This window comes from Leptodactylus fuscus, chromosome 1 (genome assembly GCF_031893055.1).
Source record: "Leptodactylus fuscus isolate aLepFus1 chromosome 1, aLepFus1.hap2, whole genome shotgun sequence".
Classification (NCBI taxonomy): domain Eukaryota; kingdom Metazoa; phylum Chordata; class Amphibia; order Anura; family Leptodactylidae; genus Leptodactylus; species Leptodactylus fuscus.
This window is the reverse complement of record NC_134265.1, coordinates 324,611,292-324,882,648: the sequence shown is the minus strand read 5'-3', so window position 1 is coordinate 324,882,648 and position 271,357 is coordinate 324,611,292. Positions and strand designations below refer to the sequence as shown.

The 271,357-nt window shown below is 43.9% G+C and overlaps 1 protein-coding gene across 2 annotated transcripts; it reads left to right on the top strand.

Annotated features, from left to right (window-relative positions):
- Positions 1 to 47,758: 47,758 nt before the first annotated feature.
- Positions 47,759 to 267,782, top strand: SLC2A9 (solute carrier family 2 member 9). Of its 2 annotated transcripts, none has more exons than XM_075260760.1 (13): positions 47,759 to 47,805; positions 59,610 to 59,669; positions 62,857 to 62,955; positions 91,552 to 91,712; positions 95,368 to 95,492; positions 99,696 to 99,841; positions 118,597 to 118,729; positions 136,174 to 136,361; positions 138,852 to 138,962; positions 178,598 to 178,699; positions 180,262 to 180,337; positions 229,438 to 229,565; positions 266,193 to 267,782. In XM_075260760.1, exons 1-13 carry the CDS (start codon positions 47,776 to 47,778, stop codon positions 266,463 to 266,465), a joined length of 1,632 nt encoding a protein of 543 aa, XP_075116861.1. In that variant the 5' UTR covers positions 47,759 to 47,775; the 3' UTR covers positions 266,466 to 267,782. The 2 variants fall into 2 exon arrangements, with proteins under 2 accessions (XP_075116861.1, XP_075116868.1); XM_075260767.1 differs by lacking the exon at positions 47,759 to 47,805 and adding an exon at positions 48,168 to 48,278.
- The last annotated feature ends 3,575 nt before the right edge of the window (positions 267,783 to 271,357 follow it).

The following is a 271,357-nucleotide window of genomic DNA, read 5'->3' as shown; positions in this document are numbered from 1 at the left end:
AAATTCTTGTGGTTAATGGAAACTTCATTCCTTTTATCCAGATCATGAAAACCTCTCCTGGTCATTGGCTGATCCCTCAGGTGCACGGTTTCTTATAAAAGGGCTACGATGATCTGCCATCTTTATTCCTAAACTAATTCCTAAACAGAGAGGTATTTGCCGCCCGTACGTCCAGTTCTAGAACCGTTCCACGTAGGGCAGAGATTCTTTATCAAGCTGATCAAGCTGGGAGAGGCAAAGGATAAAGTCGTTCGGGAAGATTAATAGACTTCTGAGTAAACCTTATGTTACGTAATGGTGACTGCTATTTTTAAGTCTTTTCAGTGCGCCACCTCCTATCGTACTCTTGTGTGTCCTCTAAATTGATCCCACCACTGAGCGGAGCAGTAAAGTTACTTTAGGTCCATTATGATAATTTCCAGATGACTGAGAAGTCAGAAAATGTGATTAATATTACGGAACGAGACAAGTAATGACAACCTGACAACTGCCGAGCGGCTTCTCCCCTCCTCTGCTTGTCAGTACAGTGTCTGTCACTGCTTGCCAACTGCACTCTATGGCTCGTCTCCTGTCTTTTTCAGTAAAGTTTTCAAGCAAAAGCCCCAGATGCTGCTTGAAACTAAAAAAAAAAAAAAAAAAAAAAGAATTGAACAACCCAAAGTTATTTATAAAAAATAAAAAATAAAATAAAAGTGAAAGGGATTTTCCAGGAATTTCAGCTTTCTACAAGGAGGCCGGGAAAGGTGTCTATCACTATCTGGACCAACTGCTCTCGGGTTCTTGTTTCAGTAGAAGTCCTTGCCTCAACAGCTTAAAGGGGTATTCCCATCACACTTGTTCACCAACCTGTAGGCTGTGTGCTCCCTTCACTTCCTGGATTTCTTGGCACATTGGTGGACGGGTTTCACTTGCTCTGCTATCTGCTCTGTTTACAGTCAAATGAATTACCACAGTATGGTGGCAGAGCTGGATTTGAGTCAGTTTGCAATACATACAGAGGTACCATACTCCCTATCTCAGCCTTTATCAGCCAAATTCAATTAAACCGACAGAAGTGGAAGAGCAGGAGATAAGAGCTCAGAAATTCGGGAGCTCTCACCTCCCCTCTCCCCTATCGGAGGAGCTCTGTTGCTTGTCTGTGGCAGAGACATACACAGCTCAGAGCTGCTCCCAGCACTCAGCCCCTCCCTCCCCCCTGAGAGCAGGCAGCTAAGTCACTTGGGGACTGAGCAGATAAACCCAGTGGTCATAGAAACGCATGTAAACAATGAAGTGAATAAATTAAGATAGCGGCCAAACAAAGCAGTTTTGATAAAGCAATGTATTTAGAGTGTGTAGGTATATAGTGAGTGCAATCCCATCCACGCATTGCAGAAAAATACACGCAGTGGACACACTGCAAACTGTTGTCGTTTTGGAAATTGCAGCATGTCACTTATACCTACAGAAACACTGACAGTGTCCCTATAGGTATAAAGGAAGCAGAAAGTCCTCAGAGGTAACCTCTGCGGAGTTTCTGCAATAAATGCTGTGGGAAAAACTGATGCACTGCCGCCGGAGTTTTTCCACAGCATTACACAGTATATATATATATATATATATATATATATATATATATATATATATATATATATATTTTTTTTTTTTAACGTAGATTGTGAGCTCCATATAGGGCTCACAATGTACATTTTTTTCCCCTATCATTATGTCTTTTTGGAATATGGGAGGAAATCCACACAAACGCAGGGAAAAATATAAAGTTATCACACTCATCCACAAAGCTCTCCATAATGCCGCCCCTCCCTACATTTCCTCCCTCATCTCTGTCTACCGCCCAACCCGTGCTCTCCGCTCACTCAATGACCTAACACTTACATCCTCTATTATCAGAACCTCCCACGCTCGTATACAAGACTTCTCCCGAGCTGCACCACTTCTCTGGAATGCTCTATCCCGGACAATCAGATTAACTCCCAATTTCTACAGTTTCAAACGCAAACTAAAGACACATCTTATCAGACAGGCCTATCACAATGTCTAACGTAAACCCTTAACCCTCCTCTGTCTCCGCTCCTACACTTCCCCACATGATATGATGTCATCTAAGGATAACTTTATCTGTCCAAGCTCCATCCACATGTTACAGGACACGACTGTCAACTGCTCATAAAGTCTTATGTTTATGCAATGACAGCCACCTCTATTACAAAAGTGTCTGACCTCTGTATAAGCAATGCCGCCCCTGCTACCTCTTGTGTCACCCCCTCTACCTCATAGATTGTAAGCTCTTGCGAGCAGGGCCCTCAGTCCCATTGTATGAAATGATTTTCTTTGTAATGTATCTTTCTGTCTGGATTTGAACCCTACAAATTGTACAGCGCTGCAGAATATGTTGGCGCTATATAAATAAAAGGTATTATTATTATTATTAGGGAAAACATACAAACTCATTGCAGATGTTGATCCTGGAAGGATTCAAACCTAGGACTCCAGCGCTGCAAGACTGCAGTGCTAACCACTGAGCCAACGTGTTGCCCCTAGTACACAGTATATTGAGATGATCAGGATGAGGCCCAACAGCGAGACGCAGCTCAAAAACCCTGTGGAATAAATAGCGGCGAATCTCAATGTATTTTTTACACAGTGTTTTTTATTGCGCTTTTGATGCATTTTCCCCATACTTTCTCCTGATTGCGCAGCTGAAAGTAACCGGCCATGTTTTTTGAAGCGCACACATTTTTTTTCCTGCAACGTGTGGATGAGGTAAATTTGATTACATTTCATTCACTTTGCTGGTTCTGTAAAACACAGAATTTTTTTTTTTTTCTGTAGTAGACAAAGATGTGTTTCTGCAATGTGAGGTTTCAGGTATTTATGGCTTATACTTAGCTTAGGCCATAAATAAGATTAACCCTGGACAACCCCTTTAATATGCTCCACACAGTTTAACGTCCCCCTTCCGCACAGGATGTTATCCCATCACTGCTCCCACACAATATAATGGCCCCATCACTATTCTCCATACATTATGGGGGACCAGTGAAGAGGCCACTGTATTGGGGGAGACCAGTGAAGTGGCCATAACAAAATTTGGCCCAGACATCCCCTTAAAAGCGGTTGTGTATAAACTGGAGTGATTACTGTGGTGCCCGCCAGGGAGGTGTAAAAATAAAAAAACAAATTATAAAAAAAAAAGTATACTCACCTGTCCCCAGCACCCCGTTGTCCCCGCCTGTGCCTGCTCGGTCTCATGGTCTCATTTCTGGAAATTCTTTACCTAACTAGTCTCAGCGATCACATGAGGTGCAGGACTCCCATCAAGGAGGCGCCAGCACGAGACCGAATGGACACTGACAGCGCACAACGGAGCGCCGGGGACAGGTGAGTATGCTTTTTTATTTATTTGTTTTTTATTTTACACTTCCTGCCCGGGACATCAGTCGCTCCAATTCCTGGACAACCACTTTAAGTGCTAATTCACACGGGGAAAGTTGGCAGCGGATTTTGAGGCAGAATCCGCCTCAAAATCCGCTGCCAAAAATTGCTCCCAATGACTTCAATGGGAGCCGCTCGCTTCTTTTTTCTGCTAGCTAGTAGCGCGAGGCTCCAGCCCATTCATTTGGGCCTAATCTGGAGCGGAATGCCACGACGGGATGCCTGGCATCTGCGACATAATGTTCACATGGGGAATTCACGTGTGAACTAGCCCTAAAGGATTCATTCATCTTTCTAATATTGATGGTCTGTCCTTAGGATAAGCCATCAATATTACATCTGCGATGATACAACAGCCAGGACCTCTGCAGATCAGCCTTTTCCAGGACCGAGCAGCTACAGGTAATGATAACATTTCTAGGAGCCTCGCTGTTCACTTGCCATACAAGGTGTAGCAATACATTTAGATAGTGCACCTGGTATAGGGGGTGAGCAGCATGGCTCCCGACATGTTATTACCTTTAGTCGTCATGTCTTGGTACCGCTGATCTGCAGGGTCCTGGTGATGGGCCCCTAGAAACAATTCCACTGGTGGGCCCCAGACACCCCAGTCCGACCCTGGTCTTGTTTTAAATACGTACGTGCCCGCATAAAAATAAATAAGCATTTAAGCTCTGGTGCTCCTGGTACATGCACAGTTCATTAGTTATGCCAAGTAGCAAGTGCTGGCGGTACAGGGTGTGTGTACTACCATGGCTTCAGTGAAGAACTGCGCTGGCACAGGGAGCCCTGCGGCAGGGGAGTGTGAAGCTTTTTTATTCTTATTGCTGGCTTTGCAATAGGGTGATTTCAGACCTTAAATCCCATGTCTATAAGGACCTGCAGGTGGTTTAATGTCCCAAATCGCCCTGACAGATTCACCTTTTAAAATCTTGTGCAATGTTTGCAATGCAAGAAATGGGAAGGAATGTGAAAGCTGTAGAACAGCTGATCCAATATAAATATTCATAAAGCACATGCTAAACTCAAGGCTTCCGTATATAGCATCATGCTAACATCTACACAAAGAGTGTGGGCCAAGTCTTACACCAGTAAAATCCAGGTTCCTGCACTTCATCCCAAGTTCCCTATGTAGATCCTATTTTACAACGATGTAGCAGAAATAAAGTTATCACTTGCTGGCCATATGGGAGATGAATCCAGCCAACAACTATCATCTCCAACCTCTCCATAGGCATACATACTATCTTTAGGAGACGTCCTATATCAGATTGGTGGGGCTGCTATCTGTGCTATAGGGGGTGGCAGCCTATAGTAAAACCACTGGCACTCTATTCCAGAGCCTTTCAGAGGACCTTCAATCCCCCTTTCCCCTGATCACTGGGGGACCCAGCCATTGGACCTCTAGTGATCTGATATAGGATAGTGGATAAGTTTTCTGACACAAACCCTTTATCTTATATGGGGATGAGCTACGATGCCAGATACAGCCCATGAACGAGTGGCGCCATTACTCTTGCCCACTGGTTGCACCTGGTATTGCAGCTTAGTGTCATTCCCTTGAATGGGAATGAGCTGCAATGCCAGACACAGATCAGAAGTCTCACCGTTCCTGGAAAACAAGCAGAGTCTTTTCATTGTTCCTGGACCATCCCTTCAAACTTGACTACATCTGAATCTCCACTATGTCCTACCTTTTATACTTACAAAGTCCAGATGTTGTCTTAAATCAGTCACGCAGGTATAAGATATTTATAGATTAGGCAACTACTTAAACACGTGTTACGGACAGGCGTGTCCCACAGGCCAAGCCAAATTTCAGACTCCATGTGGCAGTGTAGGAACTTGCTCGAAGAGCTTCATACATTCACCACCTGAGACATCTGCTTCTGACCAAGGTGTGTATGATGTATCTTGTGTATTATTGTAATCTCAGGTTTTTTGGTCTAATTTGTTGGAAATTTTTGGTTTTACGTTTCGAAGCGGAATTTATACATTGATCAGTTCCAATAACTGACATGTACATGAGCCCATATGGTTGCATTGATCGTAATGCTGAGTGTCGTCCGATAAACAGAAGGCCCTCAGATGACCAAATGGTTGTGCATGAAATGAACTGTAAGGGGCATTAAAGAGGTTGTCCAGTATTTTTTTTTCTTTATGACCTATCCTCAGGATACGCCATAAATATCTGATTAATAGGGGGAGGACACCCGGCCCCCGGACCAATCATCTGGTTCTAGTTCCAGTCCCGTATACAATACGGGGCTGGATATAGAAAGGTTCCATCTGTTGTATAGCAGCCCGATGCCCTAATTGTAGCTCAGCTCCCATTGAAGTCAGTATGCTTATGCTCAGGATCAGTGTCAGATTGGTAGGGGTCTGTCATATGCCTCTTCGCTGCCCATCAAGCACAGTGCCATACACTGTATAGTGGCTGTGTTTGGTATTGCAGCTTAGCCTCTTCCACGTGAATGTGACTGAGCTGCACACAAGTGCATGATGAATAAATGGGACATCACTGTCCTGAAAAGTGGAAGCAATAGGCACTGATGCTTCAATAAGCTGATCTGCTGAGGGCCTGGGTGTTGGACCTCCACCGATTAGAATCTGATATTGATGCCGCAATGTGAGTTTATTATCAGGGGTGTTAGGCTAGGTTTACACTTGCACTGGGCTCTCTGTTGTTCAGTTCCACTGGGGGACCGAACGACTGAGAGATCACCCGCTATAACAGCGGTCACCCGTGGACACCAGCCGACCCCATAGACTGTAATGGTGTCCAAAGTTTTGATACTGAAACCCCCAATTTTCAGCGGTTTCTGTTGGGGAGTCTCTAGCGGAATCCCCTGTGCAGATGTTACCCTAGTCTAAGGCATTATTATACTAGGTTATGTTGCATGCTACTTGTAGTACTTATTGTATGATAAGAAGCTCACATGTTTTGGGTAATATAGCACTGTAAATACTGAAGATGTGTACACTGTCATGTGTAACGACTAGTGTTACAATGTAGCATGTTATAGTCATAGTACATTGCTGCCACCTAGTGACCAGGTAGAATAAACTAAGGTGTAATTGCTGTGAGCTATGCATGGGTTAATGAATGGTTAAAGAGTCCAAAACTACCTGTACACAACCGACTGATGGGCAACCTGGCCTTGAAAAAGGAAGAGCTTTAGATCACTGGTTCAGTGTTATACACAGTAATACAGAAGTATCGCACACCAACCAAAGGATAGAAAGAGGGACAGGATGTGCAGCAACTTTAGCTCCACCCACTTCTATGTTGACTCCACCCATTCCCATACATTTCTCTTTCTGCCCCCATACAGTATAATGCTCCTACAGACTCCCTCCAGCTGCCCCCAGTTTAACGTCCTCCTCCAGTTACCAACCATTTAATGTGCCCCCCTCCATCAGCCCCTGGAGGCTTGTGGGAGGTGCAGGTGCGATGTTAGTGACGTCATCACTTTGCACCTACAGTTCCAGGGACCGGAGCGTGCAGGGGCAGAATTATGAAGCAGAGAGCAGGCGGGTAGCCAGGTCTGCCGACAAGGACAGTGGGATAGGACCCGCAATCTGGGACTGTCCCACTGAATCCAGGATGGTTGGGAGCTCAGCTCCTGCCATGGGTGTCAGTTGTTTCTTACAGCTGATACTCACTCCTGTCACTTGCTCAGCTTCTGAGTGGGTGACATTATCATGATGTAATAGTATGTTATAGCACACGTTCCCATGATGTAGTATTACGTCATGGTGCAGGAAGGGGATAATGTCTGATTTACATCAGTTTGCCATTCACCTTTAAATGACAGTTAAAAATGTTTTTTTTTTTTTTAATACCCAACCACTCATCTGTTCTTAATGGCCATTCAATGGATGCAATCCATGACAGACATTAACCCCCTAAAGACACAGGGTAGTTTGTACGTTAATACTCGGCAACTTTTTTCATACTTTCTCTCAATGTCTCTGAAATTCGATTCGAGTCGAACACCAGGTGGCAAACTCACTAAAAATTAGATTCCCCTCCCACCTTCCCTGGCGCTTTATTTGCACGAATAACTGCGCAGGGGAGGTGGGACAGGAACTACGACAACAGGGACATTGAAAAAAATCGGAAAAAGTAATTGGCTGGTTAATTCAGGTGACTTCCAATTTATACGAACAGTGGATTTAATATCAGGTTCATATGAGACTGTGAACTATGTGACTGTGAGACAGGGATAGATGTACTGGCAGGGTTAGCTAGGGATTACCTTTATTTAGGTGGGAATGTTATTCACCCAGCTCTTTGGGGCTCTATCTGGTCGGGATCCCTGTCAGCTTGCGATATGCGTGAGCTGACTTTTTCCCATAGGAATGCATTGACCAGCGTTGATTGGCCGAATGCCATACAGAGTACAGCATTCGGCCAATCAATGCTGGTTCTGCCGGAGGCTCGTCTGTGAGGAGGTGGAGTCTAAGATCAGACCAGAATGGGGACTGCTGTGGAATGATCTTAGACTCCGCCTCCTCCGGCAGAACCAGGGTTGATTGGCCGAATGCTGTACTCTGTATGGCATTCGGCCAATCAACGCTGATCAATGCATTCCTATGCTGAGATGTAGCAGTGCTGGCTGTGAGCTTAGCTCGACTACTCCAGAAATACAGCCAAGCTGAGTGCACGGCCAGTACTGCTACACCGGAGAACCGCTGCTACACCGGTGAACCGCTGAACCCTGCTGCACACTCAGCTCTGCTGCATCTCTGATGCGCTGAACCCTGCTGCACACTCAGCTCTGCTGCATCTCAACAAAGCCGAGTGTGCAGCAGGGTTCAGCGTACACTCAGCTCTGCTACATCTCTGATGCAGCAGAGCTGAGTGTGCAGCAGGGTTCAGCGCATCTCTGATGCAGCAGAGCTGAGTGTGCAGCAGGGTTCAGCGGTTCTCTGGTGTAGCAGCGGTTCTCCGGTGTTGTAGTGCTGGCCTTGCGCTCAGCTTGGCTCATCTCCGGAGTAGCCGAGCTGAGCACACGGCCAGCACTGCGACATCTCCGGTGTGGCAGTGCTGGCCATGCACTCAGATCGGCTCATCTCCAGAGTAGTCGAACTGAGTGCACGGCTAGCACTGCTACATCTCCGGTGTAGCAGTGCTGGCCGTGCGCTCAGCTCGGCTCATCTCTAGAGTAGCGGAGCTGAGCACACGGCCAGCACTGCAACATCTCGGCATAGGAATGCATTGACCAGCGTTGATTGGCTGAATGCCATACAGAGTACAGCATTTGGCCAATCAATTCCGGTTCTACCGGAGGAGGCGGAGTCTAAGATTGGTCCACAGCAGTCTCCATTCTGGTCCGATCTTAGACTCCGCCTCCTCACAAACGAGCCTCCGGCAGAATCAGCGTTGATTGGCCAAATGCTGTACACTGTATGGCATTCAGCCAATCAACGCTGGTCAATGCATTCCTATGGGAAAAAATCAGCTTGCGCATATCGCAAGCTGACAGGGATCCCGACGTAACACAGTGACTTGGGCATGTTAGATGAAGAAGAAAGACCGATGGATGCGAGGATAAACTGCGCTACTCTCTTGAGATAAAATACGTTCTTTATTCCGCTTTTCTTAAAAACACCGCTGCTGTAAATCTCCCTTGTGTTTGGTACACGAACTGTCCTGGACTGGCTTAGTGTCACCGTCTCGCAGTCGCAGCGAAAGCAAGTGGTGAATTGGGGCGGCCCTGTGCAGGCAGCGCTGCTCCAGAGGCCGCCCCTCACGCTTCGCGGAGAACAGGCCAGGCCTCACTGCTGCTGATCTATCATATGCCAGCGAACGCCCGCTCGTCGGCCCCCTCCTCTCTCCTCCCGCCTCCGTCCCGCCTCCTCCTCCCTCCGCTCCGCCCCCTCCTCCCCACACGCCGGGTGACGTGGCCACGCAATCAGGCCTGCACCCGACGTGTGCCTGTGTCCTACGCGGTCTCACAAGACCGCTGCGCAGGCTGAAGAGCAGAAGCAGGTAAGCTTCTGCAGGAAGAAGAAATAATGATTTTTCAAGTATTTAACCCCTAGGGGATAAATACTACATTTATGATGATGGGGGTGTTGGAGTGCTGGGGAAGGGGGGGGGGGGTGCTGGGGAGGGGGGCTTTTGGATGTCTGGCCCTTCCTTGGGCCTGACTCTGAGGACTGATTTTTTTCCCACCCACCTTGTAATTCTTTCACTTGGGGGTTAATTGGAGCATTACAGTCTGTAGTGCTCCTATTAACCCCCAAGTGCAAGAATTGCAAGTGGATGGGAAAAAAACAGTCCTCAGGCCCAAGGAAGGGCCAGACATCCAGAAGCCCCCCTCCCCCTTCCCCAGCACTCCAACACAATAAGGGGGAGTTCACACGGAGTAATGTGCCGCGTGATGTGGCACGTATACGCGTGTGAGACTTTGAGTGCCGTATACGCTCCCATTGATTTCAACGGGAGTCTGGATCGTATACGCCGCGTTAACGCGGTGTATACGATCCAGGCTCCCGTTGATATCAATGGGAGCGTATACGGCGCTCAAAGTCTCACATGCCGTATACGTGCCACATCACGCGGCACATTACTCCGTGTGAACTCCCCCTAATGGTGTCTGCCAGCTTTGACTGAGGTGCCATTTTACTGGCAATCGCAGCCACCCGGAGTGTGCATTTTTATGGCAGCCGGGAGCCTTGTGAGGCTCCAGCCTGTCATTCTATACTTTCTATTGTAGGCTACTCTATGTAGCCTGCAATAGAAATGCCGGATTTTTGTGATGCATGGTATTAGTGATCAGTCCCCTAGAGGGTCTAATAAGTACAAAAATAAAATAAATAAAAAATATTAAAAAAATAAAAAGTATTAACAATTCAAATCACCCCCTGTCCCTAGAACACATATAAAAGTACTAAAATACTGTGAAACACATACACATTAGGTCTCCCTGTGTCCTAAATCACCTGCTCTACAAATCTATAACAATATTTTTCCTGTACGGTAATCGCTGTAGCAGGAAAAAAAAATCAAAAGTGTCAAACTGATGTTTTTTTTTTTACTGTTTTGCCTCTAATAAAAATTTTAATAAAAAGTGATCAAAGCAATAAACAGTCCCCAAAGTGGTAGAACTGAAAAGTACACCCGGCCCCGCAAAAAAAGACGCCCTATTCATCCCCATATAAGGAAGTATAAAAAAAGTTACAGGTGTCAGAATATGGCGACTTTTAGACAAAAAAAATTTTGGCACAGTTTTGCATTTTTGTCAAGGGGTTATTTTGCTGATAGAGCCCCTTTAAAGAAGATTTTTCATGAGATCGGGCACATGCAGTTCTATATACTGATGGAAAGCTGACAGTGCGCTGAGTTCAGCGCACTGTTGGCTTTCCCGATCTGTGCCAGGTGTAAAGCGCTATCGGTCCTGGGACCGTAGTGCTTTAGTGTCAGAAGGGCGTTTCTGACAGTTAGCCATCGCACTGTGCTGTGGATCGGGGAGGAACTCCCCCCTCCCGCTCCTGATAATACTCATCTATGGACGAGCTGTGTGAGCAGAGGAAGGGGGCGTTCCTCCCCGCTCACACTCTACAGCGCGATAGGCGCTGCTGGGCAGAAGGGCGTTCCTGGCTATGTGTCAAAAACGCCCTTCTGACACTAAAGCACTACGGTACCGGGACCGATAGCGCTTTACACCGGGCACAGATCAGTAAAGCCGATAGTGAGCTGAATTCAGCGCACTGTCGGCTTTCCAGCAGTATATAAAACTGCCTGTGCCCGATCTCATGAAAGGTCCTCTTTAAAAGGGTTGTCCCTTTTTGCCTGGACAATGCTTTAAGCTGTACTCTGACTCTGTGAACAGAAAATTAAGTTCTGAAATTGAAAAATGTCACTGGCAGGAAGGGGTTAAAGGAATTGTAAGAGATGTTTTTAAAAAGCTGTGAACAGGAAATATTATAAAATAATTAAAATAAGTTCTAGTCAACTATACATGTGCGGCTCCAGCACCGCCATCTGGAAATGGTGACATCCCATTCTTCTTCATGTGAGCACTTCCGCCAATTACTGGCCTCAGCAGTCATGTATGCATGAACAGCATATTATAGCAGGTGACGTGACGTATAGGTCATGTATATGTGACTGGTGATGCTAATGATTGACAGCAGTGGCCATGTGAAGAAGAATTGGATGTCATCGTCTCTGGTTTGTGGAGATTGATCTGATTGCAAACAACAGGAATCGAACCAGCATTTTTGGTGTTGCATAGGGGGCATTTAAAAGCATATGGCTTATTTCATTTTTTAATAAGGTTTCATTGATTCATTGGCTTTTTTTAGGGAGCACATCAGGGCAAATTTATTGCTGCCTAAAAGCAATACACTATGGGAAGAATATGCAAATCCGCCTTCCATGATGTAATTAGGAAGACAGTTGCTGCCTCATTGTTGCAAACCAATAGAGGGCGCTCACTGGAATGTGCAAGCCTGTCTTAAGACAGGATTCCAGTGAAATAACCCAATAATGGCTGCTCCCTTTAGCTTCATGCCTGACCTTCCAAGAGGCCTTTGTTTAGCAATGACGCTGGGATTAATACCAGGTATAGTCTCTCAATCGAGGACAGCTGTTTCGATCTGGTTGGATCTCATCAGCCCGATGTAGAGAGGACTATAACCTGGTAGAGGTGAGAGGCTTAGACAGGGTTCGGGGGATATTGTCACTCCTTAGGGAGAGACCACCATATAGGTGTGTGGAGACTTGTTAAGCCTTTAGCACTCCACTTTGCAAGGAACTATGGGAAGAATATGCAAATCCGCCTTCCATGATGTAATTAGGAAGACAGTTGCTGCCTCATTGTTGCAAACCAATAAAGCAATAAAAGCAATACAGTCATAGTTGCCCATAGCAACCAATCACAGTGCAGCTTTCATTTTTTAAAAGCAGAATACAAACTAAAGTTGTGCTGTGATTGGTTGCTTATCTTAACTATTATTTGTATTTTCAGAATATCGTCTACTATTCTTTTGTACTGTTAGTACAGAAAATCATTGACCTTCCAGTTCAGATATCGTGTGCCTATGTAAGTGATTATTCTTCTTATACATTTTATGGGGAGGTTTAAAGACTATGTACACATTGGTAGGACATTTGTTTTTATTATTGATTCGTATGAATTTTGGGCTGAAAAATATTTTTTAAAATCAGGTTTAGGCTGAGGCCCCACAATGTGGAAAGGCAGCTTTTTTTTGCTGCAGTTTTGTTTGAGCCAAGGCCAGAAGTGGATTCCAAAGAAGGGAGAAGTATAAGAGTTTCCTATATATTTCCCATTCCTTTTGTATCCATACTTGGCTTTAGCTCAAAAAAAACACAACAAAATCTTCAACAAAAAAAGCTGCGTTTCCGCAATGTGGGGCCTCTGCCTTAAAGTGGTGTTCAGAGGCTTTTTTTTACCTCCTAGCTAGGCTTAAAATAATACTAATACTTCATTTGGCCAGGATCCATCAGGGAATCTCTGTTTGGGTCCCCGGTGTTCCTGACTAGAGATGAGCGAACAGTGTTCTATCGAACACATGTTCGATCGGATATCAGGGTGTTCGCCATGTTCGAATCGAATCGAACACCACGTGGTAAAGTGCGCCAAAATTCGATTCCCCTCCCACCTTCCCTGGCGCCTTTTTTGCACCAATAACAGCGCAGGGGAGGTGGGACAGGAACTACGACACTGGGGGCATTGAAAAAACTTGGAAAAAGTCATTGGCTGCCGAAATCAGGTGACCTCCATTTTAGACGAATAGTGGATTTCAAATCCGGGTCATATGAGAATGTGAACTTTGTGACTATGAGACAGGGATAGCTGTACAGGCAGGGATAGCTAGGGATAACCTTTATTTAGGGGGGAATGTTATTAAAAATAACTTTTTGGGGCTCTATCGGGTGTGTAATTGTGATTTTTGTGAGATAAACTTTTTCCCATAGGGATGCATTGGCCAGCGCTGATTGGCCGAATTCCGTACTCTGGCCAATCAGTGCTGGCCAATGCATTCTATTAGCTTGATGAAGCAGAGTGTGCACAAGGGTTCAAGCGCACCCTCGGCTCTGATGTAGCAGAGCCGAGGCTGCACAAGGGTTCAAGCGCACCCTCGGCTCTGATGTAGGAGAGCCGAGGGTGCACTTGAACCCTTGTGCACCCTCAGCTCTGCTACATCAGAGCCGAGGGTGCGCTTGAACCCTTGTGCACACTCTGCTTCATCAAGCTAATAGAATGCATTGGCCAGCGCTGATTGGCCAATGTATTCTATTAGCCTGATGAAGTAGAGCTGAATGTGTGTGCTAAGCACACACATTCAGCTCTACTTCATCGGGCTAATAGAATGCATTGGCCAGCGCTGATTGGCCAGAGTACGGAACTCGACCAATCAGCGCTGGCTCTGCTGGAGGAGGCGGAGTCTAAGATCGCTCCACACCAGTCTCCATTCAGGTCCGACCTTAGACTCCGCCTCCTCCGGCAGAGCCAGCGCTGATTGGCCGAAGGCTGGCCAATGCATTCCTATGCGAATGCAGAGACTTAGCAGTGCTGAGTCAGTTTTGCTCAACTACACATCTGATGCACACTCGGCACTGCTACATCAGATGTAGCAATCTGATGTAGCAGAGCCGAGGGTGCACTAGAACCCCTGTGCAAACTCAGTTCACGCTAATAGAATGCATTGGCCAGCGCTGATTGGCCAATGCATTCTATTAGCCCGATGAAGTAGAGCTGAATGTGTGTGCTAAGCACACACATTCAGCACTGCTTCATCACGCCAATACAATGCATTAGCCAGTGCTGATTGGCCAGAGTACGGAATTCGGCCAATCAGCGCTGGCTCTGCTGGAGGAGGCGGAGTCTAAGATCGCTCCACACCAGTCTCCATTCAGGTCCGACCTTAGACTCCGCCTCCTCCAGCAGAGCCAGCGCTGATTGGCCGAATTCCGTACTCTGGCCAATCAGCACTGGCTAATGCATTGTATTGGCTTGATGAAGCAGTGCTGAATGTGTGTGCTTAGCACACACATTCAGCTCTACTTCATCGGGCTAATAGAATGCATTGGCCAATCAGCGCTGGCCAATGCATTCTATTAGCGTGAACTGAGTTTGCACAGGGGTTCTAGTGCACCCTCGGCTCTGCTACATCAGATTGCTACATCTGATGTAGCAGTGCCGAGTGTGCATCAGATGTGTAGTTGAGCAAAACTGACTCAGCACTGCTAAGTCTGCATTCGCATAGGAATGCATTGGCCAGCCTTCGGCCAATCAGCGCTGGCTCTGCCGGAGGAGGCGGAGTCTAAGGTCGGACCTGAATGGAGACTGGTGTGGAGCGATCTTAGACTCCGCCTCCTCCAGCAGAGCCAGCGCTGATTGGCCGAATTCCGTACTCTGGCCAATCAGCACTGGCTAATGCATTGTATTGGCTTGATGAAGCAGTGCTGAATGTGTGTGCTTAGCACACACATTCAGCTCTACTTCATCGGGCTAATAGAATGCATTGGCCAATCAGCGCTGGCCAATGCATTCTATTAGCGTGAGCTGAGTTTGCACAGGGGTTCTAGTGCACCCTCGGCTCTGCTACATCAGATTGCTACATCTGATGTAGCAGTGCCGAGTGTGCATCAGATGTGTAGTTGAGCAAAACTGACTCAGCACTGCTAAGTCTGCATTCGCATAGGAATGCATTGGCCAGCCTTCGGCCAATCAGCGCTGGCTCTGCCGGAGGAGGCGGAGTCTAAGGTCGGACCTGAATGGAGACTGGTGTGGAGCTATCTTAGACTCCGCCTCCTCCAGCAGAGCCAGCGCTGATTGGTCGAGTTCCGTACTCTGGCCAATCAGCACTGGCCAATGCATTTCTATGGGGAAAAGTTAGCTTGCGAAAATCGCAAACTGACAGGGATTTCCATGAAATAAAGTGACTTTTATGCCCCCAGACATGCTTCCCCTGCTGTCCCAGTGTCATTCCAGGGTGTTGGTATCATTTCCTGGGGTGTCATAGTGGACTTGGTGACCCTCCAGACACGAATTTGGGTTTCCCCCTTAACGAGTTTATGTTCCCCATAGACTATAATGGGGTTCGAAACCCATTCGAACACTCGAACAGTGAGCGGCTGTTCGAATCGAATTTCGAACCTCGAACATTTTAGTGTTCGCTCATCTCTATTCCTGACCTTTGGTCCACACTGATGCAGCCAGTCATTGGCTAAGTAGCGATGTTTTGTTGAAATCATGTGTTGGCATGAAGGGAAACAAGGACCCAGACTGAGACTTCCTGCTGAATACCTGTTCAAAGGGGGAGGCAAGTATATATTGTTTATTATTTTAAGATTCTCTAGGGGGTTAAAAAGAAAACAACAAAACTTGGACATAATTCAGTCAAAAAATAAGTTGAGAGAGGAGACAGAGGGAAAAGATCAGAAAAGGCATACAAGATCTTTAAGTGTTTAACGTTCTCAGTTTGCTCAGTATTTAGAATTGTTACCTTGCGGCATTGGGGTCTTGAGTTTGACTATGGCCAAGGTCAACATTTGCAAGGAGTTTGTATGTTCTCTCCATGTTTGTGTGAGGGTACTCCAGCATTTAACACATGTCAAAAATTATTTGATATGGAAATTTATACTGAAAGGTCTCTGCATTTGTACTTTTAACCAATTAATGTTCACTATTTACATCACACAAGAAATGTTTTATAGTGACCGTGAAATGTTATTACATTCTGTACTATTATCACGTCTGCTATAAAACATACTGTGTTATATAAATAGTGTAGGGCTCCCACACAGTACACTCTGGTCCACAGTGGCCCCCAGACAGTATAACATGCCCCTGTACTTACCTGCCTTCCCACAAAGAGCACTCCTTCTATGGCAAAGTATGTGCTGATGAATGACGTCATAGTGCCTGTGGCAGGGCAGAGGTTACAATCCTCTGTCAGTGTAAGCCGCAGACCTGCGGCCTACATTGACGGTTTTCAGGTGTATGTGCATTTGCAAAGGCACATGTGCTCACAGAGAGGGCTCTGAGTTCCCGTTCTGGCACACATACCATAGGTTCGCCACCAATGGTCTTATAGTGTACATTCTGACTCCTATATCCTACGGTATCATAAAGGAAAATGCACAGTTTTCCTGTATGGTTAAAGCATTATGGTGTATATGTCACGGGGTGACTAATGCTATACAGTCTCAGAACACTTCTCACTGACAAGTGTGTGATGTGATAATAGCAGTGGTAAAAGGAGATGTTTCTGTAATGAAAAATTCTATTGTAGTAATTCTTTTTGACCACAAGATGCCGCTGTGTTAGGTAAAGGAAAAACCAGGAAGTGACGAGTTCAGGAAGTGGACTGCAGTAGTGGGGGAGAAGAAGCTGGCTGTGAGCAGTGAGAGATCTGAGGGACAATCCATTGCCATCCGCTGCCCTGCAACGCTTGTTTCAGGCCAGGGCCAGCTCTGGAGAAGCCCGAACCTGTTGCTGGTTCCCATGTCAGGAGAGTTGGAGACGATTGCTGTGCAGACGCCGCGGAGCAGATGACAAGAAGGACCAGCCCTTGTGACACCGTGTTCCAGTTGCCTGGAGGCAAAGAAATTCCTGTTTCCTTCGGAAAGTCCATCTGACTGTTCGCCCCCTTGCTAACCCGGGTAAGCGGAGCTCCGATTCACCTTTCATAAGGGTGAATAGTGTATACACGCAGTAAATAGTTTTTTTTTGGCGCCAAAAACCTAGCATAGACTGGTTCCGGCCATTTTGCTTTAAAGCGAGTTCTATCCAAACGGAGATACAGCACGTGTTGTCCTGCTATTCAAAAGAGACACTATATCCTGGATTATAGTACCAGAAGTATGTCATAAGAGGAGTTATTTGTTTCACTAAGACTTGTGCAGCTAAGCACCAACTTCTGATAAAACAAAACCGGTTGCTGAAGTCCTCCCTGCAGGGTTGGGGTAGTGTGTTGAAATGTGGATATTGGGGAGTGGGTAAGTTAAATAGTAAACTGTGATATTGTTAACCCCAGTGTGACACCGCAGGTGATCTTCCTCTGCATACTTACATTGTTTTGTTAGCTTGGTATTAACAGGTAAATTGCAGCTGCTTTATATAGGTAGCCGCTAGTTAAAGGCATAGTTCACTAGTTCTGACATATTAGGTCACGGTGCAGTGTCACTCAGGGGTCTCGGCCCTCGGCTGAGTGTCTTGTAATTATTGATTTCATCAGGCCTGTTAGCCTGGAGTTCACCCCAAAAGGGTATAGAGTAAAATTTATATTTCTTACTTCGTGTCTGGTGTGGTTGTGCCTGTCCGTGGAACCGCTGTATCCTAAAAGTTCCTGCAAGAGCCCCGGTAGCCAGTCGGCTGCCGTGTCTTTCCCTTCCTCCTCCCCCCTTACATTTTTGGCGTAGTCGGCAGGATACGGTGCCACCATGGACATGGACAACGCATCTGGGGACGCGCCCTTGGTGGACGCGGACCGTGTGCCTAATGGCGGGGTGGCTGTAGGTGCTGTCCTCCCGCCTGTTGCACCTACCCTTGCACCGACAGCCCCAGTCAGGTGTTTACCAGCAGGTGCCATCTTAAACCAACTGACTAAATTTGACGGACATAACATGTTGCTGACCGATTGGACTGAATGACTGAGGAGTGCGATTAAACTGTGTAATCTAGCCCCCGAACTCCAACCGGAGGTAGCGATAAATGCTCTGGAAGGGAATGCCCGACGGACAATCACATTACTGCCAGAGTCCCAGAGGAGTACGGTGACAGACATAGTAAACAGGTTGGAGAAGGTTTACGGGAACCGTGCCCCGTCAGTTGATTTACTTGCCCGGTTTGTTAATCGGAGACAGAGGGAGGGGGAGACCGTCCCTGAGTATGCTAATGAACTACAGGGGTTGTTAGCTGATGTCCGGAGGGCCGAATCCCACGCCCAGCGTGCCCCTGAGGAAGATGACGAGCTGTTGAGGGACTATTTTATTCGGGGATTATGTTTGAGTACGGTGAGGCGGGAACTACAGAACCGCGTGCTGGCGGACAAGACCCTGACCTTTGTCCAGATTCTGGAGGAGACCATCGCCAGGACTCAAATGGAGGAGCCAGAGGTGGGTCAGGTCGCCATGCAGAGAGCTGGAAGGGTGATGACCAATGCTGTAGGGGGTGAGACAGAGGCCCAGATGAGAGAAATGCAGCGTACTATAGATGCGCTAACCCAACAATTGAGCCAGGTGCAGAGTAGGGTACAGACTCCTGCTGCTGGGAACCCGTTACCAACTCCCTCAGACGGGCCCCCATGTCAATGCTCAGCAAGACCCCCCATGTGGCAAACAGAGGAACCACAGGGAAGGCCATCTCCATCACGGCCGTGGTATCGCTCTCCTCCTGACCCCCAACTGCGACAAAGGCCACCACCTCGGGAGTGGGACTATAGCAATGTTCAATGTTGGCAATGTCAAGAGTTCGGGCATATCTCAAGGAACTGCCCAGGACCGAGAAGGGCCAGGCCCAGCAACTCACCGCCGTTAAACGGGAGACCTCCGCGATAAGAGGGCGCACCGCGGGGGTATCAGGGGGCCCAAGTGCTCCAAAAAGCCCACATGATTTGATCGCAAAAAGCCCCGTGCTGGAAGTGAGTTTTGAGGGAAAGAAGGTCCCCTGCCTAGTGGATACGGGTTCTGAAGTGACAACAATGCCCTTAGACTATTTTGAACGGCATCATGGCCACCTTATGCGACCAAACACCGGAATGGTTATCCGACTGAGAGCGGCAGATAATGGAACTATCCCTGTACATGGGGTAGTCTGGATGCGGCTTCGGGCCTGTGGCCAAGAATTAGGAGTCAAGGGAGTTATCCTTGTCAAGTCTACCTACTTGCCGGAGGTCCCGGTGATTCTAGGCATGAATGTGTTGCGAGACCTGAACCACGTGCTTTTCACCAAGAAAGGACCGGAGTACTGGAAGCGGACTACGGCACATAGGCCAACACAGCAAGTTTTCCGGCAAATTGTCCAGACTTGCCGAATCCAGAAGGGACTCCCTGAAAACCACCGGCTGGGGGCGGTGTATACCCCGAATGGTGCGCCCGTAAAAATACCTCCCCGGCAGGAACGGACATTGATGTTGCCTGTGGGGACCAATCTGAATGTGGATGGATTGGATGTCGAGCTGGAACCGGTAGAGCGGTGTGAAGAGATAACTGGTGTGATGTTTGGGCGAGTGGTGGCCACAGTCCGAAACGGGCGAGTGCCGGTGCGGTGCGTGAATCTACAGGATCATGAAGTGACCCTACCAAGGAGAGTCAAGGTCGCCAGAGTCTTCCTACACCAGGGTGAGACAGCCCGGAGAAGACCCTTTACTCTTAGGGAAGAGAGAGGGGACGTTTGGACCTTGGCGGTACAGATGGATCAACCTGAAAAACCCACGCCCGAGTGGAATGGGAGGAAGATCCTGGAAATGATGGGAATAAACCGTCCCTCTTTGAGTCCAGACCAAGTACGGCTAGTGGAAGAGACCCTATGGGAGTTCCAAGCTGCATTTTCTAGGCATGACGAAGACTTTGGCTGTACGTCTGCTATCGAGCACCGAATACCGACCGGGAACACGGCCCCAATCCGTGAAAGGTATCGACAGATCCCACCAAACATGTACCAAGAAGTGAAGGAGATGTTACATCAAATGTTGGATAATGGCGTGGTACAACCAAGTCAGAGTCCGTGGGCTGCCCCGGTGGTGCTGGTCCGAAAAAAAAGACGGCACCTTACGCTTCTGTGTCGACTACCGGAAGCTGAACGCAAAGACAGTGAGAGACTCTTATCCCTTGCCGCGGATCGAGGAATCCTTATCCGCATTGGGAAAGGCGAAATACTTCTCATCCCTAGACCTGGCGAGCGGATACTGGCAAGTGCCAATGGCAGCAGAAGACAGACAGAAAACAGCGTTCATCTTGCCGATGGGCTTGTATGAGTTCAGAAGGATGCCCTTTGGATTGTCCAATGCCCCCGGCACGTTCCAAAGACTCATGGAGTATTGTCTTGGTGACCTAAACTTTGAGTCAGTGCTCATCTATCTGGACGATATTGTGGTCTTCGGATCGTCCTTCGAACAACATCTTCAGAGGCTGAGACAAGTCCTGAAGCGCCTGATGGAGCATGGGCTCAAGGTCAAGCCCAAGAAGTGCCAGCTGTTCCAGACACAGATTGAGTACCTGGGGCATATTGTCTCTGCTGAGGGGGTGCAACCGGCAAGCAGCAAGGTGGAAGCGGTACAACGCTGGCCTGTCCCAAGAACCCTCAGGGAACTTCGCGCATTCTTGGGCCTAGCTGGATATTACCGGCGCTTCATAAGAAATTTTTCAAAGAAGGCAGGACCGCTGAACGAATTGCTGAGGGGGACCTCCCGGGGGCCAAAGAACCAGCCCATTCCATGGGGAGAGAAACAACAACAGGCGTTCGAGGAGTTGAAGGAAGCCCTGACGAGTGCACCAATACTCGCCTATGCGCAGTTTGACAAGCCCTTCATGTTATACACAGATGGGAGTCTCCATGGCCTAGGTGCGGTGCTCGCCCAAGAACAAGATGGCCGTGAGAGGGTCATAGCCTATGGAAGCCGGTCCCTGAGGGAGACAGAGAGGAACTTTGACAACTATAGTTCATTCAAGCTGGAACTACTGGCCCTAGTGTGGGCCATGACGGAGAAATTCTCAGAATACTTGACAGGAGCGGAAGTGACTGTTATGACCGACAACAATCCCTTGGCGCACCTAGACAATGCAAAGTTGGGTGCTTTGGAGCAGCGATGGATGGCCAGGTTGTCCAGGTACAAGTACAAGATCAAGTACCGATCCGGTAGAGAAAATGCAAATGCGGATGCCCTGTCTCGAGTGACGCCGGATGACTCCGGACGAGATAAGGATGGAGAGTTAGAAGACTCAGAGGTTCCCCACTTGGGTAGAATACCCTTGTTTGTGATACTGGCACGGACAAGTGGGGTGGTGACAGACCGACCAGTGTTGCTTGGGAAAACCCATGGAGATTGGGTATATGCTCAGAATGATGACGTGACCCTAAGAAAGATCAAGCAGTGGGTGATGGCAAAGGAGTGGCCTACCCCGATGGAGCGCAAACGCTTGCCACCTATGGGGGCAAGAGTAATGCAACAGTGGGATAGACTGAAGTGTGAGAATGGGTTACTGTACCGTAAAGTATATTTAGAGACTGAGTTGGAGGTGAGATGGCAACTAGTAATACCAAGTACCAGTGCCAGGGAAGTTGCCCGTGAGGCTCATGTGAGAGGGGCCCACTTTGGTCCTGATAAAACGTTCAAGTGGCTCCAGCGATTTGTCTATTGTCCTGGTCTTGAGCAGACAGTGCAGGACGTGTGCCAAGCCTGCAGGGCCTGTGAGCTCGCTAAACCCCCAGAACAAAGGGCCCCCACTCAGACGATTAGGACCACTGCGCCGTTGGAGGTGCTGATGATTGATTATGTCCTGATAGGACACTCCAACAGCGGACATCAGTACTGTTTGGTAATGACCGATCACTTTACCAAGTTTGCAGTAGCAGTAGCTACGAAAGATCAGACTGCCGAATCTGCCGCCAGGGCTGTGTGTAAGCACTTCATCCAAGTGTATGGGTGCCCCACTCGTATTCACTCAGATCAGGGGGCATGTTTTCAGGGGCGGCTCATGTCGGAGTTGTATCGGGTGTATGGTATCCACAGATCCCGGACGACTCCTTATCACCCAGAGGGGAATGGGGCCTGTGAGCGATTCAATCGCACCCTCCTTCAGATGTTGCGAACGTTGGAGAAAGATCAAAAAGCTCGGTGGCCAGAGAGCTTAGCTGAGTTGCTCTGGGCCTATAATAATCGGGTCCATAGTACCACCGGCTACACGCCATACCTGATGCTGTTTGGGCATCCCGGACGGGAGATTGAAGAATTGAACTTGACAAATCCTGAGAGAGAGGGCGCTCGCTCGCCCGATGACTGGGTAGAACTACACCGTCGAAAACTGCAGACCATACACCGATTGGTGATTGACAAAACCCGACTGTCCAGTCACCCAGACAAGACCCCGGTTCAACATGAACCCTTCCAACCTGGGGACAGGGTGTTAGTAAGGGCCAAGAGACCCTCGGGAAAGTTGGATGATCGGTGGGAGGCAATGCCATATCGAGTAAAACGAAGGGTCATCCCTGACGGACCAGTGTATGAGATAGAGCCTGAAAGGGGTGAAGGAGTTACCCGGACTCTTCACCGTAATATGCTCAGACCTTGTAATTCAGAGACTCCCACAACGGAGACTGAGGTGCATCGGTTGAATCCGACAGCCCCAACCTTCACACCTGCTGCACAGATTGATCCCGATGAGTGGTGGGATGTACCAGTTCCCATGTCTGAAGCGGTTCCAGCCGTGGTGATCTTACCTCCACGGGAGGGGACGACACTAATGGCTGCTCCTGTACAGGAACCTGAGCCGACCTGTGGGAATGAAGTGACTGATGCCCCGACTTTACGCAGAACGCCAAGGTCTAATGCTGGGGTTCCCCCACAGCGATACGCCCAGGATGAGTTTGTCTGGGGAGGTCTGTCGAGGACGCCGACCTCTAGTGGGGTGGTGTGTCACGGGGTGACTAATGCTATACAGTCTCAGAACACTTCTCACTGACAAGTGTGTGATGTGATAATAGCAGTGGTAAAAGGAGATGTTTCTGTAATGAAAAATTCTATTGTAGTAATTCTTTTTGACCACAAGATGCCGCTGTGTTAGGTAAAGGAAAAACCAGGAAGTGACGAGTTCAGGAAGTGGACTGCAGTAGTGGGGGAGAAGAAGCTGGCTGTGAGCAGTGAGAGATCTGAGGGACAATCCATTGCCATCCGCTGCCCTGCAACGCTTGTTTCAGGCCAGGGCCAGCTCTGGAGAAGCCCGAACCTGTTGCTGGTTCCCATGTCAGGAGAGTTGGAGACGATTGCTGTGCAGACGCCGCGGAGCGGATGACAAGAAGGACCAGCCCTTGTGACACCGTGTTCCAGTTGCCTGGAGGCAAAGAAATTCCTGTTTCCTTCGGAAAGTCCATCTGACTGTTCGCCCCCTTGCTAACCCGGGTAAGCGGAGCTCCGATTCACCTTTCATAAGGGTGAATAGTGTATACACGCAGTAAATAGTTTTTTTTTGGCGCCAAAAACCTAGCATAGACTGGTTCCGGCCATTTTGCTTTAAAGCGAGTTCTATCCAAACGGAGATACAGCACGTGTTGTCCTGCTATTCAAAAGAGACACTATATCCTGGATTATAGTACCAGAAGTATGTCATAAGAGGAGTTATTTGTTTCACTAAGACTTGTGCAGCTAAGCACCAACTTCTGATAAAACAAAACCGGTTGCTGAAGTCCTCCCTGCAGGGTTGGGGTAGTGTGTTGAAATGTGGATATTGGGGAGTGGGTAAGTTAAATAGTAAACTGTGATATTGTTAACCCCAGTGTGACACCGCAGGTGATCTTCCTCTGCATACTTACATTGTTTTGTTAGCTTGGTATTAATAGGTAAATTGCAGCTGCTATATATATGTAGCCGCTAGTTAAAGGCATAGTTCACTAGTTCTGACATATTAGGTCACGGTGCAGTGTCACTCAGGGGTCTCAGCCCTCGGCTGAGTGTCTTGTAATTATTGATTTCATCAGGCCTGTTAGCCTGGAGTTCACCCCAAAAGGGTATAGAGTAAAATTTATATTTCTTACTTCGTGTCTGGTGTGGTTGTGCCTGTCCGTGGAACCGCTGTATCCTAAAAGTTCCTGCAAGAGCCCCGGTAGCCAGTCGGCTGCCGTGTCTTTCCCTTCCTCCTCCCCCCTTACATATATCAGTCCAGTGCAAGCCAAAAGGGCACCTTTACTAGGGCTCCAAATAATTGTTTGTGATATCTTGTCACAAAGTATATATATATATATATATATATATATATATATATATATGTATGTATGTGTGTGTGTATATATATATATATATATATATATATATATATACACATACACACACACACACACATATATATATTTTGTTTTACATACATGTATATATTATATTAGTGGATTAAATTGCTCCCTAAATATATTGTAAAGACTAGATATAAAAGGTTTCTTTCCCTAGACACGTTTTCCAAAAATTTAATAATGTCTGATGGACGGAAATGGCTTTCTGGAGCAGCGTATAAGAAAAAGAGGGAAGCCAAGGAGGCTGCTCTTTCAAAACAGAAGGGAGCAATTCTGAAGTTTTTTTCTCCTGAGACGCAAGCATCCTCTGAAGGTCAAAAGGAGAGTGAAGCCATTGGTCTTGATGTACCAAGTACAAGTAGGGTTTCTAGCGCTGAGGCAGTAACTGAAGAATTGCCTACACCTACAACACCATCCTCACAGGTTTCACGTGAAGAACATGTCATAGAAGCAGCAGGTAGCGAATTGCTAGATACTACATCTATTCCAGAATTGGATGTGGAAGTCACAGAAAGCAGAGCTACTACATTAACATTAGAAATGGATGTGGAAGAATGTAGACATGACGATGATGTGACTGAGGATCAAACACCATCTGAAGAATTCTCAGAATTTAGTGATTCACTTCTACAAGATCCTGGTTTGTGGCCAAATATGAACAAGAAGTTAAGAGAATTTCTTATTTTGAATGGTCCAAAGCAAATCTTGTACTTTAGGTTTCCAAAGGACAAAGACAACAGAAGATTTGACCGAAGACATTATTCCAGAGAACTGCCTAACCAAGAGGTATCAGAGAGGCAATGGCTGATGTACTCAACATCCACCAATTCAGTCTTTTGTTTTTGCTGCAAATTGTTTCCACCTAGCGGTATCATATCTGTACTATGCACAACTGGGACAAGAGATTGGAGGAACATTTCTCGAAATTTGGCTAGCCATGAAAAGGCAGAATATCATGAGAGAGCTTTCCTCAAATGGAAAAATCTGGAAACTAGATTGAGGCAAAATCTGACAATTGAAGATACAAACAAAGAAATCATTGCATCTGAAACACTGCATTGGCAAAATGTTTTAAAAAGGTTAATTGTTCTAATCAGAACAATGGCAATTCAAAACATTGCATTTCGTGGGAAATCGCAAAAGCTTTATGACGTGAACAATGGCAATTTCCTCAAACTTGTGGAGGCAATAGCTGAATTTGATTCAGTTCTTGAAAAGCACATCAAGCGAATTACCAACCATAGCGTCCACACTCACTATCTTGGAAGTGGAACTCAAAATGAGATTATTCACTTGCTGTCGTCCCAAATCAAGCAGAAGATTCTTGCACAGTTATGTGCAGCAAAATACTTTTCTATAATTTTGGACTGCACTCCTGATATAAGTCACAAAGAACAAATGACTTTAATGGTACGTTTTGTTACAGTGAAGCAGAGCTACGGGAATGAACAACCTGAGGTGAAAATAAAAGAACATTTTTTAGGGTTCATAGAAATAGATGACTCAACAGGAGCAGGCATGACAAAAGTTCTTTTGCAATGCCTTGAAGAAAATGGCATTGGGATTGATGACCTGCGAGGGCAAGGTTATGACAATGGCTCCAACATGAAAGGTAGAATTCATGGAGTGCAAGCTCGTGTGCGACAAATAAACCCACGGGCCTTCTATGTTCCTTGCTGCTCTCACACTTTAAACCTTGTTGTTTCCAATGCAGCATCTGCCTGTGTTGACGCTGTGGAGTTCTTTAACATAATCCAAAGTCTCTACATCTTTTTCTCTGCCTCCACTCATCGATGGGCCATTCTTAAAAATAACCTTGGAGCATCATACCTATCACTTTCATTGAAACCATTAAGTACCACCAGATGGGAGAGCCGTGTAGATGCAGTGAAGGCTGTCCGCAACCAATTTTCAAAGATTGATGATGCCCTTGTGGAAGTTATGGATGACTGTAACTTAGAAGGAGCTGCCCGTTCTAAAACTGTTGCAGAGGTTAGGGGAATCCAGAACAACATCTGTAACTTTAAATTTTTGTGTGGACTAGTTATGTGGTATGATATCTTATTTGAGATTAACATCACAAGTAAAAAACTTCAGGAGATTGACTTGGATATTTCTGGTGCAATGCAACAATTAGAAAAATCTAAATCATTCCTACAAAGTTATCGTTCAGATGAACAGTTTGAAAATCTCATCAGAGAAGCACAAAGCCTGGCAGCACAGTTGGAAATTGATGGTAACTTTCCACCAGTGGATGAAAGTAGAATCCGTCGAAGGAAGAGACACTTTGATTATGAGTCACAAGATAAACAGATAAGAGATCCTAAACATTTGTTTAAAGTCGGGTTCTTTAATCAGATCCTTGATTGTGCCATACAGTCTGTTGAAGATCGCTTTTTGCAGTTGAGAGAACATAGCAATGTGTTTGGTCTACTGTATAACTTAAATCAAATAAAGGATCTGACCCACGAAAACCTTCAAGAGCAGTGTGCTAACATTGAAAAACAGCTATCACATGACCACCAGCGTGACGTTGATGGAGCTGACCTGTGTTATGAGATTAAAGCACTCTCCAGATACCTTCCTGTAAACTGCCATGCTCCTAAGAGTGTTCTGGAGTACATCTACCAAAGCAAAATGTCCACCATATTTCCCAACACTTGTATTGCTCTAGGAATTCTTCTTTCATTACCAGTGACTGTTGCTAGTGGTGAACGTAGTTTCTCAAAGTTGAAACTGTTGAAAAATTACCTACGCTCAACGATGTCACAGGAACGACTTGTTGGATTAGCAACAATATCAATAGAGCACGAACTTGCTTATAAGTTAGACTTAGTTGATGCAATTCACACATTTGCATCCCAAAAGGCACGCAGAGCACCCATTATTTAAATTTGTTATTCAAGTTTCCGGTTATGTTCCATTTGGGTTTCTGCAGTTAAGTTCCAAAGTTTTCATTTAAAATGAGTGTTCAACAGAAGAAAGTTTGGTTTTCAGTTTAAAGAATGGATGAGAAGAGACATTATACTTCAAAATCTTGAATATTGTACTGGTAAGTTTGTCTTAGCATTTGCAGATTGTTATACATCTTTCATAGCTGTTGTGCATCCTTGGGGCATCCGTTTTCACAGATCCCTCATAGACTTAAGTCTATTTAGGGATCCATGAAAATGTACAAACATAGATCATGTCACATTTTTGAAGGTCCATTAATTCCGACCTTCCAAAAACATGCTATGTGAATAGACACATTGAAATTAATGTGTTCAAAAATGGTCATGAGACAGCTGTACGGCCATTTTTTAAGTTTGTGTGGATAAGGCTTTATAGAGGTCAGAGGTTAAGGTTAATGCCTGGGTCTACATTGAGGTTAAAGGGATTCTGCAATTCAGAAAACTCATTTTTATACACCCTAAGGGAGTGTTCACACGTAGGAATTTGACTCTGATATGGAGATGGATATCACCCCAGAAATTAGCAGCAGATTCTGTCCAGTTTTTGTCTCCAATTAGTTTTCATTTAAGGCACACTTAAATTAAGCAGGGCGCTGAAAAAATTAGCATCCGGCTCGATGTTCCCTTGGATGATAAACTGGTTTAGCCACAGAATCTGTGCCTCAAGACTCTCCTCTGACTAGGCCTATACATCTTAGTTTTATCAGCCTGTATTCCTCCTCATTTTCTTCCATGTGAACGGCCCATAATAGGGAATCCTCATCCTCATCTTCTGGCATGAGAGAGGTTCTTTTGCTTCAGAGGACATGCCCTTTTCAAAATTATACAAACAAACACCTCATTCACGTCAGGTTTCCCCATACATTACGGCTAATCACTAGGGAGCATGTTGAGGGACACTTTGTAAAAGCATTGCAATAGTTTTTATTTGTGTATTCTGTTGCCTCTTTTGTAGTTATTTAAAAATTTGGTCAAAGACCTTGAAGTTTCACGTGGCAAGAAGATGTGTCAAGTTATTTCCATTGTTAATGCCGTGTTGTTGATCTGATACTGAAGTAATACGGTAAGAAGAATTCTTAAGAACTGTTTTATAACTTGCGTATGTTTATCGGGTGACGATATCAGTGTGTGAAGCTAGTAGCATGTAAACCCCATTTTTTTTTTTTTTTTTTTGGGGGGGGCGCCATTCTATAGTCTGCCTCAGGCGGCAAAAAGGCTAGGTTCACCCCTGCTCCCGGCTAACACCCTCGCCCCCCTCCAGTCCACCTTAAACTGCGCTGCTCGCTTAATTCACCTCACCCCCCGATCTTCATTGACTGCTCCCCTCTGCCAGTCCCTCCACTGGCTACCTATAGCCCAGCAAATTGAGTTCAAGCTACTAACGCTAACCTACAAAGCCATCCACAACCTGTCCCCTCCATATATCTCCTACCTAATCTCCCGCTACCTGCCCACACGTAACCTCAGATCCTCCAATGACCTCCTGCTCCGCTCTGCTCTCATCCGCTCCTCACACAACCATCTCCAAGATTTCTTTCGTACATCCCCCATACTCTGGGACTCCTTACCACGACATATAAGACTGATCCCCACAATCACAGGCTTCAAGAAGGCGCTGAAGACTCACCTATTCAGGAAGGCCTACAACCTCCAATAACACTATCACCGCACCACCATCTGTACAGTCTCCCCCTCTCCTTCTGTCTCTACCCCCTCGCGGGCAGGGCCCTCTACCCCACTGTGCCAATCAGTCATTGTTAGTATTATATCTACCTATATATTTTGTGTACTGTATGTGACCCCCAAATGTAAAGCACCAGGGAATTAATGGTGCTATATAAATAAATAATAATAATAATAATAATAATGATTATAGCTATGTGAGGGCTTATTCTTTGCGTGACGAGCACCATTTTGGGGCACATATAATGTTTTGATTAGCTTATATTTATATTTTGGGGGAGTTGGTATGAAAAAAAAATACTATTTCATAATTTTTGATAATTTTTTTGCATTTTCTTCCTACAGCGTTCGGTCTGCATTAGATATGACATGGCAGTTCTATCTGGCGGGTCATTACGATGACAGAGATACCATGTTTAGGGTGCATTCACACTATGTAACGCCAGCGTGTATCACAGCCGTACACGCCGGCGCTACAGCAGGGCTGTCGAACACTTCCCATTCATTTCTATGGCAGCTGGCATGCGAGCGTTCCCCATAGAAATGAATGGAAAAAAGCAGTCCATTCATTTCTATGGGGAGCGCTCGCATGCCGGCTGCCATAGAAATGAATGGGAAGTGTTCGACAGCCCTGCTGTAGCGCCGGCGTGTACGGCTGATACACGCTGGCGTTACGTAGTGTGAATGCACCCTAAACATGGTATCTCTGTCATCGTAATGGCGTGCCAGTGAAATATGGCAGGAGTGCCACTCTTGGCACGTGTGCCAGGGGTTGCTGACCTCTGCTGTAGAGGGTAATATGAATTTTGTGGCTTGCTATGGTCCAAAGTGTGTGAGATTGCAGAGATAGTGATGTGAGTTTGGGTTTTGTGGGGTTCCTGGGAAAAACGTATGTGCGCTATTGTGACGAAAAGTAGCCTATTGCGCAATTGAGTGTAGTGACTATGTTTGTGGAAAATTTCAGCCAAATCGGTGGAGCGGTTTTTGCGTGATTGACCGCCAAACATCCGAACATCCAAACTCACAAACCCACAAACTCACAAACATTTCACATAGGGTTATAGTAAAACAACAGCAGGGGGTAGTGTAACATAACATATACATCTGTACGTACACAAGTGAAGTATTAGACTAAAGTATTAAAAAATTGGAGAATGGCTGCACATTGACCTGCACCGGATTGTCTTGTGATAGATAAGAAAATATTTTAAAATGATTTTTGGTCTGACTGAATATAATGTACGTCTAAGAATTCACAACATATATCTCAAAGCAACTTCTGTTGCACATGGAACAAAGGAAGGATCTCAGGGTTGAATTCCAGAGAGTGACAGACCTTCCATGCTAATACAAATTGTCTGACGTACAAGAGAATGTGAATGGGGGATCTATTGGAGGGCCATCTGGTGGCTATAAGATGTATTTATCTTAAGGGTGTATTCACACAGTGCAGTTACTGCCTCAGAATAAACTGCATGCTCTGTTTATGTGATTTTTCGTGCAGTTTTTTGTTTTATAGGTGAAAAGTTAGGTAACCGTGTTTCACCTGCAATATTCAAGAAACTACATCAAAGCTGCAGATTTTCCCAGCATGGGTTTGATACAATTTTAACTGTATCCCATTGCATACCTCCCAACTTTCAAAGAACAGAAAGAGAGACAATATGTGTGTTGCACTATGCACGACTGCCAAATTTAGCTCCACCCACTTCTACATTGACTCCGCCCATTCTCATCCATTTTTCTTTGTGCTACCAGTATAAAGCTCCTACAGTCACCCTAACATGATAATGTTCTTCTCCAATTGCACCACAGTATGAAGCCCCTCTCCTGGTGCCCCAGTTTAAGCTGGGGGCAAATAGGGGGGACATTAAACTGAGGCAGCTGGAGGGGGGACATTAATCCATAGAGGTAGCTGGAGGTTGACATTACACTGGGGGCAACTAGAGGTGGACATGTTACCCCCAGTTTAATGTCCCTTTCCAGTTGTTTCAAGCTTAATGTCTCCAGCCAGTGACCCCCATTGCTCAATGTCCCCCTCCAGCTATCCCCAGTTTAATGTCCCCTTCTATCTGCCATCAGTTTAATGCCCCATCATTTTCCCCCAGTTTAATGTCCCCCCTTCATCCGCCCCAGTTTAATGCCCCCCCCTTCATCAGCCTCCAGATTAATGTGCCCCCTTCATTTGCCCCTAGTTTCATGTTCCCCCTCAATTTGCATCCAGACTTTGACATAAAAAACACTGATACTCACCTCTCCTCGCTCCCCTGCCACCCTGTCTGCAGTCTCAGTCACGGAGTGTTCTGGGAGCTGCAGGCGTGATATGAGTGATGTCATCACATCTCGCCTACAGCTCCCGGGGCTGGAGCACGCAGGGGCACAGTAGTGAAGCAGGAGCTGTTTGCAGATAACTCCCGCTTCATTCACTATTGTATTCAACTAATCTGCATCCTCCAGACATAGATGAATTTAATCCGGGGCATTCATCCAGCTGAGCAGATCCACAGGACAGGACCCACAATCCAGGACTGTCCCGCAGAATCCGGGACGGTTGGGAGGTATGCAATTGCACTGAGTGAATATTCCCTAACTGGGTTTCCTTTTAATGTTCTATAACAAAGGAGAAAATAATACTCTTCAATCCCCCTGTGATCCAATACAGTTGCCCCACTGGTAAGGCACACTGGACGATGCGAGAAATCCCAGGAAAGGCGAGTATCAGCATTTTTTTAATTTTATTTTACCGGGTCTCTGCTTATTATATGAGACCCCTCAATATAATAGTGGTTTGTGGGAAGAAATTTTTGGAAAATTCTCAACAAAGCTGGCCCATTGCAAACTGGTTTGCTCATCTCTACCTGACAGTCATTGATTATTACCTGCTAACAGTGACGTGCTGCATAGACTCGTGACTGCTGTGGCCTGGACATATGGTGACTATAGTACATGGCACTGGAGCCACTTACTGGCCGGAACAGATACGACCCCATGCAAATGACTGTGTCATCCAAGGGGGAGGGGGGGGGGGGTGATTTTGCAGTAGAATGCATTCTATGACACTTCTGTGGTACACTCACCTCTATGGAGGGTCCTGTTCTGGACCAGGATAGGACCTGCTCTATATTCAATGGAACAGAATGAATCATCCGATGCCCCGTTGGGAGACATCACCTCTACACTCGGTTGTGTGCATTAACCCTAAACAAAGCTAGGCAGGGAACATAAAGAGCAGCGGCTCCTAGTACAAGTACATTGGGATATAAAAGAATAAAATAGACAAGAAGGCTGTGACGTGGCAGTAGTGGTGTATGGAGACATTGCCATTTTCTTGTCTCATGACTCCTATTTACAGGAATTACTTGGAGGATTTGCGGATTATTATGTTCTCTACATTTATAGCAGGAGATCCGTGATCTTAATTAAATTTTAATTATAGCTTAATAACATTAGTGCTGGAAACCATCAGTTACTGTGGCCTGACGACGGATGTCGTCCATGGGGATGTGGGTTATTTGGTTTGTAGATCATGGTTACTCCTATGAATAGCACATCATACTGTACGATATCAATACATTGCTTTACTGATCTGATACTGACCCTGAGTTGCAGAATAGTCCATTATAGCTCCTTATTATGGATGGCTACAATTCCAATATTTGAGGCTTCTGATCCTATAGCGCCCCCTGTTTGTTCATGGCCTCTACTTGCTTTAGGGATTTGCATTCTTCATATTGGCCTCTTAATAATAAACAGAGATGAGCAAACCAGTTTGGATCTGACCAAAAGTTTTGGACTTGACCCATATTTGAAAGTTTTGGGATTCACAGCCCACAAATCTTTATTATATTGTGTGAGGTCTCTCCAGATCTCAGAGTATGATAAATGGAGAGGCAGGGGAGGTGCAGAAACATAAGAAACACAGAGAAAAGATTCAGCGTATCCTGTCATTTATCCATTAAACTTTTGCTCTTTCTAAGCTGGGAATCAAGGGCCCGGACCTATCAGTAAATGACAGCTATCTCTATGTACAATCATAGAGGGGAGGCAGTCCTACGAGTGATTGACAGCTATCTCTATGCACGGTCATAGAGGGGAGGCGGTCCTATCAGTGACTGACAGCTATCTCTATGCACGGTCATAGAGGGGAGGCGGTCCCATGAGTGTGATTGACAGCTATCTCTATGTACAATCATAGAGGGGAGGCAGTCCTATCAGTGACTGACAGCTATCTCTATGCACGGTCATAGAGGGGAGGCGGTCCTACGAGTGATTGACAGCTATCTCTATGCACGGTCATAGAGGGGAGGCGGTCCTATCAGTGACTGACAGCTATCTCTAGGTACACTCATAGAGGGGAGGCGGTCCTATGAGTGATTGACAGCTATCTCTATGCACGGTCCTAGATGGGAGGCGGTCCTATCAGTGATTGACAGCTATCTCTATGCACGGTCCTAGAGGGGAGGCGGTCCCATGAGTGTGATTGACAGCTATCTCTATGCACGGTCATAGAGGGGAGGCGGTCCCATGAGTGTGATTGACAGCTATCTCTATGCACAGTCATAGAGGGGAGGCGGTCCTATCAGTGATTGACAGCTATCTCTATGCACAGTCATAGAGGGGAGGCGGTCAATCACTGATAGGACCTCCCCTTGATTCTTAGCATAGAAATATCAGAGGATTTCATGGATAAATGAATCTTTTTCTACAAACCTATATATCAATCTGCACGGCTCCTCCTGCTCTATAACATTAGTATTAGCATTTTCCAAGTGACAGGTTCCCTTTAAGTCAAGGCTATTTCTAACAGCTCCGTTGATCCCACTTTGGCAAGAACTAAAAGATGGATTTGGTACAACATAGACCCCAAGAAAGCTTCTTTCAGTAGCAAACATTTCCGTGTGAGCCATAAGTGGTTACCGTGTTGAGCACTCGGGACTTGTACCTTTCAGGCCCGATAATGTCATCAGAACCAGAGGCTGCTAGTAACACTACAAACCAGGAGATGGCGCTACTGACTGCTGACAGAGGAATAGGTGTGACTATGAGGACCTCTATGTGCTGTATTTATATTGGTGTCTTCCTATGTGGCTGAGGATCGGGGTGGGATTCCTACCTCTGCACCCCTTATAGATATGTCTAAAATAATGCATATAAAATGTACATTTCAGTTAAATGCTGATACCATAACTATTGGCGGGTGGAACTGAAGTGGTTAAAAATTGAGGCCAGTAATATTATTGTAAACCCTGTGACACATACAGGGAACGTTTTAGTCCAGCTCAATGGTAATGCACTTTCAGCTATTAGAGGTGGAGTTGTTGGCACAATGACAATGGATTTGAAGAGCCACCCGCAGAATGCAGCTATGGGCTATAAAACCGGCTGGGGCTTTGGATCACTACAACATAAGTCATATGTACTTAAAGGGGATGTCCCTGATTAAATATTAGTTTGTTCTGTTAGATCACCCAAAACATTGCAAGTTCTTAAGGTACTAAACGTCCCAGCATATCAGAGTAATAGGCAATTCAGCACTAAAACAATCCTAAAATAAGCTAAAAACTATACAATTGTTGAGGAACTACAAGTCCCAGCATAGCCTAGTGGTGAATGTAGATTCAAGTGCACTGACGTTTTCATAACCTACTAATACAGAGGTACAGAATGGAGCACTGAGGATTTACAAGTCTTCATGTGACTTCATGTATATCAGTCACATGGTGCAGCATGGCACATTCAAGTGAATGAGGCTGAGCTGCAATACCAAGCACAGCCCCTATGATATACTAGCCTCTGCCCGCGACTTTGTCTGCGAGTTATTGGAGTGGATGATCCGCCTTTTTTCAGTAAATTGCTGCCCTCAATGGTTTGCCTGCTCTTAATCTGGCCTGTTGCAGAACGCGTTCCTCTCTCGCTGTGCCCGGGATTGTTGCAGCATCTCAGTAGCTCGTTATGAAGCCATATAATGAGTGTGTTTTTAGCATTGATGATCCGCATGCTTCAGCGTTTCAGCAACTCTCAAGCTGGCCTGCTGCTGAACTCGTTCCTTGCGCTGTGACCATGATTGTTGCGGCATCTCAGCAGCTCGCTGGGACGCCGTATAATGATCCACCTGCTCCAGCGTTTCGGCAGCTCTCAACTTAGCCTGGCACTGAAGTTGTTCTTTGCACCATGCCTGTAATTGTTGCATCTCAGCAGCTCACTGCGACGCCATATAATGCATGTGTTGTTGGCGTCGATGATCCCCCTCAGCTCCGCTTGAGGAGAGCTTGTGACTTCTAGCTACCTTCATAGCTCTCATTGTTTGCGACAAATTAGATTTTCTTTTTTCAGGCGTGTTTAAAATTGACAAACTTCCAATTTGGATTAAAGGTGTTTGCCCATGTCAGTTTGTCAGCACTGCCTGGAGCAGATCAGATAATATGCAAATGTGTATACACTGAGGGTTATTATCTAAAATATATTGGTGCTATGGGGGTGCAGATCTTGGAAGACAGGGCATAAAGGTGGAGTCACAGTTACAGTGGAGATGGCTTATCTTACTGGCTGATATATATATATATATATATATATATATATATATATATATACACTGTAGGTGCTATGTGGGCATTGTGGCTGGTATGAGACATTGTGGTTGGAAGGGCAATCTGTGGCTGTCATGGGGTGTAATATATATACAGTCCTATGAAAAAGTTTGGGCACCCCTATTAATCTTAATCATTTTTAGTTCTAAATATTTTGGTGTTTGCATCAGCCATTTCAGTTTGATATATCTAATAACTGATGGACACAGTAATATTTCAGGATTGAAATGAGGTTTATTGTACTAACAGAAAATGCGCAATATGCATTAAACCAAAATTTGACCGGTGCAAAAGTATGGGCACCCTTATCATTTTATTGATTTGAATTCCCCTAACTACTTTTTACTGACTTACTGAAGCACAAAATTGGTTTTGTAACCTCAGTGAGCTTTGAACTTCATAGCCAGATGTATCCAATCATAAGAAAAGGTATTTAAGGTGGCCAATTGCAAGTTGATCTCCTATTTGAATCTCCTCTGAAGAGTGGCATCATGGGCTACTCAAAACAACTCTCAAATGATCTGAAAACAAAGATTGTTCAACATAGTTGTTCAGCGGAAGGATACAAAAAGCTGTCTCAGAGATTTAACCTGTCAGTTTCCACTGTGAGGAACATAGTAAGGAAATGGAAGACCACAGGGACAGTTCTTGTTAAGCCAAGAAGTGGCAGGCCAAGAAAAATATCAGAAAGGCAGAGAAGAAGAATGGTGAGAACAGTCAAGGACAATCCACAGACCACCTCCAAAGAGCTGCAGCATCATCTTGCTGCAGATGGTGTCACTGTGCATCAGTCAGCAATACAGCGCACTTTGCACAAATAGAAGCTGTATGGGAGAGTGATGAGAAAGAAGCCGTTTCTGCACGTACGCCACAAATAGAGTTGCCTGAGGTATGAAAAAGCACATTTGGACAAGGCAGCTTCATTTTGGAAACAAAAATTGAGTTGTTTGGTTATAAAAAAAGGCGTTATGCATGGCGTCCAAAAAGAAACAGCATTCCAAGAAAAACACATGCTACCCACTGTAAAATTTGGTGGAGGTTCCATCATGCTTTGGGGCTGTGTGGCCAATGCCGGCACCGGGAATCTTGTTAAAGTTGAGAGTCGCATGGATTCCACTCAGTATCAGCAGATTCTTGAGAATAATGTTCAAGAATCAGTGACGAAGTTGAAGTTACGCCGGGGATGGATATTTCAGCAAGACAATGATCCAAAACACCGCTCCAAATCCTCAGGCATTCATGCAGAGGAACAATTACAATGTTCTGGAATGGCCATCCCAGTCCCCAGACCTAAATATCATTGAACATCTGTGGGATGATTTGAAGCGGGCTGTCCATGCTCGGCGACCATCTAACTTAACTGAACTTGAATTGTTTGTCCAAAATACCTTTATCCAGGATCCAGGAACTGATTAAAAGCTACAGGAAGCGACTAGAGGCTGTTATCTTTGCAAAAGGAGGATCTACTAAATATTAATGTCACTTTTCTGTTGAGGTGCCCATACTTTTGCACCGGTCAAATTTTGGTTTAATGCATATTGCGCATTTTCTGTTAGTACAATAAACCTCATTTCAATCCTGAAATATTACTGTATCCATCAGTTATTAGATATATCAAACTGAAATGGCTGTTGCAAATACCAAAATATTTAGAACTAAAAATGATTAAGATTAATAGGGGTGCCCAAACTTTTTCATAGGACTGTATATAATGTCGTTGTTTTTTATCATGTGGGGACAAACATGCCAAAGACTTCAGAGGATTGGTATTGCTACTTTATCTACAAAATACCTCATTTTGTGGGAAGCCCATGAAATATTATGTTGTAATTAGCTCTACATTTACAAGTCTTTGCTGCATATGCTGATGAACATTGTAGCCATTAATTCCTCCAGCTCCGGAGACACAATTAGGAAGGAGCTCACGTTGCCAATTAAGGCAAATCAAAGGGATCCGAGTCAGTATCCTACAATGATGAAATTCTGCTACTCCCGAGCATGTGATACCTATTTCCTAGGCAGCTTCATAAAAATATGATATTAAGTGGAGCCTCCTCCTCAGAACTCTTCTATAGAAGCTGGGAGGACGAGGGTGAGTACAAAGAGAGCAGAACTCCCTGATCAGTTGTAGCAGAGCCCACTGTGTTCTTTAACTCTTTGGGGATTCATTGTCAATTTATTCGGATTGTTCTTCGCAGTTCTATCAGTGGTGTACAAAGACTGAGGGACTAAAGCGAAGCTAAAAATGAGTTTATCTGTTTGTACTTGACACCACCACACTCATGACAGATGGTCTAGTTCCCCATTTTTGTGACTTGGGCTCATTTTACATTTCCTTGTTTGCAAACTCTGCAGTACTTATGGAGATTACACCCCTGTGCAGGTTCTTACTATATTTTAGGTATGTTGCAGATTTGTTGACTGTTCTTTTCATCTGAATGAAGCTTGTAATACATGATCTGGTCTGGTACTAGCTTCTGACCACAGTAAGGTGTTGACTTGTATTAAACTGTTGTACATTTTGTATTGGCACTATGACTAGTGTTATATAATCATTTGTAATATTGTTTCATTATATTAACCCCTTCCCATTGATGGCATTTCCGATTTGCAATTTTTGTTTTTGACTCCCTGCGTTCCAAACCCCATACTTTTCCGTTCACAAAGCCATATGAGAGCTTAATGTTTGCAAGACAAATTGAACTTAATAATGGTACCATTTATTATTCCATACAATGTACCAGGAACCTGGAAGTCAAGCCTTGGAGTCTTCAAAAGGCTCTTGGATGTCATGGCATGAGATCACCATTACGTACTATTACGGTAGATGTTGAGAAGGAGTTAAAGGAGTTCTCCAGGGAACCTTGGAATACTTAGAATGGGAAAACTGGTGGTACCGCACACTTTTCAAACCCATTCAAATTAATGGATTTGAAAAATGACTGCAGCTTTCCGTCTCCTGCCCAGTTTCGGGCAGGAAACGGAAATCTGCAGAACGGAGTCCGGGCGCAGATGTGAACGAGCCCTTACATATGTACAATCTGCTTGGCTAAGCCTTCATGTGTTCACAAGAGGGATATAATGCAGTGCCAGGTACCCCTGGAGGAGGCAACTTATCTCACTTAAGAGGAAAGGACTGAGTACTTTGAAACTCTATATGCCTGACCCATCTTTCAGCAGACATCTGCTGTCAGTGGAAAATCAGGACAGGGTTCGTTCACATCTGCGTCCGGCACTCCGTTATGCAGGTTTCCGTTTCCTGCATAAAACAGAGCAGGAGACGGAAACCTGCAGGAGTCTTTCTCACCCATTCATTTGAATGGGTGAGAAAGCTGTCCGGCCATGAGCGGCGATGAGCGTTTTATGCTCTCCGCCGCGAAACCGGGATTTTTAATCCGGACACAGAGTCGGACATGCAGTACTCTGTGTCCGGATTAAAAAAAAACGGTTTCGCGGCGGAGAGCCTAAAACGCTCACCGCCGCTCACGGCCGGACCCGGTCTGAGGTTTCTGTCTTCTGCATGCAGAAGACGGAAACCACAGAACGGAGACCAGAACACAGGTGTGAACCTAGCGACAGCATCATGTGGTCCTGCTGAAGACATCTTAGTGAGTAGAAAAACAGCTGCTCATTGCTTAGTACATAGACGTGTCATTTGGTTATGGGTGCTCGTGCATGGTCATATACGGTTGTGTAGCATGCTGCTTCAGTGGTTAGGACTGTTGCCTTGGAGTCCTGGATTCGAATCCAGCCAAGGAGAACATCTGCAAGGATGCATGGATTTCCTCCCACACGCCAAGGACATACAGACAGGGATTGTGAGCCCTATATGTGACAGTTTTGACAATTTCTGTAGAAGTGCAATGTAGAATATGATGGCGCTATATAATTAAAGGGGTTTTCCCATCTCCTTGATTCAGCAGTTTGGTTACTGTCTCTGTCTCCTCTTCTTATTTCTTGTATCTACCCCCATCCTTCCAGCTCCCTGAACAGGACACTACGAAGTTTTACAATACTTATGATTACTATAAATCTAATATAAATGCAGATCAGATAATATGCAGATGCTTGTACAGAATGGACTCAGTGTTATCTGTGTGTTTACATAGAGAGATAACAGACAGGGCTTTATCAGCAAACTGCAATTAGCTAAACTGATTGTCCTGCTGACAGAGCAGTGAGTGATGTCACTTGTCCTATCACACAGGTCCGGCGTTATGGAAACGCTGTGTAAACAATGGGAGGAATAAGTTCACATACCAGGCAAACAAAGCAGCATTGCAATATATTTAGAAAAAGTCTTCAATTTACATAAGTTACCAGTATAGATAGTATCCTTGAGATGGGAATACCCCTTTAAGCAAAATAGTTGTAAACACCCCCTAATTTTGTCAAGGACTCCAATTTCTCATGAAACATGACAAGATGTAATTCACAACACAACCACTGGGTGGAAACTAATAGGACAGAAAACACATGGCGGAATATCACTAAATTGTTTAGTTTAACAAAGCTGCTGATTTCACAACACATATCTCTATACTTGATACACCAAGTGGAGAGGTAAGGATGGGCACGTATCTGTCTTAGAAAAGCAATGGACATAAATGAGCCATATGTGGAATTCATGTTGTTATATGTAGTTGTGACACACAGTGCATCGTAATACTGCCTGTTATATAATGTGCTCACTATTTCGTCTCTTTAATGTGCGTGGCAAAAAAATAAAATCCATTAATTCTAAAAATATTCCCATGGAGATGATAAAGTCTATGGAGTCCATCAAAGGGGAGACTTTAAAGTAATTAGCCCTTTGTTCTTGAAAGCGCACGATATGCGATATGTGATTTCTACATACAAAGACTTAATTAAATTTGTCTCCAATTAAAAGTTTTAAGGAATAATACAAGAGATGACAAACAGTGGGAAAATGTGAGTACATTATGTACAATGCAAGTACATAAAGCCTGTATACCAGTGGCGGCCATCCTGCCGCACCATGAAAGCTATACGTAAGGCACGTGCCTCAACAAGCTACTTGCCCATGGTATTTAGGCGTTAGGACAGAAAAAAAATATCAAAAAAGGTGGAAAAGTCACAACATTTTCACAAAAAATGTGACTTTTTGGTGGTTTGAACCTAAAAATGTGGGCATGACAAGGTGGGATTTAGCAAGAGGGGGTGCCCTCCATTGACCAAGAAGATTTAATATAACTCAAATTACATGCCATATCAAATCGCATGACTTTCGGTGCATGGCGGGTCAGTAATCTTCATAAGTTAGTCGCGTCTCTACTCTAGTGTGCGGGGGAATTGGGCACGACAAATGCAGACTTGATCGATCCCATCGTAATCATAAATTGAAACTCCTGGGCCCTAATAAAACATCAGTAAGGGGACATTGATATAGCCAAAGTTTTGTGGCCAAATGCAAACATTGGCTCGAGCTTCCTATCCCTTTCCTACAGCGTATTCTTGGGTGCCCCAGAGACTTGAAAGGGTTTTCTATACAGTACCCACAACAATACGCGCAACACTCAGCATGTAAACAATGCTGGAAGTTTCATGTTCTGGGAAACTGCTGATCTGTGGAGGTCCGAATGCTATACAGTCGGCCAATCAACGCTGGTTCTTCTCCTACCTTTAGAAGTCTTCTCCGTGCAGCTTCCCCGCGGCGTCTTCCGGCTCTGAATTCACTCTGCCAGGCATCGGGCCTGGACAGAGACGACTTTGCATGCCCGCTTGTAGTGCGGGCATGCGCAGTCGGCTCTGCCCAAGGCCCGATGCCTGGCAGAGTGAATTCAGAGCCGGAAGATGCCGCGGGGACACTGCAAGGAGAAGACTTCTCGGAGGATCCAGCCCAACCCTCACTCGTGGACTTGCTAAGTATAATTTGATCGAACGTTGCCTACCCCTGAAACGAGCATTTCCCCCCCATAGACTATAATAGGGTTCGATATTCGATTCGAGTAGTCGAATATTGAGGGGCTACTCGAAACGAATATCGAACCTCAAACATTTTACTGTTCGCTCATCTCTATTTTTTATGTTTATATCCCCCCCCTCCGAGTCTCCAATTATTATACTCTGGGGTCTGAAAAGACCCCAGAGTATAATAATTGTTCATGGGTGTCCACAATGGGGCACAATACTGTGTGCTGGGGCCACTATGGGGTGTAATACTGTGCAAGGACCACTTGGGGAAACAATACCGTGTGCAGGAACCACTATGGGGCATCATACTGTGTGTAGGGGCCACTATAGGGCATAATACTGTGTACAGTGGCCACTATGGGGCATAATATTGTGTGCAGTGGCCACTATAGGGCATAATACTGTGTACAGTGGCCACTATGGGGCATAATACTGTGTACAGTGGCCACTATGGGGCATAATACTGTGTGCAGTGGCCACTATGGGGCATAATACTGTGTGCAGTGGCCTCTATGGGGTATAATTGTGCACACAGGAATGTGAGGGAGTTGGTCGGTCTGGGTCTTCGGCTTCGGTCGGAGGGGGCCCCATGTCAAAACTTAACCACAGGGCCTTGCCATTCCTAGTTACGCCACTACGTCTGATGTACAGATGTACAGCCTGTAATAACATTGAATGGCTGATCTAAACCGGATGGTGAAGGGGTCACAGCACTTGCACAAGCCCTATGATTGCTATGGGCAACAATGCAATTTTACAGTAAGAAAGTTTCGTGAAATAAGGCCCTTGTGATATTCAGTGTAGGCCAAAGTTGGCGGTGCATGACCCGGGGGTTTTCTTCATGAAGTTTATTGAATCAGTGGATCACATTTACAAAGATACTCCGCTCTGTATGTAGATTGTTTCTACAGGTAAACTGTAAATGTATGTGCATAAATAGAGAAAATAAGCAAAAACAGCAACTTTCTATGTACTTTGATTCTTGGGGACAATTATTTGCCGTCTGCAGGTGTCCCTGACACTCTTACGCTGCAGTTTTCTGAATTTCACCTGTTCTGGGCAAGATGCCAATGAGGTGGGCAGGGAGAAGATAAACACATTACCAGTTACCAAAATCTGTCCGCCCCACCCTTACTACATAGAAATAACCTCACATTTAATATTAGCATTCCGCATTGCTGAGAATCCAGAGATTTGCTGCTTCGCTAAAAATAAAACATTTGCAGATTACTCATGTTATACTATTAGAAGAGACAGACTACAGGCTCATGATCAACAAAAATATAGAAATAGCAAGCCCCATCTTCTGGGTGATATCCCAGCCAGACGCAGACCGGTGGCCTAATATTACCATGTCAGAAACATAACCAGCGGACAGTGCGATATACCAGAACCGAAACGTAACTAATCTTGAGTGTAGGCGAACAAGATAAGATCAACTAACAAGGTAAAACGCTCTTGTAAGAGAATGAAGACCCTTGACGTGGGTTGCAAGCTTACCTATTTTTGGCAAAATGTTCTTTGGGTTTTTTTGCACACTAACTTTTTTTTTCTTAATTACTGATTTTTTTGCCAGAACAATTTAATTTAAATAAATTTAAAAATTTTGATAAAAATCTAACCAATATTTTATTATTCAATTGATTTTAAAAAAACCAAAACACACACACACATATATATATATATATATATATATATATATATATATATATATACACACACTGTATATAGTAATAAAAGCTGTAGGTCCATATATCAGTAGACTTTGCAATGTAATATTAAAGGGGTTCTCAAGGGAGCTTGTAAATGCTTCCTTAGGAGGTGAGGACCTGACAGATGGAAACTTGTGTCTTAGGAAACAGAAAAACACAGCTCCTCAGTGCACATACCCTGCAAACCGTACCCCATAACTCATCTAAAATTCCAGGATTGGAATCTTTTTCCCATCACAGTAGGTATTGCTTATCTGCGTGTACAGTGATACCCTCCTATCTTATGCAACAGAGCTGTCAGCAACCTTCCTGCACACTAATGATAATGAAGCGACTCTGATGACTCTGCCCAATCTATATAAGAAAGTAAAAAAACAGCTTTTCAAGACAACACAATTTTCTGATATTATACCACATAGTCATATCCTGTATGTATCTCTCTACTGCCTCCCAGTGGTTGCTTTGTGTCTTGCTATTTGCGATGGGTTTTGCTATTTAGTTGTGATACTGTTTTTATTGGTTTATAACAAATTGGAGTCCTTAACCAAATGTAAGCTTTTAGGGTGGACACATCTGCACTAAGTAAATACAGGATAGTGTTACGTATCGAGGCCGCTACGCTGACAGTACACAGTTACGGGATTGGACTTTGTCAGTCTTTTTTTTTTGTTTTCTTTCTTAGAATATATTATTAGACTTTGAAAGTTTCACTCTTATATGTATTGCCCAAGTAGTTTTGGCAGCGATATCAGCAGTGGTGGTATTTATTGAGCTCCTGGAGCGATAACCTTTATGTTTCATCACAAGCAGGTTTATATTGGAGCTAAAGGTTCTGTTCACTGGTGGGAGATAAGAACTTTGCAATTCACTCAAACATGTTTTCATCTGATCTTTGTGCTAGTAATAGGTGTGACGGTGGTGATTTGTAAAGAAATGGTCACTCAGCTCTCATACAATGCAAGACGCATTTTTGCTTTATATCTTTATCTTGCTTATATATCACCAACATATTCTGTGGCGTTTTACACGTGTTGTCATTGTAGGAGTTACAATCTACCGTATTTTTCGGACTATAAGACGCACTTTTTTTCCCCAAAATTTCGGAGGAAAATGAGGGTGCGTCTTATAGTCTGAATGTGGGTTTGCAGCATGGCCGCGCTACTGCCACCGCTGGTTTTCTTCAGCGGCAGTAGCGCGGCAATCCGCAGGCCCCGGCAGCTAAGACACTCCCCGGCATCTGCTGTAATAGACCGGCGGATGCCGGGGAGTGTCTTAGCTGCCGGGGCCTGCAGATTGCCACGCTACTGCCACCGCTGGTTTTCTTCAGCGGCAGGAGTGTGACAATACTGCAGGCCCCGGCAGCTAAGACGCTCCCCGGCATCCGCCGGTCTATTACAGCAGATGCGGGGGACTGTCTTAGCTGCCGGGGCCTGCAGATTGCCGCGCTACTGCCGCTGAAGAAAACCAGCGGTGGCAGTAGTGCGGCCATGCTGCAAACCCACTCCTCCACCGCAGGTCCCGACAGTCAGTTAGCCCCCCCCCCCCACCGGCCCCATACCTTTAGTGATGCAGGCCGGCTCCTGCACGGCAAGGCCGCAGGAGCCGACCTGTTCCGATGACAGCCGGGAGCCTAATGAAGGCTCCCAGGCCTGTCATAGATATATATTACTATCGCGGCTGGTCTATGACCCTCCGCGATAGTAATGTATAGAATCTCCCATAGACGGCAATACACTTTTTCATGTTGTGTAGGGACTACTCTAGAAAATTAAATAACATAAGACATGTGGAAGGGCCACTATGTGACATTGTACAGTGTGGAGGGGCCACTATGAGAGATTATTATGGGGGCCACTATGTGACATTGTACTGAGTGGAGGGGCCACTGTGAGACACTATACTGTATGGGGGTCACTATGGGACATTCTATTATATGGAGGGCTACTATGAGACATTATACTGTGTGCAGGGGCCACTGTGGAATATTATACTGTATAGGGGCCACTATGGGACATTATACTTTGTGGAGGACCACAATGGGGCACTATACTCTATATGGGCCACTATGGGACAATATACTGTGCAGGGGCCGCTATGGGAAATAATACTGTGTGGAGGGATTGGCATGGAACAATATACTGTGTGTAGGGGCTGCTATGGGATATTACACTGTGTAAAGGGACCACTATGGGACAATATACTGTGCAGGGGCTGCTATGGGAAATAATACTGTGTGGAGGGATTGGTAAGGAACAATATACTGTGTGGAGGGGACGCTATGGGATATTATACTGTCTGGAGGCCACTTTGGGACATTATGTAAATGGGGCGTTACACTGTGTTAAGGCCAGGAAATGGGGCTCTATGCCGTGGGGAAGGGGACAAGTCGAAAGTTTCCTATGGGCCCAGTGTTTGCTATTTACAACCCTGCTCAGTAGTCATGTGGGTCATGTCGGCATCCTGATACTTTGACCCAGGTCCCATCTCCGCTGATTTCACTCCATTATATAAGCAAAGTAAGTTGACTATTAGTTTATACATGGTTTCGTACGGCTTATTAGAGAGGCCTCAGAACGGTGAGCTCCGGCTATTTACGTACATACCCCAGTTATCTGAATGTATATTCTGCGTAATACATATTCGGCGTTTTCACGCTGCATTTCTAATGGCCTCCATTGTGCGGAGTGCAGGTGGCACTTACTGCTTAGAGGACATGGATAAGAGTTACACTTCTCTACTTTCTACTTTATTCAATCCTACCATTTTCTCACGCTGTCTGCCCACAGGTTTATTATATGACATCTCCATGGAAACCGTGTTCTTTGTAAATAGATGTTAAATGAAAGATGTGACTCTTTTCTAAACAGGTGGTAGAACATTCTATAGGCGCGCTGGATAATAGTCGTGTAACCGTATCCTTGCCATGAGCGTCAGACAGTAACTAAATACTCATCATGCTGAGCAGCGAGGGTACGCGGACTGGTGCCCATGTATCAGGAGCGGGGCATCAGCTGTAAAACACCAAAATAGTCCCATTGTAAGGACAGAGATGAAAGGATTCCCTTATCTCTAACATTTAACCCTTTGAATTCTCATGAGCGCCTTCCCATGTTGATCATGTTTAAGGGAAGAAAAAACAATGGGACCAAGATAGAATTGTTGGATTGCTGCAAAACCCCATGTCTTAGGCAGATATGTAAATTGCCTCTCAGAGGCTACTTTTGGGTAGTGCACCTCTTAGAGGCTCCCCCCATAGATTGTAAGCCCTCGCGGGCAGGGCCCTCTACCCCACTGTGCCAGTCGGTTACTGTTAGTATTATATCTACCTGTATATTTTGTGTATTGTATGTAAACCCCCAAATGTAAAGCACCATGGAATTAATGGTGCTATATATATAAATAAATAAATAATAATAATAATAATAATAATAATAATATACCTCTTGGTGAACAATCATTGACTGCAAGCCATGCCTCTATGATGCACTCAAAGACATTTGACCCAGTTGGACGGACAGAAGCAGGATGGTCCTTGCTTTTAGCAAGTGTTGGGATCAGGGGTGCAGCAATTGCTACCAATCCGTGTAGTCTCAGGAGGCCCAAAGGTCTCCCTACAACATAGGAAAGCACTAGTATTGTGGGGGGAAAGGCAGCATAAGGAACGGGTCATATGCTTTGGGGATCATAAGAAAGGGGTCATATACTGTGGGGGGCAAAAATGGAGTCATATGCCTTGTGAGGGGTCAAAAAATAGAGTTCTATACTGTGTGGTGGGCTAAAAAAAAGAGGGTTATATACAATGTGGTGGGCCAGAAAAAGTGAGTTATATACCATGTGCAGAGTCAGAAAAAGAGGGTCATATACCGTTTGGGGGACCAAAAAAAGGCAGAGCTATCTATGTGGGGGTCAAATAACGTAAGTTTTTTTTATCTGCCAATGGATGGGCATGTCCTAATTAGGGGGGTCCCATCGCAAAACCAAAAATAGCCAGTTGAGTATCTTTTTTTTTGGGAGGGGCGGTGCCTTTCTATAGTAGCCTTCCTCTGAAATATTGCATATAAGTAGTACTCTAACTGCTGTGGGTATCGCCATCAGACCGTCAATGGCATACAGCACATACTCCGCATCTACAGTCAGTGTAGATGTCTATAGTGCGTTGGCCTCTATAGACATTTACCAAGTCCAGGGGAAAGGAACTGTATTTATCCAAAAAACACACTATAAAGGAGTCCCCAGCAGAGCCCTGAATACAGATGTGAACAGATCCTGACTTTACCAAGTCCATTATATAATTGCCTGTAAATGCCAATAAACCTGATTGCTTTATATCAATAATTGTTAATGATTTATCAATATAAAGAATAATTCTGTGAAACTGTGGCCAATAATAGGAGATATGTTTAATGATTAATTCTCGTCCCTGTTGTGGTCTCACTCAGAGGTTTCCGGACAACATTTGGCAAGCAACGTGCGGACACCTTACACAATGCAACAAGAAAACGGAGCCAGCCAGCTGGTAAGTGCAATGGCTGCTAATGGGGATTTCTAGCTGTCACCGTATAGACGGACTGAATAGTATCTGCTGTATACTGACTGTATTCAGTGTGACGCCTATATGGAAGGATTCCTCTATACTATAATGTTACTGTTATTTTCTGGGGTGGAATATGAGGAATCTGTTCTTACAACTCTGCATTGCACTTCCCTCTGTTATTCCTACTAGAAATTATAAATGCACTGCCATCTGGGTGTGGCCTGCTGGGATATGTCACCACACACCATCAAACTGTCCAATCAGTGCTATATAGGGACACACCCCTTTGACAAGGTGAACAGTAACACCCCATTGTCAATTTCATTCATAAGAAGATTAACAGAGGAACAGCACAACACAGAATGATATCTTCTTTATAGCAATGACTTGTGTTACAGTGACATTACTCCTATAGACAGTAACTCCATAGAAGACCTGCCTTCTTCTGCATTAGGGTATGTCATGGTCATCTCTTTATTTCAATTTCATTTATTTTTGAGTTTACTTTTATTCTGTGCAATGTAGGAAAAAATGCTATAACTGTGGAAATCATCAAAAAACTGCTGTTGGTTGATATGACACAGATTTTGCTTATTATACACATTTATGACACATTCATTGTTGGTTTGGGCTTCCTTGGGCCCATCCAGTGAATTGATTCTAAGGTCTGATCCTCCATGTATACAGACAATGTGCTCGTCCACATTTAATTACATTGTTATCCTTGTTATTCACAAGGATAAAAGAAACAGATTCCCTGTAAAGTGATTCTGTCACCAGAATCCAGTATATGAACTCAGCCCGACAGATAGATAGGTTTGGGTCATCAGAACCCAGTATATCACCCCAGCCCTGCAGATAGATAGGTTAGTGTCACCAGAACCCAGTATATGAACCCAGCCCTGCAGATAGATAGGTTTGGGTCATCAGAACCCAGTATATGAACTCAGCCCGGCAGATAGATAGGTTAGTGACACCAGAACACAGTATATCAACCCAGTCCTGCAGAAGATAGGTTAGTGTCACCAGAATCCTGCATATCACCCCAGCCCTGCAGATAGATATGTAAGGGTCACCAGAACCCAGCATATCACCCCAGCCCTGCAGATAGATAGGTTAGTGTCTCCAGAACCAGCACATCACCCCAGACCCGCAGATAGATAGGTTAGTGTCTCCAGAATCAGCATATCACCCCAGACCCGCAGATAGATAGGTTAGTGTCTCCAGAATCAGCATATCACCCCAGCCCTGCAGATAGATAGGTTAGGGTCACCAGAACCAGCATATCAACACAGCCCTGCAGATAGATAGGTTAAGTTCATCAGAACTAACTTTGTCAGTTAAAACTATGTAAAACAATTTGTGGACAGATCAAAATGTTCTATTGCAGAACAGATTTATACAGAATTAGATTATTGGCAATGAAAGGGTTACCTGTCCTTTGTATTAGGCAGCAGTCAGGCTCATACAGCACAAATATTCTCCCTCATTCTTACCTATGTTTTCTATCTAATCTGTCTGATTAAATCTGACACATCACTAGATATCAGTTTGAAAAATCCATTTGGAACCAGAACACCCCTTTAATGATTTCAGACACCCAACTGTGAACCAGTTTCAGAGCCAGAGGATAAACCCCATCAATTTTGTAGTGATGGAATGATTCCACATTTTTACGTTTGCTATGTTTACTTGTTACACCCCTAGTTTATAGCAAATATAATGAGTCGGTGATCCCTAGTCGTCATATTGCCAAGCCAAATAACCCCAGTCCATTAATGACTTTGGTTACCCACCTCTGAAGCAGCTCTGGCTTTGCTCTTTCTTTGGTGTGCACTTTACCCATTTGTCCAGTGATTTCTAGGGAGGCCGAACTACAATATGTTGTCATCATGTGCATCTAGGCCTTTGGGCATCACATATTTGACTTGGCAGCACATTTTAGTTCACTGTGCATTTCTATACCCAAGTCCATCAATCTTACATCAGGGTTTCCCAACCTTTGTGCATGGCAAACCCCTGGAATACAAAATTATTATCTTGGAAAACCCCTGACAATTAAAAAAATACAAAATGCATGACATTCTGTTTGTGCTCATGTTAATCCTAGCCGGCATCAGGCCTATATGGTAATATCCCAGATGTCATGTGGTCTGGGATATTACCATATAGGCCCAAAGCCTTATGGTAGCAGTTGCAGCCTGTTGCCGTAACAAACAAACATTAAGTTCTCATACCAACCTCGCACTGCTGCTCCCGCTGTCGCCACTGCTCATCTTCTCCCGCGGCTGCTTCTGCGTCACAGCGTAGGGGGTGTGATGACATCGCCTGTGCTAAGACGCAGTAAGACGTCATCGACATACGCCGGGTGCGGGCCTGAACTAACGTGACCACATCACCCGGCGTGTGTTGTAGCCGGGGGAGGGGGCCGGGACTGGAGCGGAGGCCCGCTGCAGCGAGTCAATACGCTCAAATCAATTACCGTATTGACTCGAGTGGTAATTTCACTGGTCCGCAGTAAAAGACATCTGTGGGAGGCCGCTGGAGCAGCGCTGCTGCTGAGAGGTGGTCGGTGAGGCAGCGCTGTCTCCAGGACTGCTTTAAGATGTTTCCAAGGCAGAGAAGATGCTCTGGTAACATCTTGGGGCGGTCCTGGAGGCAGCGCTGCCTCACCACTCACCTATCGCTGCCCCAGCGGCTTCCCACAGATGTCTTTCACTGCGGACCAGTCATGTGACATTTTCAATTACCGTATTGACGCGAGTATAAGCCGAGGCGCACTTTTTCAGCACAAAAACTTTGCTGAAAAACTCGGCTTATACTCGAGTATATACGGTAATATAATAATGTAAACCACAGCTCAGATGTCAAACCTCACATTTAATTTAGACCGTAGATATCAGAACTCACAGCTCAGATCCCAGACCCTAAATTTAATTCAGGTCCTATACAGCAATTGAATTAAGACCCCAGACATCAGAATTTACAATTCATTCAGATCCCACAGTATCATCCTCTAGACCCATACATCAATTTAAAGGGAGTTACCTGAACCCAGAATAGCACCCAGCCCCACAGATAGAGAGGTTAGGACCACCTGAATCGAATGGAGTTTTGCGATTACTGACCGTAGTGGTCTCTTACTGTATACAGCGAAGCCTAGAGATTGGCCGCAGTGGTGATGTGGGCACATTATTGGTGCAGGATAGCAAACAAAGCTGAGCAGGGAGGGCCGGAGTGCTGGCGCTGGAAGTGTCAGGGGATTAAAATGGCGAGTTCAGCTTTTTTTTTTCTATTAAATGCAGTATTCCATCTCCAGGATCATATTCAGACTTGTAGCTGAAGCTAACTGAAGTGTTTCACCATACCTCCCAACTTTTGAAGAACAGAAAGAGGGGCAAATTGTCCAGCGCACTATCCACGCTACGTCAAATTTAGCTCCACCCACTTTTTTGTTGACTCCGCCCATTCTCAATCATCTTTCCATATGCCCCTACAAAGTATAATCCTTCTACAGTCACCCGTAGATTATATGTCCCCACATTATAATGTTCCTTTTCAGCTGTCCCACAGTATTAAGTTCCTCTCCTTGTGCCCCAGTTTAAACTGGTGGAATCTAGAGAGGGACATTAAACGGGGGGCAACTAGAGGGGGAAATTAAACTTGGGCAGCTGGAAGGGAACATCAAACCGTAGGTGTAGCTGGAGGGTGCCATTGAACTGGGGACAACTAGAGGCAGACAGGTCCCCCTTCAGTTACTCCCAAGGTTTTTTTTTTTTTGGTTTTTTTTAATTGTAATTTTGATTGAAAGATTTTTTAGCATATATAAAGTAACAATACTAAAGACAAAAAATAAGGCACACATGTATCAGTGAAATAAAATGACATTATAACAGATCATAAAGAATACAAAAAAAAAAAGACAGGGGGTACACACACCACAAAGGGGAGGACAAAAGGGAAAGGGGGTTAGAGGCCATTCAGAGCACAATAAGCATCCCAGGATGACCATACCACCTGAAATGCATCTAGGGTGTGGTTCAGGGATGCCGTCAAAAATTCAATGCTACACACATCTTTTAAGCGAGCCACTAAGTCGGGACCAGTGGAGGGTAAGATACGCTTCCAGTGCAAGGCAATGAGGGTTTTGACCGCCGTACACAGATATAAGAACAATTTAGATGTATGCTTACCTAAATGAGGGAGAGGGAGATTGAACAGGTAGATAAGAGAGTCCAACAGAACCCCTCTAATAAAGAGAGCTTCCGTGGGAGACTGCACCTCTCACCAAAAAGGGCGGATGCCCTGACAATCCCAAAAAATATGGCACAAAGTACCCATCCCTGCCCCACAACGCCAGCAAAAGGGTGGGATGCTGGGATTAAGAGAATGAAGTAGGGCAGGGGTGAGATACCAGTGCATTAACAATTTATATTGAGTCTCTCGGAAGGTAATGCATGTGGAGGACTTGGCCGCATGAGACCAGATGACCTGCCACTGGCTAGGTGAGATTTCCCTATTCAACGCCCTAGACCACCGGTCCATGTACCTATGAGAGGGAGGGCCACTCACTCCTGAGGAAGCAAGAAGCCTATAGATACCTGAGATTAAACCAGCTGTGGAGGTGCTTGCCTTACAAACCCTTTCAAAGGCCGTGGGCAGGGAGACCTTCAGGGAGCCGAACTGATAAACTATAAAGTGAGCGATCTGCCTGTAATGTAGCCATTCTGAGGAAGGCAAGTGCAATACAGATGTAAAATAGTCCAAGGGCCTGAGCTCCAAAGACAAGGGATCAATCAATTCCGCAATATGAAAAAGACCCAATTTACTCCACGGGCGAAGAGTCCCTCCGGGAGGAGAGGATTGTAGAGAAAAGAAACCATGGACGAACAGGGGGCCGCCAAAGGGAAAAATTTCAAGCAGGTAGCCTATATAGACCGCGTGAAGTGAATAAGGCCAAGGAGAAGAATCGGGAGAGGAGGGGGAGAACGGGACCACAACAAGGCATTAGGGTGAACTGGGGCCATCCAGAGTTTCTCAATCACTGCCCATTTCGTGAATGCCCGGGACACAGCCCAAAACGGAATACACCGTAAATGGGAAGCTAGCCCCCCCCCTTTACCTGCAAGCATGACCGAGCAGGGGATTCGGTGATGTTTGCCATCCCATATAAATTGGAAAATCGACTTCTGAAGAGCTCGAAGCTCCTTCCAAGGGACCACTACAGAGAGTGTTTCAAAGAAATAAAGAACGTTCGGGAGAAGGGACATCTTAACCGCAGTTATACGATCCAGGAGGGAAATGCGGAGGGGACGCCACTTATCCAGAAGGGATCACAATTCAGCAAATAGACTAGGATAATTGACCGAATACAGCATTGAATAGGAGGTGAACAACTGAATGCCCAAGTATCGGATGGAATGGTCCCTCCATTGGAAGTCAAAATTAGTCCATAACAGCCGCAAATCTGAGTCAGGGATGTTAAGGAGTAAGGCCTCCATCTTAGTTGGATTAACCTTATAAACTGATAGATCACTGTAGGATTTCAGGACCCAAAGCAGATTGGGAAGGGATACATGTAGGTTGGTAAGGGTCAGAAGGACATTGTCCCAGTTACTCCCAAGGTTTAATGTTCCCCTCCAGTTGTGTCCAGTTTAATGTTCCCCTTAATATGCCCCCGTTCATCTACCCTCAGTTTCATATCCCCGCTCCATCTCTGCCCCAGTTTCATCTCCCTCCTCCATCTCTGCCCCCAGTTTCATGTTCCCCCTCTATCTGCCCCTAGTTTCATGCCCCCCATTTATCTGCCCCCATTTTAATGTCCCTCCTCCATCTCTGTCCCCAGTCCCACCCCTCTTTATCTGCCCCTAGTTTCATGTGCCCCCTTCATTATGTTTCCCCTCAATTTGCCCTCAAAATTTAACCTAAAAAAAAGATACTCACCTTTCCTCGTTCCCCTGCTGAACTTTGTACAGTCTCAGTCACAGAGTTGTAGGCGCAATGTGAGTGACATCATCACATCATGCCTACAGCTCCAGGGGCCAGAGGACTGCGGTGAAACAGGAGCTGTCTGCCGACAGCTCCTACTTCGCTCGCCAGTGTATTCAACTCATCTACGTCCTCTGGACACAATTGAGTTGAAACTGTAACATACCTCCTGCTGACAGGGACGACGAGACACAACCCAGAATCCGGGAATGTCCCGCAGAATCCAGGACAGTTGGGAGGTATGTTTTCACTCAAAACAATCCTTTATCTATCATGTCCAGTTTCTCCCATACTGATGGATATGACTCCTCAGTGTTTACAGCTCGTTGCCAAGCTGTTAGGCCACATCTCTGGTTGGGCTGATAACTCAAGTCCCTGTTTCTGGCCACCTATATTCTCTTCTTTCTCTGAAAAGTGCTTTCAGCTGCTGTGCCTTGATCAGTGCCAGAACAGTTTCTTGTTCAAAGCCTTTGTTATCTCTCTATGTGAATCCAGAGATAAATGTGGAACTTAGAACAAACAGGAAGTAACTGCTGGTCTAAGCTAAAAACAAGAAGTGGAAGGGAGAGGAGACAGGAGGGAAGGTGAAATCCTGAGACAGGAAAACCCCTTAATCCACATTCCTGGTTTGAGGCTCCTTTTTGGTTATCTCAGAAAGCTCGGTCTGTCTTAACATCCAACTTATGTATTCATTTGTAAGATACTGCTGTTTTCTTTTATTTCAATTGCTTTTGGGTATAATCATGTTTTCACTCATTTCTTGAACGCAACATTTAGGTATGTTCACAGTACTAAGGGTTTGTTCACATCAGCATTATGCACCCTACAACCAGAAGAATGGACTAAACCAGGGGTGCCCAATACGTTGATCGCGATCTACTGGTAGATCGCAAAGGACATATGGGTCGATCGCGGGATGCAGGGATCCCCGGTGTCTGCTTGCTCACAGTGCAGGCTGGGAGTCATCTCCTGACACTGGCAGGCGGGGCTGCAGCAGCCCCAGCCTGCCAGTGTCCAGAGATAACTCTCAGCCTGCGCTGTGAACAGACACCGGGGATCCCTGGGCGGCCACAGAATGCCGTCTCCTGCTCTCACAATCAGTTCGGCCCCGCCCACATGCACGGCCCCGCCCACAGAAATGCCACATCCCGCCCATAAGCCCGCACGGTCCCGTCCATAAGCCCGTCCCGACCCCGCCTACAGGCCCGCCCTGGCCCCGCCCTAGTAGAGCTTTTGCCTTGGTCAGCTAACAAAGTAGCTCACACGCTGAAAAAGTGTGAGCACCCCTGGACTAAACAATAAAACAGATCAGTCTATTAATGGGCAACAGATCCCTAGGGATCCAATTTACTATATGGGTGTCCTTTAGTTTGTCCCTGACATAGCTGGATGAAAAAGTCAGATTTTCAGGACTTATTTATTTGTAAAATCAGATGGACTCTATGCATGACGGACTCCAACACATCGCCTTACCAGAAATTAACTCTTCCATACAGTACCTCATTTTAGGACATATTGAAAATAAGGGAGAGGAGAAACATTCATTAAAAAATACCAATAAATTTGTATGTTCCCCTTAAATCCACCCTGAGCCAGAAGCAGTGTCATGAAACGAACGTTCAGCAATTACCCTCGGTGATAAGGATTTGTTGAGGCTGCTGAACAACGTTCTGGGAATCGAAGGTTGAGGAAATAATAGTAATTTGTACAGAGGTCGGTCTGCTAAAGAAAAGGATCAAATGGACTAAGGTCAAAGACTTGGAAAAAGAAGTCAACCGAGGAAATTCCAGAGGTTCAGATCAGTAAAGAGACATGTCATATAGTTATAGTAATATGGAAAGTATTTGCCCCTTCCATATCGCCTCTATTATTATACTTTTATTTTGTCACTCTCAAATCTTATTTGTAAGCAACATCTGATGCTTGGTTCACGCTAGCATTTGTCTCATCATCGTTCGAGTCTGCACGTGAAAGAGGGAAAGCCCATCTGCTTAAAAAGCAGTTAGCCACAGACCCCATAGACTAGAGGAAACAGAAAAGTGACATGACCTATCTTCAGGCGGATTCTGCCTTGAAAACCCATTGAATTTAATGGGAGGCGATGCATTTTTTTACGCCGTTTTTAATACATTTTTGATGCGGTTTTTGCAAGAACCACAAGCATTTTTAAAAGAGCAAAAAACTGAGTCAAATGCAACAAAAAAAAAAAAAAAAAAACCGCAACAAAAACCACATAATGTAAAAAAGTATCAAGAAATGTTTCCTAATTCCTAAAGCAGATTTTTTCAGCCTGCAAAAAACTCAGTGTGAACATACCCTTTCAATCGGAAAAATTTCCTTAAGGAGAAGTTTTCTACTTGACAAATTCAGCATCAAATACCTGTGTGAGCACCCCCCCCATCCCACAGACCTTATTCACATGACAGTGATGTTTTCGACGGACCTAACAGCCATTAAAAACTGACATATAAGAGTTAATTTATACATTTACGTATGGTAGTCGATGTCTTCCAGGGCATGAACAATTCATTCAGAAAGTCATACAACACCCCAGATGAACATGCAGCGAGCTGCGGTTTTAGAAGTTTTCAGGACTTTTGAATAGTTCACCAATAACAGATTGGGGGAGGTTGGGGGGTCTTCCCCACCAGTCAGCTGACAGCAGGAGCCGCACAGCTGGGTGTAGCTGACTACAGATGTAGAGTGGTACAGATTCACACCTGGCTAGTGTCATGAGAAGGAATAATTCCCCATCTGGATTGCTCCCCCTAGTGTTAGTGAGGTGCAGCACTGTAGGTTGGTGTAGGATAGTTTATTGCTGTATTACATGTTGTATATTACATAAGTGTTGCTATTGCATCACAATGGAGCTGCGCTGTTTTGGGCTTTGTACATTTTCCTACTTCTGACTCTACATCACAATGGTCTCCGATCGTACTCTCCATTGGCTACATTACACTCATATGACCCTTCTCATCAATTGTGACTACTCCCTCTCACCATATACTCTCTAGCCCCTCAGACTTAGGCTGGTTGTGCTGTCCATTCAAAACAGACAGTACATGGCCATGAAACCCTGTCATGCGAATAAGCTCTAAGGGTGATTACACTTCTTTGCTTTCCTTTATGTTTGGCACTTTGTAGATCAGAAATGTAATTCCCCTGCCCTCTGGTGCATGGGGCTGCTACAGGGGAAGGAGATTTATAACACACATTATAACATAGAACATTAATCTTTTCATGCTAAAAGCAGTAGTTGGTCATAGCATCAAAAACGGAAGTGACCTTATATGAGGCAATGACCTTACTATCGTCCTTGTGGATGAAAGAGTGCCAAATAATTCCGTATACCCATATTAGTAGTCACATGATACATCTCACTATAGTCTTCCACAGAAGCATCCTCAATACATTTGTCATTTTTTTCTCCCCTCTTCATTATCAGGTTAGCGTTTACGTTTTTCTGCAGATTACGCCACTTAGTGTATTTGTTGTTACTATAGTAACACATAAATGGAATAGAAGTATTCTTGTTGAATTCCTTAGCTGTCACCTGTAATACTGACCTTAGCTGTTTGCATTTACTTGTTAATTATTCCATGTTGTTTTTCATTTCTGCCATATTTACAGTCCTATGAAAAAGTTTGGGCACCCCTATTAATCTTAATCATTTTTAGTTCTAAATATTTTGGTGTTTGCAGCAGCCATTTCAGTTTGATATATCTAATAACTGATGGACACAGTAATATTTCAGGATTGAAATGAGGTTTATTGTACTAACAGAAAATGTGCAATGTGCATTAAACCAAAATTTGACTGGTGCAAAAATTTTGGCACCCTTATCATTTTATTGATTTGAATACTCCTAACTACTTTTTACTGACTTACTGAAGCACAAAATTGGTTTTGTGACCTCACTGAGCTTTGAACTTCATAGCCAGATGTATCCAATCATAAGAAAAGGTATTTAAGATGGCCAATTGCATGTTGTTCTCCTATTTGAATCTCCTCTGAAGAGTGGCATTGTAAGGATTGGAGTCAGGGTCAGGCAGTGCAAAGTGACACAGCTGGGAAAGCAACACTGTGCAACTAATGACAAAAGGGGTCGTAGGCCCTGCAGCTATAACTATGCTGTAATATCTGAGATGAGGCAGACCAATGCACTTCCTAATTGAAGTGCGCCTACCACGACTCCTTACGCTTCTATCCGGCGGCTAGGATAAGGGGAGAGGAGGCCCTGAAAGTGCTAGGGACTGGAGTCACGGGGTCACACCTAAACAGAAAGCACAGTGTAACTGCAATGCAAAACAAAAGACTAAACAGCATGGAACCAGGGAGGACCACAAGTCCCAGCAAGACACAGAAGAGAAGGCGAGGTCAGACGAGCAAGAGGTCAAGCCAGGATATAATAGTAAAGGTACCGAATCAAAAGACAAGGGATAGTCAAAAATACAAGCCGGGATACAAACCAAGGAACAGACTGAATACAAACAGACAGGGAATCAGACTGAGCAGGGGAACCAGGAAACATAAAGTGAATGGCTGGCAAGGATCCATGCCTGGGTGGGGTTTAAATAGCAGCAGAGAAACACACCTGATGGCTAACGGCATGGAGACTGAAGGCAAGGAAAAGATTAACCCTTAATGACCTAAGCACACCCAATAGAACTCCTAACACGTCTCCCAGGGAGACGCCGCGCAGCAAGGAGACCGCGGTAACTCCGTATCCTGACAGGCATCATGGGCTACTCAAAACAACTCTCAAATGATCTGAAAACAAAGATTGTTCAACATAGTTGTTCAGCGGAAGGATACAAAAAGCTGTCTCAGAGATTTAACCTGTCAGTTTCCACTGTGAGGAACATAGTAAGGAAATGGAAGACCACAGGGACAGTTCTTGTTAAGCCCAGAAGTGGCAGGCCAAGAAAAATATCAGAAAGGCAGAGAAGAAGAATGGTGAGAACAGTCAAGGACAATCCACAGACCACCTCCAAAGAGCTGCAGCATCATCTTGCTGCAGATGGTGTCACTGGACATCGGTGAACAATACAGCGCACTTTGCACAAGGAGAAGCTGTATGGGAGAGTGATGAGAAAGAAGCCGTTTCTGCAAGCACGCCACAAATAGAGTTGCCTGAGGTATGCAAAAGCACATTTGGACAAACCAGCTTCATTTTGGAAGAAGGTCCTGTGGACTGATGAAACAAAGATTGAGTTGTTTGGTCATACAAAAAGGAGTTATGTATGGCGTCCAAAAAAAAAACAGCATTCCAAGAAAAACACTTGCTACCCACTGTAAAATTTGGTGGAGGTTCCATCATGCTTTGGGGCTGTGTGGCCAATGCCCCTGTGTGTCCATCACATGACCATGGACTGTACATCACATGACCATGGACTTTACAGTATATGACCATGGACTGTATATCACATGACCATGGACTGTGTATCACATGATTATGGACTAATTTATATCCACTAGAAGTAAGAACAATGACAGCAAGCAGAGAAATTGATACAGAAAGTATATGGGGCCTGTAGTCTCTATTACAAAATCTGTAACAAAGCCCCAACCTGCCTTGTGACTTTTATAATACTGATGTTACATTGGGGTAATGGGGCCCAGGTATTACTGCTGCCTCTCCACCCCATCGAGTTCCTTCCTTACTGGCTCCATGTTTGTCACTTATTCTACTTCGAGGCTTTTATGCCACGATACACTGGCATTATTGGTAAATTCCTTCCTGTTGCCCCATTACAATGTCTCTATAAAAAAATACTAACCTGTGTTTACTTTAATAGGAAAAAGTAACAGAAAAAATGGACAAGCCCATAAATGTGAAAGGCAAAGCACCCGAAAAGGTAATTTGTGGAGTGTTATTGTTATTTTTGCATGTTTTTTTTTATAATATCTGGGAAAACATATCAGCTTTCCATGTTCAATGTGCTGCTAAAACTTTTTAAACTAGTTTTCCCTCTGTGTTACGGTAATTGTTATTTGTTATTGTGTCATCATGTTTGGGGCTAGAATCTGTGATGTTGGAGTGGTATTGGCATATTTTTTTATATTTTAAATTATTTTTCTTTTAATCTTCAATTTTTTAAAAAATTCATTTTGTTTTTACATTGTGTCCCCATAACATCATAGTAGAGCTTTGGGGGGGGGGGGGGGGGGCTAATTTTATTGGTGGGGGAGCTAATTTTCTCTGTAACTGGGGCTGATAAATTTAGTCTCCTGCCCATAACTTCAGAGCTGATCTAGGACCCAGCCGATCTTAGGGTAAGTTCACACAGGGTTTTTTGGACAGGATTTTGACACGGAATCTGCCTCAGAATCCAACTCCAAAAACTCCTCACATTGACTTCAATGGGAGTCGATCACTTCTTTTTTCCGCTAACAGTTTCTTCCTGCTCGTGGAAAAAAGAAGCGAGGTGCACTATCTTGCCACGGATCTCGTGGCTGAATCAGCCACGGAATTCGCAGTGCAAAACTCCCTCATGACTAGGCCCATTCATTTGGGGCTAATCTGGAGTTGAATACCGTAACTGGATGCCAGTGCACTGCATCGGCATCTAGCCGCAGGAGGCGGTTTTTGGTCCGGATTCTGAGGCGGTTTCCCGCGTCAAAATCCGGTCCAAAAAATCCAGTGTGAACTTACTCTTACAATCTCTGGGAGAATTGCATCATGGTAGTTCCCATAGCTACAGACATAAATACTCTATAAGCAGATTGGAACTGGTTAATCTGGTTGTCCAGGGTAGTGCGTTCCACAGAACCAGTGCAGTTTGAGAAAAGACTTGGATACAAGACTGGGAGATTCTTAAGTTAAGCTTAAATCATTGGTAGAACAGATATCATGAGTAGGGTGGTATATAGAGATGTAGGAGACGATATAGGGAATACTATGGAGAGCTTAGCAGGAGATAGTAAGAAGATTAATCTATATTGGATGGGCAACCAAGGCAGTGACTGGCACAAGCTGGAGACAAACTGGTTTTCTAACTGAAGATGGCCAGTCTACAAAATATATAATGGATCTAAAAATCTGATCTTCTCAAATAGATTTCTTCTGGAGAGGTTTTACTGTATTTGGTCACCCCTAATCACACCTAAGTTCAAGATTACCCATTTTTAATACCAAATGGGTTCTATTTCTCTAACTCCTGGCAATTGGTTTGTGAAAAGTTTTGTCGGCCTGACTTTCAAATGAATGTTAATGGCGGTCTATGTAATGAATGGATGATAAGGGCCTGCCAAAACAACAGCCACTTTTACAGAGTTTGAGACAATCCCTGTTAAGTCTCGATTGACAGAAGTTATGTTTATTACACAATCCTTACATGTTAAACCCAACTTGTATCAAAAAATGGACCACTTAAAGGGGCATATTAAAAGCCTGTGTATTTCAATGGGGAAAAGGAGAGAGTCCTTTATAAAATTATTAAGCAAAGTATTGAATCTTTGTTTATTTCATAAAAAATGAAGAGATTTTTCAAATCTTATGTTTTTGTATCATAACTTAAATTACATAGCTCAGAAACAGATGCTTGACTAAAAAGTCACCCTATGTTGACATGCTTGACCCTATATATTATTCCATTATGGAGGAGATTAGAGATGAGCAAACAGTAAAATGTTCGAGGTTCGATATTCGTTTCGAGTAGCCTCTCAATATTCGACTACTCGAATCGAAAATCAAACCCTATTATAGTCTATGGGGGGAAAATGCCCGTTTCAGGGGTAGGCAACGTTCGATCAAATTATACTTACCAAGTCCATGAGTGAGGATCGGGCTGGATCCTCCAAGAAGTCTTCTCCTTGCAGCGTCCCCACGGTGTCTTCCGGCTCGTCATTCACTCTACCAGGCATCGGGCCTGGGCAGAACCGACTGCGCATGCCCGCACTACAAGCGGACATGCGCAGTCGGCTCTGCCCAGGCTCGATGCCTGGCAGAGTGAATGAAGAGCCGGAAGACGCCGCGGAGAAGCTGCATGGAGAAGACTTCTAAACGTAGGAGAAGAACCATTATTGATTGGCTGACTGTATAGCATTCGGCCAATCAATGCTGGTTCTGCATCGAACTTTTACATTCGAACAGCGAGTGGTACTCGATTGAGTACGAGTATTTCGAATACCGTAGTATTCGATCGAATACCTACTCGATCGAGTGCTACTCGCTCATCTCTAGAGGAGATGAGTAGAGTTGCATACTAAACTTCAGAGTTCTTACCCTCACTCCTGTATAACGAGTACCAAGCTCCATAGACATGTCATTGATTTGATTGAAATGTGTGTGGTGTGGAAAGACGGCAACTATTGGTTACTAAAGTGTCTGAGAATAGGACATATGTTTTTCCTTAAATTTCATCTTGATCGGACAAGTCCAGAAATGTGTCATAAGATGATCAGCTTTTTAAGACAATATTGTTTTGTACTATACTATAGGTGTCTATGTGTGGCTGCTTTGTAAATTGCAGCCTGTCAAAGTGGTTAGCATGTCATTTTATTGTAATGAATTGGTTTTGGAGCCCTTAACAAAATTTGAGTTAAAGGTGAACATATTTGTATCTAATCAAATGGGAACTCATGAATTTCACTGATCGTATGTGACAGTATTTTACACATTTAAAGACTTAGGCAATAAGTACCTCATATATATCATCCACAGAATATGCTATAAATTTTCCAGATGAGAATACGCCTTAGTGTCCGTTCACACATAGGAATGGGTGGATTCTGGATTTTAAAGGCAGAGATTGCGACAGGACTCTGAAAAAATAAAAGTGTCCTGCTCGATCTTCCCACGGATGGTGCGGCTGATTTAGTTGCGGAGTCCTTGGTTCAAGACACACAACTGACTCATTCATTTGGGTCGGCTGTGGAAAGCTGCAACACAATGCCATTGCTCTGCCGGTAGGCAAAGGGCGGAAAATGGTGGCTGGAAAATGAAGAGGAATTTTCCGCCATGTGAACGGCCCCTTAAACGTTACGATTATGATAATGCTGTACTTTATTTTCATTTTACTGACCAGTTCTATTTGTATCTAGGAGTTCACATGGAAGCTGATAATGGCGGCTCTTGTTGGTGCTTTGGGATCATCCTTCCTGTATGGCTATAATTTATCCGTAGTGAATGCGCCCGCATCAGTAAGTACTCTGGTCTTAATACAGCAGCTATAGCAACTAGACCGAATGACATTGTTCAGACCACTCTATCTGGATTATCTGTCGTATATTTAAAAGGAATATATTGCAATTTTTTACATTTTTTTAGATAGGAAAAAAATATATATTTTTTTCTAATCTTATTTTCAGATTGCACATGTTTTTTGTGCTATTTTCTGTACAGTCTGCCATCTTGCCTGAGCTGCTCTGTTAACCCCTTCCCGACATGCGCCGTAATAGTACGGCGCATGTCAGGTCTGTAACTATGGCGACCGCCCGGGAGCCGGGCGGCCGCCATAGCCGCCGGGTGTCTACTGCTTTAAGCAGTAGACAACCGGCTCTAATGCCTCCGATCGGTCCCCGGACCAATCGGAGGCATTAACCCCTCCGGCACCGCGGTCCGTATGGGCGCCGCCATTTTGCCCGTGATCGCCAGCTCCTGGAGCATGCTCCAGGGCCGACGTCATGTTGCCATGACAGCCGGGAGCCTGTACAAGGCTCCCAGGCTTATCTGCAAATTCTCTCTTTTGCAGGCTGGTCTATGCAGCCTGCAAAAGAGAGGATGATTTTTTGCAATGCATTGCAATGCATTAGCATTGTAATGCATTGCATTAGTGATCAGACTCCCTGGGGTTCAACACCCCTAGGGGGTCTAATAAATGCAAAAAAAAAAATTATTATAAAAAATAATTATAAAAAATTAAAAAATATAAAAAAGTATAAAAAGTATTAAAAGTTCAAATCACCCCCCTTTCCCTAGAACACATATAAAAGTAGTTAAAAACTGTGAAACATATACATGTTAGGTATCCCCGCGTCTGAAATCGCCCGCTCTACAAATCTATAAAAATATTTTTCCTGTTCGGTAAACGCCGTAGCAGGAAAAATAGTCAAAAGTGCCAAACCGCCGTTTTTTCACTGTTTTGATTCTGATAAAAATTTGAATAAAAAGTGATCAAAGCAATAACATTTCCCGAAAATGGTAGAACTAAAAAGTACACCCAGCCCCGCAAAAAAAGATGCCCTATGCATCCCCGTACACTTATGTATAAAAAAAGTTACGGCCGTCGGAATATGGTGACTTTTAGAAAAAAAAAATTTTAACAGGTTTTTTTTTTTTTTTAAGGGGTCAAAATGTAAATAAAACCATATAAATTTGGTATCCCTGGAACCGTACCAAAACACATAATATAGGGGACATGTCATTTTGGCTGCACAGTGAACGCCGTAAAACCAAAGCCCGTAAGAAAGTTGCAGAAATGCATTTTTTCTTCAAATCCACCCCATTCTGAATTTTTTTCCTGCTTCCCAGTACATTATATAGAATAATTAATGGTGGCATCATGAAGAAAAATTTGTCCCGCAAAAATTAAGACCTCATATGGCTCTGGGAGCGGAGAAATAAAAAAGATATGGGGTTTAGAAGGAGGGGAGTCAAAAACGAAAAACGAAAATCAAAAAATGCCATCGGCGGGAAGGGGTTAACAGCATTTAGTGGTGTGCTTTATGGCATAGTCATGACCATAGGCAGCGATGGACTGGAGCCAACACATTGTGGTCTATGGGGAAGATTCCTAGACATGGTTTATGTAGAAAGGGGGAGTTTATAAGCTGTGACATCATCTATTGTCAGTACAGGATATAAGGGTGGTTGATATGGGGTGTTATCTTCTATTGTGATCCTGTCTGTGTTGTAGTTGAGGTATCTGCTGCAAAGAAAATCTCTAAAGAATTGACTTGGTTTAACAAACAAGCCATTTTGGGAACACATTCCAGTTAAGCATTGTTGATAATATTGCTGTATCACAGAACTAGCAAATCCATATCCCAGCAGTAAAATATGCCTAAAATATCACATCTATTCATATATGTAAATCCTTTACCCAATATCCTCCCAAGAAACAATGCTATGTATTATACTTGTTAGATGTACATTATATTGAGTGATACAATTCATTGCATATAACCCTGAATCGTATTCATGAGATCAGCCCATGTGTCTGAGGGATTATCAGGTCCAAATATTCCTTTTTTATATATAACGGTAACAGTCAGGGTCTTCTTTTATCTCAGGAAGAAATAACTTTTATGTTAAGATAAAAAAGGAAGCTGACGCTATACAGGGAATATCTGGACCTGGACACGTCAGCCGCTCTTACAATTCATGGTTGTAGTCAATGAATTTTATTTCCTCATTTTTCACCCGGTATATGCCCAGAATATAAATACAATATTATTGATTTCTTGAATTTAGGTATGGTGTGAAGATACTAAATATAACAGTAAGTGATAGTTTATTAGTATTTTTCTGCCAAGGCATTGAAAAATAGTGCTGCATTGTTAGTCAATGGGGTCGTGCAACAAATCTGGCACAGAGACATACTGGTAGGACTGTTAGGAAATATAGATTGTGAGTCCTATATGGGACAGTGGTGACAATATCTGTGAAGTGCTGCGGAATATGATGGTGCTGTATGAGTAAGCAAAAAATAAAATAAAAACCACACTCACTCTTTTTATAAGATACGTCCCAATCATATGTTGCCTTCAGTAAGTATGGGATGGGGTAACTTGCAGATTTCTGGGAGTCCGACAGCTGAGGAGGAGCGTGGGGTTGTTCTGCCCCCCTTTTAGAAGGGAATGGTGGTCAGGTAGCTCATGTATTTCACAGATTTTTATATACAGTTTTTTAATTAAAAGGGTTCTACCACCCTAGACCCATTCCCCTATGCAGAGAATAATTACTGGGGGTCCAATTGCTGGGACACCCATTGATTACAGAAATGGGTTCCCACAAGTTTCCCCAAGTGCCTCCTAATAATGGAGCGGTGGTTTACATGTGTGGCCAGTGAGCTATTCCCATTTATAGGACTGGTGGGAAGGCAAGCATATACAGTGGGAAAACCTCATCACGGGCATTAAGGCCCCTGGCACTTTGGTCAAAGTTGACCAAGACCAAGGTACCATTTTCCTGGTGATGTTGGAGGTGGATATATGGTGCCTGGAACTGGTCTCATGGCTGATGATCCATTTCCATGACAGCTGGGACCCAAAAGTGCTGAACCAAAGTTTTTTCGCTGTTTCACCTCTGATATAAAAAAAATTACACCTGGCCCCTGCAAAAAAAAAGGATGCCCCATGCATCCCTGTACATGGAAATATGAAAAAGTTCCAGGTATCAGAATATGGCAACAAAGCCTGTAAGAAAGTCGCACAAATACACTTCTTCTCCAATTCCACCCCATTCAGAATTTTTTTTCCAGCTTCCCAGTACACTGTACAGAATAATAAATGGTACAATTATGAAGAAATATTTGCCCCACAAACAATAAGCCCTGATATGGCTATGTGAACCTAAAAATAAAAAAAGTTACAGGGTTGGAAAGGTAGGGAGTCCAAAATCGAAAAATGTCACCAGTGGGAAGGAGTTAAAGTTGTTGGGCCTACAAGAATTGTCAAGGAATTTGTAATTTACTGTATCTCCATAGGATAAGCCATAAATATCTGATTGGTGGGGGCAACAAGCGCCCCCTACCTGGTTCATGCTAAATGCCATGCTCAGAATTAAGGAGCTGAACTGCAGTACCCGTGTCTTTCCACTATATAGTTCACAGAGCCAACCGCTTCTGGACCCATGTTGCGCATAGTACAGGTGTTGGAAGCTTCCCCTACAACTGTTGGGGGACTGAGCTTTATGACAGGATGATTTGGGACACCAAACCCCTGGTCTATAAGGACCTGTAGGTGGTTTAGCATCCCAAATTGCTCTGATAGATACCCTTTAAACATTATATAACATTTACTAAAGTTACAGTAAAATTGGGAGACTCATTTTACATTGTATCTATGAAGAGCGCAGTACTTGTACGTATTACTTCAAAGACTTTATCAGCGCGTCGATATTCTGCAGATTAAGCCAATGTGAAATAAATCCTATATTGATGAATCCCGGATCATTCGCTGTCAAAGGTCTTATATATTTGATATAAAAAGCATTTTTGGGTCGCCAGGCTATTCCACTCACGTAATCCTTATGCTTTTAGAACAAGATAATACCCTTTATAACACCGGCTCCAATGATGCTGGCGTTTGCTTTGACCGCAGCCTGTTTTACTCTGGTATATTATATGTTACAACAGCCAGTCATTATAGTAGATACTGAAGGTTATAGGAAGCTTTATTCAGCTGGAATCTTTTGTTAAAGCCAATCTGTTGAGTCTCCTTTACTAGACTCTATAGAAGGGGTGATATACTGTATATATTCATTGAAGTTATTTAGTATATTCATGCATAAAACAGTTTAAGTGCTGCCAGGACTCGTAGATATAAGGTGTAAATCTGAAAAGCCAGTGAGTCTTGCTTCCCCATTCCACTTACAATGGAAGTATTTGAGTCCTACTTCCCATCCAACCCATAGAGAAAACCTATGAGTCCTGCTTCCCCATCTACTGTGCTCCCAGAGAGAACCGGTAGTCCCTCCTTCTTCCTCCCATTTAGAATCCTGATCCCTGCCCACTCAGATAGAAAGCTTGTGAATCCAGCTTCTCTCGCCCTCACATAATGATGTAATGGAATTGCTGTTTAAGTAGTTTCCAATATACTATAGGAACTGGGAGATCAGATAGCAAGAAAAACCTACCACCTAATATCCTTCAGTGTTCTGGCTGGTAGAGTCTGAGGCTACTCCTACGGAATTCACCAGAACCTGCCACAGGTTGGACTTTACTAATCAGGGATCCGTGTTGCCATACTTAAAGGGGTTGCCCAGGATAAATTAATCTTTCAAATCTAAGCTAAACACCTCCCCCCCACCTACCGGCTAAATTACTTACTGTACTAAGAATCTATAATTACCTAGATCACCAGGGCAGTCATGTGACCTCCCCAGGCACATTTTCCAATTTTCCAGTGACGTTCTGTTTCCCTGCTTCCAGAAATGGAACGTCACCAATACTAATACCACCCAACCCATCACACTTACCTGTCTTCCCGTCCAGAACTTTTGGGCACAAGACGTCACTTCATCTGAGCCGTATAATAGAGCCGGAGTGCCAGCTCATGCCCAGTAGGTTCTGTCCAAAAGACAGGTTTGTATGATGAGGTGGGGGATTTAGATAGTTAGGAAGGACTAGTAGTCAGCATGCTAGCTAGGGAAATAGGGAAGGGGTGTGAGTGAGAAAGTGAGGGATAGGGAGTGAAAGAAGGAAGGGGGAGTTAGAGAGGGAGGTGGAGGGAGCCGACTCTGAGTGGCCCAAGGCATCATGGTGGTTGTAAGAAAACAAAACAGAAAGATACCCATGTAAACAAATGCAGAAGATGCCAGGAGCTCACCGAGAAACCCAGAAATATCTCCAAACACTGCTAAAGGTATTTGGGTGCCCTTATTGACCTATCACTACCAATATCAGACCTTTTTTGGTGAAAACCAGAAGCACAGAAGTATACAATTTCATAGCAGAAGAATAACAGTGTCCAAGACAGGACATAAAGTCAAATTGGTAAGAAGTAGGATAACCTTGAAGAAAGTAAAAACCAGAAACCAGGGAGTCAGATATAGAGGTGGCTTTAGAGAACTCCAACCTAGCTACAATCCATAACAAGCATCTGAGTAGTCTCAAGCAGAGTTTATATAGCCAGTCACTACTCAGATTGGAGAATAATGCAGGAATCTTGTTGGCTGCAGACCCATCCAGAGCTTCACTTGTAGGCATAGCAACCTTAAAGTAATAAGTTTCCTTCATATGAGTCCTGCTCCTCAATCAATGAAAAGAAATTGAACACTTTTCTTCTATATATACATTTAAGACCAACTGTTAGTCTGTCTATGTATGAGAAGAAAAGCTTGACTCACAGGCTATTTCTATGAATGGATGAAGAAAGCAGGACTCACAGGATCTCTCTATAAATGGGCGACAAAGCAAGACTCCCTCTATGGGTGGGTGGGGGAAGTAAGGTTCACATATTTACGTCTGACAGCAGCTCAACAGCTTTTTGTATGAAAATAGTGAATAATGTCATGAAAACTATATGCCCTGCGCTCAGTGTTTCCCATTTTTCCTTTGCTGACCTTTTTGCTAGTATAATGCTTCTATAGAATTCCGACAATAGTTCTGTAATTCACATATATTACCACAATTACTTACAGCATTTGCATTCTGAAAATAGACCATAGCAGCAGGGAGGGATCACTTACTTATGGTCACCCTGTGAGTTCGTGCACAAGAAACACAGAATGCAACGAAATAGCGCTTGTCTACTAACTGGATACAGGAAAATCATAAAGCTTCTCTATGGACTTATATGTGATGTATAAATCGCTACACAGACAAATTTCCCTCCCTGTTTGTCCAACCCAATTAGCTCATTTGCATATTGACAATAACATTAATATTGTGATAACCCAATTAGCACAACATTGTAAACACTGTTTGATTCAGGTGACCCAACCTATCTGCGAGGCTGGGTTGATCAGCTGAGGTCTGGTGAAGCGCTCAGGGGAGATATTAATTTAAAGAGGACCTTTCATGTCCTCAGGAACCAAAGATGTCTGTATTGCAAATGAAACAAACATAACAGTTGTAAGAAGTCGTCATGGAGGTCTGGGCCAGATGGCAAATGTGAGAACAGTGTATAGTCATTATGTCACCTGTGAGTCCCTGTATTTTTAATGCATTGTATTCATTTAAATGCCTGATATTTGGTGTATACCATTGTATGGTCACTGTTTGCTGCTAATATTAGTACATCTGAGTTTGAGTCCCACTTGTATATGTTTTGGGTGCAGCTGTTCCTCTATTCCACAGTAAAAGTGCTGGGCCATTCCTGGGATAAAACATGTGGATTATTATTTATTTCTCTTACGTGTAAAGTGCCAACATATTCTGCAGTGCTTTACAGAAATTGTCAGTCACTGTCCCGGAAGAAGGCCGCGCAAACACAAGGAGAACATACAAACTCCTTGCAGATGCTGTGCTTGGTTGGAGTTGAAACCAGGACTCAGCACTAGAGATGAGCAAATACCGTTTGATCGAGTAGATATTTGATCGAATTTTAAGGTATTCGACGTATTCGATTCCAATCAAATACCACGCGGTAAACACAGTAAAAATTCGTATCCCCTCCCACCTTCCCTGGCGCTCTTTTTGCACCAATAACTGTGCAGGGGAGGTGGAACAGGAAGAAGAAAAACATAGGCATCGAAAAAAATAAGGAAAAAGTCATTGGCTGGCGAAATCAGGTGACCTCCAATTTATAAGAATAGTGTCAGCCATATTTGTGTCATTTGTGGTTTGGAGTTAGATAGGGAGAGACATTGTGCTGAGGGCGAGAGAGGATTTAGGTTTGGATAGGCAGGAAAAATTAAAACAAACAGCTCTTTTAATCACTTCCGGACCGCCCATAGACTATATATGTCCGGGAAGTGGTTGCCTAGTTCTGACAGGACGTACCTGTACGTCCAGTCAGAACACAGCAGCTGCACGGAGATCGTGCAGCTGCTTTCAATAGGAGCCGGCTGTAACTTCAGCCGGAGCTCCCAGAGAGAAGACAGGGCAGAATTATTACCTCCCCTGCCTTCTCAATGGCTGTGTATATAGCGCTGAATGAGCGCTGTATACACAGCTATGGACGCCATAAATCAGCTGCCCTCTGACCCGGCGGACACGTGATCCGCTGGGAGCAGAGTCTTGCAAGAGCTGCTGGGTCCTACAGGATTCAGATCAGCTCAGTAAGCTGTATATACAGCGTGCAGGAGGTTGCATTTCTCTATGGTGTGGAGATTTTTCAATGTATGCGGATTTAGTGTGGTTTGCACACTGTGCAACTCCAAACTGAGTAGGGGCTCTGAAAAGAGCAACCTTACCACCTCAGGCATGTGCCATCATTTAGAAGGCAAGCACTGGGCTCAGTGGGAGAGAGCAAACGCAGGACAATCGTCGTCCGGCGTTGCCGCCACTGCCTCTTCCACTGTGTCCAGTGCTGTTGCTGCAGTCCAGACCACCAGCCAGGACACCTCCAAATCTGCCTCTGTCACTTTGGGGACTTCACCCTCATCCTCTCCTTTTCCTTCCTCCGCTCCTTGTCCTACACCATCATGCGCCTCTTCCCAGCAACCCACCATCTCCTAGGCGTTTGAGCACAGGCAAAAGTATAGCACAACCCACCCACATGCCCAAGCCTTAAACGGGCACATCTCCAAACTGCTGGCCCTGGAGATGTTGCCTTTCAGGCTTGTGGAGACTCAGGCCTTCTGTGACCTGATGGCAGCAGCGGCACCTCGCTATGCCGTCCCTAGCCGTCACTACTTTTCCCGGTGTGCTGTCCCCGCCTTGCATAACATCAGGCATGCCCTTAGTTCACTTGTGTGATGCAAGAATCCCTTATCGCCATCAGGGATAACGCATTGCACACTGAGGAGTCGGGGATAGGAGCATACCCATCCCAGCAGGATAGTCACTGCACACTCCTGTCAGCTTCTCAGCCTGTAATGACGGAGGAAGAGGAGGAGGAGGATGCAGTGGCAGATGAGATCATTTTCACACACGAGGCTAGCGGGGAAGTGCAGTGCATCCCATTACTTCAGCGCGGATTGGGCGAAGGGGAGGAGAAAATGGACAGTGACCCTTCCGGTGGGGGAAGTGAAGTCATGCCAACTAACACCCTGGCACACATAGCTGACTTCATGTTGGGCTGCTTTTCCAGTGACAAACACATTGTCAAAATCCTGGAGAGCAACCAATACTGGATTTTTGCAATTCTCGACCCCCGGTATAAAAATAACATATCATCTTTCATTCCGGTAGAGGGGAGGGCCAATCACATTTATGATTGCCACAAGCAACTTGTGCAAAATATGATGGAAATGTTTCCATCAACTCTCGTTAGCGGCAGAGGACAATTCTTCCAAGAGGCTAACAACTGCCATCCGGTCCACACCCACCAGGGGCACACTCTCCAAGGTATGTGACACCTTAATGGTACCCCCTTGCCAAACTACCACCACTGAGGGGCCTAGTGTCACCAGGAGGGACAAGTATAGGCTGACCAAAGCCCTGTCCTCTCCGATCCCTCTGCGCCCTACACTTATTGGGTGTCAAACTTAGACTTGTGACTGGAGCTTGTGCTTTACGCCTTGGAGGTGCTGTCCTACCCTGCCGCCAGCATTCTATCAGAAATGGTCTTCAGCGCAACCGGTGGCATCATCACAGATAAGTGCAGCCGTCTGTCAGCTGACAGTGCTAACCGGCTGACGCTGATCAAAATGAACTGCCACTGGATAGACCCATCATTTGCATGTCCACCAGTGTCAAGCACCCCAATTTGAAGTTGGATGTGTGTGCTCCAGGTCTTCAGTTCCTCCTCCTCTTCCTCCTCCACCATCACAGTTGAAAAACAAAATTTAAAATCACCCCATTAAGGGCCTAATATTATGCTCCGACAAGGCTCTATTCATCCATAGAGCATAATATTAGGCTCCTACAATCCTCAATTCATCCCAAGAGCCAAAAACTAAAACTCTGCTGGTTAAAGGCTCAATTCACCCCAAGGGCCATAAACTAAAACTCTGCTGCTACAAGGCTCAGTTCACCCCAAGGGCCAAAAAGTAAATCTCTGCTGGTTAAAGGCTCTACTCACCCCAAGGGCCAAAAAGACTGCTGGTTAAAGGCTCTCCTCACCCCAAGGGTCAAAAAGTAAAACACTGCTGGTGCAAGGCTCTACTCACCCCAAGGGCCAAAAACTAAAACTCTGCTGTTTAAAGGATCAATTCATTCAAAGAGCCAAAAAAATCTCTGCTGTTTAAAGGCTAAAATCACCCCAAGGCCCAAAAACACTGCTGTTTAAAGGCTCAGTTCACCCCAAGGGCCAAAAACACTGCTGTTTAAAGGCTCAACTCACCCCAAGGAACAAAAACACTGCTGGTTAAAGACTCAGTTCACTCCAAGGGCCAAAAACACTGCTGGTTAAAGGCTCAACTCGCCCCAAGGGCAAAAAACTCTGCTGGTGCACGGCTGAACTAACTAAGGGAGGGTTCACACGGTGTAACGCATACGATGCGCATACGATCTCCGCTCCCATTGAAATCAATGGGACCGTGAACGGCCCACAAAATCTCACGCGGAGTCTACGTGCCACATCACGCGGCACGTTACACCGTGTGAACCCTCCCTTAAAGGGCCTAAAACTCTGCTGGTAAAAGGCTGAAGTCACCTCAAGGGCCTCAATCTCTGCTGGTAGCTCAGCTTAAGGGCCTCTAACTTAATTTGGAAGGGCTCACGTGAAAGGCCAGAAAAGTAATTTTTGGAGATCTCACCACATCACACACACATAAACAATGACAGTTAAGGGTGGGGGCTGTTGAATTTCCCATTGCCTATGTCATCTGTGGTTGTCATGGGCAACGTGACTTAACCCCTTGGCGATCCATGATGTACTATTACTTCATGGGCGCTAGGTACTTCGTGCACAATGAAGTAATACTACGTCATGGAGCGCTCGCCCCCTCACTAGCTGAGCGGGCGGAATCGCAAGCGGGTGAGAGCTGTTACCGACAGCTATCACCCTTTTCCATAATCTCCGGTCGGTACTTTTACCGATCGAAGGTTTTAACCCTTTGATTGCGATGGTCAAACATGACCACCGCAAACAAAGGGTTCCGCAATCTTCCCCCCCCCCCTTCCCCGGGCACCCTCCGTGGTGAGATCGGGGGGTGCCGGTATGTCTACTATGCAGTCTGAGGTCTTGCCAGTGACTCCAGGCTGCCCTGAGCCCCCATTACCTGGTTGATCCTGCAGGGTCTTCTGGAAGTGAGCTGTGCCTTCTGCACAGCTCACTTCCTGTTATGCCCTGTGAGACATGTGCAGCCTGTGTCTCACAGAGCATAATACAGGATTAGTGATGAAATCATCACTGATCTAAGTGTCCCATAGGGACACATGAAAAAGCAAAAAAAAAGGTGAAAAAAATAAAGTGTTTTAAAACAATTAATAAATAGAGATGAGCGAACAGTGTTCTATCGAACTCATGTTCGATCGGATATTAGGCTGTTCGGCATGTTCGAATCTAATCGAACACCGCGTGGTAAAGTGCGCCATTACTCGATTCCCCTCCCACCTTCCCTGGCGCCTTTTTTGCTCCAATAACAGCGCAGGGGAGGTGGGACAGGAACTACGACACCGGTGACGTTGAGAAAAGTAGGCAAAACCCATTGGCTGCCGAAAACATGTGACCTCTAATTTAAAAGAACAGCGACGCCCAGCTTCGCGTCATTCTGAGCTTGCAATTCACCTTCACCCCAGAAATACCCTGCAAGTCCCCTAGCAATAGAATTGGGGCTATATACACCCACTATTTTTACTACTGGTATACAGTGCCATTGTCTGACTGGGAATTCAAAGAATATATTGGGAATACAAATACCCTCATTTCTTGCTACTGCCATATAGTGCCAGTGTCTGACTGGGAATTCAAAGAATATATTGGGGTTACGTGCACCCACAATTTTTACTACTGGTATACAGTGCCATTGTCTGACTGGGAATTCAAAGAATATATTGGGAATACAAATACCCTCATTTCTTGCTACTGCCATATAGTGCCAGTGTCTGACTGGGAATTCAAAGAATATATTGGGGTTACGTGCACCCACAATTTTTACTACTGGTATACAGTGCCATTGTCTGACTGGGAATTCAAAGAATATATTGGGAATACAAATACCCTCATTTCTTGCTACTGCCATATAGAGCCAGTTTCTGACTGGGAATTCAAAGAATATATTGGGGTTACGTGCACTCACAATTTTTACTACTGGTATACAGTGCCATTGTCTGACTGGGAATTCAAAGAATATATTGGGAATACAAATACCCTCATTTCTTGCTACTGCCATATAGTGCCAGTGTCTGACTGGGAATTCAAAGAATATATTGGGAATACAAATACCCTCATTTCTTGCTACTGCCATATAGTGCCAGTTTCTGACTGGTAATTCAAAGAATATATTGGGGTTACGTGCACCCACAATTTTTACTACTGGTATACAGTGCCAATTTCTAACTAGGAATTCAAAATGCGCAAGGCTCCCGGAAAGGGACGTGGACGAGGCCGTGGGCGAGGTCGGGGGAATGGTTCTGGGGAGCAAGGTAGCAGTGAAGCCACAGGGCGTCCCGTGCCTACTCCTGTGGGGCAGCAAGCATTGCGCCACTCCACAGTGCCAGGGTTGCTTGCCACATTAACTAAACTGCAGGGTACAAACCTTAGTAGGCCCGAGAACCAGGAACAGGTCTTGCAATGGCTGTCAGAGAACGCTTACAGCACATTGTCCAGCAGCCAGTCAGACTCTGCCTCCTCTCCTCCTATTACCCAACAGTCTTGTCTTCCTTCCTCCCAAAATTCCGAAGCTTTACAGAACAATAACCCAAACTGTCCTTGCTCCCCAGAGCTGTTCTCCGCTCCTTTCATTGTCCCTCAACCTGCCTCTCCACGTCACGATTCCACGAACCTAACAGAGGAGCATCTGTGTCCAGATGCTCAAACACTAGAGTCTCCTCCATCTCCGTTCGATTTGGTGGTGGATGACCAGCAACCCACCCTCATCGACGATGATGTGACGCAGTTGCCGTCAGGGCATCCAGTTGACCGGCGCATTGTGCGGGAGGAGGAGATGAGACAGGAGTTGGAAGAGGAAGTGGTGGATGATGAGGACACTGACCCGACCTGGACAGGGGGGATGTCAAGCGGGGAAAGTAGTGTGGATGTTGAGGCAGGTGCAGCACCAAAAAGGGTAGCTAGAGGCAGAGGCAGAGGTCAGCAGCTTAGGCGAAGCCAGGCCACACCCGGAATCTCCCAAGATGTTCCAGTTCGTACCCAGCCCTGAAAAACTCCCACCTCGAGGGCACGTTTCTCGAAGGTGTGGAGTTTTTTCAAGGAATGCGCCGAGGACAGATATAGTGTTGTCTGCACAATTTGCCTCTCGAAATTGATTAGGGGCTCTGAGAAGAGCAACCTGTCCACCACTTCAATGCGCCGTCATTTGGAATCCAAGCACTGGAATCAGTGGCAGGCAGCAACGGCAGGACAAAGGCCGCCTGCCGTTCACGCCACTGCCACTGCCTCTGCCACTGCCTCTGCCTCTGCCACTGCCACTGCTGACTGTGCTGGCGATGCACTCCAGAGGACGAGCCAGGACACCACTTCATCTGCCTCCGCCACTTTGTTGACTTCTACCTCATCCTCCCCTGGTCCTGTCTTATCTCCTTCTCCTGCACCATCAAAGGCACCATCAGGCGTTTCTTTACAACAACCCACCATCTCTCAGACATTGGAGCGGCGGCAGAAATACACTGCTAACCACCCACACGCGCAAGCCTTGAACGCCAACATCGCTAAACTGCTGGCCCAGGAGATGTTGGCGTTCCGGCTTGTTGAAACCTCGCTATGCCGTCCCTAGCCGTCACTACTTCTCCCGATGTGCCGTCCCCGCCTTGCACCAGCACGTGTCACTCAACATCAGGCGGGCCCTTAGTTCCGCGCTTTGCACAAAGGTCCACTTGACCACCGACGCGTGGACAAGTGCATGCGGACAGGGACGCTACATTTCACTGACGGCACACTGGGTGAATGTAGTTGAGGCTGGGACTGCTTCCCAAACTGGCCCGGTGTACCTCGTCTCCCCGCCTAACATTCCTGGCAGGGACACGAGAAGAACACCCCCCTCCTCCTCCTCCTCTACCGCCTCCTCCTCCGCCACCGCCTCCTCCTCCGCCACCGCCTCCTCCTCCGCTGTTAGATTGACCCCAGCTACAAGTTGGAAACGTTGCAGCACTGGCGTTGGTAGACGTCAGCAGGCTGTGCTGAAGCTGATCAGCTTGGGGGACAGACAGCACACTGCCTCCGAGGTGAGGGATGCCCTCCTCGATGAGACGGCAATATGGTTTGAGCCGCTGCACCTGGGCCCAGGCATAGTCGTTTGTGATAACGGCCGGAACCTGGTAGCAGCTCTGGAGCTTGCCGGACTCCAACATGTTCCATGCCTGGCCCACGTCTTCAACCTAGTGGTGCAACGTTTCCTAAAGAGCTACCCCAATGTTCCAGAGCTACTGGTGAAAGTGCGGCGCATGTGCGCCCACTTTCGCAAGTCGACAGTAGCCGCTGCTAGCTTAAAATCTCTCCAGCAACGCCTGCATGTGCCACAACACCGGCTTTTGTGCGACGTCCCCACACGCTGGAACTCAACGTTTCAGATGTTGAATAGAGTGGTTGAGCAGCAGAGACCTTTGATGGAATACCAGCTACAAAACCCTAGGGTGCCACAAAGTCAGCTGCCTCAGTTTCACATCCATGAGTGGCCATGGATGAGAGACCTTTGTGACATCCTACGGGTCTTTGAGGAGTCCACAAGGAGGGTGAGCTCTGAGGATGCGATGGTGAGCCTTACAATCCCGCTCTTGTGTGTTCTGAGAGAATCCCTGATTGACATCAGGGATAACTCAGATCACACAGAGGAGTTAGGGATAGCATCCGATCCGTCACAGCTGGAGAGTAGGTCCACACATCTGTCCGCTTCACTGCGTTTAATGGAGGAGGAGGAGGAGGAGGAGGAAGAAGAGTTGTCCGATGATGTGATGGTGATACAGGAGGCTTCCGGGCAACTTCGAATCGTCCCATTGTTGCAGCGCGGATGGGTAGACATGGAGGATGAGGAGGAAATGGAGATTGAACTTTCCGGTGGGGCCAGAGGAGTCATGCCAACTAACACTGTGGCAGACATGGCTGAGTTCATGTTGGGGTGCTTTACAACCGACAAGCGTATTGTCAAAATCATGGAGGACAACCAGTACTGGATCTTTGCTATCCTTGACCCCCGGTATAAAAACAACATCTCGTCTTTTATTCCGGTAGAGGGGAGGGCCAATCGCATCAATGCTTGCCACAGGCAATTGGTGCAGAATATGATGGAGATGTTTCCAGCATGTGACGTTGGCGGCAGGGAGGGCAGTTCCTCCAGTAGGCAACCAAGTTCTCACCGGTCCACACAAACGAGGGGCACACTGTCTAAGGTCTGGGACACCTTGATGGCACCCCCTCGCCAAAGTGCCGCCACGGAGGGTCCTAGTGTCACCAGGCGTGAGAAGTATAGGCGCATGTTGCGGGAATACCTTTCCGACCACAGCCCTGTCCTCTCCGACCCCTCTGCGCCCTACACGTATTGGGTGTCGAAGTTGGACCTGTGGCTTGAACTTGCCCTATATGCCTTGGAGGTGCTGTCCTGTCCTGCCGCCAGCGTCCTATCTGAGAGGGTGTTCAGTGCAGCCGGTGGCATCATCACTGACAAGCGCACCCGTCTGTCAGCTGAGAGTGCCGACCGGCTCACTTTGATAAAAATGAACCACCACTGGGTAGAGCCGTCATTTTTGTGCCCACCTGTGTAAAGCACCCCAACATGAAACTCCATGTCTGTACTCAACCTCTCCAATTCCTCCGCATCCTCATACTCATCCACCATAAGCGTTGCACAATTCTGCTAATACTAGGCTCCCTCCACCCTGATTTCCCCCAACTCTGCTGGTTAGAGGCTCCCTCCACCCTGATTTCCACCAACTCTGCTGGTTAGAGGCTCCCTCCACCATGAATTGGTCCAAACTGGGCTGTTTAGCGGCTCCCTCCACCATGAATTGGTCCAAACTGGGGTTTTTAGAGGCTCCCTCCACCATGAATTGGTCCAAACTGGGGTTTTTAGAGGCTCCCTCCACCATGAATTGGTCCAAACTGGGGGTTTTTAGAGGCTCCCTCCACCATGAATTTGCCCAAACTGGGCTGTTTAGAGGCTCCCTCCACCATGAATTGGTCCAAACTTGGCTGTTTAGAGGCTCCCTCCACCATTAATTGGTCCAAACTGGGCTGGTTAGAGGCTCTCTCCACCATGAATTGGTCCAAACTGGGTTTTTTAGAGGCTCCCTCCACCATGAATTTGCCCAAACTGGGCTGGTTAGAGGCTCCCTCCACCATGAATTGGTCCAAACTGGGGTTTTTAGAGGCTCCCTCCACCATGAATTGGTCCAAACTTGGCTGTTTAGAGGCTCCCTCCACCATTAATTGGTCCAAACTGGGCTGGTTAGAGGCTCCCTCCACCATGAATTGGTCCAAACTGGGTTTTTTAGAGGCTCCCTCCACCATGAATTTGCCCAAACTGGGCTGTTTAGAGGCTCCCTCCACCATTAATTGGTCCAAACTGGGCTGGTTAGAGGCTCCCTCCACCATTAATTGGTCCAAACTGGGCTGGTTAGAGGTTCCCTCCACCATGAATTTCCCAAAACTTGGCTGTTTAGAGGCTCCCTCCACCATTAATTGGTCCAAACTGGGCTGGTTAGAGGCTCCCTCCACCATGAATTTGCCCAAACTGGGCTGTTTAGAGGCTCCCTCCACCATGAATTGGTCCAAACTGGGTTTTTTAGAGGCTCCCTCCACCATGAATTGGTCCAAACTGGGCTGTTTAGAGGCTCCCTCCACCATGAATTTGCCCAAACTGGGCTGTTTAGCGGCTCCCTCCACCATTAATTGGTCCAAACTGGGCTGGTTAGAGGCTCCCTCCACCATGAATTTGCCCAAACTGGGCTGTTTAAAGGCTCCCTCCACCATGAATTTGCCCAAACTGGGCTGGTTAGAGGCTCCCTCCACCATGAATTGGTCCAAACTGGGTTTTTTAGAGGCTCCCTCCACCATGAATTTGCCCAAACTGGGCTGTTTAGAGGCTCCCTCCACCATGAATTGGTCCAAACTGGGCTGTTTAGAGGCTCCCTCCACCATTAATTGGTCCAAACTGGGCTGGTTAGAGGCTCCCTCCACCATGAATTTGCCCAAACTGGGCTGTTTAGAGGCTCCCTCCACCATGAATTGGTCCAAACTGGGTTTTTTAGAGGCTCCCTCCACCATGAATTGGTCCAAACTGGGCTGTTTAGAGGCTCCCTCCACCATGAATTTGCCCAAACTGGGCTGTTTAGCGGCTCCCTCCACCATTAATTGGTCCAAACTGGGCTGGTTAGAGGCTCCCTCCACCATGAATTTGCCCAAACTGGGCTGTTTAGAGGCTCCCTCCACCATGAATTTGCCCAAACTGGGCTGGTTAGAGGCTCCCTCCACCATGAATTGGTCCAAACTGGGGTTTTTAGAGGCTCCCTCCACCATGAATTGGTCCAAACTTGGCTGTTTAGAGGCTCCCTCCACCATGAATTGGTCCAAACTGGGGTGGTTAGAGGCTCCCTCCACCATTAATTGGTCCAAACTGGGCTGGTTAGAGGCTCCCTCCACCATTAATTGGTCCAAACTGGGCTGGTTAGAGGCTCCCTCCACCATTAATTGGTCCAAACTGGGCTGGTTAGAGGCTCCCTCCACCATGAATTTGCCCAAACTGGGCTGTTTAGAGGCTCCCTCCACCATGAATTGGTCCAAACTGGGTTTTTTAGAGGCTCCCTCCACCATGAATTGGTCCAAACTGGGCTGTTTAGAGGCTCCCTCCACCATGAATTTGCCCAAACTGGGCTGTTTAGCGGCTCCCTCCACCATTAATTGGTCCAAACTGGGCTGGTTAGAGGCTCCCTCCACCATGAATTTGCCCAAACTGGGCTGGTTAGAGGCTCCCTCCACCATGAATTGGTCCAAACTGGGGTTTTTAGAGGCTCCCTCCACCATGAATTGGTCCAAACTGGGCTGGTTAGAGGCTCCCTCCACCATTAATTGGTCCAAACTGGGCTGGTTAGAGGCTCCCTCCACCATTAATTGGTCCAAACTGGGCTGGTTAGAGGCTCCCTCCACCATGAATTGGTCCAAACTGGGCTGTTTAGAGGCTCCCTCCACCATGAATTTGCCCAAACTGGGCTGTTTAGCGGCTCCCTCCACCATTAATTGGCCCAAACTGGGCTGTTTAGAGGCTCCCTCCACCATGAATTTGCCCAAACTGGTCTGGTTAGAGGCTCCCTCCACCATGAATTGGTCCAAACTGGGGTTTTTAGAGGCTCCCTCCACCATGAATTGGTCCAAACTTGGCTGTTTAGAGGCTCCCTCCACCATGAATTGGTCCAAACTGGGGTGGTTAGAGGCTCCCTCCACCATTAATTGGTCCAAACTGGGCTGGTTAGAGGCTCCCTCCACCATTAATTGGTCCAAACTGGGCTGGTTAGAGGCTCCCTCCACCATGAATTGGTCCAAACTGGGCTGGTTAGAGGCTCCCTCCACCATGAATTGGTCCAAACTGGGGTTTTTAGAGGCTCCCTCCACCATGAATTGGTCCAAACTGGGGTTTTTAGAGGCTCCCTCCACCATGAATTGGTCCAAACTTGGCTGTTTAGAGGCTCCCTCCACCATGAATTGGTCCAAACTGGGGTGGTTAGAGGCTCCCTCCACCATTAATTGGTCCAAACTGGGCTGGTTAGAGGCTCCCTCCACCATTAATTGGTCCAAACTGGGCTGGTTAGAGGCTCCCTCCACCATGAATTGGTCCAAACTGGGCTGGTTAGAGGCTCCCTCCACCATGAATTGGTCCAAACTGGGGTTTTTAGAGGCTCCCTCCACCATGAATTGGTCCAAACTTGGCTGTTTAGAGGCTCCCTCCACCATGAATTGGTCCAAACTGGGCTGGTTAGAGGCTCCCTCCACCATGAATTGGTCAAAACTGGGTTTTTTAGAGGCTCCCTCCACCATGAATTGGTCCAAACTGGGGTTTTTAGAGGCTCCCTCCACCATGAATTGGTCCAAACTGGGCTGTTTAGCGGCTCCCTCCACCATTAATTGGTCCAAACTGGGCTGGTTAGAGGCTCCCTCCACCATGAATTTGCCCAAACTGGGCTGTTTAGAGGCTCCCTCCACCATGAATTTGCCCAAACTGGGCTGGTTAGAGGCTCCCTCCACCATGAATTGGTCCAAACTGGGGTTTTTAGAGGCTCCCTCCACCATGAATTGGTCCAAACTTGGCTGTTTAGAGGCTCCCTCCACCATTAATTGGTCCAAACTGGGCTGGTTAGAGGCTCCCTCCACCATGAATTGGTCCAAACTGGGTTTTTTAGAGGCTCCCTCCACCATGAATTTGCCCAAACTGGGCTGTTTAGAGGCTCCCTCCACCATGAATTGGTCCAAACTGGGCTGGTTAGAGGCTCCCTCCACCATGAATTTCCCAAAACTTGGCTGTTTAGAGGCTCCCTCCACCATTAATTGGTCCAAACTGGGCTGGTTAGAGGCTCCCTCCACCATGAATTTGCCCAAACTGGGCTGTTTAGAGGCTCCCTCCACCATGAATTGGTCCAAACTGGGTTTTTTAGAGGCTCCCTCCACCATGAATTGGTCCAAACTGGGCTGTTTAGAGGCTCCCTCCACCATGAATTTGCCCAAACTGGGCTGTTTAGCGGCTCCCTCCACCATTAATTGGTCCAAACTGGGCTGGTTAGAGGCTCCCTCCACCATGAATTTGCCCAAACTGGGCTGTTTAGAGGCTCCCTCCACCATGAATTTGCCCAAACTGGGCTGGTTAGAGGCTCCCTCCACCATGAATTGGTCCAAACTGGGGTTTTTAGAGGCTCCCTCCACCATGAATTGGTCCAAACTTGGCTGTTTAGAGGCTCCCTCCACCATTAATTGGTCCAAACTGGGCTGGTTAGAGGCTCCCTCCACCATTAATTGGTCCAAACTGGGCTGGTTAGAGGCTCCCTCCACCATTAATTGGTCCAAACTGGGCTGGTTAGAGGCTCCCTCCACCATCAATTGGTCCAAACTGGGCTGGTTAGAGGCTCCCTCCACCATGAATTTGCCCAAACTGGGCTGGTTAGAGGCTCCCTCCACCATGAATTTGCCCAAACTGGGCTGGTTAGAGGCTCCCTCCACCATGAATTGGTCCAAACTGGGTTTTTTAGAGGCTCCCTCCACCATGAATTTGCCCAAACTGGGCTGGTTAGAGGCTCCCTCCACCATGAATTGGTCCAAACTGGGTTTTTTAGAGGCTCCCTCCACCATGAATTTGCCCACACTGGGCTGGTTAGAGGCTCCCTCCACCATGAATTGGTCCAAACTGGGGTTTTTAGAGGCTCCCTCCACCATGAATTTGCCCAAACTGGGGTGTTTAGAGGCTCCCTCCACCATGAATTTGCCCAAACTCTGCTGGTTAGAGGCTCAATCCACCCTGATTTTCAAAACAAATGTTGGTGCCAACCTCAACTTACTACAAGGGCCAAATTCACTGCTGGTGACAAGCTCTCCTCACTGCAAGTGCCAAATACACATGTTTCAAGGTGTTTTCCTACTGTCAGAGATGTGGTATTGAGTGTGTAAAGTGTGTAGTTGTTAGGCTGTGATGTTGGGGTAATAGAGGGTCTTTGGTGTGTTAGATGCCCCCAGACATGCTTCCCCTGCTGTCCCAGTGTCATTCCAGAGGTGTTGGCATCATTTCCTGGGGTGTCATAGTGGACTTGGTGACCCTCCAGACACGGATTTGGGTTTCCCCCTTAACGAGTATCTGTTCCCCATAGACTATAATGGGGTTCGAAACCCATTCGAACACACGAACATTGAGCGGCTGTTCGAATCGAATTTCGAACCTCGAACATTTTAGTGTTCGCTCATCTCTATTAATAAAGTTATAAAGCCCCCAAAATTCCCTTCTTTCTATAGAAAATGAATTATATAAAAAAAAAAAACCCTAAAAATTAATAAAAACAATGCATATTTAGTATCGCCGCTTCTGTAACCATCTATACAATAAAACTGAAGCAATATTTAATGTACACAGTGAATGACGGAAAAAAAAATGAAAAAACCCGCCGGAAGTGGTGATTTTTCGCCATCTCACCTTACAAAATATGCTATAAAAAGTGATAAAAAAGTCATATGCATCCCGCAACAGTACCAATTAAAAGCGCAGGTTGTCCCGCAAAAAATAAGCCACAAACCAACACTGTCAACCGAAAAATAAAAATGTTACGCCTCTCAGAAGATGTTGATGCAAAAATGTGTTTTTGTTCTGCAGAATTAGTATCGCATAAAAGAATAATATAAATGAGGTATTGCCGTAACCGTACCGACCCGCAGAATAAAGGCCACATGTTACTTATACTGTACGCTGCATGGCGAAAAATTTAAAAGGTAAAACACAATACCGGAATTGATTTTTTTTTTAATCCAGCAAAAAAGAGTTAATAAAATATATATTCAGTAAGTTGTAGGCACCCAAAAATGGTGTCATTTCAAAATGCATCTCATTCCGCAAACAACAAGCCCTTATATGGCCACATCACCAAAAAAATAAAGAAAATATAGCCTCTACCAATGTGAAGACAAAATCCCGCAAATCATCAAATTATTAGAATACAAGTGGCTGCGTCAGGAAGGGAATATATAAGCTGTGCGAGCGGATATCAGGGGACACCCCAGATTTACTGTTTATGAGCAAAAAGACACCAGAAGTGACCCCCAAAGTGACCCCAGAGTGACTCCCCCAATCATAGGAGCTCCTGGGACATAGTAGGGAATTTGGTGTTTGCAATGTTCTCCGCACAGCTTATATATTCCCTCTTCGTCATCCACTGTGCAGTCACGTCCGGGATACTAATACTCACTACGCCACCTGATAAATTCTTTGAGGGGTGTAGTTTTCAAAATGGCGTCACTCCTTTGGGGAATCCACTTTTCCAGTACCTTACAGGCTCTACAAACATGACATGGCGTCCAGATACCAAACATCTGAATCTGTACTCCAAAAGCCGCATCGCGCTCCTTCCCTTCTGCGCCCTGCAGTTTATGCCACATGTATGACACTGGTGTACCCAGGATAATGTATGTAATGTCATATGTGGGTATAAACTGATATTAGGGTACATGTATGACACTGGTGTACCCCGCATAACGTACGTAATGTCATATGTGGGTATAAACTGACTTAGACGGTTTGGTTTTTAGATGCCATGACACTTTTGCAGAGACCCTAAAATTGCCCTTACAAAATGGGGTCACTTCTTGGGGAATTCCAGTTTACTGGCACCTCCAGGGCTCTGCAAAAACAGCATGGCCCCCAAAATCTGTACCTCAAAAGCTAAAAAGCGCAGTGCTCCTTCCCTTCTGAGCCCTGCTTTGTGCCCAAGCAGCAGTTTATACCCACATATATGATTTTTTGACCCCCCCCCGAATGGCCCACTTAATAGTTTTAGGACTGCAGGTCTCTGACAACACAAAGTGCGTGCAACATATTGGGCGTCAAAATGGCATATTTCTTTAAAAATTTAAATTTTGAATTTTTGGGAAGCATTTTTAGTCTCAAAATGATAATACCCCTTGATATATTCCTTGACGGGTGTAGTTTCTAAAATGGGGTCACTTTTGAGGGGTTTCCATTGTATTGATACTTTAGGGGCTCAGCAGATGCGGCATGGCACCTCATGTAACCATAGAGCAGATTTTGACCACATATGAGGTATTGCCGTGTTCACGAAAAATTGTGTAACAAACTTTGGGAGCTTTTACTCCTTTACTTGCAAAAATTAAAAATATGGTTCTAAATGGACGATTTATTGGAAAAAAAGTAATTTTTTATTTTTACGTCCCAATGTTAATAAACTCTGTGAAACAGCTGTGAGGTCAAAATGCTCACCAAACCCCTAGATAAATTCTATGAGGGGTGTAGTTTCCAAAATGGGGTCATTTTAGCAGGTTTCCATGGTATTGGTACTCTAGGGGCTCTGCAAATGCGACATGGCACTTGAAAAATATTCCAGCAACATCTGCCCTCCAAAAAGTCAAATAGCGCTCTGTCCATTCTGAGCCCCACCATGTTCCCATACAGAAGATTATGACCACATATGGGGTATTGCCGTGTTCAGGAGAAATTGTTTAACAAACTGTGGGGGGCTTTTTCTCCTTTAACCCCTTGTGATAATGAAAACTTGACATTTTAGTCATTTTTCATTTCACTTTTGGGGAGGTTTCCATTGTTTGGGTACCTTAGGGGCTCTTCAAATGAGGCATGGCGCATTAAACTATTCCAGCACAATCTGCTTTTCATACCCCCAGTGTCGCTCCTTCTCTTTAATGCACAGCCATCTGCCCAAAAATCAGTTTACACATGTGGGGTATTTCTGTGCACGGGAGAAATTGCACAATAAACTGCCAGATGCATTTTCTCCTTTAACCCTTTGTAAATGTGATAATTTTAGGTCTAAATGAATGTATTAGTGAAAAAAAATGAAATGTCTAAATTTCACCTCCATATTATTTTTATTCTTTTGAAATGTTTAAAGGGTTAAAAAACATCCCAAATGATTTTTGAATTATTGAAAGGGTGCAGTTTTGAAAATGTGGTGATTTACGGGGGTCTCTATTATACTAAAGTCGTCCCTCAAAAATTAGTTTGGGGACTTTTCTTGTAAATCTGGAAAAACACTGTTACACTTGTAAGCCTTGTAATGTCCTAAATAAATTAAAAGACAATCAAAAGATGATGCCGATATAAAGCAGAGATATGGGAGATAATATTTATTCATGTATTTGGGTGGTATGACTATCTGCCTGAAAAGCAGAGAATTTCACATTTTGAAAATTGCTATTTTTTTTCAAATTTCCATCAAATTTCCTATTTTTTTTATAAGTAAATACAAAAATATTGATTAGTGTTTACCACTAACATGAAGTATAATGTGTTACGAGAAAACAATCTCAAAATCACTTGTGTAAGTTAAAGCATCTCAAAGTCATTGCCATTTAAAGTGACACATGTCAGTTTTGAAAAAAAGGAGACCTTGTGTAACATCTCTGCCTGTTCGGGCCCCTGCGCCACCCTCTGCTCGCGTGCTGCGGCGCAGGAGGCATGTGCAGTTTGATAATCTGCTTAAAAGTTTTAGTCGCACTGTGTGAACTCAGCTCTAGTTCTGTGATTGCATTTGCACCACACCCATCTTCTGCCAATGTTGCCTCTGTCCATTAAGTGTTTGATTTTGTCTTGCCTGTGATTGACAGCCTGCCTTCCTACCAGGTTCAGGGTGGGTTCTTCCTCCCCTATTTAGTCTTGGCTCACAGTCACACTGGTGCCGGTTATTGCCTCTTGCTTGCTGATTTCTCTTGCTGTTAAATTTCTTGTATTCTAATCCTTGACCTCTGGCTTCCCTACTGATTATTCTTTTGGACTCTGATTTGGCACTGCATCTCTCTACTGTTACCGAACCCTGGCTAGCTGACCTCCCTTTGTTATTGTTCTTGTCTGCGTTTTGCGTTTCACGTATTCAGGAAGGGACCGTCTACGTGGTTGTCGCCTATTACCTAGAATAGGGTCTGGCAATAGGAAGGGAAAGTTGGGGGCTTCAGCTTAGGGCTCACTGTCCCTTGTGCCCCTCCCTCCAGGGTTCACCAGCAGCTTCTGGGGAATTATCATCTGGCCATTCCCTAACACCTGGTCCTTAACGTACTTTTGGGCTGTGTCTCTAAGGGGTTAAAGGGGTGCATGGTAATGTTTCTTTAGCTTAAAATTTGTGTTTCTGTCCATACTATTGTGGAGGAAAGAAGGTTTCCAAGTATTTTCCCACTTTCATAGAGGTTCTATTGAATGTGTAAAGTGTGTAGTTGTTAGGCTGTAATAGTGGGGTAATACTGTGACTTGCCCCCAGACATGCTTCCCCTGCTGTCCCAGTTGCATTCCAGAGGTGTTGGCCTCATTTCCTGGGGTGTCATTGTGGACTTGGTGACCCTCCTGAGTCGAATCGTGGTTTTCCCTGAAATGAGAATTTTTTTCCCCATAGACTATAATGGGATTCAATATTCAGTCGAATAGTCGAATATTGAGGGGCTACTCGAAACAAATATCGAATATTGAATATTTCACTACTCGCTCATTTCTACTCAGCACTGCAAGGCACGGTGTTAACCTCTGATCGACTGTGCTGCACGAGTTTAGTTAAGGATTCCAATTTCCCATGAAGCAAATTCAGTGTGATATTAGGACATGCTAGCAAAACCCTTCACAGGCTGCAATACACAAACAATGGGATTGATGTTACTGAATAGAAGAGAATTGTCTAGTAGTCATAGAATGGACTGGTGGGCACAATATGTAGGATTCTTTCAGTGTCATCTAGTAAGTTATATTTTTACTTTGAAGATTTCTCATGTCTGTTAGGCCTTTCTTCTTTATTGTTACTGTTATTACAATGGATCTTTTATGTTGGATCTCAATGTGGATCTTAAGAATAGCATTGGAAGTAGGTAAGATAATATGTGGCTGCAAACTGAAAACAAGGTTGACCTTTCAAGAACCTGCTGACCAAGCTTTCAAACATGCAATTGTATTGCAGTCTATCGGCGATGCTCAATATTACTATTGAGACTGGTCAGGGGAGGCTCCCGCGTGGCACAGTAACAGGTCAGCTAGTAGTAACACCAGTAGTAATAATGCCTGATCACAGGCATTAGCTCTTAAGACTTGTGGCCGGTCTTGCAGAGTGATTGCCATAGCTATCGGTAGCTCTGCAGGAGCGGCCGCCATCTTTAAGACCCAACTAGGGTTGAGCCGATCTTGAAATTTCAGGATCGTTTTAAAAATCCAATTTCCGATCATTTTCCATTCGAACCCGATCCCAATTCTGATCCCAATGCAAGTCAATGGGATTTTTTAAATAATCGGAGATCAGATTTTAAAAACAATCCTATTCACTACACAGCATGTATTCCAAAAATGTAAACAATTTTTGGACCCCATGCTGTGTAATGATTAACCCCCCACCGGTGTCCACTTACCTGCACAGTTGCAGCTCCCAGTTCTTCTTGGTCCGGTCCTCTGTCCTTCACATGTCTTCAGAGCGCCCTGCCCCCCCCCTGCCCCCGCTTGGTGCGGCTGGAGAATGTGGTTGGGGAGATGTGAGTGCATCACTCACATCTCCCCTCCCAGTACCCGCCCACACTATCCTAAACACCGCCTTCTCTATAATACTAGTCTAAGCAGGCGGGGGTGGGGCACAGGGCGCTCTGAAGTCACATGAAGGACAGAGGACCAGACCAGCAGAGGGCAGCGGCAGCACTTCTGAGCAGGTAAGTTGAGCGAAGTTCACGAGTAGATAGATATTACGGTACATTGTCTTGTCTAGTAGATAGGCAAGTCAATGTACAGTAGTATCTATCTACTTGTGAACTTGCCTCGTCGTCCTCACAGCAGCGCAGCACACAGCGATTTACTGCAGCCTGCCACTCTTCTGCTTCGTCCCTGTTTTACCGTATATCCAGCTGAGTATACGGTAAAACAGCCGCACATTCGGACTATAAGACTCACCCCCATTTTCCTCTCATATTTGTAGGAAAAAAAGTGCGTCTTATAGTCTGAAAAATACGGTAGATAACAAAAAGATAAATACAGCATGACTATAGATATGAGAAAGATATGTGAGATACAAAGTAAGAATTCTTTCATAAATAGAAGTCAATGAATAAAATGAGGTGAAAGATAGATCGATAAATAGATATGTGATTGATAGATATGAGAGAGGTGATAGACAGGAAGATAGATTTATACATAGGTGACAGATTACAAAATCAAAAATGATATTTTCCACAAATCTTTGTCTTTAATATTTTTGTCTTTGCTTTTCTCTTTGACATTTTCACTATTGTCCCATCTGGTAAGATGGATGAGTTTCTTGTTATATTTCCATTGATATTTTAAAAACTCCAACATATTTGTTTTGTTGCTTTTTCAAGTGGCTGGAAACAATTTCAGTCTACAAATGCTAAAAGAAAACCTGTAACCTCAGCTTTGGGGTGCGAAATAGAGGTTACCGGAAGGATCAGGGGCTCAGAACAAGGGGTCTGACAGTATCTGGACATGATGGATTACCAACATTAGCCTGAATATGACCTGTAAATGGGCCGGGTACACCCACCGAATATAAACTGTTCATAGACCTAGATATAGAGCTTCAGTGGATTTCACTGGCTTTATGTGAACTGGAATAGCCATATCAATAATACCGCTGGGGATCAAATATGTAACAACAATAATAATAATAATATTAAATTTTATTTATATAGCACCAACATATTCCGCAGCGCTGTACAATTAGTAGGGTTCAAATACAGACAGAAAGATACATTACATAGAAAGTCATTTCACACAATGGGACTGAGGGCCCTGCTCGCAAGAGTTTACAATCTATGAGGTAGAGGGGGTGACACAAGAGGTAGCAGGGGCGGCATTGCTTATACAGGGGGTCAGACAATTTTGTAATAGAGGTGACTGTCATTACACAAACATAAAACTCTATGAGCCGTCACTAGTCGTGTCTTTTAACATGTGGATGGAGCTTGGACATATAACGTTAGCCTGATACGGCATCATATCATGTGGGGTAAATGTGGTAGCTGGAACAGAGAAGGGTTAAATTTTGGGGATTCTAATTACGGTATGTTAGGGTTTACATTAGGAAATGTGATAGGACTGTCTGAAAAGATGTGTCTTTAGTTTGCGCTTGAAGCTGTAGATATTGGGAGTTAATCTGATTGTCCGGGGTAAAGCATTCCAGAGAAGTGGTGCAGCTCGGGAGAAGTCTTGTATACGAGCGTGGGAGGTTCTGATAATAGAGGATGTAAGTGTTAGGTCATTGAGTGAGCGGAGAGCACGGGTTGGGCGGTAGACAGAGATGAGGGAGGAAATGTATGGAGGTGCGGCATTATGGAGAGTCTTGTGGATGAGGGGGATAACTTTATATTTTATTCTATAATGAATAGGCAGCCAATGTAGCGACTGGCACAGACCGGAGGCATCGCTGTAGCGTCTAGCCTGATAGATGAGCCTGTCCACTGCATTCAGAATAGATTGTAGAGGGGTGGGTTTAGTGAGGGGAAGACCGATTAGTAAGGAGTTACAGTAGTCAAGGCGAGAATGAATCAGAGAGACAATAAGTGTCGTTAGTACTGTTACCTAGAGTAAATCCATTAAAATACATTTCCAATGGTAAAATGCAGACCCCAGATAGATCATCAGTTTGCGATCCTCAAGGATTCGATACCCAGACTCTGCACAGATCAGTTGTTCCACCATTCTCCAGGCACTGAAAGCTGGTGTAGTGTATAGGAAGCATAGCAAAATACTGCTTGCCTCTTTCTGCAAGTCTTGCTTTGGTGGTCAGAACTTGTGGCTATTTATTCCTGTATGGAGAGGGGAAGGGGAGGAGGAGGCTGAAAAGATGCACTCTACTATACTGTGAGGGCGGGAGCTTTTTGGACATTGCTATCTTTAAAATAAGACTCCATCACTGCACAAAATGAGATAATAAATCAATAAACATCTTACTCCTCCCCCTTCCCTTCTCCATAGATTTTTATGTATGAGGTGAGTAGGTACAAAGATTCTATATAAGTAAAGTAAACCAAGAGAGAGCAGCCTAATAAATGCAGATGGAAATGCATTTCTTTAATAATATATATTACAAAGTTTCTTATATTCACCTGAGCTATTCATTTATGAACAGTGGTTTTATAATTTAAGTATCTCAAATAGTATTTTTAATTGGATTAACCCTTTATGATGTCATAGGATACTACCTGTTTTTTTTGTTTTTTTTCTACTTACAGTATATAAGGCAGCTATATAATGAGAGCTGGTCCTCGAGGTACAACAACACTTTAAGCAGCAACACAATATCCATAATGTGGTCTGTAACCGTATCAATTTTTGCTATCGGAGGACTTATAGGGGCGTGGATTGTGACACCAATGGTAAATACCTTAGGAAGGTAAGTGAATATATTTCCCTTATATTTTCCTTATGCACCCAGTATATGAGATATAAAAACTCCTTCAGTCAGATTATTGTATAACTGAGAATTATTAGCACCACATAAGTAACTTGAGGCTTCCGGACCCCAATGCAAAATCTGTAACTTGAATCCCACCTACCATGTGCCATGTAATATACTGCAGTCCCTATATGAGCCAGAGGGGTATGTGGCAAAAGGATCTGGGTGTAAGAGCACCTTCTTGCCACAGATATATGTTACAATATACCGTATATACTCGAGTATAAGCCGATCTGAATATAATATATATAATATATAATCTTATTGACTCGAGTATAAGCCGAGGGGGGAAATGCAGCAGCTACTGGAAAATTTCAAAAGTTAAAATGGTCGAAGTTTTTGGGTGCAGTAGGTGCTGAGAAAGGGGAGCGGGTGTTTTGGTTGTCTGTCTGCCCCTTCCCTGAGCTTGAGGACTGGGTTTTTTTCCCCCCACTTGGAACTCAGCCTGGCTGACTATAGGGTATCTGCAGTGCTCCTATTAACCCCTTCTCGACAGAACAGGAGCACTGCAGATCCCCTATATTCAGTAGACCGGGCACTTTTAGACACAGGGATACCTAATGTGTATGTGTTTCACAGTAATTCTCTACTTTTATATGTATTCTAGGGAAAGGAGGGATTTAGAACTTTTATTTATTTTATTTTTTTATTATATATATATATATATATATATATTTTTACTATTTTATGGGTGATTCTATACATTTATACATTACTATTGCGGCTGGTCATAGACCAACCCCCCCCCCCCAAAAAAAAAAAAAAAAAAAAAAGAGTTTTTTTTTTATTTTGCTTGACTCGAGTATAAGCCGAGGGGGGGTTTTCAGCACAAAAACTGTGCTGAAAAATTCAGCTTATACTCGAGTGTATACGGTACATTGAGCCTTCTTTATATTCTTTGACCTTATGTTATGAAATTAATAATTTACTATATATTTGTGACTAAAATGCAAAACTTCTGCATAAAATACATAAACGACATTTCTATTGAAATTCATGAATAAATGTGCCCTTTTATGTCTCGAATAACTCCTTCAGCTACTAAACCATTACTCCTACAGATAGCTATTCATCTGTTGTGAAATCCATATGTTATATCCGTTACATTTGTCAGTCAAGATATATGTCACTCACAATTCAGAGATATCAACTGCTTAGAGACCTGTCATTTTAAAGATTTATTATCTAGGGATTACTGAGCTTCCTACGTGCTAATACAGACTGGTATAGGTAGAAGGGATACTTGTGCTGTTATATTCTTCTTACACATCTCCAGCATTTCCACAGATATGAATAGAGTGACACGTTCCCCTGTTTTCATCAGCCCTGCAGATAGATAGGTTAGAGTCACCAGAACCAGCATATCACCCCAGCCCTGCAGATAGATAGGTTACTGTCACCAGAACCAGCATATCACGCAGCCCTGCAGATAGATAGGTTAGTGTCACCAGAACCAGCATATCACCCCAGCCCTGCAGATAGATAGGTTAGGGTCACCAGAACCAGCATATCACGCAGCCCTGAAGATAGATAGGTTAGTGTCACCAGAACCAGCATATCACCCCAGCCCTGCAGATAGATAGGTTAGTGTCACCAGAACCAGCATATCACCCCAGCCCTGCAGATAGATAGGTTAGGGTCACCAGAACCAGCATATCACGCAGCCCTGCAGATAGATAGGTTAGGGTCACCAGAACCCACCAGATCAACCCAGCCCTGCAGATAGATAGATTAGTCACTAGAACCAGCATATCACCCCAGTCCTGCAGATAGATAGGTTAGGGTCACCAGAACCCAGTATATCAACCCAGCTCTGCAGATAGATAGGTTAGGGTCACCAGAACCAGCATATCAACCAGGCCCTGCAGATAGATAGGTTAGGGTCACCAGAACCCAGTATATCAACAGACTCCTAGCAGACTCCTTATAAGTCTTGGGAGCCGCACCTTTATAGGCTGTGTTCACTTAGGTAACCAATCTTTGTATTTCTCTAATGCATTTGAAAGAAAAAATTTCATTTTCATTGTTTTGTGTATGCAGCTCCAATGCAGATGTATGTGTATCCATAGTCACAAACCTCTTACAAACTTGTGAATGCTGAAACTAAACTGCCTTCCAACTGTCTGTCACTGTGAAGATGCATAGATCTGTATAATTTTAAACAGTTGCTGACCAGTGGAGATGGGAAAATGGATTCATTCTGAGCCCGGTTCAACCCAAGTATTCCAATTGTTTGGTTTGTAACAAAACAAAACATTTGGGGATTCATCTTGGACAAACTAAAATGGCTGCGGCGACATACATTACTGTACATTATTATACTCTGGGATCTCTTCCTGACCTCTTTTGGGCCTCCTTGTGGCATTTGGCGCTCTCTTGGAGATGTCATGCGCCAGGGTCACTGCTGAGGCCTGCGATTGGGTCACCAGTGATCACATGAGCACAGCGAACGTCATGACGTCACAACGCTCATCATGGCCATATGATTACCATGGCCCAATCACAGACAGATGTTGTTAAATCAACCGCAACATCAGCGGCAAGATTGAGCAGGACGCTTATTGTTTCAGCTTCCTGCTGCTATCTCTGCCTCCCATAGAAAACAGTGGGAGGTAGAATCTTGGTGGAATCCGCCTTTAAATTAGCAATAAATTTCAACATGTGAATGGCCCCTTAAGTACAGTTCTCATTGGTTTCTGAAATGCAAACAACCTCATGAGAAGTTCTGACTCTCCTTTAAGACTAATACACGGGTTATTTTGGACCGGAACCTGAGGTGGAGGCCGTCTCAAGTTCCAGACCAAAAAATGGGTAGAAATGACAGTCACACACTCCGCTCAGGATTAGGCTCAATGAATGGGCATAGTCGGGAGGACGAAGAGTCTTAAGGCCGAATTGCGAGGCGAATCAGCCTGAAGAATGAGCATCTCGAAAAAAAACCTGACTGGCTCTCACTGATTTCAATGGGAGCCGTCTTTTTGGTCAGGATTGTGAGGCGGATATGGCCTCAAAATCCTGACCAAAAAACCCAGTGTGAACTTACCCTTAGGGCTAGTTCACATGTGGGGCGCTTGCACGGGTTTTGACAGAGAGAGAGACGTGGCGAGCCGCGTCTCTCTCTGGTCAAAACCCGCCTGGCACGACCATCGCGGTTTTCACCTCCTATGTCGGCTCAAATGAATGAGCTGACATGGGAGGATGCTGCCGCTAGGCGGAAGCCACGGTCCAGCGTCCTGCGGCTTCCGCCTGAAGAAAGAACATGTCGCTTCTTTTCTCCGCTAGCAGCAGCCTGCCACTAGTGGAAAAAAGAAGCCTGGCGGTCTGCATAGACCACCATTGTAAAGGGGTGGATTTTGAAGCGAAATCCGCTGTTAAAATCCGCCCCTTTGTTTACGTGTGAACGTGTCTTTAAGGCAGTGTCCTCTGAGAAATGTATGAAAATTTACTTCCCTAGAGAAGCAAGAAAATGGTCTTTTATGATGTTGTGTAATGAAAACATCACAGTCTCAAAGGGAGACTGTTGTGTACATCTTAACCTTTGAGATTACCATAAGATTTATTAACATTTTATACTTGATTTTATATGTTGCAGAAAAAATACATTGCTCCTCAACAACCTATTTGCACTAGTAGCGGCATTACTGATATCGCTAGCGAATCTAGCACGGGTTCCAGAAATGGTCATTCTTGGACGATTTATTATAGGAGTTGATGCAGGTAAAGTAGAAGTTGTAACATATTATATATTGAAGCAAAAAAAAAAAAAAAAAATTGTCCCACAGCTCAAACTGTGGCCATAAACAGGAATCTATGCATGCATGGAAAAAACTCCTCGGCTAGGAGCAAACCAAATGGAAAAAAACAAAAAAAGTTTTGTGTTATGTTTTTTCCATATTATACATTGCCTAGTTATCGGTGGGCGGTTTATCAGATAATGAAATTTAATCCATTTACTAGCTGGAATACATTTCAGACGTCACTCAAAAAATATTAAATGAGGGGCCACACCTCTCCCCACTGACCCCACCTACAGTACACCCTGCCTACTTTTTACTGGTGTGTCTCAAAAATTGTACCGTTTCATATACCAGTTTAGGTTTCATGAATGTGCTCTATTGGTCTTACTTTTTAAGAAAATTCTTCTCTGAAGCTAAGGCCCCACGGGCAGCGCCGCACCTCCCATGAGGCGACCACTTCAGGTGGCGCTATGCCAGGGCCCCAGGGAGGGCGGCATTTTTGCTTACCTACGGTAGACTCACTAGCCTTAGGCTGGGTTACTGGTCTAACTGGTTTTTGTTATTTTGTTCCATGAATCACCCACAACCCCCATGTACTAGAGGACAGGCATGCATACAATCAGGTTGAGCCAATATTAGGACCTAATACGCACTAGCAGGGAATGCAGTTATCACTCCCTCCTATTTACAACCCTCCACCCCACACACGCTCAATTGTCAGCACATTAGTAGACTATAAGCTCGGCCTGACAGTCCGTTTCACCAGACAACAGCCGGTTCATGAGAGGCAATGCGAGTTATTTAAATAATGCCTGCAATGTTGCAAAGCATCAGTATGAGTTAGTAGCGTGTAGTCGCACAGGTCGGCTGTAATGTATAGCTATGTCAGGTGGATTGTATAGGACGAATACTAAGGCCTTTTCCTGAGAGACTTACATATTTAGGACGTTTCCATTCCACCTTTTAGTATCTCCTACTATTGGTGGTAGTCATACGGTGCCATTATTTTTTGGGCTTTTAAAATTACTAATAAAGGTCAAGTTTTAGTGCATCTCATATTTGGTTTGATAGTTTTCTAATTAGTGCACATATTTTTTGCATTGATAGTTACTTTTTAGAACAGGAAGTGAAATTATTATACACTGAGGCCTAGGGGAGGTGTAAAAATTAAAAAAACTTATATACTTATCTTACCTCACCTCTTTTGGACCTCCCTGCGCCATCCAGCGCTCTCTCACACCTCCTCGGTGATGTCATGTGCCCAGGGTCATTACTAAGGCCTGTGATTGGGCCACGGCAGTCACATGGGCATGCCAAGCATCATGATGTCATGAGGGTCAGGATGCCCATGTGTCCACTGTGACCCAATCACAGGCCATAGTGATGACCCCGGGTACATGACGTCACCAGGAGAACACTGAGCATCGTGATGAGGCCCACGGTGAGGGAAGGGTGAAGGAAGCTTAGCATAAATGTTTTTTTTTTTTTTAGGTTTTACACCTCGCCCTGACCTCCACTTATTATACTCTGGGGTCTGTAGAAACTCCATAGTACAAAAATTTACCACAATGCACATCATGGCGACTATTTTGCTTCATGCATTTATTCAGTTTAGATAAAAACAAACAATTTTGAACATTTGGGTAAAACCCAGGTTGGAACGAAGCGGTTCACCCATCTCTAGTTTCTGATTTTGGCTTGTTTTCCTGGTTACCTGTCTGGTCTGATGTAATGGTGCACCCTTGCAGCTTTAAGCAGCCACATAAGTGGAGACCCGGCTACAGTTGGAGCTCCCATAGAGAACGCAGGAAAGGTTTATTACTGTCCCGGACTTCCCAATCACTGTGTACACAGTGCTCAATGAGTGCTGTATACACAGCTCTCTCCCCCATGTAGTCTGCCTGGTATCAGAGACTGTTTTTTTCTTCTGGGTCCTAGAAAGGCCCAGATCTCCTCAGCAGTCATGGGCAGGAGGCTGTATTCCTCCTAAACATGGCGTGCATAAGCCTTTCGCCACACACCAGCGGTTCTTCCTTGGTTACCATATGACATTATAGGGTCAATGCACACTGAGTTCTTTTGGTGAGGATTTTGATGCTGAATCCGCGTCAGAATCCACCTCCAAAAAAGCCCCAACTCACTATGCAATCCGCTAGCTTTTTTTTCCGCTAGCAGAAAAATGAAGCGAGCTGATCTTTCTTCAGACGGATTCCGCCTGAAAAAAAAACGGGAGTCAATTGGAGGCGGAAAAACCATTAGCGGTTTTTGACAAGGTTTTTGCAAAAACCGCTTCAAAAACCACTAGCGGTTTTTTCAACATCCATACACTGTGCTGGAGGAAAAAAAAAACAAAAACTAAACACGCGGGGCGTGGCTTAGGTAATGGCGCCATGAAGACACACTTTTTCAGAGCTCCCCGACCCCAGCAGTGATTCCCTGATAATATCGGGTCAAGGCTCTTACCTCTTCCCAACTCCGGTATGGTCTGTCGCCTGGGCTGCAAATCTCCTTGGCTTGAGTGGAGCAGTAACTGGCGAGGTTCCTGCTTGCCGCGGCCTCTCCTGCATCGTTAGCCGGCGGTCCCAAAATGGCGCCGCATGCGCTCCTCTGGATAGGACAGAGGTTCCTCCTTCACAGCAGTCAGCTCCGGCGGCACTGCTCCCCCTTTCATAAATAAAGAATCTATAAAAAAAAAAAAAAAAACTAAACGCCTCAAAAACCGCTTCAAAAAAACATTTCCTATTTCCTGAAGTGGATATTTTCCTCTCCAAAATCCTCGCCAAAAAACTCCATGTGCATTGACCCTTAGGGCTAGTTCACACCGGGTTCCGCGTGAACACATTCCGTTGCGGCTGCTGCGATGGGACACTGGTGCAGTGCATCGGCATCCCTTCGCGGCTTTCCACTCCGGATTAGGCCCAAATGAATGGGCCTAGTCCGGAGGGTGGTGTCGCGAGGCGGACACCGTGGCTGAATCGGATGTGGAATCTGCCTGAAGAAAGGGCAGCTCGCTTCTTTTTTTTGCGAATGGAAAAAGGAAATGACCGGCTCCCATTGATTTCAATGGGAGGCGGCAGGATTTTGACGCAGATTCCGCGTCAAAATCCTGACCATTTTGCCCCGTGTGAACTAGCCCTTACTGTCAAATTATCCATCTTTGGACCAATGCCTGATGAGAGGACGTGTTCCCGAAATGCTGCATTTCACACCAAATGTTAATAAATACTGTATACAGATGGAGTGCTGTCACATACTTTTTGGAGCTCTGGGGCCTTGTCCTCATTTCCTATCACTATTGGGAAATGCAGGACACTTCTTCACAGGGGAGGCCTATGTTTCTGTGCTGGTCAGCGGCGGAGATGTTCAACATACAACTGGGTTATGAAGACTTGGTTCTTTGAGCTTAGGTGCGATGTCATTACCTATTAAGACTAACTGTTTTTTTTTTGTTTGTTTGTTTTTTTGGGGGGGTCTGTGACCAGCTGCAATAGTAATGTATAGAATATCCCATATAATAGTGAAAAAAGTTCTAAATCCCTCCTTTCCCTAGAATACATATAAAAGTAGAGAATGACTGTGAAACACAAACACATTAGGTACCCCTGTGTCTGACAGTGCCCGGTCTACTGAATATAGGGGATCTGCAGTGCTCCTGTTCCGTCGCGAAGAGGTTAATAGGAGCATTGCAGATACCCTATATTCAGCCAGGCTGAATTCCAAGTGGGGGAAAGTAAACCCCAGTCCCCAAGCTCAGGGAAGGGGCAGACAGACAACCAAAACACCCCCTCCCCTTCCCCAGCACCCAGCAACTACTTCACCCAAAAACTCCGACCCTTTTAATTTTTGAAAATTTCCAGTAGCTGCTGTCGTTACCCCCCCCCCCCCGGCTTATACTCGAGTCAATAAGTTTTCTCCGTTTTTTGTGGTGAATTTAATGGCCTCGGCTTATATTCGGGTCGGCTTATACTCGAGTATATACTGTAAATACTATATTTATCCTAAATAATCCTGGTCATGTGGGATTACAGTAATAACACATTGAGTGTCTGTTCACAGGGTTTGGTCATATAATGTTCGCCTTAAATTGTATGAAGATGTAATATTAATCTACAGTCATTACCTTCATAAATTTTTGCTTATAGCAATATTTCTAATAAATAACGATATCCCGATATTATTTCAGGTATAGCTCTCAGTACCCTCCCAATGTATCTTAATGAGATATCGCCAAAGAGGATCCGTGGGTCTATGGGTCAGATCACTGCAATATTGATCTGTGTGGGAGTATTTACTGGTCAAGTCCTCGGTTTGCCAGAAATATTTGGACGGGTAAGAAAAGTTTATGCTTATTCTTTCTAAAACCTAAAATGTCCTAAAACCATCTGATTGTATGTTTGCCTATTCTAAAATGGTCATATATGGATTATGTCTTGCGGATTAGACTTTTTAATAGTCTCTCCTTGTCCATATTAACAACTATTTCTACAGGTCATCTAAAATTTAAGAGAAATGAAGAAACTTGTAAATAGTATTGCGGGAGTTTTAATTTGTTTTGTGTATACATGTGGACTTCAGTTTCTCCATGGCAATAGACTACAAACAAAGGCTTTGTAGTCTGATCCTACCGTCATATTCTCGTCATTACTTATTGCTAGCATACTGAATATAAAATTATGGGGTAAAGTATTACTGTGATATTAAACTTTACAGCTCTTGTTTGTAGGCTGTTATAATGGAGACCTGTAGAGCTACATCAGACACAAAAAAATTAGGATTTTTTTTTTAAACTGATTAATTTTCCATACTGTAAATCTATGTGGATGTAAATTGTAAATATGTTGGATCTGCCCTGTAGTGTCTGCTGTGTGCTAAATAGCAAAAAATATGACATTACTACGGGGTGTCCCACTCGGGAGTACAACTTTAAAAATGCAAATTACTCGCGATCGCGTGAACGTAAAGGCGAGCTGTAAGAACTGAACATACCTGTATTTAGAGGAAAACAAGTCCACATTACAAAAGGCGCTGAAATTGTCCTTCCCCAACATCTGCACACAAGGAAACGCGACGCTCCATATTTGCAACATGTCTTTGTCGATGGCAGCAATTTCACGTTTGACGTCGCCTCCAACTTTTTGACCAATTTTGTGATGGTTTTCAAGGTAGTCAGGTTTCTCCCTCCAAATTTCTTCAAATATTCCCTCTGACATCTGGTTCACATCTGTGTTTGGTAATCCGTTCGGGGAGTCCGCATGGGGATCTCCCGAATGGACTGCCGAACACACTAGCAAGCGGTGTGCAGTGAAAGCACACAGACCACATACTCTATAATGGTGTCCGTGTGCTTTCAGCGCAGTGTCCGCACAAGTCATGCGGAGATAAAAGCAGATCACAAATTACTCTTCTGTCCGCATGTTGCATGTAGACACCGCTCGGAGAGCACACGGACCCCATTATACTCTATGGGGTCCATGTGCTTTCATAGCACACCACTTGCCAATGCGTTCAGTAGTCCATTCTGGGAGTTCCCATGCGGACTCTTCTGAATGGATTACCGATGCAAATGTGAACGAGGCCTGACACTGTTTTGCTGACCCGGTGACCCAGTAGGTCTTCACAATGAACACTCTTTGTGCTATGGTATACTGCATGCTTGCTTTCGCCACTCCAGGCTGCCGTAGCGGCACCAGATGTAGTGCCCGCCTCTTTATGACAGAATGAATTCTTCATTAAATAAGGAATATTTTGAACCTTGTTGTATGATGATACATGCATGTCTTGCAGAGTAATCTGCATTTTTAACGTTGTACTCCCGAGTGGGACACCCTGTAGTTAGGGTTGAGCGATCGGGATCGGGAAAGATCGGATCATTTTCCAGCCAATCCCGATTGTGAAATTTGCTCGATGGCTGATCGGGATCCGATCTCTCCCGATCCCGATCGTCCATCGAGCAAATTTCACAATCGGGATCGGCTGGAAAATGATCAAAAATCAGATTTTAAAACGATCCTGAAATCTCAAGATCAGCTCAACCCTAGTTATTATAATATAATAATTAGGATGGAGTGATCGGGATCAGGAAAGATTGGATCCTCATCGGCGATCGAGCAAATTTCATGATCGGGATCGGCTGGAAAATGATCAAAAATCGAATTCTAAAAACGATCCTGAAATCAGCCCTACCTGTAGTACATTTTATTCACATTCAATGCAGCATTGGTCTACTGCTTTCAGACAATCTTCAGCCAGAATACAGATGTGTGAAATAATATTTTAGACTGGAAATATAGTCAGAATATAAGACTCGTAGCAGAAGATGCAGACCAATGAAGCAGAAGAGCTTGTAAGCTTGTAAGCTATTCCCTGGGTTCTGTACTGTTTACCTAGTCATTAAGGGTTACTAAAACAGGCGAATGTGCAAAACCTAGCCATCAATCAGATATCAATCTCTACATTGTCAACCAAGTCCTAGAATGGTCAAAGCTAATAGCTGCTATTACCTAATGTACCGATGCAATCTCTTACTTATTCACTTCTATTTTTATCATATTCAGAAGTGAACAATTCTCATGTTATTGCTATGTGCTGTGCTATTATTAATGATTCATTTTTTTCATGGACTATCATTTGATACCAATCACAGCACCAGATTCAACAACACTCTGCCCCGTTATGGATGATCTGTCATCAATCATCACATGTCTGCTTCTACATGAAGTCAGTCTGGAACAACTTTTTGTAGACATTTGGATTCTAGCATTCCTTGTTTGTTTGTTTTTTTTCTACAAACTATGAAATGTAGAAAGTTGTCAACTGGGTGTGACCAGTTGGTGGCATGTCACTGTCCGCTCAGTGCTGCCACTGTCAGGCTGTGTAGGGACAAACCCCTTGACAAAGGGAATGGTGGTGCCTAGTAGCCATTTTAGTCATCCTGTACAGACAGATTAAAATATTGTACATGTAGAAATAATGTAACGGAAACCATAATTGTATGGAAACCTGATTGGTTGTTCTAATTTTCAGGTTAGTTTCCTTTTACTGTGTCATTGTTTTTTTTCTTTTCTTTGTTGGAATTTTTTGTTTGTAATCAGGATGTCAGAGATCCTCGCAAATTGGTATTTCCAATATGATTCTTGCTCAAAAACACCTTACCACACAAGTAATGTACTGTATAGCGCCATTAAAATCAGTGTAGTATTTAAAGGGGCTCTATCAGCAAAATCATGCTGATAGAGCCCCACATATGCGTGAATAGCCTTTAAAAAGACTATTCAGGCACCGTAAATGTTATATTAAACTACCCCCCCCGTTTTAAAATAAAACCCTAAAAAAGAATGTTATCTACTTACGCATCGTGCACGCTGGGCGGGCATTCAGGGTGTGTCTTCATCTTCATCCCCGCCTCTTCTTCCTCCGATTTCCTCCGGTCCCGTCTTCCTCCGGGGCTCCCGAGCGGACACTGATATAAAAAAATGGCCTGGGCGCCTGCGCAGTAGCCGTAGTAGAAGCCGCATGCTACTGTGCATGCGCCCAGGCCATTTTTTTTATATCAATGTCCGCTCGCGAGTGCCTGAGGAAGACAGGACCGGAGGACATCGGAGGAAGAAGAGGCGGGGATGAAGATGAAGACACACCCTGAATGCCCGCCCAGAGTGCACATTCGGTAAGTAGAGCACATTCTTTTTTGGGTTATTATTTTAAAACTGGGGGGTAGTTTAATAATTTTTAAAGGCTATTCACACATATGTGGGGCTCTATCAGCATGATTTTGCTGATAGAGCCCCTTTAAATGGTCATTAAATTTTCAGACAACTTAATCTCATTTAATAGATTATATGATTCTGGACCAAAATGTAATACACATTATTTAAAAATATTGCTGTTTTCTGCCTAAACAAACACCTCTAAAGTTCCTGTCACTAGTAGTCTTGGTTCTTGCTAATTTGCTGTTCACTCCCTGTTACTACAGAAGACCCATCTTTAGAAATCAGCAGGCTGAAAATGGAAACAGTGTGTGGGGGACAAGTTTATCTTCAAAGCCTGTACATGTTTATGCACAGCTTTTCCTGCTTGTACACTGCTCACAGATGAGTCTGCAACTTAGTCTACAACTACTCAAAGTTCACAATGTGGGCAATGAGAGTTCCTCTACTTCTGTGTACTTCTGACTAGCTGCTTGTGTTATTGCTGATGGGATTTTAGTCATAGACTGAAAGCTGCAGCAAAGGTTCCACCACTTCCAGAATATCTCAAAGGAGAAACAAGCCTGAAACACCTGGTGTAGAGGTACTATAATATTAACTAGTGCAAGATTTGACTCCTGAATACTTGTTAGGCTTGGCCAACAGTTTTGAACTGGAACTGCTATTATTATAACTTGGTGTCTCTTCAGATCCCATGGTATAAAATGCAGAGAACCAGGGAAGATGAGTCAACACAACACAACAAACAGTCATACTTACCTCTCCTGGGCTCTTTCTTGATCTCTGTTGCAGGTGCCAGTCATTTTCAAGCCTTTTCCAGACCTACTGAATGACATCAGTGGCTGTGTGGCTAGATTCCACGATGAAGTGCAGGAGAGGTGAATAACATTGTTCTTTATCTTTACTCACCTTCCCCAAGAGACTCCGGAATATAACGGGTGTTGAATTCCAAAAATGTTAGGCTTATCTGACCTATACAGTAGCACTAATAATGGCAGACAGTGGATGGCATTGCCACTATAACTTTTATAAATGATAATCTAATACAATAATCTTTTGTAGATGAGCCCATACAGTATATTGCATGGTCTCCCAAAAGACTTGTTATCAGAGAGACATGTAGGAAGACCACACTGGTGGACCAGATGAACCTCTAATTTTCCGAATGGAACCCTTTTTCATTTACGCACAGTTTTCTCTTAGGGGGCTTTCACATTTGCGCTTGTTTTCCGGTTTGTATATTCTGCCGGGTTTTCGTCTTAAGCCCCGTCGAAACCGGACAGGGGACCGCCCTGGCGGTCAGTTTTAAAGGGATTCTACCATTAAAATCAAATTTTTTTCTTGTTGAAACGAAGGAATAGTCTTAAGAAAGGCTATTCGTCTCTTACCTTTAGATGTCTTCTCCGCGCCGCTGTTTGGTATAAATCCTGGTTTTCATCAGTATGCAAATGAGTTCTCTCCCAGCACTGGGGGCGTCCCCAATATTGCGAGACGTTTCTCCAGCACCACCTACATCTTCTTCAGGAACGGCCTCTTCACGCGTCTTCTTCTGGCGCGGGCGGTCAAACTTCCACTGTGTAAGCGGCCATTTTTCTTGTGGCTGTGGGCACGCGCAGTCGGCTCTGCCTGAGGCCTAGAAGTTTGACCGCCCTCGCTGGAAAAAGATGCTGGAGAGTTCTCTTGCAGCATTGGGGACACCTCCAGTGCTGTTTGAGTGCTGGGGCCCACCCCCAGTGCTGAGAGAGAACTCATTTGCATACCATCGAAAACCGGGATTTATACCAAATGACGGTGCAGAGAAGACATATAAAGGTAGGAGAAGAATAGCCTTTCTTAAGGCTATTCCTACGTGGCAACAAGAAAAAATTTCATTTTAATGGTAGAATCCCTTTAAAACCCATTCAATTGATTGGATTTATAAAGGTGACCATCTGTGTGCACCTTCCGATTGTCTGCGGGGAAACCATTTTTGTTAGCCGGACACAAAGTCGGACAAGCAGAACTTTGTGTCTGGCTAAAAAAAAGGTTTCCCCGCGGACAATCAGAAGGCGCACACAGACAGTCACCTTTACAAACCCATTCAAGTGAATGGGTTTTAAAACTGACCGCTGGGCTTCCGTCCCCTGTCCAGTTTCACCGAGGCTGAAGATGGAAACCCAGTGTAATGCACAAACCGAAGAACGAGTGCAAGTGTGAAAGCGCTCTTACTGAACTTCTGGGACACAATAGTAAAAGAAAAAGAATCCTATAAATGATTCATGGTTCAAACAGCAGTCTATGACTAAAGACTTATAAAGCAAGAAAAGATGGAGACTTATTTCTTCTTATTTCTTCTACATTTTATAGACTTGTTCACATGCTCTTCCTCTCGTGTTGTTTCATTTTTATTGGATTTGGAATAAGAGCTATAGATTTAGTTTGTTGGTGCCCTATCGCATGCTCCGGTACCCACTGAGCAGTGTCAATTCTAAGCCTTGTAAATTCTTTTATATGGTTTCCGGAGTAGGAAATTCTTGATGGATCATTTTATTGCATCCAATGGTAAACGGAAACTCTTTGTTAGTTCATCCATCTTACTGGTAATGTAGTCAAGCGAACATTACGAGGTTACTAAATTGTCAATCAGTTGCATAGTGCAAAATGTATACTGAATATTACATCCCATTAGTCTATGGCCTGAGTGAATAGATATTTGCAAAAATGAATGAAGTGTTCTCTCTTGCTTTGCATGTTATGGCCTTGTGTTAAATCATATGACTATTTTCCTCTGTTCTGTGATCACTTTATTTTCAATCACATGAATAAAAGAAAATATAATGTATCCGTTGTAATCATAGATATTGCCAGAATAGCCAAAATATATATATATATATATATATATATATATATATATATATATATATATATATATATATAAAAATATCACTAACCTACTTAGGAGAAGTTCACAATTGTGCCTTGATTCCGCCTAAATCCCTGGGAAAACTGCCTAGGGATGGATTGCCGGTGGTCAGTTTAATAACTCATTCATTGAAAGACGCTCCCCCCACCCCGCACTGAATCCCGGGAAGGAAGGGGGGGTGCTAGTGGTAACATTACAGTGAATTTTTTGTTTGTTACTTACAGGAGACGTCTCTGAACTGTAATGTTCAATGGAATATAACAGTAAGATAGGGAACTAATAATGTCCAACGACTCTTTAATGTATCACAACGAAAAATATAAATTTTCGCCTCCCAAAGTGTTAAAAAGCAAAAAGAAAATTAAAATAAAATTTAAAAAATCCTCATATTGGTCTTAGCCTATGACAATCAATGGGTTACATTGGCCCATCTGTAAGACATGCCATAAAACGAAGCTTTTCGTAAATGTATTTACCACTGAGATGAGGTTTTAAAGCTGATGGGGATGTAATAGGGAAATGTAGGAAATGACAGATCTAAATATGTGTTTGTCAGCTACAACAAAATGCAGCGGGAGAGATTTGTCAAAATACGTGAAAGGTTAAATCATCCATTCTGACAATAATTTTCTAAACTGGAATATGTCACCCTCCGCATCTGATCACATTGTGTCACAATTCACTTCATGTCAGTGACTTGAGTGGGCGTTACAGCAGAGACATGAAAACAATTTAACATATAAAAAATGCTAATCCAGTGAGATCTATCAAGCCGCAGGCAATCGGGTAGCGCTCACAACACCGGCAGCCGAGAGGCCATGGTCCGCGTAACTAACAGTACTTGTCAACCTTTCAGAAGGAACATAGGAGGCTTTCACAGAGAAGAGCAAAAAGGGTTTTTGTGCAATCCCAATGAAATAGGACATATTCAAAACCAATAGCACACGGCCCCCCCCCAATTAAATAGGAAATAGTCTCAACCAATAGGAACCCCCCCCCCCCCAATTATTAGGACATAGTCTTAACCAATAGGATATAGGCCCCTCAATTAAATAGGACATAGTCTCAATCAATAGGACATAGTTCCCCCAATTAAATAGGATATCGGCTCAACCAATATGACACACTCCCCCAATTATATAAGATATCATCTCAACCAATAGGACACAGTCTCCCCAATTAAATAGGATATCATTTCAACCAATAGGACACACTCCCCCAATTAAATAGGATGTAGTCCCAACCAATAGGACACACTCATCCGACAAAATAGAATTTAGTCCCAACCAATAGGACACACTTCCCCAACTAAATAGTATGTAGTCCCAACCAATAGGACACACTCCCCCAACTAAATAGGATGTAGTCCCAACCAATAGGACACACTCCCCCAACTAAATAGGATGTAGTCCCAACCAATAGGACATACTCCCCCAATTAAATAGTATGTAGTCTCAACCAATAAGACAGTCTCCCTAATTAAATAGAATGTAGTCTCAACCAATAGGACACAGTCTCCCCAATTAAATAGAACATAATCCCAACCAATAAGACACAGTTTCCCCAAATAAAAACAACATCTTCTCAACCAACAGGACACTTTTCCAATCTGTGGCTTTAGAAACACATTCCAAGATGAATACAGACCACATGTAAGTGCGACAAGAGGGAGTAATAAAGCTTACTAGTACATATCACTAATATACACCTCGGACCCCTGGAGCCCTGTTTATTACTTATGTAGAAGGCAGCGGTTCCTCTGTCTCTTCTGCTGTTACTCCGGCTTTCACTGCCGTAACAGACTGCCTTCTACTCCGGCCTACAGCCTATTTAGAGGACTGAAGTTGATCATGGGACTGTTGAGAGTTGGAGTGTCAGCAGGTTCCCACCACAGAGGTAGTAAACAATGCTCTGGAGGACAGAAGTGTATATTGGTACATTGTAGGGAATTCATTGGGAAGTTTTATTACTCCCTGAATAACCCCTATAATAATAATAATATAAACCAAAGGCCATAGCCTCCATTAATACCAATTACAGGTCAGATCCATTCCCTCCCTTTATATAGAGTCCAGCCCTTTATATGACCCCACACCATTCTTGAGCCACCAGAACCCCTCTATGACCAGTTCCTGTATTTTGCTTCTTAGAATGTATGGGCTCCTATAAAGTATAGTCACCTCTCTCTGTAGGTACGTGACCTCCTGTGACTATTAGTATTTGGCACCATCTCCCGTGTCCATGTCGAAGTAGGTTGGTTAAGATTAGGTTTGCCTTTAGGAGAGGCACTCTTACTTATTATGACTTGGGTGTTTTAGCAATGATGGGCTGGTGTACACAGCTTGCCAGACCACACAGTTAACAAACACAAACCCCAGACCAGACCTTATTTGTATGTACACCCTACTGTAAACAGACTGCAGACCAGCCACCCCCATATACAGACTCAAGACCAAAACTCTCTATATACAAATCTCAGACCGGACCATCCCTTGTAAGTCAACCAACTTCAGAAGTCCCTGTATACAGATCCCATACCACCATACAGACCCTAGTTCAAACCCCTATTTATTCAGACCCCTGTGAAAATTCCATATATATGGATGCAATGTCTCTCAAAAGTATTAAACTGTTGTGTTGATGCATAACATGTTTTATATAGCTTTTTTTTGTACTTTTCCAGCTTTATGCTGGTTACTGAGGAGTTAAACAGCCATTGGGTTGGCTCTGAGCTATCATCCACTCCTATAAGAAGGCCTCCTTCCAAGCAGTCCTCCGAGCTGGCCTAATCCCTGAGAGATCCATCCCAACCTTGGGTAACCTGATGTAAAATGTGCAGAATTTCGGGGTGCCAGTTAATAGCAAATTATCAACGATAGCTACTTGATCTTTAAAGGAGAATTTATTAATGGTACCAATGATATGACAGGTTGCTTAAAGGGTTATTCCCATCTCAAGGATCCTATCTATACTGCTAGACTATATAAATTCAAGTATTTTCCTAAATACATTACTTTAGAAATGCTGCTTTGTTTGCCTGCACTAAACCCATTACTAGTTGCTAAATTTTTTATTACCAATATTTCCTAAAATAATCCTTCGTGTGTGGCAGGGGAGTCTTTAGACCCTATATCGATATCTCATACTGTGCATATAGCACCTCTGCAGTTACCCTGCTGTTGCTATAAACGTAACCAGTATTTCCTATATATTTTTCCGCTTTCATGTTTCCCTGGAATGTATTACCATTGCCTCTACTTGACTCACTAATGAAGAAGATCAAAGATGAAACAAATTGTGTATGCAGAGATATGTGTGTTTAATATCATTTCATGTTATCCAGGGCGAGATTGCTCATTAGGCAAAGCAAACTAGTGCTTCAGGGTAGCAGAGGCTAAGAGACTATCAAATTACGTAGATCGAACTGTAAATTAGCATTTTTCTGGATTGGAAACTTGTTTTTGAAGAAGCTCTCCAGTAAAAAAAAGAAAAAGAAAAGGCCCCTCTTATTTGATATGTGTGTAGTGTAATGGTATTGAATAACTTACTGAAGTTTCATTGGAAATATGCAAATCTGTTTTCCAGGATGGAATTAGGAAAACAATTCCTCTAGGGACAACTCCCTTAAACATCATGCATGACTTTTTACACAAGCCTATTGCTATGATGTGAGGTTTCGTCAAACCAGTAAATCTCCCAGAACCTGGTCTAGAAGTCTCTTATCTCTGCCAAACCAGTTTTCCCTATACTGTGCTCATGAGATCTAACAGATCAAAACAGCGCTGTCCACAGCTGGGATTCTGTTCCTTTTGGAATAGATTTACTGGTTTGGTTAAACCTTGCATCATAGCAATAGGCATGTTGAAAAAGTCATGCATGATGTTTAAGTGGGCTGTCCCTAGAGGGAAGCAAGCAGAGGCACTGTTTTCCTATTTAGATCCTGGAAAACAGATTTGCATATTTCCCATAATCCCCCAGTGGAGCGAAAATGGCTTTGTAAGTCTCCATACACTTGCAAAGGTGCTCTCTCCTTAAGGAGTGATATTATCCCAAGAACCTGAAGTTTCTTTGTGAAGTTATGTGCTCCTCTCTGCAGCGCTGACCTGCTCACTACTACTGTTTTGATGCACATAGTGTTTTCTGTTGAAACACGTTGTCAAACTATCAATACAGGTTTATGGGAATCAGACTGTGGCTCAAGTACAGACATGAAACGTGATGATTACAGACTGACGCGTTTCGAACTAAACGTTCTTAGTCATAGACTATGACTAAGATGACTTTAGATGTCTTCTCTGCACTGCCGTTTGGTAGAAATCCTTTTTCTTCAGTATGCAAATGATTTCTCTCACAGCAATGGGGGCAGGCCCCAGCACTCAAACAGCACTTGGGACATCCCCAATGCTGCGAGAGAAACCTCCAGCACCACCTCCATCTTCTTCAGGAACGGTCTGTCTGTGCGTCTTTTTCTGGAGCTGGGTTCAAACTTCTACACATGCGCAGTCAGCTCTGCCCTTGGGCCTCGGGCAGAGCCGACTGCGCATGCCCGCCTGGTGTAAGTGGCCGTTTTCTTGTGTAAGCTGGGGTAAGTGGCCACAAAAAATGGCCGCGCACATGTGCAGTCGGCTCTGCCGAACTCAGCTGCAGAAGCAGACGCGTAGAGAGGCCAATCTTGAAGAAGAAGAGGCGGCGCTGGAGATTTCTCTCACAGCATTGGGTACGCCCCCAGTGCTGTTTGAGAACTGGGGCCTGCCCCCATTGCTGTGAGAGAAATCATTTGCATACTGAAGAAAACCGGGATTTCTACCAAACGGCAGTGCAGAGAAGACATCTAAAGATAGGAGAAGAATAGCCTTTCTTAAGGCCAATCCTATGTGTGATCGAAAAAAAAATAGCTTTTAATGATAGAGTCCCTTTAATTTATATGACAAAGGGCAATCTTTAAAATGGTTTTCTGGCGTACAAGCCGTGATAAATCAAGGCCTGACAAATTCCACAATTTTTAAATCCAAGAATAAAATCTACTAACAAAATCCATAAATGTAACGAATCCGCCATGTCTGACCCAATCCATAAAAAGACATCAACCCATAAAGGTAAATTTAAGTATATTGTTCTGCACCTTGGATCTTGTACTAGTAGGTAGGGTTGAGCCGATCTTGAGATTTCAGGATCGTTTTTAAAATCCGATTTCCGATCATTTTCTTTTCTAACCCGATCCCAATGCAAGTCAAAGGGATATTTTTAATGATCAAAGATTGGATTTTAATAACTATCCTATTCACTACACAGCATGGAGTCCAAAAATTGAACATTTTAATTTTTGAACTCCACACTGTGTAGTGATTAAAAAAAACATCCACCGGCTACTTAGTCCAACCCTGGTATCCAGTTACCTGTACAGATCCGCTGCTGCTCCCCGTTCTTCTCACTCCTCTTCTCTCTCATTCACATGCCTTCAGAGCGCCATGTGCGCCCCTGCCTCCCTAGGCTAGAGCTAGAGATGCTGGCAGTTGGTGGGGCTTGTTGTGACTTAGGAGAGTGTGGGTGGGTACAGGGCGGGGAGACGTGAGTGCATCACTCATGTCTCCTCTCCCAGTACCCGCCCACACTCTCCTAAGCCACAAGCCCCACCTTCTGCTAGCATCTCTAACACTAGCCTAGGGAGGCGGGGGCGCGCACAGTACTCTGAAGACATGTGAATGAGAGAGAAGAGGAGAAAAAAGAACGGGCAGCGGCAGTGGATCTGTGCAGGTAAGTTGAGGGATTGGAATTCCGTTCCCGATCTTTTTAGGCGGGATCAGAACCTGATCGTGAAATTTACTCGATCGGGATCCGATCTTTTCCAATCCCGATCGCTCAACCCTACTAGTAGGCTTTTATTTGTAGCATTTATTAGATGTGACTTCTTTTATTTATTGCTATACCTTTAATATGTTTCAGTTGCTTTGTGGATATGATTCTGACACAATTTTGCAGTAAACCCCTGTTTAGCAGTCCTCCTACCACTCTCTCTTGCCTACAGTGGAATTGGCATATCAGACGGTAATTGCTTTCAGCAGAGTTTGCACTAGAAGGTTGGTTCGCATCAGGGAAAAACATTAGTCCGGGCTCCATTTATTGTCATTCGTCTTCTGTCTATATACTGAACATATAATGAGCAGAGCAAGTCAGAAATATAATAGAGAACTAGAGGCTGAGCCATCTATAATCTCACATATAATGGTGACAGCAGTGATGGCTAAAGGTACTGAGGTCCTAAACAACTCAACATGAAGGTCATAAGAGAAGAAAAGAAGATTGCTAAAACTAAGTGAAGGCTGAGATGATTTCATATCATTTGGCCAATGGAATAGGATGCGATAATGAATAAATAGAAGCTGCAGTAAATTTCATAGTCGACTGTATATGGTGAGAAATATGCGCAAAACCGCAGCCCGGTGTATAATGAGGAAAGGAACAGAAATAGGTAAAGTAATATTACAAGAAAAAAGCAAAATGCTAATGAAAAAATGGAATGAAATTTTAACCCTAAAGATGGTAAAACAATATGAACATGCTGCAGGATGTCCATCAGGGGAATTCTGCAGTGGTGACTCGGACTAGTCCACAGTAGTACACTGTCTACCAATAAGTATTTGGACATCTGTGGTCTGAGCGGCAATTACAGCCACAACCCTCCGGGGCTTTCCACAAGTCCTTGTATGACGACTAGTGGTATTTTATTCCATTCGGCTTGGAGAAGACAGGTAAGTTCCTTCACCGATTTTGGTCGGCTGCTGCACCCCTTAGTTCGGCAATCCAACTCGTCCCAGAGGTGCTCAATAGGGTTCAAGTCTGGGCTCTGGGCAGGCCAGTTGGTTAACCTGATTGTCTCTGTACCAAGCCATGGTAGACCTTGCTACATGACAGCTGGCGTTATCATCCTGGAAGTAACATTGGTCCGACCCAAAGAACCACCATAATGTAGGAAGCACACTGTTATCTAAAATAGTGCAATAGGCATCGGCGTTGAGTTTACCATGTACTGGAATCAAGGGTCTCAGTCCATACCAGGAGAAACACCCCAGAGCATAACTCTGCCTCCGCAGAACATTACTGGGTGTCCAAATACTTATTGGTAGACAGTGTATACATATATGAAACCTAGAGACATTTGGGGAAACCCATCTAGATAAGCAATTATATGCCGCATCTTTGACGCAAGGCCCTTTCTTGTGCCAGTGATACACCACATTCCAGTTTACTGGAAAACTAAGCCTTTTCCACACTAGCATAGATTTCCACTTTGGTGCACGGGCACCTTGATAATTCAGACCTACCTTGAGCCCGTCTGGGACTTTATTAAGACTGGCATAGGAAATAAGCAAAAAACAGAACTCATTTAATTAAAATCATGCGGAAACAGGGAACTGGTTTGGCTGGATGAGAGATTGAAATCAATGTTAATATTAATTTATTGCAATATTTCATATCTGGTTCCGTTTAAAACATCCATTAAAGTTAGGAATAGAGATGAGCGAACACTAAAATGTTCGAGGTTCGAAATTCGATTCGAACAGCCGCTCACTGTTCGAGTGTTCGAATGGGTTTCGAACCCCATTATAGTCTATGGGGAACATAAACTCGTTAAGGGGGAAACCCAAATTCGTGTCTGGAGGGTCACCAAGTCCACTATGACACCCCAGGAAATGATACCAACACCCTGGAATGACACTGGGACAGCAGGGGAAGCATGTCTGGGGGCATAAAAGTCACTTTATTTCATGGAAATCCCTGTCAGTTTGCGATTTTCGCAAGCTAACTTTTCCCCATAGAAATGCATTGGCCAGTGCTGATTGGCCAGAGTACGGAACTCGACCAATCAGCGCTGGCTCTGCTGGAGGAGGCGGAGTCTAAGATAGCTCCACACCAGTCTCCATTCAGGTCCGACCTTAGACTCCGCCTCCTCCGGCAGAGCCAGCGCTGATTGGCCGAAGGCTGGCCAATGCATTCCTATGCGAATGCAGACTTAGCAGTGCTGAGTCAGTTTTGCTCAACTACACATCTGATGCACACTCGGCACTGCTACATCAGATGTAGCAATCTGATGTAGCAGAGCCGAGGGTGCACTAGAACCCCTGTGCAAACTCAGTTCACGCTAATAGAATGCATTGGCCAGCGCTGATTGGCCAATGCATTCTATTAGCCCGATGAAGTAGAGCTGAATGTGTGTGCTAAGCACACACATTCAGCACTGCTTCATCAAGCCAATACAATGCATTAGCCAGTGCTGATTGGCCAGAGTACGGAATTCGGCCAATCAGCGCTGGCCAATGCATTCTATTAGCCCGATGAAGTAGAGCTGAATGTGTGTGCTAAGCACACACATTCAGCACTGCTTCATCAAGCCAATACAATGCATTAGCCAGTGCTGATTGGCCAGAGTACGGAATTCGGCCAATCAGCGCTGGCTCTGCTGGAGGAGGCGGAGTCTAAGGTCGGACCTGAATGGAGACTGGTGTGGAGCGATCTTAGACTCCGCCTCCTCCAGCAGAGCCAGCGCTGATTGGCCGAATTCCGTACTCTGGCCAATCAGCACTGGCTAATGCATTGTATTGGCGTGATGAAGCAGTGCTGAATGTGTGTGCTTAGCACACACATTCAGCTCTACTTCATCGGGCTAATAGAATGCATTGGCCAGCGCTGATTGGCCGAATTCCGTACTCTGGCCAATCAGTGCTGGCCAATGCATTCTATTAGCTTGATGAAGCAGAGTGTGCACAAGGGTTCAAGCGCACCCTCGGCTCTGATGTAGCAGAGCCGAGGCTGCACAAGGGTTCAAGCGCACCCTCGGCTCTGATGTAGGAGAGCCGAGGGTGCACTTGAACCCTTGTGCAGCCTCGGCTCTGCTACATCAGAGCCGAGGGTGCGCTTGAACCCTTGTGCACACTCTGCTTCATCAAGCTAATAGAATGCATTAGCCAGCGCTGATTGGCCAATGTATTCTATTAGCCTGATGAAGTAGAGCTGAATGTGTGTGCTAAGCACACACATTCAGCTCTACTTCATCGGGCTAATAGAATGCATTGGCCAGCGCTGATTGGCCAGAGTACGGAACTCGACCAATCAGCGCTGGCTCTGCTGGAGGAGGCGGAGTCTAAGATCGCTCCACACCAGTCTCCATTCAGGTCCGACCTTAGACTCCGCCTCCTCCAGCAGAGCCAGCGCTGATTGGCCGAATTCCGTACTCTGGCCAATCAGCACTGGCTAATGCATTGTATTGGCGTGATGAAGCAGTGCTGAATGTGTGTGCTTAGCACACACATTCAGCTCTACTTCATCGGGCTAATAGAATGCATTGGCCAATCAGCGCTGGCCAATGCATTCTATTAGCGTGAACTGAGTTTGCACAGGGGTTCTAGTGCACCCTCGGCTCTGCTACATCAGATTGCTACATCTGATGTAGCAGTGCCGAGTGTGCATCAGATGTGTAGTTGAGCAAAACTGACTCAGCACTGCTAAGTCTCTGCATTCGCATAGGAATGCATTGGCCAGCCTTCGGCCAATCAGCGCTGGCTCTGCCGGAGGAGGCGGAGTCTAAGGTCGGACCTGAATGGAGACTGGTGTGGAGCGATCTTAGACTCCGCCTCCTCCAGCAGAGCCAGCGCTGATTGGTCGAGTTCCGTACTCTGGCCAATCAGCGCTGGCCAATGCATTCTATTAGCCCGATGAAGTAGAGCTGAATGTGTGTGCTTAGCACACACATTCAGCTCTACTTCATCAGGCTAATAGAATACATTGGCCAATCAGCGCTGGCCAATGCATTCTATTAGCTTGATGAAGCAGAGTGTGCACAAGGGTTCAAGCGCACCCTCGGCTCTGATGTAGCAGAGCTGAGGGTGCACAAGGGTTCAAGTGCACCCTCGGCTCTCCTACATCAGAGCCGAGGGTGCGCTTGAACCCTTGTGCAGCCTCGGCTCTGCTACATCAGAGCCGAGGGTGCGCTTGAACCCTTGTGCACACTCTGCTTCATCAAGCTAATAGAATGCATTGGCCAGCACTGATTGGCCAGAGTACGGAATTCGGCCAATCAGCGCTGGCCAATGCATCCCTATGGGAAAAAGTTTATCTCACAAAAATCACAATTACACACCCGATAGAGCCCCAAAAAGTTATTTTTAATAACATTCCCCCCTAAATAAAGGTTATCCCTAGCTATCCCTGCCTGTACAGCTATCCCTGTCTCATAGTCACAAAGTTCACATTCTCATATGACCCGGATTTGAAATCCACTATTCGTCTAAAATGGAGGTCACCTGATTTCGGCAGCCAATGACTTTTTCCAATTTTTTTCAATGCCCCCAGTGTCGTAGTTCCTGTCCCACCTCCCCTGTGCTGTTATTGGTGCAAAAAAGGCGCCAGGGAAGGTGGGAGGGGAATCGAATTTTGGCGCACTTTACCACGTGGTGTTCGATTCGATTCGAACATGGCGAACACCCTGATATCCGATCGAACATGTGTTCGATAGAACACTGTTCGCTCATCTCTAGTTAGGAATAAACCCTACGTCATAAGTAAGATCTACTAGATAAAACTAAATGATCACAAGTGGGAAGAGGAACATGGCTTGTTTCCGAAAGACTGCGAAGAATCCCAGGCTTCATATGTATTAATCTAAAATTCAGTTAGAAGGACACGAAAACTCAATTACTGTGTCAAAAGTTTTTACACATCACAAGTGCAAAAATCCTATAAATCTCATCTTAAAAGTGTAGTCTAAGACTAGTCTAGCACAGAGAAATCCTAAATTCAACCTTCCGGACTGTAATTGTTATCTCACCACGTAGGAAAAGACAAAAATTTAACCAGTCAATTACTTTACAAAGAAAACTACCATAAAGGGGTCCTCCAGGAATTGTAGCAAGCCAGGTTACCTGTCCTGGGCGCTCTGTTGGTCGCCACAAGTGTCCATTCAGACTTGTATAGGTGCCTTGCTGCTTGAAATCCTGCACCCTGTGTGACCACTCATAGGCCTCAGCAGTCACTAATAAGGAACAAGGGCTGTGTACGAGTTACACCATCGGTCCCTTTAAGTTTTTTTTTTTTTTAAATGTTATATCTCCCCTCCCCCCCGGGCTTTTTTTTTTTTTTTTTTTAGTTCAAAAACATAATTTTAGGTTAAGAAAGTGAATTGGATCTTTGATCTCCCGAGCATTAGTTGGTTGAAATGACAGTAAACATTTTAAGATATGTTGTTGGTTATGGGCAAAAAAAATAATACAAAATTGTTGCAATCTACAGTAGTGGGAAAAACATCTCAGGAACAAATTATTGCCGAATTTATCAAACATTCTGTGATATTGACTGTTTTTGGCAAAAACTGCAGCAACCCAAATTCCAACAAGATGCCTATTTCCATTTCTGCTAAATTGTGGCTCCAAAAATTTACACAGAAACTCTTTTAGGACTGCAATTATGCAATGTGCAGCTATCACACTGTTTAATCGATGTGGCACCCTTTATTGGTCTATAGGGGCGCATGAAATTACTAGAGATGGGCGACCTTCACAAGGTTTGTCTCACGAATATTTGCAAGCTTAGGGTGCGTTCACACGGAGTAACGTGCCACATGAGTAAGGGGTTTCGGCCTTGAAACGCGTAGGCGGCAGTCGTGTTTCACTTGTCTTGTTTACATGTAGTAAGTGCATCATTTTTTTGTTACTTTGTTTTTCATGGTTTATTTGTGTCATCATGTAAAAAAAAAATTAATTTAATTTTTTCATTAAAAGTTATGTTTAATAACATGCTTCTAAGTTCTGGTTGCTGAATTACGTGTTTGTGGTGCCAGCATATCTCCGACCTGGACCGGGAGGCTCATTGACTTTTTTGTGCACCAAAGCTTGGTAACTGTTCACATTGTAGCCACTAACCATATATATTTTAGGGCTGTGGTATTTTTCCTCTTAGTTATATCATGGCTCTTACGTTAGGTACACACTAGCGTTTGTGTTTCCATCCTTATGGTCCATATGGGGACCTGAAAGACGAAAACCCTATCCACTTAAAAAGCGGTTACATAGGCTATAATGGAGTCTTCTGGGTTTCCACCAATTTTATGCTGACACTGGCAGACAGCAAAGTCCTCTGTGCAGGACTTTCCTCTCCATCGATTTTAGGTAGATTCAGCTGCGGAGTCTCCTACACTAGTGTGAATCCAGCCTTATGTTTTTTATACAACCACCTGGGTCTCCACTTATTATAGTAAATCTAACAAGTATAATAGTGGTTCATGGATGGTGAACTTGATGAGAGGACAGTAAATTTGGAACATTTGTAACGAACCTGAACAATTCGGTTCTCTTTTCCTTAGAAATAATATGTCTATCTTATATTTTATATGTCCATGGCTCGTGTGACCTTGCTGAAGTTCCATCCAAGCATTATATATGTCAGACTTTCTTCCAAAAAATAATTTATTTATTATTTTCATGTTTCAGGAATCCCTATGGCCCTGTTTGTTTGGATTTATTTTGGTTCCCGCAGCAATACAAGTTGTGATTTTGCCATTTTTTCCAGAAAGTCCACGATATCTTTTACTAGAAAAGCAAGATATGAAGAAAGCTGAAAAAGGTATGTCATCATAAGATATGGGGCTAATGTGATGTGTCAGAGGCATGTAGATATCAGGATTCTTCTACTTGTGCTGTCATGGCAGTTGTTATGAGAAGTGACAAGTACACGCTATTTCTCACTTCAAGAAACTCCAAAAGTTCTTACACTGGAACCAAAATCACAGTGGATGGCTTTCATCAAATTCAACCTAAAGACATTTATGGAACTGACCTCTTACCAATTGGTTTTGCAATGGTATTGACCAGTCTTTTGGGTAGGCCATCAATACTTGATCGGAAGTCCATCTTGAGCTTTATATATATTTTTTCTTACTAAAATGTATAAGATTCTCCCCACGTCAAGAATCATCATTCAGATGAGAAGCCTAATATGAAATGTGTAGAACTAATGGCTGCTGCCACCGGCATATTATAAGAAATGCTTAGATATCTGCACTGGCTTTCAAGTATCTTTAGTCCATTTCTAGTCGGGGCTGGTACATTTTAAAAGCTTATGGAGAGATTTAAAAAAAAATGAATGATAATGGCGCATTGAACAGCAAGATTAGTGTTCACTTTGCTCAGTTCATGAAAAATGGAGAGGTTCAGTCCTCATGGGGGCAGATTACTAATTTACTACTGGGGAATTATCATAGTCTGCTATTTTTGCGATTGCGATGGACCCAGTAAACCTTGTGAGCTAAAATCCTCACATTATGCTCATCACTCTTTCCTGCCATCCCTCATCTCTTTCCCACTGTAGAGACGGTTTATTTGAAACCATGCAGAGGCTGCTGTAATCCCAGGTCACTATTACGTAGGATGTTCCCTTCATAAACGGACAACTTATTATTCGCTGTTTGAGTGGCCTATTCAAATTATTGTAGCTACAGAAGTGAGGAAGTAATGTGCTGCCGAAATATAATTTTTAATTCTAGACCAAAAAGTTGAATTTATACTCTTAGGCCCGGTTCACATCTGCGTTCAGTAATCCGTTCGGGGAGTCTGCACGGGGACCCCCTGAACGGGCTACCGAACGCATTGGAAAATGGTGAGTTTATGAAAGCACACGGACCCCATAGACTATAATGGGGTTCATGTGCTTTCCACGGAACATGCGGGCAGAAAAGTACTACATGATCTACTTTCCTCTCCGCATGACTCGTGCAGAGACCGCGCGGAAAGCACACGGACCCCATTATAGTCTATGGGGTCCATGTGCTTTCACTGCTCACTGCTTGTCAATGCGTTCGGTATTCTGTTCGGGGGGTCCCCATGCAGACTCCCTGAACGGACTACTGAACGCAGATGTGAACCAGGTCTGAGGTGACAGTACTAAGAGGTATATTAAGAAGGTCAACTGAAGTATAGTTTAGTTAATGAATTAATCAATCTTCTATACAGCTGGTCTACAGGCAATTAATGCCAATGTGTATAGTCAAGTAGGATGATTATAACATATTAAACTGCAAGATTGGCGTTCACTTTGCTCAGCTCATGAAAGATAGACACTTTTCTGTAGACCATTTACAATGGTCTTTAATGTCAAAGCTCTGCCATCTGTGGGGCAGATTCACTATTAGAAGGTTACCATTGCCTGCCCTTTATGCAGATATAATGGACCTGGCAGACTTGTGAGCTAAAATCCTGATATCTCACATTATACTTGTCACTCCTCCATACCTTCCCTGACCCCTCTCCCAATGTAGAGATTGCTTAATTGAAACTGTGCAGAGGCTGCTGTAATCCCAGGTCACTATTACATAGGTCATTCCCTCTACAGACAACTTGTAATTCCATATATTCATTTTATAGTATCGATGGTTACCTCTTACGCTCTCTTAGAATTGAGCAAGTCGTACTGAAGTGATTGTCTCCATCTAGAGACTGTGTGCAGACTATAAGGCCGGGCCGCACGTGGCGTAAACGCTCCAGCAAAAAACACGGCATTGTACAGTCCCTGCAAAGAGGATGGGATTCAAGTGAATCCTATGCACACACTGCAGAATAATACATGCAACGGATACCTGTGATCTCCAAACTGGTTGCGGCTTTGGAAATTGCAGCATGGCGGAAACGCCACTTTAAGAAAATCACTGACGTATGCTTTAGCTAAGTAACCCTCCATACAGCTGGCTATAAAGAACTAATGTCAGTGCTTAGCCTCTGCTTTACTGCCTGATTCTCCCATGTCACCAATTCACATAATTCATCACATATTTTAGCAGAAATGTAGATGGAAAGTTGCTGTGAGAGGCCTAATAGCCATTTTGGGATAGCAATATGTCACCACCTGAAGTGATTGTCTTCCTGGAGATATAGTCTACTCAGTAGTGTATAGTTATATTGATGTATACTGGGAATATGACGGGTGTATTTTGCTGTAACAGCTATATTACAGTAAATCTAACAGTTATATATTTCTTTGACATTCCTTGTGGAGTTATTGGAACCAACGTATTGTCTTACAGTACTAATGCTGCGTCTAAGAGAAGTCTCAAAACTATAAATTTGACAATAAGATGCAGGCTAAGCAGTATGGTGCCTGTGTAAGGTGGTGGAAACAACTTCCTTGTTTTGGTCTTAAAGGGAGTCTGTCATCAGAACCCAGCATATCCACCCAGCCCTGCAGATAGGTAGGTTAGCGTCACCTGAAACAAATGGTGCTTTCTCCTTGTGAATCACGGCCTCTGTTACTGAAATATCGCGCTGTTTATGTCAGTTTGCAAATTACCTTTTTGGAACAATTAAAATGCTCTTATTGCTCCATAGAACTCAATTGACAAAAATGGCAATATCTCAGCAACAGAGTCACTCATTCACAGGGGGAGGATGCTGCTTGAGTCATATATTCTGGGGTATAATAAGTCATGATGCTCGGCATGCCTATGTGACCACTGTGACCCAATCACAGGCCTCAGTGGTGACCCCAGATGCATGACATGACAAAAGATCACCAGACGTGGCAAGGAGGCCCAAAAGAGGTAACAGGAGGTGAGTATATGTTTTTGTTTTTTTTTACACCTCTCTGAGCCTTCTGAATAGACCCCAGAGTATAATAAATTACTGTAATACATGTTGCGGCAGATGAATCCCAATTTGGAATATTTGGGTCAGATCCGGTTAACCGATTTGCTCATCTCTATTCATTAACCCTGATATGTCATATTACATACTTGATGTTGCTTCTATAAGGCACATGGAGAACAGGTGTGACATCTGAGCCTTGTACCACAGACAGGGTTTGGCCAGGCATGCTCCATGGTAAGCCTCTGCATAGTTAAGGTCTTTCAATGGGCCTTATGCTGTGTATGGTACTTTATAAGTATGAGTGCTTGCATGCGACCCTGGCAGTCTAGTGGCCTTACGCCTTTCAACCTCTGCGCTTTCCTTCTTAGTGCAGATGTGTCAAAAGTGTCTAAGCAAGTCACTAATTCTCTGCACATTATTAACTGTTTACCCATAAATAATTCTGCTACTGTGCTTTGCTAGAGAACAGACTTGAGTATATGCTGCCGAAGAACAGTTACATTTCTCCTTTCTGACAGTGGAAGGCTGTGTATCCTAAATCTTCTCACTCCAGCTCACCAGGACAGGGGCTATAAATTTACTATGCCAGTCATTAAAGGAAATAAAAAAGGAGATCAAGGAAGTACGAGGTATGTTGAGGGTGACCTTTGGGCCCAGTCACTGCAACCCCTAAGGTAGAAGGGGCTATGCAGGTGACTTGAATTAAAAATAATTGTTCAAAGGGCCCTTGTATTCTACCATAATTATATATATACAGTCCTATGAAAAAGTTTGGGCACCCCTATTAATCTTAATAATTTTTAGTTCTAAATATTTTGGTGTTTGCAACAGCCATTTCAGTTTGATATATCTAATAACTGATGGACACAGTAATATTTCAGGATTGAAATGAGGTTTATTGTACTAACAGAAAATGCGCAATATGCATTAAACCAAAATTTGACCGGTGCAAAAGTATGGGCACCTCAACAGAAAAGTGACATTAATATTTAGTAGATCCTCCTTTTGCAAAGATAACAGCCTCTAGTCGCTTCCTGTAGCTTTTAATCAGTTCCTGGATCCTGGATGAAGGTATTTTGGACCATTTCTTTCTACAAAACAATTCAAGTTCAGTTAAGTTTGATGGTCGCCGAACATGGACAGCCCGCTCTCAAATGATCTTAAAACAAAGATTGTTCAACATAGTTGTTCAGGGGAAGGATACAAAACGTTGTCTCAGAGATTTAACCTGTCAGTTTCCACTGTGAGGAACGTAGTAAGGAAATGGAAGACCACAGGGACAGTTCTTGTTAAGCCCAGAAGTGGCAGGCCAAGAAAAATATCAGAAAGGCAGAGAAGAAGAATGGTGAGAACAGTCAAGGACAATCCACAGACCACCTCCAAAGAGCTGCAGCATCATCTTGCTGCAGATGGTGTCACTGTGCATTGGTCAGCAATACAGCGCACTTTGTACAAGGAGAAGCTGTATGGGAGAGTGATGAGAAAGAAGCCGTTTCTGCACGTACGCCACAAATAGAGTTGCCTGAGGTATGCAGAAGCACATTTGGACAAGGCAGCTTCATTTTGGAAACAAAGATTGAGTTGTTTGGTTATAAAAAAAGGCGTTATGCATGGCGTCCAAAAAGAAACAGCATTCCAAGAAAAACACTTGCTACCCACTGTAAAATTTGGTGGAGGTTCCATCATGCTTTGGGGCTGTGTGGCCAATGCCGGCACCGGGAATCTTGTTAAAGTTGAGGGTCGCATGGATTCCACTCAGTATCAGCAGATTCTTGAGAATAATGTTCAAGAATCAGTGACGAAGTTGAAGTTACGCCGGGGATGGATATTTCAGCAAGACAATGATCCAAAACACCGCTCCAAATCCTCAGGCATTCATACAGAGGAACAATTACAATGTTCTGGAATGGCCATCCCAGTCCCCAGACCTGAATATCATTGAACATCTGTGGGATGATTTGAAGCGGGCTGTCCATGCTCGGCGACCATCTAACTTAACTGAACTTGAATTGTTTGTCCAAAATACCTTCATCCAGGATCCAGGAACTGATTAAAAGCTACAGGAAGCGACTAGAGGCTGTTATCTTTGCAAAAGGAGGATCTACTAAATATTAATGTCACTTTTCTGTTGAGGTGCCCATACTTTTGCACCGGTCAAATTTTGGTTTAATGCATATTGCACATTTTCTGTTAGTACAATAAACCTCATTTCAATCCTGAAATATTACTGTATCCATCAGTTATTAGATATATCAAACTGAAATGGCTGTTGCAAATACCAAAATATTTAGAATTAAAAATGATTAAGATTAATAGGGGTGCCCAAACTTTTTCATAGGACTGTATGTCAGTTACTATATGGTTAATCAAGGGATATAACCTGGAACTCAAAACATTGTGTGCCCTTTTTGTATACCAGCGCCCACAGTCACCCTCTCCCACCTTGTTTTCCAGTCACTTGCTTAGACTCTCTTATTAATGTAACACAGCTAGTTTGTCTCATTTTCTCTTTTACTTGATATTGAGAAACAGATGAAGGAATAAAGTCATGCTTGTGATGCCATGGTTTTGATTAAGAATGTGATTTGACAAGGATTAATATGGCCCTTGGCTTTCTCCTCTGCTGGAAGATAATGCAATTATTTCTATGATTAAGAACTCTTGGTGACTTATTTAGGTAAATGTACATTATTGCTTGAACTTTGTGATTTTCACCCCAGGGTCGTCATGTTTGGCAATTAGTTACACACCATCTATATACTACACTGTATAAGCTTTACATTTTTTTGTTCATTTGCATAGATTAATAGAATTTATAATATATGTATTTCACTCAATTGTCTTTACATTTAGCCCTATATACAGTATGCACAGATGTAGCAAAGCTTAACTTGAATCTGATAACTTGCTGCAGCCTGATATCAAAAGCAATGAAAACAGTCAAGTTAAAGTTTACAGCAACAGTTTATTTAAACTGGATACCTGAGTTTTAATAAAATGGTGAAATGTCTTCAGGGTCTTGCTGGGCAATCTGCTCTTTGTCTGTATAAGCCTTCAGTCTTTATGTCCTATCAGTTTTCATCTGCTAATAGTCTCATCATGACTAAAGCACATTTTGCATTTCTCTCTTAGGCAGGGATCATGTACAATACAGAGCAGTCCAGCCATTATTACTACTACTGGTTTCTCTAAATTCTGCCTGATGTAAATGTAAAATAGGAAGCAAATAGTTGAGAGAAGCCCCTTTGAACATATTATAGGACATTCAAGGACACTGGACTCTAAATCCAGGTTATGATGCAGCTAAAATATCTCTGATCCTTGATCTGTTTGGGGACTCCATCCCCAAATCCGCTTCAAACTGGGGGTGGGAAATTGGCAGACCCCATTATAGTCTATGGGATCTTGGGTTTCTGTGGGTAACCAATTTGTAAGTGGATTGTGTTTCCATTTTTCGAGTCCCCAAGCGGACCCGAAGAATGGAATCCCGAGCGCAAGTATGAACCTAGAATATGACTAACATCCCATCAGCAATAACTCAAGCAGCTAGTCAGAAGTACAGTACATACACTCTCCTTATACTCACTGTTAGCTATGAGAAGCAGGCAGGGAAAGCTGTGTGAAAATATGCATAGGCTGGGAAGAAAGATCTGCCCCTCCCCCTCCTGTGTTCCAGTCTTGAGCTTGTTGGTTTCTAAAGATGGACTTGTTCTAGTAACAGAAGTGAACAGATAGATTAGGAAGGAAGGAGACACATTTTGGCAGGAACTTTAGACGGAGGCCCCTCGTTGCAGAAATGCAGCTTTTTTTTCTTTTTTTTTTTGTAGATTTTGCTGTGGTTTTTGGTGCCAAAGCCAATTCTTTGTGCTAAACTTTATTTATTAAACTTTTTTATTTTTTAATTTCGTTTTTTCTTTTTAACAGTATTTTTTGCCATTGTGTTATGTCAAGTTACATCTGTAACTGTAAATCTTATGGAGGTATATTAAACAAATAGCCTGGAGTCAATAGAGTTCTGCTGTCACAGGATTTGATTGAGCGACATGTCCGCCAAACCAGGACATGGGGATTATTCTGGATAAATGAGTTTCAGTAGTAAAGTCAGACTGTGGTTGTATTAGTTATATTGCTGATCCCAGAGATATTTCATAATGGAATGCAATATCTTAACGTTGAACTGTAGGCCGTAATGCAACCCACCTAACTGAAATGTTATGGTAGGCATCAGTGGCTCACCGGGCTTCTTTGTACATCCACTTTTAATTGCACTGTAATCTTTTTTGTTATCATTGGACATATTGCCAATAAGGGTTAATGGGCTAATTGTGAAATATCTCATAAGAACTAGACCCTTTGGTGACAAGTCATCTCCAAATGGGGTTGTCTTCTGCTAGATCATTGGGGCTCATTATTCTCTCTGAGCCTGGATGCAGTGGAGGGCTTTCTAGCCCTGTGATGGATTTCTGACCCTGGTGGTTACAACTTTTTTTTTTTTTATCAAAACCTCAAGTCCTAAACCTCATATACATCACAATATTCAGAATCAAAGATCTTGATTTTACAACCTATAGCTCTCTATGGGCTTATTCAAAGCTGACCAAAGCACCACCATTTTAGGGAGGATCACCAGCCCCCGGAGCAAGATCCAGGGCGGGCAATCTGTTACTATGACAGTCAGGAGCCTATTGAAGGCTTCCTGGCTCGCCTGGAATTAGCTTCTATTACAGGCTACTCTAAGCCTTAGGAAGACTAGTTTTGTGACTTTGGGAGATCTCTCTGTGATGTATTACTACAATTGAGTAGAGGGCACTTTCTTCATTTTTGGAAGTCCTGTGGGTTCTGTTCATGCACCTGGGTAAATACTGTACTTACACATATCCTATCTTAGGAAAATAAAATCTGCAGCCCAGGAGTCTACACTTATGGGAGATGGAACAATCTTGACAATAAAGATGTGTGGTAATGTTGAACACCTATAACAAATGAGGGTGGGAATTAAGATGGCCTAGTTTTAAAGAAGACCCCTCACCACCTCCATCAACTCCAACTCATTGTATCCTTAAATAGGCACCGCTCCACTGATTCTGGAACAGTTGGAATTTTTTCTGTATCCCCTACCATTCCCGAGCAATAATTTCTGTTACTTTCAGCATCATTATGCTCTGTACTGTCAGGTGGGCGGTTCTAGGCTGGAGCAGTGAAACAGGGACCGCCCACCTGACAGCAAAGAGTATAATTGTGCTCAAACTAACAGCAGTGATTACTCTGGAATGGTGGAGACTAGACGAAAAAATCAGAATCAGTCAGGTGGCTCCTATTGCCAAGAGTTGGAGTTGGTGGAGATGGTGAAAGGTCCTCTTTAAGGTGTTGTGTCTCCTATGGTGTCCACAGAAGGGATATATTTCTATTATACAGTCTCGAGCTGGGACCTAGCAATTTTTACAGTGCCAAGATGGAGGAGGAAGTAAAACATAGTCTTGAAAACTACTCGACCAAGAGGTAGGATAGGGCTGGAAAAATGATGGTTGGTGAGATTGGTCAATATAGAGTTGGGAGAATCTGGTACAATAGATGAAGTCATAAAATATGCAGTGCAAGAGCACAGCAGGCATAGTACAGGGGGTACAATATCAAGGGTAATAGGAATAATAATATTGGGTCTGGAGCAAGTCAGTCGAAGCTTGAAGGAACCTTGACCAAGTTGTGGAGGAACCATAGCAAATGGCTTCTACCAGAGAAGATGTGTCCTAGACTTTGAGGGAGGGTGACCTGACTTTTGCTCTGAAGTCCTGTGACTTAATACCATCATTCTTGTAACTTGAAAATTGATCTATTTTTCTGCTTTAGTCTGAGCTCCGCCACTTACAGATCTCTCGAGAGGCTGAACTGAACGGCAGACGTTGTGTGAGAGCATGACGCATACATTGCCTCTTATTCTCTACGTATTGCCACAGTTGTGAAAAAAACAAAAACTTAATCTAAAAGTTTTACACTTAAGTCATACAAAGTCTTAAACAAAAAAATGACATAACCTGTGTCTGGCGGTTAAAGAATATTCATTCAGTTCTGTTATGTTACTACTTTGAAGTATATTATGACAACCATGTGCCACTTGTATACCGCAGTACTGTAGCCTCAAGCGCGGTAGACTTTCGTCTGATACTTATACTTTCAGTGCGTAATCCCAATTTCTAGAGTCACAAGGCACTTTCATTCCCTCATGAAAGATAAATGTCAGGTGCCTTGTCTCTTGCTTCTTGATCTTGCTGCTGAAGAAAATGATGAATAAATCATCAGCTTCACGCTCGCTCTCTTACTAACATATCTATTCACTTCTTGTATCCAATCGCAGAAACAAAAAGTGGTCAGAATTAATGGTAACCCCAATACACAAGTCTCTATGATTACCTAGATTTCTTTACATTTTCTTTTTTTCAGTGCCAGGTCCTTAAAATGCCTCTTCCTATGACACTGTACAGTAATATATCAATTTTTTTCTACCTTGAAACTTCCAATTATCTATTCAAGTGTGTTTTTAAGACCCAAAACTTTCAAAACTTGTGTATTACATCATTGTTCACCTTTTTATTATTAGGAAAATGGAGCAACTAGGGTCATGTTATATCAGGATAGTTAATTCTTTTACCCTTGCCCACTCTGTACACGGTATAGGTCCTTAAAGGGTTAATAAGGCAATTAAAATTTTGGTTGGTGTACTCACTGTTCAGTATGAATACACTTACTGATATATATTTACTGGCCCTCGGTCACGGCAATTCATAGATTTGCAGTTCACTGCACTCTGCCTCATCTGCTGACATTCACAACCTGGGTCGTGTGATTGACCCAGCTCTTCTCTTGCTGCTAGTACATAGTGTAGAGCTAGGTTGGTCACATGACCCAGAAGTCAGGGCCCTGCAGCGCTCTGCAAATCTATGAATCAGTGCAAACACTGATGAACTAAAGAATAACAATGTTTTGAACTTTTGACTTTCAGGCCCCATATCTCACCATCCACTACAGCTTTAAACATGAGACTACCATCATTGCATAGACATCTTGGCTATCTAATACATAAATTTGACTTGCAACTATTTAGCATATGATTCTTGTAATGTAACTGCATTGTTACAGTTTTGCTCCTAAAAAACTAACTTTTAATTTATTTTATTTTGTAAAGTCACCTTTGGCTTTCAGTATTGCCTAATCCTTTTGGGCATGGTCTTGATCGAAATCTGATCCCAGGTCTCTTCTACATATTCCCAATGTTGGTACATGCTGGTCGACTCAATTGGGAATGAATACAGCTTTTTCTTCACCCTTAAGTGTTCGATTGGTTTGTGATCTGGGGAATGCAGGGGCCAATCCAGCACCTCTACTTCACTGTCATTGAGCTATTTCATTTCTAATCTCAACATATGCATAGACATCCTTTTCTATCCCCTCACTGTACTTAATATACTGTATATAATGCTAGTAATATTGAGACATATCTGCTCCATTTAGCTGCTCCTTCCTGTATTTGGACCAGAAATTAAAATGAAATATCTAAAAACAAGTGGGGGGAAAAAAAGCCCCCATTCGCAAATATACAATTTTTCTTTTTTTTTCCCCTTTACCTACTTCTTCTCTTCATTCCTGACTGGACTTTGTATATGATTGTATTTGTTACAATGCAAATCCTCTATATAGCTCCCACCTGTCAATGTTTTATAGTAGTCTTGACTAGAGCCAGAGAAAATTCAGAAATAGCCATGCGGAAAAAAACAAGAGAGCAGTTTGTAATGCTGGGTTCACATGGGGTTTTTTGGTCCAGATTTTAACGCGGAATCTGCATCAAAATTTGGCTCAAAAAGTTGCCTCCCATTGAACTCAATGGGTTCCATTTTCGGCGAGTGGTTTGTTCCCGCTCGCGGAAAAAAAAAGCGACATGCCCTTTCTTCAGGTAGATTCCGCGGCGGAATCTGCCGCAGAGCGAACACTCTCTCCCGACTAGGCCCATTCATTTGGGCCTAATCCGGAGTGGAATGCCACGACTGGATGTCGGTAAATTGCATGGACATCCAGTCGCGGCTAGCCATTTTTTGGATGGGAGCCAGGAACAAGAAAAGCTTGTACTGATTTAAAAGGAAGAAGTCTGTCTTGGGTCAAAAATGATTCTTGACTTAAATCTGGTCTAAGAAGACTTCAGCAAGGACATAAAACTATAGCCCTATCACAGTCCTCAGCAGTCCCCCGGGGTCACTAAAATCATTTAGGAGGCTGGAAGAGGCCCAAAAGAGGCAGAAGACTATGTCATGTTTGCTCACCTTCCCCGTGCCTCTGCTTTGAGGTCTGAAATTTTTGAAAAATTTGCTATAAACTGGTCCTCGCAAATTATGTATGTTTTATGTACCCATAATATACAGTACGACATTAGTGAAGCCTCATGTAACCATTACATATGTTAGACGTTCTTTCCAAAATTCATTCATAAATTACTCTTTTGGCTAATCTCCTTCTTCCGGATCTCATACTCTTGGACTCTTGGGTCGGAAAAGAGACCCCAGTGTATAATAATGCTTCACGGGTTGCAAACTTCAAAAATTTAGGATTTGGCCAATCCTGAAATTTTTGAAAAAATTGTAACGAACTTGGTTGGGTGCAAAGCATTTCACTAATCCCTATTAGGAATGAATTCTAGAACTAGGCATTGCCCTATGTAAAATGACTGCCAGTGACCTCATCAGTCAATGATGGGTATCATAGCCTACGCTGAGCACAGCGGCCATGAGAGGGGCCAGAGGCGAGCGACTGACATTGTGGGACCTGAGTGATCTGGTAGCCATATTTCTTCCTTCCACCAGATTATCTATGATCTTGGTCTGTAACGACAGATCTTTATAATGAGTCTTTAATCTGCATAAAGAAGTGAGATTCTCGCCTCCTTCTTGTAGTTTAAGCACTTGAATCACATAAAGTAATTTAGACTTGAGTATTCGCTAATCTGTCTGCTATGAAAAATGATACGTGCCCTGCGTGTAGGAGAGAAGAAGAGAAATGAAGGCTAAAAGTAATTCTATGCAAAGCAGTGTGTGGGATTTGGTCTCGCACGGGGTACGCTAGAGTCTGGCGTAATGTAATTAAGTAGAACATTCGCTGGTAATACATTGGGACCTCAGCAATCATCTTACACTATGTAATCTGTTTTTAATGTTGTACTTTTTTGTTTATTTGCCTGTATATCCCGGGAGGGGGATTGTGTCAAAACCAGTCATGAAGTTTGATTTCACTCCGAGATCTAAGCTATCAATCTCACTGAGTTGTGTGGGAACATTAGTGGAGCGGAGTCCTACGCTATACTGATAGTATAATCCATAGTGAAGAGTGTAACTAGTCCGATACAAGATGAGACGAAGGAGAACTGCATTCAGCAAATGATATGAAGATAAGGGCAGCCTCATAGTGGTCTGGGCCAGAAGCTAATAAAGTTCATATGAGAGTAGTTAATATGTTGTATTTCGTAAGCCCCTCTCAATTTTTGTCTTTTTACATGTCCCACTGCTAAAGTATAGTAAGTGCTGTAGTTAAAGGACTTTTCTCTCTGCATTTTTCGGATAGAAACCTGTCGGACCGCATTAATACACTATGGGGTCCGCGGGTTTCCGCATGTAACCGTTTTTTAAGTGGGTTGGGTCTCTACTTTTCGGGTGCCCAAGCGGACCCAAAGAATGGAAACTTGATTGCACGTTTGAACCTAGCATTAGATATCATATCAATATGCAAATGAGCTCTTTGAAGCAATAAGGGTGTTGCCATTGCTCCAAAGAGGTAAATAGCAAAGTCCTCAAGAGCTTATATTGACAAAAAAGTGATATCTCAGTGACGGAGACAGTGATTCAGGGGAAGGGGAAACACCATTTGATTCAGGTGACCCTAACCTATCCATCTGCGGGGATGGTGGATATGCTGCATTCTGGTGATAGGCTACCCTTAGTTGAGCAGTTATGGTCATAGTCACTTCTGAATGTATGGAGATTTGTGCAATAAAACATAGTCTGTGTTATGGACAACAAGGGGTTACAGAAATAGAGTATGTTGTAGAGTTCCAAATTGATTTATATGAGGCCTCTGAGATAATAATCAGCAGCTTACAGACATGTCCAAGTCTACATCCTTTCACAGTCAGAGTGATCTCACCTCATAGCATTTATATATAGTTGTTAGTATATATGTTACTGGCAATGTATTAAATCCGGCATTGTATACAATGCCTAGGCATTGTATAGAATGCCTAAAACTAGCCAGCAACGTATGAAACGATTCGTCATTTCACACATTGTCTAGGCATTCTATACAATGCTGAACGAGAAGCCGGCAAAGTATGAACTAGGTGACATTCTCACTTCGGTAAGGCACTAGCAGCATCTCCGATCACGCGCTTCTAGCATGAACCTGCGCGCAGGCGCGATACGGCGGTCTCTGCCATTGCCTCAGGCTTAGACTTAGTTTTGTTCGTGAATCTCCATGAAAATGTGGGAGGAGGAGCAAGCTGGAGTGTTGGAGAAGGACATGAAGCAACGATTCGATGAGGAACTGTCCAAAATATGAGGGAATGCTGCCAAAAACAGTATTTGCTTTGGCCCTTAATAAATTTTGAGTTTTGTAAACTTTCATTGTATATTAATAATTTTTTGGGGAAATGGCACTGTCATTAGGAAAGTGTGGCGTGGTTAAATTCAGTCCAGGATGCTGTCTGAACCCTGTATGTAGCACTTCCTCCCAACCATTCATTTTTTTTTGTGGGATTGTCTGATGAAATGGGACACAAGATAGGCAGGACAGATGTTTCATATGTTTCGTGGGCATTTTATAGGAGGATCAGAGGCAGCGCTCAAAAGTGTCATTCAAATAGGGAAACAAATCTTAACAGATACAGTATCTGGACCAGTGGCGTAACTAGGAATGGCGGGGCCCCGTGGCGAACTTTTGACATGACCCCTACCCCCCGACCGACGCCGAAGACCTCAACCGACCCCCTCCTACGCATTCCTGTGTGCTCTATTATGTCCCATAGTGGCCCCTGCACACAGTATTATACCCTGTAGTCGCCCCTGCACACACTATTATGTCCCTTAGTGGCCCCTGCACATAGTATTATATCCCTCAGTGGCCCCTGCACACACTATTATCCCCCATAGTGGCCCCTGCACACAGTATTATCCCCCATAGTGGCCCCTGCACACAGTATTATCCCCCATAGTGGCCCCTGCACACCGTATTATACCCCATAGTGGCCCCTACACACTCTATTATCCCCCATAGTGGCCCCTACACAGTATTATGCCCCATAGTGGCCCCTGCACACAGTATTATGTCCCACTGTGGACAACCATAAACAAATATTATACTCTGGGGTCTTTTCAGACCCCAGAGTATAATAATCGGAGACCCAGGGGGAGAAAACCATAAAAAAAACTGTTTACTCACCTATCTCCTGGCTCCTACGCTGTCGGCCTCCGAAGTAGTCCATCTTCAATGACGTCAGACATTACATGACCCGGGACGCAGGCCGGGGTCATGAGACTTCAGACGACTAGGCTGAAGCCTGCCCGGATCATGGAGAGGTAAGTAACAGTGCTTTTTATGTTTCTTACCTCTCCCGGGCCTCCGATCATTATACTCGGGGGTCCGAAAAGACCCCCAAGTATAATGATAGCAGCGGTAGTGGCTGTCACCGGGCCCCTAATGTCCCGGGCCCTGTGGCAGCTGCCTCTGCTGCTATGGTGGTAGTTACGCCACTGATCTGGACCTCAAGATCCCATGAGTGAATCACTGATGGACTATCCTGAGGACCCCTTTAAAATCTTTGCTTTGCCAAACTGCATGTAACAGCACAAACCCATCTTCATGTGATCATATGCCGGTGTTTAGGCTATAGAGGGATGCCGTATTTCTCAATACTAAGTTATTGGTCACAGCGTTTTCGACTTGTGCACTTTCAGCTTTTTCTGCAGCGACTTTGTGATAAGCTGGAACGTGCTCAGCTCTCTGCAATTCCTGCGAGGTTAGGGATGAAAGTAGGCCAGCACTTTGTAGTCAACTTTTCCAAGTGGCTTCACCTATACATCTGAATGTTTCCAGGTACTTTGATGCGGAGCCAAATTCTGTTAGTGAAATGTCATTTTATCTGGTCTATACATATTCTAATATTGTCCGCGTTTGATGTTCAGTATTTATCTCTTTATCTCGCTTTTTCATCTGCTGCATAAACTACTAGTCTACAAAACTGCAGGCGGAGACAGTAATCCGAGATATTATGTGTCAAATATATGATCAAGTATAAAAAAAAGAATATAGAATGTAAATGTGTCACAATTTAATGCAAAAAAGTAAAAAAAAAGAGGGGTAAAATGGGGGAAATTGTGTAACAATAATCACACAAGTATCCAGATAAAAGGTTTAGTCTATACAAGTAGCAAGTGTATGCTGATGATACAGGATAGTGTTATATACAACACTGAACAGAACTTGCTTTACAGGTGTCTCCGAATGACAATTTCCAGTTATTTGATATCAATCCTTTGCACATGATAATACGTAATGGTCCCAGAATTTTTGCATTTTATAAAACTTTTACCGTCTACTGCCATAGAAAACATTGTGTCAAGTAGAAGAATAGTATAATAATCTGCTGTCAGACTATATATATATATATATATATATATATATATGTATATATATATATATATATATATATATATGTATATATATATATATATATATATATATATATATATATATATATATATATCCTATTAATATTATAAATGTGAAAGTTTGTGAGTTTGTGGGTTTGTGGGTTTGTGTGTTTGGATGTTTGCATGTTTGGATGTTTGTTCCTCAATCACGGAAAAACCGCTCCACCGATTTGGCTGAAATTTTCCACAAACATAGTTAATACACCCGATTAAACAATAGGATACTTTTCGTCACAATAGCGCACATACGCTTGTGCCAGGACCCCCACAAAACCCAAACTCACACCACCATCTCTGCAATCTCACACACTTTGGACCATAGCAAGCCACAAAATTCATATTGCCCTCTACAGCCTTGCCCCTAACCCCACACAATCACATATACATATACTTTACCACTTTGCCCCTCACCTTAACGATACTCCAGGAGGCGCTCTTTAACGATCCGGAGCAGCCATTTTTGCCGACCCCCACCGCTCTGACAATCCGCGACACCGCCCACCCATGTCAATACCCCTAGGCGGTCTAATAAATGCAAAAAAAAGTTTAAAAAAAGTAAAAAAAAATATAAAAAATAAAATAAAAAGGATTAAAAATTCAAATCACCCCCCTTTCCCTAGAACACATATAAAAGTAGTTAAAAACTGTGAAACACATACATGTTAGGTATCCCCACGTCCGAAATCGCCCGCTCTACAAAGCTATACAAATATTTTTCCTGTTCGGTAAACGCCGTAGCGAGAAAAATGGTCAAAAGTGCCAAACCGCCATTTTTTTCACTGTTTTGATTCTGATAAAAATTTGAATAAAAAGTGATCAAAGCAATAACATTTCCCGAAAATGGTAGAACTACAAAGTACACCCGGTCCTGTGAAAAAAGACGCCCTATACATCCCCGTACACGCACGTACAAAAAGTTACGGCTGTCGGAATATGGCGACTTTTCAAAAAATAATTTTTTAACACAGTTTTGGATTTTTTTTAAGGGGTCAAAATGTAAATAAAACCATATAAATTTGGTATCCCCGGAATCGTAACGAAACACAGAATACAGGGGACATGTCATTTTGTTTGCACAGTGAACGCCGTAAAACCAAAGCCCGTAAGAAAGTCGCAGAAATGCATTTTTTCTTCAAATCCACCCCATTCTGAATTTTTTCCCTGCTTCCCAGTACATTATATAGAATAAATAATGGTGGCATCATGAAGAAAAATTTGTCCCAGGAAAAATTAAGACCTCATATGGCTCTGGGAGCGGAGAAATAAAAAAGTTATGGGGTTTAGAAGGAGGGGAGTCAAAAACGAAAAACGAAAATCAAAAAATGCCATCGGCGGGAAAGGGTTAACTTCAAATACTTCTGTCCCAAAGTCACTATGTAAAGTTTCTCACAACACCGTATAGCAGCGCAAATACAAATTAACTTCAACACAAAAGTCTCATGTATTCTCTGGATTACAGCAAAAACAAGATACAAAGTTACATTTCATATCCCATACCTTATACACAGTACGAAAACCTTACCCACGCCTGTCTATACCCACTTCTACAATCACCGCAGACGAAGTCGCGGGTACCAGCTAGTATATATATATATATATATATATAGTATACGGAGGCTGCACTGCTTCATAGAATTACATTACATTGTATACTGTAAACCTCATTCACACTGAATACAATTATTTTTTTTAGCTTTGCGCACATTCCTTGGAAGGAAAGATGTTTCTCAAGACATTGAAGATATGCTGTCAGAGACCAGGATACATAGGAACATACGTATGGTGTCTGTCATACAGCTTTTCAAGATGCGTTCGGTGAGGTGGCAGATTATTACTGTCATAGTGACGATGGCTTCTTACCAGCTGTGTGGCCTGAATGCTGTAAGTAACTACAATATATATGACTCATAGTACAGTATTTTTATCATTGCTTTTCATCATTCCCCCAGTAGTCTCAGCAGAGCCCTACTTATCACATATCCTAACCACCCAGTTGTCAAAGCAGTACCCTGCTTATTACGTATCCATTCCTTGCCCTTGTAATCACAACAGTACCTTACTTATCATTTAGTTCATAATTTACTAATAGTCACATAAGTGCCTTGTTTCATCTAATTTGCCTCAGTAGTCACAACAGTGCCAGACTTTTCACTTACCCTATCCCCCCCCCAGTTGGCACAGAAGTACCCTACTTATTACTTATCCAATCCTTGCCCTAGTAATCTCAACAGTACCCGACTTACTATTGAGTTCATAATTTTCTAATAGTCACAGCAGTGCCATTCTTCATCTAATTTGCCTCAGTAGTCACAACAGTGCCAGATTTTCTCTTACCCTACCCCCCCAGTTGGCACAGCAGTCCACTACTTATTACTTATCCAATCTTTGCCCTAGTAAACACAACAGTACCCTGCTTATCATTTAGCTCATAATTTACTAATAGTCACAGCAGTGCCATACTTAAAGGGATTCTATCATTAAAAAACACGTTTTTAAACTAAAAGCACTTAGGAATAACCTATATAAAGGCTATTCATCTCTTACCTTTACCTTAAAGGGCTGCGCCACTGCTTTTGAATTTTGATAGCACAGGGGGCGTTCCCCCTACTGTATTCTCTGAGCACAGTGTTGTAATCCATCCAGCGCCGCCATTCTTCTGCTCCGTCATCCATTCTTCCCCTCTTCTAACAGAAAATCATCGCAAAATGGCTGATGGAACAGCCGACTGCGCATGGCCGTCAGCCATTTTGTGGTGGTCCCGTATAACAGACTTTTCACTTATTTTATTTCCCTCCTCAGTTGTCACAGCAGTACCCTACTTATTACTTATCTAATCCTTGCCCTAGTAATCACAACAGTACCCAAATTATTATTTAACTCAAAGTTTCCCCAGTAGTCACAACAGTCCCATACTTATCACCACTTATTCCATTCTCCCCCCCCCCCCAAGTACTCACGGTAGTTCCCTACTTCTCACTTTTCCTATTCTCCCCCTCAGTAGTCACAGCAGTGCCAGACTTATCACGTATCCTATTCCTCCCCCCAGTAGTTACAGCAGTGCCACACGTATCGCTTACTCTATTCCTCCCTCCTCAGTCACTGCAGTGCCATACGCATTAGAAAGGAGGAGGCTCCTCCAAAACTTATCTGTACCTGTATTTTGCACCACATCACCTGTATTTATTGATGTCTGGAATACATTTTTCTTTAAGCTATCAGTAGTGCCCATTTTACCACCTTTTTCTTAACTTTGGTTTTCCTTCTACATTAATCACAGCAGAGTCCACTTATTCCATCCTTCCCCCATTAGTCATAGCAGGTCCTGCCTTTTTCCTATTTCTAATTGCTGTATAAATCTTTGCTAACAGAGATCTATCTATTCAGGAAGAACACAGCAGCAGTTCTTATTTTTGCCATTGCCCTTCAAGCAGAGCCGTCTAGGGCAAGTGACTAATAGAACTTCTCCATTAGCCTGTTCTAATTCACAAAGAGTCAAAACACAAGAAACACATTGTTCAATATATTGAGCAATAATCCATTTAGCCCCCTTATTTCAGTTCCTTGGGTCCTTATTTACTTTATGAAGGACACAGGAGTAGAAGGGGGCAGACAACAGATCCTTAAATTCTTATCCCTCTTCCTCCTCACAGGACTCCAGTGTAATGTGTCTGGTACTGATCCTTTAAATTGGACCTATCAGGTCTTCAGACATGTCCATTTATAAATATACCTAATGGGTCCAATGCTACTGCATGACCTTTCCATAGACCGTTTTGGGGTACATGGTGAGGGCAGTGCAGAAATGAAAAAAAAAATAAAGAAATGAAAAAAATTAAACATTTTGTGCAAGAATTTCTATTTGCGGAAAAAAAAATTGCTACTTTTTATGCTATGGTTTCCAGGCATACAAGGCATAATAAATTCAGTCCATTAACTTTTACAATTGCTATTTAAAGAGGACCTTTCGCCACCCTCACCATTCCTGAGCAATCAGTGATGGTAGTTTTGGTGCCTGATATGCTGTTTAGGCTCTGTGTCAGGCAGGAGCAGACAAGGTGTGTGATTCTGAGCTCTGACACTGGCTGCCTCTGATTGGAGCTCTGAATCCCGCCCCCCCACCTGACTCCGCTCTTCTGACATAAGATTCCAAAACTACCTGCTCTTGTTGCTCAGGAATGGTGGGGGCTAGAGAGAAAGGTCCAACTGTCCTGGAATCAGTGGAACAGCATCTAATAACCGATATTGGTGGAGCTGGTGAAAGGTTTTCTTTAAGGTCTGCATTGTCATGTAGTTTGAAAACTTTTGGCTTTTTTTTTTGTACACTGTTTGTTTTTTAAACCTTTTTTTTTTTTTTACTTTTATCTGCCACAGATTTGGTTTTATACAAACAGTATATTTAAGGAAGCCGGTATACAACCTCAGACTATTCCATACATCACCTTGTCCACAGGGGGCGTTGAAATTTTGGCTGCAATTGTATCTGTAAGTAGGTTTTTGAGTTGATATTATGTAATCATTCATTCTGTAATATTAACTTATAGTGGACAGAGGATCACATTGCCACCACTCACATAGAGATCCACTGCAAAAATATATAGTGTGTGCAACAAGGCTTGGGTCACATTGAGGCTTTTCAGAGTGCTACTGATTTGTCCACAGAATTTTAGGCAATAGAATGTATTACTTTTCACTGTAGTTGTAGCTCGATAGTTAAAGGTGTTGACTAGTACTAATGGGTAATCTCTTTCTAAACAGCTCCACCCTTGTCTGCAGGTCGTCAATGGTATAGCAACTCAGTTCAATTCATTTCACTAATATTCTACTAAGCTACATGTGATGTCATATTTTTTGTTATAAAAGAAATGAGCACTTTGTCACACATTTACTAAGACTGAGGTGTTTTCTGTCTGGCTAAGGAGATAACATATTGCGAGCTTTTGGGAACTACTAGAATGATCCCTTCATCAGGCTGGTATAAGACAAGGTCTGAAAGCAAGCATATTTATACAGGAATAGTGTTAGATGCAAAATAGATAGAAAGCAGAACATGCATTTCCGTGCAGACAGAAAAAGTGCAAAACCTGCCTTCACATACTGACCAAGATCCCGAACTCTGATCAAGACTACAAGACCCCAGGTAACTTCTCCTGCAGCACACCTAATGTGGTGTATATGTACCAAGTGTCCTGGGGGCCTGTATGTAGGGGAGATAGGGCAGACACTTAGGATGAGGATGAATTCACACAGATATACGATTAGAGAGCAGAGAATGGACCTCCCTGTGCCAAAACACTTCTGCAATGAAAATCATAATATCATCAATGACATGAAGATCTTGATTTTAAGAGGAAATTTCAAAAACAGGAAACCTTGGAAGATTTGGGAATATAAACTCATGATGACCTTTGACACACTCCAAATGGGGCTAAACCAGTCACAGGGTTTCATGACGTTTTACAACAACTAGACACCACGTGACTGATCAAAGGAACCATAAACCCAGAGAACTTTCCTGTGAACTGATATGTTTTTTTTTTTAATTGTTTATTTGCATGTTCTGCTTTCCATCTATTTTGCATCTAACACTCTATTCCTGTATAAATATGCTTGCCTTCAGATATTGTGTTATACCATCCTGATGAAGGGACCATTCTAGTAGTCCCGAAAGCTCGCAATATGTCATCATTTTTTTTAAGCTAGCCATTAATAAAGGTATCAACTACAGAAGACTTCTCCAAAAAAAAAAATGTATTTCATATCCACTGGCTAACACGGTACAAAGATATTTTTCCATAAGGAGATAACGTAAAAGCCGGAAAAAAAAAATCTACACCTGCTTCTAGCATGGACGTTTGGCAAAATTTGGTCATTTGCAGACTTTCATTACTTGTTACTATGTGTCATTTGCAACTTTTTTGAGCACTTGAAGTCAAAAACCGTAATAAGTATAGGACCCTACTTCTTTATAACATACTATTTGTTAATTTTGGATAATTTTTGTTAAAGTGGATACAGAATGAAAAAAAAATGCATACATTTTTGCAAAAATTTGAAACTACCTTGTGCCTTGTACAGACGAAAACTGGCCCAATAAATCTTGCCCATGTTTTTGGCTGGCCTTACTAACCTCACGTAGCCAGCGCTAATCATTGCGTCTTAGAGCGCTTGCTACCAGCGTCGGCCATCCTCTTTCTTTCGCACTGCTAAGGTTCACAGAAGTCATTCTTTATTTACTCTTGTGTACAATATAAAACTTGCCATAATTTGCAAGCAGAACATTGCGCTCTCTGTGAACTTTTGCAATGTCTCTATGGGCTACAATATTTTTATCGTTTTTTTTTGTAAAGACATTGCCCTCCTCAGATAAAGATCAGTAAAATATTCTATGTTACGTTTTCGTTCATAGCTACAGCTGAAGGAAATGTGAATGCAGCCACTGAGTAACGGATGATGGGGATCTTGGTTGTTGCTAAACAAGTTGCCAGCTTGGATTATGGGTCTAGAGGTCATAGACGGTAGCTGGTAATGAGGATATGTCAGTATAACCAATAACCTAACTAGTTACTATATCAGCACATGTATGGTCTCCCTTAAGCACTTCATAGCTGGAGAAATCTTGGACCATTCCCTCTAAGCTGTGTGCTGCAATGATAGAGTTAAAATCAATCCTTGCAGAGAAGCAAACCTGCTTTTGGACTACGTTACATTGTTAATAGGATCTTTTAACGCTTTTCTTCCCAGTGCACCCATCTTAAAGGGAACACTGACCATAATGACCAGGCCTAGGTACAATTATCAACTGCCCATGTATAATAAAATTACCATGTACCATACCAAGACATAGGCCCAGGTTTACTAATAGTTCGACAGTGTAAATTTATAAAAAAAACAAAAACAAAATTTGATAGTCTTCAGTAGTTGATACCTTTTTAATGGCTAACTAATAATGATGATAGATTACAACGTTTCGGAACTCTAGGGTCCTTTCTCAAGTAAATTTAAAAGTGTTGTTAGTAATTGGTAGAAACAATGTAAACACTTACAGGTCCTTATCAGTTCTCAGGGTCTCAAGTCAGTGATTTCTGTTAAAGGACATAAAACCCTGTGACAAATTTAGCCCCCTCTCCAGTGTTTGAAGCAGGGTTATAAATTTACACTCATAAATCCATCGTTCTCTCTTTGATTTGAAATTCCCTCTCAAAACCAAAACTTTCATGTGATCGGTGATATTATGATCCTCATTGCAAAAATGTTTTGATACAGGAAGGTCAAGTCTTCGTTCTCTAATTGTATGGCGATGTGAATTCATAAGCATTCTAAGCTGCTGTCCGGTCTCTTCAACATACAGATTATCAGTGGAACATTTGGTGCACATGATCAAATACACTACATTAGGTGTGTTATAGAGATGAGCGAACACTAAAATGTTCGAGGTTCGAAATTCGATTCGAACAGCCGCTCAATGTTCGTGTGTTCGAACGGGTTTCGAACCCCATTATAGTCTATGGGGAACAGATACTCGTTAAGGGGGAAACCCAAATCCGTGTCTGGAGGGTCACCAAGTCCACTATGACACCCCAGGAAATGATGCCAACACCTCTGGAATGACACTGGGACAGCAGGGGAAGCATGTCTGGGGGCATCTAACACACCAAAGACCCTCTATTACCCCAACATCACAGCCTAACAACTACACACTTTACACACTCAATACCACCTCTCTGACAGTAGGAAAACACCTTGAAACATGTGTATTTGGCACTTGCAGTGAGGAGAGCTTGTCACCAGCAGTGAATTTGGCCCTTGTAGTAAGTTGAGGTTGGCACCAACATTTGTTTTGAAAATCAGGGTGGATTGAGCCTCTAACCAGCAGAGTTTGGGCAAATTCATGGTGGAGGGAGCCTCTAAAAACCCCAGTTTGGACCAATTCATGGTGGAGGGAGACTCTAAAAACCCCAGTTTGGACCAATTCATGGTGGAGGGAGCCTCTAAAAACCCCAGTTTGGACCAATTCATGGTGGAGGGAGCCTCTAACCAGCCCAGTTTGGGCAAATTCATGGTGGAGGGAGCCTCTAACCAGCCCAGTTTGGACCAATTAATGGTGGAGGGAGCCTCTAACCAGCCCAGTTTGGACCAATTAATGGTGGAGGGAGCCTCTAACCACCCCAGTTTGGACCAATTCATGGTGGAGGGAGCCTCTAACCAGCCCAGTTTGGACCAATTCATGGTGGAGGGAGCCTCTAAAAAACCCAGTTTGGACCAATTCATGGTGGAGGGAGCCTCTAAACAGCCCAGTTTGGGCAAATTCATGGTGGAGGGAGCCTCTAACCACCCCAGTTTGGACCAATTCATGGTGGAGGGAGCCTCTAAACAGCCAAGTTTGGACCAATTCATGGTGAAGGGAGCCTCTAAAAACCCGTTTGGACCAATTCATGGTGGAGGGAGCCTCTAAAAACCCCAGTTTGGACCAATTCATGGTGGAGGGAGCCTCTAACCAGCCCAGTTTGGACCAATTCATGGTGGAGGGAGCCTCTAAACAGCCCAGTTTGGGCAAATTCATGGTGGAGGGAGCCTCTAAAAAACCCAGTTTGGACCAATTCATGGTGGAGGGAGCCTCTAATTAGCCCAGTTTGGACCAATTAATTGTGGAGGGAGCCTCTAACCAGCCCAGTTTGGACCAATTAATGGTGGAGGGAGCCTCTAACCACCCCAGTTTGGACCAATTCATGGTGGAGGGAGCCTCTAAACAGCCAAGTTTGGACCAATTCATGGTGAAGGGAGCCTCTAAAAACCCGTTTGGACCAATTCATGGTGGAGGGAGCCTCTAAAAACCCCAGTTTGGACCAATTCATGGTGGAGGGAGCCTCTAACCAGCCCAGTTTGGGCAAATTCATGGTGGAGGGAGCCTCTAACCAGCCCAGTTTGGACCAATTAATGGTGGAGGGAGCCTCTAACCAGCCCAGTTTGGACCAATTAATGGTGGAGGGAGCCTCTAACCACCCCAGTTTGGACCAATTCATGGTGGAGGGAGCCTCTAACCAGCCCAGTTTGGACCAATTCATGGTGGAGGGAGCCTCTAAAAAACCCAGTTTGGACCAATTCATGGTGGAGGGAGCCTCTAAACAGCCCAGTTTGGGCAAATTCATGGTGGAGGGAGCCTCTAACCACCCCAGTTTGGACCAATTCATGGTGGAGGGAGCCTCTAAACAGCCAAGTTTGGACCAATTCATGGTGAAGGGAGCCTCTAAAAACCCGTTTGGACCAATTCATGGTGGAGGGAGCCTCTAACCAGCCCAGTTTGGGCAAATTCATGGTGGAGGGAGCCTCTAAACAGCCCAGTTTGGGCAAATTCATGGTGGAGGGAGCCTCTAACCAGCCCAGTTTGGACCAATTCATGGTGGAGGGAGCCTCTAACCAGCCCAGTTTGGGCAAATTCATGGTGGAGGGAGCCTCTAAACAGCCCAGTTTGGGCAAATTCATGGTGGAGGGAGCCTCTAACCAGCCCAGTTTGGACCAATTAATGGTGGAGGGAGCCTCTAAACAGCCAAGTTTTGGGAAATTCATGGTGGAGGGAGCCTCTAACCAGCCCAGTTTGGACCAATTCATGGTGGAGGGAGCCTCTAACCAGCCCAGTTTGGACCAATTCATGGTGGAGGGAGCCTCTAAACAGCCCAGTTTGGGCAAATTCATGGTGGAGGGAGCCTCTAACCAGCCCAGTTTGGACCAATTAATGGTGGAGGGAGCCTCTAAACAGCCAAGTTTTGGGAAATTCATGGTGGAGGGAGCCTCTAACCAGCCCAGTTTGGACCAATTAATGGTGGAGGGAGCCTCTAACCAGCCCAGTTTGGACCAATTAATGGTGGAGGGAGCCTCTAAACAGCCAAGTTTTGGGAAATTCATGGTGGAGGGAGCCTCTAACCAGCCCAGTTTGGACCAATTAATGGTGGAGGGAGCCTCTAAACAGCCCAGTTTGGACCAATTCATGGTGGAGGGAGCCTCTAAACAGCCAAGTTTGGACCAATTCATGGTGGAGGGAGCCTCTAAAAACCCCAGTTTGGACCAATTCATGGTGGAGGGAGCCTCTAACCAGCCCAGTTTGGGCAAATTCATGGTGGAGGGAGCCTCTAAACAGCCCAGTTTGGGCAAATTCATGGTGGAGGGAGCCTCTAACCAGCCCAGTTTGGACCAATTAATGGTGGAGGGAGCCTCTAAACAGCCAAGTTTTGGGAAATTCATGGTGGAGGGAGCCTCTAACCAGCCCAGTTTGGACCAATTCATGGTAGAGGGAGCCTCTAACCAGCCCAGTTTGGACCAATTCATGGTGGAGGGAGCCTCTAACCAGCCCAGTTTGGACCAATTCATGGTGGAGGGAGCCTCTAACCAGCCCAGTTTGGGCCAATTCATGGTGGAGGGAGCCTCTAAAAAACCCAGTTTGGACCAATTCATGGTGGAGGGAGCCTCTAAACAGCCCAGTTTGGGCAAATTCATGGTGGAGGGAGCCTCTAACCACCCCAGTTTGGACCAATTCATGGTGGAGGGAGCCTCTAAACAGCCAAGTTTGGACCAATTCATGGTGAAGGGAGCCTCTAAAAACCCGTTTGGACCAATTCATGGTGGAGGGAGCCTCTAACCAGCCCAGTTTGGGCAAATTCATGGTGGAGGGAGCCTCTAAACAGCCCAGTTTGGGCAAATTCATGGTGGAGGGAGCCTCTAACCAGCCCAGTTTGGACCAATTCATGGTGGAGGGAGCCTCTAACCAGCCCAGTTTGGGCAAATTCATGGTGGAGGGAGCCTCTAAACAGCCCAGTTTGGGCAAATTCATGGTGGAGGGAGCCTCTAACCACCCCAGTTTGGACCAATTCATGGTGGAGGGAGCCTCTAAACAGCCAAGTTTGGACCAATTCATGGTGAAGGGAGCCTCTAAAAACCCGTTTGGACCAATTCATGGTGGAGGGAGCCTCTAACCAGCCCAGTTTGGGCAAATTCATGGTGGAGGGAGCCTCTAAACAGCCCAGTTTGGGCAAATTCATGGTGGAGGGAGCCTCTAACCAGCCCAGTTTGGACCAATTCATGGTGGAGGGAGCCTCTAACCAGCCCAGTTTGGGCAAATTCATGGTGGAGGGAGCCTCTAAACAGCCCAGTTTGGGCAAATTCATGGTGGAGGGAGCCTCTAACCAGCCCAGTTTGGACCAATTCATGGTGGAGGGAGCCTCTAACCAGCCCAGTTTGGACCAATTCATGGTGGAGGGAGCCTCTAAAAAACCCAGTTTGGACCAATTCATGGTGGAGGGAGCCTCTAAACAGCCCAGTTTGGGCAAATTCATGGTGGAAGGAGCCTCTAACCAGCAGAGTTGTGGGAAAGCAGGGTGGAGGGAGCCTCTAACCAGCAGAGTTGGTGGAAATCAGGGTGGAGGGAGCCTCTAACCAGCAGAGTTGGGGGAAATCATGTTGGAGGGAGCCTAGTATTAGCAGAATTGTGCAACGCTTATGGTGGATGAGTATGAGGATGCGGAGGAATTGGAGAGGTTGAGTACAGACATGGAGTTTCATGTTGGGGTGCTTTACACAGGTGGGCACAAAAATGAAGGCTCTATCCAGTGGTGGTTCATTTTTATCAAAGTGAGCCGGTCGGCACTCTCAGCTGACAGACGGGTGCGCTTGTCAGTGATGATGCCACCGGCTGCACTGAACACCCTCTCAGATAGGACGCTGGCGGCAGGACAGGACAGCACCTCCAAGGCATATAGGGCAAGTTCAAGCCACAGGTCCAACTTCGACACCCAATACGTGTAGGGCGCAGAGGGGTCGGAGAGGACAGGGCTGTGGTCGGAAAGGTATTCCCGCAACATGCGCCTATACTTCTCACGCCTGGTGACACTAGGACCCTCCGTGGCGGCACTTTGGCGAGGGGGTGCCATCAAGGTGTCCCAGACCTTAGACAGTGTGCCCCTCGTTTGTGTGGACCGGTGAGAACTTGGTTGCCTACTGGAGGAACTGCCCTCCCTGCCGCCAACGTCACATGCTGGAAACATCTCCATCATATTCTGCACCAATTGCCTGTGGCAAGCATTGATGCGATTGGCCCTCCCCTCTACCGGAATAAAAGACGAGATGTTGTTTTTATACCGGGGGTCAAGGATAGCAAAGATCCAGTACTGGTTGTCCTCCATGATTTTGACAATACGCTTGTCGGTTGTAAAGCACCCCAACATGAACTCAGCCATGTCTGCCACAGTGTTAGTTGGCATGACTCTTCTGGCCCCACTGGAAAGTTCAATCTCCATTTCCTCCTCATCCTCCATGTCTACCCATCCGCGCTGCAACAATGGGACGATTCGAAGTTGCCCGGAAGCCTCCTGTATCACCATCACATCATCGGACAACTCTTCTTCCTCCTCCTCCTCCTCCTCCTCCTCCATTAAACGCAGTGAAGCGGACAGATGTGTGGACCTACTCTCCAGCTGTGACGGATCGGATGCTATCCCTAACTCCTCTGTGTGATCTGAGTTATCCCTGATGTCAATCAGGGATTCTCTCAGAACACACAAGAGCGGGATTGTAAGGCTCACCATCGCATCCTCAGAGCTCACCCTCCTTGTGGACTCCTCAAAGACCCGTAGGATGTCACAAAGGTCTCTCATCCATGGCCACTCATGGATGTGAAACTGAGGCAGCTGACTTTGTGGCACCCTAGGGTTTTGTAGCTGGTATTCCATCAAAGGTCTCTGCTGCTCAACCACTCTATTCAACATCTGAAACGTTGAGTTCCAGCGTGTGGGGACGTCGCACAAAAGCCGGTGTTGTGGCACATGCAGGCGTTGCTGGAGAGATTTTAAGCTAGCAGCGGCTACTGTCGACTTGCGAAAGTGGGCGCACATGCGCCGCACTTTCACCAGTAGCTCTGGAACATTGGGGTAGCTCTTTAGGAAACGTTGCACCACTAGGTTGAAGACGTGGGCCAGGCATGGAACATGTTGGAGTCCGGCAAGCTCCAGAGCTGCTACCAGGTTCCGGCCGTTATCACAAACGACCATGCCTGGGCCCAGGTGCAGCGGCTCAAACCATATTGCCGTCTCATCGAGGAGGGCATCCCTCACCTCGGAGGCAGTGTGCTGTCTGTCCCCCAAGCTGATCAGCTTCAGCACAGCCTGCTGACGTCTACCAACGCCAGTGCTGCAACGTTTCCAACTCGTAGCTGGGGTCAATCTAACAGCGGAGGAGGAGGCGGTGGCGGAGGAGGAGGCGGTGGCGGAGGAGGAGGCGGTAGAGGAGGAGGAGGAGGGGGGTGTTCTTCTCGTGTCCCTGCCAGGAATGTTAGGCGGGGAGACGAGGTACACCGGGCCAGTTTGGGAAGCAGTCCCAGCCTCAACTACATTCACCCAGTGTGCCGTCAGTGAAATGTAGCGTCCCTGTCCGCATGCACTTGTCCACGCGTCGGTGGTCAAGTGGACCTTTGTGCAAAGCGCGGAACTAAGGGCCCGCCTGATGTTGAGTGACACGTGCTGGTGCAAGGCGGGGACGGCACACCGGGAGAAGTAGTGACGGCTAGGGACGGCATAGCGAGGTGCCGCAGTTGCCATCAGGTCCAGGAAGGCGGGAGTTTCAACAAGCCGGAACGCCAACATCTCCTGGGCCAGCAGTTTAGCGATGTTGGCGTTCAAGGCTTGCGCGTGTGGGTGGTTAGCAGTGTATTTCTGCCGCCGCTCCAATGTCTGAGAGATGGTGGGTTGTTGTAAAGAAACGCCTGATGGTGCCTTTGATGGTGCAGGAGAAGGAGATAAGACAGGACCAGGGGAGGATGAGGTAGAAGTCAACAAAGTGGCGGAGGCAGATGAAGTGGTGTCCTGGCTCGTCCTCTGGAGTGCATCGCCAGCACAGTCAGCAGTGGCAGTGGCAGAGGCAGAGGCAGAGGCAGTGGCAGTGGCGTGAACGGCAGGCGGCCTTTGTCCTGCCGTTGCTGCCTGCCACTGATTCCAGTGCTTGGATTCCAAATGACGGCGCATTGAAGTGGTGGACAGGTTGCTCTTCTCAGAGCCCCTAATCAATTTCGAGAGGCAAATTGTGCAGACAACACTATATCTGTCCTCGGCGCATTCCTTGAAAAAACTCCACACCTTCGAGAAACGTGCCCTCGAGGTGGGAGTTTTTCGGGGCTGGGTACGAACTGGAACATCTTGGGAGATTCCGGGTGTGGCCTGGCTTCGCCTAAGCTGCTGACCTCTGCCTCTGCCTCTAGCTACCCTTTTTGGTGCTGCACCTGCCTCAACATCCACACTACTTTCCCCGCTTGACATCCCCCCTGTCCAGGTCGGGTCAGTGTCCTCATCATCCACCACTTCCTCTTCCAACTCCTGTCTCATCTCCTCCTCCCGCACAATGCGCCGGTCAACTGGATGCCCTGACGGCAACTGCGTCACATCATCGTCGATGAGGGTGGGTTGCTGGTCATCCACCACCAAATCGAACGGAGATGGAGGAGACTCTAGTGTTTGAGCATCTGGACACAGATGCTCCTCTGTTAGGTTCGTGGAATCGTGACGTGGAGAGGCAGGTTGAGGGACAATGAAAGGAGCGGAGAACAGCTCTGGGGAGCAGGGACAGTTTGGGTTATTGTTCTGTAAAGCTTCGGAATTTTGGGAGGAAGGAAGACAAGACTGTTGGGTAATAGGAGGAGAGGAGGCAGAGTCTGACTGGCTGCTGGACAATGTGCTGTAAGCGTTCTCTGACAGCCATTGCAAGACCTGTTCCTGGTTCTCGGGCCTACTAAGGTTTGTACCCTGCAGTTTAGTTAATGTGGCAAGCAACCCTGGCACTGTGGAGTGGCGCAATGCTTGCTGCCCCACAGGAGTAGGCACGGGACGCCCTGTGGCTTCACTGCTACCTTGCTCCCCAGAACCATTCCCCCGACCTCGCCCACGGCCTCGTCCACGTCCCTTTCCGGGAGCCTTGCGCATTTTGAATTCCTAGTTAGAAATTGGCACTGTATACCAGTAGTAAAAATTGTGGGTGCACGTAACCCCAATATATTCTTTGAATTCCCAGTCAGAAACTGGCACTATATGGCAGTAGCAAGAAATGAGGGTATTTGTATTCCCAATATACTCTTTGAATTCCCAGTCAGACAATGGCACTGTATACCAGTAGTAAAAATTGTGGGTGCACGTAACCCCAATATATTCTTTGAATTACCAGTCAGACACTGGCACTATATGGCAGTAGCAAGAAATGAGGGTATTTGTATTCCCAATATATTCTTTGAATTCCCAGTCAGACAATGGCACTGTATACCAGTAGTAAAAATTGTGGGTGCACGTAACCCCAATATATTCTTTGAATTCCCAGTCAGAAACTGGCACTATATGGCAGTAGCAAGAAATGAGGGTATTTGTATTCCCAATATACTCTTTGAATTCCCAGTCAGACAATGGCACTGTATACCAGTAGTAAAAATTGTGGGTGCACGTAACCCCAATATATTCTTTGAATTACCAGTCAGAAACTGGCACTATATGGCAGTAGCAAGAAATGAGGGTATTTATAACCCCAATATATTCTTTGAATTCCCAGTCAGACAATGGCACTGTATACCAGTAGTAAAAATTGTGGGTGCACGTAACCCCAATATATTCTTTGAATTCCCAGTCAGAAACTGGCACTATATGGCAGTAGCAAGAAATGAGGGTATTTGTATTCCCAATATACTCTTTGAATTCCCAGTCAGACAATGGCACTGTATACCAGTAGTAAAAATTGTGGGTGCACGTAACCCCAATATATTCTTTGAATTACCAGTCAGAAACTGGCACTATATGGCAGTAGCAAGAAATGAGGGTATTTATAACCCCAATATATTCTTTGAATTCCCAGTCAGACAATGGCACTGTATACCAGTAGTAAAAATTGGGGGTGCACGTAACCCCAATATATTCTTTGAATTCCCAGTCAGAAACTGGCACTATATGGCAGTAGCAAGAAATGAGGGTATTTGTATTCCCAATATACTCTTTGAATTCCCAGTCAGACAATGGCACTGTATACCAGTAGTAAAAATTGTGGGTGCACGTAACCCCAATATATTCTTTGAATTACCAGTCAGAAACTGGCACTATATGGCAGTAGCAAGAAATGAGGGTATTTGTATTCCCAATATACTCTTTGAATTCCCAGTCAGACAATGGCACTGTATACCAGTAGTAAAAATTGTGGGTGCACGTAACCCCAATATATTCTTTGAATTACCAGTCAGAAACTGGCACTATATGGCAGTAGCAAGAAATGAGGGTATTTATAACCCCAATATATTCTTTGAATTCCCAGTCAGACAATGGCACTGTATACCAGTAGTAAAAATTGGGGGTGCACGTAACCCCAATATATTCTTTGAATTCCCAGTCAGAAACTGGCACTATATGGCAGTAGCAAGAAATGAGGGTATTTGTATTCCCAATATACTCTTTGAATTCCCAGTCAGACAATGGCACTGTATACCAGTAGTAAAAATTGTGGGTGCACGTAACCCCAATATATTCTTTGAATTACCAGTCAGAAACTGGCACTATATGGCAGTAGCAAGAAATGAGGGTATTTATAACCCCAATATATTCTTTGAATTCCCAGTCAGACAATGGCACTGTATACCAGTAGTAAAAATTGTGGGTGCACGTAACCCCAATATATTCTTTGAATTCCCAGTCAGAAACTGGCACTATATGGCAGTAGCAAGAAATGAGGGTATTTGTATTCCCAATATACTCTTTGAATTCCCAGTCAGACAATGGCACTGTATACCAGTAGTAAAAATTGTGGGTGCACGTAACCCCAATATATTCTTTGAATTCCCAGTCAGAAACTGGCACTATATGGCAGTAGCAAGAAATGAGGGTATTTGTATTCCCAATATACTCTTTGAATTCCCAGTCAGACAATGGCACTGTATACCAGTAGTAAAAATTGTGGGTGCACGTAACCCCAATATATTCTTTGAATTACCAGTCAGACACTGGCACTATATGGCAGTAGCAAGAAATGAGGGTATTTGTATTCCCAATATACTCTTTGAATTCCCAGTCAGACAATGGCACTGTATACCAGTAGTAAAAATTGTGGGTGCACGTAACCCCAATATATTCTTTGAATTACCAGTCAGACACTGGCACTATATGGCAGTAGCAAGAAATGAGGGTATTTGTATTCCCAATATATTCTTTGAATTCCCAGTCAGACAATGGCACTGTATACCAGTAGTAAAAATTGTGGGTGCACGTAACCCCAATATATTCTTTGAATTCCCAGTCAGAAACTGGCACTATATGGCAGTAGCAAGAAATGAGGGTATTTGTATTCCCAATATACTCTTTGAATTCCCAGTCAGACAATGGCACTGTATACCAGTAGTAAAAATTGTGGGTGCACGTAACCCCAATATATTCTTTGAATTCCCAGTCAGAAACTGGCACTATATGGCAGTAGCAAGAAATGAGGGTATTTGTATTCCCAATATACTCTTTGAATTCCCAGTCAGACAATGGCACTGTATACCAGTAGTAAAAATTGTGGGTGCACGTAACCCCAATATATTCTTTGAATTACCAGTCAGAAACTGGCACTATATGGCAGTAGCAAGAAATGAGGGTATTTGTATTCCCAATATACTCTTTGAATTCCCAGTCAGACAATGGCACTGTATACCAGTAGTAAAAATTGTGGGTGCACGTAACCCCAATATATTCTTTGAATTACCAGTCAGAAACTGGCACTATATGGCAGTAGCAAGAAATGAGGGTATTTATAACCCCAATATATTCTTTGAATTCCCAGTCAGACAATGGCACTGTATACCAGTAGTAAAAATTGGGGGTGCACGTAACCCCAATATATTCTTTGAATTCCCAGTCAGAAACTGGCACTATATGGCAGTAGCAAGAAATGAGGGTATTTGTATTCCCAATATATTCTTTGAATTCCCAGTCAGACAATGGCACTGTATACCAGTAGTAAAAATTGTGGGTGCACGTAACCCCAATATATTCTTTGAATTACCAGTCAGAAACTGGCACTATATGGCAGTAGCAAGAAATGAGGGTATTTGTATTCCCAATATATTCTTTGAATTCCCAGTCAGACAATGGCACTGTATACCAGTAGTAAAAATTGTGGGTGTATATAGCCCCAATTCTATTGCTAGGGGACTTGCAGGGTATTTCTGGGGTGAAGGTGGGGGGGCACACCGTTGGAACGGGTATCGGGGTATATATCGGGTATACGGGAATACATTGACAGTGTATTCCATTCAGGATCCTGGGAAAGCTGGGTTGCGGCGATTGAGCCCGTCAGTGCCACGTTACACTGACAAGCTTCTCCCTGGAATTTAGCTCTTACAAGAGCTGTTGGTTGTCTTCTCCTTCCTATCCTAGCCTGTCCCTGCCTACCCAGAATCTAAGCCCTAGCTAGCTGGACGGAAACCTCCGTCCTCGGTGAATTGCAAGCTCAGAATGACGCGAAGCTGGGCGTCGCTGTTCTTTTAAATTAGAGGTCACATGTTTTCGGCAGCCAATGGGTTTTGCCTACTTTTTTCAACGTCACCGGTGTCGTAGTTCCTGTCCCACCTACCCTGCGCTGTTATTGGAGCAAAAAAGGCGCCAGGGAAGGTGGGAGGGGAATCGAGTAATGGCGCACTTTACCACGCGGTGTTCGATTCGATTCGAACATGCCGAACAGCCTAATATCCGATCGAACATGAGTTCGATAGAACACTGTTCGCTCATCTCTAGTGTGTTACAGTTGAACGTACCTGGGATTTGATATTCCCTGTTAGAGTTTGGTATCTCTATCCTGTCAGTGGTCAGTATGTGGAGGCAGGTCTTGCACCTTTTCTGTCCACATGGAAATGTTCCTGTGTTAGTTGGAGGTGACAGTGAGCTGCTAACAACCATATTCCTGAGATTTGGTGGCTGTCTATAGCACAGGAGAGGAGGATCTGGAAATATGGATTTTAGACGGTTGTCTTTTTGTAGTAGTGGATGTAATTTGCGTGTGATTCCTCTCAACGTCTCCAGGTGGGGGTTATATGTGATGACCAGGGGCACCCAATTGTTTTTCTTTTTGGTATTGTATTTTAATAAATCCGATCTTGGTATTCTTGTGGCCCTGGTGATTTGGTTATCAATTGTTCTTGGATGGTAACCCTGCCTCAAGAATGTGTTTTTGAGGCCTCCAAGGTGTTCGTCTCTATCTGCAGGGTTCGAACATATGCGATGGTATCTGATGGCCTGGCTGTATACAATGGAGTTCTTTATGTGTTTACATACTCTGCTGTACTACAGTCAGTACAGACATTACTGAATACTGACTGATCTGGCCGATGCACAGACTAAGTTTCATGGCTGAAGCTCAGTAGTATGAATGTGGGATTGTGGAAGCAATCCAGTGGACTGTGCTATGATATTTCTGCAAATCCCATAGAAGTCAATGTGAGCTATGGAGATAACACTGCGCAGTAACCTACGCTGTTTCTGCAAGTTGAGAGCCCTGGAAACAGCATAACTGCTGTGCTACTGTATGCTGCTTCTGTATCCCTCATACACTACTATGGGAGTTCAGGAAACAGCATAGCTGTAAGGATTGGAGTCAGGGTCAGGCAGTGCAAAGTGACACAGCTGGGAAAGCAACACTGTGCAACTAATGACAAAAGGGGTCGCAGGCCCTGCAGCTATAACTATGCTGTAATATCTGAGATGAGGCAGACCAATGCACTTCCAATAGAACTCCTAACACGTCTCCCAGGGAGACGCCACGCAGCAAGGAGACCACGGCGACTCCGTATCCTGACAGTATCCCTCCTTTGAGGAGGGGCCTCCAGACCCTCAAGAGGACCCCCTGGCTTAGTAGGGTAAGAACGGAAAAACTTCTCCACCAATCTAGGAGCGTGAAGGTCTCTGGCTGCCACCCAAACATGCTCCTCTGGTCCATACCCCTTCCAATGTCCCAACCTCTAGTCCTATACCTGAAGAAGAACCGATGATATTGGGGTCCACAACCGCCTCCAGGAGAAAGTATTGCCTAGAAAACGCTCTGTGTCTGTATTGCGACAAACCTGGACATATCCTGAGAAACTGTCCAACCAGACCTAAACCACCACCGGGAAAACGCCAATGCCTGAGTGATTTCCGGGAGGGTCACTCAGGCACACAGGTACCTCCTAATAATATTGAGAAATGTTTACTCCCTGCTATTCTTGTTAATGGTAATAAAACTTTTGCATGTCAGGCGATGGTGGATTCAGGTGCCGCCATGAACTTCATCCATGAAGTGGTGGCGCAAGCTCTAGGAATTGAATTAATTCCCTTGAAATACCCATTTCAGGTATCTGGAGCAGATCTAACCCCTTTGTCTGAAGGGAAAATCTTAGCCCGTACTGCTGAGGTGCAGTTTTTTGTCGGCAGTTTACATGTTGAAAAAGTGTCATTTTTTGTTATGAAAAAACTTGCTGCAGACGTTATTCTTGGTTTACCCTGGTTGCGTGTACATAATCCAGTGTTTGATTGGGGAACTTCGGAGTTGGTTAGATGGGGAGATTCCTGTACTTCTCATCTTAATACTGTTTGTACTATCAAAAACGATATCAAAATTCCGGAATTTATTACTGAGTTCAAAGACGTCTTTGACGAGCTCAATGCGTAGGCCTTGCCTCCACATCGACCTTATGACTGCGCAATTGATTTGGTTCCTGGAGCTAAACTACCCAAAGGTCGCATTTTTAACCTTTCAGCTCCAGAGTGCGAGTCCATGCGCCAGTACATTAAAGAGAGCCTATCTAAAGGACATTTCCGACCTTCAGTTTCTCCTGTGGGGGCGGGGTTTTTCTTCGTTGAAAAAAAAGATGGTGGTCTCCGACTTTGTATTGACTACAGGGAATTGAATAAAATTACGGTCAAAGACCAACATCCTCTGCCACTCATCCCGGATCTTTTTAACCAGGTGGTGGGGGCTCGGTGGTTTTCTAAAATTGACCTCCGCGGAGCTTACAACTTGATTCAGATAAGAGACGGGGATGAGTGGAAAACCGCATTTAATACCCCTGAAGGTCATTTTGAATACCTAGTTATGCCTTTTGGTTTGAGCAATGCTCCGGCGGTATTTCAACGTTTTGTGAATGACATTTTTAGGGATCTGTTAGGTAGATATCTAGTAATTTATTTAGATGACATCCTCATATTCTCACCGGACTGAGAGTCACATCAGCAACATGTAAAAGAGGTTCTTCTTAGGCTACGTCAAAACCACCTCTGTGCTAAGTTATCCAAGTGTCAATTTGGAGTCCAGGAGATAGGTTTTTTGGGATACATCCTTACTCCTGGTACCATTGGTATGGATCCCAGAAAGGTATCTGCAGTACTTGAATGGGAGAAACCTACTACCTTAAAAGAAGTTCAGAGGTTTCTAGGTTTCGCCAACTATTACCGAAAATTTATCCGAAATTTTTCTTCTATTGTTAAACCTCTCACCGATTTGACCAAAAAGGGGGCGGATCCAGCCTCCTGGACACCAGAGACGGAGGTGGCGTTCGCCACCTTGAAACAACTCTTTACTTCTGCCCCAGTCCTGGTCCATCCTGATCCGGAATTGCCCTTTATTGTAGAGGTTGATGCTTCAGAAGTAGGTGTAGGAGCGGTCCTGTCTCAGGGCACCGAACCATTTACCAACCTCCAACCTATCGCCTACTTTTCCAGGAGGTTCTCCACTACCGAGGCCAATTATGATGTTGGCAATAGAGAGCTTCTGGCGATTAAGTGGGCCTTTGAAGAGTGGAGACACTTCCTGGAGGGGGCCAGACATAAAATTACTGTACTGACTGACCACAAAAACTTATTATATTTAGACAAGGCGAAAATATTAAATCCCCATCAAGCCAGGTGGGCTCTATTTTTCACTAGGTTCCACTTTGTAATTGCCTACCGTCCCGGCTCAAAGAATACTAAAGCAGATGCCTTGTCCAGAAGTTTTGGTCTTAGTGGTAGTTCTGATGGGGAACCTGAAAATATACTTGCTCCTGGGGTGGTAGTGGCAGTTTTGACCTCAGATCTTGAATCCCGTATTCTCAACACTCAGGATGCTGCCCCTAGTGCGCTACCACCAGGTAAATTGTTTGTCCCTAGCCACCTCCACTTGGAGCTCTTAGAGGAGATCCACTCCTCTGTTCTGGCAGGTCATCCAGGCATTACTGGTACTGGGAATCTGTTATCACGTACGTATTGGTGGCCATCTCGGCAACGAGATGTTAAAAATTTTGTTCATTCTTGCGAGACCTGTGCCAGATCTAAGGTGCCCCATGAACTTCCAGCAGGTCTTTTACATCCACTCCCGCTACCCAATCGACCCTGGTCACACATCTCCATGGATTTTATTACCGATCTCCCGTCCTCTAAAGGGAAATCCGTAATTTGGGTTGTAGTAGATCGTTTTTCTAAGATGTCCCACTTTGTTGCCTTGAAAAAATTGCCTTCAGCTAAATTGTTGGCCTGGTTGTTTATCCGCCACATTTTACGTCTGCATGGTATTCCTTCAAATGTGGTGTCGGACAGGGGCGTACAGTTTGTGTCCGGGTTCTGGCCAGCCATTATGTAAGGATTGGAGTCAGGGTCAGGCGGTGCAAAGTGACACAGCTGGGAAAGCAACACTGTGCAACTAATGACAAAAGGGGTCGCAGGCCCTGCAGCTATAACTATGCTGTAATATCTGAGATGAGGCAGACCAATGCACTTCCAATAGAACTCCTAACATGTCTCCCAGGGAGACGCCGCGCAGCAAGGAGACCACGGCGACTCCGTATCCTGACAATAGCACACCCCACTCCTGGCCAATGCATCATATGGGATGATGCTGCCCTAAAAGGAGACCTATCATTGAGATTGGTGCAGGTCCCAATGATGTCTGACCTATGAATGCTCCTTTAAGTCCACAATAGACCCAGTCCTTAAGAGATTAACAAAGAATACCACTTCCAATGTAATGTTCCTTCTATCTTGTGGGTTACTACCGCATGTCTGGTCTGCATTATTGATCTAACAAGGATCCAACCAGCTTTGCATAGATCATTAATGATCATCCCTTTTTATAAAAGTTAAATTAAATTTATTCTCTATTTCTGTCCATCCCAATCTCTATGAATTATGATTGGAATTGTGGATGTACAGTAAAGACTGACACATTAGTGGAGGAGTAGATGGAAGGGAGTAGGAGACGCAAAATTGCTTCTTGACATAGAATTGGATGGCATTCGAGCGCTGTGGGAGTATTTTATTTGGAAGGAAAATGTAAGTCCGTGTACTGCTGTGAGGTCTATCTCTGATAACACAAAGAAGAATAGAGATTCCTGCTTTCTTTTATTTCACTTTAATTACTGACATATTCTGAAGGAATCAATGAATTATGCATTTGCTTAAAGTGAAATACAAGTATACATCTGCTGCGATAACGCCACATAAAACCTCCCCGAATGACAGCAGATTAACTTGTCTGTCACATCTGCTGCCTGAACTTTCCTTTCAGGAGATGTGTTGACAATTAAATGTTTCAGGATTCTGGAGGAAAGTTTTACATCATTTTCTGCATCCTTTAAGGTCCAGGTATAAAATAGGCTCTAAAACAGGTTTATTGTGCAGGTTTCTTGTATCAGCCAATAGGATTGTTGCAACGCAGGAGCCGAGATGGGATGTAATTCTGAAATATATTAAAATTCTATGGTTTGCATAACAGTGCATTCTCCGAAGGGCTCAGTATAGGACACAAGCCCATTTGGAGGTGAATTTAGAAGCAACCACCAAGTAATATGGATGTGCACATGCTCTGTATAAGGCTCATTTCCTTTGGTGGTCCAAGGGAGCATTGATGCGTCTGGTTGTAGGATCCAAGAAGTCCCCACCCCACATGACTGCTGAGGCCAAACAGTGGCTTGGGACATCACAGTCAGGGGTGAATCTAGCTTTTTTGCCGCCTGAGGAGGACGACAGAAAGCCGCCCCCCCTACCTATCTGGTAGAAGGACTAAGACTCAGAGGATTCTACAGAGTTATATCACTCAGAAAGGGACTTCTAAGGAAGTCTGGGAGCAACATCCAGTTTAACTTCACACTGTTTGGCTTGGAAGCTAATCAACTATTATATTTGCTTGGTTGTACTTTGCTTGGGGGGAATTGGGGTATTGTGATAAGATTGTAAGCTTTGGTGTTATACCGCCGGTGCCTGTGTCACACTCACTGAATTGTTCCTGTGTATTAGGGTAATAGAAGGTAACAGGCAGCTGTATAGGTGCAGTTTGCAGATAGGTAAAAGCTTGGAAGTCACATCAGCGGGCACCGCGCTGTACAACACCAGGGTCTCAGCTTCCAGGTTGAGTGCATGTAAATATCCAGGAGTGTTTTTTTGGGTAAAGGGGGTTACTAAACTAAGTAAAATCTTGTCTTTGCTAAATTGAGTTGGACTCACTTTCTTTGTTCGTGACTTCGCTGTATCCTGGGGAGCCCATCCCCGTACACGGCTTACAGCTACATGTCTCCCTTCCTGCTAGGTTGCTGTTCTCTCCCTGTTACAAGGGAAGTTACATCTTTAGAAACCATCAGACTAAAGACAGGGACAAGGTAGGTAGAAGAGGACAGGCAGGTATTTGCTCACAGCCTCTGCATGTTTACACACTGATCTATAGCTCTTTTTTTTTTTTTTTTCTTAAATGTAGATTGTGAGCCCCATATAGGGATCACAATGTACTTTTTTTTTCTCCTATTAGTATGTCTTTGTAGAATGAGAGGAAATCCACGCAAACATGGGGAGAACATACAAACTCCTTGCAGATGTTGTTCCTGGCGGGAATCAAACCCAGTACTCCAGCACTGAAAGACTGCAATGCTAACCACTGAGCCAGCGTGTTGCCCCTACACTTATCTATAGCCCTGTGCACCCTGCCTGTACATTGTTCAGAGAGGAGTTTGCATCTTTTCACAGTATGTGTAACTAGAATCTATCTACTTCTGTCTAGCTGCTTGTGTTATAGCTGATGGGATATTAGTTATAGACAGCAAGGTGCTTTCCTTATTGTTCTCAGATTTCTCTTTTTTGTGTCAGGGAACTTTTAGCTGCATCACAACCTGGATTTGGAGTCCAATGTTCACTTGGGCTTTTCTCAGCTATTCTGCAGTTACTTCTAGACAGAATTACATGTAAACCAGTAGTAGTAATAATGGATGGGAGGCAGACTGTTTTGTACTGTACATGGCTACTGCCAAAGAGACAAACGTAAAATGTGCTGCAGTCATAATGGGGCTATGAGCATCAGAAAATCATAATGTATGAAAGCTTATATAGGAAGAGCACAGCAAGATCCTTTAGATATTTCAACTTTTGATGAAAACTCAGGTACCCTATAGGCATTGCCTACGCATGACAATGCTAAACTCGCCTAATCCAGCCAGGTTGTTTACTGGTATACCAGATGAAACGTATCTGCATTATGCAATCACATTATCGCTTCCTAATACAAGCTCCACAGTTTATGACCAAAACGTAATTTGCCTTAGCAGCTTGATTTACTGTTTGCTCTTTTATTCATCTGCATGCAGCCATTGATCTCGGTGCACGCAGAGCCATTATCATACGTCTTAGACACATCCATTCCATTTTTTGTCATAAGGAAGATTTCAGAGGATTATAGCTCTTCACGTGTGGCCTGCATTCAATTTAATCTTCATTTCTTCTAAAACCTTTTGTGGCATTTCGAGATCCGATATGGGCTAAAGGTGTCTGTCCAAGGGCACCCCTGGCTATCACGCAGTCTCAAGTATTTTTGTGCTTTTGGCTGTCTCCATGTTTTTGGCTTTTTTTAATTTGTTTTTCTCTTGAAATGATCTGTTCCTTTGGTGAAATCTGTTTTCCGAACATCTGGACCGACCTTAGGTCAAGACTCTCAATATGCCACTTTCTTTATCTAAATCAAAAGTCAAAAACTTTTAAAATTTGCGGAGACCAATTGACTGATGTTTATGTTGCATTGCTGGAATCTAGTTATAGCAGATCTTAAGTGACTCTTGAATTGACTTCACTTGAATTTTAATGATCTCCTGCAGTGGGAAAAATGACTCACTCGAGGATGCATCAGTCATCGAGCTTGTGATATTATGTTTTGCCATTGGGTAGAATGCACTGTAGTCGCCTTGTTAAACAATGAATGATAACCAAATAGTCACTGATCTAACAAGGCAATTACTGATGTGTCATTTCTCTCATCAAAGCAATTTAATACAATATCAAGATATAACCAAACATTAAAAAGATATAATTCACCAGAAAATCGCTGGGTGGCTGCATATAGACACAAATAAGATATCACTGTATAATACAATATCATCAAACAGTATTGTCTTGAAAAGCTAAACACCTGGACATTGTTAGGATAACAGATGCAGTTCTGAGCCAATAGTGAGAACCAGCACTAGATACATTGATCAGAATGGTAAATACGGCGCTATGTGTCCAACACCCCCGGGCCGCACCAACTCCAACCCCACAGTAGTGATCACCAGAGTCCCAGATGGTGGGGATGGACTTGGCAGCACTGCTGGGTAGAACAGTACAGGTCAGGAAATGCCAGACACACAGCGCACCACAAATCTCAGTACCAGAAAAGGGGAACTCAGGGTGCGGTGCAAATCCAAGGAAGCAGACGGCAGCGGCGGTCAGCAGGTGGCAGCAGAGAGTCAAAGCATAGTTGTTCAGTCCGAGTCATCAACAAGAGGGCAGCGCAGTACAGTGGGTAATCCAAGGGGAAGGTCAGACAGGTCAGGTCAGTAACAAGAGAGGCAAAGCAGTACAAAAATGTGTTCAAGAAGCAGAGGTCTAAAGGCAAGCCTGGATCATAAACAGGAGCAGGCACAGTACACAAATCGCTTTCTATCAGGACACGAGGAACACTGAATAGCCAGTGGTGGTCTAGAGCCAGAGCTCCTTAAATAGGCTCCGGCTGCTAGGCCGAAAAAAACAGAAGTCCCCTGTGCGGTTCATGAGGAGACTGGCAACCCCTGCACATCACTGCAGAGGTTCCAGCCTGCCTCCCGAGACCAAGAAGCAGGGGACTTGGGAGTGCAGGGAGGAGAGGGCCGGCAACACAGCGTTGCAAAGGCTCTGACCCTACTCCTAACAGACATGTTCAGGCAGGGCGAAAGGTAAGAAAGTACAACTCTGTATAAAAGCTATAATGTAACTAAATAAATACTGCCCCCTTGTGTGATTATATCACTACTATAATGCTAACACCTATGTACAGAAATACAAATACTATAATATTGCTTCCAATGTTCAAGAATATCATAACTATGATACTACCACTATGTACAAAAATGTAAGTGCTATATTAGTACACCCTATATACAAGAATATAACTACTATAATACTGCCTCCTATGTACAAGAATATACTATAATACAGTCCCTATGTGCATGAATATAATACTAATTCCTATGTGCAAACATACTGTATCACTACTATGATACTAGCTCTAAAAGAATATAACTACTATAATACAGCCCTTAGGCCCATGAATATAACAGCTATAATACTGTCTTCTATGTAAACTAATATAACTTCTATAATAAAGCCCCTGGGTGTATACATATAACTGCTATAATACTGACTCCTACATACAAGAATATAATTGCAATTCAACACGTCCCTTGGGGCGCCGGCCTCAAAGTGGGTTTTCCAGCCCTTAATGCATGTGTCATACTGAAGTAATGAAAGCCCAGCTGCAGCCCTTTCCACTCTATAGCGGTGGTTTCAGAGAACTGCCTGAATGGGAGCAGTCTTCATGTGCACCCTGTCTACTGCAGCAGTTGATCTATGCAGGGTCCAGGTGTCAGACCTCAACAGATCAGATACTGATGATCCTGTGTATAGGTCATCTACCTGAAATATATATTACAGAGTATTTACTGTGCAGTAGTAATAAAGTATAAACATCTACTGTACATAACTTATCCCTACTATTGTAACGCCCAGAGAATAAATTGTCACTCGTGTTGCACTGGACATGCTGTAAAAAGAGAGCCTCAACACAATGGTGGAATGTCTATGCTTTCTATTTTTCTCCCCAAAAATGCAATTAAAGTTATTTGTATCCCAAAATGGGGCCATTACAAAACACAACTGGTCCTGCAAAAAGCAAGCCCTCATACATTTATGTAAACTAAAATAGTTAAGACTCTTTGAATTTGACACTGAAAAACTAAGCAGTATTGCTTGGTCATGAAGTCCCAAAATAGTGTAATCCTTAAGGGGTTAAGTACACAACAGTTTGCTCTGTGTGCATAGTTTACTTAGTTACTTGTCAGATCAGGTACAAGCTAAAATGCTGCTTATTAGTGTAACTGAGGCAATATCCCGAAAGCATATTACACAGTTCGATGCATGGATGTCAACCTTTATCAATCGTTTCTCATGTTTTTAGGACAACTCACAACCCTCTAGTTTTCTTAAATATAAACCTGCAATGACTTTTCAGATACTGAAGGAACTAACATTGATTCTAAATGATGTGATGTGTGAGTCCTACTTGCAAATTATATATGTTATAGCACTGTTGGAATGAAGGCTAGGTTAAGACACATCTAAGATGATGTTTCCTCCCGCCCTTGTAACCGAATATTGAGCCCACTACAGATCTCTCCATTATTTCTCTAATATCAAAGCAAATCATTTGCTTCAAACCTAGAACCTGGCGAATTGTTTCTACCATTTCTGGTGCACATGTAAGGCTGCGTTCACTCTACCATTTTCCATTGTAAACCCTGGGGAAACTGGACAGGGGACGGCTTGCCAGCGGTCAGCTTTAAAACCCATTCATTTGAATGGGTATTTAAAGGTGACCGCCGGTGTGGCCTCTCTGCCTGGAAACCGTTTTTTGTTTTTTTTTTGTGTACAGAAATAATGTCCTGTATGTAGCTCATTTCATATTATCCAATAAGACCTGGGCACGAGTGGAAAGAAAGGAAGAAGGGTGATTGACAGGTGTGCCAAAGTGGCTTTGGCAAGGCGGTATCCTTCACAGGCTCCAAAGCTGAATGACATAGACATATCTAGAACCTGTAGAATCACCTCTACAATGTACTGGGATTAAGCTTATGCAAGGGGCACTCCAAGGGTGTAATCTGCCACCTTGCTGACCCAGGCAAGAGTGGTGGCTCAATGGTTACCAGACCTTGCCATTAACCAATAAATGCTTTGGAAGTGCTTGTTGATTACAGGTTGGGTTGAGCACTAAACTGTTAGTATTTCACTAAGCCAGACTCTCTTATCCTTCTCGGCTACGAGCACTGGAACACCTATGCCTATGAGACGGGATCCTTGGAGCTAGAAATCCTATACAGCCAAAACTCTGCATAAGGAACAAAGGAAAATTATGAAATCAAAAGCATGTATGTCATAATCCATGTTTTATAACAATCTATGTACTAAAATATAGCCAGAGAACCCCAAGCAGTCAGTGACATGAAGCATCTGGACCATCAACATTAATAAGAACCTCAAATTATATATATGTAGAAGACAGTATGATTTAATCTTCATGTTTGGTATGACTTGACATTGTACATTGTTTGCTTGTATGTATGTCTTTTTATAACTTCGTTTTCATGTAAGCACTGTACTTTTTGTGTATATTACATTATTGTTGGCATCGATGATCCGCCTATATGCAGTAAATTTCTGCTGTCTATGATCCGCCTGCTGCAGTGTTTCAGCAGCTCTCAAGCTATCCTGCTGCTGAACTTGTTCCTCACGCCATGCCTGTGATTGTTCCGGAATCGCAGCAGCTAGCTGTGACACAGACGGGAAAAAGCGTGTTGTTGGTGTCAATGATCTGCTTTCTCTGGTGTTTTGGCTGCTCTAAGATCTGCTTGATGCCTAGTTTGCTCAATCCTCCTCAGCTCCGCTTGAGGAGAACCCTGTTGACTTCATGCTACCTTCATAGCTCTCATTTTTTTTAGAATTTTGTGACAAATTGGATCTTCTGTTTCCCGGCATGTTTAAAATTGGCAAACTGCCAATTTAGGTTAAAGGGGTTTTCCCGTCTGTGTCTCAGCACTGGAGCAGATCAGATAATATGTTATCTATGATAATAGTGTTATCTATGTGTTTACATAGAGATATAACAGACCAGGCTTTATCAGCAAACTCCAATTAAGCTGATTCTCCTGCTGGCAAGAGCAGTGTAATATAGTATGTGAACATAAATTCAAAACAGTCGTGAAGCCATGTCATTTATCGAGATAAAAAGTAGTCTATGTGTTAATCGAGATTACAAACTATATGCCAAATTTCTTCCAAATCCATTCAGCCATTTTTGCGTGATTAAGTAACAAACATCCAAACTTTCACATTTATAATATTAGTAGGATAGGATTGTCCTTGGCTGATAAATGTCCACACAATTCCAAAGAGATAAAATGTCAATTAGGTTTATTATCCTTGACATTGGCATTGGCATTGACATTGGCATTTGGCAGCCAAAACTCTGCATAAGGAACAAAGGAAAATTATGAAATCAAAAGCATGTATGTCATAATCCATGTTTTATAACAATCTATGTACTAAAATATAGCCAGAGAACCCCAAGCAGTCAGTGACATGAAGCATCTGGACCATCAACATTAATAAGAACCTCAAATTATATATATGTAGAAGACAGTATGATTTAATCTTCATGTTTGGTATGACTTGACATTGTACATTGTTTGCTTGTATGTATGTCTTTTTATAACTTCGTTTTCATGTAAGCACTGTACTTTTTGTGTATATTACATTATTGTTGGCATCGATGATCCGCCTATATGCAGTAAATTTCTGCTGTCTATGATCCGCCTGCTGCAGTGTTTCAGCAGCTCTCAAGCTATCCTGCTGCTGAACTTGTTCCTCACGCCATGCCTGTGATTGTTCCGGAATCGCAGCAGCTAGCTGTGACACAGACGGGGATAAGCGTGTTGTTGGTGTCAATGATCCGCTTTCTCTGGTGTTTTGGCTGCTCTAAGATCTGCTTGATGCCTAGTTTGCTCAATCCTCCTCAGCTCCGCTTGAGGAGAACCCTGTTGACTTCATGCTACCTTCATAGCTCTCATTTTTTTTAGAATTTTGTGACAAATTGGATCTTCTGTTTCCCGGCATGTTTAAAATTGGCAAACTGCCAATTTAGGTTAAAGGGGTTTTCCCGTCTGTGTCTCAGCACTGGAGCAGATCAGATAATATGTTATCTATGATAATAGTGTTATCTATGTGTTTACATAGAGATATAACAGACCAGGCTTTATCAGCAAACTCCAATTAAGCTGATTCTCCTGCTGGCAAGAGCAGTGTAATATAGTATGTGAACATAAATTCAAAACAGTCGTGAAGCCATGTCATTTATCGAGATAAAAAGTAGTCTATGTGTTAATCGAGATTACAAACTATATGCCAAATTTCTTCCAAATCCATTCAGCCATTTTTGCGTGATTAAGTAACAAACATCCAAACTTTCACATTTATAATATTAGTAGGATAGGATTGTCCTTGGCTGATAAATGTCCACACAATTCCAAAGAGATAAAATGTCAATTAGGTTTATTATCCTTGACATTGGCATCTGCTCAATATCTAACAACCCTCCCCCCCTTTCCAAGCTGTGACCCCACCTTTACCTTTTACCACTAACATACCAACCCAACTCTTACCCCACATTGATTCTACCCCAAGAACGACACACACCAGTGAGGTTGGATTAATTTTGGCCACAGCAGCCATTTTATTACACAAGTAACAAACAGTTCTTTAACATAACAAAATATGTAAATTCCTTTCAATAAATAACCAATTATACAATTAATTAGTTACCAAAAACATACCCCCCATAAATTAATTATCCTAACTAACTGACTAATCAGAACGAGAACCAATGAGGGGAGGTACTTGGAGCTCCAAAATGTCTGGCCGCCAATCTGTTCACCACACTAACATTACCCCCAGCCGTCGGTACTGGCTCTGAGGCACCATACTCACAGATTGACAGTTAAATCTAAACCACTCCTCGGGATACTGACCCAGCAGGAGTCCAAACACCAGCCAGACTACAAACCTGAACTAAACACAGGGGGGGAAAACATTACTACTAAGTTTCCCCCAGCACTGCAAATTTACATCAACTCCAAGGACCCCAACCCCGCCTAACTGCTGCGACAAAAACCCCAAAAGAAAAAACAAAACAAAGGGCGGGCGGGCGGGCCAACTTCTCCTTCCCTGCGGCGGTTTGACTGCCAGGAAGGAGAAAGGGAGATAAATAACCTTCCATGGCAACCCGCGCCACACTAGCCCTTCCCCTAGCTACCCAGCCTAGTTCCCCTCAGGTCCTGTCATGGCGGCCTCCATCTACCGCTACACTCCGCTTCCGGCCTTACTTTTGTTTGCTAGTGTGTGCTGGAGGTTCATTGTGTTTTCCAGAGGATGCAGGAGTGGTCTGGATATAATGGCGTCTCGTCTACTGTAAGTGGTGGGTGGTGACAGCTATTTGTGTGGGTGTTGGGATTGCTACATTCCTGGTGAGTGTGACGTCCCCCTTTATGGTGTCACATCTAGGGGCACACATGATTGTAGATGTCCGGAGTCAGTCATTGCCAACAGTTTCTGTCAGCTACAGCACAAATGAGCCAGGGAAGTGTCTCCCAAAGAAGATCCAGTGATGTTATGGTCCATATATAGACCAAGACATCACTGGAGTTCCTCAAGGTATCCATCACTCATAGGCTATTATTGCTTCTTGAACTAGATTCTCAACTTTCCCAACATAATGTATGGATTAAATATAAAGACAAAAAATGTAGCATGAACCTAGTATTAGTGAACTTTTCTGATCTTATCCTTGAAGATCTGCTTTCAATCAGTTTCCTATGAATTTATTGCCTTAGTTCCTGAAGATATATAAATAAGTATATGTAGAAATGTGCACCAAAATGCTAATATTTCTACCCTATTTTGTGAGCCAGTGAGCTGTGAGATATATTTTACATAATATAGGTGTCTCTTGTTAAGACTCCAATCATCTGGCATTACCAATGTGTCTCAAAGCAATCTGGCATCCTATTACACTGTGAATGAACATATCAGTCACAATACCTGAGCACTATATAAAATTCCCATCTTATCTGTCTTAGAGACATACATAGAGACATACACGTCAGCGGAGATCATTACAGCCTCAGCCGTCACTTTTATTTTCTTGCATTATACATGGCTGGCTTGCTGGATGAAATTACATTTAGATTCCTGTCATCATGAAGCTTTCATGGAGTCATATGGGACGGGAATGTAATAAACATTTAATCATATAAGAGATTGAAGTATATGGTTCATCTATATATAAGGGATAGGGATATGTAATAGGACATATGATACACAGTTATTGAAATGCTCTTCATGGCTCGAGAATACATCAATAAAGTATATTGTTAACAGAAATTGGAAAAACTTTATGGCCCTCTCATTTTAATTGGTTGACCAAGCAGATTGGTTACCTTCACCTTGCTACAAATACATTTACACATACACGTCTTGTACTGGAGTGTTTCTCATTATATCTCTAGCATTAATTGTTATTTATTTAAACAGCAACATTAATCCCATGGTGCTGTACATTATTATATTATTTCCATGACGCTGTACATTATTATATTAATTCCATGGTGCTGTACATTACTATATTAATCCCATGGTGCTGTACATTACTATATTAATTCCATGGTGCTGTACATTATTATATTAATTCCATGATGTTTTGTACATTACTATATTAATTCCATGGTGCTGTACATTATTATATTAATTGTATGATGCTCTGTACATTACTATATTAATTCCATGGTGCTGTACATTATTATAGTAATTCTATGGTCCTGCGCATTATTATATTTATTCCATAGTGTTGGACATTATTATATTAATTCCATGGTGCTGTACATTATTATTTTAATTCCATGGTGCTCAGTACATTATTATAGTAATTCTATGGTCTTGGAAATGATTATATTCATTCCATGGTGCTGTACATTATTATATTCATTCCATGGTGCTCTGTACATTATTATATTAATTCCATGGTGCTGTACATTATTATATTAATTTCACGGTGCTCTGTACATTATTATAGTAATTCTATGGTCCTGGAAATTATTATATTAATTCCATGGTGCTGTACATTATTAGATTAATTCCATGACGCTGTACATTATTATATTAATTCCATGGTGCTGTACATCATTATAGTAATTCTATGGTCCTGCGCATGATTGTATTTATTCCATAGTGTTGGACATTATTATATTAATTCCATGGTGCTGTACATTATTATAGTAATTCTATGGTGCTTTACATTATTATATTAGTTCCATGGTTCTGTACATTATATTATTCCATGGTGCTGTACATTATTATATTAATTCCATGGTGCTATACATTATTATATTAATTCCATGGTGCTGTACAGTACATTATTATATTAGTTCCATGGTGCTGTGCATTATTATAGTAATTCTATGGTCCTGTGCATTATTATATTTATTCCATGGTGCTGCACATTATTATAGTAGTTCCATGGTGCTTTATATTATTATATTAGTTCCATGGTGCTTTACATTATTATATTAGTTCCATGGTGCTGTATATGTGAGGGCTTACATACAGTACACAAAATATACAAGACAAGTACAATACTAACAGTGACCAACTGACATCTTGCATAGATGGTCAGTACAAATACTGCAACACTAAATTAAAGCTGTAGCCACATGTTGCAGAAAAGCAGAATCATGCAGTGTATAACTGTATGGCATGGTGCTGTGGAACATGATGAGGCGGAGAATAGAACCTTAGTGGCCATGCCTGGTCGGAGATGTAATACACCCTCCGTGTTCCCAACATCTTGGAGAACTAAGCACAGATCTTCTGTGGTTGTAGGCTTGCTCCAATCCTTCTATCTGTTCATGTAATCCCAGACAGACTGGATGATGTGTAGATCAGGGCTCTGTAGGGACCATATCATCATTTCCAGGACTCTCCTCCAAAAGTCCAATATCACCAATATTGATGTGATTTAGATTTCACTTCAATCGCTTAATTCTGTTAGTTGACATAAGTAAAGTATTACCTTCTTTCCACTGTAGTGTACATTCTTATACCAAGGAGTTATCTCAGTACCCTCTAAAACTAGGACCCTGTTTACACTTTTTTTTAAGGAAGACTAGCGGGAACAGGTTGCCTTAAAACTATCAGATGCACAATCCGGTCATATTTTCTTCTTCTCCATTTACATGCCCTTCTTGTTAAAGGGCTATTCCCAATTTATGGCATATTATTAGGATATTCTGTAATATCTGATAGACGTGGATCCTACCTTGAGAATGAGGATCTACCCGTCTCATGACCACTGAGTGGAGAGCTGACCATCCATGTGTCCCTTACAATGGTGGCAAGTTACAGGTCGGGCAAGCCATGCTCATGACATGGGAATATCTCTTTAAATTCAAGCTGAATGTTCATGGAGGAAACAATGTTTGCCCACTTTACCTATTAGGGGATGTAATAAGAAAGACGACAGTACTCAGTATTAAGCTCATGCATAAAGAGAAGAGGCCATGTACTGTAATTTATTACTGTGCTTATGAAAACGACAAAGTTACTATAACTTTTTGACTTACGCATCACTTTATGGCTATTAAGCTTCCCAATTAGAGTGATAACATCAAGAACGCGGCATTTATCATAGTACAGCAGAGGAAAAATTTGGAAAGTCATCATCCCAAATATGCTGAAGCCTAAACTAGTCATTAGCCTGACAGGGGAATAGGCTAGATGATATATGGCATAGAGAAAGGTGAGCAAATCCACTGGGCATTCCATTTACGGCATATATGCAAATAATCTGGTTTTCTGTTGCCTGTGACCTTTTCGATTCTCTGCATTAGTTGTATATTTTTGTTGTCAATTTTTTTTTAAATCAAAGTATTTTGGAATGTATATGGATATTTGGGTTCATCTACCAACAAATTCTAACTGATCTTGAGCAAGATTGCGATCTTTTACCATGATAAGATGTCAAGTTTAGGGACATAGAAGAGCCCCTTTGTCTCTGATACAGATCTGTACGAGCTTATCCCACTTTCAGTGTCGTAACTATAAAATCGAAATCACGCCTCTGGTCTCCTATGCTGAAAAGCTGAAGCAGAGATTTCCACTGATGACTAGGGTCAGCTGCATGTCTCAGACCGCGGAACACACGGCAAAATTGTGTAGGACGCAGACGCGTAACTACCGCAGAGGCAGTGGAGGCAGCTGCCACAGGGCCCGGGACATTAGGGGGCCAGGTGACAGCCGCTGCATTTTTCTTTTCTTTTTTTAAAATAGGCCGTTACAGGCCCTATTTACTTGCCAATCCTGGCTGGGCCGGAATTGGTAAATGACACCATGGTCCCCACAAATACTATCATTATACTCGGGGGTCTTTGCAGACCCCCGAGTATAATGATCGGCGGACCGGGAGAGGTAAGGGAATGTAAAAAACAGTGTTACTTACCTCTCCACAATCCTGCCAGGCCTCCTTCCTACTTGTCTGACGTCTCTGACGTCACATGAACCCAGCCTTCTTCCCGGGTCATGTGACGTCCGACGTCATAGAAGAAGGACGGCAGCGAAGAAGACAGCATAGGAGCCGGGGGACAGGTAAGAAACAGTAATTTTTTATGTTTTTATTCCCCCGGGTCTCCGATTATTATACTCTGTGATCTGAAAAGACCCCAGAGTATAATAATTGTTTATGGGTGTCCACTATGGGGCATAATACTGTGTACAGGGGCCACTATTGGGGATGATACTGTGTGCAGGGGCCACTAAGGGACATAATACTGTGTGCAGGGGCCACTATGGGGTATAATACTGTGTGCAGGGGCTACTATTGCGGATGATACTGTGTGCAGGGGCCACTTAGGGACATAATACTGTGTGCAGGGGCCACTATGGGGTATAATACTGTGTGCAGGGGCTACTAAGGGACATAATAGAGTGCGGAGGAGGGGTCGGTCGAGGTCTTCGGAGTCGGTTGGGGGGGAGGCCCATGTCAAAAGTTCACCACAGGGCCCTGCCATTCCTAGTTACGCCACTGGTAGGATGCTTTATGTTTTCAGTATCCTGCTTCAATATCTGACTCCCATTGAAAACAATGAGGGGTCAGCTGCGATCGGGCACAAAATCCAAGGCAGCTCATAGGTCATTCTCAACATACTTGGGTTCGATAAACTTTGATCTTTCTGACTTTTTTTTTTTTAAATATCTGTGCACTCTGGTGCACTGTAGTGATAAGATTCATGATGCACAGGAATCACTGGCATAACTATAAGAATCGCAGTGGTCTCAGCTGATATCTGGCCCAGAGACCAAGGGGGCCTGAGGTCACCCTCAACACACTAAGGTTGATTAAGCTTCTTTTTATTACTGTACAGTGGGAACCCGGTAGTAAAGTGGGCGCTGGTTACAGGCACTAATCCTACAGCCGCTTCGGTCAAACTTGGCTGATGTACCATTTTACCAGTGGCACATGGGTGCCACCATATTTGCTGGGATCACATTGCCGTGTATTGTATTAGTAATCAGACCCACAAGGGTTCAAGACCCCTAAGGTTTTAAAATAACAGTAAAAATTTAAAAAAAAAAAATCAAAAAGACCTAAAAATTCTATTAATCTCCCTAAAAATAAACACCGTAAAATATGAGCACATTAGGTATCTCCAAGTCTCAAAATGTAACAACTCATCAAAATATGTTTCCCATTCAGTGAACACCGTAGTGGGGAAAAAATAAAAAGAACCTAACCGTCATGTTTTTGCCCTTTCGCCTCCAAAAATATTTAAATAAAAATCAATAAAAATATCGGACATTCCCCAAAAAGGTATGAATAAAAAGCACATCTGGCTCCACCAATAAGATGCCTTATGAATCCACGTATACAGAAAATATTTTTTTTCAAATATTTGGATTTAAAACTTAATCAAAACTATATGAATTTGTTATCACATTGAATTCCACCCATTCTGAGTTTTTTCTCCAGCTCCCCAGTACATAGTATGGAATATTTAATGGAACAGTTATAAAGCATAATTTGTCCCGCAAAAGTGAAGCCCCATGTGGTTTTGTTCACAGAAAAAAAAAAAAAAAAGTTATGGCTTTTGGAAGGCGGAGAGTAAAAAATGAAAATTGAAAAAGGATTTCCTTTGATGGCAGGCAGTCTGTGCATGCTAAATTTATGACCTCTGCCCTCTAGGGCACTGGAGTGAGAAGATATATGATACACAGCCTTCCACTGTCAGAAAGGAGAAAAATAACACTTTAATGGCAAAAATAGCAGTTGCTCTATAGCATATAATCAAAGAGGGGTTGTGAGGAGACTGGAGTATAGAACGGAGCCTTATTATTATGTGGGGGGCAGTGACAGGGGAGTGATAGGAAGCTTGTGTGAACAGATATGTCATGAACAAGGCATCATGAAGATATATCATATATATATAGAGAGAGAGAGAGAGAGAGAGAGAGAGAGAGAGAGAGAGAGAGAGAGAGAGAGAGAGAGAGAGAAGGAAACAGAGATTTAAATGCTGCTAAAATGTGCAGAAGATTGTGAAAAGTTGCAGCGGGGGTCCCAGCTAAACTTCTGCACCAGGGCCTGTGAACCTTTAGTTACACCACTGCCCAATGTCCCAACTCCCATGTGACATTAATAGTTTTACTGATTTATGTAGGAAAGGGACCTCATCAAGTCAAAATCTGAATACAACCAGAACTCTGCCCCCCATAATCCTGGCACTGTCAGGGAACCACAGAAATGCCCACATTCACAAGAGCGGTACTCCAAATATGCTACCACTTTAGCTTCAGGAAACCAATTCTGTGCCTATTCATAGCGAGTATCCAAGCAGTGCCAGGCTCCTTCTGAGAACCTGTATGGCACTATACAAAGCACTTGCGACTTTTTGGCTGTATGTCCGTACACCTGTAACCCTACCTCCCCAAAGAGAGCTTCGGCCCCTTCTATTTAGTGGCTGGTGGGCATCTCAGCATCCATACCTCATTGACAATAGCCTCTGACATGTCAACTTGACCCCTCAATAGTTTTATGACTCTTTCATAATGCATATATATGTATACCATTGTATCTCACAGTGGTGTTTAGCAGGCATATGAATAACTAGAACTTTCTGCCTTCTATTTTGCTCCATTGTGTATCCTAATAAGTACACAGTGTATACTGAATATGTATTACTTGCATGTGCGTATTCCTGCTCTGCATTTTCTAGCTATTATAAGCACATTATGAATACAGTTTACAGAAGACAGGATGTTCTTCCATTTTTGCAACAGTATTTTAATATAAGATTTGTTTTTTGAAAAAAAAAAAAAAAAATAGCAATAATGTGTAAATAATGCAAGAGAAACCTATTATTATTCACCAAACTTTAGAAACTTTACTTTAAAATCGGGACCTGTCTCCCCTCTTTACCATCTGCAGATATAGCAGAGATAGCCTGACTTTCTGCGGTGGAATAAGTTGCCAGGAAATAATAAAAGTCATTGGAAAAATATGAGGTTGTGAGAATTTATTTCAGTGCAGAAAGTCAGGTTAATTCTGCTATACCTGTCTCAGGTAGCTCGGAGGCTGGGAGTAGTAGTACGTGAACTTGACATGGTGGATATGAACTTGACCAATTCCTGGGCTGAGGAGCCTGCAAGGTTCCTGGTGGTGATAGTAGTGTTTTCCCAGGGGTATGTCCTAATTGTGGTAAGCCGTCCTGAGCCTAATGGGAGTTGGAGTAACCATGTTGGCCATGCAAGAATAATCCTCAGGAGACACAAGGTATGCAGAAACAGGGTAATTTGCAACTTTACTTGAGGTAGAACACAGTTGAACAGCATCAACATATGGAGGTACACTTATAACATTTAGCATTGTGCGTTGGTTCTAAGTTGGCAGTTGGTACACCCAGATGGCAGTCTGCTCTCCTTGCTGGTTCACATCTGCATTCGGGATTCCGTTCCCCTCTCTGCATGACAAATGCTAGAGAAAAGAGCTGCAAGCAGTACTTTTCTCTCCACATAGCAGAAACCACATGGACCCCATTATAGTCTATGGGGTCCACAAGTTTTCTAAGGTACCGTATTTTTCGGACTATAAGACGCACCTAGGTTTTAGAGGAGGAAAATAGGGGAAAAAAAATTTTGAAGCAAAAAATGGTAAAATATTTAATATATGGGAGTTGTAGTTTTGCAACAGCTGCAAGGCCACATTGACAGGTGACCCTGCAGCTGTACGGGGACGCATAGAGTATTTTTTTTTTGCGGGGCCAGAAGTACTTTTTAGTTATACCATTTTGGGGAATATCTATTGCTTAGATCACCTTGTATTGAAAAAAAAACCCGGTGGTTTATGACATATGATTTTCTACTTTTATATATATATTCTAGGGACAGGAGGTGATTTAGAACTTTTATTTATTTCATATTTTTATTATATATTTTTAAAGCTTTTTTTTTTTTTTTTTTTTACTATTTTATTCCCCCCCGGGGGCTTGAGCCTGCGGTCACTTGATTGCAAGTCCCATAGACGGCAATACAACTGTATTGCCGTCTATGGGACATTCTGTCTATTAGTATTACGGCTGGTCATAGACCCAGCCGCAATACTAATATATAGCAGTGACAGGCCTGGGAGCCTCATTAGGCTCCCGGCTGTCACCCAAACAGGTCGGCTCCTGCGATATCGCCGCGCAGGAGCCGGCCTGCAACTTCACAGGTACGGGGCCGGTGGGGACCGGACCCGGGGGAGAAGGGGCCACTGATACTGACCCGGCATCCGCTGTAATAGAGAGGCGGATGCCGGCGAGGGATAGACGCCAGCACAGGTGCTGGGGCCTGAGACATCGCTGCGCTCCTCTGCCCTGCATGAAGCCTGCAGCGGGGGAACGGAGGAGCGGAATAGCATCACTCCTCCCGCTGCTGGCTTCATGCGGGGCAGAGGAGTGCAGCGATGTCTCAGGCCCCGGCACCTGCATCTATCTCTTGCCGGCATTCGCCTCTCTATTATTATTATTATTGTCCGAGGCTGACATTGGCCCCATCTCCTAGTCAGACCATGCCCCCGTCCTCCTTTTGTTATCCCCTGCTTCTATCCCCACCAAGCGGTGTCACTGGAGGCTGAATGAATCTCTTCTCCACTCTTCTGTCTCTTGTGACACCTTGCGTAACCACCTCTGGGAATACTTCTCCCATAACGTATACTCGTTCCCATCAGCATCTACCCTCTGGGAAGCCCATAAGGCCGTTATGAGAGGTCACTGTATTGCTCTGGCTACCAGACAGAAAAGAGACCGGAAAGCTAAAGAAGCGGCCTTAACATCTCGCATTCGAGAATTGTCGGCTCGTTTAGCAGCCTCTCCCTTGATATCTACCCTCCACCGTCTTGTTGCGGCCAGGGCGGACCTCAGGGACCTGGCTATCCAAAATGTTCAGCGTCTTCTTCTGTACAGTCGCCAGCGATACTACGAGAGAGACAAAAGGCCCATTCCCTCCTAGCCAAGATCCTACGGGTTCGCCAGGCTTCCTCTGTTCCCCATGCTATTCGTGATCCCCAGGGTGTCTTACAGCATCACCCTGACTCAATTGCCTCTTTGTTCCACGACTGTTACACAAAATTGTATTATCTCCCTCCCTGCACTGGGGCGGACCCGGGATCTCGGGACTCGACCCTGCACTCCTACTTGGAGTCCTGTACCCTACCCAAACTTCCTCCCTCTGCTCTTTCTTCCCTTAATGCACCTATTACAGAGGATGAACTTAGTACCACCCTTAAGAGCCTACCAAATGGCAAAGCTCCAGGGCCTGATGGTTTTACAAATTTGTATTATAAAACGTTCTGTGCTGACCTTCATCCTCACCTTTGCCGCCTTTTTAACTCCTTCCTAGAGGGTGCCCCCATTGCCCAGTCCATGCTTCACTCATACATCACTTTGGTCCCTAAACCGCACAAGGACCACCAGGAGTGTTCTAACTTTCGTCCTATTGCCTTACTGAACACTGATTTAAAGCTTTTTACTAAAATCTTGAAAATGTAGGCAGAGATGGGGGGACATGAAGGGGGCCCATGAAACGAGGGGCAGATGAAGGAGAGGGAAGAACAACATGAAACTGGGGCAGAGATGGAGGTGGGATCATGAAACTGTAGGCAGAGATGGGGGACATGAAACTGTAGGCAGAGATGGGGGACATGAAACTGTAGGCAGAGATGGAGGTGGGGTCATGAAACTGTAGGCAGAGATGGGGGACGTGAAACTGTAGGCAGAGATGGGGGAGACATGAAACTGTAGGCAGAGATTGGGGGACATGAAACTGTGGGCAGAGATGGGGGAACATGAAACGGTGGGCAGAGATGGGGGACATGAAACTGTGGGTAGAGATGGGGAACATGAATCTGTAGGCAGAGATGGGGGGACATGAAACTGTAGGCAGAGATAGGGGGGACATGAAATTGTGGGCAAAGATGGAGGGGGGGGGGGCATGAAACTGGGGCCAGAGATGGAGGGGGGGGGACATGAAACTGGGGGAGAGATGGAGGGGGGGGGGACATATAATTTATGGGTGACTGTAGGAGGATTATACTGTGTGGGGGCACATTAAAAATGAATGAGAATGGGCGTAGTCAACATAGAAGTGGGTGAAGCTAAATTTGCCGTGGCATACTGTGTGCGCCACACATTTAGTCCCTCTTTCTGTTCTTCAAAAGTTGGGAGGTATGTACTGTGTGCAGGGACCACTATGGGGCATAATACTGTGTGCAGCGGCCACTATGGGGCGTATTAGTGCACGCAGGAATGTTAAATTTTTTTTGTTCCGCAATAAATGCAATTAATATAAGACACTGTCTTATTTTGGGGAAAACAGAGTATCTGGACATGTCCAGGCAAGAGAAAAGGTGAGGAAGGACATATCAGAATATTCTACTGTATATATTCTATGGCCATTAGTTCTACAGTACAAGACCACAATATCATTGTAACTAGTGATTTACTACAAGTATATTGTGTAGGCTGACCATGGTGGGCTGTTGTAACAGTCTAGAGAATAACACCCTCTAAGGACTGACTCCTAATCGTATGTGTTGTGCCATACATTGCCCTGCATATGGAGGATTTTTCTCACTAATTTTCATTCTATTAAACACATTTCTCCAATATTTTCTTTTTCGGCTGTTTTCTAGTACACTGTCAATGAATTCATTCACACCTCAGTAATTTGTAACAAACACGGGATTCCAGAATTATTGTTCTTTTCTCCATAAAATTTAGTTGTGTACTTCATGAAAACTACTCATCCTTGTCTGGGTTCATGTAGCATAAATTAATATTTTTTTTATTTGCCTGCAATAATAGCTATTAGTGATGAGCGAGTAGTATTCGATTGAATACCTCACCGGCATAGGAATGCGTGTAATCGGCCGAACACTAAGGGGTTAAATGCATCGAAACACTCATCACTAATAGCTATTATTGCAGCCAAATAAAAAAAAAACAACTATTAATTAGCTTGCTGGGACGCCATATAATGAGCGTGTTGTTGGTGTTGATGATCTCCCTCAGCTCCACTTGAGGAAAACTCTGTTGACTCTGTTTTGCAGCATGTTTAAAATTGGCAAACTGCCAATTTGGATTAAAGGTGTTTTCCCATCCAGTGTGTCAGCACTCCCTGGAACATATCAGATAATATGCAAATGCTTGTACTCAATTGACTCAGTGCTATCTGTGTGTTTACATAGAGAGATAACAGACCAGACCTTATCAGCAACCTCCAATTAACTGAGATACGCTGCTGTCAAGAGCAGTTTAATGTAGTATATGAACATAAATTCATAACAGTTGTGAAGCCTTGTCATTTACATGTCATTTATATATATAGGGTTAGATGGTGTGTTTAACTCAACATGTAACCACATTAATCCTTTTATGTATTCGTTTTATATTTCTCCAGGGAATGACGGTTGAAAAACTTGGAAGAAGGATTCTGCTGATCGGTGGTTTTGGGTTAATGGCGGTGTTTTTCGGAATACTTACTATATCGCTGACTTTCCAGGTAAGAATTTACTGGATACATTATTAGAGTAACAAAAATGCTATAGGATGGATTTTTTTTTACAATATTTGTTTTACAATATTGGTCAATTGTAACATCCAGCTATTCCTGCACATTGTACTGTATATGAGCAATATATTAAAGGGGTTGTCTGGGATAAAATGATAATTTACAGTAAACTAATCACTCTCCCGCTGCCTAACTTCTAACTTACATGCTTTATAAAAGATGTATATTTACTCAGATCGCCAGTGCAGTCATGTGGCCGCCTCAGGCACATTTTCTGATTTTGGGAATGTCTCCAATGCTGGCCTCCCCCAGCCCATCATACTTACCTGCATTCATGACCTCATCTTCTGGACACGAAACGTCACTTCCGGAGTGCAGGCGCTGGTAGAAGTCAAGAGAAGGAGCTGGTGGCACAGAAGAAAAAAGTGATCTCTAGGACAGGATGATGGGGTGGTGGGCTGAGTTAGTTAGTTAGGTAGGGCTAGTAGTCTGCAGGCTAGCTAGTAAAACAGGGAGGGGGTACCGTGGTACTGAATGGTGCTAGCACTACTATGGAAACTGGGTAGAAAAGCTGTCCCCAGCACTACGACGGCTGACTGGGCCATGCCTGAGGGTGTTGGTCAGCTGTTCCTGAGCTAAGCTCGGCCCCGACAACTACTGTCTCTCTAAACATGAAAACCTGCAGACAGTTAGGATGAGATCTGAAAAAGGCTAGGAACTGGGAAACTAAAGGCGGTCACCCCTAGCGAAAGGATAATTACAGTTGCAAACAGTAACAACTAGGATGAGACATGCTGGAGAACTAACAGGCGCACCACTACCATAAACACACAACAGGAATTGAGGAGAGGAAGAGTGGAGTAGTGAGGAAAGGGTATCACAGGACAGGGGCAAAACAAACCTGAAATCCAAAACAGAAACTCACTAATACCAGTGACAGGCAGCAAGAAATGCAGGACAGGGGTTGAGTAGGAATGTTTGAGGGTAAAACAGACACTCACACAGGACAAAACTCACGCCACTTCTAACTAAGCTCCAGAAACTGTACAACTCCAAATAAACTCTCCTTTAAGACTGGGCCAAGAATCCTAGATGGTAACCACGAAAACCAGCAAGGACTGGAGCCAGCAGTCAGCCTAATACAGACCCCGGAAAGACCTGATAGGTTGACAATTACACACACCTGATACACAACCATTGACCAAACAGCTCAGTGGCAAGAGAACCAACCAATGAACCACAGGACACCGGCTCAAATCCCCAGGCGAACACCACCAAAAACACTCAACCATATTATAACAATTCAGATCCTGACACTAAGCTAAGCTTTTTATTCTTGGACCCGTGAGCCTTTAGCTACACCCCCTGCCCAGAACAGTAAAGTGGGTCATAGATTGTATTTTTGTTATATAATAAACCATTTCAGAGTTCCACCCAGAAGTGCTGCATTCTATGCCTTATTCAATGGCAAGTGCTAAATGAACAGAATTTTAGTGGACTATTTGCTGTAGTTTAATATGCGATCTCTTGTATTTTTATCATTGTAAACACAGGACCGTGCTCCATGGGTCCCTTACATTAGCATCGTCTGCATTCTGAGTGTAATTGCATCTTTTTGCATCGGACCAGGTAAGGCATTTCTGCTGAGATCAGCATAGTATGTATGATGTGCGGTATTACAGCTCGCTGCGCTCGGCACGTGCTTTCTTTGACAGCATTTAATTTTGTAAAGCTGGAAAAAAACCAAAGCTTTGCTAATGCCTTTCAATTTTGTTGCTAGGAAATCAGAATATATTTTAATTAAGATAATTAGATGAATCCAATGATGTTCACTGAGCGGTTGTGAAAGGAATTATGTTAATTTACCAGAGAGTAAACTTATAATAGAATTATAGAGAAAATGGATCGTCGCACTTTACAGAATGCAGATGTGAAATTCCGTAGATATTTTTGTATCTGACAATAATCTTAAGTGTTAAAGGGACTGCCTGTTAATATTTCTCATAAAGGCACATGGACCTCATAGGGGGAGATTTATTAACAGAGGGGTTATCCAGATTCCATAAATCAACTGCATATACAGCCATCGCAGGGCTAAATCCTCACTGTTCCCTTGTGCACCCTTTGCTTGGCTTTATTTTACTTGCTACAATATTTTTAGCTATTCATATAAACTACCGGCATGTAATACTGCATTTCACCAGCAGTGGCCGCTGCAGGATAACTGTGTGGTTAGTCAGAGTGTCAGATGATTGCTGGGGTGGTTCACTTTAGAAAAAAGGTACTCTTCATAAAGCAACCTTCTTAAGGCTAAGGCCCCATGGGACCTCCCGTAGCAATAAAGCGCTACAGGAAAAACTGTGGTGGTAACGCATCACGCTTCTTCCTGCAGCACTTTAGAAAGAGTCTAGTTGCAGAGTCTTCCTCCATGGATTTTCTGTTACAATTATACCTATAGAGAAATTTCCATAGGTATAATTGACATGCTGCGATTAACAAAACCATGATGGTCGCGACGTGTCCGTACCAGTGTTTCCACCACGGGCAGATTGCGGCATTTCTGACCCCGGCCTTATGGTTTTTTCCCATCTCAGGATTTCAGCTACTCTCCTGTCTCCTCTTCCCTTTCTTGTTTTTCAGCACAGTGCAACAACATGCTTGTGCTTGTGTAAACAGTTATCTCTGGATATAAATAACAGAAAGACTAATCAAGGAACTTTTCTAGTATTTATAAAGTCTCAGCAACTGAAAACATTATGCAGAGAAAGAAGAAACTATACAGTAGATGGCCAGGAGCTGGGCCTGAGTCATCAGCCTGACCAGAGATGTGGTCTGTAACCTAGGCAACCAACTGTAAACACTGAGGATAGAGATTTAGCTATATATGGCAGATGGAGCAAGATAGATAAAGCAATGTATTGGGGTCAAACACTTCAGTTAGCTTAAGCTACAAGTGCTGAATATGATCCTTGTGATAGGAATACCCCTTTAATGTTACAGTAGATAGATAAATACACTTATTTCTATTCAGAATGTCTACTTCATTTTGGATCACATCATATCATACCTCACAACTTTTGAAGAACAGAAAGAGGGACAAAATGTGAGGTGCGCATAGTACGCTGTGGCAAATTTAGCCCCACCCACTTTTATGTTGACTCTGCCCATTCTTATTCATTTTTCATGTTCCCTACACAGTTTTGTTTTGTTTTAAATTCTGATTTTATTGAATATTTTTACAAATTTTTACAACAGGTTCAAAGTTAAGAACAAGATAGGGAATAAAGTGATAAAATAACAAATGTAACATAGTACATTGGAGCTCGAGCAGTCCAATAGTAATATTTGAGAAATACAGTACAGCAATCAAATACATGTGCATATAAGGAGGCTTAATAAAATTGAAGACGCTGAAGTATTATAAAGTATCTACTTCCTAGCAAAGAATAAGCTCGTTAAGGGATGGGGAAGGGAAAGGAGGAGGGAAACATTGGATGACAACTTAAAACTGAGTTGTAGGGGGAGTATCAGACGAGAGAAAAAGGATATAGCAGAAAGAAAAAAGAATAAGAGGAAAAGTATCCAGTCATCTATTGGTCACATGACAATGTAGGGAATGTCCACCAGGGTGACCAGACTTTCAGATATGAATCTCGAGTACGAAGTTGCCAGCTGTCCAGTTCTTCGTACCTGGCAATTTGGTGAACCTTCTCACGCCATAGCTGTAGCGTTGGAGGTGATGGTTGGAGCCAGAAAAGGGGGATCAGCGAATTTGCAGCTGCAATTAAATGGGTAGCTAGATTCACCTTAGAAGGGGAGTACTGAGGAGAAGGCTTAGACAATAAAACCATTTCAGGAGTTAGTTGTAATTTCTTGTTTAGTATTTTTGATATCTGTGTGGCCCTACACAGTATAATCCTCCTACAGTCACCCGTACGTTATATGTCCCCACATTATAATGTTCCTTTCCAACTGCCCCACAGTAATAAGTCCCTCTCCTCATGCCCCAGTTTAAACTGGGGGAAACTAGAGGGGACATTAAACTGCGGGGGTAGTTGGAGGGGGAAAATAAATTAATGGCAGATGAAGTGGGACATTAAACTGGGGGCAACTAGAGGGGGCCAATATACTTGGGCATCTAAAAGCATACATTAAACCGTAGGGGTAGCTGGAAGGTGACATTAAATTGGGGGCAACTAGAGGCATACAGGTCCCCCTTCAGCTACTCCCATGGTTTAATGCCCCCCTCCAGTTTAATGTCCCCCCAGTTTAAGTGCCCCCTTCATCTGCCACCAGTCTCATGCTATGCCACACCACACCCTGCATCTCACATCCCCCCCTCCCCTCTCAGTACCTTAGATCACACATCTCTCCATCTCTTGACTGCACGGGACACTGACATGCCCACCTAGTCACGTGACTGTGTGGTGTCACACAAGGTCATTGTACAGTAGTGAAGCTTTCCCCCGATCACCAGAGCCTTTTATCTGTTATAAGAGAGGAGGGTGATCAGGGGAAAGTAAAACACTTCAGGGACAGAGCAGGACATGCAGGGAGCTGTGTGGGACTGCAGAACTGGAGCCTAAAATCGGAACTTTCTCATTAAATTTTGGGATGGTTGGGAGCTATGTCATATAGTTATGCCACTAGAGAAGTGTTAGTGCATCAACATAGACCAGGTGAAACTAATGAACATGTAAAACAAAAAGATCAAATACATTAGTAATATTCTCCATCTATGTAGCCCTACGTTACTGCTGTGCAGGCCTACAAGTCTCCATTCTCTGCCATCTATCTCCAGCTTTGTGATAATCTGGCAGATTCATGTGAGCAAGAAGCAGAGGAAAGATAGAGGGTAGCAAGACTAAAGAATCAGACTACCAAGGACTTGCTTGTTGTCTGTTACCATGGAGACTGCATAGGAACTATATAACAGCAAGATATTTTTAAATAAAATAATTAGCAAATTTGCAATTTTTTTTTCGTTTTGCTTTTTTTTTTTTTTTACTTGCAAGTGTCAGTAGGGCTTTCTAATCCCTCTACTGTTGCTTCAGGGGTTGTCATTTCAGTTAGACACTTTGCTCATATTATTATTATTATTAGAATTTTACATTATTTTCCAGTAATATTTCTCTATACTATAATACAGCTCCTAATGCTACCTGCAATACTGCAGAAGAATATATACATAAATTACAAAGTGTCAAAAAAGTTCAGTATACAACTGGGCGGGGGCGTTCTTAAAGACTATATTGTATCCTGCATGGAGGATTTTTCTCTCTGCCATCCTCGGTATAAAAATTATAGTCTATGGGATCCGCGGGTGTCCACGGGTAACTGCTGTTTTAGCACATGGCTTCTCTGTTATTTGGGTCCTCAGACTAGCCTAAGCTGATTCTTATCAGTTTAAAATTTCATCTTAAAGGGATCATATCATTAAAATGCTATTTTTTCAGACACGTAGGAATAGCCTTACGAAAGGCTATTCTTCTCCTACCTTTATATGTCTTCTCTGTGCCTCTGTTCGGTAGAAATCCCAGTTTTCTTTAGTATGCAAATTAGTTCTCTTGCAGCACTGGCGGCGTCCCCAATGCTGCGAGAGAAATTTCAAACCCCTACGCATGCACAGTCGGCTCTGCCATCGGGCCTTAGACCACCCCCCAGTGCTACGAGAGGACTCATTTGCATACCAAAGAAAATCGTGATTTCTACTGAACGGCGGCGCAGAAAAGATATCTAAAGGTAGGAGAAAAATAGCCTTTCTTAAGGCTATTGCTATGTGTTATTCAGAAAAAAATAACATTTTTATGATAGAATCCCTTTAAATGAGTGTATGTGAACAGTCAGAACAACAGAGATAACAGTCACAGAATGAGCTATCAAGCAGCTACTCAGGCACCTTAAAGGGATCCTATCATTAGAATCCCTTTTTTTCTAAGTAACACGTAGGAATAGCCTTAAGAAAGGCCATTCTTCTCCTACCTTTAGATGTCTTCTCCGCTCCACCATTCAGTAGATATTCAGTTTTCCGTCTTTATGCAAATGAGTTCTCTTGCAGCCCTTGTGTCCCCAATGCTGTGAGAGAACTCTCCAGCGCCGCCTCCATCTTCAGGAATCGGCCTCCACGTGTCGTCTTCCGGCCTGGCTTTCAATCTTCTACGCATGCGCAATTGGCTCTGTCAGCGGGCCTCGGGCAGAGCTGACTGCACCTGCACGCGGCCATTTTTTTTTGTGGCCGCTTACTACAAGAGCTCACGATTGCGCATACATAGAAGATTGAAAGCCAGGCTGGAAGACGACATGTAGAGGCTGTTTGAGTGCTGGGGCCCACCCCCAGTGCTGCAAGAGAACTCATTTGCATAACAAAGGAAAATGGAATATCTACCGAACGGCAGCGCGGAGAAGACATCTAAAGGTAGGGGAAGAATAGTCTTTCTTAAGGCTATTCCTATGTGTTAGTTAGAAAAAAAGGGATTCTAATGATAGGATGCCTTTAAATACTGACATGCTTCATCATTACAAAGAATACGGTTTTAAACACCAGGGGGCAAACAGAATATGTTCTGGCTGGGTAACTCTCAGCTTCTTCCTGCACACCATGTTCCAGTTGACAGTTTTGTACCTATATGTAAATAGGAAAAGAGCCGTTGGTGAAGCAAAGCCAGAGATTAACCCAGACATCATTTTATTATTTAACTTTAGGGCTTTATGACAGAAAACAGTGGATTTGGAGTTCTGCAACAGAAAAGTTGAGCTCCAATTGCTATAAATATATATGTTATAAAATTAATCAGCATAAAATCTTCTACCTAAGAATAAAATTATGATCTTAATCCGATACAGAAAAAGCTGTTTGGGATATGTGGGCATGACCGTGTTTTCTGGTAGTGCCATTTTCACGGACCTAACCATGCATTGACTATGGCTCTATTCACATGGCTATATTTTATGTCTGCTAAAGCAGACAGAGATAGAGAATGTCAGAAAAACAATCCATCAAAAAAACAGACATATGAATAGACTCATAGAAATTCATGGATATTAAAACAACAATGTGGCTGCCATTCAAAAACGTCCGCCACATGGCTGTTATTTACTGTTGTGTGAATAAGGCCATATATATATAGAGAGATAACACAGATTCCATAATAAGGGATGGTCACAGTTTATCTACAGTACTCTGCCTCCCTCAACAGTGACCTCTGCACAGGTCACAGAGCATGCCCATAACACAACAAGGTCATCCCTATACCTACAGTCTCCTACGGCAAAATGGCGCAGCCCAGTGGCATAACTACCGGGATAGCAGGGGTAGCGGCTGCCACAGGGCCCAAAACCACTGCCAGGATTGGTAAGTAACGCCACGGGCCTCATAAACACTATTATTATACTCAGGGGCTTTTCAGACCCCCAAGTATAATGATCGGCGGTCCAGGGGAGGTAAAGGAACATAAAAAACACTGTTACTTACCTCCCCGGGCAGATTCGGGCCTATTTCTGTGACTCTCCCTGATATCACATGATTGGGGCCTGCGTCCTGGGTCAAGTGACGTCCTAAATGTCATTGAAGATGGCCGACACCAACAAGGACTGCAGCGGACCCGGGAATAGGTAAGTAACATTGTTTTTTGTGTTGGTACCCCCCTTCAGTCTTCGATTATTATACTCTGGGGTCTGGACCCCAGAGTATAATAATTGTTCATGGGTGTCCACAGTGGGGCATAATAGTGTGTGCAGGGGCGACTATGGGGCATAATACTGTGTACAGGGGTTACTATGGGACATAATACTGTGTGCAGGAGCCACTATGGGGCATAATACTGTGTGCAGGGGCCACTATGGGGGATAATACTGTGTGCAGGGGCCACTATGGGGGATAACACTGTGTGCAGGGGCCACTATGGGACATAATACTGTGTGCAGGGGCCACTATGGGACATAATACTGTGTGCAGGGGCCACTATAGGGACATAATACTGTGTGCAGTGGCCACTATGGGGGATAATACTGTGTGCAGTGGCCACTATGGGGGATAATACTGTGTGCAGGGGCCACTATGGGGCATAACACTGTGTGCAGGGGCCACTATGGGACATAATACTGTGTGCAGGGGCCACTATGGGGCATAATACTGTGTGCAGTGGCCACTATGGGGGATAATACTGTGTGCAGGGGCCACTATTGGGGATAATATTGTGTGCAGGGGCCACTATGGGGGATAATACTGTGTGCAGGGGCCACTATGGGGGATAATACTGTGTGCAGGAGCCACTATGGGACATAATACTGTGTGCAGTGGCCACTATGGGGGATAATACTGTGTGCAGGGGCCACTATGGGACATAATACTGTGTGCAGTGGCCACTAGAGAGCCCAGGATTGCGGGGGGCGGTCGGGGTCTTTGGTGAGCGTCGGTCAGGGGGCCCATGTCAAAAGTTTGCCACGGGGCCCTGCCGTTCCTAGTTATGCCACTGTCGAAGCCTAAAATCATATACAGAAAACAGAATAAGAACTTCTACGTTTAGAAAGTGAAAACTAAACCTTCACCTATAGCGAGTTTTTCCTGCGACAAGCCTCCAGGGATTGAATAGTTAAGGCGTTCTATGTTTTTTCCAGTGATAATACGGTGGATTAGTCTGAGTCTGACGGGACTGCTTTATACAGCAGATTAAAATACTGCCTGTGTAATTTTTATCTCAGTGGTTCGGCAGTGATAGAGCAAGATTAGGACAAAGATTAACATATTTCGTGTATAAGGAGCGCTGCGCCTTGATGAGCGGTCACAAGGGGCAAACATTTGGTGCAGCGCTTAGTCAATGCAAGGAAAAGCAGAGTCATGTACAACTATCAGCAGACGTGCCGCATGCGGACTGCGTGACATTAATGGAATGGAGATATTAAAGTACATTTCTGCTCATTCCATTTGATGGAGCCCATTTTTACAAACCCGTTATAAAGAGTATATTTCTCACCAGAATAATCGTGCAGTACCATACACCCATACACGGGGTATTAGCCTGATGCTGATGAGAAAATGTTACTTGTCAATGTGAATTGTGACCCAATAGGTCAGGTATAGAGATGAGCGAATAGTATTCGATTGAATACATCGCTCCGGTAGGAATGCGTGTAAGCGGCCGAACACCAAGGGGTTAAGCGCAGTGAATATTCACTGCAATTGACCTCTTGGTGTTCAGCCACTTACACGCATTCCTACTGGAACGATGTATTTGATTGAATACTATTCGCTCATCTCTAGTCAGGTATGATACATTGTATTTATTTGTGTGTTTATTTGTGTATTTTATTTATGTCTTGACTAGTGTTTGGGTTCTCTGAAAACTGTATCATAGTTACATAGTTACATAGTAGATGAGGTTGGATGAAGACATCAGTCCATCAAGTCCAACCTATAACCCTACAATCCCTACAGTGTTGATCCAGGGGAAGGCAAAATCCCCATGAGGCTCGTGCCAATTGCCCTATTTCAGGGGAAAAAAATCCTTCCCGAGTCCAATCTGGCAGTCAGTATAAAAACCCTGGATCAACGACTTTGGGTGTGAATTATGGTATATGGATAGTACTATATCACTTTTATAGATTATACTTTATGTGTTACGGCTTCTCGTTAATATTTGTATGTCACTCTCTGCACTCCGCACATTTTTGGTTCTGTAAGATATCCGTCAGATATCATTCACATAAACTGGATGTTTCTTGGTGAAATGAATTTATATTCTACAAGAGGAATTCCTGTTGTTCTGCTTTTTACAATGCAATACCAGCTCAACGCCAGCCCAGATATATAGATTTTTTTAGATTCTCCCTTGAAGATTTTTTTCCCCACATATCCTCACACTTAAAGAGGACCTTTCACCATATCTGGGCACATGCAGTGTTATATACTGCCAGAAAGCTGACTGTCGGCTTTCCCGATCCGTGCCCGGTGTAAAGCACTATCGGTCCCGGTACCGTAGCACTTTACAGTCAGAAGGGCGTTTCTGACCATTAGCCAGAGACGTCCTTCTGCCTCGCGGCGCCTATCTCGCTGTGCTGTGGAGCCGGGAGGAACGCCCCCCTCTCCCCTCTTGATAATACTCGTCTATGGACAAGCTGTGTGAGCAGAGGGAGGGGGCGTTCCTCCCGGCTCCACAGCACAGCGCGATTGGCGCCGCGAGGCAGAAGGACGTCTCTGGCTAATGGTCAGAAACGCCCTTCTGACCATAGAAGAGCTACGGTACCGGGCCGTAAGCTCTTCACACCGGGCACAGATCGGGAAAGCCGACAGTGCGCTGAATTCAGCGCACTGTCAGCTTTCTGGCAGTATATAACACTGCCTGTGCCCAGATATGGTGAAAGGTCCTCTTTAAGTTTCTGCAGATTTAGAACTTCTTTGATGGATTTGTCACTCCCCAAAGATAGCAATGTTACATTGTAGATGGCTCATTTATCCTTCAACCATGTTTGTTAATATTGTTGTATAAGGTCAAAATTTGTGTCATATTATACAGACAATTATACGTGTCTTTCTCTTGCACGATAAAAGGCATGTCTGAATCTAAAGGTATGTCCCCAAACCCATGGGACATCATTTTAACAATCATTTGCAGATTTCTCTGTGTATTTGTGGCAGAATCTGTTGTAATCCTGCACATTTTCATGAATTTTGCTACATATTCACAACAGGATTCACCTCCCCCCCCCCCCCCCCCTCATTAAAGGATGAGAAATCCGTGATGAATGTCCAGAAGAAAAAAAAACGGAATTTTTTGTAAAAATCAAATCCATTTTACTGTCAGGGTGCATGCAGACTACGTAACGCCGGGCGTGTATGAGAGCCGTACATGCCGGCATTACGGCAGACTGCCGAACACTTCCCATTCACTTCAATGGGAGCGCTCGTAACAGCGGCGTTTACGAGCGCTCCCATTGAAGTGAATGGGAAGTGCTCGGCAGCCCTGCTGTAACGCCGGCGTGTACGGCTCTCATACACGCCCGGCGTTACGTAGTGTGCATGCACCCTTACTGTAAAAACTACAAATTATTTACCTCATATGCAGGGGTGAACCTGAGCATGAGGGGAGGCCGCTCGGTGCTAGGTAAGCAAAAATGCCGCCCTCCCCCGGGGCCCTGGCATAGCGCCGCCTGAAGCGGTCGCTTCAGGTCGCCTCATGGGGGTGCAACGCTGACCATATGGACATACCTTTAGGAAAAATTCATCCATCAAGAATCACATTTTCTGCAGAAATTCTCACTTTGCAGGACATATTTGTAGAGTAAGGGCCCCTTCACACGGCGTAAGCGCGCCGCTCATTTAGACATGTATACACGTGTCCAAGCGCGGCGCTTCAAAACAGAGCCCATTGATTTCAATGGGAAGCACGCGTATATCGGAATATACGCGCGCTTCTCATTGAAATCAATGGGCTCTGTTTTGAAGCGCCATGCTTGGACACATGTATACGTGTCTAATTGAGCGGCGCGCTTACGCCGTGTGAAGGGGCCCTAAAATGGTTGTGTCTAAAGATGGGAGAACCTCAAAAGACTTTTCATTTCAGGTTCGGATGGTTCAGTCCAAAGGTTTGTTTCAGGACAATTTTCTTCATGACGAAATGGAAGTGTTATTATTATATTTTCTCTTTAGGTCCCAGAGTATAATAATTGACAGTAGAGTAACATAATAAATGGTTGCTCACCTTTCCTGGCTTTACGCGTGTTCCCATTGTAGTGAATGGGATGTGTTTTGAAGCGCTCGCGTGTACGGGTCTAAATGAGCAGCGCGCTTACGCCATGTGAAGGGGCCCTTAGGCTGTGTTCACATGGAGGAATTTGCTGTGAATTTGGGGACGGATTTCACCCCCAAATCTGGGGCAGATTCCTTCTGGAATCCACCTCCCATTGTTTTCAATGGGAGGCAGAGATCACAGCAGGACATGGAAAAAAGAAGTGCCCTGCTCGATGTCGCCATGGATTCCGTGTCTGATTCAGCCTTAGAGTTCACTGCTCAAGACTCCCTCCTGTTTAGGCCCATTCTTCTGGGCTTAATCTTCTGCGGGATGGCGCAAGAGAATGCTGATGTACTGCATCCCTTCACAGCTAAACTGCGGTGAAAATGCCGGCAGTGGAAAATGAAAAGGAATTTCTCTTCATTTTCCGCCATGTGAACGTACCCTTAGGGTCCTCTTCTGGCCTGGTAGGTGAAGTCACAGGCTTTAGCGGTCACATTCGGAATAATGATGTCAGTTTTAGAACAGGGTCGTGGTTCTTCTCCCCGGTTCTGAAATCTGGCTGTAAATCTGTATTTGGCAGAATTGTGGGGGAAAGACTGAATCCCACCACATCCATGGACTGCAGATGATAGCCTCAAGGACCTTATATGGTCCATGGGCCTTGTGTTTGAGACCCCTGCTCTAAAGGTATGATAGTGCTCAACACAATGTCCCCTACAATGTACTGTGGCTGGTTGGATATTGAGTTTCCTGGTGACAGACTCCCACTAAACACCTTGACAGGGTTTGCAAAAAAAACCGTAGGGTTGGCATACACATTAGATGATTTTGTAGACTTTGGCAGGACTGGCTGACCATCTAATGGCTATCAAGAGTTGTGTGGAGAGGCTTGGCCACTGCTCCATAAAACTCCTCTCATGGCAGCCTTTCTTTGGGGAAGGAAGGGGGTCCTCTAATCTAAGACACTGTTCCCGTCATGTTTCAGGATTTTCTTACATATACAGTACAGTGAAAATATTTTAAGGCAGGAGTAGGTTGAGTAAAAGGGATCATATCAATACACATTACTTATGCACACATCCTCCATATAAACCCAACTTTATAGTTATCGCTCTTGTTCTTACATGAAAAGGAGCAATCTGACAACCATTAGCTAAGGACAAGTAGCTATTTCCACCCTTCAGGCTCGCTTCTGTCATGAATATGACCTCTTACTCTGAAATTACACCATCCTTAGGTTTATTTTAGTTGAATTACGTCTGAAGACAGCATTTATATGGGCATGAATCAAGACACAAGAGCTTCTCATTTCACCTCTAAGCATTTAATGCTGATGATATATCGCCCCCTGATCCAGACAGATTTTGTGTCAGAGGTGAGTGCACAGCAACCTTTCATCTTCTATAATTAGAAACGTAGCAGAACCAGGAAAGGGGATGAATACAGATACAGTAATCCCATGGATTGGACTGGTCTCCGCATGTCTTACAATGCTCAGTTTCCTTAATGCAGCAGTGGAAGCAGGAGCATTATACCTTATATTAGGTATGTACAGTCTAAGGGTGCATGCACACTACGTAACGCCGGGCGTGTATGAGAGCCGTACACGCCGGCGTTACAGCAGGGCTGCCGAACACTTCCCATTCACTTCAATGGGAGCGCTCGTAAACGCCGCTGTTACGAGCGCTCCCATTGAAGTGAATGGGAAGTGTTCGGCAGCCCTGCTGTAACGCCGGCGTGTACGGCTCTCATACACGCCCGGCGTTACGTAGTGTGCATGCACCCTAAAGCCCGATCACAAGAGCAAGTTGATGTGTCCTGTACAATCACGTACAATGAGTGGCAATACATTCATGTATATGTCCTTCATCTTCTTTCTTGGCTCAGTATACAGTCCTATGAAAAAGTTTGGGCACCCCTATTAATCTTAATCATTTTTTGTTCTAAATATTTTGGTGTTTGCAACAGCCATTTCAGTTTGATATATCTAATAACTGATGGACACAGTAATATTTCAGGATTGAAATGAGGTTTATTGTACTAACAGAAAATGTGCAATATGCATTAAACCAAAATTTGACTGGTGCAAAAGTATGGGCACCTCAACAGAAAAGTGACATTAATATTTAGTACATCCTCCTTTTGCAAAGATAACAGCCTCTAGTCGCTTCCTGTAGCTTTTAATCAGTTCCTGGATCCTGGATGAAGGGATTTTGGATCATTCCTCTTTACAAAACAATTCAAGTTCAGTTAAGTTTGATGGTGGCCGAGCATGGACAGCCCTCTTCAGATCATCCCACAGATGTTCAATGATATTCAGGTCTGGGGACTGGGATGGCCATTCCAGAACATTGTAATTGTTCCTCTGCATGAATTCCTGAGTCGATTTGGAGCGGTGTTTTGGATCATTGTCTTGCTGAAATATCCATCCCCGGGGTAACTTCAACTTCGTCACTGATTCTTGAACATTATTCTGAAGAATCTGCTGATACTGAGTGGAATCCATGCGGCCCTCAACTTTAACAAGATTCCCGGTGCTGGCATTGGCCACACAGCCCCAAAGCATGATGGAACCTCCACCAAATTTTACAGTGGGTAGCATGTGTTTTTCTTGTAATGCTGTTTTTTTTGGACGCCATGCATAATGCCTTTTTGCATGACCAAACAACTCAATCTTTGTTTCATCAGTCCACAGGAACTTCTTCCAAAATGAAGCTGGCTTGTCCAAATGTGCTTCTGCATACCTCAGGCGACTCTGTTTGTGGTGTGCTTGCAGAAACGGCTTCTTTCTCATCACTCTCCCATACAGCTTCTCCTTGTGCAAAGTGCGCTGTATTTTTGACCGATGCACAGTGACACCATCTGCAGCAAGATGATGCTGCAGCTCTTTGGAGGTGGTCTGTGGATTGTCCTTGACTGTTCTCACCATTCTTCTTCTCTGCCTTTCTGATATTTTTCTTGGCCTGCCACTTCTGGGCTTAACAAGAACTGTCCCTGTGGTCTTCCATTTCCTTACTATGTTCCTCACAGTGGAAACTGACAAGTTAAATCTCTGAGACAACTTTTTGTATCCTTCCGCTGAACAACTATGTTGGACAATCTTTGTTTTCAGATCATTTGAGAGTTGTTTTGAGTAGCCCATGATGCCACTCTTCAGAGGAGATTCAAATAGGAGAACAACTTGCAATTGGCTACCTTAAATACCTTTTCTCATGATTGGATACACCTGGCTATGAAATTCAAAGCTCAGTGAGGTTACAAAACCAATTTTGTGCTTCAGTAAGTCAGTAAAAAGTAGTTAGGAGTATTCAAATCAATAAAATGATAAGGGTGCCCATACTTTTGCACCAGTCAAATTTTGGTTTAATGCATATTGCACATTTTCTGTTAGTACAATAAACCTCATTTCAATCCTGAAATATTACTGTGTCCATCAGTTATTAGATATATCAAACTGAAATGGCTGCTGCAAACACCAAAATATTTAGAACTAAAAATGATTAAGATTAATAGGGGTGCCCAAACTTTTTCATAGGACTGTATAGTTGTAGCTGTAAAGGTTGGCATCCCTGAAGTTTGTCCGGGAAAACTTAGTGTGACACACAGACACACAATGCAAAGACTGAGTCAACTTCTCTCCTTTTTATCTGGTTTCAGGTGTGATTTTTAGATTGCCCACACCTGTTACTTGCCACACGTGAGTTTGAACGAACATCACATGCTTGAAACCAAGTTATTTATCCATAATTTAGAAAGGTACCAGCAACTTTGTCCAGCCCATTTTTGGAGTTTGGTGTGAAATTATGTCCAATTTGCCTTTTTGTTTACTGTTTTTGTGTTGTTCCAATACACATAGAGGATATAAACATGTGTAATTGCAATAATTTTCTAGGAGAAATACTTAATTTTCTGAAAAAATTTCAAGGGTGCCAACACTTACAGTCATGGCCATATCTCAGTATAATAAAAATTTGTCATTACAATACTCTGTAACAAGATGGATGCACAGTTGGAGCCGGTTGCAGGGGTTTTTCAGTTAATTTTAATTTTAAAAATGTTGTACGTACATGACAACTGAAGTCCATCACTTGCCTCAGCAATATGCCTGGTTCACATCTGCGTTCGGTATTCCATTCGCAGAGTCCGCTTGGGGACCTCCCGGATGGAATACCAAACGCATTAAAAAGCGGTGAGCAATGAAACCACACGGACCCCATAGACTGTAATGGGTGTGTGTGTTTTCCGCGCTTTGTCCGTACGAGTCATGCGGAGAGAAAAGTAATTCAAGCAGTAGTTTTCTCTCCACATGATTCATGCAGACACTGCACAGAAAACACACAGACCCCATTATAGTCTATGGGGTCCGTGTGGTTTCATTGCTCACCACTTTTTAATGTGTTTCATATTCCGTACGGTGAGTCCCCAAGTGAACTCCCCAAACGAAATACCGAACGCAGATGTGAACTAGGCCTAAGCCCTGTTTTTGCATGCAGAGTTGGATGAATCTCCCAAGATTTGTTTAGTTTCTGGCGGCTCAGGTCCCTGGTTTGTTTTAAGTCAAACAATTTTGGAACAAATTAAGTGAAATTAATATACTCTAGACTCTCTTCAGACTCCAGAGTATAATAGGTGTAGGCGCAAGGGAGGTGATCAACCATAAAAAAACATACTCACCTTCCCTCACTTATTTTGGGCCTCCTTGCAGCAACCAGCACTCTCTCCCTGTCTCTTCAGTAACATCATGCGTCCAGAGTCTCACTGCTGACACCTGTGATTGGGCCCCAGCGGTGACATGGGCAAATGGCATCTACAGGAGAGTGCCAGATTCCGCTAGGAGGCCCAAAAGAGAATGGGTAGAAAGAGACGGGGAGGGTGGGAGGGGATAGTAATGGGCGGGATCACTAGACTAAAGAGACACAGGCGAGGGTGGGAGGGGATAGTAATGGGCAGGATCACTAGGTTAGTGAGACAGGGAGGGGGAGTGTTGGCGTGAGAGAGGAGGGGGGAGCTGAGTGAGAGGGAATTAGTGTAGCAGCACAACAGGAAGCTACATTAAGTAAACAAAGGAAGACAATATATTTCTCCTCTGACATTTTTGTAGTGTTTGTTTCTTCTTACTACTTTATTTTATTATTTTTCAATAAAATTTGTATTTTATTCCATATACTCTGAGTGCTACTGCTTCCTTTTCCTTAGTTTTCTATATGTCTATCTGTTGTCAGGGCACAATGTATCATTTGGAGCCTATTTATGATTTTGGGGATGACACTGCTTGTCATGTATGGACCGTGTGATCCGTTTTTCTAGCTTGCCATGAATTTGCTACTTATTCGATTCTGAATATCAATAGACGTCGCAGTTGAACAAATCCCTGCCTGTTATACATCGCTATGACATGTTTTATTGACTTTAAGTGACTTTCATAGCATTTAATAGAATGATATAATCTAGTGATCTTAGTTTTGTAGTTCTGTAATACATTTCTTAAGGTAGTTACAAATTTACCTTAATCCTTTCCAATCTGAGCCAGGGGCGCAGCTATAGGTAGTGCAGAGCGAGCAAGCGCACCCTATATAATAAATTCCAATTAGGGGGCATGTTATCCTCGGTGAGCATCTATAGTGACATGATAGTAGTTACAGCACATGGGAATTCTGATTTTATTCCATATTTATTAGATTTTATTACACTTACAGTCTTCATTTGCTGGATGTAAGTTGGTTGTGGTTTCTACTATTAGATCCTTGCGATTTGTGTATGTATGTCACCAGGCAAAATCTAAAGCAGCATCTCCGCGGGAAAAAGGGTTTAGCTAAAAGCAACACATTGACCTAGTTTGACATTTGAATTATTATCTGGTGGATTTGCTTCTCCTGTTTTCTGAACTGTTTTTTCTGACAGTTTCTGGACAATGTCATGTTATGGTTAAAAAAAAAAAAAAACACATTTCTGGTTTGCTTGTTTTTTCATATCTTATGGAAAGGACAAATCCAGGAAGACTCATTGTATCGGATATGGGCTGATGGATAAACAGAGACTACAGAAAAAAGCACAAATACAATAAAATTGAACAGATGTATTCATATAAAAGTAAAAAGAGAGTTGAATAGACTCGGCTCAGTGTCCAGCGGGGATTCCTTAGGGCAGTATGACATCCACAAATGTCATGTTCCCACCTAAGGGCCTCTGTGCCTGATGTCATGCTTTCCCTCGCCGCCGTCCTTTATCTCCTACCCTCTGTGCTCAGTGTTCTGTCCTCTTTCTACTCCTAACTTGCAGCTTCTTAAAGTGCCAGTGCACACCAAGTACTTGTCTCTCAGCCATTACCTAGCACAAATAGTCTTCCCCCAACTTTCCACTGCCTGAGCAGCAGGTTAATGGTCCAACACTCTGCCAAGACGTAATTCATCTCTGATTGGCTCATTTTTGACTCCACTTGTGATTCCTGCTTCCTGTTTGCTGCCTGTCCAGACCTTCTTCCTGTCTATCATAGTGCTTGAACTCTGCCTGTCCTGTCAATGGGCTGTCTACTGTTTTGTACAAACTCCACCTGCCCTAACTTCTGACTGTCGGACTACGACTGTTGTCTAAACTTGCCAACTTTTTTAAGTTGGCCCCTGAGAAACCTGATACACTCCTATGGCCACGTCCCGGCCACATTTGGGGGTGTTGCACATCCCATTACATCGTCATATATAATATTGAGCCCAGTGGATGTTTGGAGCCAGGGGCATAACTACCATAGAGGCAGCGGAGGCGGCTGCCACAGGGCCTGGGCCATTAGGGGGCCCGGTGACAGCCGCTACTACTGCATTTTTTTAAAAAAAAAATTTTAATTGGCCATTACGGGCCCTATTTACTTGCCGATCCTGGACATAATACTGTGTGCAGGGGCCACTATGGGGACATAATACTGTGTGAAGGGGCCATTATTGGGTATAATACTGTGCGCAGGGGCCACTATGGGGGATAATACTGTGTGCAGGGGCCACTATGGGGACATAATACTGTGTGAAGGGGCCACTATTGGGTATAATACTGTGCGCAGGGGCCACTATGGGGGATAATACTGTGTGCAGGGGCCACTAATGGGCATAATACTGTGTGCAGGGCTTACTAAGGGACATAATTGAATGCGGAGGAGAGGGTCGGTCGAGGCCTTCGGCGTCGGTTGGGGGGGGGGGCATGTCAAAAGTTCGCCACGGGGCCCTGCCATTCCTAGTTACGCCACTGTTTGGAGCCTTCTGCTAGGCCTGGAAGATTTGCCTATTTTCATGGACACTGGGAGGTCACCCCTTTTTGAGGGAGCCTCCTGGACATTTTGGGAGAGTTGACAAGTTTGCCATTGCCTGATGACTACGACTGTGTCATCTGCTCAGTTTTACATCTGCTGTTAACCCATTTTTATTATGTTATTGTAGATTTTTTAATACTAGTTTCTGTATATGATTATGGGGATGTCCATCTTGGCTGAGCTTCTGTTTTGCTCTGTTAACAGCATTTAGTGATATGCTTTACAGCATTGTCATGACCATAGGCAGCCATCAATAGTCTGGAGTTGACTCGATGAGGTTTATGGGCGAGTTTTATAGACATGATCTGTGCTGAGGGGAGGTAGGTATACTAGGAAATCATCTATTGTCAGTAGTGGATACAATGATGTCTCAGTGGTGTTATCTATAGATGTGTTATCTTCTATTATTACAATGTCTGTGATGTAAATGAGGTGACTGCTGCAAAGAAAACCCTTGCAGGATTGGAAGGTGTCAGTCTATCAAGATGATGATGAATTTCTAAATGATATTTTTAATATAAAAACATGATTTAAAAAAAAAATGTAGTGACATTTTCCCATTAAGTCTATGACAGTTCCAGCTGGTATATGAATCAGCAGGAAAGTCGTCTGATCACATGATCAGCTGAGGCCTGGGGCTCCAATTGGAGGCGGAAAAAAGTAAATGATGCACCCGATTATATTAGAATGCCCTGACCTACAGGCCTATGGTCTAACATATGTTGCTGCAGTTGCTTTAAGGGAAGATATTCATTTAAAAATGCATTGAAGTACAAGGGAAAATTGTGTTTTTGCACATGGGGATTTCACCCTTTGCATGTTTCTCAATGTCAGCCGTCCCTTAAAGGATCATTTATGAATTGACCTGTTGCTGCCATGTTGTCTTGTAGACTTCAGTCGTGGTTCTCATTGGTTATTGTGTTGCTATTTCTGTATTTCCATTGAGCCCCTTCAATGGGGTCATGCAGGAAAAAATAAAGCTTACCAGTGCATTCTCTAAGAGAACTCCTTAAGTAGAGTGCCATTAAGGCCACCTTTGCAGGTGTATGGAGACTTACAAGCCATTGATGCTCCACTGGGGGATTCTGGGGAATATGCAAATCTGTTTTCCAGGATGTAATTAGGAAAACGATGCCTCTTTTTTGCAGCATAGAGCAATGCTGCTATATGTTTTGTGTTTGTTACATGTACCCCGGGGTTTTCTTGTTTGTCTTGTTCGTATATGTGTCTATGGTAAAGCCAATATGTCTGCCATTTTGCTGTACATACGCACTTTCATTTAATGCTGTATTACCTCATGACCAATCACAGACCACGGGGCAGGGCTCTAGGAAAGGGTTTATATTCTCCAGTAGCTGTAGCAAAGTTAGTCCAGTGGTTCAGAAGCGTAGATGTTCTTTGATCCAGAGGGCTAGAAGTTTAGTTCAGTCCAGGTCTTACCCAGAACCGGTCCAGTTGTAGAGAGCAGCGTTCTAGCATCAGCCATCTTATTCCAAGGTACAACTGGAGGCTTCCCCGGAGTTAGTGAGAGAACTTTGGGGTTCCCGAGAGACACTTGTGTCCATGCCAATAGGAGCCACAGAGGTATCTTCCTGGAGTGTTCCATTTCAGTACTCATAGCCCCGCTACAGTCCCCTGTCTGCTGAGTTAGGGAGCGGTACGAGAGGAGTAGAGGAGAAAAGTACGTCAAGGTGCTCTCCTTAAGGAGTTCTCTTAGTCCCTGACCTTGTCTATAGTCTCTCACCTAGCTAAACTAGTTTCCCTACGCTGTGCTGATGAGATCCAACCAGATTAAAACAGCGATGTCCACAGTTGGGAGTCTGTTCCTTTAGGAATATACTGTATATAGTAGTCTGGCAATAATCCTGCATCATGATATTAGGCCGTCTAAAAAAGCCATGCCTGGTGTTTAAGGAGACTGTCATAGTGGCAGTAAAAAGAGGCATTGTTTTCCTAATTCCATCCTGGAAAACAGGTTTGCATATTCCTCAGTGCATTCTCTATGCAAAATAAGCTTTATTACTTCTGTATGATGGCCTGGAGCCCCCTGCCCCTTTTCAGAGTGCAGTTGGGGGCCAGAACTCTCCTTCCTCTGCCTCCCCTGCTGACACACTGATTCAGTCACATGGCTGGCTCTGCTCTACTCTATGGACCTTCATCAGGAGAAGAAGCAATGATGGTGACATCACACAGAGCTGAAGGGGCAACAGAAAAGGCAGAGAGCAGGATGTAGCTACATGGGGTGCACCAGTCGCTACAGGATCCAGGAAGCTGAGGGGGCCCCAAAGTTATTTCTGCCACATAAAATATACAGCAGTAGGCAGGTGGGGGCCCTATTATAAATAGTGTAATGGGGCCCAGGATCTACAAGCTATACCTCTGGCAGTAAGCACAGACTTCCAGTGCCCTACTGCGCTCTGCCAAATGTAATCATTGGGCCTCTGGGAAACCAGTATGGATAGATAGATAGATAGATAGATAGATAGATAGATAGATAGATAGATAGATAGATAGATAGATAGGAGATGGATAGATAGATGGATAGATAGATAGATAAGATATGGATAGATAGATAGATGGATAGATAGATAGATAGATAGATAGATAGATAGATAGATAGATAGATAGATACTGGTCTCCCAATTTACAGTATGTTATATACTAGTAATGGTCAATCAGAAAGCTTTATTTTTCCCTATATAACACCTCATCTAGCCAGCGCCTGAGCTTGTACTACACAGTTACAGTAATTTACATCCATTTATCTGCCAGAATTACCTTGAGAGTGACTACTGTGCTATAGATTGACCCGCAGTGCCACATATTACATTTTGCTGTATACTGGCAGATTGATACATATATTATCAAGACAGGAGCTAGGAAATAAGATAGGAGACATTTCTATCAGAAAAGGACCTTGGAAAGATCTATAATGTAAAATGCAAAATGTCGATGAAAAGCCATCAGGAAAAGGTAACTATTTTTTTAACTCTTCAATATAATCTAAGGAACAATAGATATCAATTGCTCAGAAGTTTGTTATAAACACTTTGACACAAACAACTTATTCTCCTGTCTGCTGGGAACGGTGCAGGGATCCTCGGGCTTGGTTTACATGACGCTTTTGTACTGGAGAACTACATGCAAACTACAGCAAAAAAAGCGCCGTGTAAACCCAGCCTTATAGTTCTATTATGACAATGTATTAATAGGGTTGGGGGGATATCATCACTCCATAGGGAGATTTGCATATTCTTCCAATGTATTAATAGTGACTTTTCCCACTACGCACCAATGAGGCATCAAAGGCTTTGGTTCCAAAGCTTGTTACTAGACACTTCCTGTTTGGCCTGATGAAGATACCCGTTCGGTGTCAAGACGCGTATCCACCTTTTATGTCCTTTGAAACAATCAATTGAACTATTTTATCTCACTCTTGTACAGTATTTACTACTGAAGTACACTTGCCAGTAGCGCTCTACCATTTCCCGTTTTTTTCACTTTTCTCCGTATTTTGCACCACCACCCACTTTGTGGGACGGTGTCCAGGTAAGAGCTACAACTGGTCTGGTGGACTCCTCGCTGGAGTCTATTATTTCCACCAGATGGGCGCCAGGTCAGCATTTTTCTTTTCTCAGCACAACCCACAAACCTGACGTTCAACACAAAGAACCCAGGCAGCAAAGCTTATTTATTAGTTATTTTTACACAGTAGATTTATCTTGTATTATCAGAGCCTATGGTGCAGTTTTAATGCCCCGCTCTCCATGAATTGCATTTCTGGTTAATACTTGACTTTAGTACTGTACATTACCATGTAGGCAGCATAATCCAGCTTCTTAGGTAAATGTACGCTATGTTACATTCTTATCCGCTCTTTATAACACTACTTAAATTAGATTTCAGATACAATTGCTGTAATTTCGCGCAGTCCGTGTCCTTTGTATTACAGAGGGCACTGCCCTATGCGTCCCCCACAGTGTAGGCGCCCCGTGGGTGGACGGCAGAATAATTTGATATAAAATTCCTGACCTCTACCTCTTGGTATTCTAAATTTGGCCTGTGCTATTTATTGCTTGACTTATCCTGTCATTTTGTATGCAGTTTATCTGAGTCCAGAGGACGTTTCGTCAGATAACGCTGCTGGTAGATCAGGTAATGCAGGCTTCATTGTGTTGCGATTTCTGTTGTGTGTGGGCACAGAAGAAATGTTCTCGACACTACTTGATGCAGAGAAGTATAATAGCCATAATAGTCATGGAAACAGCCAGGTGTTAAGTTACCAAACAAAGAAAAATATACTTCATATTACCCCCACCCTGTAAATATCAGGGACCACACATGTAATAATCGCAACGGGTTACTGTGATGGAATCTGATCCACATGCAACTAAACCTGACAAAGAAGCCAACCAGTACATGAAGGGGTGCAGAGGGTATGGAGCCTTATACTGTATATAAGTTGCTCTTTCCAGCTTTACCACGGACATGTTGATGTTAATATACCATACTTGAATTGCTGTGTATATATGAGCAGCTTACGCTCTGGGTTTCTTGAAGGTAAAAGGAGCATAGTGGTTACTAGGAGCACCGAAGTTTTAGCCAGTGGTAACTTACCAGAAAACCATGGGTAGCGTTTAAAAGGGCAGGTTAGCTTATTGTAAAGACTAGAGATGAGCAAGTAGTACTCGATCGAGTAGGTATTCAATCAAATACTACAGTATTCGAAATACTCGTACTCGATCGAGTACCACTCGCTGTTCGAATGTAAAAGTTCGATGCAGACCCAGCATTGATTGGCCGAATGCTATACAGTCAGCCAATCAACGCTGGTTCTTCTCCTACCTTTAGAAGTCTTCTCCGTGCAGCTTCCCCGCGGCATCTTCCGGCTCTGAATTCACTCTGCCAGGCATCGGGCCTGGGCAGAGCCGACTGCGCATGTCTGCTTGTAGTGGGACATGTGCAGTCGGCTCTGCCCAGGCCCGATGCCTGGCAGAGTGAATGAAGAGCCGGAAGATGCCGCGGGGACGCTGCACGGAGAAGACTTCTCAGAGGATCCAGCCCGACCCTCACTCGTGGACTTGGTAAGTATAATTTGATCGAATGTTGCCTACCCCTGAAACGAGCATTTTCCCCCCATAGACTATAATAGGGTTCGATATTCGATTGGAGTAGTCGAATATTGAGGGACTACTCGAAACGAATATCGAACCTCGAACATTTTACTGTTCGCTCATCTCTAGTAAAGACCCTTCAGCTATGTAGGTTAGCTAGTCTCAGGTAGAGCAGACTCCGGTATAATACAGATGTATATCCAAATGGGACAAGGCAGCTGCAATGTCAGTAGTAGCCAAGTCCCAAATACAGAACAACAAGTACTAGTAGTCCAAACGGCTAGACCAACAAAGAGTCCAGTAAACAGAGCCAAGCTCAATTCCAGAGAGCACTTTAATGATATATTCATCTGAGCTAGAGGATAGGCAGTATTTCTATAGGACTGTTGGAGATGGCGGAGTATAGTACAGTACTTGGATATCTCTACCGATCCCATAAAAATGACTGAAAGAATAGAGAGCCTGAGTGACAACTGGGAGATGAGATCCTCGTTCTTGTCATTGTAGAGGTTCCTACTGATCTGTAACTTATTCCTGAACCTGTGGATAAGGGAAAAGTTTACCGTATGGGTGAACCCATAGAACATGTTTGATCACAAAATTTTCAATCAGGTTTTTACATGTTTTTATTTTGTGAGTGCTATCTTGACATGTCCATCAAAAGGAGAGTTAAAGAAGACCTTTCACCACCTCCACCGAATGTAGTCCTTTGTATCTTTCAATAGGTGCCTTTCCACTGATTCCGGAGCAGTTGGATTATTTTTCTCTAGCCCCCACCGTTCCTGAGCAATCATTTCTAGTCATTTCCGTACCCAATATGCTAGTTAGGTTTTCTACTGTCAGGTGGGTGGTCCTTGACTATTTGCTCATGAAACAGGACAGCAACACTACATGGATAAGATTATATAAGGTTCTCCCTTGTAAATTCCGTTCATTGCAGACATAACAGAAAAAAGCGTCCAATATGGCGGACTCCAGGGAAGATTTTAAAGATAAAAAAAAAAGTAGTGACAGCAATAAGAAAAAGAGACGTATTATTTCACTTCTACAAACTTGCATCCCCTTAATGGAAATGAAATGAAATCCAAGAGACATGACCTTTAAGAATAAGAGCTGGAAGAAGCGGACGTAATAATCTAGATTATACTTCTAAGTGGCAGTTTAGTGAATGCGAAAGAAAACTTTTTTTGTCACTAAGTCACAAAGACCTAGGCCGTCCATTCCGAATAGAAGTATTTCTTCATCTTGTAAATTAATTCTTCTAAGACTTACAGAATATATATGTGGACCGGGTACCGTGCATTTCTAGAATAAAGAATAACAATGTCCAACTATTAGACTTCTATAAAAGATTTAGCATGCAGAGAATAGTAATCGCTTATTTTCAACACAGTGAGTGCAAATGTATTCTAATACCTATAATGGCGCACAGCGGTAGATATCAAATATTAAGAAGGAAAAAAGAAATTTCATGTTGATAATATTTCCTCCAAAACATCATATTTTGTGGAGCACTTAAAGGGAGTCGGCAGGAAAATCAGCATGAAGTCCCATGCACACGACTGAGTGTGTATCCGAGTTGGGACTGAGTTTATCAGATGACATCCGTGTGTATTCCATGATACATTCACATCTATGGGGCTTCCAGGCAGTGGCGTAACTAAAGTCTTATGGGTAGACATGAGCGAACAGTAAAATATTCGATATTCGTTTTGAATAGCCCCTCAATATTCGACTATTCGAACGAATATCGAACCCCATTATAGTCTATGGGAAAAAATGCTTAGTTTCAGGGGATCCCACCATTCGACTCAGGAGAGTCACCAAGTCCACTAAGACACCCCAGGAAATGATGCCAACACCCTGGAATGCAACTGGGACAGCAGGGGAAGCATGTCTGGGGGCATCTAACATTCCCAAGTCCCTGTATTATGTCAGTTCCCTGTCAGCTTGCGATATGCGCAAGCTGACTTTTTCCCATAGGAATGCATTGACCGGCGTTGATTGGCCAGTGTACAGCATTCGGCCAATCAACGCTGGTTCTGCCGGAGGAGGCGGAGTCTAAGATTCGTCCACAGCAGTTTCCATTGTGGTCCGATCTCAGATGTAGCACTGCTGACACAGCACTGCTACACGGAGAAGCGGCAGAGCTCAGCACACACACACAGATGCAGCAGAGTTGAGTGTGCAGCATGGTTTAAAGCACACTCAGCACTGCTACATCAGATGCAGCTGAGCTGAGTGTGCAGCATGGTTCAACACACACTGCACTTGAATGACACTCAAATGTTACTCCGAGTCTCATCCAACTGCATTCCATATTAACTAAAATGCACACTCAGTCGTATGCGTGGGCCCTTAACCTACTGACAGTACCTTGTAAGGCTGCTTCTACAATTTCCAAAGATGTCTTTTTTTTCTACATTGCAGCTCCATTTCAGGATTTTGGTTTTATGCGAATTAGCCAAAAAGGGCTTGAGGAGGCGTTTCTTTTCCTGCTAGGGCTTCACGCTCTGCTCTAGATAATTGCCCCAAACTGCCGCCCAGCTCCGTCCCCAATGCTTGAGTAACCTCTTCCACTTTCTCAAACTTTGTCTCCAGTTAGGCACAGTTATCTGGAGCCAGCTCTGATCTCTACTACACCTGTGGAGTTGCGAAGATCAATCGACATTATACAATTTGTTTCTACATCAATGCGACTGGCTTGTGCAATGAAAAATAATATAATATTATACTTCTGTATTACTTTTTTGTCATATCTAGTATCTGACCATGACCATCATATAATGATAGTGATGTATATGTCCGGGGAGTATAAGCATATTTCAGCATGAAGCCTGATTATACTGTCTACAGGCAATATCAAATGCAGACATGGTTATGCGCCTCCGTAAGCAAGGACGAACCCAGCGCCCTTGTCAAACGTACCCATTAAAAAAAATCTCTATGTAAAACCGGCCGGCGTGGTGCCTGCAGAAATGATAGCAAACAGCATAATTTGATTGGAAGCAATTGAGAGAATACCAGATTCAGCATCCAGTCTACAAACACTAGAGTCAGGCTATTTCAGCAGTAACTCCCGCCAGCTCCGTCTCACATCATAGCATTCAGAATACAGATGATCAATGTGATTTAATTTAGAAAAGAAAACTTTGCCACGCTGCTTTTTTTTTTTTTTTTTTTTTTTTTTTTTTTTTTTTTAATACATAAAATTTTATTTTCTAGACTGGAGTTAAATATGCGGCACATTAACTTTAAAAAGAAAAGTTTTTAGAAAAGTTAAAAAAAAACATAGGAACTTATTATAGACAATAGAGACATAGAGAAGTACTGATGTGAATAAATTACTTACGATGTTCCCCGTCTGGTATACAGTGGAATATAAGGTTCAATAAATTAAAGGGATCCTATCATTAAAATTGAATTTTTTTCCGCCTAACACGTAGGAATAGTCTTAAGAAGGCTATTCTTCTCCTACCTTTAGATGTCTTCTCCGCGCTGCCGTTCCGTAGATATCTCGGTTTTCTTTGGCATGCTAATGAGTTTTTTCGCAGCACTGGGGGCAGTCCCCAGCGCTTAAACAGTACTGGGGGCATCCCCAATGCTGCGAGAGAACTCTCCAGCGCCACCTCCATCTTCTTCTGGCACACCTCCGTGCGACGTCGTCTTCTGGCTTTAAATGGCAAGCATGCGCAGTCGGCTCTGCCATTGGGCAGAGCCGACTGTGCATGTCTGCGGCCATTTTCTTGTGGCCTCTTACACAAGCATACTGTGTAAGTTGCCACAAGAAAATGGCTGCAGATTTGCGCATGTGTGAATTTTAAATCCAGAAGAAGCCATCGGAAGAAGACATCGCAGGGAGGTGTACCAGTAGAAGACAGATGCCAGCGCTGGAAAGTTGTCAAGCAGCACAGGGGAAGCTCCCAGTGCTGCAAGAAGACTCATTAGCAGACCGAAGGAAACTGGGATATCTACCAAACGGTGACCCGGAGAAGACATCTAAAGGTAGGCGACTAATAACCTTTCTTAAGGCTATTCTTATGCTTCAGTTTCTTACGCTAGGTTCACACCTGCGTTGGGGTTTCTGTACTGAAAAATGGAAACCCAATCTGAATAAAAAGGAGTTACCCGCAAAAACCTACGGACCCCATAGACTATAATGGGGTACGCCTGGTTTCCTACCAAAAAATGCGTGACTTTTCTCTCCCCATTTTTCAAGCGGAATGGGGGACAGAATTTCCGAGTGCAGGTGTGAACCCAGCCTTATACAAAGAATTATATTGTACTATATACATGATGAGATATAGCCATAGTCCATTGTTGTGTCATATACAGAGTTTCTTACATGCTCATGTACGATCAATTAGGCAACTGAGATTACAGGTCTGTGTTTTATGACATAGATGAAGCCTCACGCACATGAAGGTTTAAAAAACGTACATTAAAAATGGATGAGACATCCGTTCTTTTTAATGGCCATTTTGCATGCATGGAAAATCCAATTTCATAGATCCCTCATAGACCTGAGTCTATTAATGGAACTGGGAACTGGGAAAACAAACTAAAATACATGTCCTACTTTTTGATGATCAATTAAAACGGACATGTTTCAGCCCCCACTGAAAACAATGTGTTCTCAAAATGGCCATGTGACAGCTATTACAAAAAGGGGCATCACACTGACATTTTTCACCATCATGTGCACGAGATCTAAAATGAGGTTGAATTTCCTACTGTGGAACCTTCCGGCCTTCTGTGCGCTCTTATGTTTACAGCCCTGCCTACGCAATTCAGCCTCTTCACGCCTATAAAATCAGTAAGCATGTCGTTTTTATTGTTGGCAGGTAAACGCAAAGCATTGCAAGGGGAGCACTAAAATGTCATGACTAAGTCCAATGTACTACCACTACTTTTATTTAAAAGATCATTAAACCTAAAGAATATTTTATATATATTTTTTCATTTTATATAGCCACAAATCATGGAAGTATTCATTCACAAAAATGTATTTTATCTCAATGGGTCAGATACTATATGAAAATATCTGTAGCATTTATTGTGAACTATAAAATGATAATAATTAGGTCACATTCAGACCTGGTGGATTTGTGGCAGATTTAAGTGCAAAAATCAATATGTAGAATCCAAGTGGACATTGCAAAATTGTTAATTTTGTATAGAATTTGTACTTGAAAAAGTGTGTTATCATCTTGGGATGTTCCATTAGGGATTGGGTACCAAGAGCAAATGGTATAGTCCAATCAGTTCAGTTTTGGGAAGGTAGGGAGAGACTGAGAGTCTTTACCCAGCTTCCAAAATGTGAGGAACTATCCCAGTCAGCTCAGGGAGAAGAAAGTGTGAGAGTTAGCGCCGAGCCTTTGTAACCTACAGTATGTAATGGTGCTGAAACCCTGAGACAGGGAGAGATGGCTACTATTCACTGCTAGAAGAAGTTTGGAGTCTAAGGACGTTTAACATCACAGGCCTTAGAGTATAGACAGGACAATCCTTGGTACAGAGAGTGGAGAGATTGGTACATTCTGATCTACAGAGTGAGACCTAAGTGCAAGCACCAAGCTCATCCACATTCAGTGGACCTCTTAGCTGTACCTCCATCATTGTGGAAACTGTTGGTTGCTGTTTTTTTATTCGCTACCAGTAAAGTTCTGAACTGTTCTGTCCTTTACCTGCAAATACTATCATGGGCATCTCAACATCCAGCTTAACAGGACTGAAGACCTTTAGGATGTGCCCTGGGGAAAGACTACCACTACTATTATGAGTTGCCCTGCAATTCCCTGAGCTTTGCACCAGCCTAGGAGAGCTGGAGATGTTAGTTAAGTCTACAAGTCACTGTAACAAGTGCTGCTCTAACTACTACTATTATCAGTCTCCCTTCAAATGTTTTTTTTTTTGTTAGATTGGCCCATGACTACAGTAATAACATTCATCATGCCTCTACTAACTGCTCTGCAGTCCACCACCATCTTGCTTTCTCTCTGGTTTTGAAATCTAGTTTGATGCTATTTATATGCTCAGGGATCCAAGGAACCTATCGATATAACATAGTGTAGAACAATGTCAGGGCTCCTAGGAACCTATCTATAAAGCAGAGTGTAGAACACTGTCAGGGCTCCTAGGAACTTATCTATAAAACATAGTGTATAACACTGTCAGGGCTCCTAGGAACTTATCTATAAAAAATAGTGTAGAACACTGTCAGGGCTCCTAAGAACCTATCTATAAATCATAATGTATGACACTGTCAGGACTCCTAGGAATCTATCTATAAGACATAGTGTAGAACACTGTCAGGGCTCCTAGGAACTTATCTATAAAACATAGTGTATAACACTGTCAGGGCTCCTAGGAACTTATCAATAAAAAATAGTGTAGAACACTGTCAGGGCTCCTAGGAACCTATCTATAAAACATAGTGTAGAATACTGTCAGGACTCCTAGGAACCTATCTATAAAACATAGTGTAGAACACTGTCAGGACTCCTAGGAACCTATCTATAAAACATAGTGTAGAACACTGTCAGGACTCCTAGGAACCTATCTATAAAACATAGTGTAGAATACTGTCAGGACTCCTAGGAACCTATCTATAAAACATAGTGTAGAACACTGTCAGGACTCCTAGGAACCTATCTATAAAACATAGTGTAGAACACTGTCAGGACTCCTAGGAACCTATCTATAAAACATAGCGTAGAACACTGTCAGGACTCCTAGGAACCTATCTATAAAACATAGTGTAGAATACTCTTAGGACTCCTAGGCACCTATGTATAAAACATAGTGTAGAGCACTGTCAGGGCTCTTACGAACCTATCTATCCAATAACAGCTGAATTTGTCACAGTGACAGTGACATTATTATATTATGGCGTCTCGTTGACTTCCTTGCTGCTTCCGATGTTCTTTCATCTTTAATTATAGATTTTCTTCTAAAGAGGGTCTGCCACCAGCGTGAAGAATATTTAACTAGTAACATACTGTAGTTAGATCAGGCTCACCTGAATGTGGAAATGTGAGCCTGAAATATTCCTTCATTTCACAATATACAAAAGAGCAATGTGGAGCACGGAGGGCAGTTCCATTGTTCAAAACTGCTACTTCTCTAATATCTTGTCTCCCCTTCCCCCTATTTTGCGCGTCTTTGCTATGCTGACATCTCTCCTGGACCTGTGTTTCACGTTCGTGCCTCTAAGTACTGAAATTAATTTCTCAATGCTGAGGCAACAAAATTGCATTTATCAGTAATATGATGGAAATTACATAGAAATAAATAGAAAAGGCTCGTTCTCACTACCTGCCTACATTGCTGCACCGTGCCAGAAGCAACACATAGGAAATAATTGCAATGTTGGATCCTTGTAGCCTCAAACGGTATTAGAAGACCAACCATTATCAGGGCGTTTGAGTATAGGAAATTGCTTGTTGTGTACTATTTAATAGAGTAGGAGAGTGAGAGCCCCTATAGCGCTCCGCGTGACGTCTGCCTAATCACACATATAGCACTTATTGCCGGTAATTATTTTCCTTACAATATTATTTCAATATGTTCTAAATGGAGTTCAAAGAGAGAAGGAAAACACAAGATTATGGGATAAGTCAGTGTAACGTCGCCAAATAAATTATTTTTGAGGACACTGTTCAAAGACCTGATAGCTAGGAGGTATGAAAGAAAATATTTTTGTAGGAACACTTCAAAGTGGGCACCATGGAATGAAATCTGGAACATTTGCTTTTATGATGAGCTCACCCTGCAGACTAACGCATTTTCCTTCTGTCACTTCTGCATTGCCGCTTTGGGTTTTTAGAACTAAAATCTTTCATTGTATTGAGTCCTTTATGGTATTAATGTTTTTGATACACATAGTATTTGCTTCTCTAGGTGTTGGTCAAAGCTTTTTCTTAAAGGACTAGGAAGTATTTGAAGTGGCTTGCATACTGTAGTTTTTGGTATTTTGATAATTGATTTTTTTTCATACCTAAAGCCCTCGCTTGGTTGTCCACTCTGTATGTCTTCTATGTATATAGCAATCCTATCACTGCAGTCCAGCCACCTATCTGTTTTTGATCAGACCCCTTATAGGGGTTTCCATGCTAAAAATATTGATAACCTATCCTTAGGATAGGACACTAATGTCAGATCTGTGGGGGTCTGAAACTGCACTTCCATCCATTAGTTGTTCTCAATAGTTGAAATACAGAGAATGGAAGTGATCTGCAGTACCAGTTCTGGCCATCAGGCAGAGAACAGAGCTATCAGTTTCCTGCTCCATACTCTAAGTATCAGCTGTATACAACTGCTAATTGATGAGGGTGCTGGGTGTCAGATCCTAGTCGATCTGATATTGGTCATATATTCTTAGGATCAGTGGCATAACTAGGAATGGTGGGGCCCCATGGCAAACTTTTGACATGGAGCTCCCCCCTGACCGACACTGATGCCGAAGACCTTGACCGACCGGTCTTTTCAGACCCCAGAGTATAATAATTGGAGACCGAGGGGGGATACAAATGTAAAAAACACTGTCACTTACCTATCCCGCTCTGCTGCAGTCCTCGGTGGTGTTGGCCATCTTCAATGATGTCAGGACATCACATGACCCGCGACACAGATCCAGTTCAAGTGACGTCAGGGACGTCACACAACTAAGCCCGATGCCTGTCTGAAGCGCGGGAGGTAAGTAAAACAGTTTTTTATGTTCCCTTACCTGTACCGGGCTTCCGATCATTATACTCGGGGATCTGAAAAGACTCCTGAGTATAATAATAGTGTTTGTGAGGCCTGTGGTGTCTCTTGCCGATCACAGCCCCGGCCAGGATCGGTAAGTAAATAGGGCCTGTTACTGGATGGAGTAACTCTAGTTGGTAACGGCCTATTAAGAAAAAAAAAATGCAACGGTAGCGTCTGTCACCGGGCCCCTAGTGTCCTGGGCCCTGTGGCAGTCGCTACCACTGCTACCCCAGTAGTTACGCGACTACTTAGGATAGGTCATAAATATTGTTAGCCCAAAAAAACATCTACTGTATAGATTTCTCTTTCAGTGTTTCCTGCTTTGAATCCCATGAACCTCTGCACAGCATAACTTGGGCAGTTAGAGACAGTACCATCCCTTCCTGCTGGGGTCAATGTAATTATCCTAAGTCCTTATGTAGGCAACAGTGTCATCTTCCCCTCTGTTACTGTATCAGTAGTAGATCCAAAGACCAAATCCAACAGAAAGGTGGACAGAAGGACCATGCTTACCCAGATGTCTTCAGAAGAACAACAACATGTTTTGGAGCTCAAGATTGTCCGTTTTTCAAGTGTATAGTTATGGTGTATATTCTATCTTTCATGTTATACTCATTTGACTAGCGGTAATACACTATCGCTTGCGCGGTGCTGTTTTTTGTTTTTTTTTTATCAGCACTCCATTACTGTATGATGGTAATAAACTGTAGATATATACATTTCTATCCCCCATGTGGAGAGCTTGTGCGGATATATCCATGCAGCTTCATCACAAAGAAACCTGGTACCTAAGATGCTGAGGTTACAGGAACACATTTAGTTCTCAGGGGGTCACTATCACATGACCCATCTGTAGGGTCGCATGAGTTTTCAGAAAGATGGCAATAACTAAATATGATACTGTTCAATGAATTGTATATATTGGGGAATGAGTTTCTTTAATTGAGAAAAACTGATATCCTTTTCACACTACACTAGTTCCTGACTGGGGTAGATTTCCATTTTGGCACCTGAGAGAGTGCCAGTTTTTTTTTTTTTTTTTTTTTTTTGGCATGCCAAAACCTTTTGATAATTCTGGCGCCCCTTAGGGAGTAGGTAATGCCAGTCTTAATACAGTCCTATGAAAAAGTTTGGGCACCCCTATTAATCTTAATCATTTTTTGTTCTAAATATTTTGGTGTTTGCAACAGCCATTTCAGTTTGATATATCTAATAACTGATGGACACAGTAATATTTCAGGATTGAAATGAGGTTTATTGTACTAACAGAAAATGTGCAATATGCATTAAACCAAAATTTGACTGGTGCAAAAGTATGGGCACCCTTATCATTTTATTGATTTGAATTCCCCTAACTACTTTTTACTGACTTACTGAAGCACAAAATTGGTTTTGTAACCTCAGTGAGCTTTGAACTTCATAGCCAGATGTATCCAATCATAAGAAAAGGTATTTAAGGTGGCCAATTGCAAGTTGATCTCCTATTTGAATCTCCTCTGAAGAGTGGCATCATGGGCTACTCAAAACAACTCTCAAATGATATGAAAACAAAGATTGTTCAACATAGTTGTTCAGGGGACGGATACAAAAAGTTGTCTCAGAGATTTAACCTGTCAGTTTCCACTGTGATGAATGTAGTAAGGAAATGGAAGACCACAGGGACAGTTCTTGTTAAGCCCAGAAGTGGCAGGCCAAGAAAAATATCAGAAAGGCAGAGAAGAAGAATGGTGAGAACAGTCAAGGACAATCCACAGACCACCTCCAAAGAGCTGCAGCATCATCTTGCTGCAGATGGTGTCACTGTGCATCGGTCAACTATACAGCGCACTTTGCACAAATAGAAGCTGTATGGGAGAGTGATGAGAAAGAAGCCGTTTCTGCACGTACGCCACAAATAGAGTTGCCTGAGGTATGAAAAAGCACATTTGGACAAGGCAGCTTCATTTTGGAAACAAAAATTGAGTTGTTTGGTTATAAAAAAAGGCGTTATGCATGGCGTCCAAAAAGAAACAGCATTCCAAGAAAAACACATGCTACCCACTGTAAAATTTGGTGGAGGTTCCATCATGCTTTGGGGCTGTGTGGCCAATGCCGGCATCGGGAATCTTGTTAAAGTTGAGAGTCGCATGGATTCCACTCAGTATCAGCAGATTCTTGAGAATAATGTTCAAGAATCAGTGACGAAGTTGAAGTTACGCCGGGGATGGATATTTCAGCAAGACAATGATCCAAAACACTGCTCCAAATCAACTCAGGCATTCATGCAGAGGAACAATTACAATGTTCTGGAATGGCCATCCCAGTCCCCAGACCTGAATATCATTGAACATCTGTGGGATGATTTGAAGAGGGCTGTCCATGCTCGGCGACCATCTAACTTAACTGAACTTGAATTGTTTGTCCAAAATACCTTTATCCAGGATCCAGGAACTGATTAAAAGCTACAGGAAGCGACTAGAGGCTGTTATCTTTGCAAAAGGAGGATCTACTAAATATTAATGTCACTTTTCTGTTGAGGTGCCCATACTTTTGCACCGGTCAAATTTTGGTTTAATGCATATTGCACATTTTCTGTTAGTACAATAAACCTCATTTCAATCCTGAAATATTACTGTGTCCATCAGTTATTAGATATATCAAACTGAAATGGCTGTTGCAAATACCAAAATATTTAGAACTAAAAATGATTAAGATTAATAGGGGTGCCCAAACTTTTTCATAGGACTGTACATTCCACACATACATCCTTCTTAGACTTATTTTATCCAGCGTCAAACCAGTTGTTAAAGGGGTTGTCAAGGTTTAAGCTTTTTATGGCCTATCCTCACGGGCAGCACTGGTTAGCACTGTAGCCTTGCAGTGCTGGAGTCCTGGGTTCGAATCTTGCCAAGGACATCTGCAAGGAGTTTATATGTTCTCCCTGTGTTTGTGTGGGTTTCTTCCCACACTCCAAGGACATACTGATAGGGAATGTAGATTGTGAGCTCTACATGGGACAGTGACTGACAATGTCTGTAAAGTTCTGTGGAATAAGATGGTGCTATATATGAAAGCAAAATAAAAAATATCCTTTGGATAATTGACCCCTGTACAAGTGACCCCTGGAGCGATCAGTTGTACAGAGTTGTGCCCATACTACACACTATACAGGGCTGGAAACAGAAAGCTCTATCCTCTGTATAGCAGCCAGATGCTGCCATTGTAGCCTTTGCCTCATTGAAGTCAGTGGGAGATAGGCTGTAGCGAGGGCGTCTGGACACAGTACAGGGGATGGAGCTTTCTGCATGGTATACAGGATTGGTACTGGAAGCAGGTAATTGGTCTGGGGGCTAACTGTTGCCCCTCCACCAATCCATTATTTAAGGCCTATTCTGAGGATAGGCCATAAAAGGCTTAAGGAGCACATTTAACAAATCTAGCTATTTGCATCATTTAATAGTCTCTACTCCACTGATTCCAACAACAGTTGGATTTTTTTTTCTCTAGCCCCCACCATTCCTGAGCAATCAGTGCAGTTACTTCTGGTGCTTGATATGCTATTTAGGCTCTGTACTATCAGGAGGGTGGTGTCAGGCAGGAGCAGACAAGGGGTGTGATTCTGAGCTCTGACAGTGACTGCCTCTGATTGGAGCTCTGAATCACACCCCCTGCCTGACACCGCCCACCTGACATTCCAGAGCTTAAATAGCACATCAGGCACCAAAACTATCTGCGCTCAGGAACGGTGGAGACTAGAGAGAATATTGCAACTGTGCTGGAATCAGTGGAGTGGCGCATTTTAATAGATGTTAAAAACTGGATTTGGTGGAGGTCCCCTTTAAGTCAGGACAACCCCATTAAAGATCCACTTATCTGTTGTAAACCATAAACGTCCACCGTGAGCATAGCACAGGTCTTCATATGCTTCCCAAGACCATCACGACCTTTGTTACTCACATAATAAATCAAGTATAATTGTGACAGGAAAAAAAGATGTTGCTGGCTTGGCGGACCTGCTCAAAGTTGATGAAAGTTCTGAAAGTAATACAAAATAATTTTTTTAAATTCAGTCTGGTTCAAGATACTTCTGTTCTCTCAGCTTTTGATAGTATCATCTATTATCTGATACATAGAATCTCACTCAGTATATCACTGACACCAATGATGTATTGGGGTTTATATACTACATTATTGTTGCGGGGACTAGATGTGTGCTTTATGCTGCAGGTATCACATTTGTCTTCCATACTGGTTTCATTATAGTCAATTTTTTTCATTTTTCTTGCTTGCTTAGGTAAGATAAGAAACCCTTTCCATATTCATATATGACATGGACATAAAGCAGGCCATGCTTAGTGCAAAATAGTTTATCAAATGACTTCCATGGAACATGCCTTGACTTAAAGGTAACAAATGCCTGTAAACAGTGATATCGTAACATAGGTAATAATGTGAAATAATTCCACGGTAGAGATATAATACACAGGGAAAGGGCATAGCAATATACCATGGGGCTCTAGATCAAACCCTATGACTGATCTCAAGGATACAAAAAGAAAATTTCTTTATATATTTTTCAGTTCTAAGGAGACAAGCTTGGACTAAGGGATAGATCAGCAATATTTTTAACCAGGAAAATCCCTTTGCAGATGACCATGGCCGTGGTCAGTGTGCTATCTGTTTATTTCATGGCTGGCACACTGAGCCATTGCTTCCTATGGGCCCATACACACGACCATGAATTCTACGGTTCCGTGTGCGGGCCAACAGTCCAGGCCACAAAATATAGAACAGGTTTTATTCCTGTCCTGTTTTGTGGCCCGTGCTTCCGTGGCACCTATTCATTTAATGAAAGGAGCTGCAGAAGCACGGTCTGTGCATGGGCGGAACATGGGGACATGCTTTTAGTACACGGCAGGCTGGTTGCAGCACGGTCATCTGCATCCAGCCCACATTGCAGAAACGCAGCTTTTTTCTTGCAGATTTTGCTGCAGTTTTTTGAGCCAAAGCCTAGAATGGCTACAAAAGGAATTGGAAATATATAGGAAGTTCTTATACTTCTAGCTTCTGCTCAATCCACTCCTGGCTTTGGCGCAAAATCTGCAACAAATAAAGCTGCATTTCCGCAACATGGGGCCTTAGTCTAAACAATACCCCCAAGGTTAAAGGGGCTCTATTAGCAAAATTATGCCGCTGGGCATTTCATGCACTGGTCAACGTCATCTTCGGTCCCGCCTTTCGCTGGTGTCTTCTTCCAGCGACGTCCTCCCAGGCTTGCTCTTCCCCTCCATCTTCCCTTCCCCTCCGTCAGAGCGTGCGCAGTAGCAGAATTTGAACACACCCCGCAGGAAGATAAGAAGATGGAGGCGGGGAAGAGCAAGCCCGGGAGGAGGTCGCTGGAAGAGGAAAGAAGAGGAAGGTGGGACCGAAGATTAGGTCGTCCAGTGCATGATCCCCCAGCGTGCATGCTAAGTATAATTTCCATATTGGTTTTTAGGGTATTAGTTTAAAACGGGGGGTGTGTGGGGGGGTTAAAATAAGATTAGTGGTGCCTGAATAGCTTTTTAAAGACTATTCACGCATATGTGGGGCTCATAGAGCATAATATTGCTGATAGAGCCCCTTTAAGCCTCACCTGTCAGCAGCTATAGATGGAATAAAGCAGCAGGACAGTACTTCCTGTACTTTGTGTAGGATCATGAAGAAATTGCTGCGGACTGACAAAAAGTGAAGACAATTACATTTTTTGTTTCCCTTTAGCGCTCCTTTTAGGATAAGTGTCCCTTTAAGATAAACATTTCGCTCCTATATGGTTGTAATGGAAAGTGGACTCTGCAATTCTGAAGATGTTATTAAAACTCACACAAGTGTAACTAATGATGTATAATAATGAGAGCAGCCAACCAGAAGAAATAACACAACTTTCAATGGCTCATAGCAGCTGTTCAAGTCTCTGTTCCATTGCTGTAGATTAGGAGACGGCGCATCAAAGCGAGCACGCTCAGTGGAAGTGATGACGTGTTAACTGTTTAATTGCATATTGTAGGTGCAAGAAATGGATCTGGAGAATGTCTAGTGATGGAGTGCTTCAGTAATTACTCTCATTGCTTCTGGGAAATTCTCCAAATATTCCCTTTCACTCCGAGCGTCCTTCTATAAAAGGTGTTGCTGTTTAGCATTATTTCTAACTTGATGGAAGGTTCAGATTCAGAAACAGCAGACAGGAAAACTTTAGGGCAAATGTTCATGGTCAATAAATAATTAAAGGCACGGGCCTCATGTAGCAAAATGCTGCGATTTGTACCTGCATAGTAGATGGCTAATCCCATCCACACTTTGCAGAAAAAAAAATCTATAGCGGAAATGCTGCGATTTCTAAAACGTTGCATTTTTGTAAATCGCAGCATGTTAATGATACCTACGGAAACACTCTGAAACAAAAGTCTCCTGCAGACTCCCTACACCTCCCCTGTGGGCACATGGCTGGCACTGGAAGGAAACTATAAGAACATTTTACAATGCGGGGGGTACTATAGGGTCATAATTCTGTGTGAGGGTATTGGAGTGAAATTTGTACTATGTATTATAACACAGGGTGTTATAAAATGTGGAGGCCACCAAGGGAGAATTATACTGTGTAAGTCCATTAGGAGAGCATTATACTATAGGGGGCACTAAGGAGCAGTACAGCAGTGTACTGTTCATTTTCCATCATTCTATTACACCTTGTCTGTATGTTTTCCATGAACATGGGTTTGGGGGGGAGTGCATTACAAGACGGGTTAACTCTGATCCTGGAAATGTATCTATAATATCGAAAGCTTCCAATGGGTGTCCGCTGTATAACATATCTGAACATAGCTGACACGTATAGAGAAGGCTCCATTCCTGAGCCTACTCCATACACGTCTGGACATTGTGATTTACAGGTACAGGCATGGGGTTAAAGAAGACCATAAATAATGCCCCTAATATAAATGATCTCCCCTATAGCCATAATGTTCCCTATAATAAGTTATACCCCCTAACTATGATCCCTTGCTACATGTAGCCGCCACTCTCGCCGTCTCTCCTCTTTACTTCACAAGGTGCGTAGGCGCAGACAGGATATTTTCATCTCAGTGCAGGAAGCATAATGCTATCATGTCATAGAATTGTGCCTGTCTGTTCTGGACAGACATCTTGTCTGTTGGTTGTCAGCTGGCAGCCCTGTAATGGCTGAATGCTTCCTGCTGTACCACATATTTAAACTGTATAGGTATCCTTCAGACACCAATATAGTTGAAAAAATTGCATGTGTTTATGGTGACCTCAGGGTTGTTCCCACAGACTCAGAACCCCCTGCTCCCCACTAGCTAACTAGTAGAGATGAGCAAACAGTGAAATGTTCGAAGTTCTATTTGAGTAGCCACTCAATACTCGACCGTTTGATCAAACATCGAACCCCATTATAGTCTACTAGCTGTTACCCGCGACTTCGTCTGCGGTGATTGTAGAAGTGGGTATATACAGGCGTGGGTAAGGTTTTCGTACTGTGTATCAGGTATGGGATATGAAATGTAACTTTGTATCTTGTTGTTTCTGTAATTCAGAGAATACGTGAGACTTTCGTGTTGCAGTTACTTTGTATTAGAGCTGCTATACGGTGTTGTGAGAAACTTTACATAGTGACTTTGGGACAGAAGTATTTGAAGTTAACCCTTTCCCGCCGATGGCATTTTTTGATTTTCGTTTTTGACTCCCCTCCTTCTAAACCCCATAACTTTTTTATTTCTCCGCTCCCAGAGCCATATGAGGTCTTAATTTTTCCTGGGACAAATTTTTCTTCATGATGCCACCATTATTTATTCTATATAATGTACTGGGAAGCAGGGAAAAAATTCAGAATGGGGTGGATTTGAAGAAAAAATGCATTTCTGCGACTTTCTTACGGGCTTTGGTTTTACGGCGTTCACTGTGCAACCAAAATGACATGTCCCCTGTATTCTGTATTTTGTTACGATTCTGGGGATACCAAATTTATATGGTTTTATTTACATTTTGACCCCTTAAAAAAAATCCAAAACTGTGTTAAAAAATTATTTTTTGAAAAGTCGCCATATTCCGACAGCCGTAACTTTTTTATACGTGCGTGTACGGGGATGTATAGGGCGTCTTTTTTTGCGGGAACGGGTGTACTTTGTAGTTCTACCATTTTCGGGAAATGTTATTGCTTTGATCACTTTTTATTCAAATTTTTAGCAGATTCAAAACAGTGAAAAAATGGCGGTTTGGCACTTTTGACCATTTTTCCCGCTACGGCATTTACCGAACAGGAAAAATATTTGTATAGCTTTGTAGAGCGGGCGATTTCGGACGTGGGGATACCTAACATGTATGTGTTTCACAGTTTTTAACTACTTTTATATGTGTTCTAGGGAAAGGGGGGTGATTTGAATTTTTAATCCTTTTTATTTTTTTTTTAATATTTTTTTTTACTTTTTTAAACTTTTTTTTTTGCATTTATTAGACCGCCTAGGGGTATTGACATGGGTGGGGGGTGTCGCGGATTGTCAGAGTGGTGGGGGTCGGCAAACATGGCTACTCTGGAGCGTTAAAGAGAGCCTCCTGGAGTATCGTTAGGGTGAGGGGCAAAGTGGTAAAGTATATGTATATGTGATTGTGTGGGGTTAGGGGCGAGGCTGCAGAGGGCAATATGAATTTTGTGGCTTGCTATGGTCCAAAGTGTGTGAGATTGCAGAGATGGTGGTGTGAGTTTGGGTTTTGTGGGGGTCCTGGCACAAACGTATGTGAGCTATTGTGACGAAAAGTAGCCTATTGTTTAATTGGGTGTATTAACTATGTTTGTGGAAAATTTCAGCCAAATCGGTGGAGCGGTTTTTCCGTGATTGAGCAACAAACATCCGAACATGCAAACATCCAAACACACAAACCCACAAACTCACAATCTTTCACATTTATAATATTAATAGGATGGGGAATAAATACTCGTTTAGGGGGAAACTAATATTCAACTCAGGAGGGTCACCAAGTCCACTATGACACCCCAGGAAATGATGCCAATACCCTGGAATGCAACTCGGACAGCAGGGGAAGCATGTCTGGGGGCATCTAACATGCCCAAGTCTCTGTATTATGTCAGGATCCCTGTCAGCTTGTGATATGCAGGAGCTGACTTTTTCCCATAGGAATGCATTGACCTGCATTGATTGGCCGAATGCCATACAGAGTACAGCATTCGGCCAATCAACGCTGGATCTGCCGGAGGAGGCGGAGTCTAAGGTCGGTCCACAGCAGTCTCCATTCTGGTCTGATCTTAGACTCCGCCTCCTCACAGACGAGCCTCTGGCAGAACCAGCGTTGATTGGCCGAATGCTGTACACTGTATGGCATTCGGACAATCAACGCTCGTCAATGCATTCCTATGGGAAAACGTCAGCTCGCAGATATCATAAGCTGACAGGGATCCTGACCAGATAGAGCCCCAAAGAGCTGGGTGAGTGACATTCCCACCTAAATAAAGGTAATCCCTAGCTAACCCTGCCTGTACATCTATGCCTGTCTCACAGCCACATAGTTCACAGTCTCATATGACCCGGATATTAAATCTACTGTTTGTATAAATTGGAGGTCACCTGAATTAGCTGATTTATTTTTCCGATGCCTCCGTTGTCGTAGTTCCTGTCCCACCTCCCCTATGCAGTTATTGGTGCAAAAAAAAGCGCCAGGGAAGGTGGGAGGGGAATCTAATTTTTAGTGAGTTTACCACCTGGTGTTTGACTGGAATCGAATACCTCGAACAGCCTGATATCCGATCGAACATGTACTCAATCGAACGCTGTTCGCTCATCTCTACTAACTAGATTTGACACTGAAGAGGACTTTTCCAGATGCAAAGAATTGGAGTTGGTGGAGGTGGTGAATAACATAGTAATAAGATTCTTTATATTGTGAGGAAAAACCCAAAGGTATAAATCATACAAGACGCTGAGTGACAATTGCAGATTATGGTCACCAAAAGATAGAATAAGATCATTAATGGACAAAATCTTCATGTTTGCTGCAATCTATAATTCACTATGACATTTAAGGGTGTTGGATGAGGAAAACACAGGGTTGTAAAGGTTACACCAGCACATTACCAACTCCTCTGCATGAAGGGAGGGGGAACCTATGTCGGATGTTAGATAAATAACAGGTTATAATTAATGTGTTCTCCGAGAAAATCCGCAGACAAAAATAAAATGACTTAAATTGAGAAATTTGTCTTCATTTTTAGAACGTTATCCTCATTTAACTAAAGCACATGTATCTATTCAACGAAAAGGAAGTGTACACCGATCAACCATAAAATAAATCCCACCTGCCTTATATTATATGTAGAAGGATAGATGGACGGTTCTCCTGTGCCTGCGTGACATTGAGCCATGGACTCTACAAGAAAGTGACTTGTGATATTTGGCACCCAGACATTAGCTCCAGAAACTTTGTACTGTATGTGGCAAGGTGAAGACTACCTGGATTTTTCCAACGCATCCCACAGATCGACATAACCAATTTGGGGACCAAGTCAACATCTTGAACCCTTTAAGTTCCCATAACCATTCCTGAACAATTAATTTTTTCAGTGTGGCATGATCCATTATCCTTATATTTCCCAGCTTTCCCAAACCATCCAAGAGTCTCCCGAAAAAGAGGTGACCTCCCGTTACCCTGGAAAAGTGGCCGGCCTCTTTGGTCTGGTCATATTATGAATGACATGGGCACTTTATGTGCTGGGCATGTTGTTAAAAAGACGGGGGACTGGCACATTTTGGTTCCAGATTACAAAAATGGGGTATGCAATTCCCAAAGAGGATGTGTCGCACTCAAAAGGGGCATGCCTTTAGCAGAAGGGATGTGTCCATGCAAAAATTTAAAACATTTTTTATTGGTGCTGTGATCCAGATGTTTACCATCATCGAGTTGCAGCGCCAAAAGAGTTGCATCAGTAAAATTTACATTGAACCTGTCTCAATTCTGTCCATGCCTGATCCTTATAGAGTAACATACACCGACCGCCTCTCTAGTGATATCCGTTACATGCTAAAATAATAGAAATAATGATTATTACTAGAGCTGAATGTACAAAAGTTCCATCGGTCAGATAACATGTTCTCACCCATTGAATGTCTCCATATAAAATCAAAGTTTTTGGCAGCTTTCAGATGCATATAATAGTGGGTGGTGATGGTGGAGGGGGGAGGGGGACTTATGAAACCTCTGCACTGGGCCCACCAGTGTGATAAAACGGCTCTGACTACTGGTAATCTCACTTTCCAGCTTTATACTGGTTATACGAATATTGATATACTATTTCTGTATTACTATGTATGCAGAAGTGGCTTGTGATCTGGATTGCCTAGCAAGTGGGAGGAATTTAGGGGTGACTTGGAAACTCTAATTTTTAGCCAGAAGAACTTTCTGGTAGTGTGAGTTAGCCAATAGCTCTTGGTAGAAGATGATGGCATGTCAGCAAACCCAAGTTCGCAGAACCAGGACCATGGAACCCCGCTGACTAACCATCTGTACTGTTCACCAGTGAGGAAACTTGAATATCCACAGCAGAGACTTGCCCTGTATTTCCCCAATAGCTGTTGGAAAGGAAGACTAGGTCCCTGGAGCCATCCTAGAAAATCACGGTGGTTAGAGTCAGAGACAGAGATGGACGAACCTCACAAGATTAATTTTGACAAATTTTACCACCCTCTGTTTTCTTTTGGGCCAAACTTGTTCGGAGTGGAAACCCAAGGAAGGTAAAGAGAAATTACAAACAGTTATACTCACCTTGCCTTACCTCTCCTGGGCATCCTTGCAGTTTCCTGGCATCCTCTTCAGGCATTTTGTGAATCCACCCACCAATGTCCAGACGCAATGGCTACCTCTGCTCCTCTACAACATTGTCTTATACTCCAGACTTACCCCGATTATAGTAATCATTATAACCTGCAGCCGAGATACACGGTGACTCAAATCAGAGCAATGGATTGCTCACAGTGGAAACAACAATTCACCAATGGTCCATTGGCCTCTACAATTGCTTGAACTAACACCCTGCAACTTCTTTTTGTGTGGGACAACATCAAAGACTATGTATCTCCAACCACAGGATCTGAACCAGTGGAGTCTGTATCCGAGGATCTGCTGTCTCCCATCTGGAAAAAACTGGACTACCGCCTAGACATCTACTGTGTCACCAATGAAAATGACATGAAATATTTGTGGTGTATGGATATAACTTGGATAGATAATGTGTCTTTCATGTTAATAAATATGTGTTCTATTCTCTTGGTTGTGAATACCGAGGCTATCATTTTTCACCTTCTCTTTTGGAATCACTTTGAACTTGCAACATCCTTGATATTATGTGTACCAGGCACTTGTGTTCATAGAAGGACATAATGGTAGGATATCTCAGGAGGAAGAGTAAAAATACCAGTCTGCACTTAATGATCCTTTAAAAGGTACCGCATGTCCATTAAGTAACTTGTGCTTGACAACCTGGTAAATGGGATTCACTTTCTGGCATTAATTATTATGTTCCGTCCATCACACAGAGCATTTATAGCGTTCCATTAGTCTAATCATACGGTCAGATAAGGGAGGGAATGGATGTCATCTGCTCTGTTAGGCATCACTTGGTTACACTTATGAAGTTCTCTTCAGTCATTCAGTCAACTATAATGTCAGTGCAGTGGACAGGCCGATGAGAAACCTCTGCATAGGGGCCTGGAAGGCAAGAGGGCCACTGGACAACCTTCCTGCTGGACAACCCCTTTAACCCCTTCCTCAAACAGCCATTTTTAAGTTTTCTATTTTAATTTTTGACTCCCCACCTTCCAAATGCCATAACTTTTTGATTCACCAAAGCCATTCAGGGCTTAATATTTGTTGGACAAATTGTACTTTTCAATGGTACCATTTAATATTCTGTACAATGTACTGGAAAGCTGGAAAAAAAATTGCGTGGAATTGGAGAAAAACTATGTTTTTGAGACTTTCTTGCAAGCTTTGAGCTCACTCTGCAGCCAAACGACTTGTCACTTGTGTTCTATGGGTCGGTACGTTTCCAAATTTATATAGGTTTTTTTTACATTTAAATAAAATCCAAAACAGAACAGCTCTTTCGATTCCCCCCCCCCCCCCCCCCCCCCAAGTGGAAAAAATCTTTATAAATTTGTAGACCAGTATGTGTTTCACTTTTTTTTCTTTTTTTTTTTTTTTTTTTTTACTCTTATTTGTGTTGTTGGGAAAAGGGGGGGGGGGGTGAGTTTTTAATTATTTTAAAAAAATTTAAATTAATATTTTTTTTATTAGGCCCTCTAGGGGTCTGATCACTAGTACAATGGATTGCAATGCAATGCTACAGTACATAGAGCAGCCTGTACTTGTAAAAGTATATGCCAGACAAGCTTGGAAGCCTACCATAGGCTCCCAGCTGGCAATGGATCGCCAGCACTGGATCTCATTCTGGGGGCTGGCAATCCACTCCAAAATGGCGGTGCCCATGTATCGATGAGAAAATGAGGCCTCAGTCAAAAATAAAATCCCTAGGATCAGTGTGGGCACTGCCGCCAGGTCTCCGCTGGTTAACACCTGTGGCCCAATATGTGGGGCCTTAGCCTAAAACATTTTCTCTATCTATCTTAGTAGTTACCAATGGATATGACCATAAATACAGGAATTTTCTATGGTCTGGGATAAAACCTTATAAAATGTGTCAGACAATAATCTAACAATTCACTACAAACCAGATAATCTTTTCATTGTCAGTTTAATGTTCCTCACTTCTGTAGCTATTACAAGATATGTATTTGTCATTTGTAGAAAGAGTGGAACGTGACATGAATTCTACATTTTATACAGCACAATCCCATGTATACATTGCTTACAAGGAAGTCATAGAAAATAAACCTCAAAGCTACGGGTATAGATTTTTTAGAGTGCTGTAAATGCTGGACCCCTATACAGACGATGAGGGTATTACACTCCAGATCACATACTATTTTAATCCCAAAGGGACTCTTCTTTACTTTTAACCTTTTCTCTTTCAATATTTTAGTGGTGTTTGACATATTGCATGGCCCGGGGTCTGGTGATATAACACCTCATATTTTTTGTTGTTGGATATTTTTAACTATGAAGTCTCAGTTTTTGACCATGCAGGTATACAGATAGGTGAAAGCACAGAATAGAGGATGAGCAAACCAATTTGTAAAGAGCCGGGTTTGTTACAAATTTTTCAAAAATTTCACGTTTCGGCCAAATTCAAAATTTTTGGGAATCGACACCCATGAGCTACTATTATGTTCTGAGGATAGGCCATGAAAACACAGCCTGAAAATCACCTTTGGGTACACATATGTGTCTCTCTTTAAAGGGCTTGTACAGAACTTCGAAAACATGGCTGCTGCCTTCTTTTCAGGAAGTGACATCATTTCTTTTGGTCACATGACCATTCTGCAGCTCAGTCCTATTCATCTTAATTAGAGATGAGCGAGTAGAGTTCGATCGAACACTACTAGCTGTTCGAAGTTTAATGTTCGATGCAGAACCAGCGTTGATTGGCAGAATGCTATACATTCAATCAACGCTGGTTCTTCTCTTACCTTTCCGAAGTCTTCTCCGCGCTGCGTCCCCGCGTCTTCTTCCAGATGGAAGTCACTCTGCCTAGGCATCCGGCCTAGGCAGAGCCGACTGCGCATGCACGGGCATGCACGCGCATACACGCACATGCGCAGTCGGCTCTGCTCAGGCGTCGGGCCTGGGCAGACCCACACGCGCATGCGCAGTCGGCTCAGCCTAGGCCGGATGCCTAGGCAGAGTGAATTCCACCCGGAAGAAGACGCGGGGACGCAGCGTGGAGAAGACTTCGAACCTTGGACACTTTAATGTTCGCTCATCTCTAATCTTAATGAGATTGAAATATGGCATATGGACATGATGTCACTTCCTTAGAAGAAGACAGCAGCCATGTTTTTGAGTCCTGCACGACCCCCTTTAAGTTAGCTTTTTTCAATTTCTTCCAATGGCTTTTATGAGTTATGATGCTGCAACGTTACCAGATTCTGGAGCTAAATCTGTAGCTTATTCACTTTTAAAGGTTATATAAAGGATTTTAACAATAAGTCACTGACCTTGTCTTTGGTTTTAATGAATCGCTAAACCTAAAGTACAATTTCCTTTATCAACGGAATACAAAACTATCTATAAGACTTTTAACATAAAACTGTGAAATCCTCAATACAAATCAGATTCTGTTATTTCACACTTGTCTATGGAGAAGTCAAGGACATCACAGATTGGAATTTAATTAGCCGGGCCTGCCATCCCTCTTCTGTTACATTTATGATATGTTTGCAGATTCCTGTAGATGTATACTGTGAAATGTGTTGGGGGCTATATAAAAAAAATCGTACAAAATGTTATGTTTTTCATCTGTTGCAGCTTTTAATGGGTTTTTCTGGGGTTGGGATAGTGATGACCTATCCTTAATATAGGACATTAAAGAGGTTGTCCAGGATATTTTTTTTTTCAACTTAGGCTAGGGAGGTGAAAAAAACAAAAACAAAACAACCTCATCTGTCCCAGACGCTCCACTGCCTCCCAGCGCTGTCCAGTCCTGCTGCTCCAATGTTCTCTTGTGAAAGGATTCCTCGACGGCTGTGACTTCCCAGACTCTTTTACTTAGGCCCATGAGTGCCCTTAAAAATGTACGAAAATTAAAACAAGGTGTGAAGGATATCGCCTTACGAAATCCCCTTGGCATGTCTGTGATCACCCTTCTTTCTTACCTTCAACTCGTGCCCTGTGAGTGTGCTTGGGTTTATAGGATAACTCAAAACAAGCTTGATAAATTTTATAGTGGGTCAGTACTAGGCACTAACATATACAGAAAAAAAAGTATATATACATATATATATATATATATATATATATATATATATATATATATATATATATATATCAGTGGAGGACAAGCAGATACAGATATAAGCACAATACAATACATAAAATAAAATGGGAATAAAAGATAGAAAAGGAACAATACCAACACGAGTCTGTCTGGGCACATGTTTGAGTCAGACAAAGGAGCCTCAGGCTGCTCATATGGCTCCCAGGGTCAGAAGTCCAAGAACATGTGTCCTACATGCTGTCCAGCAATAAAGAGAGCTCTGTCCCTCAGTGAGGACCATTTAACTCTCCTAGTCTCTGGCCTGAGTGGTGTCACGAGATGAGGAAGTCCTGCCCTCCATCTTGAAACCAAATAACAAAGAACAGTCATAATTCCTCGCCAGATGACCGTGGTGTCAGATAAGTGGTATGATGGTGTTCGTGGCAAGATTGTGTAGACACCAAGAATTACATCTCAATTCTCTTTTCTCTACACCGGTATCAATATAAAATAACAGAAATCCCCATTATAGTCTATGACAGTGATGGTGAACCTTTTTGAAATCAAGTGCCCAAACTGCAACCCAAAACCCAATAACCTATTGTGGAGTGCCAACATGGCAATTTAACCTTAAAAGATAAGATAAGATAATCCTTTAATAGTCCCACAATGGGGAAACCCTGTGGATCCACAATTGCAGACCCACAAATTACAGTTGTGTGAATGGGGCTTTACAGAGCTTGTACTGAAAGTTAAAGGTCTTTGCATTTGGTACTTTTTAACAATTAATGTTCACTATTTACATCACACAGGATCTGTTTTATAGTGACCGTGCAATGTTATTACAGCCAGTACTAATATCATGTCTGCTATAAAACAGATATTGTGTGATATAAATAGTGACAGGACCCCACACAGTACAATCTGCCCCAGATTTGTCCCCACACAGTACAATCTGCCCCACAGTGCCCCCCACACAGTACAATCTTCCCTGCAGTGGCCCCCCCACACAGTACAATCTGCCCTGCAGGGGCCCCCACACACAGTACAATCTGCCCCGCAGTGGCCCACACAGACAGTACTATCTTCCCTGCAGTGGCCCCCACACACAGTACAATCTGCTCTGCAGTTGCCCCCACACAGTACAATCTGCCTCGTTGTGGCCCCTACAAAGGATTATACCTGTATACTCCACAGTAGCCCCCCTCCCCACACAGTATTAAATGCTCCACAGTAGCCCTCCTCGCCACACAGTATTAAATGCTGCACAGTGGTTCCCCCTCCCCACACAGCATGAAATGGACCACAGTAATCCTGTACCGGATTCCCCGTTAGTGAGCGATCCAGGCGACCGCACACATGCCAGCAGAGGGGCCTCTGTATGCTCTCTCTAGGTTCACCATCACTGGTCTATGGGGTCTGCAAGTGTCTGTGGGAACTGCTGTTTTGGCGGTATGGACCTGATTGATGGAGAGCCCATTACAAGTGTGAACCTAGACTAATAGCTGCCACCTAAACACTACTCTGGGGAAGGGGCTTGCTTGCATTACTTTATATGCTGCTTGACTCTAGGTTGTGTAAAGTGGACATCATACAATTTGTGTAAATGGCCCATTAGTGATGTAACACTCATGTGAAAAAAATGGACAATATGTTCGATATTAGCTACATAGACACTTATTCCCATCATTACAGATAAGATTTACTGTATGTAAATGTATGACCCGTATTAGTCAGGACTACAATGGAAGCCAGAGATCATAATACTGTAGTTTCCTAGTTTGCACCTTAATTTTATGGAATCCCTTACGTGTTGGTGGCAATATCTTCAATGTTTTGTACCATTCATGCTCAGTATTATCAAACATTTTAGTTTTTGTATTTGCCTTTATACTTTACTTATAGCTTCATGTTTCTTCCCTTTAAAGGTGGCATCCCTTTCGTTCTGGTAGGAGAATTTTTTCATCAGTCTCAGCGTCCTGCAGCCTTTATGATAGCTGGCTCCGTCAACTGGATCAGCAACTTTGCCGTTGGACTTCTCTTTCCTTTAATCCAGGTAACTATCCCAAACCAAGTCCATGATTACAGAAGCAGCCACCCTGGGGGAGTGCCGAGAGGATGGCGGTGGTAGTCCTATGCCTGGGTCTGGTCTGATCATAATGTTTACGGTGGCCGGTCTCTTCTCCACCAAACTCTCTCATTCCCAGTGCTGTTGCAGTGAACAAGGTTCTGCACTTAGAATTATGGTAGGGGTTGTTCCCTCAGGGCATACCCTGAGTATTGTCTCCTGGATGGCAGAAATGGAGCACCCATGGTGTTAAAGTACTAAATGATAGGTAGGAGACTAAGGTAAAGTTGAAGAAATAGCTCATGGATACCTTACTGAAGAAATACACCCATTGACTTTCAATGTCATTGAAGCCACCCAATCCTATCAGCCATCTTCAGGTAATGGGCCGATATTATTTTTTTAACTGGACTGTAGTCCAGTCTAAGATAAATTTCCCATTAATTCTATTACATTTATTGATGGGTTTTGGGCCTCTCACAGGAGAGATTCACAATATTTAATGCCTTAAAGGGATGTTCGAGTTTTTTTAACCCCTAAGGAGGCTTAAACTACCAAAGACTATATATTCACCTGTCCATTTGGCCAGGCTCCAGAAGAGACTCTCCAATGGAACTGGCTCATACCGACCTGAATATTTCCAATTATTTTTTTTTTACAAATAAATGGAGATTCATCACAGGCGAACTAAATTGGTCACTGCATTATAATCTGGGGTCTCTTCAGAATAGGTGGAGACCTAGGACACATGACAATAATAAAAAAAAAACATTCGTATTAACCTTTTTTTGGCCCTCCTTGCATCATCTGGCACTCTCCTGGTGACATCATGCACATGGAGACCTGTGATTGGGCCTCAGTGGTGACATGGGCATGCTAAGCATCATGACGGTAGAAAGGAAACCCATACAAACACTGGGAGAACATACAAACTCCTTGTAGATGTCCTTGGCTGGATTCAAACCCAAGACTCCCAGTGCTGAATGTCAACAGTGCTAACTCCTGAACCACCATACTGCCTGTAATACACTGCAATGCAGAAGCATTTCAGTGTATTACAGCAGCATTCAAATGAACAATACTGCATAAAACTTGTGGCAGTAGATACAAACAATAAAGTTCAGAGAAAATATAAAAAATCCCAAGTTAAAAAATAATTTTAAAATACCTTGCGAAATGCTGTATTACAGAAAAAATATTTTAAAAACTAACTGAAATGATTTCTGCATCCCTAAATGCTCACTAACATTTCATATGACTGAATTCATAGAATACCCCCATGCGGAACATAATTGCAAATCACTTTCATAAAAAAAAAAAAATAATGTTTTCCACCCTAAAAACTGTTTTGAAAGTTCTGCCACTAGAGGTCTCCTATCTTTTAAATCCGCTGTCCACTGCATGTTACTAAGTAAATCATGTCCTTAAAGGGATTCTACCATTAAAACCTCTTTTTTTGTGGATAAGACGTTGGAATAGCCTTTAGAAAGGCTATTCGTCTCTTACCTTTAGATGTAGACCTTTAGATCTCCGCCGCACCGTTCCTTAGAAATACTGTTTTTTACCGGTATGCAAATTAGTTCTCTCACAGCGATGGGGCGGGCCCAAGCGCTGAAAATGCGATGGGGGCATCCCCACTGCAGCTTGAGAACATGATCCTGCGAAGCCTCTATCTTCAGCTGGATCCTCCCCTTCTCTGTTGTCTTCCTGCTGCGTCTTCTCCGACGCCTGCGCAGTTGGCTCTGCCAGTGAGACACCAGCAGAGCCGAGTGCGAATGCCCGCCGGCAGCTATTTTTGGGAGGCCGCTCCTGCATTGAACTACAAGAGCAAGAGCGGCCTCCCAAAAATGGTCGCCGGCATGTGCCGGCCAACTGCGCAGGCGTCGGAGGTGACGCAGGAGGAAGACGACAGAGAAGGGGAGGATCCAGCCGAAGATAGAGATGTCGCAGTATTGTGTTCTGGAGCAGCAGTGGGGACGCCCCCATCGCATTTTCAGCGCTGGGGCCCACCCCCATCGCTGCCAGATAACTAATTTGCATACCGGTAAAAAACTGTATTTCTAAGGAACGGCGTGGCGGAGATCACATCTAAATGTAAGAGACGAATAGCCTTTCTAAAGGCTACTCCGACGTCTTATCCACAAAAAAAGAGGTTTTAATGGTAGAATCCCTTTAATAGCAGAGGTTGCTGAGACGGGAATGTAGGAGGTACATGGGGTGGTCCAGCAGCTCCTTCACAAGAATAATCTCTGCAAAGACACTTATCTTCTATATTATGTGTGCACAGCTCATTGTATCTTCTCACAGGTACCATGTCTCCTCACATGACTGAGTGAAGTGTGTTTATCAGTGTCTGTGATAACAGATGGAGCAGGGAAAAGACATGAAAATTAATTAACTTAAGATAATTAACAGTTAATGAGGTGAGAGGAGATAGGTGCTTGTGAAAAGCTTATGCTTGTGTAGGACCACATCGTTTATTTATTATATATGTTACAGGCAATGTATGAAAAGCAGGGATCCTATAGATTGCAAGGCAATGCATGAAATGGGAGAATCGTTCCATACTTTGCCTAGGCTTTCTATAGAAGGCTGAATGCTATTTAGGCAACGTATGAAACCCCCCCCCCCCAAACGTGCTGCTCCGTGAAGTGGCGTCAAATGTAGTGAAAACAGTCCGTGTCGTCATACTGGAACGCCTTCTTTAACCCCTTCCCGACATTCGCCGTAATAGTACGGCGCTACTGGGAAGGGCTTCCCGCAAACCGCCGTACTATTACTGCGGATGCATGGTGCGCACACAAAAACTGTGTGCGCACCATGCACAGCGGGTGTCAGCCGTAATACACGGCTGACAATGCCCCGTAACACCCGCGGTCGGAACCGGGTCCGATCGTGGGTGTTAACCCCTGAGATGCCGGTGATCAACATGACCATCGGCACCTCCGGGGTTACAGTGTCATATGGTGCCGATCGGCACCCCCCGCGCCGGTTTCTGGGGGTGCCGGTGTTCGTAGGGGGCAGCCCGGGGTCTGATCAGTGACCCCGGGTCTGCCCCTTCACTTACCCCCTCCTCGCGCCTGGCCGATCCTGCCGTAAATGAAGCTGTCAGCCTGTGCGTCTACACAGGCTGACAGCTTCCTATACACTGCAATACACGTGTAACACGTGTATTGCAGCGTATCTCTATTGAAGCAGTGATCAGCCGATCACTGCTTCAATCCCCCATGGGGACAGAAAAAGAAAGTTGGACAAAAGTAAAAATAAAAAAGTTTAAATAAGTTTAAAATAAATTATAAATAAATAAAGCCCCAAAAATCCCTTTTTCCCCATATAAAATGTTTTATTATGTAAAATAAAGAAAAATAGAAAAAAACATTACATATTTGGTATCGCCGCGTCCGTAATAACCTGAACAATAAAATTAAAACATTATTTAACCCGAACGGCTAATGTCGTAAAAAAAAAAGAAGTAGAGAACCGCACAAAATAATGATTATTCACCACCTTTCCCTTACAAAATGTTCAATAAAAAGTAATCAAATGGTCAGATGAAAACCAAAATGGTACCAATAAAAAGAAGAGGTCTTCCCGCAAAAAATAAGCCCTCAACCAGCTCTGTCTAGCGAAAAATAAAAATGTTATGCCTTTCAGAAGATGGCGATGCAAAAACAATAGATTTTTTTCCCTGAATTGAATTCTATTATGCACAAATAGCAACGTATTAAAAAATCATATAAATGAGGTATCGCCGTAAGCGTACCGACCCGCAGAATAAAGGTAACATGTTACTTATGCTGTACGCTGCACGGGAAAAAAAAAATGCTAAAAAGCAATGCCAGAATTGATGTTTCCTTTTACATCCCACCCGGAAAGTGTTAATAAAATGTAGTCAATAAGTTACAGGCCCCAAAATGGTGGCATTGAAGAGTACATCTAATACCGCAAACACCAAGCCCTCATATGGCCACATTGCCAGAAAATAAAAATAAAAATCTACCTTGTACAATGTGAAGACAAAAACCCCAAAAGTCTCCAAATCATTAGGACATAAGTGGCTGCGACTAGAAGGAAATGTATATGCTGTGCGAGTGTTTTCAGGGGACACCCCATATTTAGAGCTTATGAGAGATAATACACCAGCGCTGATCCCCCAGAATGCCCCTCTTCCCCGTCCGTGTCATAGGAGCTAGTGGGAAAATAGAATGGGATTTGGTGTGCCCAATTTACTCCGCACAGCTTACATATTCACTTCGGGGTTACTAATGCTCACTGCATCACTTGATAAATTCTTTGAGGGGTGCAGTTTTCAAAATGGGGTCACTTTCTAGAGGTTTCCACTGTTTTGACTCCTCAAGGGCTTTGTAAATGCGACATGGTTCCTGAAACTGATCACAGCCAGATCTGCCCTCTAAAAGCTCTTTGGCGCGCCTTCCCTTCTGCGTCTCGCTGTGCGTCCATATATTAGTTTACACCCACAAGTGGGGTACTATGGTAGTCGGGAGAACTTGCCTAACAAATTGTGGGATGCGTTTTCTCCTTTAACCCCTTGTGAATGTGCAAATTCTAGGGCTAAACGAAAATATTAGTAAAATAAATTCAAATTTGAAAATTTCACCTCCATTTTGTATTAATTCCTGTTAAGCACTTATAGGGTTAAATTACTAGGTATATGTTGTTTTGGCTTATTTAAGGGGTGCAGTTTTGAAAATGGGGTGATTTATGGGGGGCTTTAATACAAGGGTCTTTCAAAACGCTTTCATAACTGGATTAGGCCCTTTAAAAAATGGGTTTTGGAAATTTCTTGAAAATTTTGAATATTGTTGTTTCACTTGTAAATCTTATAATGTCCGTAAAAATTAAAAGGGCACCTAAAGTTTGATGCCGACATAAAGCAGAGATCTGGGACATGAGATTTATGATATAATTTTGGCGGTCTGACTATCTGTATGTAATGCACATCATTTCAAACTTTATAAAATGCATATTTTTCAAAATTTCCACCAAATTTCCAATTTTTTCATAATTAAACACAAAACATATCAACCAAAATTTACCACTAACATGAAGTACAATGTGTTACGAAAAAACAATCTTAAAATCACTTTGGTAAGTTAAAGCGTTCCAAAGTTATTGCCACATAAAGTGACACATGTCAGTTTTGAAAAATCGAGCTTGGTCAGGAAGTCAAAAAGTGCCATCGGCGGGAAGGGGTTAACAAGAGAAATGAGTTGACTTTTGTTTCCTACAATCATCACATCGTAGCGATTCAGCAACCAATAGTCCATGAGTTCCTTCTTAGTAGTCATTTTTTGGCGTGCATGTTTTGGACATCATTAATTCATTTCTGGTAAGTAGTTTGGCTTAAGAAAATACTGGTTTTGGCAGCATTCCTTCGAATTTTGGACAGTTCCTCATCGAATCGTTGTTTCATGTCCTTCTCCGATGCTCCAGCTTGGTCCTCCCCCCCCCTCTTCCTACATTTTCCTTCATCAACAAAATCGAACTACGTGGAATTTCAAACACCTAAGGCAATGGCAGAACAGAAGACTGTCGGGTATCATGCTAGAAGCGAAGCGCACGCACATTCAAGAGAGACAGAGAGAGAGATAGAGATCATCAGAGATGCTGCTGAATGAAGTGTAAGCCTGAGGCAACGGCAGAGAGAGACTGTTGGCTGTATCGCGCATGCGCGGCAGCGGCTTCATGCTAGAAGCGAAGCGAGAACGAAGGTCGTCTAGCATTTCATACTTTGCCGGCTTCTCGTTCGGCATTGTATAGAATGCCTAGGTAATGTGTGAAATGACAAATCGTTTCAAACATTGCCCGCTAGTTTTAGGCATAATATACAGTTCTATATTCTATAGAATGCTGGATATCATACATTGCCGCTAACATATACATTACATACATAAGACCTGCCTCGATAGTACCATAAGTAACCCAAACATATAATATAATATAATATAACATAATATAATGCAGACAATTGGATGAGGCTTTGTGCACTCATGAGCCCTATGATAAGTGCAGCTCAGTAAATAGCTAACAGAGGTATACATTATATATATACCTGACCCTTTGCTCTGAGTGAACTGCAGATCAAGGTGCAAGCAAAAGGGGGGTGATTGTCCCCAGAAAAAAATAAGATTAAAAAGGACCTTTCATCAGATCGGGCACATGCAGTTTTATATACTGCTGGAAAGCTGACAGTGCGCTGAATTCAGCGCACTGTCGGCTTTCCCGATCTGTGCCCGGTGTAAAGCGCTATCGGTCCTGGTACCGTAGGGGTTTACAGTCAGAAGGGCGTTTCTGACACTTAGCCAGGAACGTCCTTTTGCCTCGCGGCGCCTATCGCGCTGTGCTGTGGAGCGGGGAGGAACTCCCCCCTCTTGCTCCTGATAATACTCGGCTATGGACGAGCTGTGTGAGCAGAGGGAGGGGGTGTTCCTCCCCGCTCCACAGCACAGCGCGATAGGCGCCGCTAGGCAGAAGGACGTTCCTGGCTAACTGTCAGAAACGCCCTTCTGACACTAAAGTGCTACGGTCCCAGTACCGATAGCGCTTTACACCGGGCACAGATCGGGAAAGCCGATAGTGCGCTGAATTCAGCGCACTGTCAGCTTTCCAGCAGTATATAGAACTGCATGTGCCCGGTCTGATGAAAGGTCCTCTTTAAATGAATACTTTTGAAGGTAAAAAATATGCAAATCTATTCTCCTGGATGGAATTAGGAGAACAGAGTGCACTCTGTACACCACCCTATAGAGGGCAGCATCCGTAAGTCTCCGTACTGCCTATTTAGGCACACGCTCTCCCTAAAGTGGACGAGTGTCCCCAAACCCTGGTCTATAGTCTCTCACTCTGCTAAATCAGTATCCCTACGCTATGCTGAAGATGGCCCAATAGGCCGAAACAGCGCTGTCCATAGCTGGGAATCTGTTCCTTTTGGGACAGAAATACTGATTTAGCAATTAAATCCACATTATGATTAAAAGACTTTATAACTGAGTCGTTCATGATGTTAAGGATGCTGCCCTCTATAGGGTGGTGTACAGAGTGCACTCTGTTCTCCTAATTCCATCCAGGAGAATAGATTTGCATATTTTTTACCCATAATCCCTAGCGGAGCAGGAATGACTTGTAAGTCTCCGTACTGCCTATTTAGGCACACGCTCTCCCTAATGTGGACGAGTGTCCCCAAACCCTACTTTTGAAGGGTCAGCCATCAAATAAAGCAATATCACCAGGAAGACTCTGTATGACTTGTATGTTCCATTGTACTTACAAGGGTATCAGCTACCCATTAAGGACCCAAAATCTTGATATTTATACTGCCTAGTAAACGGCATTCATTTTAAACACGCAAAAATGGCGTAAGTAGTCAATTTTCTCCATTCTCTCTCTATAAAAAGTTAGCAATACGTGATATGTACTCCAAATGGTGGCATTAAGGATACAGCTCGTCCTAATATCTGAAAAATAAAAAAAATGAATGCAATAATGAAAAAAAATCTTTGGTCTTTAAGGCTGAAAATAGAACTTAAAGGTAGTAAAACCTTCATAATGTGATAGTAAAAGTTGCTACTGAAGTGAAGATACAAATATTAATGGCCGCTTCTCATATCACGGACTAGCCGCAGGCGACTATCATTTCTGTAGCTATAAATGTCCTGCCTGACCTCTGTTTAATGACGGATGTGCCCTCTGTACTTAGAAACCACATCAGTGAGACCAATATCTATTATTCGGTAAAAATCCTCTAACACATATTTTGTATGAAGCAAAGGACTCTGATGAGTTATGATGTCTAACAGTGAGCAGATATTCACACAAAGTGGGAATATGTCTATCAAAAGTTAAAGGGATTGTACACGAACCAGCAAAGTTCACAGGATAGGTCATCAGCAGTGACATAACAATTATGATCGTATGGGGCACGACCCTGACCAGGTGCAGAAGAGTACGGGGCTCGCTTCCAGATGGAAATGGCTAAGACCCCACCACCATGATAGAGGTCAGGGAAAGCCTGGTTCCCCGACCGTTATACATATTGTTAATGGAAAGAGGTCTGGCTATTGCCGGGCCCCTTTCCAAATGATGCCAGCCCAGGCACATCTCCAGGGCTCTTCCTGCTGATTGAGGTCACGCGACCCCGATGTCATTGCTGGGGCCCATGATTCAGATGGGGCGCAGTGGCATAATGACATCATCTCACCCCATGTGGCCATTAAGGCCCAATCACAAGCCCCAGCAGTGACCTTGGGCACGTGACCTCAGTCGTAAGGAAGAAGAGGGCCAAGGAAGATACCGCAGACAGCAGGATGGAGTGAAGACGCCTAGGAGAGATGAGGCAAGGTGAATATAAGTGTTTGTTATTTTGAATCACTTCTCCTTGGGCCTCTACTCATTGTACTCTGGGGTCTGAGGAGACCCCAGAATATAATAATAGCACTATCTGTAGGGGGGAGTCTTGGGAATACTGTGTGGATGCCACTGTGGATCACATAATACTGTGTTGGGGCCACTGCGGATGATATAATATTGTGTGGGGGCCACTGTGAAGCATATTATATTGTGTAGGGGCCACTGTGTTCCAGTATTCTTTACATGACTAGTGCTTTGCTGCTCACTCACTGTATGCTTGATAACTGCAGTTGTGAGTATTAAAGCTGTATCCCTTTTAAGTATCTGAGATATCGCTACAGCACTCGTAACCATTACTATCAAGAATTCGCTCTAGGGATGGGGTAAGGGGTCCCTGGACAAAAGTTTGCACTTGGGCTCAAAAGACTTTAGCTACGCCACTGGTGATCAGTATCAGTTGCAGTCAGAATTCAAGCCCCATAAAGATCGGCAATTTTTAACACCAGAAGTCATAGCAGAAGCATACCGCCTCTGCAGAGCTCATACACCCCATACACTGCATAGACTTGTGTGTACACTGTATCATTGGTCAACAGTATCCAACTTTCCTTTGTCATGGACTTTTCTAAAAAGCAACATGATTTGATTTGTGTTGTGATATGTGTTTCATATGTTTTGTTTATTTGACCATCTGGTTGTGGATAGAGATGAGCGAACAGTGTTCTATCGAACTCATGTTCGATCGGATATTAGGCTGTTCGGCATGTTCGAATCGAATCGAACACCGCGTGGTAAAGTGCGCCATTACTCGATTCCCCTCCCACCTTCCCTGGCGCCTTTTTTGCTCCAATAACAGCGCAGGGTAGGTGGGACAGGAACTACGACACCGGTGACGTTGAAAAAAGTAGGCAAAACCCATTGGCTGCCGAAAACATGTGACCTCTAATTTAAAAGAACAGCGCCGCCCAGGTTCGCGTCATTCTGAGCTTGCAATTCACCGAGGACGGAGGTTTCCGTCCAGCTAGCTAGGGCTTAGATTCTGGGTAGGCAGGGACAGGCTAGGATAGGAAGGAGAAGACAACCAACAGCTCTTGTAAGAGCTAAATTCCAGGGAGAAGCTTGTCAGTGTAACGTGGCACTGACGGGCTCAATCGCCGCAACCCAGCTTTCCCAGGATCCTGAATGGAATACACTGTCAGTGTATTCCCGTATACCCGATATATACCCCGATACCCGTTCCAACGGTGTGCCCCCCCACCTTCACCCCAGAAATACCCTGCAAGTCCCCTAGCAATAGAATTGGGGCTATATACACCCACAATTTTTACTACTGGTATACAGTGCCATTGTCTGACTGGGAATTCAAAGAATATATTGGGAATACAAATACCCTCATTTCTTGCTACTGCCATATAGTGCCAGTTTCTGACTGGTAATTCAAAGAATATATTGGGGTTACGTGCACCCACAATTTTTACTACTGGTATACAGTGCCATTGTCTGACTGGGAATTCAAAGAATATATTGGGAATACAAATACCCTCATTTCTTGCTACTGCCATATAGTGCCAGTGTCTGACTGGGAATTCAAAGAATATATTGGGGTTACGTGCACCCACAATTTTTACTACTGGTATACAGTGCCATTGTCTGACTGGGAATTCAAAGAATATATTGGGAATACAAATACCCTCATTTCTTGCTACTGCCATATAGTGCCAGTGTCTGACTGGTAATTCAAAGAATATATTGGGGTTACGTGCACCCACAATTTTTACTACTGGTATACAGTGCCATTGTCTGACTGGGAATTCAAAGAATATATTGGGAATACAAATACCCTCATTTCTTGCTACTGCCATATAGTGCCAGTTTCTGACTGGTAATTCAAAGAATATATTGGGGTTACGTGCACCCACAATTTTTACTACTGGTATACAGTGCCATTGTCTGACTGGGAATTCAAAGAGTATATTGGGGTTATAAATACCCTCATTTCTTGCTACTGCCATATAGTGCCAGTTTCTGACTGGTAATTCAAAGAATATATTGGGGTTACGTGCACCCACAATTTTTACTACTGGTATACAGTGCCATTGTCTGACTGGGAATTCAAAGAATATATTGGGGTTATAAATACCCTCATTTCTTGCTACTGCCATATAGTGCCAGTTTCTGACTGGTAATTCAAAGAATATATTGGGGTTACGTGCACCCACAATTTTTACTACTGGTATACAGTGCCATTGTCTGACTGGGAATTCAAAGAGTATATTGGGAATACAAATACCCTCATTTCTTGCTACTGCCATATAGTGCCAGTTTCTGACTGGGAATTCAAAGAATATATTGGGGTTACGTGCACCCACAATTTTTACTACTGGTATACAGTGCCATTGTCTGACTGGGAATTCAAAGAATATATTGGGGTTATAAATACCCTCATTTCTTGCTACTGCCATATAGTGCCAGTGTCTGACTGGGAATTCAAAGAATATATTGGGGTTACGTGCACCCACAATTTTTACTACTGGTATACAGTGCCATTGTCTGACTGGGAATTCAAAGAATATATTGGGAATACAAATACCCTCATTTCTTGCTACTGCCATATAGTGCCAGTGTCTGACTGGGAATTCAAAGAATATATTGGGGTTACGTGCACCCACAATTTTTACTACTGGTATACAGTGCCATTGTCTGACTGGGAATTCAAAGAATATATTGGGAATACAAATACCCTCATTTCTTGCTACTGCCATATAGTGCCAGTGTCTGACTGGGAATTCAAAGAATATATTGGGGTTACGTGCACCCACAATTTTTACTACTGGTATACAGTGCCATTGTCTGACTGGGAATTCAAAGAATATATTGGGAATACAAATACCCTCATTTCTTGCTACTGCCATATAGTGCCAGTTTCTGACTGGTAATTCAAAGAATATATTGGGGTTACGTGCACCCACAATTTTTACTACTGGTATACAGTGCCATTGTCTGACTGGGAATTCAAAGAGTATATTGGGAATACAAATACCCTCATTTCTTGCTACTGCCATATAGTGCCAGTTTCTGACTGGTAATTCAAAGAATATATTGGGGTTACGTGCACCCACAATTTTTACTACTGGTATACAGTGCCATTGTCTGACTGGGAATTCAAAGAGTATATTGGGAATACAAATACCCTCATTTCTTGCTACTGCCATATAGTGCCAGTTTCTGACTGGGAATTCAAAGAATATATTGGGGTTACGTGCACCCACAATTTTTACTACTGGTATACAGTGCCATTGTCTGACTGGGAATTCAAAGAATATATTGGGGTTATAAATACCCTCATTTCTTGCTACTGCCATATAGTGCCAGTTTCTGACTGGTAATTCAAAGAATATATTGGGATTACGTGCACCCACAATTTTTACTACTGGTATACAGTGCCATTGTCTGACTGGGAATTCAAAGAATATATTGGGGTTATAAATACCCTCATTTCTTGCTACTGCCATATAGTGCCAGTTTCTGACTGGTAATTCAAAGAATATATTGGGGTTACGTGCACCCACAATTTTTACTACTGGTATACAGTGCCATTGTCTGACTGGGAATTCAAAGAGTATATTGGGAATACAAATACCCTCATTTCTTGCTACTGCCATATAGTGCCAGTTTCTGACTGGGAATTCAAAGAATATATTGGGGTTACGTGCACCCACAATTTTTACTACTGGTATACAGTGCCATTGTCTGACTGGGAATTCAAAGAATATATTGGGGTTATAAATACCCTCATTTCTTGCTACTGCCATATAGTGCCAGTTTCTGACTGGTAATTCAAAGAATATATTGGGGTTACGTGCACCCACAATTTTTACTACTGGTATACAGTGCCATTGTCTGACTGGGAATTCAAAGAGTATATTGGGAATACAAATACCCTCATTTCTTGCTACTGCCATATAGTGCCAGTTTCTGACTGGGAATTCAAAGAATATATTGGGGTTACGTGCACCCACAATTTTTACTACTGGTATACAGTGCCATTGTCTGACTGGGAATTCAAAGAATATATTGGGGTTATAAATACCCTCATTTCTTGCTACTGCCATATAGTGCCAGTTTCTGACTGGTAATTCAAAGAATATATTGGGGTTACGTGCACCCACAATTTTTACTACTGGTATACAGTGCCATTGTCTGACTGGGAATTCAAAGAATATATTGGGGTTATAAATACCCTCATTTCTTGCTACTGCCATATAGTGCCAGTTTCTGACTGGTAATTCAAAGAATATATTGGGGTTACGTGCACCCACAATTTTTACTACTGGTATACAGTGCCATTGTCTGACTGGGAATTCAAAGAGTATATTGGGAATACAAATACCCTCATTTCTTGCTACTGCCATATAGTGCCAGTTTCTGACTGGGAATTCAAAGAATATATTGGGGTTACGTGCACCCACAATTTTTACTACTGGTATACAGTGCCATTGTCTGACTGGGAATTCAAAGAATATATTGGGGTTATAAATACCCTCATTTCTTGCTACTGCCATATAGTGCCAGTTTCTGACTGGTAATTCAAAGAATATATTGGGGTTACGTGCACCCACAATTTTTACTACTGGTATACAGTGCCATTGTCTGACTGGGAATTCAAAGAGTATATTGGGAATACAAATACCCTCATTTCTTGCTACTGCCATATAGTGCCAGTTTCTGACTGGGAATTCAAAGAATATATTGGGGTTACGTGCACCCACAATTTTTACTACTGGTATACAGTGCCATTGTCTGACTGGGAATTCAAAGAATATATTGGGGTTATAAATACCCTCATTTCTTGCTACTGCCATATAGTGCCAGTTTCTGACTGGTAATTCAAAGAATATATTGGGGTTACGTGCACCCACAATTTTTACTACTGGTATACAGTGCCATTGTCTGACTGGGAATTCAAAGAGTATATTGGGAATACAAATACCCTCATTTCTTGCTACTGCCATATAGTGCCAGTTTCTGACTGGTAATTCAAAGAATATATTGGGGTTACGTGCACCCACAATTTTTACTACTGGTATACAGTGCCATTGTCTGACTGGGAATTCAAAGAGTATATTGGGAATACAAATACCCTCATTTCTTGCTACTGCCATATAGTGCCAGTGTCTGACTGGGAATTCAAAGAATATATTGGGGTTACGTGCACCCACAATTTTTACTACTGGTATACAGTGCCAATTTCTAACTAGGAATTCAAAATGCGCAAGGCTCCCGGAAAGGGACGTGGACGAGGCCGTGGGCGAGGTCGGGGGAATGGTTCTGGGGAGCAAGGTAGCAGTGAAGCCACAGGGCGTCCCGTGCCTACTCCTGTGGGGCAGCAAGCATTGCGCCACTCCACAGTGCCAGGGTTGCTTGCCACATTAACTAAACTGCAGGGTACAAACCTTAGTAGGCCCGAGAACCAGGAACAGGTCTTGCAATGGCTGTCAGAGAACGCTTACAGCACATTGTCCAGCAGCCAGTCAGACTCTGCCTCCTCTCCTCCTATTACCCAACAGTCTTGTCCTCCTTCCTCCCAAAATTCCGAAGCTTTACAGAACAATAACCCAAACTGTCCCTGCTCCCCAGAGCTGTTCTCCGCTCCTTTCATTGTCCCTCAACCTGCCTCTCCACGTCACGATTCCACGAACCTAACAGAGGAGCATCTGTGTCCAGATGCTCAAACACTAGAGTCTCCTCCATCTCCGTTCGATTTGGTGGTGGATGACCAGCAACCCACCCTCATCGACGATGATGTGACGCAGTTGCCGTCAGGGCATCCAGTTGACCGGCGCATTGTGCGGGAGGAGGAGATGAGACAGGAGTTGGAAGAGGAAGTGGTGGATGATGAGGACACTGACCCGACCTGGACAGGGGGGATGTCAAGCGGGGAAAGTAGTGTGGATGTTGAGGCAGGTGCAGCACCAAAAAGGGTAGCTAGAGGCAGAGGCAGAGGTCAGCAGCTTAGGCGAAGCCAGGCCACACCCGGAATCTCCCAAGATGTTCCAGTTCGTACCCAGCCCCGAAAAACTCCCACCTCGAGGGCACGTTTCTCGAAGGTGTGGAGTTTTTTCAAGGAATGCGCCGAGGACAGATATAGTGTTGTCTGCACAATTTGCCTCTCGAAATTGATTAGGGGCTCTGAGAAGAGCAACCTGTCCACCACTTCAATGCGCCGTCATTTGGAATCCAAGCACTGGAATCAGTGGCAGGCAGCAACGGCAGGACAAAGGCCGCCTGCCGTTCACGCCACTGCCACTGCCTCTGCCACTGCCTCTGCCTCTGCCACTGCCACTGCTGACTGTGCTGGCGATGCACTCCAGAGGACGAGCCAGGACACCACTTCATCTGCCTCCGCCACTTTGTTGACTTCTACCTCATCCTCCCCTGGTCCTGTCTTATCTCCTTCTCCTGCACCATCAAAGGCACCATCAGGCGTTTCTTTACAACAACCCACCATCTCTCAGACATTGGAGCGGCGGCAGAAATACACTGCTAACCACCCACACGCGCAAGCCTTGAACGCCAACATCGCTAAACTGCTGGCCCAGGAGATGTTGGCGTTCCGGCTTGTTGAAACTCCTGCCTTCCTGGACCTGATGGCAACTGCGGCACCTCGCTATGCCGTCCCTAGCCATCACTACTTCTCCCGGTGTGCCGTCCCCGCCTTGCACCAGCACGTGTCACTCAACATCAGGCGGGCCCTTAGTTCCGCGCTTTGCACAAAGGTCCACTTGACCACCGACGCGTGGACAAGTGCATGCGGACAGGGACGCTACATTTCACTGACGGCACACTGGGTGAATGTAGTTGAGGCTGGGACTGCTTCCCAAACTGGCCCGGTGTACCTCGTCTCCCCGCCTAACATTCCTGGCAGGGACACGAGAAGAACACCCCCCTCCTCCTCCTCCTCTACCGCCTCCTCCTCCGCCACCGCCTCCTCCTCCGCCACCGCCTCCTCCTCCGCTGTTAGATTGACCCCAGCTACGAGTTGGAAACGTTGCAGCACTGGCGTTGGTAGACGTCAGCAGGCTGTGCTGAAGCTGATCAGCTTGGGGGACAGACAGCACACTGCCTCCGAGGTGAGGGATGCCCTCCTCGATGAGACGGCAATATGGTTTGAGCCGCTGCACCTGGGCCCAGGCATGGTCGTTTGTGATAACGGCCGGAACCTGGTAGCAGCTCTGGAGCTTGCCGGACTCCAACATGTTCCATGCCTGGCCCACGTCTTCAACCTAGTGGTGCAACGTTTCCTAAAGAGCTACCCCAATGTTCCAGAGCTACTGGTGAAAGTGCGGCGCATGTGCGCCCACTTTCGCAAGTCGACAGTAGCCGCTGCTAGCTTAAAATCTCTCCAGCAACGCCTGCATGTGCCACAACACCGGCTTTTGTGCGACGTCCCCACACGCTGGAACTCAACGTTTCAGATGTTGAATAGAGTGGTTGAGCAGCAGAGACCTTTGATGGAATACCAGCTACAAAACCCTAGGGTGCCACAAAGTCAGCTGCCTCAGTTTCACATCCATGAGTGGCCATGGATGAGAGACCTTTGTGACATCCTACGGGTCTTTGAGGAGTCCACAAGGAGGGTGAGCTCTGAGGATGCGATGGTGAGCCTTACAATCCCGCTCTTGTGTGTTCTGAGAGAATCCCTGATTGACATCAGGGATAACTCAGATCACACAGAGGAGTTAGGGATAGCATCCGATCCGTCACAGCTGGAGAGTAGGTCCACACATCTGTCCGCTTCACTGCGTTTAATGGAGGAGGAGGAGGAGGAGGAGGAGGAAGAAGAGTTGTCCGATGATGTGATGGTGATACAGGAGGCTTCCGGGCAACTTCGAATCGTCCCATTGTTGCAGCGCGGATGGGTAGACATGGAGGATGAGGAGGAAATGGAGATTGAACTTTCCGGTGGGGCCAGAGGAGTCATGCCAACTAACACTGTGGCAGACATGGCTGAGTTCATGTTGGGGTGCTTTACAACCGACAAGCGTATTGTCAAAATCATGGAGGACAACCAGTACTGGATCTTTGCTATCCTTGACCCCCGGTATAAAAACAACATCTCGTCTTTTATTCCGGTAGAGGGGAGGGCCAATCGCATCAATGCTTGCCACAGGCAATTGGTGCAGAATATGATGGAGATGTTTCCAGCATGTGACGTTGGCGGCAGGGAGGGCAGTTCCTCCAGTAGGCAACCAAGTTCTCACCGGTCCACACAAACGAGGGGCACACTGTCTAAGGTCTGGGACACCTTGATGGCACCCCCTCGCCAAAGTGCCGCCACGGAGGGTCCTAGTGTCACCAGGCGTGAGAAGTATAGGCGCATGTTGCGGGAATACCTTTCCGACCACAGCCCTGTCCTCTCCGACCCCTCTGCGCCCTACACGTATTGGGTGTCGAAGTTGGACCTGTGGCTTGAACTTGCCCTATATGCCTTGGAGGTGCTGTCCTGTCCTGCCGCCAGCGTCCTATCTGAGAGGGTGTTCAGTGCAGCCGGTGGCATCATCACTGACAAGCGCACCCGTCTGTCAGCTGAGAGTGCCGACCGGCTCACTTTGATAAAAATGAACCACCACTGGATAGAGCCTTCATTTTTGTGCCCACCTGTGTAAAGCACCCCAACATGAAACTCCATGTCTGTACTCAACCTCTCCAATTCCTCCGCATCCTCATACTCATCCACCATAAGCGTTGCACAATTCTGCTAATACTAGGCTCCCTCCAACATGATTTCCCCCAACTCTGCTGGTTAGAGGCTCCCTCCACCCTGATTTCCACCAACTCTGCTGGTTAGAGGCTCCCTCCACCCTGCTTTCCCACAACTCTGCTGGTTAGAGGCTCCTTCCACCATGAATTTGCCCAAACTGGGCTGTTTAGAGGCTCCCTCCACCATGAATTGGTCCAAACTGGGCTGGTTAGAGGCTCCCTCCACCATTAATTGGTCCAAACTGGGCTGGTTAGAGGCTCCCTCCACCATGAATTTGCCCAAACTGGGCTGTTTAGAGGCTCCCTCCACCATGAATTTGCCCAAACTGGGCTGTTTAGAGGCTCCCTCCACCATGAATTGGTCCAAACTGGGTTTTTTAGAGGCTCCCTCCACCATGAATTGGTCCAAACTGGGCTGGTTAGAGGCTCCCTCCACCATGAATTGGTCCAAACTGGGGTGGTTAGAGGCTCCCTCCACCATTAATTGGTCCAAACTGGGCTGGTTAGAGGCTCCCTCCACCATTAATTGGTCCAAACTGGGCTGGTTAGAGGCTCCCTCCACCATTAATTGGTCCAAACTGGGCTGGTTAGAGGCTCCCTCCACCATGAATTTGCCCAAACTGGGCTGTTTAGAGGCTCCCTCCACCATGAATTTGCCCAAACTGGGCTGGTTAGAGGCTCCCTCCACCATGAATTGGTCCAAACTGGGGTTTTTAGAGGCTCCCTCCACCATGAATTGGTCCAAACTTGGCTGTTTAGAGGCTCCCTCCACCATGAATTGGTCCAAACTGGGGTGGTTAGAGGCTCCCTCCACCATTAATTGGTCCAAACTGGGCTGGTTAGAGGCTCCCTCCACCATTAATTGGTCCAAACTGGGCTGGTTAGAGGCTCCCTCCACCATGAATTGGTCCAAACTGGGTTTTTTAGAGGCTCCCTCCACCATGAATTTGCCCAAACTGGGCTGTTTAGAGGCTCCCTCCACCATGAATTGGTCCAAACTGGGCTGGTTAGAGGCTCCCTCCACCATGAATTTCCCAAAACTTGGCTGTTTAGAGGCTCCCTCCACCATTAATTGGTCCAAACTGGGCTGGTTAGAGGCTCCCTCCACCATGAATTGGTCCAAACTGGGGTTTTTAGAGGCTCCCTCCACCATGAATTGGTCCAAACTTGGCTGTTTAGAGGCTCCCTCCACCATGAATTGGTCCAAACTGGGGTGGTTAGAGGCTCCCTCCACCATTAATTGGTCCAAACTGGGCTGGTTAGAGGCTCCCTCCACCATTAATTGGTCCAAACTGGGCTGGTTAGAGGCTCCCTCCACCATTAATTGGTCCAAACTGGGCTGGTTAGAGGCTCCCTCCACCATTAATTGGTCCAAACTGGGCTGGTTAGAGGCTCCCTCCACCATTAATTGGTCCAAACTGGGCTGGTTAGAGGCTCCCTCCACCATGAATTTGCCCAAACTGGGCTGTTTAGAGGCTCCCTCCACCATGAATTTGCCCAAACTGGGCTGGTTAGAGGCTCCCTCCACCATGAATTGGTCCAAACTGGGGTTTTTAGAGGCTCCCTCCACCATGAATTGGTCCAAACTTGGCTGTTTAGAGGCTCCCTCCACCATTAATTGGTCCAAACTGGGCTGGTTAGAGGCTCCCTCCACCATGAATTGGTCCAAACTGGGTTTTTTAGAGGCTCCCTCCACCATGAATTTGCCCAAACTGGGCTGTTTAGAGGCTCCCTCCACCATGAATTTGCCCAAACTGGGCTGGTTAGAGGCTCCCTCCACCATGAATTGGTCCAAACTGGGGTTTTTAGAGGCTCCCTCCACCATGAATTGGTCCAAACTTGGCTGTTTAGAGGCTCCCTCCACCATGAATTGGTCCAAACTGGGGTGGTTAGAGGCTCCCTCCACCATTAATTGGTCCAAACTGGGCTGGTTAGAGGCTCCCTCCACCATTAATTGGTCCAAACTGGGCTGGTTAGAGGCTCCCTCCACCATGAATTGGTCCAAACTGGGTTTTTTAGAGGCTCCCTCCACCATGAATTTGCCCAAACTGGGCTGTTTAGAGGCTCCCTCCACCATGAATTGGTCCAAACTGGGCTGGTTAGAGGCTCCCTCCACCATGAATTTCCCAAAACTTGGCTGTTTAGAGGCTCCCTCCACCATTAATTGGTCCAAACTGGGCTGGTTAGAGGCTCCCTCCACCATGAATTGGTCCAAACTGGGGTTTTTAGAGGCTCCCTCCACCATGAATTGGTCCAAACTTGGCTGTTTAGAGGCTCCCTCCACCATGAATTGGTCCAAACTGGGGTGGTTAGAGGCTCCCTCCACCATTAATTGGTCCAAACTGGGCTGGTTAGAGGCTCCCTCCACCATTAATTGGTCCAAACTGGGCTGGTTAGAGGCTCCCTCCACCATGAATTTGCCCAAACTGGGCTGTTTAGAGGCTCCCTCCACCATGAATTTGCCCAAACTGGGCTGGTTAGAGGCTCCCTCCACCATGAATTGGTCCAAACGGGTTTTTAGAGGCTCCCTTCACCATGAATTGGTCCAAACTTGGCTGTTTAGAGGCTCCCTCCACCATGAATTGGTCCAAACTGGGGTGGTTAGAGGCTCCCTCCACCATTAATTGGTCCAAACTGGGCTGGTTAGAGGCTCCCTCCACCATTAATTGGTCCAAACTGGGCTGGTTAGAGGCTCCCTCCACCATTAATTGGTCCAAACTGGGCTGGTTAGAGGCTCCCTCCACCATGAATTGGTCCAAACTGGGGTTTTTAGAGGCTCCCTCCACCATGAATTGGTCCAAACTTGGCTGTTTAGAGGCTCCCTCCACCATGAATTGGTCCAAACTGGGGTTTTTAGAGGCTCCCTCCACCATGAATTGGTCCAAACTTGGCTGTTTAGAGGCTCCCTCCACCATGAATTGGTCCAAACTGGGGTGGTTAGAGGCTCCCTCCACCATTAATTGGTCCAAACTGGGCTGGTTAGAGGCTCCCTCCACCATTAATTGGTCCAAACTGGGCTGGTTAGAGGCTCCCTCCACCATGAATTTGCCCAAACTGGGCTGTTTAGAGGCTCCCTCCACCATGAATTTGCCCAAACTGGGCTGGTTAGAGGCTCCCTCCACCATGAATTGGTCCAAACGGGTTTTTAGAGGCTCCCTTCACCATGAATTGGTCCAAACTTGGCTGTTTAGAGGCTCCCTCCACCATGAATTGGTCCAAACTGGGGTGGTTAGAGGCTCCCTCCACCATTAATTGGTCCAAACTGGGGTTTTTAGAGGCTCCCTCCACCATGAATTGGTCCAAACTTGGCTGTTTAGAGGCTCCCTCCACCATGAATTGGTCCAAACTGGGGTGGTTAGAGGCTCCCTCCACCATTAATTGGTCCAAACTGGGCTGGTTAGAGGCTCCCTCCACCATTAATTGGTCCAAACTGGGCTGGTTAGAGGCTCCCTCCACCATGAATTGGTCCAAACTGGGTTTTTTAGAGGCTCCCTCCACCATGAATTTGCCCAAACTGGGCTGTTTAGAGGCTCCCTCCACCATGAATTGGTCCAAACTGGGCTGGTTAGAGGCTCCCTCCACCATGAATTTCCCAAAACTTGGCTGTTTAGAGGCTCCCTCCACCATTAATTGGTCCAAACTGGGCTGGTTAGAGGCTCCCTCCACCATGAATTGGTCCAAACTGGGGTTTTTAGAGGCTCCCTCCACCATGAATTGGTCCAAACTTGGCTGTTTAGAGGCTCCCTCCACCATGAATTGGTCCAAACTGGGGTGGTTAGAGGCTCCCTCCACCATTAATTGGTCCAAACTGGGCTGGTTAGAGGCTCCCTCCACCATTAATTGGTCCAAACTGGGCTGGTTAGAGGCTCCCTCCACCATTAATTGGTCCAAACTGGGCTGGTTAGAGGCTCCCTCCACCATTAATTGGTCCAAACTGGGCTGGTTAGAGGCTCCCTCCACCATTAATTGGTCCAAACTGGGCTGGTTAGAGGCTCCCTCCACCATGAATTTGCCCAAACTGGGCTGTTTAGAGGCTCCCTCCACCATGAATTTGCCCAAACTGGGCTGGTTAGAGGCTCCCTCCACCATGAATTGGTCCAAACTGGGGTTTTTAGAGGCTCCCTCCACCATGAATTGGTCCAAACTTGGCTGTTTAGAGGCTCCCTCCACCATTAATTGGTCCAAACTGGGCTGGTTAGAGGCTCCCTCCACCATGAATTGGTCCAAACTGGGTTTTTTAGAGGCTCCCTCCACCATGAATTTGCCCAAACTGGGCTGTTTAGAGGCTCCCTCCACCATGAATTTGCCCAAACTGGGCTGGTTAGAGGCTCCCTCCACCATGAATTGGTCCAAACTGGGGTTTTTAGAGGCTCCCTCCACCATGAATTGGTCCAAACTTGGCTGTTTAGAGGCTCCCTCCACCATGAATTGGTCCAAACTGGGGTGGTTAGAGGCTCCCTCCACCATTAATTGGTCCAAACTGGGCTGGTTAGAGGCTCCCTCCACCATTAATTGGTCCAAACTGGGCTGGTTAGAGGCTCCCTCCACCATGAATTGGTCCAAACTGGGTTTTTTAGAGGCTCCCTCCACCATGAATTTGCCCAAACTGGGCTGTTTAGAGGCTCCCTCCACCATGAATTGGTCCAAACTGGGCTGGTTAGAGGCTCCCTCCACCATGAATTTCCCAAAACTTGGCTGTTTAGAGGCTCCCTCCACCATTAATTGGTCCAAACTGGGCTGGTTAGAGGCTCCCTCCACCATGAATTGGTCTCAAACTGGGGTTTTTAGAGGCTCCCTCCACCATGAATTGGTCCAAACTTGGCTGTTTAGAGGCTCCCTCCACCATGAATTGGTCCAAACTGGGGTGGTTAGAGGCTCCCTCCACCATTAATTGGTCCAAACTGGGCTGGTTAGAGGCTCCCTCCACCATTAATTGGTCCAAACTGGGCTGGTTAGAGGCTCCCTCCACCATGAATTTGCCCAAACTGGGCTGTTTAGAGGCTCCCTCCACCATGAATTTGCCCAAACTGGGCTGGTTAGAGGCTCCCTCCACCATGAATTGGTCCAAACGGGTTTTTAGAGGCTCCCTTCACCATGAATTGGTCCAAACTTGGCTGTTTAGAGGCTCCCTCCACCATGAATTGGTCCAAACTGGGGTGGTTAGAGGCTCCCTCCACCATTAATTGGTCCAAACTGGGCTGGTTAGAGGCTCCCTCCACCATTAATTGGTCCAAACTGGGCTGGTTAGAGGCTCCCTCCACCATTAATTGGTCCAAACTGGGCTGGTTAGAGGCTCCCTCCACCATGAATTGGTCCAAACTGGGGTTTTTAGAGGCTCCCTCCACCATGAATTGGTCCAAACTTGGCTGTTTAGAGGCTCCCTCCACCATGAATTGGTCCAAACTGGGGTTTTTAGAGGCTCCCTCCACCATGAATTGGTCCAAACTTGGCTGTTTAGAGGCTCCCTCCACCATGAATTGGTCCAAACTGGGGTGGTTAGAGGCTCCCTCCACCATTAATTGGTCCAAACTGGGCTGGTTAGAGGCTCCCTCCACCATTAATTGGTCCAAACTGGGCTGGTTAGAGGCTCCCTCCACCATGAATTTGCCCAAACTGGGCTGTTTAGAGGCTCCCTCCACCATGAATTTGCCCAAACTGGGCTGGTTAGAGGCTCCCTCCACCATGAATTGGTCCAAACGGGTTTTTAGAGGCTCCCTTCACCATGAATTGGTCCAAACTTGGCTGTTTAGAGGCTCCCTCCACCATGAATTGGTCCAAACTGGGGTGGTTAGAGGCTCCCTCCACCATTAATTGGTCCAAACTGGGCTGGTTAGAGGCTCCCTCCACCATTAATTGGTCCAAACTGGGCTGGTTAGAGGCTCCCTCCACCATGAATTGGTCCAAACTGGGGTTTTTAGAGGCTCCCTCCACCATGAATTGGTCCAAACTTGGCTGTTTAGAGGCTCCCTCCACCATTAATTGGTCCAAACTGGGCTGGTTAGAGGCTCCCTCCACCATGAATTGGTCCAAACTGGGTTTTTTAGAGGCTCCCTCCACCATGAATTTGCCCAAACTGGGCTGTTTAGAGGCTCCCTCCACCATGAATTGGTCCAAACTGGGTTTTTTAGAGGCTCCCTCCACCATGAATTGGTCCAAACTGGGCTGGTTAGAGGCTCCCTCCACCATGAATTGGTCCAAACTGGGGTGGTTAGAGGCTCCCTCCACCATTAATTGGTCCAAACTGGGCTGGTTAGAGGCTCCCTCCACCATTAATTGGTCCAAACTGGGCTGGTTAGAGGCTCCCTCCACCATTAATTGGTCCAAACTGGGCTGGTTAGAGGCTCCCTCCACCATGAATTTGCCCAAACTGGGCTGTTTAGAGGCTCCCTCCACCATGAATTTGCCCAAACTGGGCTGGTTAGAGGCTCCCTCCACCATGAATTGGTCCAAACTGGGGTTTTTAGAGGCTCCCTCCACCATGAATTGGTCCAAACTTGGCTGTTTAGAGGCTCCCTCCACCATTAATTGGTCCAAACTGGGCTGGTTAGAGGCTCCCTCCACCATGAATTGGTCCAAACTGGGTTTTTTAGAGGCTCCCTCCACCATGAATTTGCCCAAACTGGGCTGTTTAGAGGCTCCCTCCACCATGAATTGGTCCAAACTGGGGTGGTTAGAGGCTCCCTCCACCATTAATTGGTCCAAACTGGGCTGGTTAGAGGCTCCCTCCACCATTAATTGGTCCAAACTGGGCTGGTTAGAGGCTCCCTCCACCATGAATTTGCCCAAACTGGGCTGGTTAGAGGCTCCCTCCACCATGAATTGGTCCAAACTGGGGTTTTTAGAGGCTCCCTCCACCATGAATTTGCCCAAACTGGGGTGTTTAGAGGCTCCCTCCACCATGAATTTGCCCAAACTCTGCTGGTTAGAGGCTCAATCCACCCTGATTTTCAAAACAAATGTTGGTGCCAACCTCAACTTACTACAAGGGCCAAATTCACTGCTGGTGACAAGCTCTCCTCACTGCAAGTGCCAAATACACATGTTTCAAGGTGTTTTCCTACTGTCAGAGAGGTGGTATTGAGTGTGTAAAGTGTGTAGTTGTTAGGCTGTGATGTTGGGGTAATAGAGGGTCTTTGGTGTGTTAGATGCCCCCAGACATGCTTCCCCTGCTGTCCCAGTGTCATTCCAGAGGTGTTGGCATCATTTCCTGGGGTGTCATAGTGGACTTGGTGACCCTCCAGACACGGATTTGGGTTTCCCCCTTAACGAGTATCTGTTCCCCATAGACTATAATGGGGTTCGAAACCCGTTCGAACACACGAACATTGAGTGGCTGTTCGAATCGAATTTCGAACCTCGAACATTTTAGTGTTCGCTCATCTCTAGTTGTGGACATTTGGGTCCTAGAAGACATCTTATGTTAATGGAACTGGACAACTTTTTAATCCTATTAATATTATAAATGTGAAAGTTTGTGAGTTTGTGGGTTTGTGAGTTTGTGTGTTTGGATGTTTGGATGTTTGTTCCTCAATCACGGAAAAACCGCTCCACCGATTTGGCTGAAAGTTTCCACAAACATAGGGTACTTTTCGTCACAATAGCACACATACGTTTGTGCCAGGACCCCCACAAAACCCAAAACTCACACCACCATCTCTGCAATCTCACACACTTTGGACCATAGCAAGTCACAAAATTCATATTGCCCTCTGCAGCCTCGCCCCTAACCCCACACAATCACATATACATATACTTTACCACTTTGCCCCTCACCTTAACGATACTCCAGGAGGCTCTCTTTAACGCTCCGGAGCAGCCATGTTTGCCGACCCCCACCGCTCTGACAATCCGCGACACCGCCCACCCATGTCAATACCCCTAGGCGGTCTAATAAACGCAAAAAAAAAGTTTAAAAAAAGTAATAAAAAATATAAAAAAAATAAATAAAAAGGATTAAAAATTCAAATCATCCCCCTTTCCCTAGAACACATATAAAAGTAGTTAAAAACTGTGAAACACATACATGTTAGGTATCCCCACGTCTGAAATCGCCCGCTCTACAAAGCTATACAAATATTTTTCCTGTTCGGTAAACGCCGTAGCGGGAAAAATGGTCAAAAGTGCCAAACCGCCATTTTTTCACTGTTTTGATTCTGATAAAAATTTGAATAAAAAGTGATCAAAGCAATAACATTTCCCGAAAATGGTAGAACTACAAAGTACACCCAGTCCCGCAAAAAAAGACGCCCTATACATCCCCGTACACGCACGTATAAAAAAGTTACGGCTGTCGGAATATGGCGACTTTTCAAAAAATAATTTTTTAACACAGTTTTGGATTTTTTTTGAGGGGTCAAAATGTAAATAAAACCATATAAATTTGGTATCCCCGGAATCGTAACGAAACACAGAATACAGGGGACATGTCATTTTGGTTGCACAGTGAACGCCGTAAAACCAAAGCCCGTAAGAAAGTCGCAGAAATGCATTTTTTCTTCAAATCCACCCCATTCTGAATTTTTTCCCTGCTTCCCAGTACATTATATACAATAAATAATGGTGGCATCATGAAGAAAAATTTGTCCCAGGAAAAATTAAGACCTCTTATGGCTCTGGGAGCGGAGAAATAAAAAAGTTATGGGGTTTAGAAGGAGGGGAGTCAAAAATGAAAATCAAAAAATGCCATCGGCGGGAAAGGGTTAACTTCAAATACTTCTGTCCCAAAGTCACTATGTAAAGTTTCTCACAACACCGTATAGCAGCTCAAATACAAATTACCTTCAACACAAAAGTCTCACGTATTCTCTGAATTATAGCAAAAACAAGATACAAAGTTACATTTCATATCCCATACCTGATACACAGTACGAAAACCTTACCCATGCCTGTATATACCCACTGCTACAATCACCGCAGACGAAGTCGCGGGTACCAGATAGTAAGTTATATAAATCTGAGAATAAGGGCAAATCCTTTCTAGGTTTGTTAGTGGGCTTGTACCTTATTTATGAAGCAGTCAGTGTTGGTACCTTAGACCCTACAGAGAATATGATTCAATGAACATATCCTTGGGCGCTGAGCTTATGACAGCAATGGATGTTATTGGATGAGATTAAATGGTCTCAAGCTTTATAGGCGCTCTCCTTTTTGGGTACTGTCTCAAAAAGAGATACTGAATAATGCCATCTGTGTGTTTTGTTGTTGTGGCCAGGTTTGGCAGTGGTATGTGGTATAGTCTGAGGTCTGACTATAATCAGATTTTTTTTTTTTTTTTTGCCTGCTTGTTATTTGTCATTGAAAATCCATAGCATGATACTCGTACATCTTCTCATCATATTTCAGTCAAATCGGTGACTTTCTAACCTGCGTGTCCTCTCTCTAACAATTCTACATTACAGTATGAATGGCAGTTTTTGCCTTGTGGACAGACTTTCAAGCCGCTTCCCCAATGTCATTATATTTCCTAGTAGTTGTTCATTTCACAGTGGATCTTTCAGCTTTTGGTCTATCTGAGGGGTAAATTAAGAGACCTTCTTGGGAATAAGCTTTGAGCTTCAAACCTACCGTACTCTCGTTATAGTTCCTAATGCAATTTACCTTCCAACCTGCCATCATAGTAACTAAACAAGGAGCATTAAAATGCAGAAATAGCACTACCTACTTCTATTGTATTCTATGCTTATGTATGCGGACTGATATTACAGCTGTAGTGTATATTATCTACATCAGGGGTGCCCAATACGTCAATCGCGATCTACCAGTCGATCGCAAAGGACGTATGGGTCGATCGCTGAATGCAGCCAGGGATCACCGGTGTCTGCTTGTTCACAGCGCAGGTTGAAAGTCATCTCCGGACACTGGCAGGCAGGGCAGTCAGGGCTGCGGTGGTCCCAGCCTGCCAGTGTCCGGAGATAACTCTCAGCCTGCGCTGTGAACAAGCAGCACCCGGCTGCTCCCTCCATCCCTAAGAGCGGGGAGGGTGTCATCCCCCAGAGATGCTGCTGCCCGGCCTGCAAGTGTCCAGAGTGCTTGTTCACAGCACAGGCTGAGAGATGACTCTCAGCCTGCGCTGTGAACAAGCAGACACCAGGATCCCTGGGCAGCCGCCTTGCTTCCGTGTTGTGGGCATTCTGTGGCTTCCCATCATACTGAGCAAGGGCCGTTACTAGGCAACCACAGAATGCCGCTGCCTCCTGCTCTCACGCTCCGCCCCACCCCGGCCCCGCCTGCCCCCGCCCACAGGCCCTGCCCACAAGAAGTGAGTAGTAGATCTTTGGACTTGGTCATGTTATAAAGTAGCTCATATGCTGAAAAAGTGTGAGCACCTCTGATGTACATCATCAGGCTTGTCCCATTAGGAAAATGCTTATCAACATACCCTTTACAAGGCATATAGCATCTCTTCAAGAATACAATACACAATTCATGTAGCTTCAAATAGCTGAAATATTCAGTTCTGCTACAAGCAATGACTAGTTTTAACAAGTAACTTTGTATCAAGCAGGAGCAGTCAAGGGATGGCTGTTTTCCCAATAAATTTGGGTGTCAGAGGTGGGATTACCACCTATCTGAGATTTATAGTATGGCACAATCTGTGGATATCTGAGATGGAAAACTCCATTATAAACCTGGTTACTTTTACCTTTATTACATACCCCACACATTACTTTAAGTCATACATTTTTGCTCATGTACAGCAAAGCAGGGGTTACTCAACTACCTTTAGTAAAGGTCTGTTGACCAGGATCCACGATCAAGTAAGGGTCTCAGCTTAACAGGTCCATTATTTATAGTATTTTTACATGTCCTGCTATAAGACACACCCCAGGTTTAGACGAAAAAAAATAGTAAAAAATATTTCATGTTAATTTAACCTTACATAATGGTCAAATGCTGTAGAAGGATCAATATGACAAACTAGTAAGGCGTTGTAATATAATCCATATAAAGGTTAAGGGGGCCACACGGTGGCTCAGTGGTTAGCACTGCAGCTTTGCAGTGCTGGAGTCCTGTTGTTCAAATCCCACCAAGGGTATAAAACCATCTGCAAGGAGTTTGTACGTTCTCCCCGTGTTTGCGTGGATTTCCATCCCATATTCCAAAGACATACTGATAGGGAACAATGTGCATTGTGAGCTCTATGTGGGGCTCACAATCTACATTTAAAAAAAAAAAAATCCATATAAAGGTTGTAAATAGGGCCCGGTACACCCTTAAAATGATAAACAAGCATCAATCTTCTAAACACAACACATCTCTGAATGACCTCATATACCAATATACTGTATTACTGTTGCCCAGAGAGCTATTTATTTCTCCAAGAATTCATCCTCCTTTCTGACATATAGCTTAAATTGGATGTTCTATATGATGTTATTTATAACCTTTTTGTAAAATTGGCATAAATATGAGAAAAACGATCTGGTGCGCAACGCTTCTCCCCGCACCTACAGATGAAGTGTTGCCCAGTCCGCCCTAGTGTTGTTATTATACAGCGACACTTGCTTATTTATGATGATTCATTTTTTATTATATATTTTTCTACACATGAGAAGTCAGTAAAGTGAAAATCATTCTAGTATTCCCCGTGAGGGCTCCGTAGAAGGTGCGGGTCATTTCTATATTTTCACCATGTTCTGATGATACTGTACTATATAACTGATTTACTGTACTTTCTAAAGCCGACATTGTAGGGCAGATTTATTAATAGTGTCTAAGTTTTAGACAGTGCAAGCTTATACCATACAGTTCTATGCTGCACCAGGTTTATCACAGTGTCTAACACTGTTTGATAAATCTGACGTTCTAGTGTAACAGTTTGAGAAGAGGAGATAGAAGCACTTTCTTCTGATTTCTTCTTTCTCCTGACCTAAAATCTGGTGCTTTATATAAATTTAACTCATCCTGCAAAAAACAACCCCCAACATGACCATGTTGACAGGAAACCAAAAAAAAGTAATGGCTTTCGAAATGTGGAGATGGAAATGTGTCCTGAATTTCATAAGACTGTGTCCTTGACAGGTTAAGTTTTATTTACAGGAAACCTCCTTTCACACGGAGTAACGTGCCGCATGACCTGGCACGTATACGCCGTGTGAGATTTTGAGCGCTGTATATGCTCCCATTGATTTCAATGGAAGTTAGTCTCGTATACACCGCATTATTTTGCAACGTATACGATCCAGGCTCCCATTGAAATCAATGGGAGCGTATACGGCGCTCAAAATCTCACACGGCGTATACGTGCCAGGTCAAGCGGCACGTTACTCCGTGTGAATGCACCTTAGGGCTAAGACCCCATGTAGCATTTGTGGTGGGGAAAAAAATAAATACAAAATAAAGTGAGAGAAAAAATTCCCTCTAATCTCATCCATATCCTTAACTATAACACATCATGATTAGTACAAACCGTTGTTTTTTTTTTTATGCAAATTTCCAGTAAAGTTCCAAAGCCCTAGTAGCAGATATTCTGTAAATACAATTAAATAGACCATAACCGGGGTAAATCATTAAAGTCTAAGTGTCAGTCTGTCTGCACTTTCACAAATGAGATGTGAATCATGTTCCGTTTTTCTGTTGACAGCTCATAAGCCATTACACTGGGAGTTGTCTCCTCTTCTCCCCTCAGCCAGAGATACAGTAATTACCCAGTACATAAGTATGTAATAAATCAGGACAAGTAATAAGGGCTCTTGTACATGTAGTCATTACTATTTACCAAGTGCACAGATTTGACCCTTGTGCCCTATAGAGCTATTTATTGAATTCGCTTTTTTTCTACATTTTATTACTACGCACTTTTAACTCTTTTTTTATAAGAAAACAGGAGATAACAAGGTATCAGGCATCTAGCTCATGTGGTAAAAGGTCTAACAATTCCTATAGACGCCATTTATTTACTTATATATCATGTTTGTAAAAGTACGTAGATTTTATAACTTACGTAAAGAGAACCGACAGTGACGTGGAAAGGGAAAAAAATGGAAAAGGAATAAAAAACAAAGGAGAGATTGGCGAATCTCATGAGATAATAATAATAATAATAATAATAAATTTTATTTATGTAGCGCCAACATATTCCGCAGCGCTGTACAATTTGTAGGGTTAATGAATATTCATGGGTATGGCAGTGGTATTATTACACTCTGGGGTCTCCTTCACAGCGTCTGGTGCTCCTTTGGGGTCTTTTTCTGGTCTCTTGTGACTTCCTGGCTGATGTCATGTACCCATGGAACGGTTGAGGCCTGTGATTGGGCCTCAGCAGTCAAATGTGGCGTGCCGATGTTATGAAGGTTAAACACTAATGTCTGCGGTAACCAGTGAAATTAACCAGGAGGTTGGAAGACCATCAGAGAGGACCCTGAAGGAGCCCAAGAGAGGTGAAGCAAGGCGAGGATAAGTGTTCATTATGTTTCTGCACCTCCACTTATTGTACTTTGGGGTTTCAAAAGACCCTACAGTATAAAAGTGATTTGTTGGTGAAAAACTCCAAAAAGTTTTGAGTCGAGTCTGAAACGTTTGGAAAATTTGGGAGAAATACTTCTTAATACAAACTGGAAGGAAGAAAAATGACAGCAAAGGCTTAGAGGTGCATGAGCTTTATACTGTACTTCAATATACCTCCAGTTTTTATACAGACTCAACAGAAAAATGGTGGCATGCACAATCATAAGCCGTATGTAAGGAGCTATTTTCTAGAAGCATTGCTTTATATACTGTATGTAAAACAGCCTGTACATAGAGACTGGGAGTCTCCATATTAGGGAGCTGTGAGGCCTCTATGCATTGTCATATAGGTGCACTGGTCTGCAATGTGCATGGGTCCTGAGGGGATGGAAAAGAGGGCATAGGAAATTAGGAGAGGAAATCTGAGGGAAGAGGGTACAAGAGAAGCGGTAGGGACAAAGAAGGAAATGGTAGAGGAAATGAGCGTGCCCCAGAGAGTGTGTGTGATAAGACAATGATATGGGAGCAGTAGTAGGCCCCATCCGACAGCTGGCCTTCTGAGCCAGAATCCAGGATAACCCGGAGACCATCCTGCTAGCACAGTACTGTGTGTATTAAGCAGTCAGGAGGTTAGTTAAGTCTTTAGCCGCTGTGACTACCTCTTTTACTACAGATCCCAGCCTCATGGCTTCCCCCAACAGGTGACTAGAACAGTCAGAGGAAATGCCAATTCTATTGTACAGCATGTAGCCAGAAATGAGAGGAACGGAGTGGAATAGATTGGGAAAGAGGTAAAGTGAATACAGTGGAAGGGAGAAGAAAAGAGGGCAAGGGACTAGCAGGGAAGAGGGGGGAGGAGATGTAAGACATAGGATCTATTAAATAAATGTACATGTGTAATGGGAAAGAATAAAGGAAAAGGGAAGATACATATCAAATAAGGACAAGAAGGGATGGAATGGTGGACAGGGAAGAGGAGAAGGGCAGATAAAGACAATTTATATAAAACTACAATGCAACAAAATGACCATTTACAACCCTATGTAAATCATAAGATGAAATAAATAAAACATGTGTGTGACTATGTGCTGTAGTGGGGGCGGTATGGGATATGACAAGACTTATTGATGGTGCTACTCTAATGTTTGTCATGCTTGGGGTGATACAAATGACTTGTTTGTAATATCCTATTGACTTTCACACATTGAACCGCCTGGCAACCTTCATAATCCATCAGTAGATTTTTACTACATATTTATTCACTGTTTATTCTCTTCCTATAATGCCAGATACGGTGTGTTCACCTAGTACGTGTTTATTGTGGACAGTTTCCTCTCTTCAGTATTCCTTTTGTGGAATGACCATCTACATTCTATCGGCTTTAAAGGGATTCTATCATTAGAATTCCGTTTTAAGCTAAATCCACGCTGGAATAGCTTTAAGAAAGGCTATACTTCCCCTACCTTTAGATGTCTTCTCCATGCCACCGTTCCTTAGATATCCCGGTTTTCATCCATATGCTAATTAGTTTTCTTGCAGCACTGCGGGCGTCCCCTGTGCTGAGAAAAAACTCTCCAGCACTGCCTTCTTCTGTTCGGCGTCTCTGCCTCTTCTTTCTTGTTCGGCCACAGGAAAAGGGCCGACTGTGCCCACTGCGCATGTCCGTCAGCCATTTTTCTGTGGACTTTCTCGTTTCACCACTGGAAAATGGTGACAAACATGCGTTGTTGGTACCTATTGAAGAAGACGTGATGGGACAAGGAAGAAGAATCAGAGGAGACGAACAAGAAGAAGGCGGTGCTGGATAGTTTTCTAGCAGCACTGGGGATGGCCCCAGTGCTATTTGAGCGCAGTGGCCCACCCCCAGTGCTGCTTGAAAACGAATTAGCATATTGACAAAAACCAGGGTAAGGAGCAGCACCGCAGAGAAGACATCTAAAGGTAGGGGAAGAATTGCCTTTCTTAAGGTTATTCTGACGTGGGTTTAGTTTAAAATGGGATTCTAATGATTCTAATTCCCTTTAAAACGTGCACCCTCCCAATGTCACTCTTGGACAGCTCCATTGAATGTTGGTTATTTCTATAATATTATTTGTACACTGTATGATCGTATTATTTGATCACTGTATTGTCCAGCATGATGGTACTGTCCACCATCTACCAAAGGCCTGCATTGGAGATGTTAGATATATACTGGGAATGTTTGTAGCCAACACCTTGTAATGGAATCCTTTAGGGTAAGTGACACAAAGAGACAAAGTGCCATGAAAAGCATCTCTGTGGTTATATTATTGATAATATTATATTATTACATTCACATATCACCCATGACCCGGATACTACCACATATACTTATTAATCAGCCAATGAGGATATTAAATCTATGGAATTGGCCTAATAGACTTGATCATACACTCATAGCACTCAGAGGAGTAGTGGGGGTTGTAGTAGTATAAAAACTGGAACCATACCCTAAGCTATTCATACAGGACATGAGTAGAGCAGGTCGTCTCATCCAATGGACAGAATAGATAGAATGAATGGTGCAGAAGTTTTTAGTTTTTCCTTTTATTTTGTCTCATAAGGGGTTCCATCTGCAAAAACTTACGAATGTTTAGTACTACAATATCTAGTCCTGTGTTTGCTTAGAGGGATATTAGCTCTCTACCTACGATGTGCTGTTTATAATACTAGTGTCTTCTAATGAAGTAGATGTCCCAAGTTCATCCCCTACCCCTGCCCTTCTTGTATCTAGGATCCTTGAAAGCATCAATTTGCCCCTTAGCAATAATGCTGTCCCATTGGTCCTGAATTAAAATAGGGTTGTCCAGGATTTTTTTTTTATTTAAAGTGTATCCATACATATCTGATCATGGGGAGGTAACTGATGGCCCCCATACAGATCAGCTTTATTGGCAGTGCGTCTAGTGACTAGGTGCCATTACTGCAGCTTAGCTCCCATTGACTTCACCACGATTCAGGAAAAGGAGCCAACTGCGTCTGTCCTTGTCCTGTTTAAAGTATGGGCATCAGAAGTAGGTCCATAAAGCTGCCCCAGACTGATCAGATATTTATAGCCTATACTAGACAACCAATTAGGTATTTATGGCATGGACAATGATTCTCGATAACCCCTTTAAAGTACAACTTTCACAAACATTTTTATTCTCTGGCCTACTAGAAAGGTACTTGATATTGAAATGGTAGCTTACCGTAAGTAGTCTTCTTGCTGGTGGCTGTATGTGTGAGATCTCCAGTTCCTTCCAATCCTCAGCCATGTCACATGACCGGCAATAAGACTCTCCAATTGACACAGTGTCTTATGCCTGGACAAGAAGTCAGTTTCTCTATTCATTCCTATGAGAGCCTTGATGTGAATGCCATAGAAATAAATAGAGAAACTGACTTTCTGTCCACACATAGCAAAGAAAAACTGACTTCCTGTCCACAGATAACAAAGAAAAATTGACTTCCTGTCCACACATAAGACACTGTGGCAGGTGGAGAGTCAGAGTATTGGTCACATGACACAGCTGAAGACCAGAAGGAAGTGGTAAACTCACAAATACAGCCACTACCTAAAAACTCAGCATATCTGGAACTAACAAGGTAACAATTTTCTGTGCATGTTCTTTGATGTTGACCTTTTCTGAGGAGGAGGACTGACTTCATGACACGAAATCTATACAATACACATTAGTGAAAGGTTTGTCTCCGAAATGATTGCAACATTTAGAATCCAAATACTTCTATTATGTGTCATTGCATGCCATAGCTCAGAGAGTACACTTTGAGCCCTCGGCAATAAACATGGATGTCCTTCCATAACCTCCCGGTATCACTTGTGACCCTATGAACAAGTACAATTTATTAGATAGTTTTGTTTTGCAGAGAAATGTTTGCAGAGCTCCTTCAGGCGCTGTCATATTAATTATTGTCTGGAGATCCTGTGCTAATGACCTCCGTGATTACTTCATGGTTTCTGATCTTTATGGAGAAGACTATTATTTTGGATTGTTGGGTCAAACTGATCCTTATTCTTTGCTTACTAGTGCTATTGTTATTGTTCACATTTTAGGTGTATAGTAAAAAACAACCGCTGATAGAGATTTGCGAACCAGTTTGGATTCAACTGCTTTGTACCTGAATTTTCAAAAATTTTTCGGGGGTTCACCCTAACCAGAAGTTGTCGGCGTTCATCGCTCTCACTCATAAATCACTGTTATACTAGTAGAGGTGCAGAAATATGAACTCGCCCCTCGCTTCTGCTGGACATTGTTGTGGAGTCCTAAACTCCCTCAAGTTCCTCTTCTGACTTCTTCAAGCCAACTGGGTGACATTGTGTGCTGAAGCCTGTCATTGGACCTCCTGGGGTTGCTGACATCATAACTCTTGCGTCAAAGCATTATGACATCGATGACCTCTGAAGCCCCATCACAGGTCCCCCGAGATGCATGATGTCACCCAGGGTCACAGACATACAGCCTAGTGTCATTGCTGGGTGGTAAGAAACGTCCCTTCTGACAATACAAAGCTGTTGAGTACTCTGGGGGGGGGGGTCCTTACTGCCCTGGGATGATGCTGAACAGCAGGGGCATTCACACAGAGTAAGGGCCCCTTCACACGGCTGATACGCTGGCTGCTTTAGAACGTGTAAACGTTCCGTAGCAGAGGCGTCTAAAGCAGTTCCCATTGTTTTCTATGGGAGCCGGCATACGTGCGCTCCCCATAGAAATGAATGGAAAAAGCAGCCCATTCATTTCTATGGCAAGCGCGCGTCTGCCGGCTCCCATAGAAAACAATGCGATCTGCTTTAGACGCCGCTGCTACGGAACGTTTACACGTTCTAAAGCAGCCAGCGTATCAGCCGTGTGAAGGGGCCCTAACGCTGTGCTGATTCTGGCACAATATCTCGCGGCAGAATCAGCGCTGATAAAAAGACTCCCATTGACTTCAAATGAACACATTGAAATCATGTGAATCCCCCCTAAGCCCTTCTGACACTGAAGAGATATTGGTACCGAGATCTCTGGCACATATCAGGAAAGCGTACAGTGTGCTGTCAGATTTCTAGCAGTATATAATAGGACAAAGAAAAAAGAGGACCTGAAAAAAGAGGACATATGTCCTCTTTCAGGGAGTTGCATCATTGCAGACGACATCTTTGGCTCCCAGAACCCAACCATCAGCCAGACAGTTCACCTACAGCTGCCCTCAGCTCATACTGGTGGGTCCTCTATGATGTCCATATGGAGAGGGTACAAACCTCATAGTGAATTTACAACCATTTTCAGCATGCTATACATCACCGTTATAGAGCCTGGAATCTGTAAGCTCAGGTTCCTGATACTGAGAACTGCTTTTTGGCTCTGTTGCAATTTCTATCATTCCAAAAAGAGGTTGGGGGGGGGGGGGAGTTTTTTGTGACTAGGGGGTCTTTTACACTCAATTGTAAAAATCATTTAAAGTTTATTTGCAGACGACCTTCTACACGTGTCAGCCTATTACTGATCTGGTAGGACATTGCTCTGAGAGTCTCATAAGAATTATTGCACCAATCTGATCAATAAAATCAAGGTTGGTATTTAGCTTGCTTAGTTTGTTCAATACCATTGCTGGCGGCTACAAGCAGAATAAATAGCTTCCTCAGAGACTGGATGACGGAAATCCACCATTTAATGTTCGAGCTATAAAACACATAATTTTATCAATGTAGATGTTACACTCCAAAGAAAGCAATATTGTGCCGCATTGGACGCCACCAAAATACTGGAATATTTAAAGGATGTTCACTATCATGAACCAACCTACTAAAAATATTAGGATAGGTTTTTTTACATTGTGCGGCCTCAGACTTAGCTAGATATTATTTATATATATTTCCTTTGGACACCTCCTTTAAAAATTGCCCTTGTCTGCATAAAGTTTCACGTTCCCTTCCAATAGTCTAAACAAGGGAGGGGACCCACTACTAGATCAACAGCTACCACCAAGTGATTTTGGCGTACCCAGTTTTTTAACCTCTCTCCTTTGTTTTAATAGGAAGGCTTGGGCAACTACTGTTTCCTGGTATTTGCAGCGATCTGTGTGGCAGGCGGCCTCTACCTCTTCTTTGTATTACCAGAGACAAAAAACAAGACGTTCAATGAAATCGACCAAGCATTTGCAAAGATTAATAAAACTTCTCAGTCTGTGAAGGAACTTGAGAAGTATCCACCTGAAGAGAAGACGGTGGGGCAGCTGGAGCAGAATGACTTTAACCCACCTGGTAGTGACCACAACAACCTGCCGATGGAACAGCTGGATCAGGCATAACATGTGGAGCGGCTACATAAAAGAGGGGTCACAACGCCAATCATCCGAACCAAGTCCGAATGATGGTTGGAAGAGTGGCGGAGAGGAACACTGGCGCCCATTTACTAATGCTGTCTAACTAAAATCCTGTTTAATTTCAAGTAGACAGTCCTAAAAGTTTATTAAAGACCCTTTTCTGCTAAGCCATGCCCCAAAATACATAATAAATGTGGTGCACAGAATCTGCAAATTAATCTGAGACATTTATGGCCAATCCCTCCTAGGATATTCTCATAGGATAGCTAAAGTCTCATACACTGTCTACCAATGAATATTTGGACACCCAGTAAAGTTCGGTGAGGTGGAATTATGGTCTGGGGGTGTTTCTCCTGGTATGGACTGAGACCCTTGGTTCCAGTGCATGGTAAACTAAACGCTGACGCCTATTGCACTATTTTAGATAAGTGTGCTTCCTACATTATGGCGGTTCTATGGGTCAGACCAGTGCTACTTCCAGGATGACAACGCTAGCTGTCATGTAGCGAGGTCTACCATGGCTTGGTACAGTGACAATCAGGTTAACCGACTGGACTGGTCTGCCCAGAGCCCAGACTGGAACCCTATCGAGCACCTCTGGGACGAGTTGGATGGCCGAACTAAGGGGTGCAGCAGCCGACCAAAATCAGTGAAAGAACTTATCTGTCTTCTCCAAGCCAAATGGAATAAAATACCATTAGCCGTCATATAAGAACTTGTGGAAAGCCCCGGAGGGCTGAGGCTGTAATTGCCGTTCGTACCGCTCAGACCACAGGTGTCCAAATACTTATTGGTAGACAGTGTAGAAATGAATGGAGAGAGTCAGACATACTACCTATTCTCCACTCACTGCAGCCACAAAACAAGGGGTTTATGACCCTGTTCTCAGGATAGGTGTGAGTCATAGAGGTTGGATCGACGTCTATAGGGCATATATGACATATCCTGTGAATAATCCACAAATCTCCCAAATTTTTACACCAGACAGCTTAGTAGATCTTCTCCAATGTATAGCGGCTGTGTAAAGCTTTACAGTTACTGTATGTGACACTGCCTTATATTGCATTATTTCAATGCACTTTTTGCTATGTTCATGTAATGTATTAGACATACTGTATCAGTGTTGGACTGGAGTTCCTTGGGACCACCAGATAAAATAATTCTGTATTCCCAACCTTCAGCAACCCCTAGAAAACAGACCATAGTACACCATAAATTTGGGTTTCTTCTGCTGCCCCAATTTTGTATCATTGAGGCCCACTAGATGATCCTCTGATACCCTGATGGGCCAGCCCTACACTGTGCAGTATGAACTATATTACAAAAGTCTTTGTTTCTGGTAAACAAGGGCAAATAAATAAAAAAATATTCTCTTTATAAATTGTCTGTTTGTGATTTTCTGTATATATGTCATAATGTTCTAATCCCTATAACTAAAGTAGGCAGACATGTTAGATAAGTGTGGAATGAATCTCCGATTTCAGCGAGACCAGCCAACAATCTAATGTGTATGAGGGTATCCCTGACCAGCCAACAATCTAATGTGTATGAGGGTATCCCTGACCAGCCAACAATCTAATGTGTATGAGGGTATCCATGACCAGCCAACAATCTAATGTGTACGAGGGTATCCCTGACCAGCCAACAATCTAATGTGTACGAGGGTATCCCTGACCAGCCAACAATCTAATGTGTACGAGGGTATCCCTGACCAGCCAACAATCTAATAACAATCTAATGTGTATGAGGGTATCCCTGACCAGCCAACAATCTAATGTGTATGAGGGTATCCCTGACCAGCCAACAATCTAATGTGTATGAGGGTATCCATGACCAGCCAACAATCTAATGTGTATGAGGGTATCCCTAACCAGCAAACAATCTAATGTGTACGAGGGTATCCCTGACCAGCCAACAATCTAATGTGTACGAGGGTATCCCTGACCAGCCAACAATCTAATAACAATCTAATGTGTATGAGGGTATCCCTGACCAGCCAACAATCTAATGTGTATGAGGGTATCCCTGACCAACCAACAATCTAATGTGTACGAGGGTATCCCTGACCAGCCAACAATCTAATGTGTACGAGGGTATCCCTGACCAGCCAACAATCTAATGTGTACGAGGGTATCCCTGACCAGCCAACAATCTAATGTGTACGAGGGTATCCCTGACCAGCCAACAATCTAATGTGTACGAGGGTATCCCTGACCAGCCAACAATCTAATGTGTACGAGGGTATCCATGACCAGCCAACAATCTAATGTGTACGAGGGTATCCCTGACCAGCCAACAATCTAATGTGTACGAGGGTATCCCTGACCAGCCAACAATCTAATGTGTACGAGGGTATCCCTGACCAGCCAACAATCTAATAACAATCTAATGTGTTTGAGGGTATCCCTGACCAGCCAACAATCTAATGTGTACGAGGGTATCCCTGACCAGCCAACAATCTAATGTGTACGAGGGTATCCCTGACCAGCCAACAATCTAATGTGTACGAGGGTATCCCTGACCAGCCAACAATCTAATGTGTACGAGGGTATCCCTGACCAGCCAACAATCTAATGTGTACGAGGGTATCCCTGACCAGCCAACAATCTAATGTGTACGAGGGTATCCCTGACCAGCCAACAATCTAATGTGTACGAGGGTATCCCTGACCAGCCAACAATCTAATGTGTACGAGGGTATCCCTGACCAGCCAACAATCTAATGTGTACGAGGGTATCCCTGACCAGCCAACAATCTAATGTGTATGAGGGTATCCCTGACCAGCCAACAATCTAATAACAATCTAATGTGTATGAGGGTATCCCTGACCAGCCAACAATCTAATGTGTATGATGGTATCCCTGACCAGCCAACAATCTAATAACAATCTAATGTGTATGAGGGTATCCCTGACCAGCCAACAATCTAATGTGTATGAGGGTATCCCTGACCAGCCAACAATCTAATGTGTATGAGGGTATCCATGACCAGCCAACAATCTAATGTGTATGAGGGTATCCCTAACCAGCAAACAATCTAATGTGTACGAGGGTATCCCTGACCAGCCAACAATCTAATGTGTACGAGGGTATCCCTGACCAGCCAACAATCTAATAACAATCTAATGTGTATGAGGGTATCCCTGACCAGCCAACAATCTAATGTGTATGAGGGTATCCCTGACCAACCAACAATCTAATGTGTACGAGGGTATCCCTGACCAGCCAACAATCTAATGTGTACGAGGGTATCCCTGACCAGCCAACAATCTAATGTGTATGAGGGTATCCCTGACCAGCCAACAATCTAATGTGTACGAGGGTATCCCTGACCAGCCAACAATCTAATGTGTACGAGGGTATCCCTGACCAGCCAACAATCTAATAACAATCTAATGTGTACGAGGGTATCCCTGACCAGCCAACAATCTAATGTGTACGAGGGTATCCCTGACCAGCCAACAATCTAATGTGTACGAGGGTATCCCTGACCAGCCAACAATCTAATGTGTATGAGGGTATCCCTGACCAGCCAACAATCTAATAACAATCTAATGTGTATGAGGGTATCCCTGACCAGCCAACAATCTAATGTGTATGAGGGTATCCCTGACCAGCTAACAATCTAATGTGTATGAGGGTATCCCTGACCAGCCAACAATCTAATGTGTATGAGGGTATCCCTGACCAGCCAACAATCTAATAACAATCTAATGTGTATGAGGGTATCCCTGACCAGCCAACAATCTAATGTGTATGAGGGTATCCCTGACCAGCCAACAATCTAATGTGTATGAGGGTATCCCTGACCAGCCAACAATCTAATGTGTATGAGGGTATCCCTGACCAGCCAACAATCTAATGTGTATGAGGGTATCCCTACTGTTTCCCACTGGTTCTCAAGGAAAATAAGCTCCTACCAGAGATATTACGCTATCTGGCAGAAAATAATGCTATTATCTCAGTCCATTGAGCCCAAAGACATATTTGACAAAACTGAGTGTGCATATGTATGAGGAAGGGGCGATTGTCTTTTAATATTGATCGGAAAGTAGACAACTCCTTTACGTCTAAGAACTGGAAGGGCTGCTCAAATCTGGACATAGAGGTGCACCCCCACACAAATTTTGCTGTGAACTCTCCCTTATAGGGGTTGTCACATTATGGACATTTATTCCCTATCCACAGAACAGGGGATAAGTGTCCGATCACTGAGCGCTTAATAACCACGGCTCCCAGGATCAGGAGGACAAGGGACCTAAAGTCCCTCTTAGATCCTCTTGGCACTCCAATCAGTCCCCCATCCTCCTAATTATTGTGACCAATGGAAGGGATTTCACATCCTGAGAAAAACAAACCAGCTAAGCAGCTGCCATAGGTGCTGGGTATCTGCTGTACCATACAGCAAAGACCCAGCGCTAATTCTTACAATTTTGTGGATGCCAATGTGCCATTTTTATGTAGATCGACGGTGCCTGGAACGAGATCTGGTGCTGGCGATCAGTTGCTATGACTGCCGGGATCCTATTGAAGGCTCCCAAGCTAGTCTTTCATTAACTTGTATTACAGGCTGCTCTATGCTCAATGCATTAGCATTGTAATGCATTACATTAGTGATCAGAACCCCTGGGAAACAAGACCTCTAGAGGTCTAATAAATACAGTAAAAATATATCTATATAACAAAAACATAAAGCATTTTAATCCCCACCTTTGAGAGGGCACTTTAGGTCCTCCAGCTGTTAGGAGGTATTGGGAGCAGTAGTTACTTTGGGGTACACACATACAGTTAGGGCCAGAAATATTTGGACAGTGACACAAGTTTTGTTATTTTAGCTGCTTACTAAAACATGTTCAGAAATACAATTATATATATAAT

Coding starts and splice junctions, on each gene's coding strand:
- SLC2A9 (XM_075260760.1), top strand. CDS start 47,776: ATGCAACAAGAAAACGGAGCCAGCCAGCTG. Junction 95,493..99,695: donor TATTATAGGAGTTGATGCAG/GTAAAGTAGAAG, acceptor ATATTATTTCAG/GTATAGCTCTCAGTACCCTC. Junction 229,566..266,192: donor TTCTCTTTCCTTTAATCCAG/GTAACTATCCCA, acceptor TTGTTTTAATAG/GAAGGCTTGGGCAACTACTG.